Raw genomic sequence first — 288,358 nt, forward strand, 5'->3', positions numbered from 1 at the left:
CTTCATCCTGTCTTGGCTTCGGCCAGCTTGTCTCTCCGGTGCTAATCCCCTGCGCTCTCATGCGGGAAGGCTGATGTTATACTCAGCTAAAACCTGACAGATTTCGCCCAGAACAGCATCTTTTGTCCAATAGTTTCCCCAGCAGCTGAGTGTGTGTGTGTGTCTGCATACACGCGTGTGTGTGTGTGTGTGTGTGTCCTGTTAGATGAGCTGTCTCAGCTCTATATGCCTTTGGCCCGTGCGGTAGGGCTGGTGTAATGAGGGCTATTTAACAGCACTACAGTGCACTCGGTGTGTGTGTGTGTGTGTGTGTGTGTGTGCGCCTAATTTCTCTAGCCAGTAATTAATGGCTAATCTCTCTCAGTCAAACAAATGGGAATTAAGAGAGCGGGCTACACAGCCGAAGATCAGAGCACGATTTCAGGGCTTACACCGCTCAGAGGAATTAGATCCTCACACACACACACACACACACACTCACACACACACACACACACACACACACACACACACACACACACACACACAGTATTCAATTCAACGGGCAAATTAGCACTCACAACGGCAGCAGCAATAACCCCCCAATGGTTGTTCAGTGTTGTCTGAGTCAAGCCTGTGTCAAGTCCAGCTTTCATTTGCCTGTGCAGGGCTTTCCAGCGCTTATCACCGATGGGCGGGCTCCTCCTCCCTGCAGCTGCTTTACGAAGGGAGGGAGACAAATAGAGAGGGAGAGAGGGGGAGAGGGGGAGCGAGAGAGGGAGACCGAGGGAGAGAGGGGACTGTTTAGCCAGCGTTAATTAAGTTTGGACAGGCTCTCCAGGGAGCCATTATGAGTCTTATCTGCTAATAAGAAAAAGAAGACACTGTAATTACAGTTCTGCATACAGTAGAGGAGAGGAGGGAGTGCAGACAGGAGTGAAATATTACTCATTTACACTATCTGCTTTGTTCCCAGTCGTCGAGCAGCCCCTCTTCGGCCATGAGCTGGGAGACCAAGTGGAGTGTGGTTTTAGAGCAATAAATACAGTTTATAGGAGATGTGTGGGTGGGCCATTACAGCACCAAAATCACCAGTTTGTCCCCTGCAGGTCTCATCATTTGGTGGCTCAAGTGCAGTTTTCTGTTAAAAGAAAAAGAAAAAAAAGACGTTATTTCTCACTTACCTCTAGCCATGCAGCCATTACCTTTAAGAATGAGGGACAGCTGTATCCATTCAGTGAGGAAGTGTGGCTTTTGTTTTCGGGTAAATGCTCTGTTGTACTTGGAGCATTTCCTTAATCATTCTTCCAAGAGCACTCACCTAGCCTGCGCTCTCTCTCTCTCTCTCTCTTGCTGTGCACTTTCTTCATGCACCTGCAGCCTCGGGGGGCCACTCGGGTCGGGTGGAAGGACGAGCGCCGCGGCTCTCAACCACGGCGGCTCGGATGGAACCTCACGTGTGCGTCGCTTTTAGACGAAAGCACGTGCCGAATGAATGAATGAATAAAATATCATAATGCAGACCTTTTCCTGGAAAGATCTGTATCACTTGATACTAATCATAGGGGCAAATAGGGAATGTCCGTCAAAACAAAAGCTCCTTTTAAATCCAAGTAAATATTCATTCATTATTTTATTTATTATTGAATTGTACGGCTGCCTGCAGACAAATTTCACATTTTTGCATGTTCTGCTGACTTGCGCACTGACTACAAAGAAGAAGAAACGTCTTTGAACTTGATAAGAAACGATTCCGACGTTGCGGAAATATAATATTTGTACCCTTTGCCCTCAGTGGTAAAAGCGACCATTTTCTGTCATCTTTATGTAAAAGTCAGCTAAAGTCTGTATTTTGTGCATGAGTTATAGAAGAAGACTGATGCCACACTTATGTCAGCGCGTGAAGCTACTGTAGACTTTGGAGATGGTTAGCTTAGCTTAGCATCAAGACAGGAAGCAGGGGGAAACATGACCCGCACTTTTTTCGGTGCAGAATAAACAAACGAGATATAACGTGTTCATTCTGGGACCTTTGAGAATGCACAGTTTAAACATCCGATTCCTATGAACTCAGTGATCCTCGCTCGGCCTGTGTAGGCTGTTCTGGCAGCAGTCTGATGGTCAGAGAGTCTCCCAGCAGCACTCTGCTCCTCTGCTGCCCTGAGGGAGGCACACACACACACACACACACACACACACACACACACACACACACACACACACACACACACAGTTCAAGCTCTAAAGCCAACACTCCTGCTCGAGGTAAACACTCCACTGTTGGCCTGCGCCGCGGTAACTAGCCGTGAGGTTTAAGGCTGTGTTGCTACGGTGACACCACCTCTGAGGCCGGGCTTCTCTGTTTTTTTTCCCTTCGGCAACCCTGCCCGGCCCCCGCAGCCAGCCTGCTCCTGCATGTCCCACCAGAACACCTGATAAGCAAAGAGAGATACTTGTTGTCTGCCCCGGGGGCGGCTCCGGCCCTGCTGGATACACAGCGGCTGCTGTGCTTCTTGTTTCCCCCTCTGGTCAATCCCAGATCCAGCGGTGGCACAGAGACAGTGTGGTGGAGTGTAACTAAGCACACTGACTCAAGTACTGTACTTAAGTACAAATTCAAGGTACTTGTTCTTTCTGTAGTATTTCCATTTTATGCAACTTTATACTCGACTACATTGTACTACATTGAAAAAAAAATGTACTTTCTACTCCACTACATTTGAATTAAAAATGTTCCTTCCTGTCCGGAGAAAAGCAGGTATCTCCAGGTTTTGAAGGAAGGGCTTTTACTCGTAATGGAGTATTTTCACAGAGCCGTATTGCTCTGGGTTTGCTGGCTGTTTCTCTGTATGCGGCGGCTGCTACTTCTCAGGCAAGTAAAGAATGCCCATTCACACCCACACCTGTCAGCTTCACGGGCATCTCGCACACTCACAGGTCCCTCTTTCAGGTTTCGTGTTTTCCACAAAGACAACTCACGAGGCTCCTTTGCCGCCTCCGCTCTCACACCTGTTCCTGTACAATACATGAATAAAAGTCAGGCTATCTCTACTGCTGTGAGTTTGACGATTCTTTTTTCAAAAAACCTCTTTCTTCCCCCAACTTTATGGAAGTGCAGAGCTAAAGTGCCCCTTTAGAGTGTATCTTAATTGAAACCAAGCAGCGCAATCCATGAAAACGGCCCCAGACCAAAAGTACACAAAAGGCCACATAGGGACATACAGCAGAATGGACTTCACTAAGACCCACCTCTATTCTTTATATACAGATATAATTAAACATGCTGCATTGGGTAATACAATAGGACCATGTTAATGGAACCAGTGCCCTGCTTGATACTGACCCTGAGGTCCTTTTTCATTGTGATAGCTAATTTTTGATTGCAATTATACCTTCTTACAAGGTGTGGCTTTCAGGCCCCCCCGGGAGCAGCCGATGCTGAAATCACAGATACAGGACACCACCAGTAGATGGCACTGCGTGATGCACTTGGAGAACTAACAAATCTGCTGCACCACCACTGAGAAAAGGCCTCCAAACCCCCCAAACTCTTGTTTATGCTGTCATACAATACATGCAGTGGCTTACAATGGATTAGATTAGAGGGGTTTTTTTTCCTGTAAAAAAAAAATAACAAACAAAAGAAATACGGTCAACGCCTTACACAACACCACAAACGTGGCTCCACGAACTCTCGTTCCTGGGAAGTGACGGAGAAGTGGTGTCATCATGTGTCATTATCCACTGATTCTGGGTGGGTGTAAAACTCCCTGCAGTCAGATAAGTGGCTCCAGACGCTGACAGCTACCATCAAACCTCAAAATAGCTCCGTGGAGACGGGAAGAGCTTTTGATGAGACGTGCATCTGTCCGGGGGCTTAACGTAGGACACACAGGGGCACGTGTCAGCTGAGATTATGAACTTCACCCTCTTTAGAACATGTTACAGTTAGTCTATCCATCCCGGTGACAGCACCAGTATAAACCAGCCCCACTTTCCCAGGATCTCCCTGAGGGGCTGCCTCCACTCCACCGCCTCTGTCCTCTAACCACACACACACACACACACACACACACACACACACACACACACACACACACACACACACACACACATACATTATCTTTTCATTTGTCACTCCTCCATTCTGTCACCTTTCTCCATCCATCAATTCATCTATTAGTGTAACACTTTGTTTTCTCCTCTATTTTTGTGGCTGTGGCCCCCAGCTGGAGGCTGACTGGTGCACGGACAACGAGGCGGGCTGTGATCGTCTTAATTGGTGTCAAGTCACCACCTTCCATCGCCTGCTTGCCTGCACACGTTTTCACACACACATGCTCACACTCACAAAAAAGCACGTTGCTTTGGTCCAAGGATTGCATTTACTGCAGATCAATGGGAGCAGCCTTGTATGGCATTTGGTGTACGGTCAATTAAATGAAATATCTGCCGAATTATGACACCATTTAATACCATTTGAAAGCAAGCATTCATTTTCATTACCCACTTAATCATTTTCAGGGTCATGGAGTTCATTCCGGCAGGCATTGTGTTGAAGACATGCGGGGGGGGGGGGGGGGGGGGGGGGGTGGAACAGAGCTAACACACACAGACATTCACTCACACTCATATTAATCCACCTGACCTGCATGTGTTTGGGTTGTGGGAAGAAACGATAGACTGTGTAAACTCCACACACACACACACACACACACACACACACACACACACACACACAAAAGAATGGAAATGACCTTATCAGGTGGAAACATGAGCCATAATTTAGAAACTCCTTCAGTTGAACCGTTTTTATTTTAGCTTTGAGTTCCAATCTGAGATTTTCATCCCGCCTGAATATAATATAAAACAAAGGTGATTCAACAAACTTAACGCTGATGGAAGAGGTGCGGTGGTAGCACCCGAGGGGGTCATTTGTTTTAAGTTTTCGTGCCACAACAGCAGCAGCAGCAGCAGCAGCAGCAGCTCGCCGGGAGTGAGCCGCAGAAGAATAACGGGTGATTTGCGCGAGCAGTGACGGATAGCATGGCATATCTATCTATCCATCTCTCTGCTGAGGCAAAAAAAATAAATGCCAAACACACCTACTCTGCTCGACTGACATGTTGTCTCTGTGTAGTGCAGACAGACGGAAAGAACGAGAAGTGCGTCACCGTCTTAATGTTCAGTGGAGAGGGAAATACTCAGAACCTTGACTTCAGCCACATTAGTGATAACAGTGTAAAAATACTCCGTACAATCGAAATTAAAACGAAGTAACAGAAGCGTCACGTGCAAAATGTATGTATGCATTATGCTGAATGGCTTCCCGCCGTTCATTGTTAACTTAGCGAGTGCTTGGAAAAGTGAAACGTTTATGTGGGAGAGCAACTCGCAGGCTAACCAAGCGAGCTTTTTGGTTTGCCAGCTAGCAAGACACCGATTCGTCTGCAGCGTTGGGTTGCTTGTTCTCTGCCAGCGGGCGCCCAAATGGAGTGAACGCCGTGCAGCCCACCCTGTATGTTGTTTTGCCAGAGACTCTACGACAGAAATGCTGTAGTTAGCATATTAGTCAGATTAGACCCAGTTTGAAAACCGGAATTGAGGCTTGTTAGTATTTTTCATTTTGTTGCTGGATAAAGTAGAGCTCATTTTACTACGATTACTACGTATGCTTATGTTTGGGTAGTTTAACCCATAACATTTTATTTAATCGGCTAAATGTATGTAGAGTCTTAATGTGTAAAGTAGATAAATGTAGTGTAGTAAAAAATTACAGTATTTATGACACGTACAGGAGTAGAAGTATAAAGCAGCAAAAAAAGGAAATACTCAGGTAAAGTATAAGTATCTCAAAATGTACTTAAGTGTTGTACTTGAGTTACTTTCCATCACTGATGGATTGGACACAACAGCAATACCATCAGCCTTCAAAACATGATGTCATCAGGAAAAAAAAGCTGACAATAATTGATGTCATGTTGTCAGCCAGGAAATCTGTGTGGTCAAACGGTATCCCAGCCGTGCGGATAGTTCCCATGAAGTTCATGCAAAGTTTAAGTGTACACAGCCGCATGTTCACTGTCGGTGGAGCAGCTGCAGACCGTGTTTTGGTACGCCAGATAAGATTCTGGGTCCCTAAAGGCGGAAACATGTGTGATTGGGTGACATTCCCCTTTTGGAGTCACGCCGCAGTGGTGTGTTTTTCATCAAAAACTCAAAATTGTTTTTCCTTCTCTGATTTCGCCGTAGCCGTTTCATAATGTGGGACTGTTTGCTCTGCTTAAGGCTGAAAATCAATCCGCGTTCTCCGGCCTTTTCTCCCCTCTGAGGTCCGCTGCTGCTGGTCTGAGGCGAACCTGCTGCAGCACGGTGAACCCTTTCCCCTGATACATTTCCATTCGTGTACCCTGGAACAGGAGTAGAAGTGGAATCAAAACACACCTATGACTTCTATCACTCTATGAGCGATAACTCATGACACCTAAACATTTCCTCTCGATTGCCACTCTAATCTTTTATTGACCACACTGAATGTCGTCCTCTGACACGGTATTTCTACCAACAGCTCCAACATCTGCCAAAGGACATTCAATTGACCCCCCTTTGAGGAAAATGACGGCCCACAAGTCCCTCTCTTGCACGCGCTGCAAACTTTCTGACCAGAACGTTACCGGTTCATCGATCCTCTGAGAAAACCTTAACTGTTGTGTTCCCAAACTCTTAATTACTGAGCGCCCTTGATGAAAACATTTTGCTCTCCCATGCCTCACGGGCTTGTACTGCCCGGACGATGCAGAAGAAGAGCCTGTGTCTGACATGTCCACGCGTCAGTGGACGAGCTCACAGAGGCTGTAAGTAAGTAAATCTGCAAACATTTTGAGAGATTTTGGTTGAATTCTCTGTCAGCAGCTACTGTTTGTGACTATTTGCGTGTCCTTTCAGTATAAAAGCCCGGACACACCAGGATTTAGAACGGCGAAATTCATGTGGAGTTCAACTTTCCGTGAACTTTGACACGCAAATGCACGCTGTCGACCAACAGCAAACAGCCCTGACAGAGCTGACCTATGAGGGACCAGAGACCTGGAGAGTCCAAACGGTACAGCACTGAGAAAGTGCTACTGGGGCCGATGAGCGCTAGCTAGCGTGTTAGCAGTTAGCTCGCCAGCTGCAGTAGATAAGCAACGAGCCCGGTGAGCAGTCGCTACATCACCGAGCTTCCAGAGCCAAATGTGTACCACTCTCTGGTGTGAACAGGCTGCATTGTCAACAGTGTTTATAGGGACTGGAGCTGTAACAATGAATCAATGAATCGATCAGCTGGTTGACCACAAAAGTAATTACTTTGATACTGGGTTCATTGTTTAAGTCATTTTCTCCGCTGTTCCAGCTGCTCAAATGTGATGACGTGCTGCTTTCCTTTGTTTTGTGTTGTCGTTAACTGAATATCTTCGACGTTCGGCGTTAGGAAATTGTTTCAGTTATTTGACATTCTATGGACCAAACGATTAATTGAAAAAAAATAATTGGCAGATTAATAGATAACCTAAATAACCGTAGTAGCCCTAACCGGGGACCAATTCTCCGGCAGAAGCGGCATCCGGTGAACACGCAACAAATGAAACTCCATTGACCTCCGCTGCCGCGAAGGCAGGGATGCATATCTCAGCACCTGGGCACAAAAAGAAATGACGCCTCTGCATGTTTTGATTCCACTACAAGAAAATATGATGTAAATTGGGTGAACTGGCCCTTTAACATGGCCACCAATGTTGTTTCACAAAGAAGTCTGAGGAGGCTATTGGTTGCATTATGGGAAAAGTAGGATGCATTCTGGAGCTGGACCTCTTCATGAAAGTGCAATACCGTTACATTGCCGGAGCACTGTTTAATGCTGCTCTGAAGTCTGTAAAACTCCCATAATTCCCACCCGGACCTTGCTCTGTAAAATAAAGTCCCTGATGACACAGTACGACAGGAAGAGACATCGGCTAAGTGGCAGCTGGGATTATCGCATCATAATGGTTATTTGTGGCAGTAACAGTAGCATTGTTATTCCTAATTAGAGCCTGTATTCCCTTTGGTCTCGCCCGGTGTTGTTGGGCGAAGGAGGCTCCATGTTGTGTTTCCACAGCACAAAGCTAATAATGCAGAGCCGGGAGGGGGAGGGGGGGGGCAGCTCCAACTGCCAGCACACAGCGGAGAGGAAGAAGGAAAACAACGACTGCCAGTAATGAGGGATTTATTACAGAGGAGAGTGGCTTTGTGGTGCGTCTGTGTGTGTGTGTGTGTGTGTGTGTGTGTGTGTGTGTGCTCTAATAGTCACTAGAAACAAACACAAACAAACATTCAGACGGATTAAGAGAGGAAACAAGGCCCCATAATTGCAGGAAAGGGGGTAAATGGATTCCTCTGGAGAGAGCAAAGTGAATTTCATCCAAGTGCCACAGCTCCCCTCTGAACCACATGAACCCTCCGCCTTGTCCCTCCCTCGCTTCCTCTGTCCCCTCTCTTGTTTCTGCTCTCTTCTCTCTCTCTCTCCTGGTTCTCTCTGGTCTGGGCGGCTGCTGCTAATTCACTTTCTGGCTCCGTCTGCTCCTCTTTTGCCGACTTTTCTCCCTCCTATCTCATCTTCGCAGCTTTGGCGGCGAGGGCGCGTCAACGTCGGCGACACTGTCGCGGCCGTTCACGGCTGTTTTAGGAAGGCAGAGCAGAATGTGGGGTGGCGAGCATGCAGTGAGAGGGAGGCAGTGAATGAGAAATGTCACATCAATAGTAATTAGTGGTGGCAATGGAGCAAACACACAAAAAACCTCCGGTACCCCATCAAGGGAAGACACTAATTACAATAAAAATGAAGTGAAACAGTTTTAGGATGTACAGTATCATTATAAATGCTCAACAAAGCACCGGTAGCTGTCCGTCAAAAGTTTTTAATGAAGCATTCACATGCAGAATAGATGCAAGACCTCCAAACTTTGTGACAAAACATGTCATTTCCTCCCCCCTCCATGGTGAGGGTCTGGTAAGGCACAAAGACGGATAGCAACATGATCATTTTCCTCTCGCCTCCTCTTGTGCGAGTTTGACTACCAGTGGACTATCTATCTTTAGTTGAAAGATAGTTAAAGATTTAACCAGTTTTACCATAATACATTATTTGCTCACTCATTCATAATGGGTATGAATATATATATGAATATAAACACACCCATGTACTGTAACTCAGCTGCTTATTCATTTGCACTAACATCCTTATTTATGGATTCATTCCTTACTCAGTTTCTTAGCAGATTGCATACTTACCCACACGCGCACACACTTGATTTGTTTTACTCCCACATTTCACCTCCTCTCGTAGTTAACGGAGCTTCACTCCCTTTCTCACCTTCTTCTCACTTACTTTCACACACCCACTCACTGCTGTGCCTGCTTACCATATTTACCTTCGAAACATCTGGTTCATTTGCTTACTAAATTTAATTAAAAGCATGAGTGACATAATTTGCAGTTGCCTGGGCTTTGTTACATGTTTTTTTTTTTTTTTGGGTTGCAACATTTCCCTCCCAGTTACTCACTGGCACACGTTGGAGCAGGCAAAGGTCATATTGGTGGTAAATATAACATCAGTTATCCCCTTTGCGCTGGCTGGAGGTCAGCTGGAGGCGGAGCGGAGGAGCACGCGGGAGCGAGGTGGCAACAAAAGCTGCACGCAGGTAATTATTTCTAAGAACAGCATGAAAGTGGTAACAGGATGATAGAACCTTAATGGAATAACAGACCCGGAGAAAAATGAAAAGGGTGACAGCGGTAAAAGGAGGAGTCATCTAATTAACTTCCACCGCGGCTCCGTTTTCATCGCGACACAGTGATGACTGAAAAAGAAAGTAAAGAACAGAAAGGAAGCAGAGGAAATCTGGCTTTTTCATGTTTTGGGAGGTGAAGAGATGAGTGCCTTGGATTCATTTCCCTCTTTGCTCTCTGAAAAGCTTATTAGTGCTGCCATTTTTTTATTTTTTCGCCAGCTGTTGACAATAGGGAACAGAGAGGCGCTCTGCACGGGCCACGAGCATTTGATACTGTGAGCTTTGAAGTCGCCGTCGTTATGAATGAACTAGTTAACAGAGTATTTGCGTGTGTTACATCAGGCTGCAGGCTTCTCCCTCCCTGGTTTATCTAATGTAGATGATCCCAGTAGTAATATAAGTTCTAGTCACCACCATGTTTTTTTTTGTTGACTTCAACTTGTGTTCTGTGAGCGAGGCTGTCTGGAACCAAAGACATGAAGGTGTACATTTACACTTCACTTGTCCATTTCCTTGCCGCCTCCTGGAGAAATTTCAAGGTGCAGCGCTGCTATCGGGTGGGGCAGTTTTGGAGGCTAAAGCGCCACTAATCAATACTTTTATATTAACAATGGATCAATGAATGTAACGTGGAACGGGTTGCTTGAGGAGACACCAAGAATTATGGGTCTCAGCAGGCAGCTATTTTCAGCTAAAAAGCTCTGACAAACCCTCTGTACAACACCTGCCCAGCTCCGCAAAGCTAGCCACTAGCTGTCCTGAGGGGTCGGTGGAGACCAAACGGAGCTCAAAGCAGATGAATGAATGTTGGACTTTGACTTTCAAATGAATGGTTGCCTAATGTCGCTCCGTATTTGCTGTGGATGTGTGAATCGCTAACCGTTTGCTAACAAGTTGAATGCAATGATAATGTGTCAGTGTTCGACTGCGCTGTATCTCCCCCGTCGTATACACGCTCCATAAAGCCTGGACTTCAGTCGGCCCATCTGTCTGGGTTTTGGCGCACTTTTCAGTAGCCCGGCTGGTATTGTCTTCACCCAGTCCATGCACAGTCTGATTAAGAGTGTCCAGCCCAGAAACAGCCCTAACCCCCCCCCCCCCCATTCCTCTTCACATCTTTGCATCTCATGACCTGGAAACCTCAGCCGGTTCTGTGGTTCACAAGCACATGCAAGTCAGCACAAGGTGTTCATGGGGCTGCCTCCAGGCAAGAGAAAGGAGAGGAAGAGCCACATTTTTACTCCAACAGGTGTGAAAAAGTGAGGCTGGGAAGACGGATCAATGGTAAACGCTGGAGGAAAGTGTGTGTGTGTGTGTGTGTGGGGGGGGGGATAAAAGGGAAGGGATGGATGGAGGAAGGTGGATATGAAAAGGTGACAAGCATTCAGCAGCATCTCACTCAGCACTTTTCACAGAAGCCCTTTTCCTGTCTCATTTCCATACCCCAGTGCATTTTCTCATCCGGCGTGATTTATGTGCACTGCAGATCTCACCATGAGGCGATCATGTCATCAGCCGGTAGAAGGTCAGACTCAATGATGTACTTCTACTCCTCTTTTCTCCATTCCCTATTTCTTATTTACTAGCATTTTGAACAGTTTTTCTCTTAGGGCTAATGCAGCCAAATGGAGAAAAATGGTCGTCCTGCTGGTTATTGAAGGAATAAATCACAGAGCATAGCCTTGGGGTTTCTGCTTGGGTCCTTCCTTTTTGGGCCAGGTCTTTCTGTTTGTCTGTGTGTGTGTGTGTGTGTGTGTGTGTGTGTGTGTGTGTGTGTGTGCGTGAAGTCCAATAAAATCAATAAACAAGTGCAAACAACATAGTGAAGACTTTGTGGGATGCCTTTAGTTACTCATGTCGAAAGATGAAACAAGGGGTTTTCTGTGTTGACATGAAGGATGTGTCGTGTTGCTCAGATGTTATGGCGTTTAGGGGGAGAGAGCCCCTGAAACCCTTAATAATAATGTGAAACAGCCACGGGCAGTGAACAAACGTACACGTCACGTTTTGGTGTCAGTCCTCGGCTTGTTCATCGTCTCACCAGGGAGGACTCCATCGCAGAGGAGGGGAAAAGAGCCATTTCTCCACCAGCAGCCTCACCGCCCACAATGCAATGCAAGACGTACTGTGGTTCGAGTAAGAGGCTTGGTTGTACACATATAAATGGTGTTGGCAATCAAGTTGGCTTGCATATTTATAAGACAAAGCCACCCGTCTGTGAAGGAAGCCCGGCTAATTAGACGCTGCCAAAAGGCAGGTGGGAAATGTAAATGAGTCGGTGTTGTTTGATGTTTGCATTAAAATGGTGATTTCGGCAAAATGAAATGCAAGTCGGTGGGCGCTTCCATTAATCAGCTCAATGCGAACATATGTGAGAGGATGTGTTAAGAGGTATTTAACCGGCACCAGTGTCTCTGATTCCACCAGGAGTCACTCGGGGTTCAGTGTCTTGCTCATGGACACAAAAACAAACAAACAATCAAACCACCAGCCCCGAGCCACAGCTGCCCCGATACATCATGACACACGACGGCATTTCATCGCGGCTCACCATTCGTGTTTATTAATGAATGAATTCGTCTGTTCCTGATCTTTTAATTACAGGGACGAGGAGGTGGAGGAGTTGTGTATTTCCAATTCATTCGAATGAATCGCTGGTGTAACCTGGAGAGTCTTTCAGTCAGTGCACAGCAGGTCAGCTGAACATACACAGGTATGAAATCAGTCTAAAGGCAAAATTAAAAAAAAAAAATATGGGGAATGGAGCAGTTCTTTCAGGGAATTTCCTCTGAACTCTCTGTTTTTTCCCTCCTGTAATTAGTCTCTCCAAGTCTTCCCAAGAAAATTATTAACAAAACCAAGTGTCACTCTTTATTTTTCATTTTCTTGGGCTCTCTGGTTGAGTGCAGTCGTGTAAAAGTGAGTGGCCGTGAGACAAATATGCTCACAACATTTGAAATGAAAAATGACCAGGTGCACAAGGAAGAGGACTCAAACGCACGACTGAGACACAAACGGGTTTGTGAGCAAAAACAGTCTTTACTAGAAGCAGGCAAAGGTCGGCACGCAGGATATCAGTCATATCAGGCAGAAAGGAGGCCCAGGTGAGTAACTCATGAGGGGCAGGTGAAACTAATCAGGGTGGGGCAGGTAATCAGGCAGGCGGGAGACACATGAAGGCAGGAAGAGAAGTGTCCGAAACGAGAGGAGAGGTAAGTGCTACAAAATGAAACAGGGACTGTGCAGCATGCATCATGAAACGCATGAAAACATAATGGGACAAGACTAACGAGGAGGACGAGGAGATGAAGAACAGGCGAACTGACACGTACCTGCTGACGAAAGTACTGGAGATGAAGGGTAAAAGGGGGCAAAACTGGTCAAATACAGCAAAATCTGATCTGATCACACACTCAAGACACTAAAATGAGCCTTTCCACCTTGATGATAATGAGTACGGGAATGTTTTTTTCAAGAACCATCAATCTGTCACATCCTCCTGCCGTTCTGTTATTCTCTATAAGGGAATCGAGGCGTTGGCTCACTGCCTTTCTCGTAAGTCACCTCAACATCAAGACAAAGATTTGGTCAGCCGGAGTGCCGCTCATTCCTTCAGAGGAATGTTTGTTGTCTTTGTCAAGAGAGCTGTTGTACACTTGCCACATTGTTTTTCAGTGGGAAAGACAGGCCTCTGAAGACTGCATGGATGTGACGACATGGTCTCTCCGGTGGCATGTGCTTGACGGAGCCCTGGCAGACACTTCAGCAGTAATAGTCGCAGCTCGCAGTGTAACGTGATGAAAACAGTCACACTCAGCGCAATTAAATAATGCCAAAAACCGAACCAAGGCGCCACGTTTGTGATGGATTATCTCGCTCTGCCCACGATGTTTTGTCTTCGGTGCAGACGAGGTGCCCCCCTGGAGAGCTGTGGAGGAGAGGGGAAGTCGAGACCACGAGATCAAAGGAGGAAGAGGAGCGCAAGACATGACTCCGTGCAAGGATGCAATTATACCAGTGGCCCGCCGTCACGTTTCTGCAAGAACCTGCAGTCTGCAGAGTTCAGGATATAATTGTGGCTGTCAGAGAGGATGATGGACGACGGCAGACACTCTCCAGTGCCGGGACACAAGTGACGACTTGCATTAGGGCTGGTTCATTCTGCAAGGTAACACGTCACGCCGTTCATGTTAGCATTTATTCAATGAAATTGCATGTTGCACTCTAGTGTAGTGGAGTGGAGTGATTTGATGCATTATTTAACCACGTTATTGGATATCCGGGTTAGTTGCACAACTCACCTCTCGCTTGAATACACTAGGAGTGTTACATGTGGCATGCTCACAATGGCAGTACTGACATGCTGGCGTTAGCAGGTAATGCTAGCAGCTGGGGCTGATGGGAATGTGATCAGTTTTGCACTACAACTAGTACAACTAAGTATTGGACGAAGTGAAATTCTGACCCAAGGATGGCATTAGAGTAACGCAATTCATCCTTCAATTCAGAACTTTGAATATTTATTCCAAATGTCATCCAATCATTTGCTGATTTGCCAGTTGGACTTTGAGGTATCTCGTGAGCAAAGTTGACATTGTTGTAGCCGTTACAACCGAGCTCAGGGAAGCAACAGACAACCAGATGGATTTTGGTAAAATAAAGTTATTTATCACCGGATTGATCATTCTGGAACGTGCGTTTTCAAATGACAACAGGGCCTGTAGGGTGTTGCTAAATCAATAGAATAAATAAAACCAAATGAGAACTGCCAACTCAGGGTTTCTAAAAAGTCTTACTTGCCGTGTTTTGAACAAAAGACAAGGAACTGAACTTCCTACCACTTATCTCTCCAAATTAAAAGACATTTAAGGCAACTACCCCGGCTCTTAATGACTCTGTATAACCAGATTTCTATGTGTGCTTGTGGAAGTGTGTGTGCAGCCCCTAAAGCTGGACCTGGCCCAGTCCCCACGTACTTCATTAACCTCAAAAAATGATTGTCTATACAGAGAACTCACTTCAGTCATCCTCAGTTACCAAATAGACACAAGGACGCTACCGTCGCGTCAAACTGAAGATTTACATTAAGATGCTTCTTGAATAAAAGTGGGGATTTTGGCGGGATGGTGGAGCGAGTGGAAAGGTGAATAGGTCACCAACAATGCTTGATTTTGGATTCATCCTCAGGAGACCATGTAAACACACATACAGACAACATCATGGAAACTTTGACTTTGAATCTTCCTCAGGGGACTATGAATATATATGCAAAATCCGATGTTGGGGCATGTTTTTTCCGGACCAAATAATTGGATGGATTGATCAACAGATCAATCAACGACATGTAGCCCCATCGCTGCTTCTCTCACTTAAGTCAACGGCTGTGCTATCAGTCCGGTTTCAGCCTCGTCGACGTAGCTGTGGGCGTTCAGAGCGCCCATCCTCCGTGTCAGCGCAGCCTTAGCTCAGTGGACTCACTCTCGCACAGTAACAAAGCACTATTAGTAATGCTGGCTGGTTTCGGCCATTTGGTCTCTGGCTGGCTTCACTCTCTCAGCAGCGTTTCAGCTGTTTCATAGGAAAAGGAACCTGGCGAGCAGCCGGAGCCTCCATAATAGCCACAATAATTATTCGAATTGTTCAGTGACTGCGACAAAGTGTTCATACTTTCCATGATAATAGAGAGCTAGGCGTTAATGGCTGCAGGCTGAGGAATTTTGAAAAATGGTCATAGCCAAATCCCAATGGAGCAGTCATGCATAATTTATGGTGTTTTGTGGTGCTGGGAATTCAGCAATATACAAGGCAGACAGTTTTTTATTTAAGTGTATACATCTGACATTACACCTGACTTGTATGCTGTCATGATAACATTTTCTTCATAGATTCTATCCGAACAATTACTATCTCGGTTTTCTTTAAAAGCTGAGGAGGAAACTTGCAGAAGGTGAAGAACCAATCCTTTAACCCCCGGGGCAGGTGCTGATGTGTTTACCCATTTACCTCACTGTGTGAGTTTGACTATTACTTTTCTGTCTGGGCTTTGTATCAGCTCAGCAATAAGCAGCTTTTACCCGGTCCTTACTGCCCACAGGGCTGGTTCAATACAAATTCATTTGGTCATGTCATTTAGAGTTTAGCTTGGGGCTGGGTTTGGGATCCAAATGGCACTTCTGTTCGAAAATAACAGCACAGAGACATTTTCTTTGGGAGGGAGAGGATTGTTGTAGTGTGAGGGCTCACTTTGGAAGTGATTGGCAGCAATACAGATGATTCCTGCCTAACGAGACATGACAAAGTGTGATGATGGAGATGCCAGTGCAGTTTTAGGAGATACCCCAAACATCAGAGCCCCTGTTTGAAAAAGAAGACCAACCATTGTTAAGACTGAGCAGCTGGCGCAAATTAGTTTCAGCACTGATGTTCATATGATCTGTTTATTGTAGGTCTTGTCGGTGCTTTAGCGTCTTTCAGCTCTACTGTTACTTTACTGTTTCTTCCCACTCTTATCGGCCTTGTTTGCAGCAGCAGTGAACATAGCATCTCGCAAGCTATCAAGCCAGATGTACTGCTGCGGAGCTGGCAAAGACGAAAACGAATGTGTCAGGTCACCAGAAACCAAGACTGTATACATGAAGGCTAATGTTGCTCCACGACTGCTGGATGTGTAAATAGGAGACTGTCATGTACCGTGCTGAAAACATATTTTTATCACTGGAGAAACACATTTTGGTTAGGTTCTACATCAAGGTACTAAACCTGGACCCCATTACTCATTTAAAAATGTTGATACAAAAGGAATCATTCAGAATGCGCATTGTTTGTAGCGCATCATATCAGGTTTGTCTGAGAGAGAGAGAGAGAAAAGAGTTTTAGGAGTGACATTTCTGTCTAACTCATGAAACCCGGTATTCAGGACAGAAATAGTGAAAGCCGCAATGAACACCATTTAAGTTAAATAATTATTGTATCATATAAATCAGCAACAGGCGGCCAGGACACATTTGTGAATTTGTAAATGGCTAGATATGAAAAGGCTCGTTTTGCCAGAAAACCATAAACCATGAAAGCTGATCTCAGCAGGAGTATATTTCCCAGTAGAAGTTTCATGGGAAATGTACAATTTACTGATGAGATGTATGACTTCATAAGCCAAAATAAGCTCACAAAGGCCCTCCTGAGAGTCCCAAACTACAAGTGGAGATCCACTGCGTTACAGTAATAGACTGTTGAACAACTAGCAGGCAGCTTCACAGACACAGAGCCAGAGGGGAGAAAAGTCTAATAACGTGACTGATATGATCCACACTGAGAAATGCTTGTTACCAAACTCTAATGGTTCTTCAGAGAACCCTGTGTGTGTGTGTGTGTGTGTGTGTGTGTGTGTGTGTGTGTGAGCATGTCGGCACAAAGCTCCTCTCTGCTGCGTGCTGATAAATGCAGCGACTGCGTCAGAACTTGGAGTCCATTTGCCGTCTCCCTCTTCTTTGCAGCGTCAACTCAAAGGAGATAGTTGCCGAGAGGGAGAAATGTTTTAACCGAGTTGTCAGCTTTGTAGATCGCGGAGCCAGATGATCTGAAGTAGCAGTGACCGGGGGAAAGTTCTACGTAGTCAGAGAGTGACTGAAGCTATTTACTGCTCTGTCCGACCAACTGTACTGTTACCACATTTATTCAAGTGAATGAAAGAAATTGGTTCTTAAAATCTTTGTGTTAAATCTATTAAAAACAACCATCGCTGACTATATGAAGAACCATTTCCTTGTAAGTGGTGTTGGTGCCACATAGACACAAACATTGATAAAAAAGCTCATACTGCCTACACACAAATAAAGCCAGAAACCTCAAAAAGAGGAATCCCACGCTGGCTTTGAAAATGCCTCTCTAATAAAGCTGATTTGGAACATTTCTGTTCGGATTAGCACCTAAATGTTATATGTAGATCTACACATATTGAATATTAAAGGTTCTGTGGCATATGGATTAGTGGCCTGGAAAAAAACCCCTTGTGTAATTTCAGTCACGGGGAGGGGGCTCAGTTGAAAGTGTCAGGAAAGAGCAAAACAATAAAACAAAGCATTGCTTACAATTTCTGGAATTGTGACCGCGAACCAATTACAACCTGCTTCATTTGGCTTCAGTGTCAAAACAAGCTGTGTTAAGTGTTTTGTATGAGTGTGCTATATTTAACAAAATACTCATGATGGCACGCTGTCCATGTTGGGTTTGGTCTGTGTCCATCTCTTTGGCAGCAAAGTTGTCCATGCAAACAATTAAAAAAAAACAAAAAAGCTGAATTTTTGTTTGGGAACTTCCTGAAATGTCTCCTTGGGGGAACACACGTATCTTGGTCCACTAAACAAGACTGAGCATATAGCCATGCTAGCAGCTAACCAAGGATATGCTAAGGCTCATGTCAGCATGCTAACATGCTCAAAATGAAAATGTTAGCATGCTGATGTTTAGCAGGTAATGTTACCATGTTTGCCATCTTAATATATAGCTTTGGCATGCTAATTTCTAATAAGCACCAAACAAAAGTACAGCTGGAGGGAATGGTTTGCAGGTATTTGGCCATGAACCAAAGCATTGGACAAATTTGACCTGATGAGGGGAATTCAAACGTCTGTACCAAAGTTCATTGGAAGTTATTAGGATTCATATTCTTGGAACCATGAATGTGTGTAAAAAAAGGTTTTATGTGTACGTTTTTGAGATATTTCAGTCTAGACCAAAACCGTAAGACCGCCGCATCCGTCCTTGAGCTTAAAAAGTGAGACCAAATACAAGACATGCTAGCAGCCCCACGACACTATAATATTTATTACATAGCTGGAAGGTTAAGCATGGTTTGGCAACCTTTAGCATGTTAGCATTGCCCTCAAACTGAGCTGAGACTGACACGGATTCTGTCAATCAACGTCTGTACCTAATAATATGGCAATGAGTGTGTCGGACGAATCAACTGACCAAAAATTGATGTCCTTAGAGCTAGCTGCTAGTGTGGCTAAACTCTTGCAAGTTCCCACAGTACTAAAGCCACACACTGAGTATCAAATTGAATCTTCAGACAGTTCTTTTAAATCATCAGTGATCAAGATCAATGGTACAGTGACAGTGAAACAAGGTGAAATTTGTGTGATGCCTACAGAGAATATGTGGGACCATGAGCATGTGCGGCCTTTCACGGGTTGATGCCATGGCATTTAATCAGCGTGCGTGTCCCAAGCTGCCAATGCTGATTCAAAGCATGTTTGATCAGTCAGCTTTTTCTGGCATCCAATATGTCCAGAGATGATAACATTCTCCCACCGAGCGGCCCTAATCTGAATCGCTACCGATCGAAAGTTTAAAAAGGGAAGCCCTCACTGCACGAGAAAGACAATCAATTTTTGTCCCAGTCCCAGATAAGATTAAGATCCGAGATGAGATATTCAAAGCTGGCGTAGTGGTGGGCTGACACTGATTAAATACTGATGTGTTTTTATGTCCAGAGAAAGTCAAGCGGTTAAATCTCCTGCATCTCAAACAATGAGCTCCTCGTCTGTCCATGACTGTCTCTCCTCTGTCTCCCTCTGTTTTCCCTGAATGAGGAACACATGCTCACTCTTGACATCCTCTATGAGCCACTTGATTATAAAATGGCACCAGAGCAGATTATAAAATCTGAAAAAAAAGGGTGAAATAGGTGCTTTACATAATTACTTACTTACAAAAACCCCAAATATTCAGACTGTACGACTGTAATTTTTCTGTCAATGCAACATGGTAAAGCCATCCTTAATGTGCCTACAGTGCAAGTCTGATCCTGTCTGCATTGTAATGTAGTATGTGATAGCTTTGCACGTGTAACAGACTACATCTCGAGAGAAGCCCTACCAATCGTGGTCCGCATTTAATGAAAATTGCGTTCCTATCGATGACGATAGCATTGTACTCGTCAAAGTCTCACGGTCACATGGTCATTTGTCCTATTGATTGGTTACCGAATGTCAAGAAAGAGGTCAATCTAATGAGTCTGTCAGAGGGCAGCAGGTAAAGAGAAGGAATGAAACGCAAATGCAAGATGGTTGGCATGCTGCAGATGTAACAAGGAACTTGTTGAGAACAAGTTCTCTTCTTCTTCTTCTTCTTCTTCTTCTTGTTCAGCTTCTCGTTGAGAACGTGATGGACCATGAACGATAATAGCCATCAGTGCATTGTTTGGTGACGGACCAGACCTCTGGGTCTAAAAAGTGAAGCCAATGCGGAAGAGCCTCAAACCTGCATTCTTTCTAATGGCCAGCAGGGGGCGACTCCACTGGTTGCAAAAATTAAGTCAGATTGTATAGAAGTCTATGAGAAAACGACCGTACTTCTCACTTGATTTATTACCTCAGTAAACATTTTCCTAATGAGTTTATGGTCTCAGTCGCTAGTTTCAGGTCTTCGTCAATAGAGCATGATGTTCATCTTGTAAATTATTTCGAGTAAAATAGACGATAAAGCAGGGTATGCTTTAGGGCGGGGCTACCTTGTGATGGACAAGTTGCTACCACGGTGAGAGCTGCGTTCAGTTGTGCTAAAAGACACTCTGTGGAGTCGGCTGTTAATGTTTTCCGGTAAGCACTTTCACAAGCTGTGCTAGCAGCTACTTCACACGGTGCAGCCACGGTGCGAAATTCTAACTCAATCAGCGCGAAAGTCAAAAAGTTTTCTCACTTCCTGGTTTACTTTGCGCCCACTGCACGTGCCCGTGAGTGTTTCTTTTCCCGGCCCCACTTGCTCGGCTAGGCAACTGTACAGTGGGATAAGGTGATGCACATAAAAGCACACAGCAGCTTTCCTAGCCTCTGGAAGAGTTTTGCATACGTTAAACCATGGCGATCCAAGCTGGTAGTACTGTACAAAGAGCAGTGATTCATTTTGTCTGCAGTTGGCGGTGACTTGTCAGCAGTTTTACAGACGTCTCTTTTGTGGTCTGTGGCCTATGGGCTGAATGACTTTTGGGCTGCAGGAGATTTTTTTTTGTTGTTGCTGCACCGCACCGCTGGTTTCTTTTAATGATCTCCATAATGTTACGCATCATAGAGACACAGGAGTCTCCCGGATAACGTAATAACCCTATAGGTCTATGCCCTGGCCACCAGTTTTAATTATTTCAGCTCCATTTCTGGGAAATCATGTTTTTTTTGTTTTTTTCCCCCCGCCAGTTCAACACGGCAGTTGACTCCGAATGCTACAATACCCATACGCTTCAGCGGTTGCTATGGATAAGGATTCACTGTAGCGGATTTAAGACATGTTTCATGTCTGTCAAAGTCGTGGAAGTGCTCCACCTGTGAGTTGCATAACATTGTCTACTATACGTCCATGCAGTTAAGGAACTAACCTCCTGGTTCAGCCTCCACTTGCCGTACTTAACGCGGTTGAGTGCTCTCACAGCTTCCCTGTGCAATAACAGATTATTAGTGACATTGCGGGTGCCCTAAATTTAAATAATATGTTGGCTCATTTACAACTGGTTTGAGCATTTGACTGCTTGGTGTGTCCTGACTGTTAACTTTAACCCTTTACGCTGTGGTTCACCTTTGAGGCTGAAATCAAATCATAAGCAGCACTTACGGGACGTCGCAGTGTGACGTGATGTGAATGGCGGCGCTCTTTCGACGGAGAAGGAGATATTTTTCCCAGCATTAGATTGGGATGATGAATTCCTTGAACAACCACACACACACACACACACACACACACACACACACACACACACACACACACATCTACATTACACTCACACAAAGATTACATCATTTGTTTACACAATCAATTATTGCGCCATCAAAACATCCACACGGCTTTAATGAAAAAGAATTGCTGCTGTCTATGCAAAGTTCTTTTCTGTTTGATGCCAGCATGCCAGTAAAACCCGGCCCTTAAAAATGAATCACAGCCTTTGAATCTCTTGCGGTGTCGAAATGGAGGACAAATATCTTAAAAAATTAAATTTTACAAGCATAACTCTCCGCAAAGCATGTGATTCATCACTGCAAGGAAACTGTCGTCGCCGTTACGAGAAAGGCAGCGTGTACGTGACGCCAAATAAATCCACACTTGTACACACTGCCGGCCTGAAGAAAAGCCTGCTCCTTTTTTAAAAGACAGCTGTGAACACACAGTGTGGACGTCCGTGTCTCTCTGCAGCCACCTAGTTTCTCACTCCGCCTTCCTCCTCTATCCCTCCATCTGCTTCTCTCCACCCCCCCCCCCCATCTTCTTCTCTTTGCAGTTTATATTAATGCTCTGAGGTTATATTTTATGCCTCACGATTCACATATCTGCACCCTGACTGCTGTTTGGAGAAGTTCCAATGTCTCCCAAAAGGCCATGAAATGTACCACTATGACAGACTCACACAAAGTTTCACACGAGAGGGTTAAATTTATGCGCCATGATTCACACTGTAGCTGACTACTCTTTTAGAGATGTTCTGCCTTTTTTTCCCCAAAAGGCCTTGGGAAGCATTCCCCCCCCCCTCTTAGATTGCACCCAGAAAGTTTTTTTTCCCTCTTGCAAGCGGCTTTATGTAACGAACAAATTACTTTTTGCTTCCACTTTAGAGAGGAGACAGAGAAAAATGGCAAGAGAGCAGGAAGACTTAGACAGATAAACGGTCACCTTTTCCCCCTTACTGGTTGGTTGTAACATACAATATGCAATCAATTACATGATGCTAAATTAGACAAATCAACACGAGAGAAGAGGCAGCTGAATAAATGAGAAGAGTTCGTTGCACTGAAAGGCTGCATTTGGCATAGCCTGGCTGGTTTCCAGGATGCAGAATATGAGGCTCTCACTCCCACCTACATGCTAAGATAACGCTCTCTACATTCCACAGCATGGTTAAAAACAGCAGCTACAGTTTAGCAAATAATGGAAGATTTAGTTTGTCTGTGGTGACGGGCAAGTAACGTCGTTTCGTGTATTTACACTGTGAGAGAGCCTTTCCTACAGCAATGTCATACACTAACTTATGTTTCGAATTCATCTCATGCCCCAGATGTTGCAACAGCTGTGCATGTTTATATATGCCATATGCACTTGCGCCAACCTGCACATTTGTACAGCTTGTGTATTCGGTAGTGGGCTTTGCTGGCATGCAGGTTCCAAAGTGTGTCAAAGTTAAAGACCTTTTTCAACAAAACACGTTCTGGCTTTTCAGACACAGGTGTAACTAATAACATTAATTATGGCTGAATCCCATTCAGGTGCCCCCTGCCAGGGTCCTGCCATCGTGCGTTCTGGCTCGCTGGCATGGCTTACTGGCACACCTAAATGGAGCACAGCCATCATCAACGTTAGCGCTCTCCCTGCCATGACATGTCAAAATATCCACCGCGAGAAAAGGTCTGTTATGCTTGCGTGTGCTTGTGATGTGAAACCAATTAATTCCAGCTGGACAGTCCATTGTAATGTCCCAGCTGGGGATGTGATAAGACCTACAACTTGGCCTGCGAGCTATAACAACAAGACAGAGGCCATATTTTAGGGTCTGGTCCATCAGGAGAGAGGAACTAGAATTAGGGGTGCAAAATGAAAAAAAAGAGGGTGAATATAGCGAGATGAAAAGATTGATACCGCTGTCATGTCTGTACTGTAAATATGAAGCTACCGCTAGTGGTCAGCTAGCTTAGCTTGGCACAAAGGCTGAAAACAGGGGGAAACCGTTAGACCAGCTCTGTCAAAAGGTAACAAAATCTGCCTATATGAAGCTACGCTAGCATAAAGACTACAAAGAATGCTAGGAGGTTATCATATAGGCCGCGTTGCACCATCCAGTTTTAAATGGAGTATAAAACTGCTCCACAAGAGATGTCCCGCCCCAATCCCTCCACTCATCATGTTTCACTCTCCTTCTACCACAGATCACTGTGAGGCAGATGCTGCATGCAGCCCTCCGAATGCACTCAAATGGGGTCTTTCACAGGGACTTTGTTAGAAATTGAAACTGGAGCCGATTGTCGTGGGAATTTCAGGAAAAACAGAAGACTGGCAACAAGGGAGCAGTTCTTGTGGTTTTATTCACGTCTGCAGACGGGCGGTCCCGACAGCAACTCAATTGTCCCTGCCCGGCTGACCGTACTGCATCTCAGAGTGGTCTGCTTTTATACAGCATGTACAGCAAAGAATGTGAACACTTGTAAGACATACGTCACTCTCTTTGACAGTCATCACCTTGTAAGGATCAAGGCCCCAATAAATGATAATTATAGACAGCTGAAAATGCACCACTGAGAACACGTAGAGAAGTCTATGGTCCCTTGCTAGGGTCAAAGGGCACCACAGCAAATACCTGTGACCTAAAATAAACTCTTCAGGGTGTAGAAGGGATGTGTCGTATGTTCCCACTACACCGATGTCCAGCGTGGCCGGGCGATCCCGAAGCCGATCACATCTGTAGCTGCTTTGTGAAGAAGAGATCCTGCTACTGCTGATCTGGTATGACGTCCAGCTTCTGCTCCTGCTCTCCACTCAGTTGCCAGTCTTTGAATAGGCAACGTTCACGTTTAAACAAAGCTTTGGCCCTTCCTGTACCTTTCTTACTATCCCCGTCCCTCCATCTTTGCGTCTATCGCTTCCCATTCTGGGTACCCTCTGAAAAGACCCTCCACAGTGGTTCATGGCCAGAGACTACAAGGCCAGTCCCACAACAGTGTGGCTGCTGGGAGCTGTTGTACGACCTACTGGACCGTGACCGTTCATTTTAAAACTCAAACTTACCTTGCTGAGGGGATTGAACTTAACTTCCACCGTCACTCACACAGTTTGCATAAGAGGACATTGATGCTAAGCCATTTTGTCTGTCCTAGCAAGTCATTTTTAATTAATTTTAGACAATTAGGAGAAGGGCAGTTGCTCTTACATTGTTTTCTTTACTTTCTTTCTTTTTTGGAGGATAATGGCAAACACCAGCAAGATCTAATCAATGCAATTCCCAAAACCTTTTATGTTACTCAGCTTGTAAAGGGTCTGTAAATTGAAATAGCAAAAGAATATATTTTCTCAATTCTCTCTAGTGGCATCTGTCCATGCAGATAGTGTTGCTTTTATCTGTGTTTTATTTATTTCTTGCTAAGATTTCCAATAAAATTGAGGTAAATTGAATTTGTTTGGGGAGCTCAAAGCATTGAAATCCTAAATGAAAAAAGAAAACTCGACAGCAACATCTCTAACACAGTGTCCCAGATAATCCACGCGACATCTCTGTCAACACTTTTCTTCGTCAACACTTTCTGCTGAAGAGCCTGTGGATTACACAGAGCAACGGGGACACTGTTTCTGAAAAGAAACGTTGGTGTTGAAGTTGTTTCAATGCCATGATTGAATGGAATAATAGAATGAAATGATCGGATGATACAGAGACACCCCCTGTCATCAGTCTGTCAGTTAGATACCTTGATACCTTGTAGCATTTTGTGCCAATTGTCAGCATCAAGATGGAGCAGAATATCACTGCTCGGCTATGAGCACCCTCCCAAAGTTGTACAATCCGACCAACAAAGGATCATTTCCCTAAACCTCCATCTTGGGGTTTAGTTAGTTTCAATCAAATTTGAACTTAAAAGCCCCAAAGTACAAGGAACAGCATCACAATTACTGTAAAAGGGATCACTGTAATTCACTGCTTGCACCATTGGATTGTCCAGCTATTCCGACCCAGCCTTTCTGTTGAGAGACTAGCAGCCCTGGCAGATTTAATTACAGTGCTGTGTAGTGGTGGTGGCCACACGAAGGAACAACCATCTCGAGCGCATTGAAGGTGAATCTGCCCACACATTGTGCCTACAGCACACAGTGTGCTTGGATTTACAACATTTAAGTGCTTATGCCGTCAAACTTGAGAACTAATGGAGTCTCTCGGTGTGTCGGCCGTGCTAGCTGTTCAGCGCCATCAGATGATTAACTAAAGAAAACGTTTGGGGTAAAATCTTGTGATAACGTGTAGAGGAGTCGGACTATACTGCGGTCCCCCCATACTGACGCCACGTACCCGTTATTGTGCACTTTTGCAGTGCACTTAGATACACAATATCATAGATACAAAGTTGTATTTCTCCAAACTAACAGGTGCGATCTCTTCATTATGTGATAAACTTTCTCCTCAGGCTGCAACAGAAAGATAAGACTCGCCATTATTAAGAGCGGTAAGGGAGGTAAACAAGCACAAAAAAAAAAGGAAAAGAAAAAGGATCAGAAACAGCTGACATTTTATCGTTATCGCTGTCATCCTTGGAACATCAGACTGATCATATCTGATGCTGGCATTCAGTCAGACACCACCACAGCCAAGCTTTCAAGACAGAAAACTGTCAAAAAGGTCAGAGGCAGGGCCCGACTCGGAGGTAATGAAAGTTTGACTGAGAAGATAGAGAAGGAATATAAAGACAGAGAGATGGACTTTGGTGCAGGGCGGCATCAACTCGCGCAGCCAGGAAGGCCTTGACTGTTTAGCTTCATGGGACCATTGTTTCAGCTCATGACCTGAACCTGGACCATGTCTAGGTTGCGATGTGACCGCTGGAGCTGCACAGCGGTGTCAGATTGGAACCTTTTAAATCACGTGACTGCTTTGCTTTGTGCCCGGATATAAACACGGACACGCTCAGACATTAGCACGCTTTGCCCAAATTAAATTACTTATTGTGATTTGCTCGATTACCCTCTATTATTACAAGCCTGATCAATGCAGCGTTTTTAAACAAAAGATTCATCATTTCCATTCAGCAGACGTCCTCAGAATATTTGGGAGATTATTCATTTCCACATAATAACTCCCAAAAAGAAAAGCTTCTGAACAGATGAGCATTAATTGTTTGGAGACATAATGTACAGCCAGCACAGCGAAAGAAACAACAAGTTCTTTGCTAGATGAATCATTTATGACAGCATAGGTTTTTTTTTTTTTCCCAGTTTGAAAGCTCATGCACATATTCATTTCAGTACCAGCACACACACACACACACACACACACACACACACACGCGCCTTGTACAGAAATCATAACTGATCTCTCTTTTTGTGTTTGAATGTGAGACTGTGTGATGGCAGCACGGAGCTATTATTCAGCTGTGCATCCATTAGCTCATGCTCTTATAGTAATTTATCCTGTCTGTCATCAGTTAAGTACAGAGGAGTATTAGGGCCAGGCATAAGGTAATTTTTTTTATTTTGCATATAAAGTCGAAATGCCGAGAATGAAGTCGAAATATCGAAACTTGACATTTCAAGAATAAATCAGTACTAGCCGTAGTGTGAACGTGATAGAATAGGGTCCTTTGAGTCATATGGGCCCACAGTTATTCTTGCGCTTCCCCCTCGCTTACAGCCTCCATTGCTCTGTTTGGGACTGTCTGACTCCAGGATGCTTCCCATTGAAGAGCTCAGGGAAGCGGCTCTGAGCTGCACTTTATTGGAGATGATGGAGTTAACATTTGTGTGGACAATATGCCCCTCACAAAGGTGAGATTTATGCCTGATCAGGAGCGTTCTCAAACAGTTGGTCTCTGGGTTTTTTTCCCGTTTCCAATAAAGAGCAGCGCGGAGCCACTTCCCTTTGTCTCATCCAGACGCGGTCCCAAACGGGGTCAGGCTTAATGGGATACTGCCGTATCAGCAGAGCCATAACGCAGCCTAATGCACAGCTGACTGTAGGACAGGTAGATTCTGGCTGCCTTACACATCATTTGCACAAAGCCCACTGAGCTTTAATAACTTTCTGATGCCATAACCATAATTTCAACATTTCAACTTTGCCAATGCAAAAAAAAAATCTTCCCCTTCTGATTTATTTTTTCTTATGCCTGGCACTAATGCCGAAAGGTCGACTTTATTCTCGAAAAGCAAAATAAGAAAATAATCTCGTACCTGGCCCTAATACTTTTCCGCAGTTAAGCTCAACTTGACAATTCCAAAAGCAGAAAGTCGAGATACACGGGAAGTTAAACTTTGCGAAGAATTTGTTTTCCTCCACAAGTCATTTCACTGTTGCTGTGTTGTTGTGCCTTAGACAGGAGTCATCAGTGCAGGATGGGGAAAGTACTTTGCAGGTTATCAATATACAAAAGTACGACAGATGGAATGATCAAACATGGCACCTTCAAGTCACAAACTGATTTCCATAAGTGCTTCTTTACTAGACAGCTCAATCTGCAACAAGGCGCCGTCAAATTATGAGATGGGAACAGAAATATACCTTAATATCATCTCCTGAACTGATTACTTTTCACTATTAGCACGTTCGCGTGTGTGTGTGTGTGTGTGTGTGTGTGTGTGTGTGTGTTAGGCTGCAGCAAAACCCCAGTGCAATCAGTTTTTAATTTCCCTGAAATCAAATTACATGCAAGGGCAATAACCAGAGCACTGGACTATAGGAAAGTCATCTTGGAGATTATAAATCGACCCTGGAGTGTGCGAATGTGTAAGTGCATGGGATCGCTGTGCGTCAACGTGGGCCCACATGCACGCATGTGTGTGTATTTTAGACATCCAGCAACAAACTGGGCCACACTGGAGCAGTCGGGTAATGACATGCAGGTCGGAATGGAAAACGAATGTCGTAGATGGATGCTGAGCAAGAAATCAACCCTATAACAATCTGCTGACTGTTTCCTGCACACTCCTCACAGTACTGGACCCAATTAATTAGGTCATTGAAAAAAGAACTATTAGAAGGCGATGCCCCGCTCCATAATTTGTATTGATCTGCTACAATGAGCTTATGCATGCTCTACTCAAAATTGCTTTTCCCACAGCAGTTTGCAGCAAAGTGTGTGTGTGTGTGTGTGTGTGGGGGGGGGGGGGGGGGGGCTCTGTATATTGATAGTGGAGTCCTTACTTTTAAATAAGGTTACTTTGCGGTTTGTGGTTTTCTCTATCATCGAACGTCTTTGCTGCGTTGTGTCCTCGGACCAGAAAGACGAAAGCCGGTGTTCACGAATCCCGTGTGTTTCGGAAGAGAATGTTTCAGATCATCGGGTCAGAACAATATTGTTGAGAATTATTATTTTTTCAATCAAGACTATGTGATCAGACGAATCCTATCAGCCCAGAGTCTGTCTGGCCGTATGGCACAGATTCACGAGTTGCTCTTCCTCTGTTGCATTTCTGACGTTGAGCGGTCTGGCTATGCGAGACTAACCCGGAGGTGATGTCAGGACTTCGGCTCTCTGTGGCAAACGTGTTAGCAAACTGTTGCCTATTAACGTGTCCAGCACGCTGAGCAACATTAGCATTCATTTGAGTCATGTTTCTGGATCCCTTGTGAGTACCAGGCCAATATTCACTCGTCTTTTAGCTCAGTTTTGGTCTCCACCAACCGCTGAGAAAAATATCGTGCTGTTCCGCTGCTAAACGCTCCACCGTGTTCACCAGCTAGTTGCTAACTTTGCCTGTTTGCTGTTTGGGGCTGGGCAGGTATTGTACGCTGGTTTTATCAGTTGTTGGTTTTTTTTTGCAGACAATAGCTGCCTGCTGGAAACTGCTTCTGCAACCAAACATGAAAATTTGTGGGCTGTAAAGCCAAGACCTGAAAAATGCAAAAGGATGATAACTTACTCACGCCATAAACTTTTAGGTGGCAGTTCTGGTCTCGTTCCTTCCACACATCTCAACAATGTACTGTATATTTTCCCCGCATCTGTCAGATAAACTGCTGATTTCTGTTTAATGAGATTTAGTGAGCTCTGATACCTTTGCAGATCAAAGCCTTAAACCAGCCCACCCCCACTCGTCTCACATTTGTTTTGATCACACTTCTTACCTGGAGATGCTTTTTTCATTTTGCTCATTTTATTTATTTATTTCTCTGTCTTTGAGAAAAGAATAAAAGTTGCTTAATGAGCTTCTAACTCTTTCACATTTACTGCAGAGGGATGTTCTTTGGTCTCTAGTTTCTAGAGCTGATGAGGCTTTTAAGGGAGCGTTGTACATCAACCGAGACCTTTATTTGGCATCATGGAGAGGGATAAGAGCTGCTCCCTACCTGGGATCACATTGTAGCGCAAGATTCATTTACAAATGTACTGTGTGCATGTTTGGTGAAGTCTGTGGAAAGCCAGAGGAAAGGGAGGAAGAGGAGGAGGTGATTGAGTTAAAGCGGTTCCGAGAGGAGGTCCGGAGACGGGCTGCGAGAGATTTAAATCAATCAGCATGCACTCTGTGGGGAAATCAGAAGAGGACGGCTGATAGATGGATTAGGAGTAAGACATGTTCTGTCAACTGTCCCGGCCTGCTTTCAAATCTCGGACTTAATGCATCTAAGCAGGACGACGTCCAAGCAGCATGATAGTCATTATCAGTTTAGGCTCAGCCCTTGTTTTCAGGAGTCACAGAGTTTGGTTTGTGTGTGTGTGTGTGTGTGTGTGTGTGTTTAACCAAATCCTCTGGCACACACACAGCCAGAGGGATTTGGTTAAACATTTAGGCCGTGACTTGCTTTGAACCCGGGGAATTTTCATGCCATTGATCCTCAGCTCAGAGAAAAGCTTTGGATAAAAAAAAAAGGGAGTTTAATTGGCCTATTGGTTTCTGAGCTTAAGAAACCTACTGTCTGGGATTAGTGGGAGACGTGAAGGAAACTCTCTTTCCGTACAATACTGCAAGCCTGTGAAGACATCCTCCGTGTACATGTTTTCTTTCATGCTTTCTTTTTGTTCTAAATCATTTTAAGGGGCAATTCTGCCCCCCCTTCATGTATCGCAACACTGTGATGGCCAGCCGGCATCGATAAATCAGCTGTTAATATGCAGACGGGATAAGAACAGATGTCACGTCAGGCCAGAGGCAGCTGGTATTTTTATTATGCGTCTCAGAGTAAGATCACTGCTGTAGATTGAGTTCAGGCCTTTAGGATGAGAACACAGCGGCTCTTACAGGGAGAGTCTGCGGCCTAATAATCCACAACCGACAGAGGAGGATAAAAATACCAAAACAGAAAATGTGCTGTTGCGTGTGATTTTTCCTGAGTAACTAATTTAACATGCCGCACATTGGGAACAAATGCGAATAACTCCAAAAAACATGATCCTTTAAACCAAACGTTTACAAGGAAAAACCCATATGGCAACTGCAAAAAAACCAACAACAAAACAATCCTTTATAGCAGTGATGAACACTGATGATAGCTTCTACAAATACATTTGTCCATCAGGCAGAAAGTAAGCGAGTCTGAGCTCGACTAACACCTGCCTTCTCTCCGACAACACGAGCACCTGCTTTGGGTATTTTCATCTTTGCCAACAATTCTTAGCTAATTACATTTATGTGCCTCCATATTGCAACATGCTAACTAAATAAACACACTGAAAAATTACTTTGCCATCTGTTCTCAGCAGAGCGGCCCAAAAAAAAAAGAAGGTTTTCTTGCCTGTAAAGGGTTTGGTTTTAGGCACGACATTGCCTGTTGGTTGGAAATGGCATGACAACATCTACCCTGAACTCTCCCTTTGAGAACCTCTGTATTGCTGTAAACACAAGTCATTGTCGCTGTCATTTTTCAAGGGAGGACCTTGTTTTATGAATGTAACCCTGTCTGCAACAGACAGTTGGAGGAGCAGCGTGTAGCTGTGGTTGTCTTGAGTGTGTGCCGGTGTACAATGTGCCGATTCTGACAACATGATGACAAGAAAACAACACAAACCTGGAGGGTTTGTGAAGGACTGAGTGAGGCCTGTACCCAGATTTATTCTACGTAGGCGTCATCCATGTCTGATTTACACCCGACATTAACATGCATCTCCAGCATCAACCATGAAATCAGATTGCTCTTCCTCAATAAAATGCAAATAACTACTTCCAGCGTGACACACTCCTCTCATATTTTTTTACTTTCATTCGTCTTTTGGAAAGATCTTGCAATCAGTGTAGGGATGGAACACCGCATGCAGCTTCCCTTAAACTTGTCTCACTGATTAGCTCACTGTAGGTAATAAACTGCCCACTCTTTTTGGGCTTTTTATGCAAAAGTAAACACTCTTAAAATCAGTGGAGCGCTCAATTTGACATGCCCTTTCAGTAATAACAGAGCTTGCGTTTGATGTTTGAAAAATCTCATAAATAAAATTTCTTGTCGACAAAAACCCAAAGTGTCTGACAACAACGAGACTGGCGACAGTTACAAGCTGCAGGAAGAAGCACCTTCAGAAGGAGAAGATGAGATGAACATAATGTTGGACGTTACACTAGCCATCGCGATCAGCGGACTGGAGAGCAATCCAGAACATCACAGGCTACATCGTGTGTGAGCCCACGTCGCCAGATGAGCCACCTTTTATGTTCGCTTCGATCTCCTCAACAAAGAGTCAGCTGTCAAGTCTCCCCCAGAGGACCAGTGTCCACAGCAGCTGGAAGAAGGACCCTGCTGAGAGTGAACATGAGTAAGGCTGCTTGTACTAACAACATGCCTACCAGCTAGTCACTGTCATCACGGACATTTGTAACGTCTCACTGTCACAGGATAGTGTCCCCACCTGGTTCAAGACAACTGGACCCTCACCAGTTTGCATACAGAGCCAACAGATGCTACCTCCACTGCCCTCCACCCATCTACTGAGCATCGGTGGTATCGGTGAGGTGATGTGCCTGCGTCATTTCTCATGACTTTGGTGATCCCCTGATGTTTTCTCTATCGCCACCCTCAGGCCAATGTTTTCACTTACTCAGTGAAATATCTCAACACTTCTATATGGATCAGCACAACATTTTGTACAGGCATTCATGCTTCCCAGATGATACATTCGTGAGGTTGACTTTTTTAGTTTTTTAGTGAGATGCCTTGACAACTATTGGATGGGTTACCCTGAAATCTGGTACACACATCGCCCACGATCTCCTGACCTGTTGTATGCCCCGCAAGTCAGACAGTTGTAATGATTGTAACCCAGAGAGAAAGAGAGAGAGACTAAACAAACAGAAAAGAGCTGAAATGGAGGCCACCTCAGCACCCCATGCCTCTGCTCTTAACATGAGGAAGATGAGCTGTACAGTTTGATTGCCACAGGAAGAAAATGTTTCCTGTGGATGTCTGTGGTGCATCATGGTGGTAACAATCTGCTGCTGAAGGTGCTCCTGATTTTGTTGGCGTCGACTGCCCACGACAGCAAAGAAAATAGCACTGGCTACCACAGACTGGTAGAACGTGGCGGTACTGCAGACACTGAATGACCGGAGTCTTTGCAGAAAGTAGAGGCGGCTCTGGCCCTTCCTGTGCACAGCCTTGGAGTTCTTTGCCCAGTCCAGCTTGTTGTCCAGGTGTACTCATAGTCCTGCACAGTGTCCACGTCCGACCCCTGGATGGAAATGGTAGGTAGGTGTACGGGGGTGTTTTCCGCCTACTGAAGTCCCCCACCAAGACCAGTGTTAAGCTGCAGGTGGTTCAGCCCACACCACTCACCGAAGGCTTCCTTCCTGTCGCTGACGCAGCCCACAGTTGCAGAGTCATCCGAGATACCTGCAGAACTAATGACATTCCCATCAGCTGTACTTTGTGTTTAGTGCTGATTAGCATATGTTGGCATGCTAACAAACTAAACTGAGATGGTGATGGAGACAGTTGCTTTTTATTATGAAACAGAGTTGGGCATCATATTTTCTCCATATATTTGTATGGCTACGTGTGATTGTCCTGCATTCTGTACTTCCAGCCTATTCCACCCTACACATTGCAAAATGCAGTCCGTACTGTCATACAGTCAATGGAAAATATAGACCTTTCTTTGTTTAAGACATATTCTAGAAGGACCAACAACGTGTGCTTCCTGTGTGTTGGCTGCAGAAATGTGAAACCTATAAAATGCCTCTCAGACCGGACTGTGGGATCCATTCTCCCTCGCTGTCACTGCCCTCAAGCTCACCAGCCTCACGCACAGGAGTGTATTTTCCCCCTGATCTTATCCAATTTATCACACTCTCTGCTGTCACTGTGCCACATGGCTTGGCTTCCCACTCCAGCTTCTTATTGGGATCATATATTACAACGTGTAAACATTTTAATATTTATAAATGTGAAGGTGTGAGGGTCAAAAAGGCTTTCTTTTTCCTCGGGGGCAATGATATGCAGCAGAGGGTTAAACAAAGACACTGAGGCTTAAAATCTTAAATTTGCAGACAGACAATACTCATACATCCTATTATCCTTAAGGAAATCTTAACAAGGAGGGACACACACTGTGACAGTGTTCCCAGTGAGTCCGCTGGCTACTGTCGTACATGGTTCATTATCTTGAGGGATCATCATTCCTCTCCCGGTAGTTACCGCACAGGCTGCCACCCTCAGCAGATGAGTATATGTGCATGTGTTAACACAAGTGTTTATGTGCCCATGTGTGAGGAACCAGCTTGTAATATTAGCATGATTCATTACACCTCAGACTTTGCCAGGCAAGTTGCTCTTGAACGCCTCTTGTGTTTTGGCCTATTAACGTGCTGTTTGCCCCCGCAGCATCTATTGGAGACGCCTGCTCTGTGGGCTAACAGCGCGCACAAAGGACATCACCACCTCAAAAGACTGGCCCTGATCACTCAGGACACACAATACACTTACAATACAGACACACTTTTACTGCATCAGCACTCTGTGATGCTATAAAACCCCTTTGAATAGATGGGAGCAGTGAGGTAGTCATTCATAATGGATAATGAACTCTCCCATTTATCTCTCTTTGACTGTCCCTCTCCCATCCTCTGTCTTTCTTTCTCTCTCCCTCTTTTTCCATAATGGACAAAATACTGTTGGGATGAATATTTGTGGTGTTATTCTTGTTTTATTGAACAGAAACGGTGGAGATGGGCAAGGATTGTGCTGGCTCAGCTCTAAGCAACGTGGTGTGTAAATCAGAGTTTACAGCAGGCGGAGCTCATTAATGTGGATGAAGCGGGGCAGATACACTACATGAGGACTGGAAGAGTGTGGAGACGGAGACAAAGCAAGAAAACTTGTTAACGGGGGCTGTAACTAGGCATGAAATTTGCAATTTGGTGAGCTGATATGAAATAAAATACTTTTAAAATGGCATTTTTTCAGTTTTACTGCCCTGAATACTTCCTGAAAGCGGACAAAGTACAGAAGTTCAACTGCAAATCAGCACCCTGATACACTATTGCAGGGGTCATCAACTACATTTGTCCAAGGGCCAGAATTTTTCCTCGGCAGACACTGTGAGGGCCAGATGCTCTCGTAAAATAAAATAAAATTCATATTGTATCCTAAGTAATATATTATTATTTGATGTATTAATTTTCCTTCCAAATGTATGTTATTTTTCAGCCTTTGTCAGTGTTAACAGACTCATATTACCTGTACTGCAGCAAGCCACTAGGGGGCGATTGCGATATTTTAGGCTTCATATTTGTGAGGCTGTCAAGCTGTCCATCACTGTCACATGCAGTGTCGTAGTTTGTGGAGAACACTGGCGCTGAAAGCTTGAGCGCCTGTTGGGTGGCTTGTCCCCAAGAGTATGACACACTGAAGACACTGGCCATGTGTGTGCACTGCACTATTGCTTATGTGTGCTTCACCAGCATTTTGCCAGTATGCGCATCCACAAGTCAGGGATAATGCACACCTCGATGGAGCGCTCAGCTCCACCTTGTCTGTTTTCTTTGCATATAAAGTCGACTTTAAAAAGGTGAGCTGTGTTTTCGTCATCCGTCTTTAAAAGAAGTTTGTCGTCAGTCACGCTACCTTCAGTAGTGACGGTTAAGTAAGCTTCCAATCCCGAGGTGCAGCTTGGATTCACAGGGAAGCGCCAGATGGAGCAGAGCCTGTCCTGCCAACTTAAAGTGTGTAACTGTTTAACTGTTTATTGTCCTATATGCTGTCTGACTGAAGTGCCTCTGACAGACGTGCTGGTCACTGGGGAAAGAAGAAGACATCAGTTGTTAATCTGGCTTTATAGGCTACATTTGCATGAACAAACACAATTCAACTATAAACTGTTGAATTATACAAATCTTGGTAACCTGAGATGGGGAGTAAAAGAGGAGGTGAATAAAGATAAGTAAGCAAGTATTGCTTATATATAACCACTGGATCCGAATGCAACACTGCACTATACTTTCTTTATTTCAGCTTTTATTTTTTATCACACGTGACATGACGAGCATGCATAACATTCGACTGTGCTCCAGTTTCACTTCCTGCAATTTGACTCATTTTGTTTTTATTTTACACAGGCATCAAGGACTAATGCAAAACAACAACTTCCACTTAATGATGTGTATTTCTATGTCTGTCGAAAGTCATTTCATTTGATTGGATGCTTGCACTGCCGCCCGCGGAAATTTGTAGACCTCATACAGTATTTATAGAGCTTATTATCTTGTCACTGTATTCTTTACGCCGGAATTACAGAAAAAACAGCAGGTGAGCTGTCGGACCTGTGTCGACCACAGCCTCACACCCCAGTAGGTTTCCCAGTGTTTTCCCTTCCCTGTGTTCCCAGTGCCCCTCTTGTCTGTCTGTGTTTCTGTTTACCTGTGTGTCTGTCGGCTGGCGTGGGCGTGGTCCTCCTTCTCCTGCTCCCCGGCTCTGCTCCTCTCGCACGCCTGCCTGCAATCTGCTCACCTGCCTCTCATCAACTCATCGGCCTGCAGTATATCTTCTCCGCTCTTTCATCCACTCGTCGCCAGACTGTTGTCTCAACCCCAGGCCGTTCAATATAGCTTCGTGGCAACCTGTTGTCGAGTGATTTCCTCGTGCACTAACCTGTTTTCTCTGTGGTCAGGGTCATCTCCGGCCTGTCCGTCACTTGCCTGCCAGCCCACTACTCCACCAGCCCAGCGACTCTCTTTCCCCCAGCACACGCCGGATCCCCATTCCCAGCCATCTCCCTCCCTTCAGCCACCTCATTGCAATAAAGCTCCTTTATTCCTAAAACTATCCACTTGTCCGTGTGCTGCGCTCGGGTCCCCTCTGTGATTGTGAACATCATTTTTATAATGTCAGGGTCAAATAAGTTGGCTTGATGCAATATCAGATGTGGAAATCCACGCTCATCTTTTGATCCATCTTCTTTTTTTTTTTTAGCCTACAGTAGTTACAGCAACCATGTGGATGCAGCTGGAGCTCTTTTCCCACATATTTTTAACTTCCATTAGCATGCTTCCACGGTTACAGAATTTTGACGTGACAACCCCTTTATAAGTAGTGACCAATGGATGTCCACTTAACTCCCAGCATCTCGGCGGCGTAACCTAGCAACACCTCGCTTGATTGAATGCTGTTCAGCGAGAATTGTTCAAGGCTTTGAAACTTTGCCAAAAGGCCGGTCGGGTTTTTGCCAGCGCGTACGGAGAGAGCCTCAACGAGACTAAGACCGAGAACAGTTGGATGATCGCCGGCATTATCTCTCATTCAAAAAGACATTGAAGCTGCAAAGCCATTTTGTTAAGTATTCAGGGTTTGAGTGACTGGTCTGACACCAGCTTCTTACAAAGCCCGCTGCCACAGACATCCTCTCCTATAAAAAATTTCTTTTTAAAAACCCAATGCAGAATCTCATTTCTAAACCCAGGCTAAAAGAAATGTACTGTAGGCCTGCACCGAATCATTCCGAACATAATGAAATCTGGATCAACAAAGCAAGCCAAATTGCTTGCAGCCTGTATATTGTGTTTCTGCTGCACCCTAAGAAGCATCATTAAAGAAGGGCAAAAATAACAGTGGATGGGAGGCATGGACACGTGTACTGTGTCTTTATTATTCCACCGAAAGGGGATTGGGTTCATGTTCGTTTCCTGTGTGTGTGTGTGTGTGTGTGTGTGTGTGTGTTCACGTCTGCTTTTATGAGAAACAAAAATAATTGCGGCTGTAATTGGTTTTAGGTTTACTTTGATAGGAATACGTGGTCACTGTGGGTCAGGGATGAGACAATGACAAACAACTGTGTATTTGTTGTTCGTCATGTGCTGCCTGTGGGGTATTATACCTCTAAACATTCTCTACTCAATGTTTTTTTCGCTGGTTTTGTTTGCAAGTACAAATTTATTTCACTTCACTTTCTGAAGGTTATCTGCTGCATGTTGTGTTCTTTTTTCTTTTTTTTCCTTTTTTTTACCATCACCCTCCACAATGTGCTTTCTGGGGGAGAAAGAAAAATGTACCTTTTGAGATGACTATAATTAAGATTGTCACAGCGATTCCTTACAGTATAGTGCAACTCAGTAGGCTAATTTACTCGCTCAAACACACACACACGCACATCCAGACACAAAACTACACACATTTCGCCCTCAAATGTCAGGTGCTGCGGTTATACAAACACCTTGTCACTGTGGAAACCTTTTCTACATTTGATATCAAACTAATTGGGGTTCACTTTCTGAATGGCGACGGCACTAATTAAAAGCATCCCTTTTCAGATCATCTAAGGTGAAGAAATTGAAAAAAAAAAGAAAAAAAGAAAGAAGATGACACAATGGGGCTGCGCATCATCGTCACTTTTCCTCCCTCTGTATCCTCGGCGTCTCTCGTCTTCTCCGTGTCCTTCCCGTGGCTCCATCGCGTCTCCATCTCCGTCTCCGTCCTTGTCTTTACGTTGGGAGCTAGCTTTCAGACGACTTGTCAGAACGTTTTAGATTTGGGGCTTTAAAGTGGTGTTTTACGTCATATCCCTAAAAAACAACTCACCTTCGAATTTTGCTGATTTCCAAGGATATAGATTTAAAGCTGCATTTATTGATTGGTTTAGCCATTTGGGAGCAGCAGAACAGAAAACCTGCTGCTTACTTCATAAAGTAGCCTATTATACATCCAGCAGAAACAGAGCAACATTACTTACCTTATCCTACACTAAGACTTTCACATTTCTTTAACTTTATTATGCACATGTCAATAAGTCTCTCCTGACTGAAATGTCATGAACACAGTGATGATGAGGTATTTGCCAATGGGCTGCGGCGACATGTTTGCAAGGTTGACAAAGGTGTTTTTACAATGTATGCATTGTTGTAAAATGTGTTTATATGTAGGTCGACAGGCTAGCTTACTGACAGTGTTAAAGCTACTGAAATAGGATATTTTGAAAGCTGGTAAAAGCAGCTTTGATTGAATGAGGGGCTGGGGTACACAAAGAGACCGGACATCAGTATATGGTGAGTGAACTATTTCTGGATGGCAGAAAAGTATATTCAGAAGTTAGTTACAGCGAACATCCGATGCAACAAATTGTAATTGTAATTTGTCAAACTTTTGACTTGAATGATTTTCGACACGGAACAAATTGGATTTTAAATGAAGAGGGGAGAAGATTACAGTAATTGAATAAAGACAGAGAACATCTCCTGCCACGGCTTTCTCTCACATAATACAGGACACATCATCAGTGCACAGGTAACCCACAAACACCCACGTGGGGGGGGGGGGGGGGGGGGGATCACAACCAATTCAGAGAGGCTGTCATTACCATTAACACAGCAGTCTTCATACTGATCCCCTCGATCGGATGGTGAGTGTGTTGAGCAATCATCCATAGAGAAGTCAAACAACAAGCATCATAATCGACGCAATACTGAAATCAAGTCTTTTGTTTTGGGATAGAGGAAGTGCATATCTAAAGACATCCATCTGTAGCAATGGATATCCAAACCTTCAACACAGACACACACTTGCTTAATCTGAAGCTTGTGACAAACAACAGCTGTGCAGCAGGATATGAAGCAATGCGTGAAGACAAGGGCTATTTTAAGGGTTTGTGGGGAAAATAACAGTCTACTTAATGGTTCTGGTCCCTCATAAACAATCACTTAATCAAGCTGAATTAATTTCCTGCCTTGTGCTTTGTTTTTCTTGTCCTCTCCTTTTTTTTCCCTCTCCCTTTTTTCCTGCTGCGTTTGTCACTAATTAAAAAGAAATCATTGGCATGACGCTCGTGCATTTAAAACTAAACTCCCCTAACTTTACCCCATAAATATTCCACCAACAATCCTAAAGAATTAGTTGTCTATTAGAAGGTATGAGATCTGGGAAGAATGGTAACATCACTGCCATGTAGCAGAAACAGATGCTCATGCAGTGAGCCGACAGTTTAGCCAACAACAACAATAATATTTGTAGACAGTAAGACAATAGTGCAGTGGTGCTGAAATAAATATGAATAATGCGACAGGTTGCTTTATATACCATGAGGTAGGTGGATATGACAGTATACACAGTATGCACAGCGTGAGCAGATTTGTGTTTGAGTGGTGAGTTATTGCACAGGGATATACAGTATATACACACGTATATACATATACATTCAATTGAAAATGCATGAAAACCTGCGTGTGAATCAATTTCAGGTGTGAGAAACGCACAGATAGAGGCCTGGACGATGGTGAGGGCTGCAGTTGGTAGCCTCAGGTTACTATTGGGAAGTGTCAAATGATGCTGTGCTGTCTGTGTGCATTTGAATGTGTGAAATGACAAAGTGGTGCTTTACTTAAGTTTCCCCCGAAACTTTTCTTTACCAAATGACAGGATGGCAACGTGCTTATATAGCCAGCGCTATGCAGAATCTGCTGCTCGCATTGTCAGGTGTCAGTCACATTGGAGACAAAGCTCACACACCAACAAATGAAGTTAACTTAGGTTACTTATACCCGGCAAACCATCCAGCACCGTTTGCCTCAGATTTCTCACCCTCCCTTTCCCGTTCCCTCTCATCCCTACCTCGTCCCTCCCTCCCCTCATCCCTTCCCTTTCAATCCGATGCACACCTCTCTCACATCTCATTCTAGGTACCGTCTGGGGGTCTGTAATCAGCTCAGGTGGAAAACACACAGAGACGGAACCCCCACACTGAGTCTCCCTCTGCCCCGGTCTTCACTACGACCTCCCAGACCAGCCAAATAGACCACTTCTTTCTTCCACCTCCACCCCTCCCCTTTACATTCATTCATCAGTCTCTGACATTCAATACCAGAATGTTCATTAAACCTGTAAATGACATTGTTGTGGTGTGGTCCTTGCTAGTGAAACTCGGGCAGTTGGCGTGGACACACAGCTTGTTGTCGCAAATGCTGACGTGAAGACGTGAAGAAACCTTGAACACATCATAACGGTACAGAGGGGTGGGTGGTGGGGTGGGGGTGGGGGGGACATGTCTTGGAAGGGGAATCTCTCGGGACGGGGAGGTTCATTCAGAGCCTTTGGTCTTTAAACTCGGCTGCTGTTGAGGGTGTGTATCGCTGAGACAGTGATTCATTAACATACATATGAGGGAAGTCTGCTCACCAGGGAATTTAGAGGATTTGGGTTTTAAACTCTATAAGGCCTTAGCAGGTCTGTGTGTGTGTGTGTGTGTGTGTGGGGATGAGCATGTGTAAATTAGATGAGGGGGTCCCTGTTTGTCCTTGATGTTTCATTTCCACAGAAAGTGGTCAATTAGTTCCAAAAGTGTATCAGGTGGATTTAGAAATATGATAATACATGCAGGAAAACGGATGAGTTTGCTTAGGGACGACGCCAGGCAATTTAGGGCTGCACAGCTATTGTAACTGCTGTAAGCCTGCAAGGCCTTAGGCCCTTTACAGAGGTAATAAAGGACAGCCAGTGCTCCAGGAAAGGCTGTAACTACTTCAGTGTCTAATCACACACACACACACACACACACACACACGCGGGTACTTGTGAGGATTTAAATGGGATCTTCAAGGACTTTAATGTTCCCACAAAACTTTTAAAACATTAGTATCTGACTACCACACTGCGACAGACACCTTAAGGGTGTAAAAAATCATCTCACAAATGGAAGATTGTATCCGTGGCATTCCTCAGGTTCATGGCAAGCTGCTAAATGATTTAGCAAAAAAAAAGAAAAAGAAGAAAAAAAAGAAAAGAAAAGGGAATTGGAGTTATTATAATTCATCCTGAGGGGAACATGAATGCCTGTAATACATTTTACTCCAATCCACCGAGTAGTTTTGAAACATTTCACTCAAAACCTCATGGTGATGTTGGAAAAAAAAGTCAGATGATTCCCAGAGTCTTTACGGTTCATCCTCTGGGCACCATGGATATCTGTACCAAATTCCACGGCAACTCATCTAATAGTCGTCAGTCTGGTCCAAGGTAGTAGACCGACTGAAGAACAGGCCGACCAAAAGACATTGCCTTCATAGGACAACATGACAACTGTTGCCAAAAATATATTTTTTAAACCCCCCCCCACAATTTTCACATTAGTTGTATTAGAATTTTGTCTGGCCATGGATAAATTGATAATTAATTGAATATTTTTTCCATTACAGAGTGATTTGTCGATTGACCTGCCAGGATTCTGTCAGCAAAACCAAGCTGATTTTACGGAGTGCATTTCTACCAGGCCTGTGGGGAAGTTGATTAATATGATATGAATTGGATTTCTGTCTACAATAAGCTGACACGCCCAAGTCATTAGCCAAGACAACAGCAGGAGCAAAGCCGACACATGCCACCATCTGCTGCCACCACAAGCACATCACCTGTAGGCAATGCTGTCAGTGGCAAACAGTTGTCCTTTAATCAAGGTGAAGGACTGCCAATTAATAGAGAGACAACAATGGCCAACAGCAAGAGGGGCAACAGCTGGTGTAACAGTGGGACAAGGCTAAAACCCGGCTAGCAGCTCCTACAAGCTGCAGTGTTCATTACAGAAAACAATGTGGAAGTGACCGAACAACACACTGAGAATTCTTCTCCTCCTTATTTCTGATGGAGTCATGGGGATCATTAGAGGGTTTATTCTCATGGGAGCATGAATGTGCTCAGCATATTTCGAAGCAATCCACCTATTTGATTATGAGATATCTCGTACGCATTTTGGCCTAACGGTGGGGACGGTTTACAGAGTGTCCAAAAAGGGAGACGGTTCATCCTCTGGGGAGCACCAATGTGTCCAGTAAATTTAATCTGCTCATTTTAGAGTTTTTACAGAGACAGATTCTAGATTTCTACAATGAGGGAGAAGGAGTAGATGTCACTTTAATCATTTGGATATATTTTATATATCTAAACAAATATCTGAAGAGGATTACATTTACTTCCAGTGCCGACGTTTTTGAATATCGTGCATTCTAATGAAAATTGACTTTAAACTCTGGTAAACTGTTACATAAGCATCATTATAATTTTGGGGTGTTATCTAATTAACAAAAAAAATGTGATCATGGGACAAACTAAAATGACATATACTGTAGTGTACATATACAATAATACTAATAACACACTATCTACTGTACAGGCCAATCTATATCATCTGAATAGAGGGCATTTGCTGACCCGCTGACCCTACAGGACCTCTGCCAGGGCGGCTGCCAGTCACCTCTTACTGCCACATCCAGTTAGTGTTTTTCACAGAGGGTGAGGGAGAAAAAAAACGCCAACTTCAGGAGAGTTTCCTTCCTCTTTCACAGATTGCTGACCCACTCGTTTTTGGAATTATTTTCACGCCCCCCCCCCCTTGGGATGATGCTGCTGCGACATTTGTCTGGTAAAGAGGCTCAGCCTCGCTACCAAATCAAGAAATAATAAAGGAGACATCCGCGGCAGCTTAGTTTTGTCGTTAACACAATAACCCACAATGAGACGAGCAAGGTTTGTTGTTTTATGACGTACAGCGCCTCTCGTGGACTCCTGACAGCCTGTAACATCAGCTTACAAATTAAGAAACAGACTCATATTTCAATATGAGTCTGTTTCAGATGAGCTGAAACTGCAGCAACTGCAGCATATTTGCGATATGTTCTTCAGAGACACCCCCAACAAAGTTTCTCCTTCTGTGTTTTAGCAACTTTTTGTTTTTGCAAGGGGTTATTTTTCCCTCCATTCATCATGCAATGATCCAAGCCAGGTTGAGGGAAATTTCTGCTTTTCCTGCAACAATGGATTGTGAAACCTTTAACTGAACTGCGACAAACATAACCGGGAATCCCACAAACCAATTATGTGCCGTTAGTAGCAAAATCTTTACATGCATTCTTGCAGGAAATGTAGATTATAAAATCATGACCGAGCGGAAAGAAATGCAACCTGGCATTCAATTTTTAGGCGAGACGTGGAGCAGGAATAGTAAATCTAAATGTGTGTGTGTGTGTGTGTGTGTGTGTGTGTGTGTGTGTGTGAGAGAGAGCGAGAGAGAGAGAAAAGGTGCAAAAAATGTGTTTGCATCCACATGTCCGGTTCTAGGTGTGTGTGTGTGTCAGCTATAGTTCTGCTGATGGGGTACACTCCAGTTCATCAGAACTTAGAATCTGGTGTCATGAACTTTTCCATTTACGTATTCCTGTCAGTTCCACCTGGATGAACTCAGCAGCACAGTGCTACGTGGATAAACCCACAGCCAAAAGAACTCCAGAGACACTGACCCCACCAGAACAGCTTCATTATATCCTTTGACTGTTTCCCATCATTCATGCTATTATGTCAAGGGGGCACAAAGATCAAAAGTCCATCCAATATCCTGAAGTGCACCGGCAACATATATATATATATATATATATATATATATATATATATATAATACAATCTGAAAAAGTCAGTGTGGTCATGAGCCGCAGCAGCAGATTTGTTCATGTCGGAAGGATTTTCTTCTTTGTTGTTGTCTCAGCTTTCTTTTGGTCAGTCAAGACACGAAAAATGAACTGAAACTTCACATTTGTGAGACCCACAATATGTTTTGGTGAGTAACGCTGAATATAAACATAGCTTTTGTTTGTTTACAAGGAAGCACCGCAGGGCGACTTTAATGGGGATGAAGTGATGAGGCATTCATCTCAAGAGCAGCTTGGACATATTTCTTGGCCAAATGCAGCTAAAAAGTCAAATCCCTTACAGACATTACAGTGTTATGTGCAGGTTTAAAAAAGTGAGGTGCCATCGCAGCGATGGCCACGTGTTTACTTCTGCCTACAACCTGGACGGGTCTATAAACTCCTTGATGTCAGTGTCTCCGACTCAACTGACGGTATGGATGCAAGTCGTGTCAAGATATGAGACATTATGTACTATACCCGTACATCGTCCAAAGCGTGCTTACCAACAAAATTGATGAGAGAATGAAAACAGTGAATATAACCACACAAAAAGTAATGAAATGTTATCACAAAGGAAGCTCATTTAAAAAAAAACTTCAAATCTCCAGAAGAACATGCAGTATTTAAGGCAGGGACACCACATGGGGCTTCTTGACGTGCAGATGAGGCACAGGCCGTCAGCTCTACATGAGGTCATGAGCGCGTGGGTCTAGAAAATGTTAAAAAAAAAAAAGAAGTAAAAATCCACAAAGTTTAAATTCTTACAAGGTGAGGTTTTCAGTGGAGCCACTGTCTACTGAAAAAATAGTCCCTGTGACAATTGTTGACATTGTGTTCTGTGATTCTTGTGGAATTATTATGTCAATTCTATGACATATTATTATGTTGTATAAAACATTTTTGTAATTTTGAAGAACCAACTCTTCCTTCATAAAATGATTGATTTATTAATTCAACGTACCTCCACTTGAAACGGGATGCGTTGCTTGATGACTTCCTGTGGATTTTCCTGCTTATGACCCCAAAACATCTCAAATTAATTTCAGCATTTCAGAGTGATGCTTTTCCCTACTTTGTTGTTTGGGCTGACTAGATGCGTACAGAATATTCTTGGAAAAGTGCAGCATTGAATAGATCTCAGAAGATCTCATTAGATCGAGCTAACGAGGTGAAAAACATCCTTTATCATGTCCTTGAAGAATGGTAAGAATGAAGAGAAAAAGGGGGGGAAGGTAGGCTCTGAAAGAGAGGAAGATGAGAAAGAAAAAGTGGAGAATAAGGAAGAAAAAAAAGGATCAAAGAACATGTCCATGGGCTCTGATTCATCCGACAGACTTTCTGTGATGATGTAAAGTCCCACCAGAACCACTGAATGAAAAAGTCAAAGCAATGTTCCAGACACGGCTGCGCTGCATTCAGAGCTCAGCAGCAACGAGGCCAGTGTGGTACTCAGTCCGGAAGAAACTGACACAGTGGAGAAGCTAACGATAAAGACATTTGTCAATGAGGTGATGCAATTTTTGCAGAAAGACTGCTCATGTTCCAGTCAGACAGACAGCCAGACAGACTGACAGACAGCTGTTGTGCTCACAACGTTTTAGGCAGGGCCTGCCACAGCCAAAGAGGAGTCAAGGTGTTTATAGGGCAACATTACTTCCAGTGTCGCTTCTCCAAAATGTCACCTCATCTACAATTATGTGCACTTGAGATTAGCTCTGGTCTTATACCCAAGCATGATTTCACATCTGGAGTCTTTTTTTCTAAGCTTTACCTTCATCATGTTCTCCTGCATCTCTTCGCTCTCCATCACTTTGGTCCAGATTGAAATATCTCAACAACTATTGGATGGACTGCCATGCTGTTAGCATGCTAACACGCTAACACGCTAAACTGAGATGACGAACCTCATAAACATTATACCTCCTGGACATCGGCATGTTAGCATTGTCATTGTGTGCTCAAAGCAATGACAGTGCTACCATGCTATTGTTTGGCAGATATAATGCTTACCGTCTTCACCATTTTAGTTTAGCTTGTTAGCATGCTAACATTTGCTAATTACCGCTGAACAGTTTTGGAAGTATTTAGTTAGAAACCAAAGTGCTGAACCAAATAGATTAAATCACAAATGTCAACTTGTCATGGTGGAGTTTGATGAGAAGTCAGGGATCACAAGAGTCATTAAGATTCATCCTCTGGGGCCATGAATGTTTGTAAAAAATATATATATATTGACAATCCATCCAAATAGTTGTAGAGATATTTCAGTGGTGGGCGGGCCGATCGACCCACCGACTAACATTTGCCATCCATATAGCACACTGCTGGTGCGAGGCGAGACGTGGAAGTGAAAAACCAGGGAATCACAATGCAGTCAGAATACATTTCATAGAAGTGAAGATTAGTCGGGGGAGAAAAGGTACGGCAGACAGAACACAGAGAAGCTGGTCGCCTGCTCCCCCTCCAAATGTCAGCTCAGTGATTCCATCCTGTGGAGGATATACCGGGCGGATGCCGCTTCAAGACTTGATGAGGTCGAACTGCATTTGAAACATTGCTTTTTCTTCTCGTTACAACTCTGAGCTCCTAATCCCATCCCCTCTTAACATTTATTCCCACACTATAGAGTGACTCAGCTGCGTTGCATTGCGCTCCAGGCAGTCCTTAATTGGTGATCAGAGGACTTGGACAACCTGAAGTGAAACCTTTGGCTCCAGAAACACACGATGAACACAGCCTGGCGTCATTATACGCAGCTCCTACCTGCACTTAGTTTAATTCAGCTCTCTGTCACTCCTCTGAATCGGAATCTCTTTACTGTCAGTTTTTTTCTTTCCCCTGTCTCGTTCTGAGGGCTGCCACTTACACAGCCCCCCTCCCCCCTCTCATGTCACTGCCCCCCCCCCATATATAGCTTGTTAAATTTGATTGACAGAGCTAGATATTTGTGGTGAGTGTCAGGGCAGTGAGGGTTTGGAAATGGAACAGAGATGTCCATGCATGGGGACTGTTTGAAAGTAACATCCATATACATGCTCTCACACTGTTGTATCTTCACCAATTTGTCATGAATGATTCATTTAGCTTCAGGAGGTATGAGTCCATGCAAATGACACTTCATACTTTAAAATGATTGTGGATACGTGCGGCAGACTCACCCTTTGTAATAGATGTTCAGTCCCTATAATTTGTTGGCAAGACATACTGTTGCATGGCAGTCAGACGATTCGGGGTGGTGACTTCCACCGGACCAGAGCCGCACTCCAGTGAGACGAGACAGCCAATAGAAAAGAAAGCATCCCCCGTCTTTTCAGTGGAACAGACCGGTATGTCATTCGCATGTCATCATCCTCCACGATTCCACATGAATCTCAAGAATTCAATCTTGTTTGCAAGCGGCCAACTCCAGGTCCTTTCCATCTCATTTTCTTCCAATCTCACTTATGAAACCTATCAGTCCGAGCACTGCACCGCAGTTTGTACAGCTCCTACACATACAGCAAAACGAATCGTCACTGAAAAAGTGGGTCAGATTAGGTTGCATGCCAACTGTCAGTATTTGCTAACTGCCATAGACTACATATATGTCTGTCACAGTTAGCTTTAGCTCATGAATGCTGGTTTTCTTTGTTGGTACTGTTTGACGTTGTATAGTTTGTACCCCTTGAATTAGTTTTACAGTTGCAAATGCACCTGCAATCTGGGCTGCTGGTTGACAGAGCTGAAAGACGCCGTTAAATGACCCATGACTGGAGCAGAGTTTAAAGTCACTATTTCATTTTGTTGATTTTTTTTTGATTATTTGCCATTTTGCCTTTATTGGAAAGCTGACAGTAGAGAGGCAGACAGGAAATAAGGGATGAGAGGGGAGTATAACATACAACAAAGGTCCACAGTGGAGATTGCAGATATTTGGTATGCGCCTTAACCATCCCAGTCAGAGACTCTGGGATCAATGAGTTGAAAGCACCACATAGACACAATGAATTTATCAGGGTGGTCTGATTTTTCTTGCAGTACGTTGCCTATATATTGGGTGTTTCAGTGGTTGCAAGTCCAATATGTATTCCTCCTTGCAGCTCTGTTTTGGTCTTCACTAACTCCTGAGGGAAATATCTGGCTCTTCAGCCACTAAATGCCTCACCAGCTACTCTCCAACTTAGGTTAGGTAGTGCACAGTGGGTTTATCAGAGCCTTCTTGCTGAAAACAGCTGCCTGCTGTAAAACAGTAAAAACCGTAAAAACCAAAACAATGAGCTCAAAGATGCTAACAAGGTGTGTAGAACTTAAGGGCTTAACTGCAGAGTCCTTTCGTGCCACACATCGTCTGTGCCAATTATGACACAGTCACTCATAAGTGTACGTGTGCAGACGCATACACGCACACTCACACATGCATTAAAACACACACACACACACACACACACACACATACACACACACACACACACACACAATCTGTTGTAATAATGTTTGGTGTTCGGGGCTGGCTGCACGTGCTCGATACTCTCTTATCTATGCAGCGATATAATCAGTAATAATTTACCAGCATGTTGGTGGTGTGTGAGATAATCTAGTGTGCATGTGAATGTGTGTGCACGTGAGTGTGCATGCCTGTGCTCCTCAGTGTGCCGTCGTTAACAAAGTCACGATGGCACGGCTGATGGACGTCTCCCCAACAGAACAGAGGTGCCAGAGTTCGCTGCTCGTCCTTATACAAGAGAGCCAATATAGTTACACCTTCCTCAGCTTTCACTTTGTTTCCACTTAATTCAACTTTAGCCAATTTGCTGTCAGTATTAGATACAGTGGATTTCATCAAGTGCTTTAATTTGATATATACAGTAGATCTCATTTGTCTGTGATGGCTATCGGGCTCTGAGCCCTCAACTGTTACATGGATAGCGTAGAAAGCCTATACTCTATATTACAGTGGGGAGAGTCATTATGAAACTCAAATTCAAATAGCAACCAGCTTCCTACACCACTTTAAAAGCTACCTGCTGCAATATGAGCACGGGCTCCTGCGTGTGACTACATTTTAATATTAGACATAACGGTTTAAGCACTTGAGATCCGACATTGCCGTCCAGTGAAAGTCATGTATCTTCAGAGTGTCGACTTTTCATGAAATAAGAAAAGAGCTTTCGTCATAGGCCTTGTGAAAATGCGTATTTTAGACTTTGGAGGAGTTTGTCCAACGTAAGACAGAGAAAAAACTCGAACTAACCCTGAGACCATAACAGAGCATTTATGGAGATATGGAGATACATGGTGGTCAGCATGTGGTCGGCAACAACTGACGTCACCAGCGCAAGATGGCGGCGCCCATATCCGGGATATTTTGGTGGAGACCCGTCGTCCATCTTTACATACAGTCTATAATGGCAGCAGATGACAGGAGAAATGACATCAGAATCGTCTCCTTGCACATGCTCACTAAAATATTTTTAGTCCTTTGGAAACATAACAAGTAGACATTTTCCCACAAGATATATTGGGGCTTATTATGGCGGGAAAAGCAGGTATACCTAATAACACTAACAATGGCTCTGTTACATTCAGATGTGCCAGTGTGCACAATGGCAGTACTGCCACATCCGAACAGAATGCATCTATTATAAGAGTTATTAGTTGCACCTGCGTTTGATGAGTCAAAATATCTGCCGTGAGAAGGGTCTATTGTGCTTGAGGTCGTGCAGTTAAGAGCTGCATTCATTTTGTCTGATTTTACGGGGGGGGGGGGGGTTTGTTGCTAAACCCATTGTTAAGCCTGGCAGGTTTAGATGTTTGCGATTAAAATGAACTTCCATCGAGCCTTAGAGCAGCCTAAATCCCCATTTCCTCATGTTTGGGCCCTCACTGTAGGCAGCTAGCGCTAATCCCAGGATAGCGCTAATTGTGCCTAATTGGTTGCAAGTTGTAAATTGCAAGATATTTGCTAGAGGGTGATGGCATGACAGGGTGGTAGTGGTAATTTTGGCGTATGAGGAAAGGTGAAGTTTTCTGGGGGGGGTTGCGTCTAATTTGAAACACATAGAAGTTGTAAAAATCAAGACTTAGTGTTAGCCTCCATGACTGCATGCAACATGGCAGCAGAGGTCCTGTCTTTACTGTGAAGCTGAGGGGGTCACACACCGTCCAACTCTGAACAAGAGAGTAGCTAACAGTGGCTAATGTCAACAGCTGAGAGCACACGACACATGAAAACGACGATTTCGAGGTTACTGGAAGACATATTCCTCCTTTCCGCGGAGACCAGCCCCACCTCCAGCCCCTGCGTCAAGCTAACGCCCTCAAAAATCCAACTCCTGGTCGGACGACAAGCCAACATGTGAGAGTAGAGGGGCATTCCCGTGATTTCTAACCGTCTAAATGTCATGTAAGTACTGCATTTCAAATTGGGATCCCCTTTCCCTACACGTTACTGAAGAAATTAATCACATTCTTGCAATGCGCTACTTTGTGGGCTAACTGTTACTGACTGGTCTCAGCGCCTGAGCTCAGCTAAGCTAGCATAGTTAGCTAGTCAGTCAGGCTCCAGTGTTGCTGCAAACAGGCACTCCGGCTCAAGTAAAATGAATATGTAGTGGTGGCACTTCTACTTCAACTAGATATACGTCGCCTTCACCATTTATGGAAATGCGAGACAAAATGAGGAATATGCTCTTTCAACACTTAGCCTATACAATTCAAAACATTCAAATCCGTCTTCATCACTTGCGATAGACACAAGGACGTAAATGAAGCAAACGCCTTCTCCGAGCGGAATAAAAAAATGTTTTGTACAATGATTAGAAATTCTATTACACACTTGAGCACAATATCAAGGGCTTTTTTAGAACCCTTATAGTCCATTAGAGGAAATGACTTCCACACACTAAGATCAGTGCAATTTTCATATTTAATACACCCTTTTGGCCTGCGCTTCCTGCATCAGAAACCTTATTACCCTCATGAAAGTCTTAATTCAGGCGGGCAATTCAGACATCTGTTCAATACTGACACTGGTGAATTATTTTAACATAAGTACGTATACGAGTAAATATTGCAGAAGAGAAAACTACCCCGAGCCAGTACTCATGGCCATCTCACATGATATTCAGGAGGACAGACTAGAAGATTTCACACCAATACTCAATACGGATTTCCTCAAACGGAATAAAAAGATTGGATGTCTGAGTGCAGGAATGTTACTGGCTGGTGTGCAAACAGGTTGTTTTCATTCTGAAAAGGTCCCTGGGTTGTTTTTTGACTCCACGTCTCGGTCAAGGGTACGCTCCAGACGTCAGCCATCCGTCAGACAGTTTATAGTGCAGAGTCACTCCAGATGGGATCCATCAAACAGAGACATCCAGGCTGAGGCTGTTTAGTTTAACCATCTCCAGCTCTGAGAACTGCTTCCAGTTGGGTAACACTCCCCAGGTTTAGACACACACACACACACACACACACACACACACACACACACACACACACGTGTTTGGCATGTGAATGAAAAGCCACGCAAGGCGTTGATCAAGCTCATTTTCGTGAGGTTTTATTATTTACACACACACACACACACCCCCACACATATTTGTTACTTAGAATTATGACCCCTTGATTGTTGAGTTTTAAATATACAAGGGAAGTCAAAGTTAAAGTTAATAAAAGTTGTGCATGTCTGTAATTCAGACAGAATAATGGGGGATTGCAAAATGTCATAAAGGAGCAAAATACATTACGGGAAAAGGAAATGGATCAAAATATCATCTAACTTCAATTTATTGCTTCAGCTGAGTTCAAACTACACATTTAATATGAGACCTTAAACCCTGCATTTCCATAATCCCTCATACTTTTCTCTACACTATAATAAAACTTGAGAACATGGGAGAGTAAAAAGTGCAGTGATGAGGAGAATGACAAATTTACCAAGTAGCTCTGGAGGAGCTGAAGGTGTGAAGATGCTCTGGCGACACCTACTGGCCGGAACACGCCGCCTCCTGCCGTAAATGCATGTCCACCTTGTAAAAGTGTGTTTACAGGGGATTATTAGCCGTTTTATATGGAGAGGATGTGCCCCACGCACACCAGATGTCCATACAGAAAAGTGTGCATTTAATCGACAAAGAAACGGTCGAATAAAACGCAGGTGCTCACACACTTTCAGGTTTATTAGAATAAAAATAATTTGGAACCAACATCTGAGGTTTGTTCCCGCCCTCTTCGGGGTGGGGGGTGGGGGGGGGCAGGCAGCTCGGGGTGTACTCTGGTGCCTCTGCTCAGGTGTGCTTTGGTGCGTCATCGCGCATCAGAAAATGCGTAAAGGCGCACAGGAGCGGAGCAACTTCTTCACGGAAATACATTTCATTTCGCTTGATTGTGGAGCAAAATTGCGCAGGAGGGATGACGAATAATGAACACAACTCTGTTCCTTCTTCACTTTAAATGTAGCTGTGCTGCTCACCGGTGGAGCCTGTCACCTCCCGTGCAGCCCACAGTGTGTAGAGAATTCAATATTTGCTGTCCCCAAGAGGCAGCTGCGGGTGTGAGGTCCACACACAGACGGGCAAACAGCGTGCGTGTGTGTGTGTGTGTGTGTGTGTGTGTGTTAGGGGAGGGCTTGCTCTTGTTAAAGCGCGGGGCTCTGGTTTGGACCTTCCCTCGCCTCAAGTCAAGGAGACATCCGCGTGCACCCGCGCTCTGTAATTTGCCCCCCCACCCACCCCCCGCCCGCCCGCCCGCCCGCCCATCACCGCTGCTACCAGGCTCTCTGTTAACACCACACACTGATCCGGGAACAGCAGCAGCAGCAGCAGCAGCTCCCCTCTCCCCGAGCAGCACCGCTTCAACGTGGTGCGCCCCCGACGCGCTCTCTCCACTTCAGGATGGACTCGTCTCCTCCCCGTCACCTCTACCGCTGACTGTGACGCCGCTGTAGTTTTGCTGGGAGTTCCTGGGGAAGGAGCTGGAACTGACCCTCCGTCTGCTGTTTCGCCCTTCCACGGGGTCTTCTTTTTGTTTTGACTGAACTGCCACTGCACACTCGTCCGCGGGCTCCGAAATGGGAATGTATTTCCATCTGCTGCTCCTGCAGTACTATCTCGTCTCGAGTTTCGTGTGCAACGCGGTCGCTTTCGTGGAGGAGCCCTCCGGAGGCAGGTCGGACGGGTACTGCGGGCGGATCCTCCGGGCGCAGACCCAGGGGACCCGGAGGGATGGGCACCACGAGTTCAGGCTCAGAGTGGAGGGGGACCCGGAAACCTACCGGCCCGGCAGCACCTACAGAGGTAGGAGTTTGTTTGTTTTTTGTTTTTCCAGAGTCCGTCTGCGCGACCAGTGCGTAAACCTGCGCCAGATTAAACAAGTGGACTGTTCATCAAGTTGGAAAACAGGGCATGTGCGCTCTGAAATACATAGTCATCTTTATTTTATTTCATGTCCACACGTCTAACCACCCAACGTTGAAAGTAACCACCACAGCAGTGTCGTGTTTTACTAGATTGCAGCCTGCAGGACACAATTTCCAAACGAGTCAGTCTGCCTCCTCTGGCTCCTGGGAGAGTTGTGGTTTGATAAGGCTACTTAGTGTTATAATGTTTGACCTATATTCACTTCCTCTCCTCTTCCTGCAAGCACACACACACACACACACACACACACACACAAAAACACAAACACGCAGAGAGAGACAGATCTGGCTCCAATTAAGCTGACCCCAACAAATGTAAAGTCCCTATCCTGCCTGGTGGGTTTGGCCTCATAAAAAAAAAAAGAAGAGACCTTGGCCTTCTCACAGAGATTCTTGGTGAGTGTAGAACTTAAAACTAAGCAGTTGTTTTGCTGTCTCTGTTTTTAAATCCAAACTTTATTAATAAAAATTCAGATAAATCCAGCGATACGATGGGGGGGGGATAACAGTAATAAGAGCCGGCATGCTACAGTTTCGACACAAGCGAGGATGAAAATCAAGGGTCACCTTGTCATAAAGTCTCCCCACTGAGATTTTACTCCAGATCATGCAAGTGTTTTGGGCTGCGATGCCACATTTAGCAGTCCAGGTCTAAATTCTAATCAGCGATCAGTAACCTGTGAAGGACACCACCCGAGGGAAAGAAATAAGTTATTCCCCCGAGCCTTTCGCAAACCTTTAAGTAGCAAATAGGTTCACTTTTTAAAAACCGGCCGAGATTGAAAATATTGACATGTTCCTTCTCAGCACCGGGAGCAAGTTTTTAAGATAAATGGGCCGGGATGATAAACGTAAGGTTGGGGCTAGAGGGAGTGAGCCGAGTAAAATTCCACCCAAATCTCGTTATATGGCTCCCATTCCTGGCCTGTTTCCCCGCACCAAAGTGAGATTTATAGGCTCTCTTTTCATTCCAGCGCGAGATGCTCAGCCTCCGTTTACAGCCCCCGCAGCTCCCACGTGGCGCGGGCGCTCACAGGGATGCTGCTCTCGCGTGCCACTCCACCTGGCATCAACCAGGGTGACCCCCGCGTCATGCGGCGCCACCCTGATGATCTCAGTGTACGTGCCTCTTTACAGCTCAGTGTGTCTGTGGAGTAAAACACACCCTGTCTCTCTCCTTCCTTTCACAGTGGTCCTCCTGGCCACCAGCCCGTCTTATTTCAGGGGCTTCACCCTCATCGCGCTGAAGGAGGGCCGAGAGGGCACCACGGACGACGACTACACCGGCCGGTTCCAGGTAACGGAGGAGCAGCTGTGAAGGGAGAATCGCTGCGTACTGAATGTGCTCTGAGCTTTCTGGGAAAGTTGAACTCATTTGCATGCTATAATGCACACGGGAGTCGACTTAGCTGCTCCCCGCTGTCTTCTGATACGGGGGTTAAAGGAGGTGTTGCTGACAGATGCAACGCAGCTCCCCCTGGATGAAGCCAGAAAACTGAGCGCTCCTTGTTGTGGCGCTGGAGAAAAGGGAACCTCGTTGCCTCTTTGGTGCATCTCGTCTAGGGTGAGGCAGACGTGGCATCCTTCCCGCTAAGTAGCAGATATTTTCCTCCGGTGGAAGAATGAGAGAGGGAAGGAGAGAGGCAGAGGAGGATAGAGGGGAAGAGGCATGTGAGGACAGAGAGAGAGAGAAGAGATAAACAGTTCGAGAGGAAGCAGGGGAGAGATGTGAGATGTTTGGTTCAGTAGTAACACAGCTCCCACCGAGCAGCAGAGAGCTCCAGAGGAGAGAGCCAGACTTCCTCAATTACCTCCCGCTCAGTGTAAACAGGGTCGCACATCTGTAGCTGTGTTTCCACCCGCTGATCCTGGCCAGACTCTTACATGCATTCCTCACAATTTCTTTCGCGTTTCGTAGACTTAGCGCATTATGTAATTTGTCTGCGCGAAAACGTGCGGGCAATGCGATGCGCATTCCTGCCGCCAGTGTCGAGCTGTTCCGCTGATCGGCGGTCGACAGCAGCGGCGCGCAGAGAAATGCAGCAACGCGCCGACAAAGGCAGGGAAATAAGAAGAGTGCAAGCAAGTGAACGTGGGTGTAAACAGTGCCGGATTTAAAATGTTCAAACAAGGGTCTGGGGACGAGAAGTCAGAGGATCACCAAAGTTATCAGGATCCTCTGGTGACCATGAATGTCTGCACAGAATATCTTGGCAATGGATCCTTTAGCTGTTGAGATTATTTCTGCCTGGACTGACAGACAGACAAACTGACAGACAGACAGACAGACAGACAGACAGACAGACCTTGCCGTCCCTGCAGCCACAGTCGGCTTCTGTTAGACCTCGAGGATACACGCGGTGTGTTTTGGTGAGAAACACTGAATGTGAAGAGAACTCCTGTTTGTTTACAAGAAAACTCCACAGGGCACCTTTTAAAGAAAGAGAGCACCGAAACCAATAAATATAATATAGATATAATACATTAGAGTATAACGCAATACAAGTCAACAGCACAAAATGGTTACAGAGTTGAATCAACGCCCCTCTAAAAACTGAACATTATAGCATCATTAAGGTAGAATTTATTGTATTAGTGGAGCTACTAACCTGGGTGCTACGTACACTATATGACCAAAATGATGTGGACAGCGGAACAAAGTATATGGACCCTTCAACGTTACACCCTCTCTTTTAAACATGGCTTCCCACAAGATGTTTTAACCTGGCTGCAGGACTTTGCTGCCATTGCGCCATCAGAGATTTCCCAACACTGGGTGATAAGGCCTGACTCACAGTCGCCGTTCCATTCAGGTCTGCCAGTCAAGTTCTTCCAAACCAAGCTAGGAAAAACTGCTCTTTATGGACCCGGCTTTGTAAACACTGTCACGTTGAAAGGGCCAGACGCGGTTGCCACAAAGTTGGCGGGACAGTTTGGTCCTAAAATACTGCGGTGTCACCTAATTGGAACTAAGGCGAAAAACAGCAGGGAGGGGTGTCGACATGATGCCCATATAGTGTTTCAGTTTTAGATGCAAAGCACTGAAAAGAAAGTGACACAAGGATGTTTTCAGTTCAGTTGTTTGTTAGTGTATCACATTTGGGCAAAATTTCTATTACATTTGGTGGAAAACTCAGCTATGGGCTTAATGATTAGTGCTCATAGTTAGTTAATTGCAAAAATGGGCAATTTTGAGCACTGAAGCAGCCTTCTCCTGAACTACCGCCACTTATTTAAATGAAAACCCGGCACATGTATCCCATGGTTATCCACCGCCACGTGTATTCTCATGCAAATCCAAACGCAAACTGCAGTTTTAACCCGTTGTTAAGCATGTTCTTTCATTCAAAATAACCACAAACAGGACGATTGAGTGCTTTCGAGATTCATCCATTCGCTGTCGGCCCTCCCGTCCCACAGTCGGACGGCTCTGCAGGCAGCCGAAGGGTGCAGGGAGCTCGGCTTCTGACACTGTATGTCTTTTCGAGAGTTGCTCTGCACTTATTGTTTAATTTGTGCATTCAGTCGTTCTCTTCGCTCCTCTTTGCTAGTGTATTCTTGGCCTCTTAAATGGTGTAAAGTCTGGCGCCGCTTGGCCGTGGTTTGACCCCCCCCCCCTCCTCCCCCCCCAGCCTCTTGTGGCCGCGTTGCCTCTGGGTTTACTCTCACAACTTTTCACACCACTAAATTATAATGAAAATTCTTTGCAAGCTTACACACTGCTTTAAAAAAAACAAACGATAAAACAAATAACAGCCACAGGGTAAAGAATAAAATAAATAAATAAATAAGGCTTAAATTTGAAAAAAAACACCAACAACTGAAAGTAACTGTGTGCTGGTCTGTAGAATTGCGCCAGTGATTTTGTGTGAGCCCCCCGAGCGGGATAGATAAAGCTGAGGAATCTGGACTGCTGTTGTTTTTACTTGGAGTTTGGTGCGTAGTCCTCAACGTGGCCCTTCCTGAGGATCAATCAGTTCTCACAAACCCGAGTAGCCGAGTTGAGATGAAGGAAATTTTGAGACGTGGCGCGGCTCTGTTTGCTTGAAACAGTTCACGCTCTGGCTACTTTACTGTTTGATTCCTGCTCCCTGCACAATAAACACCTCACAGTCTCGACCTCAGAGTCCCAACAGGGTCTGGAGGGAGGCTGAGACCAGGGAGCCGGCAGTGAGCAGAAGCTGGAACTGTTTGAGCTTGAGCAAAATGAAAGTTGACTATCTGGCTTAGCAATCTGTTTAAAACATGTGGGCAAAATCCATCAGACACCTTTTGTTCTGTAATTGACAGCTGTAATATACACTTTTATCCACATGTGGAAAATGATTAAGGCCTCTGGAGATAAGCCGCTGTCAAGTGTTTAAAGAACAGATTTGGCTGTGAAAAGTTCTGAGGAGTCGGCTGTATGAAACAAGATGTGGTGCACCACATTAAATCGATGGAAACTTTACTTTGAATTCATGTGGTAACAGAAATTAGTTTCAGAATGATTTAATTTATTAAATACGCCGTCCTTTGTGTCCCAGTTATATTAGCGGCTCGATAAGAGGAGATGCAGCATGACAGCGAGTCTGGCTTTTTTTAAAATCTAAATGACCTCAATCCATCAAACTCAGCTTCTCTTTATCAGAGGGGCTTACATAATAATACTTATGTAAAACGGAGTTCATGCAACAATTTATATCCCTGACGGTTTATTTTCCCCGCGAGTTAATTATGCGGCTAGTTTTGCAATGTCATGATTGTTATTGTGCAGTGGAAGAGGAGCCAAATGAGCACAGTTGTGGGTCCCCCGTAAGGCTGTTCTCCCTCCTCGCTCTCTGGTTCGGGGTTGTTTCTGGCAGCTGTCCTGGAATGTGCCCGCCTGCTGTTTCGCTAAAACACCACAACTGAGAGTCGCAGCTCATTGTTTTTTTCCTTAAGCAATAATCTGCTCTTTGTCCCCAATACTACCATTAAAAGACTTCTGTCTTAATGTGTCAGACCTTAGAGACTATGCCTGTGAGTGTGCCCCCCCCCCCCGCCCCCTCCCCCCAATCCCCACTCATTGTCTGCTCGGAAATGTGTGTCTTTGTGCTTATATATGCAGCCGAACGGGCATGTGGGTATACGTGTGGGTCTGCATGTGTGTTTTTCCCAGCCCTGCTTTGCGTTGGTGCGGGACGTGGGTCATATTTATCTAGGCCAGCAACGTGTTATTGCTCAGGGAGACAAACGGAGCTTGTTTGGATAAGAGGAGAGATGAGCAGACGTGAGATATTATCTTCTTTTTCTTTCTTTCTTTCTTTTTTCTTTTTTTCTTTTCCCTGCGCAGATTATCTAGGGTTCTGAGTTTAGCTGGGGATAAACAAACCCAATCAGTTTAAAGTGCCACAGCTAAGTCATAGGTTCCAGATAGAGGCAATTACATAAGCCAAGCGGAGCTTAGAGGGCTTTACAGAAAAGGAAGTGTAAGAAGTGTGCAGAGTTGGAATGATGGTGACCCGATGTGTAGCATAGTCACACTCAAATGAGATCCTAAAGTAATTATTGCCTCTGTAAGTACCCTAAGATAGATCCAGTCTGGAGTCTTGCACCCCACCCTGATACACAGGAGTTAAGGACAACTGTGTGCTTGTTTACTTCAATGAACTCCCAGTGAAGCCAGGAGACGATTTACACGTCTTTATTTATTATGCTTGACAAGCCGGTGGGTTCGGATGCTTGAGGTTTGCATAAATAATGTCGTACTCTGCGCTGATTATGGCTTATTAAATACATAATGCATCAAGACTGTGAGTGTGGGGCCACTATTTCCTGCACTCTGTGATTCGCTGGGGATTCAGCTGTGGCTGAGAAAATGAGTTCGCACAAGGAGGTGACAAGTCATTTTTTTTTGGGGGGGGGGGGGGGTCTGATGTAAGAAATGTGAGCATGGTGGATTTTTACAGTCATCCAAAACATTTAAATACATAGAAAAATGGTCATTATGCTAATCTGTATCGCGGATAGTCTAAAGATATACCCAAAGCTTTTACATTTGCTGTTCTAATCACTCGGTAACATTATTATTTTTTTAGATCACCAGCTAGTTTTTGAGCAATGCTAGCCACCACCACTGACCAAACGTCAGGAACACAGAAAACGGGTGAATGCTATCCCAATAGGTCCCGCCGCCACATCCATGTCGTCATCCCAAGCGACAAGTAGAAGCAAGGGCCTGATCCCTCAGTTGGCCTCCCAGCCCTCGAACATTCATTTTAGAACGCAAACACAGCAGAGCCAGAGATACCGCTACCAGGAAGTGGACCCTGGGTTTCCAATTTCCAACAGCAGCAAACAGTGGCGGTTTGATCTGCCTGGCTGGTTTGTTAACTTTAGCAGCGATTGTCAGTTTTCTATGCACTGTAGTCCCTGCTAACCCTACTTTTGGTATGCAAATATATGCTTAATTGTATTTTGTGAAAGCATAATGTAATGTGCACCACTGGAACAATAGGTCAAGCAAAATGACTTGAAAAATGGAAACCTATTACCACTGTTTGGTGTCATAGAAAATGTCACCACTTAGTTTTGAGTGTTTGCAGGCCAAAAGCGAGTGAGGACGACTGCTGCTGTCTCAACAGCTCTGTGACTCAGCCTTGGTCTGAGCAGGAGCCTGTCTGGTTTATTCATGCTGTTTTTCATTGACAATAGCCTAAACAAACTGAGTGGGCAAGGCTGGAAAACAGACATGCACACACACACACACACACACAAAGTCAAACCCTATTCATACGCACATACGCAGTGGCTATGTTTACTTGTTCAGAATAATAATGGCCCCTGGTTGAGGTCTTAGTCAGGTTAAATTGTTAACATGAACCCACGGTACCTTGAGAGTGCGGCTCCCTGCTGCTACCTTTTTCTTTCTGATTAGGCACGTAACTGGGGATACAGCTGGCTCGGTCTTTCTTTTATGGGAAAGAAACGATGATAGCAGCCGGAAATAATTGCAAATAAATATGTTTCCCTGCCACAAAGTCAGTAAACGCGGTATGTTCAGAACCAGGCCAGTGTCACAGAAAGTCTTCCACTTTACCACATTTCCTTTGTATATCTCTCTGTGCCATTTAGTCTGTTGCCTGAGCATGCACTCTAGTCAAGGTGACAGACTGACTCTGTTGCCGTCAGAGCTTTTCACACCAAACCCCCGAAAGCGTCAGAGCTTCTCGCAGCGAGAACAGCAGAGATGAGAAAAGGACAAGACACTTAAAGAAGTGGCGGAAAGAAATCATTTCCCTTTATGAGTAGAAGGAAGTCCATTTACCTGACTAGTCTGCATGAACACGAACAAGACACAGACACTTGGTTTGGCGGCGATGGCAGCGTCACAGCTCGTAGAAGGCGTTCCAGTGCTAAAACCCGTACGTAACTGTAAAAGAGTGGATTTTCAAAAGAGCTTTGGGGTCATTTTCATAGTAAACACGCCAAATGAACAATACGCTCCCTCCTCTCCAATGTTGTTTTGTGTAATTGAACGGCAAAAGCCACAGAATTGGCTCTATTTGCGAGGAAATAAACCTACACACACACATGCGCGCGCCTTGTTTGTTTGTTAGAGAGTGGCTGTTTGGATATGTGACACCGCTGCCTTGGTTGGGTGGCTCAGACACAAAATGGAATATGATGCAATATTTGTGATAGCCCCGGCTGTCTCGGCGGTATTCGGCAGTAATAGCGCGGGCTTTGATTGATGGAAAGCTGGAGGCAAAATGTCAGCGCCTTCGAGGTCTTCATCGACCAAGAGAACTTTGTTACTTTCTGAAATAAGCTCATCTTCAAATGTTGACGTGACATTTCAATCTATCTGTCTGTCTGCCCGTGGTGCCCCCCCCGCCCCTCCCCCGGAAAAAAAGTTTAATCTCCGCGCTCAGGTCCCAAAGGTTTTAACTGTATTCACTCCTTTGTAACTGCTTTGCATTTAATTACAAACCCGCGATGTGTGCGCACACCGACCAACAAACACACACACACACACACTAATATCACTCCTATTGTCAGTTTTCTCCAGGGATCCTGGGTGTTCAAGCCTGGGTGTGCATTGTCTGTCTCCCGCTCTCTGTCTCTTTGTGTGCGTGATGTGTGTGTGTGTGTGTGTGTGTGTGTGTGTGTGTGTGTGTGTTTGAACAGGGCTCTGCGTTTGCTTGTGCAGGCACTCTGAAGCATCTGTGTTTACCGTCTCGACAGAGAGCGAGAGACTGAGAGAGAGAGCGATTGAGATAGACAAACCGTGGACACACACAGGCATGCCAGCCTCTGCAGTGAAAACAAACGCTCCTTTGCCAGTCTTCCCACACTCCCTCTCTTCCTGTCTTTGTCTCTCTCTCTCTCTCTCTGTCTGTCCTCCCCGTCTCGTAACGTTCTCTGTTACCGCTGTTTGAGCAGTGTGGCTTGAAACTTTGAAACCTGTCTTTGTTTCTAGTTCCTTTATTGAAATAAAAAGTCAGCAGTACCACTGTTGTGTGTGTGTGTGTGTGTGTGTGTGTGTGTGTGCTTGAGTCATTCGACTTTGACTGCAACACCACTGACTCCTGACTAGGCTCAAGCCGGAGTCTTTAGGGACCAGCAGCTTATGCAAAGACAGAGCAGGTAAAGATGCTGCTCTCAAAGGGGGACCGCTTTGAAAACATATTGTATTTTGAATGAACAAAAGTAAAATATATACAGGGACCATGACTTGGTCCTCACCTGTCTTGCCGTGGAATTTGACTATCTTGACTGTCCTGACGTGGGGCTTAATGTGGGACTTGGCGGTCTTGAATTCAGACTTTGCGTGTCTGCCTTGACTTGGCATCGACTACCTACGAACATTACCTTGTGCAGTTTCAGTGGATCCTGTTGTGACTCTAACCTACCTCCACATTTGTCTCCCTGCATGTCTGTCTTAAGCCTGCGTCCTCCTTTTTCTTTATGCTTCTGTCTCTCTCCTTTTGTCCCCTCTCTCTCCCCGCTCTCTGTCTCTTCCTCCTCTCATGCCTTTTAGCCAGTGGTTTGTGCCTGCCTCTGTCTGCTACTGTGTATAAGAAGGCAAGAGGAGGTCAATACAGAGACACACAGAAGTGTGTGTGTGTGTGTGTGTGTGTGTGTGTGTGTGTGTGTGGGGGGGGGGTTTGTGACAGAAAGGAAACAACAAAGACAGAAGGAAAGATCTGCGTGTGTGACTTTTGTCCTGCTCTTAGTGTCCCATCAGGACTTTGGGACTGGGTGTTAGGTCATTGTCGCTGTTGAGCCGAGGCAGCTGGGAAACACTAGCTACAAGGTCATAGGCCATGTGTGCATGTGTGTGTGCATGTGTGTGTGTGTGTGTTTAGTCTTTAAAATGTCTGACAAGGTCCAAGTACCGAGAGGGACTGGGCTAGACATGTCTCAAATACACAAGACTGTTATTATCCAAAGCCCCACTTAGGGACTCGTCCTCTTTCACATAACTTTGGCTCAAGCTGGTGTTACCTCTGATCCAGTGAAGAATAAAAAAAAGAAAAAAAAAAGAATGATTCATCAAAGCGATATTGATAATATCGAGTGTAGACACCAGTCAACTACCGAGATTCATGCGGACGTGTGAGTTGATCTAATGACTCCCCCCCCCCCAAACAGATAACCATATTAAAACTGGACAGCTCACTCCTCTCTGCACGCTGCAGCTCGCACCGTGGCTCAACACGTGCAACAGTTTGCTTCTCTTGCTCTCCGATCGCTGACGAAGACGCGTGAGACGACCCGCTCGCGAAACAGAGCGCGCAGGTTCCCCTCTGATAAAAGCCCCTGCCAATGAGGTCCTGCAAGGGGACAGACACGGGGACGGCACGAACGAATGAACAGCGGCTAGCGGCTCTAGTTGTACGTTGCCTCTGCTGTGCTTTCCTGTAGCTGCAGACTACTTAATAAACTTACAGGATGTTATATGTATGAGCCAATGGTCAGTCGTTATAAAATAATTATAAAAAAAACAAAACGCTAGTGCTATGAGCAGAAACGTTTCATTATTTAATCGTCAAATGAATATTGATTGTACTATTAATTGAAATATTGCAACAGATAGGTTACACTACAATACGATAGACAAGATAAACCAAAGTGCTGGACTTGAAATTGTGACATGGTAGTGTTTCGACGGCAGTCTGACTTTAAATTAGCAACTATTTGTGTTTCAGGAAATTAATTTTAGTTGACCAATTAGTTTGAAAGTTGACGTATGAGTGTGACAGAGAGAATTATCCGATCACATTGAGCCTTGTCAGAAGTAAGAGGCAAGAGGAGAGCTCACGGCTGAGTGACCCGGCTACGCATTTTCAGGGAAGAAACGGACTTCAGAAATGTCATTTGCTTTTCAAGATATTAATACTAAGTCCTCCTTTGCTTTCTAGATCATTGATGAGGATGACACACAGTTCATGACCAACTGTGCCCCTGCAGTGACGGAGAGCACACCTCGCAGACGCACCAGGATACAGGTCTTCTGGACAGCGCCACCTGCTGGGACTGGCTGTGTTATACTGAAGTGAGTTTGGTTTTTTATCTTAATATTTGAATAAGATTATACTCGCAAATCTGTTTTCACATTTTTTGGAACTTTTCTCTTACGTTTGCTTTTCTTTTTTTGTTGTTGTAAAACATTGGATCATTTTACCTCTTTGGACTAAAAACAGTCTTTTAAATGAAACCATGTGAGAGGTTTAGAGGGGAAAGGATCTGAAACATAACAAGGAGGCACGAGTACGCACTGATGGTTGTGGGAGGTCACAAGTTAAAAAAAAAAAATGTTTGGAGACCACTGGTTTAATCTTTATCAATGCACTGTAAGCTTCTTATATGTTTTTAATAATAAATCTTAATCTGAAAAGTAACCAGCTAGCTACAAATAAGCATAGTGAAGCAAAAAGTACAATATTTCCTTTGAAATGTAGTGGAGTAAAAGTATCATAAAATGGAAGTGCCCCAGTAAAGTATAAGTACCTCAGAACTGTACTTGACTACAGTAATTAAGCAAATGTACTTAGTTACTGTCCACCACTGATCACAGTGAACATTCAATCCTTTTTGTGTGTGTTAAGTTACCTCACATGATAATGCATTTGCAAGCACAAACTTTTGAAAACTCTCCAAATGCATAAATGAGCTATGTTGGTGGAAAACCCAAAGGAAAAAAACAATAAGCAACGTGTTCATATTCGTTTAGAATTAAAAGGCTGTTGATGCTGAGAGCTGAGTTCTGATCAGTCCCCGCTCGCAGTAAGGGTGAGAAAGGGTGAAGCGTGAGAGATCACTCAACTCAAGCAAGTTTCAAGTCTCCGCGGGTAGATTTTCACGCTGTGACGAAATGAATGGAAATCAGTGGCTGCCTGAAAGAAAGGAAATCTATCTCAAGACCATATGGTGTGCTTTGCATAATGGAGAGTACAAATGGAGAGCTGTTTATAGGTAAAATTAAAAACCAGCGGTATGATCCATCAACTTATGTAATTCCACAACAGCGGGGTCACTTCATCAGTTTCTCTCTTTTTACTCGCGCAAAGCAGACAGCAGAAATCTGGACTGCTTCACTGCCAACGAAGGCAGCGCCCTTGCGTGGTCATTGTTGTTTTTTACGGACAGTCGTCATTGCTTATAGGCAGCCCATTAAGCGAGCTAATGCCAGGTGTTTCTCCAGAAGCCATGACACACTGTGGCTGGTGCAAAGGGACCGGCTCTACAACAAAGACGACAGATGATAGTTATGGGGGGGCAATTTGTGGTTTGAAGCAGGTGTGACGTTAAACCTGCACTGTGTTATTTCAAGAGTGGTGTGTGTATGTGTGTGTGTGTGTGTATGACCTTAGTTTTATGTGGTTGTGTGAGATTGCAGCCACAACTCCAAGAACACTCTGAATACTGAAACTGTGAATCCCTGCAAAATGTCAAATGGACGTACATTGGATGAGCATTGACTCCTTAGCGTCTTAGCGTCTCTCTTAGTCATTTTAAAGGCTCCATACATTTCATTTTTGATTGAGTGATTTGAGTGTTTCCTCGTGAAAAAACAGCATGGTGCCGTGGAAGCGGTGGTGTGGTGGTAACTGAAGCAGTGCGTATGCAATTCAGTTTCAATTCAATTCAATTCAGTTTCATTTATATAGCGCCAAATCACAACAAAAGTCATCTCATGACACTTTACAAATATTTATAATGTTATTACAGAGACCCAACAGTTCCCACCATGAGCAAGCACTATGGTGACAGTGGCGAGGAAATACTTCCTTTTAAGAGGCAGAAACTTCGAGCAGAACCAGACTCTAGGTGGGGGGGGGGTCATCTGCTTTGACCGGTGGGGTTGGAGAGAGAGACATAGAGAGGGAGGGAGAAAGAGGGAGGGGGAGAGACAGACAGACAGAAAGAGACAGAGAGAGAGAAATAGACGTAGAGACAGACAGACAGACAGACAAGCAGACAGGCAGAGATGCATGGCAGCACTAGCAGTAGCCATAGCAGCTATAATTATAATAATAATGGAAATATGACTGATAAAAGTAGTAATAATAGCTGAGATTAATAATAGCAATAACAGCTCTAATAGTAACAGAACTACGACTAAACATAATAACTGTAGTGATGAGAGTCAGGCAGGCCCATGGCGGCAGCAGCAGCCAGGCGTACCAGGACCACGATCCACAGCAACCTGCGAGACGAGAAAGCACAAAGAAGCTGTAGGGAAGATATAAAGTTAGTAACATGCATTGGAGGGAGATGAATGTGTAAAGATGGAGAGGGAGAGGAGGAAAGCTCAGTGCATCATGGGAAGTCCCCCAGCAGTCAAGGCCTATAGCAGCATAACTAGGGGGCTGGTCCAGGCAGGCCTGAGCCAGCCCTTAACTATAAGCGTTATCAAAAAGCTTTAAGCCTGCTCTTCAAAGTAGAGAGTGTGTCTGCCTCCCGGACCCAAACTGGGAGCCGATTCCACAGGAGAGGAGCTTGATAGCTGAAGGCTCTGGCTCCTGTTGGGCTTTTGGAAACTCTAGGAACCACAAGCAACCCTGCACTCTGGGAGCGCAGTTCTCTAGTGGGGTAACAGGGTACTATGAGCTCTTTAAGATATGATGGTGCCTGACCAGTAAGAGCTTTGTAGGTCAGGAGAAGGATTTTAAACTCTATTCTAGATTTTACAGGGAGCCAGTGCAGCGACGCTAATACAGGAGAAATATGATCTCTTTTCCTGGTTCCTGTCAGAACACGTGCCGCAGCATTCTGGATCAGCTGGAGAGTCTTCAGGGACTTATTGGGACAGCCTGATAATAAGGAATTGAAAATAATCCAGCCTAGACGTGAGAAATGCATGGACTAATTTAATCTGTTTGAGACAGGATCTTCCTGATTTTTGCAATGTTACGGAGGTGAAAGAAGGCAGTCCTTGAAGTTTGTTTTACGTGGGAGTTAAAGGACATGTCCTGATCAAAGACAACTCCAAGATTCCTCACGGTGGTGCTGGAGGCCAGGGCAATGCCATCTAGGGTAACAATATCCTTAGATACTGTGTTTCTGAGATGTTCAGGGCCAAGAACAATAACGTCTGTCTGTCCGAGTTCAACACCAGATGATTGCAGGTCATCCAGGTCTTTATGTCCTTAAGGCATGCTTGGAGCTTGGCTAACTGATGAGGTTCTTCTGGCTTGATCGATAAATATAGCTGGGTATCGTCCGCATAGCAATGAAAATGTATTGTGAGTGTTTTCAAATAATATCTCCTAAAGGAAGCATATATAAGGTAAATAGTATTGGTCCAAGCACAGAACCTTGTGGAACTCTGGAAGTCAACGACTGACTTTGGCGTACATGGAGGATTCATCGTTAACATGTGAATGAATATTACTGATAGGAAGAATGTGATTCAAGATAAACCAGCCAGGTAGATATCAGCTGATCTTAGCTACGTATGTATGTACATGTCTGACAATAACAAAGAAGAAATTGCAACAGAGGAATTAATAGACACGTTTCAGATCATCTAGAAACAACGTTGTCATTCCAACATTTGTCCACTTATGCATTATCACCTTTTAAAGTTGATATGGCTAACGTGTTAGCATACAGTTGGCTAGTTACTCATCCAGCAGACATGCGGCGTCATCACTGTAGCTTTTATTTTTCTGTCCACCCATTGAATGGATGTCCAGTATTCACTCTCTTTTTAGCTCTGTTTTGGTCTCCACCAACAAAATATCTGGCTTTGAAGCGGCTAAATGCTCCACTAGCTAGTTGCCTTTGTCTGTCTGCTGTTTGGTGTTGGACAGGTACCGTATAGTTACCTCTGTTTTGACTTGAGTAGCATCTCTGATGATGATGTGTTGTATTTTTGACACATATTTAGCATATACAGTAATAATATATACATCTTTATGAATCTTGTGTATAAAAAAAAATCTACATGGCTGGAAACCATGTCGATGAGAGTGGTGAGACTGAACCAAAACAGTAAAGTCGTGGCACAGAAAACCAAAACAATGAGCTTAAAGACACTAAAATGTGTCATAGAGCTGAGGGAAACTCTTGAATTGGGTGATAATTCACAGTGGATTCGTTGCTACGGGAGAAAGCCCTTTCTTAACACACACAGTCATTTGATCCATTGTTAATCTAAAAATATTGATCAGCGCAGCTTTAATTCTCACATTAGACTCATTAGATCCAGAGATGCAAACTAAGTGCGTCTATGGCTGATGCACTAATTATCATTTCCATAACAAGTCCAATGCACAACACACAGAGTAGTCGACCAGAATTGATGTGAAGATATTCTGGAGCTCACACGAGAGAAGTCGGATGATTATCACGTGGCTTTAATGATGTTTTGCTTCATCTTTAACTGCCCTCTTTTCTCACAGACTGAAAGCTTTGAAAAGTTGAATGTCTCTGCAGTAAGAGATGAAACTTTAAACAAGGGAAGATCTTTTGTTCTTTTATCCGTGCTCTGAATCACAACAGCATTTCCGAGTTAATCCACGATGAAAAGCTATTAGTGCATTATATTTACAATAGCAATACTCACATCCAGCTTATTCCTGTTTGGTGTATGCACCTGAAATCGATTGAACACAGTTGACTGCAGTGAAGTCTGTGTTTAGCCCCTGGACTGCAATACTTTGACGCTCATGTCATGATGAACACATTAATTCTTAATGTTGTTCTTACAAGAGCCACAGGCTGTTGTGGAATTAAGAGAAAATCGTTCGGTAGGACGGCAAACAGAGCAAGAAGGCCGACTCCGGTGAGAGAAAGAAATAAGGGATTCATTTTAACGCACAATGACTTTGATTTATGCTCTACAAATGTAATGTTTTGAGACAACAAATAGCCCTTGAAATGAATACATGAGTGTAATTCCTGCCACCTGTGCGAGCACAAGCAAATCATACGTGGGCTCGTACAGGCACGGTGAGCTATGGCAGTATGTAGCTGTGATAAACTGCTGATAACTTGGAGTGAACGCGTCTCTGTCTGCCTGCCTCCCTCCTTCTTTCCCTCTCTCTTGTTCCCGTCTCCTCATCCGACTTCCCAAAGGGAATCACCTCCCTGACATGCGTCTCTTCCTCCTCTGAGCGAGATGCTATAACTTGCCCTTACCTCCGCAGTATACTCACAGCTGTTACTTTTAATTTATCTGCTGCCGCTGTATGACAGATGGCACGTAGCCATCCCAGTGTTTGCTAGTCCAATAAATCTAGCCCTGCGTAGGGGAACATCTGCTATGCAAATTTACCTCGTATTACTGTCACTTTTGTCTGTCAGCGGCGAGATAGAGATTTAGCATTACCTCATCTTAACGCCTTTCTGTCCCGCTCTGTCTTCTTCCTTAACTGCCCCCTCTCTGCTGTCGGAACCTGCTTGTCACTTAATCTTTGTTGAGACTCTTTTTCTGTCTTTTTTCCCGTGGTGCTGCTTGGGCACTCTCTTCAGAAGCAAATTCATGTCAGTCAGGGAGGGGGGACACATCGCTTTAGTGGACGACATTAGTAACTGTCTCCTGTGAATCACGTCTCTTTCATACTGGCCAGTGTCGAGAAAGAAAGCAAGGAAGGAAGGAAATGTAGCTTCAGCTGAATTTTCACACCAAAGCTGCGCATTTTCACTTACATCCCACATCATCCCGTGTCTCAGGCAAGTATCACCACAACTGCACCATGGGAATGCTCTTTCTTTGCCTCTCTTTATCTTACCCAGTCTGTTTCTCTCTACGCCCCAGCACTCTGTAGAGATGTGTGTATATACTCTCTCTCTCTCTCTCTCTATATATATATATATATAGAATATACGTTTCCAGTCCAGGACGTCAAACTCATGCCCACAGCTCATTCCAGGGCGCTTCAAATACAACTAGAAATCTCATAGGCCCTTTCAATACTGGAGCAGGCCTCCGGGATTTATTTCTTTTAATTTGATGCCAACCTCAACACCTGCTATTTCAAAATTAATTGCAATATTTTTTTAGGAGGCGGGATGACGAAGCTGTTCGGGACAGCTGTAGCACTTAAAAAGAGGGACTAGTCTTTATTGCCAGATTAGCTAGAGATTTAGACTGATTTATATATTTAAATTAAGACCCCTTGTTAAGAAATATAATGGCAAAAAGCCAAGTCAGGGTTTAAAGGAATAGCTTGTGGAAATATGCTTATTTGCTTTCTCGCTGAGAGTTAGATTGATACCGCTCTCGTGTCTGTACATGGCTGGTTAGCTTAGCTTAGCACAAACGACTGGAAACGGGGAAGCAGCTAGTCTTGCTTGCAGGCTAATACACTTTCCAGTTATGGCCACCATTTGATCAGCATTGTGTTTTAGCTAACAGCCAGATGATTTGTAGTGATTCACTAGCTTTTTCACAGTTGTCCAGTGCAATGAGGGATTATTACTGACATGATGGCTGGACTCACTTTGGGTTTCCAGCTCCAAATAAAGTGGTGTAGATAATCTGATTGAACCTTTGCTTTTGTTTGTTGCCCCGTCAGATTAATAAATAGCCAATAAACCTGATGGCCAAAACCACAACAAGGCCCTTGTTGTAATAAACCAGAATCCTCCTTTAAGGTTAGAACTGAAATAAATGAATAAGACATTTAATTAGAGCCAATGATTGATTGGCAGATGCGAACATTTGTGGTGTTTTCAGTCCCATATGATTTTAGGTTTTGGACTGTTAATCGGCAAAACAAGCAATTTGATTATGCGAACTTGGGTTAGAGAATTTTGATGGGCATTTTCCATTATTTTCTGACATTTTGGTGGACCAGTTAAATAATAAAGTAATCGATAATGAACTTAACTGTTCGTTGCAGCCGTATTTAAGGCAATGCTACTCCCTCTTGATCACATACTGTGAAACTCCACTTGGGACCACACTTTCTCTCTTCTCCATACGTTCACACACAGTTAAGGGGCGTGCGAGCTCAACACCTGAGAGAAGTCAGCTGTTAAAAAATGCTCATCAGTTTCTTGGCAAGCGGAAGATGTCAGCAGCTTTTAAATAGCGCTCTCCATCACCGTTGCTGGCACTGGAACTGACAACAACTTCAAGATACAATGTGCAACTTTTTCCTCCTTGAGGCAAGAAGTGTACTGTCAGGGCTGCCCTCCTCCTCCTCCTCAGTCGGTCAAGTTTTCGCTCCAACTTTTGTCATTCATCCTGCGGAGCTGCCTGCCTTGAAACAACATGTAGCCCGAGGCGGAGGGAAACCAGCAACTTCAAAGCCCCCACAGGCGCTGAAGAAGTCCACGCTTGTGTTGACCATGTTTTTAACTTTTCTGCCACATATTTAGCTTCGCTGTATTTATTTTGGACGCTGCTATCCTCTGTTCTCGCTGCTCTTGTGACTTACCTAAGTTTCAGCAGGAATTTACTGACTAACTTATTGTTATATAAGTGATAATGCACAATAAGGTGTCCCAATAGGCCTTTCCTCAGAGTCCATTGTCTTCTTATTATTATCAGGGCACTCTAGTGTTATTGAGCTTTATAGCCACTTGCCTCAGACAAAAAGAGAGGCTGTGTTCAAATTGAAATGATTTTTCATCAAATGTGTTTTTAGTCAATTCAACCCATGATTAGGTCAGTTTACCAGTGAGTGGGTTTGGGTTTTGATAACTTTTTTTATTGAATATGAGTCCAATAATAAATCTACTTTTCGAGTCAAATTTCTCATTGAATCCAATTTCTGATTGAATCCAACTGAACTGTAACTGAACATATGATTAACTTTAACTTGAAGATTCAGTTTAGATATGTAACTGGTTGTCTGAAAAGGCAGGAACCTGACCTGCATCTGCAACCTGAAATTGAGATGAGCTGTAGAAGACCTGAAACATCTGAATATATATCAGACAAATAGGGATAATAGGTGTAGCCGCCTGGCAATGTTGCCTGAATGTTTTACATTGCTCTTTGCTGGTAGAAATGAGCTGGGAGATTCGATGAGACATTTGTTAGCGTTGAAGCTTAAAATGAATCTTCGTGTTTTGCCAAGCGGGAACCATACCCAAAATGTCAGCTGCTTCAAGTGAGCGCTAACTGGCAGCGCAGCACATAGCAGATGCCATGCTGCTATGGTTCGTTTTTTCAACATTGGGTCCGTTGAGCAGAACTATGTGTCCAATATCAATGGACATCCTGTCGGCCAATTATGAACTACGTATTTCCTGTAGCTATGGTTTAATGTAATCTCAAATATATTGCATATTACATTAATACGTCGGAATGGTTTCACAATATAGCGCACATCCTGAGTCACAGGAACAGCGAAACAAGCTTTAAACACGACATTTGCATCGGCCAACACAAAGTATCATTAGCATTCATGTAGCACTGTGTTTTTGGCCACTAGATGAATGTACGTCCAATATTCACTCTCATTTTAGCTCCATTTTGGTCTCCGCTGACTGAAATATCTGGGTCCTCAGCAGCCAAATGTTCTACTTTCTTCACCAGCTAGTCGCCAACTTTGTCTGTCTGCTGTGTGTGCTGGGAAGGTAGTGTCTGGTCGGTGTATTAGGGCTTTTTAGTTGAAAGCTGCTTGAAGGTTGATGAGAACGAGTTAATCACAACAGTAAAGTTGCGCTAAAAGTCACTTTGTAGAGCTGAACTGATAAATCGGTCTTCACATTCCACGTTACTCGCCATCTCTTCAAAGCAAAAAGCAAAATTGCTTAAGTGCAAATGCTGATTCTTTCACAGTTTCAAAAGGAAACTGCTCACAAACACAAACACACGGAGATCTTTGAAATTGTCTTCCAAGCTCAGGTTTGACAACCTCTGTAGATGAAAACAGCCGGTGCGAGAAAGTTTTGTTTATATCTCGGGACTATATAGTAAAAACAACTTGATTACATTTGCGTTTCATGGGGAAACTCTCAAATCTTCTCAGATTGCTTGAATAACAGTGAGACGCCCACACAATTTCCCTCCTCTCTCCATTTTCAAAGCATCATCCAGTTTCAGCTGCCGCATATCATGAGGAGGATCTTCACAAGAAAGGTTTTTATATTTCTGCCTTGTTTTGACTTTTTATCTTTCGCGAGCGTGACATGCCTGTATGCACAGGCTCCTCTGGGTGAGACGGGGTGTGTGAGTGTGAGAGATTGTGTGTTTTCCACCCCAGGTCACCAAGGTCCTTCTGGTAGTTCTGATGAGCTCAGCCCAAATCTGTTCTTTTAATCTCCAGAAACTCCTCAAAAGTCTTTCAGTGTCTGGAAACGTTTCCACCCGGAGCTAAGAGAGACAGAGAGAGAGAGAGAGAGAGAGAGAGAGAGAGAGAGTGTCTGAGTAGAAAGAGGGTGAGGTAGACTGTTTTCCAATCCGAAGTTTTCTAATCTAAGCTTTGCTTTCCCGTTGAGCACTTTCCTGTTGATCGCTGATCATCTCGTACTTAAATTTCTCCTCTCGCGCCATCACTGCCCTCCGGCCGTCTGTTCGTCACATCTTCACCTCAAATCGACCTTCCGCTCGATCTTCCCCATCAGTATTCTGCTGCAGTTACTTGGAGGACTCCAGGAGGAGGAAGAGACCACCAGTCGTCTGCTTGCTCAGTGACAACACAAGTCTAACTGCGAGACTCTGAGAAGCTGCTTGACAGCAGGATCTGAACTCTGCTGTCTTGACGCAGTCACAGACAGAGACAAGGCTTTTGTATTGATCACAGGACTAGATTATTTCAAGTATGCTCAGCTGTAGGAAACCACTGCTGCCTGGGTATTTGCTGCTGTCAACTTTAAAGTGCCATGAATGATAAGAAATGAATTCAAGCTGATATGAACTGATTCTTTCTGTATTGCTTCTGGTTTTTGCCGGCAGTCAGCCACTCTGATTGTCACTTTGACACTTCAATGACACACCAGCGACAGGCCTGATTTACCTAACGTTTGTATGTAGAGTCATGCTCTCGGAGAATGATTGCTAATGACTTTTGTGACCTCCTGACCTTTTGTCTAGCACCGCTGTCAAGCAGTGGGGAAATGAGACCAGCCCTCTATCCACCCTCCACCCTAATCAGAAAACACAGTTCAGAATGGAACTCTCAGCCATGAAAGCCACCCACATTACAAATACAGAGTACTATGCCCACTACATTTTTGGCCATGCTCGGTGACGTGGCTTTAGGAATGCCAGTGTCAGTCGGCCGGCTGGTCCATCAGTCTGTTGATCTGTCAACCATTTTGGTCCAGAATGTCCATGTGACACTCATGGTCCCCAGAGAATGAATCCTAATGCTATTTGCCCCAACTATTCATCTTGCCCCACTATCAGAATTCGGATTCGGTTTCAGATCAGCATTAGGATTCATCCTCTGGGGACATTAATGTTGCCCTCCGGATGAATTGAAATACCCTTTTCAACGAGCAACATCATCAGGTAAAATTTGGAATTGGTCCAATGTTTTGGTTTATGACCAAATACTTGCAAAACTGATGACGTTCCCATCAACCTTGTGCTTAGTGGTAACTGACAAATGTTAGCATGCTAACATGCTCAACTAAGACTGTGAACATGGTCAACAAACGTACCTTTGCATGATATCATTTCCATTTTGAGCATGTGGCATTTATTGCAAAGCACCACTATGTCCAAGTGCAGCTTCACGGATCTGTAGTGTTTTAATACAGAAATGGCGCATGACAAACAATGACTGACGAGTTGTTGTGGCGCAATCATATTCCGCGTGCCAAATGACCAAATATGGCATCAGTTGACGAGCTACGTTTCGATGATGTTGAGCTGACTTCATCAAAAGCATTTTGACGCCAGAATAACCATCTCGGACCAACAACTTCCATAATTGTTTTGATGAAAATGTCTTATTTTCAGCACCATTAAGGCTGTGTTTGTCCCCAATTTTTCCCCAGTACAAATTCAGTCATGAAAATGGTGTTACCAACGAGCCAGCAACAAGAACTTTATTCGGTGGAGGCAACCACTGCCACTGTTAGCTTTCCTCAGGACTTCTAGCTGGCGAAAACATGCCGCTCTTCGCCCCGTGTTATTTGTGCTTATTTGGAGTGGAGTGCTTTTGAGGTCTGTGTTTATCCACCCAAAACAGCCAATGTACCACCAGTACAGATGTTTGCTGTTAGTTAGTACAGTAGCTGTTTCCTTTTGCCTCTGTACAAAAAGCTCCAGGAGAAGTGCATCCTCGCTGCAATTTGGGCCATTCAGGATGAATTCACGTCCACTCACGTCTTTGCAGGGATTTTTTCCCAAAATGTGCTTTGTGTTCAATCTGAGCACACGTTTAGAGGTGACATGTGATTGGTTAGGTTTAATATTACTCCAGAATAGCTTTGTTTGTTGTATTAGCAAGGCCATCAAAATTAGAATGGGCCCACCAATCAGGTTTTTCACCCAGTACTTCACCAAGGTGCGATCCCGATAGGATAGAAAGCTTTTTATTTCTCTCTTGTGCTTGGTCTGAAACCAATTTGCAGTGGCAATGAGAAGGCTAATTTGGACTTTTTTGGTGAATAATTTTTTGGAATATAAATAAATATAAAATGAAAGGAACACATTTATCGCAGGGCCCTCTCTGAGGCCTAGAGGGCCCTGACGGTTCTCCACTGATGTCAAGTCAAAATTTCCCATTGAACTAATGAATAGGCTGCTCACCAAGTTAAATAGCAAATAAGCAGTGGATATTGGCAAGTCCTGCTGCAATGTGAGTGTTAAAAGGGCATGTTTTAGTCGCTTTTTGAAGATGGCACTGTGTGTTTACTGAAAAGCAGCCCTATTTCAATGGTTTGTACTGACCATCATGCTGTAAACGTCAAGGTTTATGGAGAGTTGAATAAGTGCAGAGTGCAATGGAAGAACCATATCGAGATGGTGACCAAAAATGTAATGTCTTTGGCCGTAGCTATAAAATGCCAATCATACTCAATAAGACAGGGCATGTCTTATTATCTGATATTCAGTACAGTTGAATATATCCATATTGTACTCGCTTATGTTGGCATTTTTGCGTCTAATCCCCAAACTAACCTTTTTTAAATACACTTTCATACAATTCATAATTGGTTTTCCGCAAACTAATATTTATACATATTCTGCAGACTCTTGTGGGCAGTTTGGCCAAATTCTCATTCAGGTAAAGAGGAAGCACCTTGTGGAGTTCATATTTGTATATATTAGTGAGGAATTCTGCATCCTTGCCAATCAATTAACAATCTCCCTGTTGTCAACATCAATACCACTCTGTGCACTTTTAACACTCTTACTGCTCACTCCTACTGACGTCTCTGTTTGCTTTGTTGTCATCTCATTTATTTGCACACGTGCAAATGAAGATACAAAGAAGTTAACAGTAACTGGATGTTCTGCGATGATCTTCCGTGATGTTTATTATTGCAGTCAGGAGCACTTGTCATGTTGTCATGGAATGAAAACGTCATTGTGTGACAGTTGTATGTGTTGGAGCTGCTCTCTGGAGAGCCCCCCCGGCTCGAATCCTAACAGCATGCCGAAGATTCAGCGGGGAGTGCCGTCCAAGCCTCCAGGGTACACAGAAGGGAAGTCAGCAGACATGTCGCTGAGATGTGGAATATATATATAATGCATGAGGCAAGAGATGCCAGTTGAAGTACGATTAATGAGAAACCTGAATAGATGGAGGCAGGGGAGTACAGGGAATAAGAAAAATCCGCCAACAGCGGTACGGCAGGTCGGAAAACATATATTTGAAAGCATTAATATTGTTTGTTGCATGAATATTAGGTTTAGCAAGATTGACATGTGTCACCAAGACACATTTTCTCTTCTTCTCAGAATCAGAAATACTTTATTGATCCCCGGGGGGGAAGTTGTACTCTCCTCCTCATATTGTTGTTTAGTTCCTTCATGTACGCCAGGTAAGTGTCAGAGGCATGTAGCCACAGCAGCTCCACGGGTGTGCTATTTGACAGAGGGAGGACGTCTCCAGAGGGAAGCTACACTGGATGTGAGCGTCCAGATCTGAAAGGGAGACCCACAATCAGATGGGAAAATGGAAAAGGGAAAAGCTGGGATGGAATCTCTGAGTGAGGGGAAGCCTGCAGACTAGATGCTGCTCTCTGTGAGAGTCAAAGCTCTGTCTTTTCTGATTGACAACTTGTTGAACTCAAACGTGCTGTTGAATTAACACAGTTCAACGCTGTATCATAGAGATACAAGAGATCATAAGAGATACAATAAGGGACACAAAAGTATTAGTATTAGTATTTACTGAAGCACAAGGAAGAAACAAACTGCTCCTCCAGTGGTCACAGGATTGGCGGATCAATCCCGGCTCCAAGTAACTGCACTGAACCCCAAACCTGCCCTCAGTGTGCAGGTCAGAGCCTTGCATAGCAAGTGCTGTATGGATGTGTGGGTGACTGTGATGCAGCTAAAGAGACATATCCCCTCAGGAGGTGATGGAGACCAAAAACCGAGCCAAAAGGAGAGTGACTCAAATTCATCCAATTGCCAGTGAAACAACTATAAATGAATGCTCTGTGTCTGCTGCATGTATGAATGAGCAATTGCTTTCTTACACATTCACCATAAGCAACTTCAAAAGGTGATAGCATGCGGATTACCTAAGTGGATGTAATGTGAGTAAGGAACTCAACAGTAATTGCAGAATTTCGGAGTAAGTTTCCACTTGTACACTACTGGAAAAGACATATTAAGTACTCGATGACCTCTTTAGGGCCGGAGGGAAAAGCAGCAACGCCGTTAGAACTCGTCTCCTCCTACACAAGTCTCTATGACTGTCTGCCTCCTCGGAGGCGCGGTGGCCTGTAACATACACAAATTTAAAATAGAGACGAGTAAACTCGCAAACTGATGCACCGATTGAACAGATACGCCTGGTGAAGAGATGCCTGAAAGAAAGACAGGCGGTAGCTGTAACTGTCGGTATGAAAAGATGCAAAAACTTTCCAAACGATCAGATTTATTGATGAATTTCTTTGATAAATAAACCTATGACCACCGGCCTTATTGAAACCATTACAGAATTTACTTAAAAACTATCAAGGGGCGGCTCAATAATAGTCTGTATATTTCACTTTTGTTTTTCAATTTCATGCCCAAGCAGTCAACCCATGTTGCAGGGTATATTGCACCATTCAGTCTGTGTAAGATTTATAGGAGCAATATAAGCGATAACTCCTACTTAATGTCGCCGGTCTCTCCTCTGTCTCCACACTCGCTTTCACGTTCCCGCTTTTTGGTGTGTCCACTCTGAAGACCTGAAGACTGCTTTTAGAAAAAACAGTAGTTCTATAACTGTTAAGTATTTCAATTTATGGAATACAATTATGTTTTACTGTGGCATTTTCCCAAGCAATTTTAGGCGTTCTGACTGTGAGGCTTGATTGTCCCTCCTCATCAATCTGGGCTTTGCAACAGTCCCAGTTGTGTTGTCTGCTGTCCGCAAACTTTACTTCTACTAAAGAAAACAATTCCGAATGAATGTAATTTGGACACAGGCCATTAATTATGGCCTATATTAATGAGATATATGGCTGCGTTGATTCTCCTTCTATTTCTAAGTCTGTCTTCAGTCTTTCTGGCCACCAGTGGAAAGATGAAAATGATGTGGGAAATGTGGAAATGATCTAGTTTTAGTGATATGTCTTCATTTAGACTCGCTTCTCAAACTCGGGGAGGGTCCCAGAACCTTCATAACCCTCTTAAAGTGGCTCTCCGTCGCACCGACATCTGCGTATATACGCGGCTTTTTTTTGTCACGAGGATGCTTTTATACAAGCTTTTCTGCTTTGCATGTACTCCTGCCTGTCAGTCACCTGCCTGCGCTGCCAGTGCGAGTCCGATTCAGGCCTGGAGTCTGTGTTCACTTATGTTCTGTCATGACCACAACAGCTCCTCTTCCTGGTGTCCACTGGGGAAAAAAAACAAAGGGGAATACAGGATTATATACATATTAATATACACATACATACACATGAATAGTAGTATATGTATTTAACTGGTAGTTAATTAAAATAAAAGTAAGCCTGTGATGTAGTCAGCAGTACAACTACACTTCCCCATTATATTCTTGTCATAATAAACTATTTAAAGTCTGTATCAGTGAATGGACGCCTTGGACGGAACAGGTAGTTCTGCGTTGTGGTTGTCACTGTCTTGCACATATTACCCAGTTAAGAGTCTGCACAGTCTTCTGAAGATCCTTTTCTTTCTTTTTTTTTTTTTGTTTTGTTTTGCTGCAGTTGATCATATATCGCAGGGCAGTTAGTCCACATGTGTCAAAACCAACAATTGCACAACCAGCTTCAATGCCATGAGGTTATGTCAGAACGTAAATATGAAAAGGAATATCTTTGGCATGGTGTGTCGGTGTAATAAGAAACAACGAGGAGCTTTAAAAGTTAGGAGTGTTTTTTTTTTTTCTCTCGTAGGTGGTTTGATAGCAAAGTTCAAACAGGTCAAACACCGTAGTTCTATAAATTTGAGTAGTTCAATGAATTCTTTTTATTATTGGGCTAATGTAGAAATGATGCATTCATGGGCTTAGGTCCAATTTTGGATGCCAAGATAAAAAAAAATGTAAGAACCTTTTTTAGAAAAAGAACAACACCAAGATTTCCACCAGACAAACTGTTAGAAGTTGCTCGCTTTCGATGTTGTTTTTGGATTGTTGACAATTTATGTGAAGTGATATGTTCATCCAACTGTTTATGACAGAACGGCAGTGAAAGGAAGTATTTGATCTGAGATAAATGTAGGCGCAAACTATTTGTAAGGGAACGTAAACGCACCGGGAGAGAATGCAACTCTCTTGCGATGGAATGTAAAACTATTGCAAACGTATTGTAAAAGGGTTGCAAGGCCACCAGATCTTATTGTTTCTTCTGAGGTTTTTTTCTTGTCACCTTCCGTAGGGGTGGCATCACACAAGCTTTTACAGCTCCATCTGCGCAGCACGAGAAAGGCATTTCATTTTTACTGAGGTGGAAAGTAACTGGTATTGGTAGAACAACCTATTTTCACTGGGGCAGTTTCATTTTCCGCCAACGTTAGCTCATAAGTTAGAATTCGCCTCTGTCCGCAGCCTGTTTAAAGATCTATAGTCCCCCTTCCAGCTGTAATTCCAGCTCCCTCCCTCTTCTTCACGTCCGTGGGCAAGATTGCTCGGGTTACGTTTCATACTGCAGCAGTGTGATTGTGTCATGAGGTCCGGAGAGCACAGCGCTGTTTCCGTGAAAAGATGTGCACTCCGTGTCCACTATGAAACATCAGGGAACCCATTACCTTCCCCTCTCGCTGAGGATTACATGGATCAGATATTGAAAAGAAAAAAACACTACAGTATTATCCATCTAATGCACCGTTTCGCACACCTCTTACTATCCAACTTTCTCTCCCTATTCTCCCATAATCCCCCCCCCCCCCCCGCCGTCTCTGTCTCTCCAGGGCCAGCATTGTCCAGAAGAGAATCATTTATTTCCAGGATGAAGGCTCTCTCACCATTCGACTGTGTGAGAAAGGTAATGACAGCTGCCCATCACCTCCTCCTCTCCCTCGTTGGCTGCTCTTCTTTTCATCCTTGACCGCTCATCATGGTGCCATTATCCCTTGCTCTATCTGTCGTTTTTTTTCCCCCTCTTTTGGAGGCAGAACAGCTCCCAGCCTTTCATACTGTGTTTAAAAAAATATATGACACCCACATCAGAGGCAGCGGGGGGGGGGGGGGGGGGGGGGGGGAGGGAGGGAGGGACTGTGAGGACAACGAATCGCGGATCTCCTGGGAGTCCGTGTGGAATTTGAATATTCCTTTGTATCTTCCACGCCGTTCGTGTTTACCTGTGGTTTCCCCCGCAGAGAAAAAAATGCCAGGCCAGATTTGGAAAGCTGTCCGCTCCCCATATAAACACTAAACTCTCATGAGACAGTGTACAATAAAAACCGGAGCCCAGACAAATGGCTTTTCAAACCTAATCTCAGGTGAATTTTACTTTCGTAAAAATCGTTTTCTCCTCACCAAAATTCTCATTTTCCAGGCTATTGCAAGTCAATCAAGCCCCCCCCCCCCCCTGTTTTCAGTGTGCTTACTCATCTTGCTATAACTAAGATGTCAAGTGAGAATTTCTTTCGAATAATTTTTATGACTCATAAATATTCAAGTACTCCCCTTGACCTATCTTTGCAAAACATTGGTCGAGGCCAATATTTGAATATTTATGAGTCTGCGTCAAGTCTAATGCATCATTTAAATACCATTTTATTCCAGCGATGTCATTTTGTGACATTCTGACTGGTTCCAAATTGTAGTCATTCATCTGATAATCTATGCAGGTGTGCATTTGTGTCAAAGCCCTGAATTGTGTTTTCTCTCATTTATTGGGCTTGCGCATCTTGTCTACCCGAACATCTTCACATATGAGTGTGTGTTTGTGTGTTTTCTCTTGTTCACGTCCCGTTTCCCTGCAGAGCGAGTGTTCGGTGACGCCACCGAAGCTCCCGCCATGGAGTGCTGCGCCTGCGGAACAGCCAAGTACAGACTCACCTTCTACGGCAACTGGTCAGAGAAAATACACCCCAAAGACTACCCAAGTGAGTTCAGGCCACGGGGCGCGCACTAATGCACGCACACTGTGCACATTCGCCAAGCCGAGAACGCACTGTAGATATGCATGAAAAGTCATACTACTGAAAAAACAAATTCTGACAGGGAAATGGCCACTCAAACGGTGACAAGCGTGGATCAGATCAACGTAGCAGAATTTTGGGAAACGCGCTTATTCGCTTTCTTGTCAGCGCGAAGCTACAGCTAGCAGCCGGTTAGCTTAGCTCGGCCTAACAACTGGAAACGGGGGAAAATGCTAGCCTGGTTCTGTCCGAAGCTAACTAATAAACACGTTGTATCTCCTTTCTTTAGTATGCACAAAAAAAACAAAACGGGGACTATTTATTGGCCTATTTATCTGGTCTCGCTGAAACGACACTTAAGTTACTGCACCCAGCCAAGAAATAGCCCAATGCAGTTTATCATCCTTAACTGAGAACACTGATAACGGACGGTCAGGCAGCCGTCTAGCTACTCATTCAGTCTCGACTGACTTATCAGAGTTAAAACCGCTCACACCTAAATGCCTTCGTCTCTCCTGCTCCTGTCCACCAGGACGGGCCAACCACTGGTCGGCTCTTATTGGTGCGTCTCACTCCAGAGGCTACGTGCTGTGGGAGTACGGAGGCTACGCCAGCGAGGGCGTCCGCCAGGTCGCCGAGTTTGGCTCCCCCATCAAGATGGAGGAAGAGATCCGACAGAAGGTAGGAGCCACAGCGGGCTCTCTGACACTCAATCTTTGATGCAACAGCACTATTTCCTGTTTCATGTCTGGCCCTCATGTTGGACTAAACCCAAGTGCTAGTGGCAAAAAAATGGGATGCATCAAAAGAAAAAACGAGGAAATCCAAGAACTGCAATCCTGCTCAGGCTACAACTTTCTTCAGTGCATACAGAGGGTAGATACAGTATCATCATTATATGTACTCATGCCCCCCTGCCATATATCAGGGGCTATTACAACATACTGAGAGGTTAATGACAGGCTGAGGCAATAAGAATATGAAATGACTCTCACACACACACACGCACAAACTTTGCTCTGTCAAAATGGCAGCTGATGAATGTGCAATACAGTGAAATTCTCATTTCCACACCGGGCAAAGCGTTTACGTGGCTACACGGGGCGTCTTCCCGCTCTCGCCCGCTCATTATCCTCCTCATTAAACCAGATGCACGTTGACAGAGCGTGCTGCTGGATCCTGCTTATAATCAGATTCCGTTGGAAAACATCAGCAGGCCTGAGTTTTGAGTGAACTGTGCCTTTAGGGGATCAGATATTTTTGGAAGTCATCCACTGGATAGCACCCCGAGAGGACAGGCTGTTGCCTCAGCTCCTCGAGAGTGTGTGTGCGTGTAGAGAAATTGAAACATAGCTCAGACAGGGAAGAGTGCATGACAGGACACAGCTGAGGGATGTGCTTGAGGGTGTGTGTCTGCGTGTGTGTGTGTGTGTGTGTGTGTGTGTTAGGTGAGTCAAATGGGTTCAGGAAGAATGAGCTTGGTTGGTTGACAAAATGTAAACAAATAGAGGCTAAAAAAGAAAATTGGGTTCACGTTGTAGCCCACAGCTGACTAAGAGACTCCATGGCGACATCACACTTCCTGCTTATATTTTGCTGGCCTGGCCTTCGGGAGCTCTGGGGTTTAGCGTCTTGCTCAAAGACACTTAGATATGTGGACAGGATCGGATGTGGGGATCGACCCACCAACCCTGTGGTTACTGAGCGACCATCTGTACCGACTCAAAATATGGAAATTAGTGTTTATATCTCTGGTTGTATTAGGCCACAGTGTTGCATAACAGTGAGTGGGACTGCTTAACGGCAATATAGGATCCTTAGGATTTTTGCATCAGTGCTTATTTGTCAGGGGTTTAACTTTCCCAAACACAGACATTCTGGTTGTTTGGTCTATAATCAGTTTCTCAAAGGATTTCCGGAAAATTTACTATATTACTATACACAGTATATTAGCATCACCGTATAAACTTATATAAACTGGAATATGGACCAGCCCTATTCTATATGTTGCATGTATGTCCCTCCTCTATGCTGGTTCAACCGAGGCCCACAGCATGTGGCCGTCTCCGTGCGTCCACTTTCAGCCTCTCTCTCTCTGGACACTGAAAGGTGTGTCCTGGCCATTTGCGGGGGAACAATAGTGTGTTGTTAGTGTGCTGTCAGTGTGGTGTGTGCCTGTCAGTTTAGGTTTGGGCTGTTGTGTGGAGACATTAGAGGCTGACGGACAGCCCTAACTCCTCTCTTGGCTGGCTCTGTCTATCTCTGGGGCTAATAACTACCCTGGCACAATGGAAACTTCAGCCTGTTTCATAGCGGAATGAGATGGCTTGATTGTGTACTGTAGACTGGAATGTTGGCTGTTGAGCTGTCGAATGAAACAGCTCGATTGTACACTGTACACAGGAATGTCAGCCATTGAGTTGTTGGACTTTGTAACAGGGAGTTTTAAAACCTATTTTTAAACGTGACTCAATACGGTTTTGTGTCCTATTCACATGACAAAATATACATCAGAGGATGTGTTTAGTGTCCCTGCTTTTTTTTTTACTAGTCTAAAAAATATAAAAAAGTAAAATAATGGGTCATGTATACTAAAATTTAAAAGATTTGCCACTATAAAACATTAGACATATTAATACTGCTGCTGCTTCTCCAGGGAGTCAAGAATATAGTCAAGAATCGGTCCGGATCCTCTCTGATAAGCTGCAAGGATGGCTTATCACAGGTTTTTGATTAACTGATTAATCGATACAATGTGGGATACAACAACGTTTTTATGTTGAGACATTTTAATGTCTAAAAGTAGTTTTCCCAGTTCCCAGCGCCCCATTTCAATTTCTAGTTTTGTCTGACCAACAGTGCAAAGCTAAATTTGAAATGACATAAAACAGCAAATCATCTGCAAAACATGACATTTAAGAAGCTGGATTGGGTGAAACCAATATCCTTCGATCATCAAAATGACTAATATTTCTTGCGCTGTGCCGATGTGCTGTAATCACTGTACTGGCAGAAAAATTGTGAAAATCAATGTCCTCTCCAGCTGATAGCAGCGTAGCTTTTTAGTGTAGAGTAACAATTGTTGTTTTAACATCGTTAAAAGGAATAGTTCTACATCAGGGGTGCACACACTTTTTCAGCATGCGAGCTACTTATAAAATGACCAAGTCAAAATGATCTACCTACTATAAAAATGCAAAACATATATTTATTTATAAATATATTGAGTATTCTTTATATGTACAATATATGCTGGTGTACCTTGCATAACTGCATGAACCCATATTGTACAATATAACTCTGTACATTTTTTGTCATTACCTTACTGTGATGACTTGCACTTGCTACTTTCATATCAGTGCGTTAAATATGAATCTACAGCCAGCAGCCACTTAGCGTAGCTTCTCATAAGGACTGGAAACAGGGAGACAGCTAGCCTCGCTAACAAAATCTCCTTACCAGCACCTCTAAAGCTCACTAAGTAACACATATCTTTTTGTCTGTTTAATTTGTAAAGAATACAAAGTGCAAAGTACCTGATTCTCAGGTGATTATTCACATAAATGTAAATAAATGATTCATGTATTCATTGGCATACTAGAATGACTGATAACACTTTATTTTTTGGTCATTCCTGTGCTTGTGTGTGTCCTCATGCGCACTCTTTACCTTGCACATACAACAGTTTTCTTTGGTTGTTGAAAGAGATGTTGAAATATTTTCAAGCAAGCAAGCAACACACACACACACACACACACACACACACACACTTCTTTTCAATTCTCCGGGGCGTATAAGTTCAGACTGGGAGAACATCGAAGTGGCTGCTGTAAAGGTGGGAAGCCGACATGGGTCAGTAATCCCTGTCTTAGTCGAGAATCCCAACCATCCAGAGGAGCAATCAGCTGTGGTGATGTGTGGACAAAGCCTTAAGACCAACCTCTCCATCCCAGCGCCGACCTGCGCTCCCCTAACTAACACAGGCCTAAGCCCGGCACAAGACGGGCAGACAGAGACGCAGACAGACAGGCAGGGAAGACGAGACCCGAGAGCTCTCACTTGTGATGATGTGAGTACAAGCCAGAACATCTCTGTCAGAGAGGTGCCTCTTCAAACTTGTCAGCGCTGCAGCACACTGCAGCAGGACGTCATGTTGTTATGGAAGTCACGAGGCAGAATTTAATAACCAATCACAAACTCCACACAGGGTTTTTTTTCCTGCAGGCAAATATTTAGACGTTGAATAGATGTTGACACAACAGCCCGCTCCGTCTTACTAGTGTAAACCTAGCAAGAACCGCAGTCAAAGTTCAGGTGTTTGTTGAATTGCTGCTGCATGCATTGCTTTGCAAAAATCATGACCTAAATCTATCGTCTCCTGCTTGTTTGTCTAAGTTGAGCTTCACTTCAACGTCCATCAAATTCTCCCCGGGAAGCGTGCGAGCACAAAGCCCCACTGGACAGGGCCCGACATGCATGAGGCTGTGGAAAATATGCGTGATAAAGCTCATTCTGAAAGGCTTCAGGCACATATCGGTTCATATCAGCTCACACAGCACATCGCTGCGCACCAGCTGACAGCTCGGACTCCTTTCTGAAAACGGATCTCTCTAAATACTGGCACCATTGGCTTAGCAGCATTCAGCAACAGGTTCAAACGTGCCAAGATCCTAAAGTGCTTTTGTCGGTTCACTGAAGCTGTCAGAATAAGGCGCACATCCTTCACAGACAAATGGAGCTGCATGCTGAGAGCTACACTCGTATGAACTCGGTTTCAACTGACCTGTACACCAATAGGTGATATTTGATCATTAGCATGATTGATGGCCCCAAATTGAGAGTTTTATCGACAAAAAATATGTATTTAACACAAATAAATATCGCAAATACTAAGCTTCAGAGGTGCTGGTGTACCTTTTGGAGAGACCCCCCCCCTTTTGGAGAGACCCCCCCCCCCCCCCACTTTCAAACTTCAACCCCAACCGACGCTGACATCACTTGAGGCAGATTTCGTGCAGCTCCCTCTGGATCAACAAAAGGCTTTATACAAGCTTTTTCACATATGCAGTACTAGTATAGTACATAGTACTCCCCAAGACCCGCAGAGTCCCGAACAGGGACGGACGGACTGGGAATGAAAAATGGCCCTGGACCGTTTGACTCACACCACCACCCACACGACCCCACGGCACATTTTGTGCAAACAAGATTACTGAACAATATTCAGAACGATAACTTTAGTGAAATAGATGGTGGCAAGAATCTCCAGAAGCATCCGACCAGTGAAAGAAGTAATACTTCTGTAGCAGCTCAGCCACCTATAACCAGGCCACTATCCTGGCTCTGGCTCAGTCTACATCTGTCTGCTATCCTCAACATGGATGAGTAATTAGTATATTGCAACATGAAAGAAAATGTTAGTATAGTTTTAATATATGAATTATATAATGTTAGTTTGTTCATATATAATAGTAGGTTTTGTTCCTTCATTAAGCTAATGGTCTACACTGATTGACTGGTAACGGCGCCAAATGGATAATTTGATATTTTAAAACATTTGGCTGCATCCGCCTCGGCTTCAACCTCTTCTTTCTCAGCTTCTCTGCACCACCTCGTGGTCGTGATACTGCTTAATTAAAGCAGCGCGAGCAAAACATGTAGCATAAGCCGAAATACAAAGGGGTACAAAACGAAATAGAGGGATGACACCCAATTTTGGCCATCATAAATAATCAATATTCACGCTAAATGACAGAATTGAACTCACATTAAGTTCACCTCAGGGCACCACTCCTGAAAAAGGGAAGAAGATAACTAATTCATTCATTCACTCTCAGTCTAAAGGTTGCAACTGAGCTCTTGACTGTACAGTGACCGTAATCCTCCATGCACACAATCCACATAAATTAAGGATTTATTAAACTACCAACTACAGACACAACTATAACTGCTAAACATCCAAATGAATTAATAAGTGCAACCATGAATAAATGCAATGAGTGAATGATTATCTTGGCACACCAACAGCTTCCTCAGTTCTAAATTATGGTGTGGGAGAACACAGATGTTGAGCAGGCTTCTTTCAGAAAGTCCTTGCTTTCAAAGTTGTAGGGACACCGGCCCTCGGCACGTTGCGTGTGGCTCGGGAAAGAATGCAGGACTGAGGCACTTCCGCATTGGCTCCACTTTTCAGACCCGGAGGTTGGTGCTTGGTTCCCGGGCGGGCAGCTATCTCCTGGGCCCACCCGCATCGGCAAATGGTCAGGCACGACCATTCCCAGCATTGTGTCTTTGCTCTCTCCGTCGTCTCCCCCTGAGAGGAATGAGAAGGGGAGGTGTGACAGGCAACCCCCCCCCCCCCCCATGCACAGACACACATGCACTCTGAGGGGATGTGATTTGGCATCTCACGTCCCCTCAGAGTAAGGTGGGGATGGGTTACCAGCAAAATTAGTCAGTTCCTTTGTTCCCTGTATGAGTTCTTGATGAAGTCCAGGGCTCACCCTGAGCCTGGGTTACTGGCCCTTTAAAGGGTCAGCGTTGCCATGCACAACCTGTTGTAAATTGGGCAATTGTCATTTAACTTCCCGTTAATGTCAGCCCTGACGCCTGGCAGGCCATGTTTAGGGACCTGGAGGTCATGTGAACAAGAGGTTTGGGAGAGTTCATCAGTTCTCTGTGAGCGATTTAGAATGGTTCATCGTCATCCTCCTCAACACGCTACAACCTTTACGTTTGTCTTTCCTCTTTTTGTTTGTCCATCTCGCTCCACTCCACAGTTTATCCCAGGAAGGGGAGGGGGCCCCAGGTGACGTTAGAATGGACTGGACCAAAAGTAATTGGCTGAGAGAGAGAGAGAGAGAGAGAGAGAGAGAGAGAGAGAGAGAGGCCGACAGATGTAATACCCAACCGCAGTGGGCCGGATGCTATCCAGCACTTGGTTGTAATCATTTAAGCCGGGGCCGGCGTTATTTAAAAATATGTAGGCTGCGTTGCATCGCCCCTCCATTGTCAAGCGGCCCACGGGGGAAAACTCCCAGTGCTCCAGATAGCCAGTCCGACTACGCATGTAGACAGACATGGATGTGTAAAATCGGTGTTTCCGCTGGCCTGGAACTCTCTAAACACAACAATTCTTAGTACAAGAAAACGGGTGAATGGGACTGCTTCCCCTTAAATGCCTTGTAAGCGCCACCGACGAACGAATCTGTGTGTACGGGTTCTTCGTGAGGCCCAGTGAGCGTGTTTGATCCATGCTTCCACAAATAACTCCTCTAACTGATCTGTTTATAGAAAGCCTCGTGATGTATTGTTTTCACACGGCACGTGCTGCCTTGTGACATTTCTCATTTTTAAAAATACTCACCGCACACACACACACACACACACACACACTCACACACACACACTCACACACACACACTTCTAGCCTTTATTAAGCCAAGGAAAGTTGCCTGAGCTGAAGGGAGCTACCGGTGTCAGTAGGTTAAGAACAGAAGACAGATTTGTGTCCCTTTGTCCAGAGGAACTAAAAGTGTCTTTTTTTAATGTCACCAGTCCCTTACTCAAGAGACAAAATTACACTGCACATCTAATTTTTGATTGCTTGGAAATGTCACATGCAGCCGAGAGTGTAAAACAATCACTAGAGTGGAGGTTGTAAAATTTGAAGAGCTGCCGGCCAGGGAGTAAATCCTCGACCCTTTTAATGCCACCGCGCAGTGACACAGGACAAAAAAAAAAAAAGAATCAGTAGCTACCTAATTATTACTCCCTGTGAAATGCCACATGCTCTCAGCCAGGTGTGATCACACCCAGATCAGACAGCGAAATGTCAAGAGCTGTTGTCCAACGAGCCGCCCGCATCGACGGGAGAAGTGTGATCACAGGCCTAGTCGATGACATTTTAATGAAGTTAATGCAACTCTCTGCTCTCCGTGGCGGTTTCTGCATCTAAAAGCTCAAGGTCTGCCGAGCTGGCGCACGCTCGCTCACCCCCAAAAAGGATTTGTCAATCGGGTTCCCCTTCCCTCCGCGGGCGCTCCGGGGCGCTTTCCTGTCATGGCTACAGCTGTTGCGAAAAAGCCATTCGACGCGCGACTCCTTTGTGCGGAAGCTTAACATGTTTTTGAAAGCCGGCTCAGCTTTTATCACTGCGGGGAGCACTCAGTCGCTCGCCTTTTCCCTTTAAAGGCAGGTGGACACACAGCCGCAGGTTTTCACTCCAAACGTTTGCCCCGAGCCTCAGGCCTGGCCATAAATTGCCCTGGGCGAGTGCCCATCCGGGCTCTCCGGGGGACAGCTGCAGCTCGTCTTTCCTCTGTACAAAGTGACACCCCTTTCCATTACAAAGACTCCGTTTGACAGAAAGTTTGACTGTTAGGAATGTGAAATGTGTCACGGTGACCTTCTCTGTGCCCGGAGAGATCGGTCACGGCGGGAGCTGCATCTGCGGGTCTCGACGGTTGGCCTGAGGCGCCTTGGCTTACACAACCGTCTTCTCCACAGATGTGATGAAAGTCATTAGTTGTGGGATGTTATCGACGCTCTTTGTCGATGTCTTCGAATTTTGTTCCTGTCTTACTTGTTTTGCAGCTTGCTTCTTTGTCGTTTCCCCATGTGTCGTTTCTTTCTGTTCCCTCTTGCCGTTCTTCCTTTCATGTTTTATTCCAGCCTTCCTTCCTCTGCCATGAATTTAGTCCATAAATCTGTTAAGTGTCTCCCTCCAAGTACTGGTAACGTTAGCTAACATTACCCCCCCCCCCCCTGCAATTTTATTCCTTTCTTACTTCCATCCAACCTTCCTTTCTCTTCCATCCCATTTTCTCCAAACACCTCACTGACTAACTGAACTTCACGAATACTGGAAACGTCAGCTTTTCTCTTTTCTTGTCTCATTTTTCTGCCTCTCATACTCTCTCTCTGTCTCATTCCTTCTCTCTCTTTTCCTCTCATGGTGTTTTCATTCTTCCCCCCTCTGTTTTCAAAGGCCTTATTTCAGACAGATTGTCAGAGACGGATGGAGGGTGAGATGAAGGACAGCGGGCAGGGTGGGAGAAGAGGAGCAAGAGAACTATCCTTCACTTTCATCTTCCTGCTCAAAACACTTCACAGGAAATTGCTGCAATCGTGCCATAGATAGACAGAAAGGTGGACTGGCACACACACACACACACACACACACACGCACACACACAATACTCCCAACGTCTTTATTGCCTCTCGTGGAAGTCCGGATCGCACCACTGAATAGAGAGAGAAAACACAAGGCGCTCCAAAGGCTCCCTCCCCTTCCTCTCTCATGGCTGACACCTGTCAGATTAAGAGCGAAGGAAGTAATGCTGAAGTGATTCACTTTCTCTTCCTCCGAGTGCATCTCCGTGTGCGTGTTCACAAACCGCCGCTGCACTCCGAGATGTTTTGTCAAGCCGTCACCGCGTCTGCACTCTACTGGAGAGAAATGTTTTCGTGGCGCTGCTCAAAATGCCTCGGCGGGGAGATTCTCTTGGCGGTTAGCCAGCGTCGCCGCTCGACGTGTTGAAGGGGAGAAGTAGTCAGCTCCCTCTCTGCCTCTCTATCTGCATTTCACGCTCAGAGTGGAAGTCCTTGCATTTTCTGCCGCTGTTCCTTAAATCCATGCGTACAATAAAAGCGGTTTTAAATCTTCTACTTATTTGACATGAGGATATACAGAGGTGCCGTTTTTTTTTTTTAACACTTCAACATGCTAATTACTGTGAATGGAAACGGAAAGGGATTGTGAATGCTATACATTAAAAGTCTATACATTTAACTAAAGTTAGCTAAACTACGGGCGGGTGGTGAAATGCTACATGCTGCTTATCAGTGCAACAGGCGTGGCAGAGAAATCGCCTTTCCCCATTCCCCCAGAATTTATCCTGGACTCTCCGTGACAGCACAAGGACGTGGCTGTCGCTCAGACAAGACAAACCAGTGGAAGGAGGGAGGGGGAGGGTTAACGGTGTTAAATGATTTTATGCATGTGTTCCTGTTAAACACATAGGGTGACCGCAGGGACAAGTGCATGCACATCATCTTACATCGACACGTGAATACACTTCATGGTTCATGTATTTCCTTTTTAAATGAGCATGGCTTTACAAGAACAGACAGGATGGTTGAGACCGCGAGTGAATATCGTGAGTCCAGGCATGACCTTATTGTGTGTAAGCCATCCCCTCCCCTACCCAGATATAACAGGGGTGACGCCGCTTCTTCCACGCTTATAAGGTTCAGAAAGCCCTCCGAGCATTCATTTAAGGTAAAACTATTTGCTTCTCTACCTTTGGCACGCTGATGCTACAGTTTGTCGTGCAGATGCACCGTGAATGCCATTGGGCCGGATGCCCAGCCAGCATGTAGCCGGACTTAAAGCTACGTCCGTGTTCGAGATCCTTGAAAGTGGAGCTCTAACTACCCCCCAGAGGGCCTGAATCATGACGGAAATATTATCTGCTTTTGTCATGAAAAACAGGTCAACTGCACACGTAAACATCTCTGCCGGTTCTGACTGTCGTGTTGCAGTAATACAATACCATTTTTATCCCTACAATGAAAACACTCACAGGTGGACATAATTGTTTGTTGTGGGTACGAGGCGTCCGTGTCACATCACATTGCGCCTTTGGGGAACAGCTGATAGGCAGCCTGTCAAACCTCCCTCAGTAATGCCACGCTGCTGGAAACACGGCCAATCATTTTATTTTCGTAGCGTGCCTGTTATCCATCACACAGTGACTCCCATCTATTGGCCGGAGGCGTCTTGATGAATTCACGCTGCCGCCTTACACGAACATGGCGCCTCGCGCTTCCTCCCCGCCTCAAGGCATCTTCCCGTTAATCAGATACATATCATCGCTAAAAAAGCAAATGGAATATGTTACCCTTTTGACGCCAACTCTGCTGCTGCTCGATGGAAGACGGAAGGCTCTGCTTGTTTATTTACATGCTTCACACGTTTTATTTCGCACATTTTAGGCCTTTCAACAGCATGCATGTGCTGCTCGTGCACTTTGTCGGGCCTCGGGGTGATTTGACAGTGTTTGTCAAGCTCGGTCATACAGCAGGTTGCAACGAAGGGTGTTGTTGTCAGCCGCACTATATTTGGACTTAACTTCACTTGTCTCCGAGAGCGAGAGGTGGGTAGAAAATGAGAGACAGCTCAGCCCCGGCACTGGCTTTGTGTGTGTGTGTGTGTGTGTGTGTGTGTGTGTGCGTGCGTGCACGCGTGTCTTTTTCCTCTGTGTGTATCTTTGTGATTTGTGCACGCGTGGGAGTAGTATTATGTAGCGCTATCTGGAGTTCGCGCTGTGAAAGAGTGAGAGGTAGTTAAGTCAGGGAGCAGCTGATGACAATGGGACACACACACACACACACAGATACACACATCCCGCTCACAGAGTCTGTCCGGGGGGGATTTTGGAAAGCTTTTGGCGGCTGACAGACGGACAGTGTCTCACAGCTAACTCTAATTGGCTGAGAGTTTCAGGAGGGAGACAACCGGACGAATGAAGCGGAGGATGAAGACAGTGGCAGCTGAGTTACATCCTTCATAGTTTGAAAGATGATTTTATTTCATTTGCGCTCTGCACCTCAGCCTTCTAGTACCATTTAATGACTGCATCTCTGATATTTTATTACCAGTAAGGTTTTAGCTCAGATTTCCCCGCGCCCCGTCTCTGTGGCTGTAACACATGCAATCAATGGAAAGGGAACAAACTCGTCCAGAACGTCTCAGCTTGAGTGAAAAATGTCAAAAAAGCAGTTTGAGAAACAGCTGAAGTTCACGGTGAGAAACGTTCGACACAAGACGTGTGAAACATCCCAACATTAGCAGGCGTTTTGTGTTAAATCTTTCATTTTTAGGTGCCCGGGTCCAGACCTTTGAATCCGCCCACTCCGCCGAGTTGACCGATGTTTCATGTCACGATGCCAGGCCAGAAGCAGTTTCTCGCTTGAAAAGCGATCAATCCAATGAGCGCATGGGACGGGGGCGGGGGCACTAATGATTAGCCAATGGGCGCTGTTGTCAAGCGTTGTCAGGATTCAGGCTTCAGTCTCTCGGGATTGGTTCGGGAAAATAAACATTTTCTGCTTCTTTACACGTCTACTCAGCTGCATTTCAGAGGCAAATATTGTACTTTTTACTCCACTGCATTTATTAGATGCTTCAGATTACTAAAACAAAATGTAGTCAACTAATAAATAATGATGTACTATTGTAGATTAAACTCCCCAGCAGAATATAAAGTAGTTCAAATTACCTTTACCAGCTGCTTCCTCAAAGTGGTGCGCACTCTAATGAATCAATAATATAACAATTACAATAACAATGACCCATTCTGCATAACGACTACTTTTTTTTGATGTGCGCACGCAAATCGCCACAAACACAAACGCCACATGGCCTTAATGATTAATTAGAAGCAGAAATGTGTAGGTTTACAGTGATGACCACGGGGTGCACTCTCCCTCGTGTGGCTTCTCTCTCAAGCAGAAAAGGTTTTTATTTTTCTTTTACAAAAAAAAAACCCGGAAGTATTTGGCCGCTGTCCTTCTCGCACTGGCCTTCTACTGGTCTTTATGTAAACAGTACGTCATTCTTGCCCCCATTAACGCTGTTCGTTGCTGAAGGCGTTTGACTTTTGAACGAATGTCAAATGGAAGACCTTTATGAGATCAGCGTAGTTGACAGTGCAAACATCAATTCCAATTTCTTTGCCATCATAGGGCATTTGATTGCGTCTCCGATGGAAACGTTAGGGGCAAAGATGCCATTCATTTCTGTGACATGAACAAAGCAAATGTGATGCACACAGGTGAGCATGGGCAGGGCAGGTGAGGTTGGGAGGCTTCCTGCTGTGCAATGAAAAGAGTGAGGAATCACAATTACAGATTTATAGACCCACCTTAATGAAGGAAGCCGCCCTTAAGGAATAAACAGGTTTTTCCTTTTGCTGAGAAAGAAATTACAGTTAAGAATCAATGGGAAGTGTTGGCTCCTGAATCATGTCATGCCAAACGTCTGTGGATCATGCTGAACGAGAAGCCATATGAATTGGACGTCGGAACTAGCTGCCTAGCAGAGCAGCCTACTGCTACGCCGAGGCATTTTGGCCGGCGCCCGTTGATGACGCCCTTTGGAACCCGAAGAGAGGCTCCGGCCTAATTTGCGTTTGCAAATCGGTCTGCCGATGTCATGCTAATTCCTCTCAGGATGGATTTTAATAACTTTGTTGATCCTTTTAACTTTTCATCATCAGGTCAAAATTCCAATTTCGCTTTTCATTTTTTGGGAGCAAATATCGACATTCCATCAGATTCAGCTGCACTTCTCCTGTTAAGTGCTCATTTTCAGCGCGTAAACATCCTAAAATATCCTCAAAGCAGCGCTGTGCCCAAGTGCGGCCTCACAGAGATGCAAGCATGGATGCTTTTTTTCTGCTGGGGTCTGGTGCGGACGCTTCTGCCCCCAGAGGAAGAAACAAAAACCTGAAACTTGAAAAGTTCAAATGCAAACTGTTGTAAAAACAGCAGTGAGCAGCACTCCAGAGACAGCTGGACTCATCGACATGACATATTTCTCTCCTTCATCCCCTTTGGTATAAAGCAGCACACATCAGCTAGGTTGGCAGACATTAATGTGCAGTTTATGGACATCAACACCCAGGGACAGACTTGTTAGTTATCAGTTTCCTCTTACTGCCATGTGGAGCTTCCAGCGTGACTTGTAGTGCAGAATCCTAAAACTATCTGGGACAAATGTATTTATTCCTTAGACAGATTACTTTTTATTGGTATTGGTTATTGGTAACAGTGAGGGTTTTCAACTCGATCACATCCTGGTGTTGGACAGAATGGCGACATCTCTCACAGTGCATCCCGTGCCTCTGTCTTTCTTTCATCTAATGTTGAAAGGCTTCAACGCTTCACTTTGTTGTGGGACCTCATTTAAGCTCAACGCTCAGAGGGACGTTTGTGCTTTCACAACCCGCTGTTGTATCATCTCCTCTTTACTGTGGAGACGGCGGCCGGCTCTGAATTGCCTTTCCTTCCGCGACTTCTTCCCACATTTTAATTCCTTAATGCCTTGCGTGACACTTCAACTGTGTGTTGAATTATCTGCCATCAAATATTGCGCGTCGTGCCTTTTTTTTTAATATATATATGATCCCACTGATCTTGTAAATGGGTGTGCCACAACGAAAGCCTGTCTGTAAAGATAATGTGACGGCAGCAGCCAAATGGATAAGCCAGTGGTGTATAAGTGATGAATTAGATTAATAGAATTGTGGTTGTAATAACTCTTGCCCAGTCGTAAATGTTTAATAAGGTGTTTCAAAATGCACGGCGCTGACAGAAAGTGGTGGCCAGAATGAATGGTTTTTACTCAGGGCTAAAAGATCCCCTGTCAGCAAATCAATGGAGGAGATTGAGGCTGTAGCGAGACACTTTGTTAGGCTGGCTGGCACCGCTGGGCCTGTCTTGTCCTTGGCATGTCTTACTTTGTTTTATTTTGTTTGGTCATTTTGCTTCTCTGTCAGGGTTTTTTTTTTAATTTTTTTTTTTCGGAGGAAAGGGTGGTATAGAGGGGATTTGGCCTAAGCCTGTCTGAAAAGGGAAAAGGGAGAAAGTTGAAGACGAGAGAGTGGGAGACGAAAGGGCACTGGATTTTAGAGAAGTCGCTGGTGCGATGATGAACTGACCGCAATCCTCTTTGACAGGAGTGTAAACCTAAAGCAGAACCTCGTGTTAACGCCCGAAAGGACACGGGGCATACTTTCCACTCGGGGGGGGGTGACGCTGGCTGGCTTCATCGGACCGCGACCTCCAAGTGCGCGCAGGCACGGCCATGGTCAGGTCACTCGTCAGTTTCAGCCCTGATGGAAAGCACAATCCCCAATTTCATCGTAATGGGACAGATGCTTGATTGACATAAATGCAGGAAATAGCATATGGTCAAACTGTTTAGTCAAGAAGGAACTTTCAGTCTCAACTTTTCTCCGAGTCCTTAAAGTGTTCAGTGTAAATTGAAACACCTGCAGTTCCGAAATGACTGAATAACACAGTCCAAAGCTCCAGAAAAGCTCCTAAATGGACCTCGTGTTGAGATTGTTCTGTGTCCGCTCCACTTCTGAAAGTTGTTATCTATATTTTCCACAGCACATACTGATCCTATTGGAAGGTGTAGAGAAGTGGCTGCATACCTTCGCCCCCCCCCTTTGTTAATCCAACATATCGCTCAGTGTTTGTGTTCCACAGGGAACACTACTGCACTTCTCCAGCTGCCACTTTATATGTTTGAAGCTACAGCGTCTGTGTGTGTGTGTGTGTGTGTGTGTGTGTGTCTCTCCATCCTCTCCTAATTAGGAATTTCTATTCATTAAAAGCCCTGGATGAACACTAAGATGCAAGATCCCACACCTGTTGTTTGTGTCGGCGGCGGCTCTGTTGGAGGCGGGTCAGGATTAACAGCGGCCAACCAGCCCCTTTCCTCTCTCATCAATAATCACAATCACATCATGAATCCCCAATTATCTCCCAAGCTGCTGCCCTCGGGCCAGATCCGAGTCTGTATTCCAGTTTCAAAGTAATGAAAAGATTCTTTTTTTCTTGACGCTATTACTGCGCCTCCCGCCACAGATTTCCATCCTAGTTATTCTTTTCCATTGCATCTCATTAGAGTTGAGAGGAAAGATTAAGTTTTGATCAGAAAGGGGGGTGTGTTTGGGCGTGTGGGCTTTTGCATGAGATGGTAAGATCAGTTCTCCTTTAGTTAGTTGCAAACAGAAATGCGCAGATGACTGACAGTAAATAGGGGACGCACAGTAGCGTGTTAGCTTCACATGCCTACCTGGTAGTGATATGCTGGGAGCTTTATAATGAGGCTGCTTCTTTCATGTGGACCGAAGCTTTAATCCCCAACACATCAGCGGCGTGACATATGGTAAACAGTGCATTGTTTGTCACATACACACCTCCTTTCTTTGATACATTTCATTCTCGTTCTCTATACTTCCCTCTGAAACGAACCCATCTGCTCGTTCCTCCCTTACCTTGCTTCCCACACCTTTCTCCTCTCTTTCGTTCCCCCCTTTTTGGTGTCACTCCTTCCCTTCCTTCCCTGATGCTTTCCTTCTCCATCTTTCCTCCCTCCACTCCTCCCTTGGTTTCTTCGCCCCTTTCTTCCAGCCTCCCTCATTTCCTTTTTTTTTTTCTCTTTTAAACCAACCCCGCCAGTTTACATCATTATTTCAACCGTCTCTCCTCATTCTTTACTTGGTTCAAAGATAAACTCCAAATGGACATTATGAAGAGCTGCATATTGCCTCGATTGCTGCTGTGCGTGTGTGTGTGTGTGTGTGTGTGGGCTACTCAGCGCAACATGTGAATATGTTCTTACAGCCTTGTTCAATGCCCTGTGTGCACCCTCACCTACGACTGGTTTGCTTTCTTTGCAGAGTTGTACAACAAGACTGAAGGCCAGATTTGCTACTAACGTTTGTGCCCGTTTCTCAGGCACAGAAGTGACACATGCTGCCAGAAAGCCTTTAGCCTTTCTGCCAGAAAGGCCTGAAGGCAAACTTCTCCCATAAGCCTAACATGGTCACAATGACAATGCTAACATTACTGATGTTACAATGGTAACAGCTTAGCGTGTTAGCATGCTACTGTGCCATTTGTCAGCTGGCACGTGGTGGCGCTCGATGAAGTCAGGGGACCAACAAAGTCACCAGGATTCATCGTCCGGGGATCATGGGTATCTGTCTTCATGGCAATCCATCCAATAGTCGTTGAGGCAATGTCAACCTCATGGTGGCGCGAGAGGAAGAGGAGAGAAGTCAGTAGGCCTCATCCTCTGTGGACCATGAACGTCTGTTCTAAATTTCACGGCAATTCATTCGCCAGTTGTTGACATACCATACCGACTGACATCCACAGAGCCACAGAGCCAGCGTGGCTACAGGCCGACCATTTAACCACCAATTGCCCCTGCTGCACGCTGCATGAAGCGAAGCCATCAAACAAACACACCTGGAGCTGACATGAGTGGTATTTGCTTGCCTGCACCAAATTCAGTCTCAGAACACACAAAATTGGATTTTGTTTACTTCTTTTTCGCCCCCTACACACACACACACACACACACACACACACACACACACACACTTTGTCATTATCTCTCCATGCTGCCCTTTGTCCCTGCTGTCCTCTCTTTCTCCCTTCATTCCCTCCTTGGATTCCTCTGCACCGTGTTATCCTTGTCACTCTATCGTTGTTTAACACTTTTCAGGCGGATATTGGATGATAAGGCGTAATCAGGGCCCCCATCTCAACCCCAGTGCCTGTGTCAGCGCTGACATGTGGGTTGGCATTTAGTGCGTGACAGCAGCTTGACACCAGTCCACGTCCCTCTTCATTAGGGGATGCGAAGCCGGTTATATTTTGCGCCAATCCAGCCTCGTGACAAGATAATTACCGTGGGGAGACGTGGAGGGGGGATGACCACACAGAACTCAAGTAGAAGTTGAAGCTGTCCATTAGAGTACAGCGTAACTCTATTTCCATCAGTTTAATCAAGTTTTCTGTGGCTGTTTTTAGAAACATGTAGATGGTTTTCAGTGGGGGTCAGTGCAGAGATTTTGGCGGAGTGCTCATAAGGCTCACAAGCGTGGTCATAAATCATCAAACTAAGATATACTTTACTAACCATTTTATGCTAGTATATACTGCTACTCCCATTACATTTCAGAGACTTTTTACTCCACTACATTTATATGTATGTATATATGGTTAATAGCTACTTTGTAGATTAAGATTTTACACATGAAACCAGTGATGAGATCATACAATGTGATGCACTCTACGGTCAGGACCAGATTCACCCTGCCAGAGGGCCCCGGGGCTAAAGTAAGCAGTGGGCCCCAAGTTAGTTTGCTGATAATTTCAATGAATAAAAAATGTATTTAAAAATATACACAATGTAAAGCATATTATTGAGAACTTAAATATTAAATAATAAATAACTAAAACTAATAGTAAAACTAGATATTGACACAAGGCCTCAGGATTAGGCAATAATGCAGAAGTCACATTACAGCCCTTTTCATTTCAGTTGAGATTGGCCTTTACTTTACATAATAGGTAAATGAAATGGTCGTACGGTTGACCTGGGGCCTTCAGGGTCCCTAAGCGTTCGGAGGCAGTATGATACCAGTGAACAGTGACAGAAACCATTCTGCTGCATAGTGACCACTTTTACTTTTGATACTTGAAGTACGTATTGCTGATAACGCGTGTGCACTTTTAATTAACATTTTGAATGCAGTATTTTTACGTTGTGGAGTCCTGGAACCTCAGCACTCCATACGTTCTAATATGGGCAGCGCTCGAATCACCAGATGGGACGAAGTCACGGCTAACAACATCGTCCCCACCAGGTACACCAACTGTGTAGCCTTGGCATTGAAGTAATATTATGAACTATCTTTAGCACCCACCCACTCAGATATCAATCACACCAATTAACTTCCCCATACTGACATTGTCAGTTGCTACCAAAAAGAAATTCAACTTAAATTTCTTCTTTTTGGTCAAGAGGAAACGCACTGATTTCTCAGCAAAAATGAAAGTGTGAACACTTCCTCTACCACTGAATATGTGACATGCTTGGGGGGCCTAAACAGCATGAAAAAAAAGAAGAAAAAAAAAGAAATCAAGGCTCGTAAAAGATCATTTTTCATACAGTGGGTTACATGGTGCAAGCTATTTCAGAATATGACATATTTTCCCGTAGCTGCTGTAAGCCTTATGAAAGTTTAATGAGCAGGAAAAACCTGTTAATGTATTCTTTGCTGGAAAACTCCGGAGCCGCTGCAACATGAAGAGGAGGGTACAAAGAGAAGCAGTGTGAATGCTTCTCTCTCCACGTCCTCTTCCAGTGTTCACTCTATCAGTGGTCATAAACACACTCCCATCTGCCCCAGTCCTGTTACAGATATTTCTACTGCAGCCACTCTTGTTCCTCTGGCCTTTGAGCGTGCCCCTCCAGTCCACCTTTTCTATTTAACAGTTCCCCCAGGCGGTGGTGAAAGCCGCCCGCCCAGGCTCCCTTTCAGCCAGTCTCGTCCTCCCTCCGTGTTTTTTTTTTTTCCAAGTGGTCATAAACAAAAATCCCTGCGAGCGGCGACTTCATTCCCGCGATGCCGCCGAGGGCATGGAATCCATCGCTCACTTTGACTGAGTTACACCTCGGCTCAGCTCAAGGTCAAAGCAATTACTGGACTTTCACTCCCACTCTGACCCTCCCCCTGCCTTTTTCTCCACTCTCCTCTCCACAGAAGTCTACTTCTCATGCTCCCCCCCCGACCCCGCTCCCTTCTCCCTCACCACTGACACCAGTACTCACTTGTGCGTTTTGTTTTTCTTTGCTGCTCTTTTCTTTTTCCAACTTTGTGACCTTACTCGCCTTTACTCCCTCCCTCCCTCCCTCCCTCCCTCCTTCCCTCCCTCCTTCCCCGATGTCTTTCCACTTGACACATGTTGCTCACATAAATTGCTTTTTTTCAGTTTTTTGGGGGGTTTTTTTGGTCTTGCACTGTGTACCATGCTCTGAATTGTAGACTCTGATCTGTTGCTAGTTAGTTTTCTATCCCACACCAGCAGGCCAGCTGCAGTAACCTGGTGTCCTGGGTGTAAATCAGTCCCTGATTTGGTGTCTAAGATAGACCCCGGCTGACTGGTTTGATTGGAGACCACTGCAATACCGGATTTCCCGATGCTTCTTTTCACAGGCCCGATGGCGGCCTCAGATGAAGTCTGCAGCTCTGACTATCCCCACGTACAACCGGTGATTATCATTAGAGTCCAGAGTGAGCCGATAATTCGAGTGATGTTTTTGCCAAGGGACTGATCGTTGCAGCACAGAGTGGTGTCAAATTTGGACCACACCTTTGTTAATGTTGTCTTTTGTCAGTCCTCACTGGATTGATAAATCGATTGTTGGGTTCCATGTGAAAGATGCCAGAGACACCTGCCCACCTTAATGCAAGTACTCCTGGCGTACCACACACACATGCATGTAAACATCTGTTTCTTAAAAGACACGGAATGATAATGCATAATCCACACCGTGTAGTTATTCAACAGTAAAGCATAATGCACCACAGCCATGAGGCTTATATACATTACACTGTGTAAATATATGGGTGTAAACTGTTTATTATTATTAATAATATTAATATATTATTATTATTATTATTACGGCAGGAAATCACAGTCACCACAGGCTCTGCATTACACAGAACAGGACATAGAAATGGACAGAGAGGACACGGGACAGGACAAGAAGGCCCCTAATCATTCAAAACCCTCATTACACAAGACACTGAATTACAGAGGTGAACAAAATAATTACCCCCCCCCCCACTGTCTTCTTTTCTCCTCACTTCTCGGAAGATCTTGACGATAACGATGTTTCGGATTTAGACCTGAGCGCCTGGTTCAAAAGCCTTTGAGGTGTCTCGGATGAGCGGCTGCAGTCTACTGGATAGCCGCCTTTAAAACGGCGTCTCCATTTATAGATCCACTTCAAATGCAAATTCAAAGGGCTCTCTGCCGACGCCCCCACATTTCTTTTATAGCAAAACCTCCGTTTTCAAACGCACTTTCATACCCGTTGTCTTATTTTCATTGCAATGACGACGTCTGATTTCTCTCCTCAGCCTGAAAGTATTTTTGTGTTTGTGTTTTCTCATCTGCCGTTATTTTTGTTTGTTTGTTTTTTTTACATTACATTACTGATGAAAATGACTTCTTTGCTCAGTGGGGTCTTCCATTTTTCCCAAACTACATCACAGCTAAATGGCTCGGTAAACAGATAAACAGATCAGCAAGTTGTACCAGCAAGAGGTGTATTAGATCACGGGGTTCCACGACACATTTCTTGAAATTATGCTCCATTTCCCCAAACACAAACGCCTAACTGCACACTGAAAGCTTCAATGTAAAAACCAAACCATGTACTCTTACATCTCAACCAAACGTTGCCTCACACAAAAGCCATCGAATACACAAACGCTACAAAATAACCATTGCACACTAGTGAGATCAATTCAAAACGCAACACCACTATAATGGTAATAATGGTGCTTATGGGTTTCCCCCAGAACAACCTCTTTACATGATACAATCACAGAAAAAGCCTCAACTGTAATATCTAAACAAGCCTCCTCCGGGGCCTGGAGGAGGCGAACTCAGTAGGGGTCTCAGCCATAGACCTTGCCGAGATGGGAGACGGACCCCTCCTCTGTGGGGTTTAGGAAGGGAGAGTGTGCAGGTTGGAAGATGTTGCCGAATCTTGGGTTGTTTGTGACCGTCAGAGTTACAGTAGAGACATCCCGTGGACAAGGACATGGTCAAGTAGAGTTGCACGAATCCCATCAGACACTATTTGTGTGCTTGGGGATTTGTGTGTAGAGTCTGAATCACGTGCGAAAACAGCGTTCCGAGTTTTGGGAGATGGGTCTGTATTTTGCTGGACGGCTTCACGGTTTGGGATGTTTAGTTAAAAGGAGAAAAACGGTGTGATGTTAAAATGGGATGACCTGTGGGTTTGCTTTTTGCTCGTATGTATCTCATACCGCTGCAGAGCGGATGAGACGCTGCAGTCTGCTCCTGTCCTTGGTGGAGGCAGCAGCGTACCAGACAGTGATGGAGGAGGTGAGGATGGACTCTATGATGGCAGTGTAGAAGTGAACCAGCGTTGTTTGTGGCAGGTTAAACTTCCTCAGCTGCCTCAGGAAGTACATCCTCTGTTGGGCTTTCTTGATGAGGGAGCTCCCACCGGAGGTCCTGGCTGATGATGGAGCCCAGGAAACGGAAGGACTCCACAGTGTCCACTGGAGAGTCACACAGGGTGATGGGGGCGGGTGGGGCTGCGCTCTTCCTGAAGTCTACAACCATCTCCACTGTCTTTGAAACGTTAAGCTCCAGGTTGTTGTTGTTGCACCAGGTCACCAGGTGGTCAATCTCTCACCTGTAGGCAGACTCATCCTCTCCAGAGATGAGTCCGATGAGGGTGGTGTCGTCCGCGAACTTCAGGAGCTTGACGGACTGGTGACTGGAGGTGCAGCTGTTGGTGTACAGGGAGAAGAGTAGAGGAGAAAGAACGCAGCCTTGAGGGGAGCCGGTGCTGATCGTCCGCGAGTCTGAGACGTGTTTCCCCAGCTTCACGTGCTGCTTCCTGTCAGACAGGAAATCTGTGATCCACCTGCAGGTGGGGTCAGGCACGTTGAGCTGGGAGAGCTTGTCCTGAAGAAGAGCCGGGACGATCGTGTTGAAGGCAGAGCTGAAGTCCACAAACAGGATCCTGGCATAGGATCCTGCGGAGTCCAGGTGCTGGAGGATGAAGTGTAGGAGACAGCTGATCGGCGCAGCGCTTCAGGCAGGATGGGGAGATGGAGTCTGGTCCAGCAGCTTTCCGGGGGTTTTGTCTCTTGAAGAGCCTGTTCACATCTCTTTCAAGGACAGACAGAGGTGTCGATGCTGGAGGAGGGGGGGCACTGTGGTGGTAGGAGGTGTGAGAGTTCAGCCCCAGGTGTGATGAGGGGATTGGGGCTGTTGGGCTGGAGCTGGTGGCTGATGGTGTCAGGACTGTCCCATTGTCTTTCAAAGCGACAGTAGAAGTCGTTGAGGCTGTTGGCGAGGCGTCGGTCGTTAGCAGAGTTGGGGGCTCTTGGCTTGTAGTTGGTGATCTGCCTGAGCCCCCTCCACACAGAAGCAGAGTCGTTGGAGGAGAACTGGTCTTGTAGTCTCTCTGAGTACAGTCGTTTAGCTTCCCTCACCGCCTTGCTAAACTTGTACTTGGCTTCCTTAAACTCTGCTCTGTTGCCACTCTTAAACGCCTCTTCCTTTTCCAACCTCAGCTGTCGCAGTCTTGCTGTGATCCAGGGTTTGTTGTTGTTATAACTCACCCTGGTCCGAGTTGGTATGCAGCAGTCCTCACAGAAGCTGATATATGACGTCACAGCCTCTGTGTACTCATCCAGACTGTTGGTGGCAGTCCTGAAAACATCCCAGTCAGTACAGTCCAAACACGCCTTCAGGTCCTCTGCAGCTTCACTGGTCCACTGCTTTGATGTTCTCACAACAGGCTTAGAAAGTTTTAATTTCTGCCTGTATGTGGGAATCAGGTGGACCATGTCGTGGTCAGAGTGTCCCAGTGCAGCGCGGGTGACGGCGTGAAAAGCGTTACTGACTGTGGTGTAACAGTGATCCAGAGTGTTCCCCTCCTTGGTGGGGCATTTAATAAACTGTTTGTATTTGGGGAGTTCATGTCTGAGGTTACCTTTGTTAAAGTCACAGAGGACAATAACTAAGGAGTCCGGGTTGGTCTGCTCCGTTTCCAGTGTCTGGTCGGCGAGTGCGCGCTGTGCGTCCTGCACGTTGGCCTCCGGTGGAATGTAAACACCGACCAGAATGAATGAAGCGAACTCACGGGGGGAGTAGTGGGGTTTACAGTTTATGAGAAAAGTTTCCAGGGAAGGAGAGCAATGCCGTCGGATCACTGTCACGTCGTTACACCAGCTGCTGTTGATGTAGAAACAAATACCTCCACCCTTTGTTTTGCCGGAGAGGTGCGCGTCGCGGTCCGCTCGGAGTAGCTGGAATCCGTCCAGCTGCAGCGCCGCGTCGGGAGTTCTTTCCCCCAGCCATGTCTCCGTGAAGCACAAAACAGCAGATGAATAAAAGTCCTTGTTTCTCCTCATCAGCAGCTGGAGTTCGTCCATCTTATTCCCCAGTGAGCGCACGTTAGAGAGAAATATTCCGGGTAGCGGTGTGCGTTGTCCTCGCCGGCGAAGACGCACGAGCGCACCGGCACGTTTCCCTCTACGTCGACGTAGAGCTGCAAAGGTGAGAGCACCTTTGACCAGAATGTCCCATAAAACAGTTAAAGGTGCAAGAAATTCGGGAAACAAATCCACTGGAGTTGTTCCCCTGATGTTCATGAGCTCTTCTCTGGTGAAAGAGCTCCGTGAACCAAAACAGAAAACACTATTTACAAACAAAACAAGGCAAAACAATGCGCTCCAACAGACCGAGGCAGCCATCCGCGGCGCCATCTTGGATTGTGACCATGCATATACAGGCCTGTGCTACATAGTTCCGGGCCTGATGTACTCACAGTACGAAAACCTCATGACTCCGCCTCGTTCTTCAGCCATTATTAATCGTAGCCGCGTGCTTCTTTGTAGCAAGCAACGGTTCGCAGAGGCGAATCGCGACAGTGATCCGTGCTGACTAATGTGACAACGTTTCCTCAGGTGAATGTGTCACATATTACACCTGACACTGGTGTGATGGATTACCAAGCCCTCGGGTTATAATATCTTGGAGGAAATGCACACAGGAGATACACACACACACACACACACTAACAAAATCACTGTGGCACAGAAACACACGCAGCAAAATGCACAACAAAAGGCGCACACACAGTAGTGTGGCTACTCGTCATAAAACACTCGGCTACACCAACAGAAAGCATAAGTAACACACGCAGGTGTGTGTACAAAACAAACACTACAAATTATTTAGAGGCCCTGAAAGCCTAATTTCTCTACCAGTTTCTTATTATGAGCGATGGTGTCCCACATTAACATTTTCCTTTTTCTTTTTTTTCTTTTTTGCTTAAGTTACAGCAGTTTGGTTTACGACCTGTGAATGTTACAGAGAAACACTTTCAAACCCAGTTTTCAGGGCTCTAATGAGGATTGGGTTTACATTAAAATCAGTGGGAGTGTTTTTTTATGCTGTCGCAGCAGATATAACATCTATAAATCCTAAACCATCAGGGAATTCTTCTTCTACACTAACACCAGGACTGTAATTGGCTACATTCAATAAAACAGCGTGTTTTTCACACTCTGATATTACTACCTTTGCCGGTAGCATCATTGCTGCCACCGTTAAATTGGAAACACGGTCTCATAAAACCCCGGTGCTAATGCGGACTGCGGTGCCGCATTGTTTTGAATACTCGAGCTCCTAAGTGTGTGTTTAATGTGAAGTATTAGATTCTTACACAAGTTGCCGGAATATGAGCTAAGATGGGTTACATGGAGGCGGGAATGAGCGCACTCACATCGCCAGGGGCCACAGCGTGGAACTATCAAGTGATTACTAGAATTAGAAAGATTTCAAAACGCCAAGCTTTTCATATTGAATTGCGATTTGCAGCTAGCAAGCCTCCAGGGGAAAGACGATATGGGCTCCCTTCATTTCAAATCTGTTTAAGCGTTTGCTATAGAGGAACACAGGTTGTTATTTTGCACAGTACAATTACAGCAACTAGCTTGAGGGACAAGTAAATTACAATGTAATTGGACAGATGATACGGCATGGCTCTTCATATCCACGTCACAGGTGGTTGATAAATAACCTGCTGAGCTGAAATTGTTATGTGTGTGTGTCTTTGTGAAATGGTGTTTGACAAATGATGGAAGACATCTAGACGAGGGGAATTGCAATTTATTTCCACGAGGGCAGATTGTTTCATCACGTTGTCACCTTTAGATAAAACCAGGTGTGTGTTCTCAGCGTGACGCGGATCCAAGTGAGGACTTACATGTGTGTGAGTGGATATGTCTGTGTGTGTGTGTGTGTGTGTCCCCGAAGTTTGACCTAAGCTGTGAGTTTTGAACTGTTGGTTGGACAAAATTAGCGTTTTTCACTTTTTTTTCCTTTCACATTTTATAGACTAAACGATTCATCGGTTCATCGGGAAAAGAATCAGCAGATTCATCGCCAATGAAAATAGTTGTTAATTGCCGCCCTGGTTACAACATAGTGGCCCAGTCATCCATCTGTTCCAAAGCCCCTATGCAATTGTAATTGCATTAGTGCAGTGTTGACTTTTTATGAAACACTTTTTCCCGAAGTCACCAGGCTCATTTTCCTTTATTAGGCCGAGTCTGGAAAGACAATACAGAGCCTCATGCTGTCGCTCGGAGAGTCCCTCCAGGCGAAACTTTCATTCCAAAGAGAGCGAGCGATAAGTGTGCAGAACTGAGACCATTGAGGGGATCTGGGAAGGAATGGTCCAGGCCGCCTTTGTGTCTGCCTCTGTCCTGTTCACACAAGTATGTTTCTATCCAGCTGTCAGGAAAAACGTACTCCAAATTCTGGATTTGTCACACAAAAAGATGCAGATAAAACGTCTTTCTAAATTGGCAAGTTGATGCTTTTCTCTGTCGTTGGCAAGTCTCAATCTGAAGATAAAAATAAATACATATTTGAAATAATACAATGCATAGCCAATGCTAAAAAATGCACTGTACTGGGTAGTTTAAACATGGAAGTAACATTATTCTTTACCTTGAAAATAGTTTAAAGCAGCAAAATGTTGTATTTTGTATGATAACAATGGATCACATGATTATGTGTGCTCTTTGAGATGCGGTTGAATGCTCAGGACAAAGCTAATAAACAGACTTGAGTTAAGACTCAGGAGACTGTTGGGCAGGTCATGCTGCCTTGCTTCATTATTTATTTAACAAAAGCATTTCTAGCATTCATGATCATTCATCTATCTTTTTTTTTTTTCTATAATGGGGGAAAGTATTTTATCACTCTCTGCCTTTTCCATTCATCTTTAAATTGGATAAATGATTATTTGCAATAACGTGGATCAAAACTCAGCCGCTGTTTGGGTCGGTTTTCATCTCTGCTTTTGGTCGCCATTTTCCCATCCATCAGCCTGAGGGTCTTGATATAGACTTTATATTAGATGTCATGGCTCCCATGCTGCATGGACAGCAGTGATTCACAGCTCTCTTTTACACAGGCCTTCACCTCAGCACCATGTTCCTGAGTGGTGGCCAGCAGTGTCACTTGCTCATCTTTGTAATGTCTTTGTAAGATGTGTCCCGGGCTTCAGCTCTTTCCTCTTCACTTTCACTGCTGCCACACCTGCTGCTGTCTGACAGAACATGAATGACACCAGAGAGTCACTCAAGTAAGAGGGAGTCTCGCCTTAGTGGAGTTCAGCCACTGTAACAGGAGTTCAAACACATTCAGTGGTAAATAAACATGCATGGATCACTGAAACGTAAATCAGAAATGGACAAAGCGTTGATATTTTGGCCAAGTGCCCACTTCTTTTGGGTCGATTTAGGAATGGGGTAGCAACTAATGATTATTTTCTGATATATTTTCGGTATCAGTAAATCATGGCTCTAGATATGGCAATGTTGGTCAATTGGGCAGTTCACCACTTTGGTCCTCACTGAAATATCTCAACAACTATTGGATGGATTGGCTTGAAATTTGCCAATATCCTACTGACTTTGGTGAACCCCTGACTTTTCATTTCACGCCATCATCAGCTGCACGTGTTTAATGCTAATTAGCACATTTTAGCATGCTAACACGCTAAACTAAGACGGCGAACATAATAAACATTATACAACATCAGCATGATAGCATTGTCATTGTGAGCATGTTGCCGTGCCAGTGTTTTGCATTTAGCTCAGAACTCTTGTTGTCTTGTCGAGGTCCAGGGTGCCCTAAAAGTAAGTAGTGGTCCTGGGTTAGATGGCATTGGAACCAAATTTCTCAAATGATCGCCCCACATTCTCATGGACCCTCTTTGTGGTCTTTTCAACTTGTCTTTATGTTCTTGTGAAATACCTGCCATATGGAAATGTCCACATATCACTCCCTTGCACAATCATTTGTTCTTCTGCAAAACTATTAGAATCGAATGTTGTGTTCAGCTTTATGCAGACGATACATTAATATACACATCTAAAACTAAGTTTTTCAGTCTGATTTTAATACCCTACAACACTGGCTCGCAGCTAATAAATTACTACTCAATAAGCCAAAATCTCACACTATAATTTTTGGTAACCGCCAAAGCATTAAATCCAAATCTAAAAGGTACTCCTGTGCTATTGCCTGTCTTGATGGTACGCCACTGCAGAGTTACCTGGGCCTATGGCTTGACTCTGAGCCTTCATTTAAATGCCATATTATTTAGATTATAACTCATCTTACCAATAGTGAATTATACTGATTATACTGGGTGAATATAACGAGTGTAAGTTATTTTCACTGGATGAGCTGTCTGTGTGTGTGTCTTGCTGCTCTTCTCCTCTGCTCTTTTTGAACCTCTCTCCTTTTTCAGATCGTCATTCTCTCCTTCCATTAAGTGCACTCTTATCGTTTTCTCCCTCTCAGTTGTGTCTCCCTTGTTCCTGCCCCAATCCATCTCCGCCCCATTCTCATGCTCTCTCCCTCTGTCTTCATTTGAGCTTTTTCATTCCTGCCTTCCTCATCCTTCTCTCGTCTCCTCTTGCTATCCTCATTCTTTTCAGCTGTATCACTTTCCCTGTCCCACCCTCTCCTCTCCTCCTCCTCGTCTCACTTTGTGTACTCGCGCTTTTCGTTTCTCTTCTTCTTGTTCTCCTCCACAATTTTCTCCTCCTCTTTTCTGCCTCTACCTGACCAGTTTCTCTACCCCCCCCTCCCCCCTTTCTGATCCACTCTTTCTCTTTTCCTTGAGAACATTCATGAAAGTGTAATGTGCATTTAAACATTGGTAAATCACAGTCATTTTGTGCCATTACAATAATTACCATAAACAAACAAGACCATTACAGGAAGATTTGCATCTCCTACCGGCTTCCATGAAGTGTTTTGTATTACGTGGTGCCAGCTGAGGGCTGCCATAAAATGTGCCGGGGAAAGGATCCTTTTCTTTTACAATAAAATGAACCAAAACATTAAGAGTTTCTGGTAATGGCAGATGGTGGAGGGAGTGAAAGAATGACAGAGAAAATTACCTTCACCGTGTTTATCCTTTCAGTGTATCTAGAAAGTGGGAAATGTGTAATTACCGGTTCCCTTGTATTTGAGCTACCGCGGTGGGAAAAACACGAGCAACTGCGGTAAAGTGAGTAGTCATTTCTAACTGTGATTTGAGAACGTAGTGCATTCGCATTGGAAAAAGGACCAAATTAAGTGGCCTGTGTTGTACTACAATTACTTAGCTTTTAGTGATTTGTGCAGAATGCTGTGAAGGGAGGGGGAAGGGAAAGAAAGCTGCCACTGACCTTTCTCCCACCCCCACCCACCTGGCTCCTGTTGGACAGTGTGAAGAACTGATATTGGATTTCTTTTATTGGACTTTTTTCATTGGAGTAAAGACATATTGGATTCTCTTCAAGACAATCTTGACATTTCCCCTGTTTTCACCCATGTGCTATGTTTTGATTTTATAGGATTTTCTTTTCTTCTTAAAAAGCTTGTGCTGGGGAGGGAACCATTGGTGGTGTGGGCCTGTAAAGCCCATTCAGCATATGATGGCTATGCACATTAAGCTAACTTGACTTGACAGTGCAACAAGCCCTCAGAACTAAATGACAGATATGTTGGTTGTTATTACTTTCCAAAATTTGCCAAAAAATTTGTGTCTGATCTGACACCCCTTTCACCATAAGTCATAGGCACAAAAAAACGTAAAAAAGTAATGTGATTCATTGTTAATATACAGATGTGAAGATTAGTGGAGCTTTAAGGTCAGGGAAAGATCATGGTTAAGAGAAAACAACATTGAATGTTGGTAGGAAACGGGTGACATCTTCATCAACCCTGACCTCCTCTCTGTGACATTTTATGACAGCTTTAATAACATCCCTCATGCTGCTTCTACCTTTGCTCCTGTCAAAACTCACTCGGTTGCTGGAGGTCTTTGTCAGGTAAAAGTGAACATTTTAGACATTTGAAAGAACAACAAATGCTGTCGCTTTTCTTGTGAGGACATACTCTGCTCGCAATTTTTGACATTTTGACATTTTCAAACGGGCATAATTGTTCTAAAGCCATAGTAGTCATTTCCTGTCTAGTAGGGAATTGGGACAAAGCTCTGCACAAACTATTCGTACTGGTTAACTACTGGTTTAATTACTGGTTTATGGTGTCAATATGCTGATGCGGAAAAATCAAACCAAGACGTGTTTTCAACCACTTGCACTCCAGCATACGATATATAAGGTTTTTTTCACTGTGTGGGCATGTTCACGTAACCTCACATCATGAACTGAAGACTGAAAATAAATCCCGACTAGAAACTTAAAGGATTGTTTAATTTATTTTTCCTAACCAGTTGTGAGTTTAATCGAACTCCCGTTTAGCTACCTGGATATCTGGATATTCATCCATTGCTCATTGGTTCTTCTGTCTTTCTTCACTCCATGGCAGCTTGTGTATTTCTGTCCCTCCGGCTGTCTATATCCATATACATATCTATGTCTGTCCACCTGTGTGTGTGTGTGTGTGTGTGTGTGTGTGTGTGAGTGTTTGTGAGAGGATGGAGTGAGGTCTGAGGCCAGAGAGGCCGCAGAGCCCCAGGCTGCTCTGAAGAGAAGATGGACACTGACTTGTACTGTTTTCATCCACACGCACACACATACACACACACGTAGACACACAAACCCCCCACCCCCCATCAGGGAAGATGGGAGCCTTTCAAGGCGACTGTGGTGGAACCTTCAGTCAACCAGAAAAAAAGGATTTTTTTTGTTGGCATATCCCAAACTGAAGCATGTTGTGTGTTTGTGTGAGTGTTTGTAGATGGATGTGTGTGTGTGTGTGTGTGTGTGTGTGTGTGTGTGTGTTTGTGTGTGTGTGTGTGAGAGTGTGTTTGAAGAAGAAAGAGCCAAAAAGATGGAGAAGTGGAGAAAATACAATAAAGGCTTGTTAAGCCAGAAAGAGCATATATGGACTTTCCAATTATGTTCTAATCAACAACTGCATGGCACTAAATCCATCATTTGTCTTCCTGCTCTTGGCTGAGTAATTACATCCGATGCATTATGATAGATAATGTGTTGTGCAGTCCAGAAAGTGGCCGTAATGCTACACAGAGAATATAGAGAGTGGTGGGTGCAGAGTGAGGTTCGCCACTAGAATAACTATAGCTATTGTAAAACAGCATAGAGCCATTTTGTCCTGACAAGAGACACACTTTGTCCAGGCTCTTAAGCCTTTGAAAAGTGGAATACACTTTGCTGTCCTTGGATGAGACTGCTCACCCTCAGCCATGTCAATTTGTCAATTTTGGCCTTTTCTCTGTCAATGTTTTTTTTTTTTTTTTTTTTCTCTCCCTTTATCGTCATCCATTCAGTGACAAATTGCTTCTTGTATCTCTCTCTCCCTCCCTCCCTCCCCCCCTCCCTCTCTCTTTGTCTCTCTGCCTCTTTCTTTCCGCAGGGAGACGAAGTACTGACTGTCATTAAAACTAAGGCTCAGTGGCCGGCATGGCAGCCGCTCAACCTGTGAGTATCACTCGTGTCGGTTTCACGGCGCCTTTTCAAAGGGGAAAGGCACACTGAACATTAACTTTTACTCAGAAACATATATATATATATATATATATATATATATATATATATATCCTATTTGGTCTCACTTGTGATTACCAGAAGAAGAAGAAATGAAAGTGTAATTTTCTTTATTGCTGTGATTCTGCCCCCAACGTCAGAGTTCTCTAAGGGGCATGAATGTTTGGGTCCAACTGAAAATGTCAGTCATTTGATTGATGCAAAAAAAAAAGAAGTCATATCACATCACTTCCAACAGACACACAAGCAGTTAACCAGCTGGGGACCAGCGTTGCTAGCTGTTGCTCAGTCCCATCTGTAATCTCAGCACTTCCTACAGCGCTCTGTGACTTTTTTCCGTGTCATTATGTCTGTTATTATGCGTGTCGGCTGTGAGTTTTGACAGTCTGGTAATTCGCCATTAACACAACTGGGCCCATGAAAGAGAGACAGCCAACACGAGCTAGACGTCCTCCTTTTTTTTTGAATTTGGGATGAACCCAACGCTGAGGCTGCCGATGACTCAGCAGGTGTCAAAATAACATGAATGAAAAGTAACATCTGGTGGGAAGCGGTAGTGCCATAAACAGCATGGGATTTCATTTACCATTTACGTTCGGAGGCTATACCGGCGCGTGCTCCAGTTATTAGCTCACCACGGAAACATGTCCAAAACCAGTTTTGTGCTCTTTTGAAAAACAAGCACAATAGCTACAGTATCATGACAGTTTATATTCACTTCCAAAAAAATGTGAGGAGACTTTAAGTTTCAGTTAGTTTCTCTCTCTGACCAATGGAGGTATTACATTTTCCATCGAGCTCTTGATGGATGCTCTTGATCATTTATTCATTATGTTTTCTGGATGAAAACCTCCTATTCTGGTGTCTTAACCTCAGTTGAAAGATTACATGCTTCTCTGTATGTTGAGAAAATTGCGTAACCGTGGGTTTATGAAATGTTCCGGTCTGGTTGCCAAGCTAAAAGCAAGGCTGACTTTCTCTGTTGGTGAAAAGTTGATATTTTGGAGGCTCACAAAACAATATGTCTTTTTTTTGGTTTGTTTCTGGTGAGAAGCTGCCTGAGCGTTCCTTCAAGCCATATTATTCTTTTTTTTTTTTTCCCCAAATCACAACGTCTTGACGTAAACAAAGATGTCGAAAATTCTTGTTCAGTGATCCGTAAATTACATTATATTACAAATACTACATCTACATAATTTAGGACATGCTGGGTGATCAACAGAAACAATATGAGACACACATTTTTATTTCTTTGTTACAGGAATCTTTGATAGTGCGACCTTTCCATGAATCACAAAGAACTAATCTTCATTACGGGCAGTATCAGATTCTTAATGAGCAGGATAAGTACTTGAAAGTTGAAAGTTCCATTTCTGGCACACTCAGTGAACTATAAATTATAATTGAAATTCAGATACTATTATGTTCTAACATGTGAATACTAGAAAAAAACGTATTCTTAATTATTTCATGATTCCTTCCTTTATGCGGCTCTTAAAAGCCAAGCCGACTTGTCTGAATAGTCACACACTCTGGCACCCTGTGCACTCTTTGGAATTAGTTCAAGAGCAATTAGAAACTTATCACAACTGTAGCCCTCAGCACTGCATGAGCGCGCGCACACACACACACACACACACACTAATGTACTGTATCTTTCACCAAACATCTGCTTAATTACCCCTCCTAGCGTTGTCTGTCATTTGCGATATATTGTGCCACTATTATTTTTACTAATGAGAACATTCACACACATGCATGCACCCCCACACAGTCACACACTCAGTATCGAGGATGACATATGAGCTCATTTCGTTCAATTTTGCATGCAAAGTTGTCAAGTTGTTCGAAAATGGTTGTGTTTGCTCTTATGTCTTGGTTAAGACGCAATAATTAAAATACCAAGGACTGTTTTTCGCAAAGACACTTTGCAAATGACCCCATTATCATCTTCAGAATATTTCATTTTCGGTGGGTTTTGGACATCCGGAGAGAACATGTTGTCATTATGAGCTATTTTCTGCCTCTAATTGCATATGTCAGAGCTTCAATTATCCAGCAATTAGCGGAGTGTGACTCGGGTCAGAGGTCATGACATTGGAAGTGGCCATTTTGCAAGTAATTAACAAAAAATTGCAACAGCAGAGTGTAGAGATGTAGGGTTAGAGATGACTATGTGCAATACATACTTAGGGCTATCTCACTAAAATAATATTTCAAATATAATTTATATTGTTCTTGGATATGTTCTTTGTTTCTTTGTTTCTTTTTTTCTTTCTGGACGTTGCCCGCCCCCGTCACCAGGCGAGCAGCTCCATCGGCAGAGTTTTCTGTGGACCGAACCCGCCATCTGATGTCCTTCCTCACCATGCTCGGTCCAAGCCCAGACTGGAATGTGGGGCTGTCAGGGGAGGACCTCTGTACCAAGGACTGTGGCTGGGTCCAGAGGCTGGTGACAGACCTCATACCCTGGGATGCAGGCACCGACAATGGAGTCACATATGAGGTAGTCAATCCTAATTTTACTGCTCAGTTTCCCAATCTAGAAATATAATTCAAAGCGGTGAGCAGGCTTACTTTCGTATCTTATAAGTACAACAAGTACAAGGCTTGCTCCGGAGCGGGTTAAGTTTGAAGTTACCATGGCAATGCACCCCGGAGAGAAGAGAACCACCGTCGTAACCTTGAAAACCCAGGGCTATCCCTGAAGCTGCCTCGCTGACCTCAAATCCTTCTTCGTAGTACAATCCCCCGGTGTCCCAGTGGCCCAAAAAAATATTTTAACAAAGAAGAAATGACCATATTTTCAAACCCCTAAACCTTAAGTGTACCACCTGTGACTCAGGCTAGCAACAGCTGTGACAACGACACATTGATTGATTGACAGACATACAGACAAGTCAGTGTTGAATTCAGACGCGTGGTGCACTGTTTATGTTTTTATATTGGGTTAGGTAATAATGAGTGGGACAGAACATGATGAAGGTCTATGTAAGCGCTGAAAACAAGTACAATATCGTGATTATTATTTGAATTGTGGTGAAAACCCCGGGACGACCTGGTAGTGTATTTGCAGTCATGTCTCACAGTCAGCTTTAAGATTAGCTGAAAATGTCGGCCCAGTTAACCTCCGTGAATAGTGACCCGTCTTTGTTAGCCAGCTAACTGCCGACCAAAGCAGCTGTTAGCTGCTTAGCAGTTTGCTAAAAGCGTGTATCTAATGTGTCAACTCTGGCTAGCTAATAATCACTGCAGCTAGAGTTGGATAGTTTGTGGAGCATAAGAATGTGCCATTTCGCTGACCAGATGCTGTAACCAAGCTACAAGCGTCCAACCACACCTGGTTCTGTTGAGTCAGCCGCACTTTGCCATAAAAGTTCAAGACCTCCAAAATGGCCACTGAGGGTGTGTCTCACTGAATGCACTACCATACTGTATATTAGACCCACGCGTTAACTGTGCCTTATTAAAAGGCGCACTGATGTAGTCTACTTGTTGGAGATAAAGCTGTTGCTCTAGTGAAAGCTGACAGTTAAAGTATATTGCACATGAGGGTTATTGCTCACGAGCTGTTGGCAGCCAGCAAGCAGCATTTATTTCTGGCCCGCACATCACAGCACACTTGACTTCCACCTGTCTGTTTACTGTGACAGACTTCTTCTTTAGTCTTCTGCATCCTTGGAATGAAAGGTGCTCATCCATATTCACCCAGCGTTTGGAGACTACAGCAATTTATTTATAGTTTACAACCTCATGAATAAGCAAGGGGCTTATACCGCTGAGGGGAGGTGGCAAATACCTTTCAAAAACCTCACTAACATAAAACCAGACCTCTCTCAATTCGGCTTCTGGTGCTTTTTAAATGCGGAAGCATTCTGGTCCGTTTTGGACCTGTTTTTTTGATTCGGTCTCCTTAGCCCCCTGACCCACACCGGCACTCACTAAAATGTTGTTGTGATCACAGGGACAATAGTTCAGGCAGTTTGCATTGTACTGAGAATACTCAAAATTCAACTTAGATTAAACTGCAGCATTTATTTGTTGTTGTTTCATATGCATTGTGCTATGTGTGAAGCAGTCTTTGTAGAAAATGTCACTCTGCGCTGCTTCGACATTGGTTTCCTTGGTCCTGGAAGGTCATTTAAAGTTCAGTTTCCAAGCTGATAATGGATGCCTCCATGCTGCTTAGTCTGGAACGTGTTCCCCTGGAAACGCGATGTCTATCTCTGTGCGTTCACCATCAGATAATAGATGCATCCTACTGTGCAGCAGACATTAAATCGCTGCCACCTACAGACAGAGACGTGGAAGCTCTTGTCTTCCAGACCCTCTGCTCACTGCATGAAAAGACTTTTGTTCTGTTTGCGGGCATTACAGGTACATTTGTAGTTTACATTTGTCGCCAACAAGTGATGGATGCCTTCTGTTTGGCGTCATTCCTCTCGAGTTCGTTTAACCGGAAAGTCAGAGAAGGAACCTGTGGTGAACTTGTAACTGCGAAGAGAATCGCCAACATGGTTGCTACAGCCCTGTAGACGAGGATGTAACTTCATGTCTCCTCTATTACTTCCTTTGTAGGTGGCTTCCCTTTGTCTTATTCAGTACTCCCGCATATATTAAATTAAAGCTGGTGTGAAACTTGAAATGACAACGTTGAGTTAACCGGTAAGAACAAAGGGAATGATTCATGTTTGTCGTGTGTTTTTATCTTTTCTCTCTGTAGAGTTTTTTAAATTATTTTTTTTATTAAGCTCTAACAATACATGGGCACACATGCTACCACACACACACGCACACTCACACACACACACACACACACCTGGAAACAACGCCATGAATCTGTTATTAAAGGGGTGTTAAAATGGATATAAATGATGCATAGTGAGATCAAACAGAAAAGAGGCCACGACCAGATGGCGTATCGGAGAAGCAGCGACTGTAGGTGACTCTTTCAGGCCCTTGACACCTGCCTACCTCTCCCTTTTTGGTGGGAATGGAGTATACAATCAACGCAGCTATTGTTGTATCATTACTTTTTATTAATTCCAATATGCATGCGTAAATTACTGCTGCTCTGCTGTTCCTTCCCTCAAGAGAAATCACGTTGTTCTCTTTTCAAAAGCCTGTTTCACAGACGTGCAGACACTATATGCTGCTATTGGATTAATATTCTTGTCCCACAAATAATTCCATTCAAACACATCTACCTAGGGAAAACTGAAAGGGCCTTGAAGTGCTAAAAACGTCCAGACATGTTGTTCAGAACAGTGTGGCTTCTTTCAGGTGTTAAATTCATGTCCGCTCTGTGTCTTATTTTGCCCAGAAATGTAATTTTGCTTAAAGTGTTCCAGAGGCATCAGCTCTTTTAAATATAAGATACTTAAAGCTGCATTATTTGATTGCTTTGGCCACCAGGGGGCGGTCTCTCCCATATACCTATGGAGTGACTCTTGCTTGCAAGCAATAAAGAATTCTTGGGGACTAGAGATTAAAACAGATACTGTGTTTGGGGATTTCGTTGCCACCATCTAACTTCATCTGTCTGCCGCTTGATGCTGGCCAGGTTTAACTGTCTGCAGCACTGATGAGAGTTGTAAGACTGAATAAAAACAATGAGCTGAAAGATGCTAAGACGCTCCAAAGGACTGTGGTGGAACTGCGTCGGGTGATAATTATTTGTGGTATTATCATCACTACGAGCTCCTATCAGATGGCACACAGTCATTTGATCCATTGCGAATACAAAAATATTGATTACAGCAGCTTTAACCTTTGTGTACTGTACTATATCTAGTTTTCTCACTTTCCCTCTTATTTCGGCCTCTTTCAGTCGGCGAACAAGCCCACCATTCCTCAGGAGAAGATCCGGCCCTTGACCAGCTTGGACCACCCCCAGAGCCCGTTCTACGACCCCGAGGGAGGGGCAGTTACCTCTGTAGCCAGGGTGGTGGTGGAACGCATCGCTAGAAAGGTACAATGTAGTGTGTAAGAGTGCGTGTTGTGTGTGCACTCATGTGTGAAATGACATTTTTCAGAAATGATCTGACACTGGCAGAGTTGTGGTCAGTTAGAACAGGTACGCGTGTACAGCACATAGCATGTTTAATTGCTAATGCTAATTTACTCTAGAAGCTATGTAGTGTTGACTACATGTCTACATGAAACTCATGATTATATTTGAGCATTATTGAGTCATTTCAAATATACCAATAATGTAGTATCTCACTAAGTGTAAGCTGCGTTATTGTATCTGAATGTTTTCATGTTGCAACAAGATAACTTTGTTATTATGTTGTTAAACTATGTGGACCACAAATAGGCCTGGAGGTCAACGAAATAATTGCTAATTAAATTGCGATCGTAATGTATTTGTGTTATGTTGCTCAGCCCGACTGTTACCATGTTGACACGACACAGCTCAGGAAATAGCATAGTCACATACACAGCCAACTGTTTCCTGTTCAATGATCGTTTCGTCTTCTAAGAAGCTTTGGACGCGTTTGTTTGTGTGTGTGTGTGTGTGTGTGTGTGTGTGTGTGTGTGTGTGTGTGACCCCTTCCCTCCTTGTGTGTGTGCAGGGCGAGCAGTGTAATGTGGTCCCAGACACCATAGATGACATCGTAGCTGATATTGGACAGGAGGAGAAGGAGGAGGGTACGGTGAATGCACACACACACACACACACACACACACACACACACCCTTTCCTGATTACAGTTCTTCGGGGACCCTAAACAAGATCAAATGGGTTCATTTAAAGGGTTGATGGAGTGTTTAACTAATTATTCAAACCCTGCCATCCCATGATATTGCATTCCTTTATGTTCTTTGAGCTCGACGGTTTCCTCAATTCAGTTTGTGTTTGCAAAACATTCACTTTAACCATGGAGCTACAGGCGGAGCACACACTGTGGGGATTCAGCATCTTGTGATGCTCAAGGACACACACATAGCTCGTTACGGACACCACTGGCCTCAGGTCAGATAGTCAGAATACACATCTGGGCTGGACTCCATGTCTCCACCCTGCTGTGAGAAGACAGGCACCCCGCTGCCGCAGAGCAAGTCCTGTCCTTATCAAACGCACTTTATATTCTGTGATGCTTCACAGGTCCTGTCACTCTGCACAATGATGTCTCAGCAGCGCTGCGCACGGAGTCTGTGCGTGGCCGCTACCTGACTTTCATCTGTAAAGTAGTAAATAACCACAATGAAAGAAGGAACTGTCTCACTTTCTCTTTCACATTTCTGATATTTGTGTGTTGGTTGGTTCGGGGGGGGGGGGGATAGAGACAGAACAAAAACATGTAGGATCTTTACAACCCTGTCCCCTAAAAAAGTATATATACTCATATGTATGTTTTTACACCTCTTGTCATGTCTGTCAAGTATGTAGCTAAGCCAGGAGTCAATTAGCTTAGCTTAGCATAAAGACAGGAAGCAGGGGGAAACAGATAGTGTCTCCAAATATGCCAGCGCCTCTAAAGCTCATGGCTCAAAACGTTCAAGTGGGGCCGCACGCGCTTTCGATGCCCGACGTTCTTTTCCGGCACAATCCGGCCCCGGCAGGGATCAGTGCCGCGGCCTCACGGTTACAAGACGAGCTTTGTCCCTTCACCTCCTCGCCAACCCGCAGACAGGCAGAACAGGACAGGCCTGTGCATGACGGTGTTTGTGTTGCACGTGGGTCGCTTTGTGCCTGTTTTCCCTCTAAGTGGGTAGCCGAGGGTAGGGCGCGGGATTTTGCCCACGCAGCAGAATTCCTAACAAGAATCTCCTGCTGCATATTAAATGCCCTCCTCAGTCAGTCATAGACCATTTGCTTCCTTCCCTCCTCTCTTACTCTACCTGCCCCCCCCCCCCCCCCGTTTCTCCCTCCCTCTCCCGTCTTCTCTGTGTGAGAGATGACACTACAGAGACGAGTATCCATTCAGGCTTGTCCTCTTGGTCCGCCCGGAGCTTCACGGCTTTCACTTACACATCAGCTCCTCTTACCTTCTTCTCTGCGTCTGCGGCTGCTTTCTTCCCTCATTCTGCTCTGTCATTACACGTTATCCCAGAGAATTGGACCCACTCAGATTTGTCCCTGAGGCCTGGCGGTATATTCTCTCTCTCCTCTCCTCTCATTTTCTCTGCCTCTCTAACCCCCGAGAGAGCATTATTAATTGAAGCCAGTGCCCCTGCTACTTCTTGTGGCTCTGCTACAACTGATAATTGGACAAGACATTCACAAATCACACTCTTCTCTTTCTCTCCAACTCTGCTCCTCTGCTCCTTCCTCTCCCCCTCGGATGTCACTCTGTGGCCTCTTGTGGTCCACTACCTGCGGTAATCACCTTTGGATACGATGTTAAATAATCAATGTCAGCCCAGTCCCCTACCCCCCATCCCTCCTCTTAACTGTGGCAAATCGGTTCAGCTGTTTTAGGGGAGTGAAATGGAAAAGGAAGTTTTGTAAGTGAGTTTAGTGACCCGTGTGATCCCAGTCAACCTCTGAACGAGCCCAGGTTTCTAACGAAAGTTATTCAAATGTGCGTTCCTCTCTTAGATGACACACCGGAGACGTGTATCTACTCGGGCTGGTCTCCCTGGTCGGCGTGCAGCAGCGCTACGTGTGAAAAGGGCCGCAGGATGAGGCAGAGGATGCTGAAGGCCCAGCTGGACCTCAGCGTGCCGTGTCCCCACACTCAAGACTTCCAGCCCTGCATGGGGCCGGGATGCAGTATGGAGGGTAAAAACATGCACACACACAGACACACACACGGATATAGAAGATAGGTTGGATAGTGGGGGACCACAGTTGTGAAGTCCCTGAGCAAGACACTCCACTGTAGCTGCCATGTCAGTGGTCAGCTGGTTCACGTACAGAATCCTGTAGATGGAAATAATGGAGGATTTGGAAGAGAACAAGCATTCCCAGCCAGTTTTCCTTTAATAAATAACATTTATTTGGTCGTATGGAAGGACGGCATTAACACTCCTGAACACACCTGGAGCATGCCATTATTTACACCACGACCTTAAGCATCGGCCCAGCAGCTGCCAAAGCGGCTGCTAGCTGCCATCAGTGGCCGCAGAAACACTTGAAATACTGAAATTGAGTATGACTGACCACTGCAGCAGAGGAGACTATGTCCGAAATGGAAACTTCTGTGCAAAGCAGGTGTAATATTGGCAGTTTTATCCAACACACTTGGAGAGTAGAGAAACAGTGTTACAGTAACGTAGTTCAGACAGTGAGAGCACTTCAGGGGCAGCAGGAAAGAACGTTACAACAAATTCAAAGACGCATTATAAAGTTACTTTACACCTCCAAAACAAGTCAAACAATGCACTTTCATTGCACGTGAAACGCAAACGCACCGATGTCCTCTGCTCTGCGCCACTTCGTCACACAGACGAGCATCAAAAAAACAAAGGCTGCCTTTCCTCTGCTGTAATCCTCTCAGAGTTGGGGCCGCTCATTTCCTGTCAACAAGAGGGGAGATCAGTGAACCCTCAAAATAATAAGCAGATTAAAGCCGAGGTGTTTATCTCATCCTGACTGAAACATACTCGGCGGCGGTGGCTTAAACTGATGGAATCTGTAGCGAAAACACACAAAGCTGCTGCCTCATTTATATTTCCCGGCCTTGTGGAATTGTTTTATCCAGAAATTTAATTGTGCAGCCAAGACGTGACAATTGGGGTTATTGTTGTGAGGGATTATGCGGTGTGTGTGTGTGTGTGTGTGTGTAGAAACAGGTAAAACAGAGGGACGTGGGTGGCGGCTCCGCAATTAGGAAGAGAATCTGGAGACTGTGGAGGCAGAAGCTGGCTGTAAAAGACGGGGGAGGCCCACACATATCTGGAGTTGATATGGTTACATCAAGAGGATATGTCACAAAATACAGTAAATCCCTAATCACACGGTGTAAACACTGGTGATTGGACACCCTAATTACCTCACTGAAACACAACAGATTACGAGGATTAGCTGTTAATGCCGAGCGTCCTCCTGCATCCAGGATGCTTAAACCAGGATTTGGTCGTGTTTGTCTTTTTGACGAGAAGAAACCAACGCGCCGCTGTAAAAAAGACTGTAAAGACAATAGCAACAACGGGAGGATTGTGTACGTTCAGTAACCTCATTAAGACGCCGAAACAAAGTGAAGATGCAGAGGCGCAAACACGTTTAACACAGCGGGGATTCACGGTGATCCGAGGATCAACGCGGATGACAGATGAGTTTCAAGCAAATTAGCGTCAGCTTGTCCGTCCTTCCTTCCTTCTCTCGGCTTCTCTCTCCGTCTGAACTTTTCTGTCTGATTTCCGTCAAAGTTGTGGGCTTGATGCTCCTGTGCTGCAGGTAACAACCCCCGATCCGGCAACAAACACACACACACACAAGCACAAAACCCCAGGAGTTTGCTTTTGTCCAATTTCCAGTGAAGTTGTCAGTTTGCAACAAATGCTTGAGAGGCAGCACAGTCAGCGTCTGTGCTCTCCCTCCTCACTCTTCCTCCCTCGCTCCCAGGATGTCTACCAGTCATCAGAGGAGTGAAGCTCAGGCTGTTCATGGCTTCTCTCTCTCTCACTCACACACTCACACACACACACACACACACACACACACACACACACCCCTCACTGCTCCTCGTATTGATTACCAGCAACATGGATAGCTTTTTGTTCGTGAGCACCTCTCCTTTGTTTTCATTTAGCGCTCCGTTAGCGTGCGGTGGGAGATTGATAATTGCGAGGTTCATGGTGGGGCAGGACGGGGGCCGCCGCCCGGCATGATTAATATTCCTGGGAAACACTCCGAGCCGGAGATACCTGTGTCTTTTATTAACGATTCACTTAGTTCTGCTTTATTAGGCCACAGCCTAATGCTGCTCTCACATTGCTGGAAGGCTAAGTTGGCTCAAAGTCCATCTATCATTTGTGAATAGGATCCTATTTACAGGTTCTGTTCGCGCATAATCTTGACAGACTGCACCGGGACGAGACTCTCAGAAGAGGTGTTGGATGGAGCGGGCAGCGAGGGGTCCTCAGACTCGCACAGCGACTCTCTGTAAGTGAAGGACAGGGAGACGCTGGAGCGCCACGCTGGCTAATAGTGATAAAATACACCAGAGCGAAGCCTTGTTAAGCCCGAGAAGCTGCGGCTCACTCTTCAGCTGATACAAGCCGGGGGTCATACATATTGACTTTCGCTCCCCCAGGCCCATGCTGTGAATAGGACTGTCCCTCAGGCAACTCGCCTTATTAAAAGAGAGCTGAAGCAGTTTCTGTTGGAAGAGCTTCCTCAAAATGGCACCTTCAACTTTGAGACGGCTTAACGGAGTGAATTCCAAGCAGCCGTCGGAGAGACTTGGAGTGTGTATGGAGAGTGTCCTGTAAACGGAGGGCCTCCCACAATGGCCTTTTCTTTGCCTCATCAGAAGTTAAATCATCTCCATATTTGTTGATTTCCGTCAAAGTTGTGGGCAAGTTGATGCTCCTGTGCTGCAGGTAACAACCCCTGATCCGGCAACTTCCGACTTCAATTTGATCACCTAGATAAATTCCTGATATTGTGCAGGCTCATTTATAAGCTGTTTTCTTTTTGATCTTACTGTTATCTCAAGAGCTCATTATTTCAGACAAATAAAGATCAGCGCAGTGAGAGAAAATAGAGCGGGGCATGTTAAGGTCTTAAATTAGGATCGGGCTCCCAGTTGTGTCAGTTATGCCTCGGAGAGATCTTATTCTGAGTTCAAGTATCCCTGCGACGAATCCTTCCTCCTGAAGTGTCCTTCACTTTGCTTGCTGAATCCGAAGTGGCTCAGTTGGGAGAGCGTTAAGCTGAGGTCCCCGGTTCAATCCCGGCTTTCGGCAGTGGAGTGTTTGTCTTTTGGGGGCACGTTGCTGTTGTCCCATGGCAGCCGTTGATGAAGCTGATTAGTGCCTTTAAGTTTTGAAGTTTTCACGTCATCCTACATGTTTTCACACGAGTGTCCTCCCAAACCACATCACATTCACCCTGGGTCCTCAATGTATGGAGGACAAAAACGCACTTATTCATTGGTATACAAATAAATACATCAATAAATGCTGCAATAATTGAATAAAAAGCTTTTAATTAAAAGATAAAAACTGAAAATAATAGAAATGCTTAATTAAATAGATAAATGAATACATGTTGTTGTTGTCAGCGTCAACAGTGTTTGCGCAATTACTCTCACTGCCAGAAGGGGGAGACAAAAGTTCCACACTGCAGGTTTAATGAGGTACACAGGTGGTGTAACGGACTGTGTAAAGGTCAAAACAGTGCAGCTAGCTAACATTACAGTAATAGCATGTGTCAGTTCAGCTTTATACACCACTAGCAAGGCAAAAGTGAAGTGATAGAGCCGATCGATCACACTCCTGTAACCAGTCCTGCTCCTGAGTGAGGCCAGAACCACGTGCCTCCTTAACCCACAGACACAGAAATACAGACATAACTAGATTATTGTATTTCAGCATTTGTTGATACATTAATTATTTTACGCACTAATTTAAGAAAATAATTATTTGTCTATGCATTGATGAATAAACCATGTTTTGACCTCCATACCACTACACCTTTGCACTGTTTGTGGGAGGCTGTAGCTCAGGTGGCAGCACAGATTGGCCATTAATCGTTGGGTTGGTATTCATCACAAAGACACTGAACACCAAATTGCTGCAAATATACATTGAGTGTGTGTGTGTGTGTGTGGGGGGGGGGGGTTGTAGGTCTGCAAAGTACATAATGATAATGTGAAGAGGCTGGATCTGAGAACTTGAGAAACAATTGTGACTGTGTGCTACGACTACTCAGTAGTTCAGTAATGAGTGAAACCACATTAAATATGAGTAGTACATGCACAGCTTAAACTTATAAACCTCTGATTGTGGCTGGCTCTCTGATAACACACAGACAACCACAATCAAAAAAAACGCAAAAAAAAAAAAAAAAAAGCAGCCGCTTGAATAATCAAAACGTCCGCCCAAATTATTTAACCATAGAAATATCATTAAAAGACTGCAGTGGCCAGCGGGCTGGCAGATTGTTTAATTAAATGATGATAAAACACAGCTTTAAATATTCAGAATGATTAAAAAACAAACAAAAACAAAAGAAAAGCAAGCAGCTGCAAAGCAAATTAGAAAACGTGACTCACCAGTTTGTCTTGATGTGACAGGAACAGAGGACCAAACGCGCGAGCGTCCCAGAGAGCTTCCTCAATCTTCAAACCTCATAAACAGCGTCCACGAATTATACGATCTTTAGATCTTCACCAGACGGCGGAAAACTATAGAACAACCGTCCAAAACATGGTCTCGACCTGCGCGAAATGTCCCTATTTTTCTTTCAGTGTCATTTTATGTAAGCTCTATAAACAAAGTCAACCTGCTTACACAGTGTTACCTGTTGGTACTAAAGATGTATTACTCACGTGATTTACTTCTTGGCCGTTGGACAACCGTTTTGTTTGTTTGTCAGTTTGTGTCGCTGGAAATGTCTAAATTATTAAACGTAGCTGAAGCAAAGAATTCTGGGATACCGATACCGGTTTTTTCCTTTCCTGAGGAGAAGGAACCACTGAGGTACCGAAGTCTCTACTATCACGTAGAGGATTCTTCTGGCTGAGAAACCTCTTCGTAACTCTTGAGGCTGAATCGGACCTATTTGTTTCTTCTGAAACGAGGCAAGCTGACAAAGCGCATCGTATTTTGGAGGCAATGCCTGTCTTTGATTACATCTACAGGAGCACTGGAATATGTCCTGGTGTGTTGTTGTGTTTCACAGTGCACCTCACAGAGAACTTCCTGCAGTTGCAGCCGAAATGATTTGATCTTGTTTATGTTGCTCGTTGAAAATCAACGGTCAAATCCAGCAGTGGACCTACTTGCGTGCGGGTTGCACTGAGGAATGGCAGCAGGGCAACTGCACCTGCGAATGATCACGGTGATAACAAGAGCTCAAGTGCAAATGCAGAACTTTCCCTGATAAATCTTATCTTCCCTGGAGATAAAATATAAGATGTCAAGGCGTTCTTCTAACAGTATCTGTTCAAAGTAGACCTTGTTTTTGGTCTTTTCCTCGCGGGCAGAGCCTTCGACCTGTATGATGTCGGAGTGGATCAGCTGGTCGGCCTGCAGCGTGTCCTGTGGGATGGGGATGAGGTCCAGAGAGCGGTATGTCAAACAGTATCCCGAGGACGGCTCCAACTGCCAGCTCCAAACTGAGGAGACGGAGAAATGCGTCGTCAACGATGAGTGCTGTGAGTCCTTCTTCATGTATTGCTGTGTGTGTGTGTGTGTGTGTTTGTTAGAATGAAGTTCAAACAATCATTTCTTCAATTTCTTGAACAAACTTCGGATTCGATCTGAATGCAGCCAAGGTACGGAGTTTCTAAACCTGGTGTCAGTGGCGACATTCCCGCGCATTCTTGGCGGGCAGTTTTAATGCGTAAATATAATACATCCGTGGTAAATACGGAGAGACAGAACTGCGATGTTGGAGTTCGGAGTTGACGCAACTCTCTCTCTACATGACTCTGGGCTACGGAAAAAACATGCAGGCATACGCCAGAAGGGGGAGACAAAAGCTCCGCACTGCAGCTTTTAAACAAAAGTTATAATAAAACAAGGTTATAATATAACATAACACTAGAGCGGTATGAAAAGGTATAAAGAGTGCTTTTACTATTGGAACTTTAAGGACATTTTGCTGATAATACTTTTACTTGGGTGAAAAGTGTAAAAATGTTTTTCCACCGCTGTGCACCTTTCTAGAGCAGAGGTCATAAAGTGCTTCACGATAGAAGACCACAGCAAGACATGAAATACAGTCACAGTATAAGAGTAATAAAAAGAAATAAATGAAACTAAATAGTAAAGGTAATGTTCAGCAGGTTTTAAAAGTAAACACGTGGAACTCAGTGAACTTTGCATAATATTTTTCATAAACTGATTTAATCTGTGTGCAGTAATCACAAAAACACTTTTGACAGGTTCTAGGTCGGATGCCGCGGCAGAGACCTGGTTGGCTGTAACAGCATTCGATTTAACAAGCACTGTTCCGTTAGTTACTCAGATCACACAGCCAGGACCTGCTACAATTTTAGACATTGCGCCCCATTTTCATGTAACTGTCATCATGTCAGTCACTGCTATTTTTCTCCTTTGCTGCTTGGATGGTGAAAAATGATGTGATTCATTCGGTGATGTGAAAAACGAAGAAGATAGAGAATAGTGATGACAAACATTCTCCCAAACTGAGCGGCTGCAAACCCTAAAATGGATCTTTTTGTGGTGGAAATTTGGCAAATGCCGAAATACTGACACATGCCTGTGACGTGTTTGGGGTGTTTTGTCCCTCCCGCAGCACCCAGCAGCTGTGTGGTGACTGAGTGGGGTGAGTGGGACCCCTGCAGCGTCACCTGTGGCTTGGGCATGAGGAGACGTGAGCGCATGGTGAAGATGCCTCCTATAGACGGATCGATGTGTAAGACCGAGGTGGCCGAAGTGGAGAAATGCATGATGCCAGAGTGCCGTGAGTTATCAAACAGTCATTTCCCTTCATTTCAATGGTGTTGTAGCGTCATACGTTCATGTCATGAATCTTGAACATGGATATTTCTTCGTAAATGTGTGTTCAGCTCAGTTCACCGCAATGAATAAGCAAAGAGATAATGCACACAAGGTTGGGTTATTGTCATTATTTCACTGACTCTCTTACGTAAAGTGCAGAAATACTGACAGCTGAACCCAATAATTAGCGCTAACTGCGGTGTCTGTGTGTGTGTGTGTGTGTGTTTGCAGATACCATCCCCTGCATGCTGTCACCCTGGTCTGACTGGAGTGAGTGCAGCGTGACGTGCGGGCGGGGCATACGGACACGGCAGAGGATGCTGAAGTCTGATCCCGCGGAGTGCACCGAGGAGCTGGAGCAGGCCGAGAAGTGCATGCTGCCTGAGTGCCGTAAGTGGCCGAGGTTCAACAACCAACGTTCCTAGCTGTTTGAATTTCTGGTCACAAACGGTGATGGTTACCGACCTGTCCAATCATCAGAAGGCTTGTGCTGCCCTGATACCTGCTTGTTTCCCGAGATATGGTGTTTTTGACATAATGTGTAAGGTTTTGTTTCATATGTATTCTTCACACAATTCATTAGTTAAACAGTGTTAATGCCAGGGTCTCGTTTCTTAAAGGTCCCATATTGTAGAATGTGAGCTCTCCATGTCTTGTTTGATCATGAAGCAGCTCTAGATGCTGAATCAATACTGTGAAAGTATCAAAACAAAACACACACACACACAGCCCGTATTCAGAAACTGTGCCTTTTGAAACGAGCCTTTCGGGACTTCCTGTAAGGTTGTGATGTCACAACTATGCAGTCGCTGCACTCAGCCACGCCCCCCCCCAGCAGGTCATCTGCTCCAGGCACAGCACCACCCACCAAGTACAGGGACGCTCATCCACCCGCTCAGTCTGTCTGAGTTATAGGAGCGCTCTGCTTCAGGACTCGTCTTCAAGTCTTTGGAGGTTGTTCAGTTTGTCTAAAACGGCTCGTTTCAGACAGACGGTGAACTGAGGGGCTGCATGAAGGGCCAGGAGAAGATACATAAGGACTAAGAACTGTGAATCATGCAAAGCTGCTCTAGTGCAGTCCCAGAATAAAAATGTAGAGCTGAAATGAGCATACTATGGGACCTTTTAATGTCTGTTTCATTGGTCCCGTGGCCGATTGTATTAATTCTACTGTTATTATTATTTAGTGGCTAGGCGGGCTCCGACGCCACACATGTACTCTTGTGTGCGCTGGTTTATCACACATTGTCTGCTGTGACCTGTCTGCCTTTGGTCTCCTTTGTAATTTGTCACTGTGCGTGAGCGACCAAAACTAATTTCCCCTCTGGGTATTAGTACAGTTATCTAATCTAATCTAATGGACTCTGGTCTACAATGTTGCTGCTTCCCTAGATCTCCACAATTAAACCGCTGCCAAAACTGCTGTTCTAACTAATAGGTAAGATGGCCAACATTACAAAAAAAAAGATAATAAAAATACATCTGAACCTCTGTTGATCTGGGTGTCAACGTGGGCATCCACCAGGACTAAAAACCATAAATCATCTTTCCATCAGCCTTTCCCATCTCCACGTGACCGAGATTTATTCTCCATATCCTCGCTGCGTTCCAGTGATGATTTGGTACATGGTGAACACTTGCTGTTGAGCAGGCCTGTAACGGCTCCAGCTCTGCCCAGGTGCGCTACATCTGATTCCTCAATGAGGGGCACCTGGCCTGGGGATGAAGTGCTTAAAAGCTCCTGTGCCACAATCAGAAAGGAGAGGCTGGTGTGGGGACGGCTGGTCGTGCTGCCCCTCAGCCTGGGACTTTCTGTGTTGACTTTGTGCTTTTTGGAAGTCTTGATTTACTGTCTTGGTTGTTGGTATGTCTTTATGTTAATAAATCCCATGTCCCTGGTTGTTTTAAAGGTGCTTGGCTCAGTGGTTGTTTGCCCTGAAGGCGTAACAAGAATTGGAACATAATGAATTAGCAGGGATTCAGACTGACAATAGCATTAAAACAGCGCAGAGGGCTGCGATGATGATGAAGACGATGAAATACAATCCGTGAAGTAAAGTTCCTCAGACACCAGAGCACTGCACAGTGGTTTCTAATACTCTGAGACAGGATTTCATCTGGAAAGTCACCCTTTTATCTTGCGCGGCGGTCACAAGGTAAACAGTGGAAATGCTCAGTTCACGCTGCGCAGACGAACCGGCCCAATTCAAATGTTCAGGCTGGAAGCGGCCTCATTGACAGATAAGGGATTAGAGACGGGCTACAAGTGAATCTTTAAAGCCTGTATACTCACGCTTAAACTGGGCAGACACTGCACGGATTAAGCCCAAATTTAGCCTCTGTCTAATTTTAGAATCAGGCCCAATTTCTGCCAGTTGTCGCTGGAACGTGCAGTTTGAGGGTCACAACATGGCCGGCTGTCAACTATCGGTTCTGAACTGTAGCGCGCTTGTTTTGACCGAGGGGTTGGCTGAGAGTGCTGCGATATGACGCTGAACGCGGCTGCAGAACAGACGGAGCAGACGGAGCAGACGGAGCAGACGTCCAGCCAGCTGCGGCTCCATATTAGTCTTTCTCTCTCTCTCTGTTGAGGAAGCGTGCATCTTGTTTGAATAAACTTTATAGGAATTGTGGGTCGACGTTCAAATAATCCGCACAGTGTCGATTAAAACATGTAATGGGAGTTAACACAAAGTGCAAGATTAATAAACGCAGCTTTCCATATTACTTTGTATCATATTGTCCAGAGGAACCGATGAATGATTATAATGCATTCTGGGTAAGATGAGCGTATATCTTCATCAGCCCTTTAAAGAGGACCTGTTATGCTCATTTCCACCTCTATATCTTTATTCTGGAACACCACTAGAGTAGCTTTGCATGATCCACAGATCAAATAAGTGCTTATTCATCTTATTGTGGCCCCTCAGCTCACCCTCTGTCTTTCCTCTGATTGGCTGGCTAGGACTGGGGACTGGGCCTCACTGATTACTGTACAAAAACACACAACTTTATTCACTGATTTTGGTGAAACTCCATCATTTTATGGAGATGGAGTTTTCTGGTTTTCCCTCCGACGTCCTCCGGCTGCTCTGCCTCGACTCAGCGGTGATTTACGAAGTTTCCTGATGGACAGAAAGCTTCATAAAGTAACTGCTAACTGTTAGCTCAGTTCGCTCTGAGCACCAGGGGAGTGTTGGTGTTTACACAGGACCTTTGGGCCGCCGGGAGGAGGAGGTTTTCAGTCCAGGGCTCCGAGAGTCAGATGGTTAGAGTCAGCTAACTAAGAGCATAGATATATATATATATATATCTTATTAGCTGAGCAGCCTGAAGACTGAGCTTCTGGCTCACGGGGATGACTTTTACATACATTTTCCTCATTTTTTGGCAACTTTGGTAACGTTTTATAGGAACACCCAACATTATAACACTATATATATGACAGGAAATAAGGAAAAGCATAACAGGTCCTCTGTAAGGGTTGATCTCACATAAGTTCACGTGAAATGGAGCGACAGAGTGAGTGAAAACTGAACAAATAGAAGTAATATGCCACAAAATGTTTTCCCGTATTCGCCTCTCAGACTGACATTTCCTCTTGTCCTCCCCCCTCCGTTCCTCCTTCCAGCCGTAGACTGCATGATGTCTGAGTGGTCCGAGTGGTCCGAGTGCAACAAGTCCTGCGGCAAAGGGCACACCATTCGGACTCGCATGGTCAAACTGGAGCCGCAGTTCGGGGGCAGCGCTTGTCCCGAGACCATCCAGAGGAAGAAGTGCAAGATCAGGAAGTGCCGGACGAAAGCGAAGGAGGAGAGAGGAGGAGGCGGCGGTGGAGGAGGAGGAGGAGGAGGAAAGAGAAGGAGACGGGGTAAACAGGGAAGAGATGCAGCGGTCGAGGAGCAGCCAGGTTGATGGAAATAATCTGTTATATTGTCATTATCATTAAAGCTGCCACACGAGCCCACACATGAGCCGTACTGTCTGTTCCAACAGGTTGCAGGATGCAGCCGTGGACCAGCTGGACGGACTGTACCAAACCATGCGGAGGGGGGATCCAGGAGCGTTTCATGATGGTGAAGAAAAGAGCTAAAGGCGCTCCGATGGCGAGCTGTAAGGACCGGAAGGAGATCCGTGCCTGTAACGTTCATCCCTGCTAGGGGGCACTACTGAGCTACAGAGGAGGGGAGCGGCGGGTTAGACACATGAGGAAATATGGGTTTATTTGATAAAGATGATAAACGGGGATGAACCTTTTGTGTACAGGGCGGTGAGGTGAGGGTGGGATGATGGGGTAGTTTGACACTTTGGGATAAGGAGGAATTTAGTTAAGTAGACTGGAAGGCAGAAAGAAGGAAGAGATGATAATGTGCTGTTTAGTGACGCCATTGTAGGCATTTAGTTAACAGGGCTGACTTTTACTTTTAGACCACAACGGAAGTATTAGAGAGTAATGTCTGTGTCCTGCAAAAAAAAAAGAAAAAAAAGAATTCAGCTTTTCAGGAATTAAAAAATAAAAAAATTAATCGCAGTAGCTTCTTTGCCATTGAAAAAAATTTTTGTGTGTGTATTTTCCGTAGTTTTGGCCCCTGGTGTATGTCGTAGGGTTGCGATTGGGATCCCAGTATTTCCCGGGAATGCTCGCCAAAGCCTATTTTCTGAGAAGAATACTCCCAGGAACCTGGGATTTATGTGTCTGCTTCATACAGTTTGTACTGACGCAAAGACGCCGTCTCCAAACGCCATTAATGAGACCATGCAAGTCTTGCAGATGTAGCCCGCCCTTAAAAGGCCATCATTGCGGTAATATAACTTGTCAGTCCTAGCAGCCTGCTGCTGTGGGGCAAAATATTTGGTAGAGTAGGGCTGCATGCAGACCAAATCCCAGTCTGGATTTGTGAAAGAAGCAGAGTAATCTGTAAATGGAAACAGTCTTTGTCTACCCCCAGAGGTGTAGTGGTGGGTGGGTGTAGGCAGGTATATGTCATATACCTTCCTCTGCGCTGGGGGATTTATCATAGACCTACATAACACAGCCACAGATACAGTATTTACAGCTTGTAGATCAAGACTGCAGGGAAGCATGTTACGATCTTTCTTGTCATCTCTGGCGTTTTACGGCGCACGGGAGACTTTTGTTCCCTGACTGTCATGGATCAGACTTTCAGCCCTAGTATGGGTAATATTTTAACTGTCACTTAATTGAGGGGGAAAAAAAGCATAAACAGACTAAACTGAAGAAGAAGAGATTTTTTTTTTTTTTTTTGCAAGACATAGATGCTCATACAGGAAGTCTCTGAAGACTTGTGGACGTACTGTATATCTACTATCTAACCAACACTTATAAATGACACTTCTATGTGAGTACTAAAACCCACTTTCCCTAATAAATGGATACATTTAAATGGCGATGTTTTATACTGTTAAATTTAGTCTTTCTATACTGTACTGCTGTTTATCTGTCGTTTCAGCTGATGTAGCATTAAACCTGCGATAGCTCTCACTCTGTCAGAAGATCTTCTTTTAGCATGTGCAAAGATGAATTGTTTTTTCTTTGGGGGGGGGGGGGGGGGGGGGGGGGGGTTATGCTTTCCCTGCCGTAGATGTTGTCTTAAAACAGATAGCGACATGACTGTATCTGCCTTTGTGGGTTCCTGCAAACACAAACGGAGACGGAGCCGTACAGGTGTCACGTCTCGCGCTGGTGAGAGAGTCGTGGCCGCAAAAGGGGGTTGTATGGGAAACACTGCAGAGGCCCCCCACGGTGTCAAACGCTGTAGAACAGCTCAACATACAGTCGACTGTTACTGGGGCCTTGGTTACAACGCGCTTCACTTTCATGTATTGTTTTTATTGCGCCTTTCATAGCGTTGCCATGATGACAGTGATCTGTAAAATCTCTTCTTTGAATTATTATTATTATTATTATTATTATTATTATTATTACTGAGCAGATGTTGCAGTTTCCTTTCCTGTTTTAATAAGAGTGTCACCACCAAAGTTCTATTTTCTGTAGATGTTTTCTTGACTGCTCTCTTCTTGTCTGTTTTCAGGCCTCTTTCTTTTGCTTCTCTCTGTGTCACGTGACTATTTTCTAAGAAACCACCTTTACAATAAAAAGATGTAAATGTGAAAATGGCGTACGTCATTGGACTCGTGTCTGGGTTAGACCTCTCTAACAACATGCAAAAACATACTTAATATTGTTTTGTCACCTTCAGACTTGAGGACCGGAAAAAAAAACATGCCACGTTGGGGTCTGTGAGACCCCCAAACGACGAGGAAGTAAAGCCAGTGTCCACGAAACAAGGTTGAAGACAGCTAAAATTATTAAAATTCAGATAATAGTTTGAAACAACTGTCCAGTGGCTTTTATTTATTCATATATATGTTTATTTTTTTTACCCCTTATTGATGGCATGGGCTGTGAGAGTCTGACACTCTTAACAGCTTCCTCCAGGTCTGGTAATGTACTTACAATGTCACTCCACTAGATGGAGATAGAAGAACGGGAAATCCTTTGGCCCATGAGGAAGTCCTGGTGAAGATGGTTCTGGGAGTGACTCAATCCCTGTGTCTTAATAGTTCAATAATCAAGCTGATATTATACATAACATAACACGCGCCAATTTCTAGACATGAACATAAACACAGTAAAACAACGGGAAAGATAAAGATAATTCATTGTGCATGAAGACATATTTTCGAAGGGGCAATCCAGCAGTTCAGCAAAGAAGACCGAGGATGAAAGATTTGCGTGTGGCATTCAAAAAAAGTCAAAATCAGAAAAGCAGAGGCTGAAACATCCGGACTTTTGTCCTTTAGTATGCGGTCAAGCCCCCAAAACAGTGGATCCTACATGTCCCATAATGCAACTCAATAGCTTGTTTACTCTAGACCCTCCCTGCCTGATAAATGCCACATCTTTTAGACTCCACACCACCAGTTGGTACCGCAGGCTTCCTGTTTTCTGTTATACCTATGAGTTCTCGAAGCCGAGATGACCCTGATGACATCACTACGACATCACCAGGGGTCATGTTCTCGGACAGAGGACAACTATTCAGGAGGTTTCACAGGCTGCGTCGCATTCACCGCAACTAGCAGACAGATTTTGACATGTAAAATCAGTGGATTGTCACTTTGTTCACTGAACTAGTGAATCTGATGAACTTGTTGAACCGCCTGTTTAAGTGAACTGTGCAACACAACGAGACATTAAGTGTTATGAAGTCGGCCCACACATCATGAGTAAGGGATTCTCATGAATAATACAAGCGAGACGAAGTACAGTAGCTTTTTTATCTGCCAATGATCAATATTGAATGATGTTTTGCAGCCGTCGGGTTGCGGGCATGGCGTTTCAGCTGGTGCAGCAACACGCTTTCAGCTTCCAAGCAGCAGAAACACTTTGTTCCCATGATAATGGCTGCAGTCCGCTTCCCTTTAAAAAAAAATTTAAAAAAAGTTTATGAAGGTTTTTTCGGAGGATGTGCATCCTGAAGGTGGAGGGGGGGGGGGCACAAAAAACGGTCAGTTAGGATATTCAAACATTTAACATCTGGAAGCCCACAGACTTATGTTGCTCAAAACAGCAGATACCAAATACAAGATTTGATACAAAATTATGATAAAATTCTGTCTAGCTGTTCTCATGCAATATTCATTCCTGCTACTCTGAAGTGAATGCAACAGAATATTTTGAGAGCACCTGTGGTTTGAGTGCTTACAGTGCACATTGTTTGCACCAGAGCTGTGTTCTTGCGATAGAGAAGCATCTGGAATTGAGCATTTAGACCACTGAGTGACACTAAAAGTCTCAACTAGCGACTCAAATCACATAGCACACACGCTGCACATGACACACATGTTACAGATACAACTCTCGTACCTTCCAGACGTGCCTTTCTTTTTGTTTCCCCCATGTTGTCTTCATGCCAAGCTAAGCTAATCGGCTGGCTGGCAGCTTCCCTTTTGCCACACACACACACATGAGAGGGGTATTGCTATTTTCCTCTAACTCGTTTCACCCAAAATGTCCAACGATTCTTTCGATTCTTTTTTTTTTTTCACTTTTTTTTCTGAACCAAAGTCCATTTATTAACAACTCACAGTATCAACATTTACAGCTTCACATTTTATGGTTCATTAGAATGTGAGCGAGTCATTAATAAAAGGCTCATGGGCTCCTCCGTTCATAATGAGCCGATTTGCAGTTACAAATGTTAGCAATCAATTAATAAAGGATTCTTCCACTGCAATAATCCGTCCAAGTCTGCAGCTCAGAAACTAATCAGACACCACTTTGAATCTTAATGGCTGATCTGCTCTCTTAAGGGGCCCATTATGCGCCTGCAATGGTAAATTTGTGAGAAATGTACTATTCAGTACAAAATGTTCCTCTGTACAGTCCTCTGGGGCGGCACGCTCTCGCAAAACAAGCACACACTCGACACCTTTCAAACACCTCCTGCCCCCCCCCCCCCCCCCCCCCCCCCCAGCTTTCCATCTCTAATTGTTTCCCCGAGATGTTCTGTCCTGCTCTGCCCTCAGGTGTTGGAGGACTACTATGACATCCGGAAGGAATGCAGCCTCCAGCTTCATCCAAAGAGAAAACATATTTGTTGAAGGAGAAGGGGGAGCTGCTAACCTTCTTTATGTTTGCACAACTCCACCATACTAGTATAAAACATACCTGCTGTAGGCCTGAAGTGGCTGTGGTCCGCATGGATGGTTTAGACTTAAAGTAAAGTAGTAATAAGTAGTATGAAAATACTCAAGTACAAGTAAAAATCTTGCATTCAAAATCATAAAAGTGTTATTATCAAAAGTAGTCATTATGCAGAATGGCCCATTTCGGAAAAACACAAATTGTATTATGGATTATAATAGTGATTCATTAATGTATAAACCTCACTAAGGTTGCAGCTGGTAAAGATGGGGCTAATTTCAACTACTTTATATGATGCCGAGTCATTACTGCAAAGTAACTAGTAACTAAAGCTGTCAGATAAATGTAGTGGAGTAAAAAGTGCAATATTTGCCTTTGACTTGAACTGGAGTAAAAGAAAAAAATAGCATATAATGAATGGAAATACTCGAGTAAAGTAAATGTACAAAGTAACATTCCACCACAGATATCGTCTGGCACATAACCCCTTGTAAAACCATGTGTGGGGTTTTTTTTTTTTTTTTTACACTCTGGCTTTTGTTTGTTTCAACGCAAGCATGTCGATTAGCGACAGAGCCAGGCTAGCTGTTTCCCCCTGCCTCCAGTCTTTATGCTAAGCTAAGCTAAGATAAACCACTTCCTGGCTCCAGCTCCAAACTTAACTCACAGACGTGAGAGTGGTTTCCATCTCATCATCTCAGATAATGAGTGTAGTTCTCAGAAGTAACTATTCATTCAAGCAGAACATTTCGTAAACATTTGTTTGTACTGTGTTCCAAGGTAGAACGAATGAATAGAACCCGTTCATCCACTGGGGACCATCAAAATACTGATGGTGACAGGACATGAATTATCCAATGGGAAAGCCCATCTGTAATCCAGTTTCTTCCTACTTGGTATACATTATTCCGATGCTCCATTTTTATGAGGCTCATAATGAGTCGAGTGTTATATAACATGTCGTGTTGAAGGGGGGATTCACTATACTGCTCTCCCTCACTTGTCTTTTTCCTGTGGCGTATGCATGCATCCAATGAGTCTGTCTGTCTCTGTCCTCTACGACCGTAGTTCCCTCACATTCCTGTGGTCCTGCAGGCGAATGCAACGCTGCCTCTGCATACGGATCTGCATCACCGGGACTTTCCAGGGAATACAAAGGGCAGCTGTGATGGAGAATGACCCCTAGGAGCGGCACCCCTCTCCCGAGAGGTGATCTATAAAATAGCAGTAGCATTATCAGTACGCCTTCACATGAGTGTGTGAGGCAGAGGGACACAAGATGGAAAGACAGGAAGTCAAAGTCTGCACTGCAGCCAGTGGTCTGTGCAGCCAACGCACCCCACCCCTTCTTCAAGAGACAGATTTAAAGGGAAAGTATTTTCAATTTTAATTTCAACCTGGGACCTGGGGTCATGCTGACTGCATCTATCTAGTCATTGGGCAACTCGCCAGCGAAGGGAGCTCGCTGCCTGGCCGAAGTTAGCACGATAGTCAGATTGGCTGCAATCATGAGGATAAGACCCAGGTTGAAAACTAGCAGAATTTTCCTTCAAATCTGTCTCTCCGAGAATTTGTTGTCAGAGTTTGAGCAAGTTGGCCCTCCTCCTGTAAATGCGGCACCGAGGCATCAACATGTGCACTCGGCATGCACCAGAATTCACCCAAAGCCCCGCCTGAATTCCACGGATCCCATTTTCACCGGTATAATCGCAGAGACCAGCACAAAGGCAATGATGAATTTTGATATGGTGACACAGATGTGGCTCACATGCACTCTCCGCCACATGTGGCCCTGAAACTCACGCAGCCCTTCACATTGCTGCCGGGCAGTTTACAGAACCAAAGGCGCACAGGACCGGAAACGCATGCATTTAAAGTGCAGCGTTGTTGTGTGCGGTGAAAGAAAGTGAAATGAAATGTGTGTGCCGCAAAAAGAAATCCCCGAATTCAGGGGTGAAGCGGCAGCTGCCTGGGATGCTCTCGTGATTGAGCTCACAGGTGCTCAGTCGTGAGAAGAGCTCTAATCAGACTGAAAACACCTGCGTGAGGTGCACTGTGGGCACAGCAGGACCTTTCACTCTGCGCAGGTGTGTGACGGGTATGGTTTCATAAGTGCTGTCATTCTATTCTCCATCAGGTGGAGAGACGATGTAATCAGCTTATGAGGACACAAAAATATGGCCGAAATTCAGATGTGTGGTAAAGTACGAGTATACAAGCAGAAGCTCGGCATCTTACCATTGAAGGCTTTGTCACAGGAGACGTTTTGACATACCACCGAAGGAAAAGCACAGGAGTAAATGATAAAAATGAGCGATGGCTGAATTCCATTTGGTTGCCTCAGTTTTACGGTCCTGGCATCGTGCGTGCTGGCTCCCTGTCACACTGCCTTACTGGGACGCTGAGCCATCGTTGCTGTTTTCACGAGCACTTGTTCTCACAATCACAGTTACTCCACAATTATGATTATGATCTGGAGCCAGCTTAATAAACTGCCTGGCCAACATTATTGAGCAATGTTAGCTCATCACAGACACATCAGTAACAAGAACAAGGCATTGCAGCACAGGGATGATGTTTGACGTGATAGAATTTAGAACCATTGCATAGTGTGTCCACCTGAGAGCAGTGACGAGGTCATTTGTTTTTTAAACACACACATCTTCGTCACAGTTCTGTCATTTAAAAGATCCTCATCAAAAAGGCTTTGATTAAGTTGAAAATCTGATTTGCAGTCAGTTAATTGGCCGATTTGCAACTCTCAAATATTAGTATCGGTAGAGGCCTCAAAAGTCCAGTCAGACTCTGATGATGATGTCATTTTGTTACAATAGTATTGCAAATAACCAAAACATCCAAAAACCAATATAACGGAGTTGCCAACACCTCTTCTTGTGTTGCCTCGTTTGCATGAAGCTCTATCTCTTTGCCCCCACCCCCACGACAACCTCAAAAGGACAGGCAAGAGGTAGTGGATGAATAGGGTTAGTTAGGATTTTGTACATTTTTGATTGGTAACGGATTATTTATAATATGCTGATGAGCGCCGGTTGGAGGGACCCCCCCCCCCCCACCTCCGGGAAGTTTTGCCTAGGGTCCCGACAGACTCTAGAATCACCCCCCGCTTGTGGGGTCCCCATGGAGAAACTGGGACATTGCGGCATTAATAGTCAGATGATGCAGCAAAGAAGAAAATAGAACACACACTCAAATATAGAATGTAAACATCTGACGTTGTGCAAGCTGACGCAGCTGATTCAACACTCCTGTGAGCACCCACTCAAAGATGATGGCCATTCTGTGCAAAGAGACGCTGTAAAATATTACTGACTGCACTTTTTGCGAGCTTTTATCGCTCACATGAAATGAGTCGCTCGTGTTTTGCTGCTGGCGTATCGAACAAGGGAATTAACAGTGAAAGTGGGTTCTAATAGAGCTGCACAGATCTGATACGCCATGTCGGTGTCGCCGCAGATACTGCCATGACCTGTCTGATCTACATTAAATACAGTTTCTTTGTCACTGTCATTATAGAATTCAGTGTTCGTGCCATCAGTCACATTGGACCGCCGACACATTTTCTAGCAGCGTGTTACCTTGAATAAAAGGACTAAACGTCTACAGCCATGCTGACGGCCGTGCTTTGAGCTAAATGGTAACCGCCAATATGCTCACAATGGCAATGCTAACACGCTGATGTTTAGCAAGCATTTGAGCGTGCTAACATTTGCCAATTAGCATCAAACACAAAGTACAGCCAAGGCTGATCGGAAGGTCGTCCGTCTTTCCGGTTTGGGCTGGTGCGATTTGACCTGAGGATGAAAAGTTAAGGGGTCACCAAAGTGATTACAGTTCATCCTGAGGGGAACGTGAATGTCTGAACCCAATTGAATGACTTAAAAAAAAACAAAAAAAAAACCTCATGGTGGTGCTAGAGGAAAAGTCATTAGGATTCATCCTCTGGGGACCATGAATGGCTGCACAAAATGTCATAGTAATCCGCCTGTTAGTTGCTGGGATGTTTCAGGCTGGACCAAAGTGGTGGCCGACTGACATTGCCGTCACTGCAGCCATGCTGCGGGCACGGCTAATGAAAATGACCCCAATTAGTTCCACGTCCAGTTGAAGTATCTGAATTGTTATTGGGAGAAAAACAGCCCCTAGATTCCAGTACGACATGATACACTTTACAGAGTGAGGTATGAAGTGCATGTAGTGTGTGACGATAACAGGGATAAAGGCTACACGATTGGTCCAGTGCTTTATTATCTATCTCCAGACTACCAGTGATTGAGTCCTTGTTAGTCCTTTAAAAACAGCTAAGCTTGGGAATGTGTGTTTTTACGCTTTATTGGGCAATTTTGCACTTCAGCACCCTCAGCTTTTAAAGCCACGGAGCATTTTGTAATCTAGCACAGCTTTCAAGCAATTACTGACAAGGTTATAGGATGCCGATTAAAACGTGTAAATCCGAAAACCGCGATCCCAAGAGAGGACTATGTCGCGCACACACACGTGAATATGCAGCTTTTCGGACCTGCTCCTCCCGCTGAGGATTTCTCAAAGGCCTTGTTTTATTCACGGGCTCCTTCCCAGCATGCTCTCTTTGTCGTCAGTCAGCTGGTCCCCGTGGGTTTCGGCTTTATCTAGTTAAGTTTGCCAGCTCTGGCGGACAGCTGAAAGCGGCCAGGAGCTCAGAGTCGAGAGCCGTGCTCTGATTTGCCAGCAGGCGTGAAATATTCATGATCTCATCTCAAGTCAATCTATTCTCGATGCCTTTCCTGGTTAGCTCTGAAAATACACATGCATGCCTCCCTGTGCCTTCTAGGTGCTAAAACGTCCATGGAAAGTGATTAGAGATGAATAAATAATTATATTGCTCACATTGTCTTGTTGGACACCTTGTGTTACCATGCCACCAGTTCATGTTCAGTGGCAATGCATTTTCGTTTCACTGCATGTTATATTAGTGCATCTGACTCGTGCATGCATTTCTTTTCTTTCCACCCCGAGATCACAAACAAGTCAGTAACTCACTGCTCAGTGACAGGAAGAAGAGAATGGATCTCCACAGTGGTACCATTAGCATACTTGAGTCATTACAGTTAGTGTGTGAATGTGTGTGTGTGTGTGTGTGTGTGTGTGTGTGTGTGTGAGTGTACATCTTTGTATGCTTCATAGTTGGTGTTCGCTGGAGTCCCATTGGTGGTTGCAGACTAAGTGATCCCGCTTGGTACGCTTTCAACTAAGTGCTTCTTACTGGTGGGATTGTCTCAGTACCCCCCTTTCTCTCCCTCTTTTTCCTTGCACATTGTATGCACACACACACACACCCGGAGGGAATGGTGTCTCCATTTAGATAAGATGGTGAAAATGGGGCAACACTTCCCCTATCCTCTGCTAATGAGGTTCTCAATAGAACATACAAATATTCATTCATTCATTCATTCATTCACCAATGAACAGTGTCGTGCTTATTTAAGCAAACAAGTAGACCATGAACACACTCTGACTTACACAGCTGTAGCCTGGGGGGGGGGTTACACATGTGCGCACACATACAAAACATCCAAAAACCAATCTATTGACAACCAGTAATTACATTCAGCCCCGTGTTGATAGTGTTGAGCTTGCTACTTCCTGGTTGCCTCCACCCTCCACTAAATGTTAGGCTGAATCATTGAAATAGGTTGAATGTGGAAGGCTATCCTTAGTGCTCCGTTAAAACGGGAACGGGGAGATAAACAAGCAACAGCGCGTGGGCGTGGATTCAAATGAAGCCGTAGCTGAACACCTACGCGTCTGCATAAGCAGAATTCACAACAGGCCTGACTGTAATCAACCGACAGCATTCATGATGAGGGCATCCAAGTGCTTCTCTTGCAGCCTGCTCTCTCAATCAAACTCCTGATACATTAGAACGTTGGGATAAATGTGTAGTTTATGTTGGAAATATAGTCAGAGGTCTCCTGAGCGCGCAAGAAGGCCAGAGAGCTGATGCATTCATGTCATCTATTCTACTTCTACTTAACCACAGGAGGTCTGTGGCCCAAGCTGGCAACACAGAATCAACATTCCCGCAAACTCCCGTCATCTGATCGCTCCTCGCTTGACCCGGCAAACGCTCCGGCCCGCCATCACGAAGGACGCCCCAGAGCTCTTATTTCTGGATCTCTGAGGATGATACATGAGACCCGTCTTCACGGATGTCAGATCGATGCACCTTTTTATTGGAAATCTGTTCGTGATTGGACCCCTGCACAAGTGCACAGGCAAACAACAGAACCTGCTCAGGACTCCTGCGTTTTATATTTTCACCGTCAAGTTAAAGCGATGGATCTGCAGGTGTGATCGATAAAACAGCCATATGCGACTTTCTTCATTCATTAGGAAGATTTTTGATCTGTGTCATGAATATGAAAGTCAGGGAGAGGAGGAGAGTCTAATGTCTTTTAGCAATAAACACGTTTTAATAATCGTCATTTCCATTCAGTCACACGTGAGGCTGAAAATCCCCGTGCGTCGGGTAGAAATATAGTTTGAGGTGAGATATATTTACAGTATTTAGACTTTTGATTGGAACGTTCGGGCTACTAAATTATTTCTACAAAACATTCTACAACATTCTAATCACAACCTGGATTATTCCATCCATCCATTTTCTGGAAGCGCTTATCCTGTCCTGGACAGGTCGCCAGTTAATCAGTTTAGTGTCTAACGTGGATTATTGAATAATGAATTTACAAAAAACATTTCACACTCAACAAGAAAAACTAGAAAAAGTAATTTCAGCGCCAGATATAGAAATAATCCCCTAACTTGTACCAGAAGTGTGATTTTCCAAATGAGTTTGAGAGCAAAAAAAGGAAAAAAGATGACTGTTAGTTTGGGAATGTGCTGCATCTATGCACCTCTGACAATGTCGAATTGGAAGGAGCAAACTTTCCCGGCTCTTCTTCAGTCAACGCTTGCAGGATTCTCCCATCATCTTACCCCCCTCCTGCTTTGCTTCTGGCGTGTCATTACTTTGCCATTTCCACCGGCATCTTGTTACGCTGTGTTATTGTATTACACACACACGGGTGATACATCAACGGGAAAACTGACATAAAGGGTCTTTGGAAGGTGTCGGACCAGGACCACCTCGAGTCTTCAGAACAGCTTCAGAGCTCCTTGTCGTCGATTCTCCAAGTCTCTGGATGAACACCATTCTTCCAGCTGATATTCCCACATTTGGTGTTTTGATGATGGTGGTGGAGAGCGATGACTAACACAGTTGGGTTTTATTATTATTATTATTATTATTGAGTCTATTGGGTTGAGACCTCTTGATTGTGAAGGTCATAGCATAATGATTCACATCATTTCCATACTCATCAAATCATTCAGTGCCCTGTGTGGAAGCATTTGCATTTGTTACGAGCTTGAGCACACCGCTCTGTAAGGAATGGTTAGCAATATGATAACAAATATGTTTGTTCACTGCTGTTGAACAACTATGAGGTCCCAAAAATGACTAATTCATGTATATATGAAATAAAATGTAAAAAAAAAAATAAAGCACGATAAACGCTAAAAATTAGGAAAAAGTTCCTGATTTTCCGGATCAGTCGCTGCAGCAGGTTTTATTGAGGAACAAAATTTCAACTGACGAAATACGGTTTCGCCTGTGGCGAAGCTGCTCAACCCATCCCAAGACGTTTTTGGGCTTCAGATGTTTTCAGGAGGCTCATCTCGATCTGAGCGCCCCCACAGTAGCCGTCACAAGCGGAGGACAAAATATCCACAGAGCAGCACACACCTCTCCAAAAGTGCTTTGCGGCAGCTTTCTGCAAATTGCCTTCGAGAGCTCAAGAGGGATAAATTAGGTGGACAAATTGGCACCATATGCAGCCTGAAGGCGCCTCACTGTTGGATCACTTCTAGTGCCTGTTGATAAGCTGAATTACATCCAAGATGCACTTTGTCTTCACTAATGCCCCTTAATTTTTAAACGGGGGCCCATATTCCTCGGTGATCCGTGTGATCTAAATCACTGATAATGTTGTCACGATCAGCATAAATACTGTGTCAGCGTTCTGTCTAGTCTGGGTTTTATCTATAGCAGCCTCATCATGGCCGCACTGTTCAGGTCCTCCCCTGCTGCCTTTGTGCGCTCAGAAACTGAAGTGTCATCCCGTTGTATTTGTAACGCAGGGCGCCTCAGACAGAATGTTATGCCAAACATCACTCAGGCTCCTCATCGCTGCTGCTTTTTGGTCTCGCTGTTGGCTGAGCCAGCTCCCGTCTGGAGAGCCTTGTTCCTGTCCTCCCCGCATTGTCACACCGCAAGACAACAAGGGAAATCTTGTACGGCTTAATATATTTTTTCAGAACATTTTCTCCTCATTTTGCTGCACCGATTCCACAGGGGCAAAATAGCAGACGGCGGGCGGGTTATTACAGGTCAAGCAGCCTCTTGGGCTCGTCTCTTGTGGGCCGTTTGAGGACGAACGCCTCTTTTCCTTCTTTGAACCCACAGAATTGTTGTAGACGGTTACGATCATTCACACAAATGAAAATTGTTAAGACATATAGGGTGTATAATGAAGGCCTACACTCACACCTGCAGTGTGATTATGACCTTTCCCTCTGAATACTGCGCTGCACTGGTGTTCCAGTGTGCCTGCCTTTGTCATACTGCAGATATCTCAGCAACAGAACACGTTATGTGTGGTAATGATACAGCTAGTGGAACAGAACATGTCAGAAGGTGTTGTTAAACTGTAAGGTCACACATTGTATGAAGTACTTTCTATGTCAGAGCTTAGATAATGAGGGTTTTCTTATGGGCGGGAGGGGGGAGGGCTGTCTTCTCTCAGTTTCGCATGGACTATGATTCGTTAGTGTCCACTGTGCCTCAAAAACCCCAATCAATTGTGCATTAATGGGTTGTGTATATTACAGTGATCTCCAAATAACTTCCCCTCGAACATGTTCAAATACACTGAGACAAGAGAGCTTGTTTTCCGTTTGTATTCCTGACCAGCTGGTCAGAGAACAGTCAGTTGTGCTTTTATGGATTACGTTAACAAAACTGACAGTTCTGTATTTTTATTCCCCCCTCGAGAGTATTTAAACACCCTACGCTTGGAGAAGAGAGCCCTTTCTCGTCTGTTTCCTGCCTCCCGACCGATCCACTGATTATTGATCACAATTAATTGTACGTCCTTCAGTCTTAAATGTGTCATGGTCTCCACCAGCGCCATCGCATCAAGTAAGGAACGCCATTTGGTGAGAATCCAGTCATCCCAGGAATGAGCTGTGTGTAAGAGTGTAAGAGCTGACAGCTGTTTGTGAAGCGCAGACCAATTGACCAACTGATCAAATTGGGCCGAAGACTAATGGGGTGCCATCGGGTCCGGCCACACAGTTTACCTGGGAGTGTTTGGTTTGACTGTCCCCACAGCGGACCGTCTGAACGTGGGGCTTTGAGAGTGCAGGATAAGATTGTGATCCGCGTTGCTCCGTGATTATTTGTGCATCCCTGATTTGACTGGAAGCTTTGAGGGTGACCGGAAAAAAGAGCATGTCAAAAATGACTGTCCTCGCAAGACAAATCAGACTGACGTTAGAAACTGTGCTTTGCCAATAGTCATGGTCCCTTTCCACCTTGACATTGACCTTTCTTTAACCTTAACAGAGTTAAGAACGATTAAGAGTCGTAGTTAATTCAAATGCCTGTCGTCCGACTTCTTCTGGATCAAAAGTGTTTGTGGCTGTTCCGAACTCTGAGGTGGATCATAGAGGCCATAATCAGTCCAGTGGGGATAAAGGTATACACTTTCAGACAATCCTTTCCTCTAAGGTACATACGGACAGGGACAGAGGCAGGTATATATAAAGAATGAAAAAGAGGATGAGTGACAAGCACGCTGGCAGAAGCACACTGATGCTTTAATGCTGAGGCAGGTGGGCCTGAGGTAGGATTTGCTTATTAAAGTGGCCCTAAGTTGGGAAACCCTGATCCAAATAGGGAGCAGCCTGCCACAAGTGAGGCAGCATGATTTAGCCTGGCACCCATAACCATCTCCACCCTGAGAAACAATCGACTCCCCTTGAGTAGAAGTGGAAAACATGGTTACCATCGTAGGAAATATCAATGCTGCCTGAAGAATCTTGATGATGTTGATGATTGCCGCTGCCAGATTGTGCTGCAGCTGCTGGTATAACTGGATCTGAGAGACTGGAAATGAGAAGCCCGCAAAGGCACATCAGTCCGGGAGTGACAGAGGGAGCTGCAGAAAACAAAATAACCACCGCTGCCTACATACATTTTGCCCACCACTAGGAGCTGATCTTTATAAAGCGAGGATGGAGAAAAGTCAGGCTTAGGCAGGCAGCTGTTTTAAGTGAAGAGGCTCTGATAAAAGACCTCCTGGCCCTGCCCCAAAACAGCAGGCTGGCAAAGTCAGCTACTAGCTGGGGAACATAGTGGAGCGTTTAGCAGCTAAGGAGCCAGATATTTCCCCGAGCTAAAAACACAGTGAATATTGGACTTAAATGCGTTGGGTGATGCCCCAAAAACAAAGACAACCGTTTGCTAACACGCTGCCCATTTGATAATATGTTAATGAGACACTAGCTGATCCGGAAACAACTGAGAGATGTTGTTTGTTGTCTTTTAATGAGTGCACCTCCGAGGTGATTGGGAGAAATCCAAGGAGCATCATCCACGTACACGCTCACACGTGGACATTTTGCCTTTCGGCATGAGGTTCCATCTCCATGTTGGCCTCATTGAAGGTGTGTGTGTGTGTGTGTGTGTTACAGAAAGTGTGTGTTGTCAGAAGCTCTTCACAGGTCTTTCAATCACAGCGGTCCGCTGGGAGAGCTCACAGCACAGGTGTGAGGTGGGAAAAAAAAAGGCCTGAGGCGGAATGTGTGTGTGTGTGTGTGTGTGTGCGTGTTGATACTGTCTCATTCAATCTCTCTGACTCTCTCTGAAACCTTTTCTCTGCGTATCTCACACTTCCCATGAATCAATCCATGCTATATATAGAAATATTTATTAATAACATCTGAATGGACAATTTACACGGTCTGCCTTAGGTTCATAATACATCTTGTGTTTTACAGTTTGATTAGCATCTCACAACAGGAGAAAGATTTAAAAATGACTCACAGAAAAATAATGCATGCATTGTACCTACAAACACAGAAGAAATTGTTATCTGTGACAGTGTCCAATACAAAGACGTAAACAATACTGGTATTAATCTGAATTTCAAAAAACAAACACTGGCTAATTAAAACAACCACAGGGTGTGGTCTAAAGGAAAGGAAGTGAAACATTAAGGCCCATTACGGTTGGACAGGGCTGCTGCAAGTGGGTTTTCAGAATGGAAACCATCCAGTCACTCATTTCAATCGAAGGGAAAGGCATCACTATTGACAAAATGACTCTGTGAGGGGTCATCTTCATTATTTGTTGGGCTTCTTTCTAAATGGGAGCCGTTTTGCAACAAAGCCCCCGTCGAAAGGCACAAGTAGTTACCCACTGGTTTGATGAGAATGACGTTACCCATAAATCCAGGCTCTCTGAGGAGTGCAGTCCCGCGCCTGTAGTCACCATGTTTTATTTTCTTCGAGCGCTTCTATCAGTCTGATAGTCCGACTGTTGTAAACAAGCCAACGGTTTATCAAGAATGTCTAATATAAGTCCCACCCCTACTCTGCCTCTGATTGGCTAACCCTAAACCCCACCCTAAACCTAACCTTAACCAATCAAACCAATGGAGGGAACAGGTACTACGAGTTTCCCGGGACTTGGGGGTGGTGAAAAATGCGTTACAACATACAGTTCAGGTAATACATTGGGTTTGCCTTTCCTCCCAAGACCCAAGGGTCCCTAAGAGTCCCAATCAATAAGTTGCACATAATTTAATCAATATCACTGTGTATGAATTTGCAACACTTAAAGCTGCAATAATTCATATTTTTATATTAACAATGGATCTTAGTAACAAAGGGAGAATAAAGAGAGAATAATAAACTGTCTTAACGCAGCAGTTTAGCAGCTTTAAGCTCACTGTTTTCGATTTTGCAACTTCACTATTTTGGGTCTCGCCTCACCGCTCAACCTCAATTCCAGCAGCCGCCAGCTGTTTTCAGTGAAAAAGCTCTTGACAAACCTACTGTACGCGACCTGCGCAGCACCAACTAGCTGGTGAACATACAGCAGTGGAGCATTTGGAAGCTAAAATGACAGAAATTTCCCTCAAGAATTGGTGGAAACAGAGCAGAGCTGAAAGTAAAGTGAATATTGGACTGGAAAAATGCCTCCTGACATGTTAGCCGTAACTTTAAATGGTGATAATATGTCAATGGTGTGTCTACGGCTCGTTCTGCTGCCTCCTAGTGACCTTTCGAGATTAGCAATGGCACTACCTTTGAGGAGATCAGCAGACTGCCATTTCGCCACTTTCACTGCCGCCACCAACACTTGCGTTTCCTTTATTTTGACCACACCCTGTTGACAACATATGACAATTTACCATGCAGTAAATAAAACACTTCATGTCAGTCAGTCGCTTTACACATTCTTGGAGCGAATCCCCTTCGGTTTACAACTTTACAGGAAGTGTTCTGTGTGAAAGTCGCCCATAGAAGTAAAAACTAAGGTTTACAACAAGAAGATCTCCTTTGTTCAGGTCTTGCTGTGGCTGCCACGGAGTTTAGGCCACCCTTTACCGATGCGCGAGAAGTTCAAATGTTCAACCACCAAACGAATGTTCAGCAGAGCTGAACCTTTGTTGGTCTGAACAGGAACAGGAGTGCCCTCGCGTGAGCCTCGCCTGTCTAACTCGCACCACTCACACAAATCACAAGTTTCACACAAGTTGGCCAAAAAATGAATGGTTTTGGTCCACAAACTGCAATTCACTAAATGTTAGATAATCTCAAGCTGTTAATACCGTCAGTGACAACCCAAAGTGACGAATGAGAGGACTGTAGTAGTACAGTTGGAATGTAGTTAAGTGTTTTTTTTGAAAGTGAAGACACAAGAGGAAGTAAGTCGCCCCGCTAAAGCCTTGTTCAATCTAATGACACCCCAGTCTGAGTAATGGCTTTTATCTGATGTTAGTCACACCTTGTACTGTCTGTTTTAATATTTCTGTAGGACTATCTGCAGGTCTGTTGTCCATCATTCTACCACCCTGAGGCTCTGTGTGTGTGTGTGTGTGTGTGTGTGTGTGTGTGTGTGTGTGTGTGTGTGTGTGTGAGGTCATGGCGATGGTGGTGTCTTCAGGGAATTGGTGGATCCTCCTTGGCTTCCACCGACCGCCGCTCCCTGTCCGACCCACTGGACCACAACAGAGAGAGAGAGAGAGAGAGAGAGAGACAGAGGGAGTGAAACAAAACTGAAGGGTTATTTCATTTTGAATCAAAATTGTATTCACATCATACAGGCTATGTCAATGATTGAGTCTCTTCTTCAGTTAACTGAACAATACCGCACACCTCATGGAGGACCAATCACATACCGTCACATTGCAGCTGAACAAAAGTTGTTTGCCGGACTGGTCAGTTCAGTCAGTGGCCTGGCAAAGGTGTGTAAAACTTTCCTGAGTTTGGGGCTTTTTCGCTGCATCATTCACACTTGGTTCCAGCACACCAGTGCTGGAAATGTGTCAATCTTATTTGCACACATGCCACGTCAAACATCTCATCGCGAAGTTTGAGTTTTAAAAGCAGTGAAAATGGTCTTGGAAGAGAGGCCGAGGACTATCTTGAGCTCAGTGATCTCCAGTGGATTTTAGATTTTTGTTAAATAAACAAACAGTGGCGGAAAGCAGCTAAATGCAAAGAAGAAAAATATCTGAATACATGAAAATGATGTGCTGCATTTTACTGTAAGGATGTGTTCAGGTACAGTATTGAGCGTAGGTCACGTACGCTTTGGCATCGCTCAGTTCCCAAAACACAATCACTGTGGTTACGGCTTTAATCGTAAAAATATGCTATTATTCATATTTATGCTTTAAAATAGCATGAATGTGCTCGCTGAAGTGATATTTTTTGCCTGATGATGATAACATGATAACATGATAATTCATTTGTGTTGATTAAGTGGACATTTTGACATTTTGGTGGTGCTAGGTAAAAAGTAATAGGGTCACACAACCAGAGGACTAATCATAGGGTGACCACGAACATTAACGTCAAATTTCACGTAGATCTGGAGGGCAGTTTAGGAGATATCCTGGACCAACGTGGTGGTCGACCAATAAACACCTGGTCCTGGAGCTACATGTATATTTAAACCCTGGGTGAATATGTATGAGCGGCTTGATGTGGCCAAAGGTGGCTGAAACTGCCAGAGCAATTACACACGAGGTCCAGGTGTGGCGCGTCGGCCATTTAGGATTTTCTCCGAATAGGTCGCTGTCAAAGCAGCAGCGATGGCAGCTCGTTCCACTGACCATGCGCAGATGTATGCTAACCCAGCACAGTATCGTGACGTTGAGTCAGCAGGTGACCTCGGACTTGGATGAAACCTCTGTCTACACACAAGCTGCGTTCTGTTTTTGTAGACTCTGTCAGAGGGGTGGTGATTGTTGCACTGGAGTGTCCCTAATATTTTTCCTATTCATAGAAATATTGTCACATGGCAGCTGTTCATTGATTATGAGGGCTGCAATGATAGATTACGACTTCGGTAAACTTTTCTCACAATGGACATTTTGACGTGTCACAGCAGAAAAAGCACAGGTGGAGTTGACGACATTACTTAACAACAGCAAAAGGACTATGAGCTACACTGAAACCACTTCCCGTCAGAAACGCTACAAAAATAATTAATAGGAGGGATTCTACTGAAATAGGTCATTTGTTTCTTAAAGACAGACAAAGTATCCTTTCTTCTGCCAAGAGGACTTCTCAGAGGCTGTGCAACTGACTTGTTCCCTAAAGACTGTCCATTACGTAATCAGTTGATTTCTATGTTTGCAATCTTACTCAACCTGCGAGAATTTCTACAACAATCAGTGGCGTTAATAATTCAACCTGTATTGATCCTCTTTTCACTAACATACATGAGCTGTGTTCACGGGCAGTATCAGTGGCGGTGGGACGCAGTGGCCATAATAGGATTTCTTTACCAGAAAGACCAAGCCTGGAGTGCGGATTGTTTACCGCAGGTCACATAAAAGATTCAATGATGACTAGTTTGTTAACGGTGTTAAAGATGTACAGTGGTCTGATGCATGTCAGGTACATTGCTTATTTTCATGGACAAATTAGTGAGGTTAGTGGACGAGCACGCTCCATTTAGAAAAGAGGTCTGTAAAGTGCAGTGGTGCACCGAGGATTTGATGATGAGCGGAGATCTTTAACGCTTCAATGGGACAAAGCAAAAGTAGCTCTTTCTTTCAGATGACACAACTCCTGGTATAGATAACCTGGATAGAGTTTTTATTTTAAATTGGAAATAGGCTGCTTTCCCAACCAATATGTCGTATTTTTAATAGATGCTTACTCAGTGGGACAGCACTGTGGACCTTTACCTCAAGACGGAAGAGCAGGTTTTACTGGTGTTACGTCTCGTCCTGCTCGTTAGTCTGTTTTGTCTTATTTTGTTCATGTCTTATGTTTTGTGTTGCACATTTCCTGTTTTAATGTGCGGCACTTACCGCTCCTCTCGTTTCAGACACTTCACTTCCTGCCCTTGTGTGTTTCCCGCCTTCGTGATTACCTGCCCCGCCCTGATTAGTTTCGCCTGTCCCTCATTACTTACTCACCTGTGTGTATTTAACCTGTGTCCTCCCTTCTGTGCCAGCTCGTCTTTGTCCTTTGTGCTAAGCGGTCCAGCGACTTTCCTAGTGCTTTTTGTGTTTTGACTACCTGGTTTTTTGACTCTGTCCCCACCTGTTCCCTCCTGGATCATCTGCATTGTCTGACTGCCCTACCATGTACCGAACCCTGCCTGTTTTCAGTAAAGACTGAGTTTTTTTTGCTTCTAACCTAAGTCTGAGTCGTGCTCTTGGGTCCTCTCCTCTGTGAAACCAGTTGTAACAACTGGCTCCAGTTGTAGACCCATTGGTATACTCCCTGTGCTGAGTAAGATACTTGAGAAGATCATTTTTAACTAAATGTTAAGTTATTTTAGTAGAAATGGACTACTTACAAAAACACAGCATGCTTATAGACCAGGGCACTCTACTAGTACTGCATTGGACCACATGACTGATCAATGGTTAACACATATGGATGTCAGGAAGCTAGTTGGTGTTCTTATGGCCAAACTCAAATGTTATGGGTTTTCACCTTTTTAGTTCTTGCTTGGATGAAGAGTTACCTCTCAGCAGAACACAGCAAGTGTTTTCCTGACAGCAAAAAAAAAATGAAAAATCTTGCAGTGTTCCAGAAGGGGTCCACTTTTATTTTACATTTTTATGAATTACTTAACATTTGGTCTATGCAGATGACTCAGTTTTGTTCTGTGCTTTACCAACATTAGTGGAGCTGAGAGAGAATCTACATGTTGAGTGGCACAGCATTACCAAATGGGTGAAAATGAACAAAACAGTACTGAACACAGCCAAAACTAAATGTTTTGTTTTTGGTAGTAGGAACGTTCTCGCTAACAACACTGTGCTCAATTTGTCTATAGACGGCATATCAGTTGAGTGGGAGGTCAGATTGAGCACTGTTTCAATGATGGGAAAGGGCATCGCAGTTCCAAGGAAATGTTCTGCATATGTTCAATCTTCTGTTATGACTGATGTTGTTTGGTCACCTGCTTTGTCACACCTGGAGTACTGCCCAGTCATTTGGCCAAGTGCCTCTGAGAAAAACCTTTAAGAACAGAGCAGCCAGACTGATGATTTTGATCTGATCCTCTGATATGAATTTAAGCGGACCCTGAAAGCAGGTTGACCTAGCAGGTTACCATAGCGATGTGTTTCAGCCTGAGCCAGCCCTCTGAGACTGAAAAGCCAGGGTTATAAGCTCAAAGTTGGCTTGCGAACACACTTACCACGGCCCTGCAGTGTGCCTTTCTGTTATTCAACCGCTCGTTCATGTGACAAAGTGGAGGCAACTGAGCTTTCTGCTTTCTTCATTTCCTTTGCTTTCCGCTCAATAGCATCAGGACTGGCTTGAAATGACTCTGGGGAATTCAGGCGCATTTTGTTGTTGTTGGTCTTGGGTCGTGTGCGTGTGTGTGTGTGTGTGTGTTTACAGTCCTGGCTGAAGACTTCAAGTTGGTGAATTATTAATGCTCTCAAGACTGTGGTCAGAGGGTCAGCGAGGCTTACTCCGACACTTCAGAAAAGCCATACAAGCCTAAAGTGGATACGAAAACTGTTTGTGTCCGTGTGTGTGTGTGTGTGTGTGTGTGTGTGTCAGAAAGTGTGTGTGTGTACGTGTGCACGAGAGACAGCATGCAGTTGTTGTTTTCAGTTGCAGTTGTTTTCAATTACTTGTTGAAATGAATCTATTCGTTTTTATGTATGAATACGCGTGAATATCATTATATGTACTTTAGATACATATGTGTGCATAAGTGTGAGTGTGTGTGTGTGTGTGTGTGTATGTGTGTGACATAACCAGTAGGCCAGACTCCCTCAGGACTTCTGCGTGGATCTTTTAAAGAAACAAGAATAAGCCATTAGTCTGGATCTCAGGCCCTGCTGCTGTAGTCCACTGCTGCTGCTAATGGCCTCAGATATTCAGATAACAGTCTGACAGAACCTCAGTGTGTGTGTGTGTGTGTGTGTGTGTGTGTGTGTGTGTTTTAGTGCTATACCAATGGCCCTAGAGACAGCAAAAGAGCACTTCTAGCTTTACCACTGTTGGCAATATCAGGGTCACTGACCTCCCACTCACACTGCAACTCCTCTGGTAGACACAGTGTGACAGCTAGCGCTTCATTTACTTCTACAGCTTGATGCAGTTCTCAGCAAAACCCTGAGCGGCGGTTAACTGGGAGAAGTGGGAAGAATCCTGGTGTCAGGTTGCAACTAAATAAAATAACCATGTGGACCCATGGCGTTAAAAGAGGTCTAACTGCCTGCTCAACCCTTCCCGAAACAATACAAAACCCAGTTGAATTGTTTGCTTCCCGCTGCTCCTCACACACACACACACACACACACAGAGAGAGACCAAGTGGGGACCATTCACAAGTAACATCCACTCTGGCTCCATCTTTGCCAACGACATGAGGGAAATATTTCTGGGAGGAGGCCACATAAATTGTTAATTTTTTCCAGAGGAATCCTCGTTTGTTAGATTGGTAAATATGGCAGGGGGGGGAAAGTGAGGTTACTGCAGTTTTTCATTTCTTATGCATTTGCAACAAACAGAATGGGCTTTTGAATTGTCAGAAGAATGCTAAAATCACCACAAACAATGTTTAAACAACAACAACAACAACTTTTTAACAAAAAAAAGGTTTTAGAAAGACATTTGAGCTGCTGAGGAAGAAAGATGCAGGTGAAAGCCTCAGAGAAGAGTTAAGTTTTTTTTTTTTCAATCCTATGGGTTGAGGATCAAGAATGAACTTCCACGCTCCATGCTACAGATCAATTTTCAATAAAATCATTATTTTAATGGGGATTTTTCTGTGATGCATTCATGATACTGTGATACACAATCATCATATAGTGAAAATGTGACATTGTAATAGTCTTATTGTACAATAATTACCATTATGTGGGACCCATCAGCGATGGTGAGGAGTCACATCAGTTAAAGTGCTTCTTCAGCAAGTGTGTACATAAATTTGTGTAGGTACTGTAATGACTAATACCACCACTAACAATACTATTAATACTACCCCAAGTACTAATAATGGCCTACAATACTACAGTGTACGTACAGTACAGCCACTGCACAGATCCAAAGCCCCAAATGAGGACTATAGAGGTCGATATAAGGGCAGAAGACTCTATGCACTACGTCCATATACTGGTCACAAATAGAGGCTGGACTTAATTTGTCAAAATGTTCCTAAGTGCCTCTTGAACATTAAAAGATGTTAATGCTAAATTATATTTGAAGTTCTGCATTCTGAGAATGGATTGGAAAATTGGGCTCATTTTTTTTCCACTAGGGATTTTTCGTAGCATGAGTTCAAATTTCTGTGGTAGATAAAATACTTGTAGCAGCCATCCTTGTCAGGCATTAGTGTCACTTGGGGAAAGCAGCAGACATGACTCAAGACAATCATCTGCATGGTAAAATGATCTAAATAGATACTCATTATACATTAGTGGGCCTGATTTTAGATGGAAATGTCATTAGGGTGGCTGAAGAAAAATCAGACATGTTCATTAGAGATGGAATAATATTCCTGGGGTGCTTAGCCTCTCTCATAATGAGCATCACCTCCTCTGGTAAAAAATAATGATGTCTGGAGAGGGCTTATGTCAACAGTCCTCATGACGGCCACTGTTACCAGCTAACAAGCTAGCTTCCAGCTAACCAGTGTCCATTACATTTAGTAAGGGGATGCTAAACATGCCAACACATCTCTCAGTAAAGCCAGAGTGGATCTTTAAATCCTTCACAAGAGAGAAAAGACACATATGAGCTGGCACATGCTAATGCGTGTCATAGCTGATGCTCGGCGTTACATCAATCCACGCGCTTTATCTTCTGACCCCTTCAGCTGAATACCAATAGATTTAGCTTTGACAACTCAACATGAATTTACATGAATCAGTCCAGCATCTGTTTTAGCGTGCTCTGTTTTTTTAATGAGTGTGGGCTGGGAATTCAGAAATAGAAGCAGCTCAGTGAATGTAGCTACCTCTGTGTGTGTGTGTGTGTGTGTGTCTCTCTCTCTCTCTGTAAGCTGGGTGCCTCTGTTGTGGCAATCACAGCAAAACAAGTCAAGTATACATAAGGGTTATGCAGTATCTTTGTTATGTAATTGTTTTATTTTACTGTAGCTCTAAATTAAATACACAACATGGCAACAGGGAATATAACTCATTTAGGTTCTCTTTATTTGTAAGTTGTTTCTGGTTTGAATTACGACACTTTTTGGTTTACAGAAGCTTTTGTATGCTCTCAACTTGAGCTTGAGCCTTCTGTGGATTTATTCCATATATTCTTGCACAAGTATGCTTTTACTTGAATATTCTGCTTTCTTAGCCAGACAATCAGTCTAAATTGCCATTTCGTTTAATTTCATGTACCTATTTGAATGGCTGAACAAATCAGACATGTGCGTGGCAATTCAGAGGTCGGGGACCGGGCTTCTGATTTCTTATACATGAAATCGAACCCTTTACAGGGTGTACTTCAAAGTACAAATAAGCAGTAAAAGGTCATTCAACAAAGAAAACAACTCTACATTCATGCTGTTTATATGCCTAAATTTAGTTGTGCTAGTGGCTATCGGTCAGTTCGGTCCACCACTTTGGTCCTGACTTAAAAATTCTCAAAAACGATTAGATTTTGACATTCAGGTTCTCCAGGGGATGAAAACTTACTATTACTGACTTTGGTGATAGCGCCACAACGAGATGGCCGTTTTTTGTTTTGATGAAACTATTGGATGGATTGGCACAACATTTTGTGCAGACCTTCATGGTCCCCAGAGGATGAACCGTATTGACTTTGGTGATCCGCCTTTTCCTCTGGCGCTATCATGAGGTTGATTTGTGTGAAATATCAAGATAAATATGGGATAGTTTGCCATGAAACTTGGTTCGGGTTCCCCTCAGGATGAATTGCAATCACTTGCAATTTAATTTAATTTGTACAGAAATGTATTGTATCTATACACAAAGCGGACCATACCTCTATGAGCGGGTGCCAGTGTGCAATGGGTTTTCGTGGGTATGTCATCATCTCACTCCAGTGGTCTCGCCCCAGACTCTCAGCCTCATTGCCCACCCTGCACACCCCGATCACTTCATTATGTCCGACCCTGCAGGACAGAAAGAACAACACATGGGGACTCCAAAATGTGGCATCAGCTAATGTACTGTAGATGAAACCGATGTATGACAACTTACTAACCGATCATAGTCCATGACAGCTATGAGCAGGCTGATCTGGTCGATGTTCTCAGGGGGAACATCAAACACAATGGCTTCATTGTACACCGGGTTCAGAGTGTTACGCTTGGTTGAGGTCTTCCTCTTCTTTAGCCTCCGGCCCTCACACATCAGGGACACTTTCACATATGGATCTGGAGAAAGGTAGCATGACAGGTAACAGCCAGTACTTGAACACCTCATGTGTATATCTGACTACACCACCTTTCAGCGGAAACGTTGCATTGTCAGGCAGCACCCACCTGAGGCTCCAGTGATGTCCATGGCTTTGAGATTTCTGGCTTTGATCATGGTGATGGTGAGCCGGCCAGCCGTGGGGAGATAGCACAATGAGAACATCAGCTCTCCCAGGTCCACATTGTCCTGTACAGAAATATATTACAGTTTTATATTAGTACTGTCCATTCTTCTATTATCAGCATTTTAATGGCAAGCTGTGATTCAGAGTTAAATCCTGATTTGATAAGACTCTTCCAGGAGGAGGGAAACACCTGCGAGGGAAGAATCACGTAAGAGGTCAGAGTGATCCCCACGCTAAGCATCGCATCAAAAACATGAAGTTATTAAACCTCTAAAAGTCTAATCTGGAGGCCTCAGTAATAAATAACTACAGGCCCATATCAAACCTGCTGCATTCGACATAAGATACTGCTCGACAGACTAGAAAAGTGAGCGGGACTGTCTGGCACTGAATTGATTTGAATCACATTTACAAGACAGGCACTACTTTGTGTCAATTGGTAATTATGAATCTAAGCGGAGTTCACTGAGCGGATGCGCCAGAAGTTTCTCCAACTGAACACAGAAAAAACTGAAATAGGAGGAATGTTAAAAGTCAGCGGTCACCTTGAAGCCATGATACTACAAACTACGAATCAAGCCAGAAATCTTGGTGTAGTTACGGACTCGGACCGAAATTGCAACAGCCATATAAAGACAATTACAAAATCAGCCTACTACCATTTTAAAAAACATGGCAGGAATTGAAGGATTTCTGTCTAAACAAGATACAGAAAGTGTTGTTCACGCGTTCATATTCAGACTATTGTAATGGTGCCCTCACAGGTCTGAGTGAAAAATCAGACAGCTGCAGCTCGTCCAGAATGCTGCTGCCAGAGAGTCCGTACTAACACCAAGAAAGTGGTGCCTGCTCATTTAAATCAGGGCTCAAAACATTACTGATTACTGCGGCTTTCCAATAAATTAGATACATAACTTCTTTTTAATCTGTAGCTATTTTATGGCTTTCCTTTGCTTTTTGCCTTTATTGTCTTTTGAATGCAATGCTTTCTTATGTTTAATGTATTTCTACGCTCCTGCAAAGCCCTTTGAATTGCCTTTGCGTCTGGATGGGGCTATAAACTTGCCTTGCCTTTCTTTTTCAAAGTCTCATCTGAGCGTCAAATGCCCTGAAAATCAATGGGTGGATTCAACAGAAGGCACATTATAATATGTAACACAAGTCTTTGCACCTCAGACATGGATCATGACTGTGACACCTCCGCTAGGAAAAAAAAAACATTGAAACCTTTTCAATCACATCTGCAACTTGCAGCAACGGCATGACTCATCATTGATCAGCATGTTTCGTGTGACAGGAATTGTCACGTTCCCGAGCATTTAAACGATACGCAACCTGGTTTCGGTGCATTTGGTGCATCTCTAAATCAGTATGTGGTTCAACTTGTGGAATCTGCCATCACGTTTTGTCTACTCCTGTTTTCCTATGAGAGCATCCCTGCATTCACAACTTACCCAGTCACGCACTTGCCAAGCTCTTTTCCCAATTAACACGTCTGAAAATAACGTGTGATGGTGTGAGAGTGAGGGGTGCGTTTGTGAGACACAAGCGCTCACAAGGTTCCTTGCAGGGCTAACTCAGATTTTCTAGTTTTTACGCTTTCTCCCACACATCTGGCTGACACAGAGCTCCCTGATACAAAATCAAATAGCAAAAACGCTGGATCACAACGAGTGGGTTTTTAAAAGAAAAAGGCAATCGGCAGATGTGGTTCCAGCTGTTTGAGGTTCTGCAAATACAAGTCATTACATTCAATTACAGCTCTTCCAATACAACAAAAACTCTCTCTTGGTGCTCCGAATTCAGCTTCTTAGTGTTTCAACGGACACAGTTGCAAAGCAGTTTGTTGCAACCATCTGTCTTCATACAACGTCACCTTTCCACATTACATTCTGTCCAATCAGTGATTAATGCACAGGATGTAAGTGATTTTGTACTTAGTCTTTGCCTGAAGCAACCAATTAGCTAGAAAGCCTAGTTACAGGCCAGATGTAGTGGTTATAATGAAAAATCATTGTATCACTTAGACAACATATCAATATGTGCACCTTCCGATTCTGATTAAGATTAACTGGGCCACACGCACACACACACATTAGGATGCTACTGCTCTGGGTCTTCTGCTCAAAATCGCTGAAAATCGAATTGAACAAAATGAGTTGATTCATCACGGACGTCGGCATGTGCACGCCTGCGAGCACATACGCTCACACATATGCACAAGCAGAGTTGTCCAGGATCCGTGACGTTCTGTGCTGTGGGACGAGTTGACTCATCGCACGAGTCGCTGAGGCAGAAGCCACCTCCTGACACCGCGTCGTCATTGTTGCTTTTAGCCGCTGGGCATTAATAATGTGCAGCCTATGATGTCTCCGAGGTGTAACACACATACGAATCTTTGGAGCAGGAATTCACTAACAGGCGGGCAGTCACACAAACACAACGGGGGATCTGCAAACCCTCCAGCTCTCCACAGATAATGTGATATCCTTCTCCCATCACACACACACACACACACACACACACACACACACACTCATGCAGCACACTTAAGTTTTCAGGCTATAGAGTGCCGCTCACTACTCTTATGAGCACTCAAATCAAGCCTGTGGTCAGGATTATGGTCACTTGTTCTCGGCCGATGAAATTAGACCGGTGCTCTAAAGCGCCCCAATAAAGCAGAGAGAGAGTGTGGACGGTCCATCTTCTCCAATTATGATACTAGCACCTTCTCTCCCTCAGGAGCAGCCAGGCTTTATCTACAAGCCTCTCTCTTGCTGTGTCTTTGATAGTCACAGGCTCAGTCTAACTCGATCTCTCTCCTTTCTGTCTTAATCTTTTCCCCTCCTCCTTTTGTTCTAGCTCCCTCTGTGTGTGTGTGTGTGTGTGTGTGTGTGTGTGTGCATAGGCCTGTGCAAGTGTTATGTTTAACATGTGCCACCATGAAATGAAGTGATACCTTAAAAGACACTTTGTGACAGTGACATTTCCCATAAATCCTCATGACTCCACTCGTGCACCCCCGTCCCCTCCTTTCAGCGCTTTTCATGCAGTTTGAATAGCAAAAGACGTGAAATGAGTTAACTCAATACTACAGTATGAGGACAAAAAGCAGGCACGAGAGTTTGCTCGGCTCACTTAAACACTGGAGATCCCGTTACACGAGGGCCAATCAACAATACAATATATCTGCCTGGCTGAACACGGTGGAAGTAAATAAATCACTGTCGCGGCTGAACTTTAGCTGTATAGATGAATATATCCTGGCAGAATCGGGTTAGGCTAAAGGATCCTTCATGACTCTCAGTAAAGAAGTGAGACAGTCACACACAAAACTGTGTGGGTGTAACTGATTTGTTGTATGTACGATACAAAGACACGAGACCGAATGTGTTGCAGCTGCCAAACAAAATGTTTTTTAAGTCTACCTTATATGTTGCAAGTGGCACTGCCTAGTGAATGTGCTTCCCATCAATTTAACTGTGCATGTATTGTTTAATATACTGTATATAGACATTTGTACCAAAGTAGCTAAGAAAGGAGTGTGATGTGAGGCATATCAAAGGTTGCCTTCGAACAAATACGCTCACCGATCCTACACATAGCATTTCGTTAAATCACTACCGATCCACTGCTGAGAAGTGTCGACCAGCCTAAACACTTTCACTGGTATCATGATAAAGCCGATCGAACCACCTTTGGGGATTTCACTTGGAAACCTCTGTTTTGCGTCACAAAACAGGAAGCTAAACGTTAGAGGGTTTTCACAGTGCTAAGTGGTGGGAGAAAGGTGAAAGGTCATTGGAAAAGACATGTTGAAAAAAAGCCTCGAGGGAAAATACGCTTTCTTTTTCTTGCCATGAGTTAGATGAGAAGATAGATGAGAGTGGTTCTCACGTCTGTGTGTAAAAGTACGAAGCTAGAGCCAGGAGCCGATTAGCTTAGCTTAGCATAAAGACCGGGATCAAGGGGAAACAGCTGGCCTGGTTCTCTTCAAAACTAAAAAAATGATAATAATTATTAGTGAGAGTTCGAGGTGTTGGTATGGCATATTTGAACTTTGAAAAGAACCAGGTTGTACCTTTTCACCCTGCTTCCAGTCTTAATGCTAAACTAATCACCTCCTGGCTCTAGCTCTGTACAGGAGCATACGTAGCGCACAGACATGAGAGTAGTATCAATCATCATCTAACTCTTGGCAAAAAACATGGACAAAATGCTGAACGACTGAGTTTTTTTAGGGAAAGAGAAAAAGAAATATGTGGAGTAATTCCAGACAAATTGAGGGCAAAACCAGCATGCTAGTAGTAGTGGCTAATTCTCTGTACCAGCTAAAACAAAAGAAAATGCTGTACGCTTACTTAGCCTGTGTATAGGTTCTATGTATGTTAGCCCCTTTAATATGTTCAGGATCCTCAGTTGACCATAAGCATCTAGAGAATCATATGTCACACTTTGTGAATAAGGGCAAATGGGCAAGTGCTTGTTGGAACCATTTATCATTGTTGGGAAATGGGAACCTCCTTTACTGAATTAACCACACACACTGCGTATGCGCATGCTGACCCCATTTATCAAGGCCCTGATTGCAGGCCAACCAGACTGCAGTCGATAGTATTGACTGGCCTCTGAGCTCTTCATTGTTTTTGTGAGAAGAAAACTACAGCAGAGGAGAAAGAAGGCAGGAGCGTACATGTAACAACATGATAGATGTCCAAAAGCAAATTAAAGCAGGGAAGTCCCTTGACACTCCAGAATCACCCAATACGCTATCCACAGCAAGACATAGCAAGCAATGAGGGAACTATCCATTGGCATATACAGTATTCAATATACTAACATGAACATCTCAGGAAACGATGCATTTAAGTGGTCGGTTATTGACTGCACACTGAGTCAGATGGATTACTGGATAGTTCATAACAAGGTAAGGGCTGGGCAGTGAGTCTGGAGAGTTTCCTCTGATCATACCGCTTCATTTCCCCATTTAGTTCCATTAAACAAAAGAAAAATGTGTAGGCTATAACCAGGAAAATTCAATGTTAAAGTATACATTTGCTGCCAATTTAGCGCAAAAGACAATGATCACACCAAAGGATGAAACAGTGAAATTCATCTGCAGGTCTTTGCGTAAGACGTGATTCTCGACTATCGGTGACGTAGTGACTACTCGCACGGTGAGTTGGTAAACTACTGTAGCTGCTCATAGCTAATCGCTAACACTCAGCTAGCCAAGATAGCAAAGTGTCAGTTGGCAAGCAGACAATAAGGTCACAACTCTCTGCCTCTTATGTAGGGTTAGGGAAAAAAATGAGTGGGGCAACACAGCTAATAGCTTCCTCCATTTTGGACTCTCCAGTTCGCACTATTGGTCAACGGCCCAAAGCCGTTTTTTAAATGCTAGTATGACCAGGCCTTAATTCTGCAATTTCCGTAATGATTTATTTTGGCCCGCACAAGGCACTGGGGTACCTCTTTGTCTATGAGTTTACTGAAATCTGCTGTGATTCATAATGGCTTTTCTATGACTGTAGTACAACACACACTTTATAGAATCAGTGAAGGCAGTGGGGGAGCCAGAGAACTAAGATCCCATTCACACGAAACAATCATTAATTAAGTCAATTTGTTAGTGCCGCAGAATGCATCTTGGGACTACAGAGCGAAGGACAAATCCAGCGCAGAGTCGAGCAGCATTCGCTCCTGAGCCAGCCTGTGGTTTCCAGAGGAGGATTTTAATTACTGTTTCAGCAATTATTGGTGTGTGGATTGACGGGGAGGTGCTATGGTTTCAGCACAAGCACAGAAGAACTGTCTCGCCATGACAAGCTTGAGGTTGAAGTTTATTAAAACTCACAGAAGGGATGTGCCAATTTTAAAACTGTAAGGACTAATCAACATGTCCAAGAGTGTTATCAAGTTCAGGCACTATGGACTATGTTAGGACTGCGTCAGTGCTCCAATGACTGACCTTATAATGTTCAACCCACAGGATGGACCTAATTTATCTTTTCTATAAGCATGCAGCTCAGAAATATGTGTATATTACAGTCCAGTGCATATGGCCAGGGATGGCTAGAGGCTCGTTCTGTGCCAGGAGCCATGATTAATGCACACAGACTGGAGACGGGACCAGCGCAGGGTCCCTCCCTGTAATCCCAAGAGAGGTAACCTAGTTCTGCTGGGGACAGTGAGAGAGTCGGAACTTCACAGTTCTACCTTGCTTTAGACCTCCCTTACAGATGCAAAATACACAAACGGGACATAAACACAAGCGGAAACACGTGCAAACACAAATCAGATTAAAGCAACACAAACTGTAACTGTAACATTGTGCTGTTTTTTTTACTTCCACATACAGTGAATGCCTCAGTCTGATATCATAACCACGTTATGGTCCGTATCACTTGGAGCGTAACTCAAGTATCACATCTAGATTTGTGCCCAATCATCTTGTTTTTGGGCTTGTAAAGGCACGTAATGTAGCATGTAAAGGTCTGGCTTTATTTGGGGTTTTGCTTTTGGTTCCAAAGGAGTGACGAAACGGAACTTGATATACGGTACTGCAAAAATGCAGTCGACACCAACCATGCATCTCTAAGCATTATCTAATAATCACTTCATGTAAATGGCTAAATCATGGCTATTATTACAAATAACAGGGGAAAAAACCCACTTTAAATGCAATAAGAGGAAAATATCTTTTTGCATCCATCATTTAGAAACACTCCAGAAGAACCAAAAGAGCAAAAGTGAATTGGTGATAACTGTTTATTCTCCTGCCTTGGAAGAGAGTTTCCAAGAGTTGCTCATGGTAAACGCATTATGTCCTGTGTTGAAAAAGTCCAGTCGTTTGCATTGCTGACAGCTTTCTGTGTTGGGTAAATTGATGATTAATAAGAGACTATATTTACAAAGTTGACGCCTCAGGCTTGGGCGCAGGAGACAGGACAGCTATAGTTCACAAGTTGGATGCCTCAGAGGAGGTTCTAACCCACTTATACTGACCTTATTTAGCTGGGAATGCTGTTAGAGTCTGGAAGGTGTTAAAACAATATTTGTGAAACAACAAGATGAGTATGTGTGTGTGTGTGTGTGTGTGTGTGTGTGTGTGTGTGTGTGTGTGGGGGTGGGCGTATGTGTTGAGAGGTGGGAGCGTTATCCCACCGGGTCTTTGCATGGCTGTAGTTAGCGATGCAATATCAGGTCAGAACCGGCTGAGTGCTGACCCAGCTCACAATCATTTTCTTTTGAACTTAATTACTTGATGGGGAGTAGCTGTGTTGCTGGTGTAAGTTTCAAAGTCTTTCCCAAAAATCAGGCTGAGTCGTGGCCACACTCCAGACACCAGGGGTAGGTTCCTGAAACAGGAATTTTGCCGATCTTGTTTGATTTCTAGTCCCTTGATACAATTTTCATGGGTTTCTTAGCAAAAGGCAAGTGGCATAACCTCATACAAACGATAAGATATGCATATATATATACAGTATATATATATATATATATATATATATATATGAAGTTTCAGAATATCTACAAATAATAAGACATGTATTTGTGCATAAAATGTATGTAAATGTATTGATAACAGTATCTTTGATTTTTGTGTACAACAATTAAGTGGGCGGTGATATTGGATGGACAATTTACGCTTTGGTATCACAGCAACCCTCTCGTAGTAACCAATAGGGCCAGCTTCTATGGTTACTATTGAAGCTAGAGTATATGAACTGTGTCCAGAAATGCAGTAAACCTTTACAACCCATGAGTGCTATTATGATCTGGTAGACAAGAAAGACCAATTTAGTGATGCAACGGACTGCAGCTTTCTCTTCAGGCATCTACAACTTAACTAAACCCCACCCCCAAAAAAGTTCAACATGTAAATGTCTTCCTATTAAATCAAAGAAGCCCCCCAAAATTGTTGAGCACCAAATTTCATGCCAATCCATCCAATACTTTTTGAGACATTTTACTTAAAAGAAAAAATATCTGCACCAAACATCATGGCAATGCGTCCAACACTTGTTAAGATATTTCACTCTGGACCAAAGTGATGGACTGAGCAACTGGCATAGCCATCCATAGAGCCACATTGCTAGCATGGCTAAAACAAACACTCTGGGGAGTAGAAGCTATGGATTCAAATACAATTAGCAAATATTATATGCGCACCAAGTGTACATTTTAGCTGTCATAATATCAGGGAATAATATAAAAAATCAACAGCCTATACAGCCTGCAATGAGGCCGGAATTCTTTTCACAAGGACAAATATAGCTGTTTTCATCCCTACCGTCCAAGCAGCACAACAAAGAGAAAGCACAAGAAACATTGATTAAATTAGCAGTCAAAAATGCTGGCCTCATTTCTTTATGTTAATTCTTTACTGCCGCAAAATTTCACTGAGCAGTGTATCCTCGCCCTTGACTCAGTTGTCTATCTGTTCTTTCCAAAGGTCTTATTATGTTCAGGAGTATGTTTTCTGATAAAAGGATTAGACCCAAGGGACTGGGAGTCTGTTCCAAGGCTGCGCAATAAACACATAAGCAGACTGTTGTTGTTTATCTATTCTTATTCCATAAACTGATTATATGTGATCGTGCTCACATGCACTGTATATTGGCCACTAATACTGTTTGCCCATGAACCAGAAAAGGAGAGTTTCTACCACCCCAGACTGCAATCCTCACTCAATAAGAGAGGCGAGCCATGAGGAATTCCCCAGCAGAAGGACCCAACTTCCTTGCTGAGTTACTCAGTGTAGCAACGCTGTGGATTTATCCAAGTGAATAATGTAATATAGACAGTGTCACTGTATCTCTGTCAAGCCAACCCCAGTCTTATGTCAGTGTAGATCTGGGTCACTACCCCCAAGTGTTTCCTACTGCTTTCATTAAACATTAACTGTGTCTAAGTATATTTCTATGTCTCTGCCTCTTGGAACCACAGATGAGTTCCACTTGGAGGGGAGATGAGATGCGTCCATTAATATATCTCCTTCCCTCTGCTGTTGTAACAGGGTTTTACAGGGTGCTTTGCTCTTTTTGATTGTTTGAGCAGATACTGGCCAGACTGAAGAAAAGACATGGGATTTAGGCAAGTATGGATACTGCTGGTCTGACAGACCTTCAAATATATCCAACTGCAAATACGCTGCAACATTCTGGTCAGTTGCTTGGGATCAACAACCCACCTTGGTACTGGCCGAAACAAATGGAAAGATATACTAAGAAATGTAACATCAGCGGTGTAAATGAGAATTTAAAGAAATGGATAAAAGTTGGAATCTCACCGAGGTTACGTATTGTATGTCCCGGCACAGTTTCGTCTCCCGGGGAAAGTCAGCAAGATCCAGGAAGTTGTCCACCACCACTTGGCCAATCAAATCATGGCGAGAGAACCTATCAAAGTCGTAGACGCTGAAGTGCAGCTTACGGCTCGACAGATCGGCGTATGCCACAGGAAAGAGAAACACCTCATCGAACACTGGGTTGAGTGTCTTGCGGTGCACCTTGGTCTGGTGCTTGGTTTTGCGGTCAGGCAGCAGGTAGATCTTAACATAAGGATCGGAGGTCCCTGAGAAGTCCTTGGCGGGAAGGTCCTGGGCCTTGTGGATCTTCACGATCAGCTGCTCAATGTCAAAGTCAAACTTCAGGACAAAGTGGAGACGCCCGCAGTAGTCGGTGCGACGACCATCTTCGGCGTCCACCGAGCGCTGCTTGTAGAGTTCTGGTTTGATTCGACCCAAACCAGACAGAGATTCCTGGCGCTGGAACTGAGCAGGGTTGAAGTCCGGATTGGACAAGTTCATCTGACGACGGATGGAGTTGTGCCTGTAACAAAGTGTAAAATTTGGACATCATTCAAACCATTTTCACTGACTATATTCTTTGTTGAGTCTTTGTTGCTGAAAGGCAACTGCTGAAGTCACTGTGTTCCCTTAAGCCTGATGCTTTATATGCTGTCAACCTTGTGATAAAGTATCTCTGAATCTAGAGGTCTAGATGTCTGTGTAGCTGTGTGTGTCCATATGTGTTTAACCTGCCAACACCGAAAGTTGGACAGTAGCTTCGGGGATTGATGTTTACTGACCGTACAGATGAGGTGGGCTCAGTAATCTGTCTCTGGACCCTGTCCCTGGCCAGAGTGTGGACCTGGTTTTTCTCCACCTTGCCCTGGGTCTCCAGCGGGATGTCAGGCGACGTGTGGCTTATCTTTAGGGCTGACTCTGGGACCGCCACAGCCGAGGGGGGCCCTGAAGGCTCCTTCACACAGCCATCCTCGCTGTACTCCCTTTCCTCCCCGTCCACCTACACAGCAGACATCAGTGTTCATGGTGTCAGTGAATCCTACCGTAGAAATGCTAACTTGGGTAGGAGAAAGGAGGAGGAGTTGTAGAGATAGAAAATGGGTGTATTTTTGATTCTGTGCCTTGGTAGACCAGTTCATCTTTGTTTAAGAGAAAAACTGTTTGGTAGACAAGAAAAAGCTTCCATGTAGTGTCACTCTCTTAGTGATTGAACATAAAACTGAGCCGTCAAACGAGAACTGAACAGATTAATGTCTGTGACTGGTAACTGACCATCTGGCCCATGATGTACTGATTAACATTGCATTAAGAGAGAAATACAATATGAATATAAGCCTGAAAGCTAGCCTCTCTAGTTAGCTAGCTATCATGTGCAGTCGCAGGCACATCGAATCTGCAAAGCAGTATTAACTACTAATATATCTAGTTGAAGCTAACGGCAGAATTGACTTGTTCTTCCATTAACATTTGTTTCTTTGCTAAAAGTAACATGTACATCATGTGTTTTGGAGTTGACAAGGATAAAGGCAAGGGCAGGCATTGTCTCTGCACCAGGGTTTTTATTAATAATAATAATAATAATAATAATAATAATAATGAAGAGATTTGAAAATGCATTCATATATGAAGCATTGTGGCACTGCAGCCATACATCCAGGCTTGATTTTTGAGTGTGCAGTAGACGTACACTAATCTCCCACTATGCAATGCACAAAGCTGGGAAATGTTTTAACTAACTGCTGCGGAGAGAGTTCCAGGAAAACCTCGCAACACATAAAAATGTCACTTTTTTGGGGGTTAAACACTGCACATGTAATTGTTAAAGGCCCTTCACACTCACACAGGGCCATGCAATTACTTTGACTCGCCTCCTGTCATATCACAGTCGGGTGGAGCTGAGTTTGGGATTACAGAATCATGTCACAAAACTCTACAGACCAATAATGATAACAGCATAAGTTTTCCCACCTTAACAGGCGCAATGGTAAAATGAGGGCGATGGGAGTCAAGCCTAGTTTATATGTGAGAGTGTGTGTGTGTGTGTGTGTGTGTGTGTGTGTGTGTGTGTAGGGGCTTTAGCTTTAATTGTCGGTTGACGTCTGACGATAAGTTTTGTATCATGTCATGTTAGTATTAAACTGTTCACGAGTCATCTATCAAACCACGTGTTGCTCACTGAACCGATGCTTTCACTGTTGAATGACAGCCTCTCCTGCGTACCTCTGTGAGGACGGGCTGCTGGTCTCCCCCCAGGAAGTGCGTCCCCTTGAGGACATTCGGGAGGAAGCGGCCACTCAGTGGCACCCAGCACAGCTTCCATGAGACAAAGAGGGAGACGCTGAAGAGAGCCAGACCACAGGTGGTCACCAGCAGGGACAACAGGCTCACCGATACATCTAGAGATGGAGAGGAGAGAGAGAGAGGCTCAGTGAGCAGTGAACACAGCTTTGCCAGTGAAAAGCGCTGGCACAGACAAACCTGGCTCCCCAGGGAGGACAGAATGTGTTTATTCAGAGAGCTAAGTGAGGAAGAAAAACTATTACATTTCCTCACTGCAGGCAAAAGTTGAAGGAAAAGAAAATGTATTACTCCCGTGGAATATCCAAATATCTCAACAATTAGAGACAGCAACACATTACCTTGATGATGATGATGATGATGATGAGGTGCTGAAAGACTAAGACTGATTTGGCTGCTTATGAATTCACATTTACAGGGGAGTCTGGCAGAATCATACGTGCACCTCCATTGATGTTTTTCTTTTTCGGTGAAGCCCTGTTATTTTTCTTTTCATCACATCGCTTTGTAGAGCGTCTCAAAGGCAGTGAGGGAAAAAACAGGAGAGAATAAACCCTCAAGCCTTGGACGTTATTGGGTTGTTGCTGTGACGTGGACGTGCACCCCAGGTTGTGCCAGCACAGTGTGACCTTGTGACCCTTGTAATCGTTTTGTTTTTATGTTGTAGTAAATGTGCCATTTTGTTTCACCTCATTCATTCAGCCCGACATTGCGTTGCGTTGCGTGTTCCGTCATTTTCAGTCGACATGAAGGCTGAAGCGGACCTATTTGAATTGCTAAAGAAATCAGAGGTGTGGGCAAGGATTCAGAGGTCTTTCTATCAGGCTCAAGGGGGGGTGGACCATGTCAAATCCAGATAAACATATACTTAATACTGGTTGCATCTCAAAAATAGGTAGTGTAATGTAAATAGTGCTCACAAATAAGTATCTATTCACATATGATATGGGCTTGTATTCTCGCTTTCCTTCACTTTCAGGGAGAGGCAGTCACAGACATGACACGACAGTGTGCGCTCTCTGCGTCGTCCTCCACCACCGCTTTCTTCTTCAGTTCTCTTTTTCGTTTTGTTGAATCAGACCCGACACAGAGAGAAAGAATGTCTGACTCTCTTTTAAGTGTCCTCCGTGATGCACTGGCGAAGCATCCACAGCGTCCGCGTTAGGTCGCGCACTCATGACACGGCGTCGCACTGTCAAACATACGCTCTGTGTTTTAACAGCTGTTGCCATGTTTATGTTGCATTCAGCTGCTGCTCCTGAGCAGCGTTTTCCTTTTATTATTTGTCTTTCCTGCTAACAGAGCTGAGAGCATCTCTTAATGGGACAGTGGATAATACGTGCATGGGCTAATTTATGGATGCAATTAGAGTCCATCAAAATCGTTTTCCAGTCTTTATTATGAAACTACAGAGGCTGCAGATTCAGATGGCTTTCACAGCCCAGATTCACAGAGAAACTAAATGAAGGAGGAAAACCAAGCACACTCATTTTAACTTCTTAAATTGTGTATTCTCTCTGACGGTATGTCCGAGTTCTGTTTTCTCAACAACTGGCTCCTTCACAGAGGCGTCAGGAATCCTACACTGTGCGGAAAGAGTATTTTACACTGGATTGCAGAGGACTGCAGCACTGCAGAAGGATTTCTGTAAAAACAACTGGAATAGATTTCGACATTATCTTCACGTTAACACACACCTCCTGATAAGTGGCTGGATGTATGGCACATAGGGTGGATGTCACTGTACCTAGCATGCAACACATAGTGGCTTCAGACCCCTTCAGTTGATTAAATGTACTGTTGGGCAATTCATTAAATATACAAAAACCCATACGGACAAATCCAAAACACGTTTTTAGAGGTTTTTGAATGAATCTGAACAATTTAAGAATATATAATACAACAAAGTTTGCGTTAAGTGAAGGGGTTCTTTCCAAAGTCGCTGTGTACCGGTATTATGAGCTGCCCGCTCATCATTTATGTTATACAACCAATGTAAAGAAATGCCTCAGAGATGCCACCTATCAAGTCAAGGTATGGAACATGTAATTAACTGGCACAAGATATGGAGATTACAGTGTTGAATGGTATCCATAGCAACAGCAATGACTGGCTTCTTCGGCAAAGCAGGTGGCTGTGAGCATGGATGTCGGGCGCTGAGGATGTATTTTGTGTCAATTTAATCAAGGTTTTCATTCATGGCCGTGGTGATTTCGTCGCACAGCTCCCATCAGCTGTCCGATGGCGAGGGCCGCTGATTTGGGTGCGGCGAACATGACTGAACGGCGCAGCAACAGTCCCGCTCTGTGACTCAAGGGCTGCTTTACCCTGTTACAGAAGCCTTTACATATTTCAAGAAGAACGTCGTGAAAGAAGATCTTATCATAAATGAATGAAAGTCAGTTGGCTCTCCTCACTGTTTCCGAGAAAACAGCTGGAGACTTGCAGCGAAGCTGGGGCTGAAATGCATCAGTTAAGTTTGCCGGAGTATTCAAACCTCGAGACTAGCTCCTTCTCCACACACCTTGCAAGTAGCTGTTTCTCAATGTTTCACCAGCGTTTAAATGTGATGAAAACTGCTATTTTAGGGCCGGTATCAGGTTAAAAACCTGTAAACGTGGTCCTAAATAAAGCCTGTCGGAGAATCCACAGCCAACCAGAGTAACTGCTCAAGGATAGTACAATTGTTTGTTGGCTTAGAAAGTTTAGTTTTTAATTTTCTATGACAGGGTGATTTGGAAAACGCACAAAAATACATTTTGTTTTATTTTAACAACACGACACAATTGGCAAAGCCGAGTATGGATATGTTTTTGCGAAGCACTCTGCTGTAAAATATGCTCATCAGAATTAGAGCACAGTCAGCGCTGTGATTTGTGAAATGAGGCAGGTAGAACGCAGCCAGCGCCCCCCCCCCTGCACTGGGCACCAGCTGGGCTGAATTGAAAGCGGCGGAGAGGTGATGTACAGTGTGTGTCCCGGCACAGTGCAGGGCCGTGTGTTCTCAGCTGGCGGAGAGCGTGCAGCGTGTTCCACCGTGCTCCCGCTTTGATGCGCCAAATAGCTGATGCATTTGTTTCATGAAAAATAGAAATATTTCACGCCCCAAAATGCTGCTTTCCTGTGTCTAAACGAGATCACAGCTGAGAATATCAGCTCATTTCTCCTCATATAAACCTTGCTTTCCTTCCTTTTTAAATATTTGAGTAAAATATTGAAAACACTGTTGCTCCTTCTCTGACAAGTTTGGCTTTTAAAAAGAGTAAAACAGCCCAGACAACCCCATGGCTTCATTCAATTACCTTTGTTGGAGCCTTTTCTGAAGCCACGGGGTGTCTCCGCTTTTCAAGTCCCCTCGCGGGGTGCAATCAGGGCACCGAGGCCTAAACCCTGTACAGCTGGTGGCGGTTCATTTGATTCAGGAGCTCCAATAATCAATGGGCTCCCTCCTCGCTAAAGGAAGTCGACAATTATAATTAAAAAAAGGTAAGAGAGGGTTTGATTAGTGTAATTGTCTGTGGTAGGGTTGCTTGAGTTTATGTGAATATGCATGAAGGAATAACTGGTACACGTATAAAGTGTCTAATACTTACTGAGGTATTAGTGGTGGCTGACATCAAACCCTGAGTGCTCAATAAGGCAGTGAAGCCCCCAACTGAATTCTCATTTTTGCACTTTTGACACAAACAAGACACATGTCCACCCTAACCATAATTTAACAAGTTACATGCAAACACATTCAATAAATATATATAGTACAGGCCAGCTTCAGGTCTTGGTTTTAGGCCTGTGCAGAACTTCAGTCCTCATCCCCAAAGCCTTTTCTCTAGTGATGTTAAGTTTTAACGTACAGTTTGCAAATAGTAGAGCTAAATCCAATCTCTGTCCTGCTTGTCCAAGTAGCCAAGCAGGGTTGTCAGAATGAAATTACAGCCTGTCTTCACATTTGTCCTTATTGTACTGGTAAAACTCGGACTTACGAGCCCAAACCCACCGCAAAAACAAGAACAGTGAGGGTGCTGACTTTTTCAAGGACCCATCGTTTCAAGCGTGCCGTGCGAGGAGGGGAAGCTTGATGGCCGTAGCAATAGTGACTAAGGCGAGAGGGGCCAAGCGAACGGTCAAGCCTGTTTTTAACACAGATGAGACACAAGCCATTTTCACGAACGCGATCAACAAATTGTCGCATGGGAAATACGCGATGAAAGCAAAACATCACCTTCAGGTTTTGAAGCCACTTGGCCAGAGGGAGTGTCTCGCCGCCAGAAAGCACATCAGTGGGAAAGATCAGAGTTCGATTTTCATTGTTCGACAATGCGAATGGATTTTCCTGATGGAAGCCTTGGCAGAGGCGTTCCCCTGCCTCTGAAGTGAATCAAGCTTAAAACCCCAAAGTGAACAGACACACAGATGGCTGCTTTTATTGATTTGGACTAAATCTCCCTTTGATGAGGCGTTGTGTAAATCAACAGCATGCGCTAGGCTGGCTGATTATCCAGCTATGCTGCTGAAAGGCTTATTTGTATTGAACCTCAGAACAGGTAGCAACTGAAGCAGAAAGAGAGCCAGCAGCGCCAACTTAAATGAAACTTAAATGTGATATTGTGACATGCACTCGCTCTTACACATAGTGACACACCATCACATTTGTCTCCTGTCAGGGGCTCAGACTTTTCTAGCAGGAATAAAGATTTATTCATTAACCTTCCAGTTTGCCTTCACCCATCTGTCTTGTGCATGCAGCAATCTGTATTCTGTACTCAAACTATGTACAGGTTTGAAGCTGTTTAACCCTCGGCATGCAACTGAAAGATTGCCTTTCAACTCATCCACATGGCATTGTGCACGTTCTGCTGGTATCAGTGCAACTTCCTCTGTCCAGTTTAGCTTCTGTCTGGTGACAATAAACATCCATAAATCAGTTTAACAATGTAATCGTGCAAAAATTAAAAAAAAGAGCTCCTTATAACTTGCTTCATTCATCAAATTTGGACTTTTTCTTCCATATCAAAAGTAACGTCGTGATTGTTGTCCGCACAGCTGTGGTTACAACGCACACTGAAAATGCTAGCAGCTAATTTAGCGTGACTTTTCATGGTGCATAAAAACATGGTTCTTATATATCTGAAACATTGACGACCTCATACATCCGTCAATATAATTGCTGTGTGTTGAAAACCTGTAGAAATATAGGCATGAACCTGCATATATGCATGATATTGCATGATATTTTTCCATAAAAAGGTGTCCTAGAACATGTACAGTACCAAAATGATGGCTTTGAGTGAGTGAAATGCTAACAATGACAATGGTCACATGTGATCTGTATCCTGCTGAACTTTAGCAGGTACAATGTTGACCACGGTCATGTAGTTTCACATATTAGCATGCTAACATTTGCTTACTCAGTCAAGGCATCGACAAGGTTACTGCAAATTCATCCTGAGGGGAACATGAGTGTCTGCACCAAATTTTATGGCAATCCATAACAATCCAGCGGTTGAGACATTTCACTCAGAACTGCAAACGTCAACCTCATGGTGGCGCTAGGGGAAAAGTCAGGGACTCAACAATTCAGCGGGCTTCATCTCGCGGGGACCATGAATGTCAAGATTTCATGGTAATCCATCTAATAGTTGAGGTGGTGGACCAATGTTGACATTCCGCTAGCATGGCTTGCATGGCTAAAAAACAGCATTGTCGCTAAGAGACATGAAGTCTCACTGTAGCATATTTTGCACATTAATATATTATAAACCTGGTCTCTATCATAAAACTACAATACTATAAAACTATACTACATATGCATGTACACATATTGCTGAATTATTTTGTGTCCTGTGTTTTCATATTCCCTGTTCCCTGTGAACGCCGTCTCATTCATTTTGCACTCCGCCTCCATTATCACACATGCCTGTTCCGCAGATTGCTGCTCAAGGAACGCTTGGTGAATTCCAATTGAACACAAACGACGCGTAAAACACACACAAAGCCTCGTAAGTTGGTTTTATAAAATGCTGCACGTCCATCTTAGCACGCCATTTAGCCTTCAATGTAGTTTATTTAGTATTAATTTCTGGGTTAGTAATTCTACTTGTTTGCTAATCCTACTAAAAGCAAAACCCCCAGGATGTTTTCACTTTAAAAGTGAAGCATGGAGGTATTGAGTAAGAATATCGTTCTGTCTGCTTTCCCAATGGCTCATCAAGAGACACAAGACAACTTCAAATATAAATGGGAGCAACGAGCAGCAATCTACACGATAATGACGATCAACCGTCCTGCTGGGCTGCCACACTTCACCTGGCACTGTGGAAGACGGACTTAGGAGTTTAAACAATAAGCGGAATGAAAAGCTTGAAAGACGTCATCAGGATAATTCCTGGGCCATAATGGAAAAGGAGGAAACGCAGGTTCACCTGAGGCCAGAAGCCTATAAAATGACGGAGGTGATAGCTATGATCAATCCATGTCTAAGTCCCAGAACAACCCGAGGACTCAGAAGCATAATAGCAGTTGAGGCCATGCAGACTCACAACTTTGTAGGTAACCCTATCACTGCGAAGAGTTGATATTAGATCATTCTGCAAAACCCAGCATGACGTTGAGTGCCAATGTTTCTAACACCCAATGCAAACATTTTAGAAATATTTTCTGTGTACGGCAACTACGGTATTGTAGGAAAAGACCATGGTAAGATAAATCACGGAAAATAAACTATGGATATGGTATGGTTATGGTTAGGATACCTAAATAGCATATATAAAGTTAGGGAAAGATTGTGGTTCAAAAACTGCGGTCACCAGCATGAAAGCTGAACTTGCTACACACTCATCCACCTCCAGGACCTCCACACCCATACTTTAAGGCCTGCTGCATCGGCCACACTACTTCCTGCATTGCTGCTTAACCTTTATGGAACCATGCTGCAGATTTGTCCAATATGAATTCCCAGGGTTACTGGGAGGTATGAACATGGACTACAACACAAAGCCTGCGCTTCCCTTTGTTTCTTCTTATTAATTCTATACATCATAATAATTGAATGAACACTCATGACTGACTTCTTACCAGTCTGGCCTATTTTGCTGTTGGTTTTATTTTTGTTATTTCAGTGCGGCATCATCTCAGTGGCTGTAAGCATTAGTAGTGATGAGCGGACACGGAGGTCCCTGTGCCTCTGAGGAAGGTTCAATTTAGGCCCATCACACCCTCTGTTTAGTCCCTGAGCAGGGCAGACACCGATCAGAGACGCACAAGATACTCTCAATGATGCCCATTTATTCCTGTTTACTATCCAGCACACCTACACAGATAAGAACCTGCAATTAAACTACTGTACTGGTGTAAACATCGCTGTTGAATGGCTGATTAATTGGGAGGGGAATATTCATTATTTTTCCATTCTAAACACAAGCTCCGTGTTTCCATTTATGACTATAAAGATATAGGCCACTGCTACGTTTTAGCCACACTGGCTGTATACCTCTAGGGATGGCAATCTACCACCGTGGTCCAAACTGAAATATCTCAACAAAGATTACCATTAAATTGTAACTCGGTAAAACACCCTTAATTGTTGATCTAATTTGTTAAAATTTAAAATTTGTTCAACACTTTGGTTAATGACCAATCAGACATTCCAATTAGGTTCAGCTGTACTTTGTGTTTAGTGCTAATTAGCACATGTTCGCATGTTGACACACTAAACTTCGACAGCGAACATGGTAAGCATTATACCGCCACATCGTTTAAAAAGCCACAACAAAACATATGTCATAGGAAAAACCACGATATTAACACCACATTCCTGGAAAGTATATAATATCTACAAGATGCTGCAGCCGTCAGGATTATATAATTATTAAGAGCAGATTAAGCAAAGAAAGCCTATGATTATGACCAATTTATTGCTTTCTGCAGAGCCTGCTACTGACTGCTACTAGGCTTCAGGCTATAACCATCTCATTAAACTCTTCGATGGACTGTAGTCCTTCCTCTGGGGAGCCCATCACTGAGTATAGTTCAATAAGCTGCAACAGCCAAGTCCACAGTGGGTCAATAAGAGACAATAGCTGAGGTGAAAGGTCATGGGAGTGTGGGTCTGAGGGGAAGCATGGGGATTATGTCCTGGGAACAACTTGTATGGTGCTGAGTGGGAAAAAAGGGGGGGCAGTTGTGCGTGGATTACACCTGGAGGAATGAGTTTATATGTAGGGGATTCAACAGAGAATGTTGTAGATTTCAAATTAAGACGAGAGAAGGGAAGAGAAGACGAGAGCCATTAACTTTATTGAGCTCACTCAAGAATATCACCAGAGACTCAAAGATTTCTAAACCAAATATCCAATAATGTTATGTTGCCTGGCAACAATACCTCGAAAATGCAATCAAGGGTGTAATGAAACCAAACCTATTTCCCCCAACATTTAATCAATCCCTCATCTTGGAGACCAAGAAATGAAAGGGCTTTCCAGTGGATCCCTGTTCCCATGACTATGACTTGTATCCGTATCTTCTGCTTTAGAGTGTAAGAATATGAAACCATGATGTTCCATTCAGAGGCAGACATTGTTGTGTGGGGCCATAATAAGTCCCTGCATGCTATCAGCTACGAGTTTGAGATTGATGAAGGCTGGAGAGACAGAGGTGAAAACTCTGTGGGATAAAACTTAAGTTCTTAAGTTCAAACTTACCTAGTTACAGTATATTGTAAGTCCCTGTTTACTAAGTGGAGATGTATGCATCATTAAATTAAAATGAATTAGCCAACCCACCCAGTAACTGCCAGGTGGTACTGTTGTGCAGCTAACTGAGCTAACTGACAAAACTAACATTTGCTTGCTCATAAATGAATATATGGTAGAGGTAATGGGGATATGGTCGACCTGACACAAGATTTTAGATTATATTCCAACTACGCAACGCTATGCCAATAATAATGACCAAATAACATTAGTTAGGTTAGCATGATCGGATATTTCCCTATTAGGATAAATTGTATGAATCCCACTAACATTTAAACACTTTTTCCTCCACGTGTGCATGAATAAGTTTGAAGAAAGTCATACCTACTTTTGCAAAGGATGAGAAGTTAAGTTTGATACAGTATGTTACGCCTTGTGGCGCTACATTGACTTCAATTTTACATTGCTTTTGATCGGGCAGAGCAACTGATGTTTCCTAGCAACTGATTTACACATTACTAAAGTCTTTACTAGATGTTCCCTAAGTATTAATGCTGCATCCAGATTCAGTGAATCAATAGCTAGCAGTATAAGAACTTTGGAACTTTACACCACATTTAGAAATGTGTTTACAAATTGCTGCCGCAACCCAAAACTTTGGAGGACCAAGAAAGTTCAAAACTGGTGGGCCATGTGGCTGCCAGTTTACCATATTCACATGGCGGCCATTTTTACTCACGCTCAGGGTGTGAAGCTCAAATGCTGTATCTTGTCGTACTGCTGTGTTCCAGGTTTTAAGTATATATATATTGTAGGGGATCCGTCAAAACGTTATAATTTGACCGCTTCCCGATTGATCAGAAACTGAAAAGACAATAGATAGTGAAAATCCAGAGGGACATTTAGCCATATTTCAAGGTAAAACAACATATTTTACTATCTACCGGTTGACAACAGCCAACGTTAGTCAAGGAAAAGGGCTTTGAGATTGTGTCTCCAATGCAGCACCCAGAGCTGGTGCCATCATGGAGGTCCACTGAGGAGCAGGCTGGACATGTAAAAGAGGTACAGAAGGGGTAGGGGAGATCAGGGACAGTTGTAGCAGTTGAATTCCTCCAATTAGAAACAAGCTAGAGTGATTGCACTCTCTCTGCACATGCTCAGTTAGATTGTGTTCTTGCTTACCAAAAAAACCCAGCCACATTTGAAACTCCCCGAGAAAGTTACCAGCAAAAGCGGGGGTTTCTTTCAGATGTATTTTTTGAATACTGTCCTGAGATCAAATGTCTAGGAATCCACACAAGTATCATTAGGATCACTGTTTTGTAAGCTAAAAATAGAAATGACTTACGTGTCAAACAGGCTGTCAGGCTAGTTCACATGAGGTGAAAACATGGCTGGTGATGCTGGGACAGTTGTAACGCCTTGTTACAGCCGTCCCCGAACCAAGTACTTTGATTTATATTTTAAAAACCTAAAGGCCTACATAAACTAGTCCCACTTCCTTTGCTGGAGAGGGATTGAGATATAAGATAAATAAAACAGGGCAAATCAGTCGGGGGGAGTGCCATATGACCCTGTACCGTTTTCACAAAAAGAGGCAGAGGCTTGAGGAGCAGGGATCCAAATCACTTCCCAGAGTAGGGTACTGGACCCCCAAGAGGGTTTTCTCACAGGAAATCCTTCTGAGAAACTACATGACGCAAGCAGCTGATTTGTACTATGGGCTATATGTAGATTTATTATGTATTCAACTAATTCACAACTAATTCTATTTAGGCACAGAAGATTGCCTATGATCTACGAAAGGCCAACAACTGAAAGTACTCTGAAACCAGGTCAGAGAAAGGGGTGGCTGGAGCTGACTGGTTTTTGAAAATGTACCCTACCCTTTTCATTCAAAGCCCTCAGGCTACCAGCCTCTTGCGGGCTACAAGCGTCAATGAAACAAATGTCAACATGTTTTTTTTTTTGTCCTGACCACACACAAATCTGCTGCTCAAGACATCTGGAATACGAGACAGGACTCACCACGGTCCAAAATCCTGAAACGGATGGAATCCAGAAAGAGAGTCAAACAAGTCGCGCAGTAACGTCTGCGGAACAGGGTTCTCTCATCACACTTGCATGTGCTGTAAGTGCCTTGGGGAATTCCATGCCACCATCTCTCGTACTCCCCTGCAAAAAGTTCCAGCCTTTCTTTACCAGCTATGGTCCTCCTGTGTTAGGTCTGGGTGGACGCAAGGGGAAGACTTTTTGGTCTTCTTCAAGCACTTCCAGACTCACAACAAGTCCTCACTGGAGTCAAAAGTGCTGCTAATTCTGGACAATCATTTCTCCCACGTTTCTGTGGAGGGGATTGATTTTTGCAGTACCCATGGCGTCATGTTCCTCTCATCCCCTCCACACTGTTCCCATAAGCTGCAGCCCTTAGATCGCAGTGTATACGGGCCACTGAAGAGGCTCCTCTCAGTCCGCCCACTGCCATCAGTGACACCAGAGGTTCCACCTTCCACTGCAGCTGCAGTTCCAACGCCCACTGTGGCAATGGTGGCATCCTCCCCTGTCACACCATGCATGGTGCCTGAGCCTAAGCGACCATCCTCTGCTATGGATATGCCTTTTTCACCTGTGCCCATCTGTCAGAAGAGAAACTGCTCTCTTTACAGATGCGCCCATGAAGACACAACTGGAGGCTGAGAAAAGCAGGTCTAAAGCTAAGAGAAAAATACATTTCAGTGACAAACAGCAAACAAACCCAAACCTCGGGACTCATCTGATGAAGATGAATTCTGCATTGTGTGCCTGGAGAGCTCCTCCAGGTTAAGGGAGTCAGACTCACGATGATTCCATCAATGTGGACTACCCACTCCCCCTATTGCCATTATACAATGCAGGATTGCACAATGAAATGCAGTTGTAGCCCCCCTCCACGCCACGCACACAGAAAATGTTTCAACAAATATTCAATTCAATTACGTTTTGTCAGTGAGGTGTGTGTGTGTGTGTGTGTGTGTGTGTGTGTGTGAGCGGACGACACGCTTGTTAAGAGAATACAGCATACAACTTCACCAAGTGCGGCAGCCATATGGAGTTGACTGTGAATTCGCGTGTACATGTATTTTATATACTTTTCATTGTTATTTATGTGTGATGATTTATGCATTTCTGTTTTCTTTTGTATGAGTGTATTGAGCCGTAGCTACTTGATGCTTGTTCGAAAGATTTGTGTTTTGCATCCGATTATTGAAATAAGAAACAGAAGCACACATGAATTGGTGATAGCACGCTGGAAAGATTGCCACTAAAGGTTTGATTCAGGACGGATTGGCACGCATTTGTAACTTAAATCATAAAGAACTATCTTTGTGCATTTGCGGTGGATGAAGAAGACAACATCATGGTCTCATGTGGGCCCATTATGTGCCTGTCATGGTGCAAGTCGAGGGACGGATCCCTCCTGTGGCTTCTATCCTTAAGAGCGAAAACCACTTGTTTGGGGGCTTTTTAAAACTGTTGCAAAAAAGTGAAAATCCCAAAACTTCCAGCATCACACAGCAGTTAGCCGGGCCTCAGTCTCTTTCCCCCTCTCCACTCAGAGGGATATTTGTTTGTTGTGAATCAAACTCCGTGTGTGTGTGTGTGTGTGTGTGTGTGTGTGTGTGTGTGTGTGTGTGCATTTAGAGCAGTCTAATACAAGAGGAAATGGGTCACAGCTCCTCAGGGGAACCACTCTGGTAGCTTGAACTTCCTCTTCATCATACATGTTTAATGATGGATTGTAACATGTTTAAAGGCAGCGGCCCAGCCACAAAGGAAAAAACCCAACATACATGTAAACACTCAATAACACACTAACACACACACACACACACACACATAGGAGGAGAGAAATACATGCACAAACATGCCTACTGTACTGTATGTACACTATAGATCATATATGCATGAGAAATATAATCCAGTAGCCTACATGCTCTGATATGTATATGCACGCCATCCTCTAATAACACCAAAACCACACACACACACACACACACACACACTGTACTGAACATTTTATTACAGTGGAGTGGAGATGACTGGTTTTGTGGAATCCTCCCTAAAGGAAATAACTCACATTTCCTGGTGTTAAGGGGCCGTCCCTGTTGTGGTATCCCTGTAATAATCCTACTGTTTTCCTGTGGATTTTTGCAGTGAAATATTTATACTGTCCAAAAATGCAATGCCATGTCTTCTCGTACAGATGGAGCCCTTTTAAAGTTTCAATGTGCGCAAGAACGTTCTGTCCGGCTGGTTTCTTTTCGGCAAACCCGATCAGAGCACTGTCTCTGATGCCAATAATGAAGAGACCCCAGCCCGCTGCTTCAGGCTGGGAGTCTAAAACAACTGGACTAGATCGCTGGTCTTCTTTGTTTTGCTCGACCCGTGCTTGCAAAGTGCTGGGAGCGATGGGGAATGTCGGGTGGGGCTTTTTCTCTCCAGCCTGCCAGAGTAAAAGAGAAACCAAACCAACGCTCTGTTGGATGGAGGATGACGGGTGCTGTGGTGGACACACACACACACACACACACATGCTGCAGCCTATAGGTCTGAAACACTTTGTAGATTCTGCTGGTGCTAATGGATGCAAGCAACAAGTCCACAGACCTCAGTCTTCTCACTTTTAATGAACATAGTGGAATACAGTGTGGTGTGTGTGTGTGTGTGTGTGTGTGTGTGTTCATGCTACTTTTTATTTGCAGAAAAAGCCGGGTTTTCTCTCCTTTTCCGACACTGACCACTAAGGGACAAAGACAAATCAGCTTTCAATGTGTGCACACAGCCCCTTTAATGTGAGGATCCCTTAAGATGCAATGCCTCGAAGCCAGAGGATAGATTGCATGAGGAGTATAAACAGCATTTAGTGCATGAATTTGATCTGATCTTAATCCCAGCCTGGAAACTTTAAGAGAAGCTGTGCATGAAAGGCAACTTGTCTGCATGAGATTAAAGTCTTCTAAAGATTCTAAGGATTCTGATGGTTTCTGAGGCAGCTGCAGGTTGCCCGGCCTCTAACAAAACTCCGGTCTACTTTTAAACTTTGAAGAGAAAGAAGATTGCGGAGCCTGACCTGAGTCCGTGTAACGCGGTCTGGCCAAGTCCCTGAAGTAGTAAATGAAGTCCAGGCAGCTGTCGTCCTGCACCTCTCCCTTGGAGCACAGGTCGGAGAGCAGCTCGAGCGCCTTTCGACAAATCTCATCCTCTCTTTCTGCAGGCATTGCCCTCCAGCATCCTTCTGACTGGTCGGCCACTCCGGCTGATCCTCCACCAGCTCTCCCTCTCCCTCTCTCTGTCTCTCTCTCTCTCACACACACACTCACACACACACACACACACACACACACACACACACACTCACTCACTCACTCACACCCTCGACCGGCGCAAAGACGCACGAGAAGCACCGCGGCTACACCCCTGGATAGTTCCGTTGCGCTCGACGCATCCGCGAAATCCGGCGAAATCCGAATTTCCCGGAGTTGAGAGTGGGGGGGGGGGGGGGTGATGAGTGAGAGCTGGAGGTTTCGGCTGAGAGGGGAGAAGTTTTCATCGGTTTGGAAGAATCCCCCTCCGCATGGTTTTGTTGCTCAGCAATGAAATAACGGCTCCCATCCAGCGCGCACGCAGCTCCCGCTCTTCTCCTCCTCCTCTTTGTTCCTCTCCTTCACTTCTTTCCTTTCTGTCTGTCTGCCTGTCTGTCTGCCTGCCTGCCTGTCTGCCTCCTCCTCTCTCTCCTGTCCGCTGCTGAATCACTACTGAGACTCCAGGCTTCAGCAGCAGCAGCAGCAGCAGTCCAGGTCCTTGAATGAATGCTCGGCTTTCACTGCGCTCAATTATTCCTCAGTGCACTGGGATGCGGAGAGACAGAGAGGAAGCTCTGCCTCCATCAACCCCCCCCCCCCCCCCCCCCCTCCTCCACCACCACCATCACCATCGAGCAGCCTTCCCACCTCACAGATAAGTCTTCTGAGGAAAACCCTCCAGAGACTTTTGTGTACCTCACCTCTGCAAATGTCAAGAACCCCCCCCCCACACACACACACACACACTGTTCACTCCCTTTCTCTTTAGTCTAATGAGTAAAGTCAGATTCCTCTCACCAGGTAAACACATGAGTAATGAACTAATATCCCCATGTGCTCCTGGGTAGCAGCTGCTTAAACGGGGTGAGGGGCCCCGAACACCTGAGAGGGCCCACACGCACGAGCCTGACCTTTACTGATGGCGGTAATGAAGGGCGAGAACGGCAGATAAATGTCACATTAAAGCCCCGGCGAAGGAGCTAATAAAGGCCTGCCTGCCTCAGTCTCTTTCTGTGTGTGTGTTGTGGAGCTTTAGTGCATCAACAAATATCTCCGAGCAATATAAAAATAACTTGACTGTGATCCGTTGGCAGTGTTTCAGCTGCATATACATGAGGCTGAAACTGATGTCAAAATAAGTGCAAGGGGGTCCTACTGCACCAGAACCAATGGGAAAGGAGTAGGGTGGTGAGGCCGGTTACATTTTCACCTCTAAAAAGTTAACGTCACGGCTGCTGCCTCTGGGGGCAACGGCCGTGATGTGAAGCTGCACTAATCAGTGCTTACATACAAAGCGATTGCTCACGCGGTAATGTGCAACATGACAGGGGTCGCTAGTAGCGACAAAACCCACAGAGAACTATCTGCAGTTCTCCCGTAATAGCTACAGAGCTTCTTTCATCTCATGAAGATTAACCTCTTTGATTCGCTCTCAGCCCTCGTCGACGCCGCTTTGGTTTCCCCGCCAAAAAAGCCCCGCAAAGACGCTGCGGCTGTCAAAGCAACGTCGTGGTAGCATTTAGCAGACAAACAGCCAAAGAGTTGGTCGTGAGCAATGAGATGATGATGGATAACGAGAGCCTCGTCACGTTATGATGACACCTTCCGTTATTGCTACATAAGCAATCCCGGAGCCACAATCTCCATCTGACCGGCTAGCATCTGACGGCGATTTGGCCTCTGGGGGGGGCGACAGCCAGTGTTTTGGGGCTTCGGCTGGATGACAGATATCCGGGCCAAGACTTCCTCTTCCGTGCATTGGTCATCGTTACATTGTTTTCTCGGAGCCCATCGGCTGTCGTCTGACGCCAACTTGACTGCAGATCAAATTAAAAAGAAAAAAAAAAAAGCTAATGGAAAGCTAATCTCTAGGATCCCAAGATTGATAAAAAAAAAAAAGAGAAAGCAAAAGCTGTCCTCAAACGATAGCCGATGGGTTCCGAGATTGCATTTCAGCCAGTGCGTTCCACCTCTTTCGCGCCCCACACAGAACCCAGTCATTCATTTCGAGTCATGTTACCGGCCATCTGATGAATGTAGGTCATGTATAGTTATTATAAAAATATAGCGATTGTAGCTGCTTTCAGATCAGCCTGACTCAAGATAAAAGCACAAGTCCAATATGCGATGGAAAGAAAACTTACTGTCAAACAAATGACGAAAAAGAAAAGAGCCGCAGGACCTTTTCTCTGTGTGCACAACTCTGGTTTGATTGAAATGATGACAGTGATTTATTTGACGTGCCTTGGGGTCTATGACCGTTCTCCCAGGAGATTTCCTCTGATTGATTTAATCCAAAAGGGGACCACCGACAGAGGCACATTGTAATGTTCCAGGGTGGGCAGACATGGATCTGTAATACTTTGTAAGTCTTGGGAGTATATTCATTCTAATAGCGTCCCCACGCCCCACTTTTGAAACCGAACCCGCACCCTTGGCCTGACCTGAACTGGATCCAGTTGTCTGGTAATAATAGCATCAGTGGAATGACTTCAGCATTTACCAGCTCTCTTTAGCAGGTCCAGATTCGCCAGAGGAGACGTGATTCATCCACAGCTCCGGATGGAGCTCGCCTTCGCAATGAAACAGAATCATTTCCCTTTTTTCCACCATTTGAAAGGAAATTGCTGTTTTGTTTTCAAAGATCAATTGACGGCTCACGTTAAAAGACAGGACATACCTTTGTCTGGTTCTGGTGATGCTTACATGTCGCTGTGAAGAGGCAACGAGAGTGAGAGGGTGAAACTGCTCCCATACGGCACCACTCAGCCTTTGATTATTTTGCAAACAAACAGGGGGGTCATGTGGAGCTTTTTCAATACTAAATACCTCAGCATGAAGACATATTACTGCCAGCAAACACACACACACAAACACACACACTGACAATGCTAGTGGGATTTGGCCAGGCATGTTGTGCAATAAAACGGCTCCTCCAATCAAGTGATCACTCAAGATGTTATCTGCTCATGAGCCAGGTGATGTAATGCTGTCAGCTCTAGTGGTCAGCAGGTCCAAAATATTAGTACATCATCAAAAAAGCAAGTGCTGTGCATGATGATGTGGAGCTGTTTAAAACCAAGGTCTGTTCAGCAGTTGGATTTGTGTGAGCGTGTGTGTGTGGGAGTGTGTGTGTGTGTGTGTGTGGGAATGTGTGTGTGTGTGTGTGTGTGCGTGTGTGGGAGTGTGTGGGGGTGCCTCTGCCCTTGTGTTTGTTTGCATCTCTGTACACATGTGCATGTTTATTTGTTCATTTCCAAGTGTGTGTGTGTGTGTGTGTGTGTGTGTGTGTGGCTGATAGTCTTTGCATTCAAGTGCCCGCACGGACACATGGGTGCGTCTGTGTGTGTGTATGTGTGTCACCCTGGGGTGTGTCTTTTGGATGTGGGTGAGTTTGGTTTAGCATTGTTTGAGAGGATTCAGCCAGGCTCGGCGCCAGCCCAGCTGCCTCGGAGGAACAGGGGGGCATCTCTTCAGCCTCCACACCGGTTGCTCCGCTCTTAAGCGCTTCGCAGGAAGCAGCATCCACATATAAACTCCTAACGGGGGTTAAAGGGCTAATCGCTATCATTTTCACTATCCTGTGGCTCAAAATGGAAATCATAATATATCCGCTGAGCTCTGTGGGTGTGTTTTGTTTTTTTTCTCCAATGCCACTGGCTTCATGACTTCTTTATGTATGCGGGAGATTTCTAGCTTTCCGCACTTGCATTGAAGGCTGTGGCTTTGAACAAAAAAAAGCCTCCGATCACTGGGATGTCAACAGTCACTGAAGTTGTGGTGAGCCGCAACTGAACTGTAACTGAGGCCAGTGGAATTCATAGGTTACTTAATGCTCCTTTAACGCAAACATGTAGAGGTGTTGTGGCGTCTGTGGCATTACCAGCACCTGATTTCTATATTTGGGCTTACCAGTGTCAGCTGCTGGAGCCCGAAAATGAAAACGAGCCTGTGGACTGTACAAGCGGTGCCTGTGTGACGTTGATTTCCCGGGGGGGCTGGGACAAACCCGATGAAAATGAGCGATTGTCACAGTTTGCTTCCTATGTATTGTGTTTCCTGCTTTATTTTGTTACTTACCCCTCGTTTCTGCCAACTTCACTTCCTGCCTTTGTGTGTTTTCCCGCCTCTGTGATTGTCGGCACCTGCCCTGATCAGTTTCACCTGACCCTCATTGTCCCCACCTTGCTTCTCTATTTAGTCCTTGTGTTTCTCTGTCCTGTGTGTTATTGCTGTGTGTCCCTAGTGTCCCTAGTGTACTTTTTGGACCTTCTTGCTTGCGCCCTGTCGGTTTTGTTTGCCTTTTTTGGACTGCTTTCCTGGTTTTGACCACTGCCTGCCTTGCCGTCCTGTAAGTCTTTGTACCCCTGGTTTTGCAATGAAACCTTTTTACTTGCATCAGTTCTGCCCCTGGGTCTGCATTTGGGTCCTATTCCTCCTGCTCCTTGCTGCCCTGCCCCACCAGCCGTGACAGTGATGGGATTAAGTTTGATTTGCCTGCTGAGACATTTACCGGCTTGATGGGGGTGGATAGAATTGTATTAGTGTTCAAATCATTAAAAAATGACATTTAAAAAAAAAAGGACAAACTCAAACTTTCCACAAATAATGTCCTAGTTCCTCAGTGTCTTTACCGAAGGTCTTTCCCAATTAACGGTCCACAGCTGGGTCAGTGGATTCTGGTGGTGCTGGGAGATGTGCTATTCGCTCTCAGGCGAAGAGTTAGATGAGGCTAGCACCGCCACTCCCATATTTGTCCGTGAAACGTGATGCTACTTAGCCTAGCTTAGCATAAACATTAGCATGTTAGCGGGCAGGAATGGAGGGATCCAAGGACACAATGAAACGTGGTGAGTACAAGGGAACAAGCGTTGCAATGAGTTGCTAAGATAGCCTGAAATGAAAGACTATCGCCGTAGCTGATGGACTGATCTGGCGAAGGACGTGGGAGCGCGGGAGACACTGGGGAACATGCCATGGCTGTGACAGCTCCGCTACGTTCACAAGCTGGTCGCTAACTTTGTCTGTCAGCTGTCTGGGTGCTGGCCAGGTAGTGTGCGGTGGGTTTATCAGAGCTTTGACTGCGTCTGGAAACATCCAGAATAGGTGAGAACGCTCTGATCGTTCTCTGTGGGTTCGTCACAATGTGCAACCCTTTCATTCAATCCGTTGTTCGTATAAAATCTTTGATCAGTGTAGCTTTAAACAATCACAAACAAGGCAGGAACAGTCCTGAAGCCACGTAATCACTGCCAGATGTTTTAAAATTTAAAGACAAAGGAAGAACACAAATCAAATGGAGCATGAACTCGATTTCCCATCAGCAACCACTTAAAGTGATGTAAGGATCACTGGTAATTTCCCCATGGTCAGGGGTCCAAACTGTTCCCAGAGCAGCACTTCTTCGCCCAGATACTTGATGAACACACAAAGCCTCGACACGGATAGGGAGGGTAAACAGTGTGTGTGTGTGAGCGTTTCATATCACCTCCTATAAAGAAAATCAATGAAACACATTTGGGGGCACAACGCGCTGTCCAATCTGCATACTAATTGAATTGAACGGCACTGTAGTCTCAAACACCCCATAGTCCGATCCGTTATACGTCTGCCTACCGTTCGCACACTGAGGGTGGACCTAAACTAGATTTCTCTGTATTTTCTTCTGCATTTGCTTCTTTATTTGCAGATTTTCTTCATTTCCTCTGTTCCTCTGGCATCTGATTTGAGTGCAGGTCAGAGGGAGAGGAGAAAACGGGAGGACGCCACATCCGCCGGGGAAGGGAGGGAGGAGAGAGGGGTGAGGTGGAGAACAGTGAGGTAGTGTTAAGAGGAGGGCAGGAGTCGAGGCGCTCTGTGAACACACAAGTGAGTCTTTTGAAGGCCTTGGCATTTGACTGCAGGATGTGAGATCGGAGGGAGAAGGATGCGAGGGGGGTTAATTTGTTGGTTTTTTTCAAATGGAGATTGAGTAGTCTGAGAGGGACCTAGGACCTTTTCTAAGCGTCCATCAGTCAGGAGCTTTTATCAGAGTCAAACCAAACCTCAGCAAACTCTTCTTTAAAAGCAGCCCTCCTGACACGTTTCTGGGCATGAAATAAAACATTTCAACGGACCTCTAAAGTAAAAGGATTTGTTTTGTCATGGGGCCTTGGTCGCGTAAACCCACTTCTATTATCAATGTGAATTTTGCTATTTGATATCTCCAGCTGACACAAAAGAATAACGATTTCCTACTTCGCTCCACAAATACACTGTTCTCTCTGAGTTGGGGCTGGTTGTAGAGAGGGTGGACGTTTTTTGTTGCACAAACAAAATAGTGTAGCAGTAAAAAAAATAATAATAATACTGTCACTAAAAAGCCCATTAGATATTAGCATATGTTCAGATGGAACAGAACAGTGGAAAAACAACAAAAGCTGAAAGTCAAGGTTTTAAAGGGGCATTCCAGCTGTCAAGTTGCACCATAATGCTGTGACAACAAAAGACAAATGAACAAAATGTTGGTCACTAATGCTGGCTCTTACATTTCCCACAATGCAACTGGATGATGTATTTTCATTAAACCCAGCCTGGTACATTTCCATGCATTTCTAACTCCACGCCTCCAGTGAGTAATGAAGGCTTTCTGTTAGTTTTTGTTTCTTCTTCTTCTTTCTGAGACTCCTCCAGAGCCACAGCTGACACATGACGACTGTTTTTACACACAGAGTGGTCGTCCCCACAAAGGCTGGACAAAGCGGGCAACTGCACGCAGGGCACCAGAGCTACAGGGACCCAGAAAGCTCCAGACCGACTGCGCGTCAACTGGCTAGTTCATTTAAAAATCTGTGACTAGAGCACAGTATTAACCCGCATTATTGCCACAGTATGTTTTGGTAACATATTTTTTTTTTTTTTTTTTTATGGTTTAAGTTTAGGTCCTCACCTCCACCATTGTGATACTTACTCCCTCAAGCTAGTTTCTGAGCTAATGGAAAGCCTGATGTGGTGATCACGACGACGTCGCCTCGACTGCGGTCGGTGAATCGAGGGCCGAGCCTCACCCCGTTTTGCACACAGTTGTGACCGCAGTGGCGTTTTGCAAGGAGACGGGTGCCGGTCATGACGCGCCGCTGCTTCACTCTGAAATGCAGTGATCTCTGCGTTTTTATAAGGCGATGTGAAACCAGACACTGCAAAACTTTCGTCCTGACCCAAAGTGGCTGTTGACATTAGACTGTCTGGCAGACATACTCAACTCACTCAACGGCCTTGCTGTATGCTATATGTGTCTGACTTGAACCAGCCCTTGTAAGCAGTATGACTCACTATCAAACAGTGTGTTTCCCTCGGGTAACAGAGGAAGAGCCAATGAATTTAGAAAAGCTTTTTGAGAAACGGTGTCTGGTTAACATTCACTCTCTTGGGGGGAAACTCGCCCTGCTGTGTAAGAAGAAGTGATGTGCTCTATATTACACTGAGAATTCATGAGAGGAGCAGCATCATTTACTTGGAACAAGCCAAAAAAAAACAACAACAACAAAGAGCTGGGTAGTTGGCATTAGCAGCAGCCATAGCCACTCTGACTGAGCAGGCAACGAACACATGAATACACAACACAAACGTCTTAGCACAGTATCCAGAAAAGAAAAAGATATGGCTGTATGGACACACACACACACACACACACACACACACACACACACACACACACACACACACACACACACACACACACACACACACAACAACAACAACGGCTTTTACACGTTAGACTCTTTTATAAAGAGATGGTTCTCCAAATCCATTTTGTTCTCATTGTGGTTTTTAAATATTTGAGCACGGAGGAAGAAAAGTCTGTTGGAGAGCCATGTAACTTTGATGAGGGGAATCTTTGCGATTCCTCACAATAGCGTCTGCATCGCTAAAGCTTTGAAAGGCTGCATTAGCGAGACAGGGGGTGCGCTCAAAAGGCAGACTGTGTTGCCGTCTATTAAACATTACTTGGCAGGGCCGCTTCTCACAGGAGACTCTGGTGAACCGAGGAGAGCTGCTTGTTGGTTGAAGTTTTTTTTCCTTTTTCATCCTTACATGGGCCTGCTTGTCGACTGTAACAACTCGAGGGCCTAAACAAGCTCCAGCAACGGTTGTGTTGTCGGGCACCTTGACATAAGCATGAAAACGGGCATGCAGAAATGGAGCAGAATGAAGCTTTTAATGAGCGTCTTAGCACTCCTTCTTGTTTTCTCTCTTCTTTTTTTTTTTTTCTGTGTAAAAACCGATAAAAATGCCCTCAGCTATTTAAAAAGAAATGAAATGCAGCTTTGGAACTGCAGTAATTTCAGAACAAACTATAGGAGCCAATATGTAGGATTTTAAAAGAAAGTATTGGCTTTTTAAAATGAGTGAATTGTGTGTGTTGATGATGTTAATGAAAATTTAAAAGAAGTGGGAGCACCAAATCAGACATTTTGGAATGCGCCACATCCTTTTTTTAAGAAAAACTCGTAAAAACATGGCTCCATAGCGCACGAGTGGTCAAAAACTCCACAGGGGACCTCTTTAAACGTTCCACCATGTACTGTGTCTGTCTGCCATTTGCATACAGTGGCTTTATCAAAGCTTTTTATCGCTGAACATGGCTGCTCAACAGGCTGATGTAAACTAGCGGGCCGTAGAACCGAAAACTGAAAGACGCTGAAACCCTCCACAGAGCCGTCACTACGTGCAGCCCCCGTCGCATTACATATAGTCGTTGGATCCATTGTTCAAGTAAAAGTAATTAGAGCAGTTTTTAGCTGTAAATGGAAAAAAAGAAAAAGAATCAACCCCGTGAGAATCTCAAACACATTGTTACTCAGGGGGGAGAGCGAGTGTAACTGCTGGCCTTCACTGGATGAACTGTGTTTTTGAAGTCTCGTCTTGAACTTTTGTCCGGACAATCATCTAAATTACATGAACTTGGCGGGTGTGTACGGTTCTCCTAGAACTTAGCAAAGCCCTTTCAAGACCAAGTGGAATTATGCGCTCACTTGAGTTGCTTGTTTCAGCTTTGTGACTCGCATAACTGTTCTGCTTCCAGCCCCCTTTTTTTTTTTTTTCTACCACCACAGTAGATTTACAGCAGACCATGAGACAGCAGCCAGCTCTCCCTCCATAGAGGTATCCGCTCCACATGTCTCGCAATGCCGCAGCCGAACGCACTTCCGAGAGCAGAAATCATTGAGCACGTGGTCTCTCACTGCTGTTATGTGCCACCCTCCTCTTCAGCTCCTGGGCTAGCGTTACAGTAAAGTGCTGCATATCATGTTAACGCGCTTGGTCAGCAAAACAGCATTAAATGATTTAAAGGGCGAATCAAATGACAAAGAAATGACAGGTGGGAGAAATCTGTTGCAGGATCGGTACTTTTTAAGCATGTTGTGTTCTCTATTGGCTTGTCGGTGGCAAAACGCCTGCTGTGACATCACAGATTGGAGTGGATGCAACATATACAACCGCAAAGACAGAAAAGAGTACACAGAGACCTCCTCAGACCATACTTAAACGAAATAGTAGAGTCTAGAGAGTTGCATTGTATCAGTACGAGCCTGAAGGGGACTTTGGGTCTCTATAAAGATAAGCTGATCAAACAGTCCTTTTTCACCTCGGACAGTTCTAGTAGTTCACTTCAAAGCCAAAGTACAGACATCACCATGTCCCTCAAGAGGACTGTTGCCCATCTGGGAGCATCTCGGCTTGGCCCTTTCTTCCTTTTTTTTTTTTTTTTAGAAGTTGAGCAAATGAACATCAGCAGTTAAAGTTTCATGCATACAGTATGTGTTGTCCCCTGAACTACAAACAAACTTTACATTTCTGCCAACTGTTATACAGTTAGATTTTGATTTTTAGATGTTTTTTTTCCAGTCTGCTGCTGCTGCTCCTGCTGCTGCTGCTGCTGCTGCTATACTAATGTGCTGCTTTCACTACACAGCCTGTGTAGTCGTCATGCGTTCCATTATAGTGAACATCTGCATTCATTTTTTTTTTTTTTTTGTGGCAGTGTTGTACTCGATTGTAACGAAACAAAAAGTCTCCACTGCTGTAATAACCTATTTGAAATGAATGCACATGCAATGTTCACTGGGATCGATTACACGCCTTTCAAGAGTCTAGTTATTGATTTTCATATTGTATGAAAGAAAAACAAATTCAGATTTTGAAGACAGTATTGTGTTGCACACAGTTAGCGGTTAGGTGCTTTAAAGCTGCATTAATTGTTTTTTTGGGGGGGGGGGTCGGGGGCAGAACAAGCAGTAAGTTGGTGGTGAACATTTGAACCAACATTAGCATTCGTGTCGAGTCGTGTTTTTGGCCACCATTTCCTCTCCTTTTTAGCTCTGTTTTGGTTTGGTCTCCGCCGGTTGATGAGAGCCGTGAGAATGAACCAAAACAATACAGTTGTGGGCCAGAAAATCAAAACAATGAGCTGAAAAATTTCATAAACATTTTGTAGAGCTACGTGGAACTGCAGAGCTGGGTGATAATTCTCACAGTGTGAGCTTCCCCCTTCACTTTACAAAAAGTAATTCCATCGATTGTTAACATGAAAATATTGACTAGTGCAGCCTTAAATATTTTAAAGGGCTAACACAAGCAAAACAACTGTAAAAACCTTGTCTCAAATGCTTATTTACTTTTCACTATTTTGACTCCACACAAAAAAATGCTTCAAAGAAGTTGCTTAAAGTCATTCTTCTGTTGTAACTGAGGGGCCCTCATGTTGGCAGGTGCAGTACTTGCGGCTTCAACGCCCTGCAGAAAAACCTAATTTAGTCAGAAACTGTTACCTTTTCATGGCGATCTTTCAGCGTTAGCCTCAAGGAGGCGGATAGCCATCCTGTCCATATGAGATGACCTTCAATGCGATCAAAAGCCATTAATGCCTCCTTTTATCCCCCTCGGCCTTCAGACTGATTTGGACAATAGCCAGAGCATATCCATTCAATAGCTATTGAACCTTCTCTCCGCTTACGTTGTGTGTGTGTGTGAGTGTGATCATCAAGTCCACCGGCCACTCTCAAAAACATTTTTACCAAGCTTTGCATCATTGCGCAATTGCAGCGTAAATATGCAATAAAGTCATTTTATTGTCACGTATAATTCAGCCCGATAAACCAACATTGCAGCATTCACTGGAAGAAGCTGGCATGCTTTTCATGATTTGAGCATTTCTGGGAAAAAGCTCGGGCTCATCCGCACATTATCTCCATTGTCTGACACACCCTGCGAATTGAAAGGTTCATTTTTATGGCCTGGAGTGAATTTATAATGTAATCTGCGGAGGATTTGAATTAGATTTCCCTATTAGCCATTCCCTGACTGAACCAAGACATCTGCTTTGAATCTCCCCTTTTATACAATAGAATTATCTCGGAGTCTGTTCAGTCGATGTCTTCCTGTCCTGTCTTCCTCTCAAGCACAGCTCTCCTCCGTGATCTTCCTCCTCCTGCTGTCTGTACTCCTCTTCACGAGCTCCTGACAATGCGCTTGCACTCAGTTCGATATGTACTCGATGATGGATTATGATGAGGTTGATATTTACTGGGGCAAATTTTTCAGTTGTATAAAGGACACTGTGCTATAACTTTTTTTTTTATCCAGTTAAGGGCCCACATGGACACTGATAAAGTCTTTGGTCTCTGCCTGTCTGGCTCTCTCCTCCTTTTGGTCCTCCTCACTAAATTTGGAGGATGAACTGTTTCCTCTTTCCCTTAACATGTATATTTCATTGTTAAGACTTCAGAGCGTTTCCTGACACTAATGATATTCCTCTCATGTAAAACCATGTGAGACTGCAAGTCAGGGGCTTTTAAACCATTTAAATGTTTAAACATCCCACAGGGAAGCGCGTATGTGCACAAGGATCTTTAGGGCTTTTCTTGCAGCACGTACACATTCAGTATAGAGACTTCCTTCTGTTATCTGGGAAGGACTTTCTGAACTCAAAATGTACGATCAGTGAAGTTAATTATTCCGTATGATGTTCAGGGGAAGTTTGGTTGTTGAGGAAATTAGAGACCCCCTCCCATTCCCATGTTCTGCCCGATTCTTCCAAGCCGCATGGGGCTTTGACCCAGTTACCCTCCCTGACCATGCTTCTTTCCTACCCTGAAGGCCAGCATCTCTTTCACTGGCATAACTAGTTTACCGCCATAACGTTTTGGCGTTAGGAAGGTAATGCGCGGTGGGTTTATCTAAGTTTTGGGGAGAGCGGTGAACCCAAACAGAACGCCGTGGGCCGTACCGACCAAAAACAACGAGCTAAAAGACACTAAAGCGCTCCGTTGAGGCGCGGGAGACTGCAGTCGGGCGGCGACTCTCTTCTCTCTCGTTAAATATGCCAGTCAGCTCCCTCCCGTCAGGTGTAGTGAAATAGAATATGAAAGACCTGTTTCACTGGGATCAATATCATACAAGATCCAGGACTACGGTTGGAGAGGTTAGAGGGGGGGGGGGGGCGAAAAAATGAGAGGAATAATAATGAGAGTCGATTTTTAGAATACAAGGGAAAAATGAATGGGCCACTTTTCAGGTTTCTATATGAGATAAGATTAAAGAATAGAAAGCAGCTCACCCGTTAAAGAGGGAAGCTCGAGAAATCCCATGGCTCCGAATGTTCCTCTGAATGTTCCTTTGAGAAGCTGTTGTAACATTTTGGTAACACTTTCTATGAAGACCACGTCTGTAGTGTGTTATGGGGGCATTCATAGTGTATTATAATGCTTCATGACTACACGCTTTCTGATGCACTGTATCAGCAGTCCTACAACATGGATGCTCTCACTAGTTCTAAACTAGAGGTTGCCTGATGGGGCTTACAGTAAATTATCACCACTTGCGCTCACTTATTTCATAAAAAGGTGTTCTTGTGTATTTCCAGTTAGCTTCGGACAGCTTCCCTGAAACAATAAGGTGCACATTTTCAATCTGTGTGTGAATCACTTCTTAAAAAAAAAAAGAAAAAAAAAAAAAGAAAAGAACATCTGTTCTGAAGTATTCTCCCCCTGAAACTCTCAACAGGGATCAATGGACACACCTGGATGCACAGCGCACTTCAGTGGGCTGCGCTCCCCGCTGATCGTGTGTTTGTTTGTCCCTGAAATGAATAAGAGCATTTATGCTCATTAGCCGGGTGTGGTTTCCTGCATATCCACAGTGGAAATGAGCTCCTAACAGTAGCACTTTACTGGGAGTGCTGTGATGGCCAAGATAGCAGGCCCTCATGGAGCCGTGCGCTCGAGAACGGTCGGTGTATGGGTACGGCTCTGTTTGCTATTTATACCGTAGCCAGCCAATTAAGCCAACAGTCAGCAGAGAGAGTGGCTGCAGAACTTCTCCCTGCCATAAGGAACTGCACCTCGGTCAGAGAAAAGTTGTTGTATAAGTTGATTATCTACACTTTAATATAATGTACCAGCTTTTAAATCAAGTGTAAGGACGTACAAGAGGAGGTTCAGTGTGTGTGTAGTGCTTGTCTGCTCTAGCACATAATGTCATTATGAATACATACAGCTCATATACACTCAGCCGTTGTTTGCCCAGAATAACACTTAAAATTGATGGGAAACCTGCTGTATGCATGTTAACATCGTGCTCGACAAAGTGATCGCTAAGAAGCCAGATCATCAAAACCACAACGCCCAAAAATGCGAACGAAAATCCCTCATTTTACAGGGCAACTTCAGCTTTATCAGCTCTATTGGCTAACCATGTTTCAGGAGCTCTCATTATACTTAAACACAAAGTCCTCATAGGTGGGATGTCGGGGTGGATGGATGGGCGGGTCGACAAACCTTAACACTTAACACGGCAGTCAACATTTTTAAGCATGACTACGGTCATTTCCTCACCTTAACCAGCGTGTTCATTATTGTAACCATGACGACGAAGGTCCCCGAGTAGAAACAAAGTTGAAATGTATCATTAAAGGAAATCATTTTAACCCCAACCGTTCCCTAATCCTAACCACGTTGTTTCACCTCCCAACTGTAGTTTGTAACAGTTGACGAGTGATGTCATTCTGCCGATAGGGGCGTCAGAAGGAGTCGTGAGCAGAGAAGTATTCATGTGTTTGTCAGCAACTATAGCTCCTCCTGTGGGCACCCGGACGTGGAGGCGGTGGTTTTAGCTCTCATCTGAGGGCCAGCGTAAGCTTTCTTATTACAGGTAACTCTTGACACCTCTTCCTGTTGTTCTTTTCCCATTACAACACTTCCCCAAAATCCACCACTACAGCTTCTGTGCCAGCCTGCTGCTCCTCTTTTTTTATAAAGGGTTAAATGGCTTCGCTCCAAACTGCATGAAGGATTTATTGACTCCCCTGTGTGCCTGGGCGTTCCCTGTGGGGCTCTGCTGGCTGTTCCTGGGTCCTGGCTGGTGACCAGGGGTGACCAGGCCTTTGCTGTTGGGGAGGGGGTGCCCCCGTGGAACACTCAGACAGGCTACATCTTTAGAAAACCAATATTTTATGGGAAAGCACATGAATTTTTCATACACCGCAAGGTTTTATCCTCTCACTCTTGACATTTTAAATATTTTATTTCACTTCATTGTGTCCCACAGTGTGTTATGATCCCTGTGTTTATTGTATTTGCATTTTATCTGCTGTTTTATTATTAGATAAATAAAGTGTATTATTACATGCTATGCACAGTGCCTGTTGCATTATTATATACTGTACACTAAGATGATTACACGGCTGATGAATTGTTCGTGAGGATCACGGCACTTAGAAAGGAGCTGTTCTCTTGTCTGGAAGTTTGGGCGTCCAGCGTTCTGTAGCATCTCCCATCCTCTGCTGGCCTTTTCTTGTGACTGAGACTGTGAGATCAGACAAACCTGAAGGTTTTCATGGCTGTCACAGTGCTGCTGAGTATTGGGGGGGGGGGGGGGGGGGGGGTGCTTAGCTCCAGGTTATTGAGAACGACGTGTTCAACCAGCTGTATGTGTGCACAGATACAGAATGGAAGGTCAAATCAGGAAGGCGGTCTGCAAACTCGGATGGACGTTTACAGCAGACAGTTTGGGTAATAATGTTCCATTTGACCATTTACATTCTATATTTTCTTGACCCATCAGATTCTTTTTAGTGATTATTACTGAGAGGAACAATGGCCATGGGGCGTCAGATCTTGGAAGCAAGTGCTGAAAAGGTCACCCTATAAAGCCCCGGAGTTGTGTGCTGCCATCAATGGCTGTGGCTGCTTTTGTGTGTTGTGACCTTACCATTGCATTCCTTCACCTGCGCACCTAGACACCTCACTCTGGTCTCTATAGCAACTAACGTCCTTCATCGCGGCAGGGACAGTGGACCCCTTTTGTTCTTTAGAGCCCCTCCACCGCAGAACACAAACACCGCTCATAACAAAGCGCACGACCTAGTCCCTGCAGTCGATCACCAGTTCCAGAGTTCCATCGTATTCCTTTTTCTTTTGATTTGATAAGGTCCCACTTGGTGATTACACATCACCTCCTCCGGCACCGCTTGTTCTCAGCACACTGCACTGTGCCAAAGGTCTCCAATATTAATAGCCGTGTGACATAATCCCGTCCCCTCCTAATGCATGTCTGACGTCTCCTGCGCTTTTAGAGCCTGCTCTCTGACTGGAGGTGTTGCTTCAAACCATCTCTCAGTTAGAGGAATGGAGGCCTAGTAAGTAAAAGCGCTCGGGAGAGGATAATGTCAAAAAAGGAACAGAAACAGGCATGATGGGATGTCCCTTGTTTGCCAAAATAATCAAATATAAACACTGTCTCCACTTTATTTTCCTTCATACAAACTGCTCACGCCTCTGGACAAAAAAAAAAAAAAAAACTGTTAAAAGGCACGAATAAACAGCCACATGAAATATGAATCAGGCAGCGCTGAAGATATTGTGACCACTGGTTCCAGATGCACTGCTTGTAATGTGATTCTAGCACTACAGATTTAAGAGTTTACAAGAAAAAGGGAAGAAAAAAAACCACACACACACACACACATCTGACCAGTGGCAGTCTTGGGGGGAGAAAATGCCTTGTTGATGCTGAAAAGGTGGCACAGTTCGAATGAGGCGGGCCACAAGTATGCAAATAACAGGTCAGTGTAGTGATAAATGACTTCTGAATGTGCGGTGTAGGTCATTTCATTTCAGCACCACAGACAGCTCTGGAGGCAGCAAACCCCAAAGCTGTTAATGAGAATTTTAATTTACCCTGAATTCAGTCTGGCAGGCAGGGCGTTCTCTCAGGCTTTGTACTCCGCAACAGGTTTTTGCATGCGTAATGTATAATAAAGTAAGGTGGCATATGATTAAAACTCTACCCGTCTCTTTCATTATTTACCCTTGTTTACTTCTCCCTGTGTCTGCCATAACGAAAGATTGCGTGGAAGTATTAAGCTACAATGACAAATGGTCCCATTGGAGGACTTAAAAAAAGCACCAAATGACTCACGTCTGAGACAAGCTTCATTCCTTCTCCCTCCCCCTGCCTGGTACAAACAACTATTTCCTGTCTGAGAGTGTTTGCATATTTCAATTTCAGATTCAGGTGAAATGCCTTGGGCACTAATTATTCTGGAGATCACTCATGGACCTTGCTCGAAGGTAATAGTGTATTTCTGAGAAATATGAGGATTTTTCTTTAAATCAGCCTTAATTGATTTTTGACCACTTGCAGGCAGCGCAACAAGCTGCAAACCTTGTTATCACCAGTTGATAATTTACACATCCAGCAGACACGGAGCAACATTAGTCTCCATAAGGAGTTGTGTGTCTTTCCATTTGATGACTATAAGTCCAATACTCTCTCTCCTTTTAGCTCTGTTAACTCCTGAGAGAAATATCAGGCTTTTAGCTGCTAAATATTGCACTATGTAATCAGCCAGTTGCTAGTCTGTCTGCCATGTCCTGCAGGGCAGGTATCGTACATTGCCCGTTCCTGCTGAAAACAAGGCAAATGAGCTTTGAGACTGAACCTAAACAGTACATTTACAGGCTGTAATAGAACAACGAGCCTAAAGATGCTGAAACGGAGCGCCCCCTTCACATAACACATAGCCATGCATCCACTATATCAAAATAATATGATAATATTGATTAGTGCAGCTCCTTTTTTAAATATTCAGGCATGTGAGTTGAAGTAAGCTTGTAGGCTAAAACAAGCAAAACTTTTACAAAAGTTTTATTTTTATGTATGTATTTTTGGCCTTCTTGGTCACAAAAGAAGCCTCATTGGTTGATGAGAGATGTGAGAGTGAACCAAAATAGTAAAGTTAAACCAAAACAATGAGCTAAAAGATGCCAAAACGTTACACATACTCATTTGATCCACTGCCCAACAAAAAAATTGGTACAAAGCAACCTGCACTATTTGAAAAACCTTCTGTCTGAAGATGTAGTTTATCACTGAATATCAGATAAATGGTTATAGACTTTCATTCACATTTCTAACTGTGTGGTGGCATAATACAGTCTCTGTGTAGAGTGTTTGTAAGAAAGAACCAGACCTAGTGAAACCCTGTGCAAGTAGCAAGTGGAGAGTGAATAACGAAGAAATAACGAAGAATGTAATTTTCCAGTAGTTCCCCCGGGAAATGAAAAAGTGGTTTTCACATTTACATGCCATAAATGTCAATAAAAAAACAGGATGTGAAGGAACACGAGAAGCCACAGGTTGAAAACCTGTCTGCAAATCGTTTTGGGGTTTCTGCATTATTGGTTCCTATTAAATTAAGAGCGTACAGGAAGACAGGAGAAACAGCAGATTATATATGTCTTGCGTCTTCAACCCATGCTGACTCACCTGGGGAGAAACAAATAACAAAACATGTGATAACGTGTGATATAGAGCGCATGCAGCCTGCTACAGTCGCTCCTGTTTGTTTTCTTATTTATTCTTATTTTTCTCCTTTTTATTCCTTTTGTATAATTTCCCTCCAGAGATCAATAAAGTATTTCTGATTCTGATCTGATATTCTTGCATTCAGTTGCTCAGGAAGGGTCTCTTTGAGGGATTAACCTAGTTCAGGTCTTATTATTGTTTGCTCCAATTACATCTTCACAAAACATACCCTAACCAGCGAATGCAAATGCAGATCATTTGCTTTGAAACATAAGGCATGGAAAGTTTGGGAGTTCCTGACAATGGAAATGCTACAGTGAAGTAACAATAAATTGTACTTGAAGTAAACCTAATTAATTTCTATACCTGGGGTTGACTTGGCATTCACCTTGGCTTGCTGCGCCAGGGAGCGTTCCTGGTAATTAAATTTTCAAGCGTGAAACCGCGGGAAGTCAGACGACCCGCAGAGTGAGGGAGACGGATGAAGGTAAAGAGCGAGGGAGGGAACCGAGAGGAAAGGCCAGAGAGCCATTGTGAGACAATGTTAAGAACATGGGGGACTTTGGCAAAAAGCAGTTATTGTACATGTAGCCGTGTGTAATGGGAAGGATGAGGTGATTTATACAGAATAGGATGAGTAGCTGTGAGTAGAGAGGGATAGCAAGTCGAACATAGAAACAAGACTACGTCTATAGCCATGCTAGCTGCTTTGTGAGGCTGCTTTGAGCTAAATGCTAACATCGGCATGCTAATACGCTCGCAATGACCCGAATACGCTCATGTTTAGCAGGTAATAATGTTAACCACAATCTTAGTTTGGCGTGTTAGCATGCTAATGTCGGCTAATAAGCACAAAGCACAGCTAAGGCACATGGGAATGTCAGGGTGGCGCTAGAGGAAAAGTTTTGCCGTATTCCGTATTATTTGCTTTCTCACAGAGTTAGATGAGAAGATACACTTCTCGTCTGTATGTCAAATATAAGGCTACAGCCAACAGCAAGTCCCCTTAGCTTAGCACAAAGACTGAAAACGAAGGAAACAACTAGCCTGCCTCTATCCAAATCAAAACCCGCCTACCAGCGCCTCTAAGGCTCACAGTCTGTTGACACACCAGAGATTTCAGGAAGTCACTGCACCTGGCCAAGAAATAGTCATATCACCCAGCGTAAAACCACAACTTCACTTTGGTTTTTGTACCAATTAAACAAACAAGATAGAATGCGTTAAATAGCGAGCTTGAGAGAGCTGACTTTGTTACCTTCGGACAGAGCCAGGCTGTCTGTTTGCCCTTGTTTGCTGTCTTTATGCTAAGCTAACCAGCTGCCGGCTGTAGCATTATACTTGTCATGCAGGCATGAGAGTGGTCTCAAGAGTGGTGTCTAACTATTCCTTTAAAGAATCACCAATCAATTAGGATTCATCTTGGGGTGGGGGGGTGGGGGGCATTAATGAATCCCCAAGCCTTCATGGTAGTCGATCCAATAGTTGAGATACTGTGTGTCATACTGTGGACTGACCAACCAACAGATCAACATTGCCATCCCTACATCCATACTGCTAGCATTTCCAAAAACCTGAAAGGTCTGTCTGGTTCTGTGTCCACTGCAATAACAGAGTGGTGCATTAGTATGACGATCCTTTCCATGCCCTCCAGGGTAGTGCAGTCATACTGCCCCCCCCCCATACCACCCAGTTCTTACCTGACTGTCCACCCTTGATATGGAAATGTCATCGATACATGTATCTCCTCCATCCTCTCCTGCGCTGTCTATCGTTCTTTTTGCCCATCAATCTCTGTCACTTTCTCATGCTTGATCCCGTCAGGCCTTACTAGAGCTGAATACGAATGACAGCTCAAGATGGCCTTTGAGCTTTAATTCAGTCTGATTAATGTGCTGTATCGGCATAATAACATTTTATCCGGATTGTTAAAAGAGACCAGATGCCGTCAACATCCCAGCAACCCGAGTTGGCAGGGTTCCACGGCGGACTTGTTTGCTCACTCATATTTTGTTCACAAAATGTGCAGTTTGATATAACGCACTGTAGTATAACATGCTGATTATGAACAAAGTAGTCTGTAAGGTTTTGCCTGAAGCTCCTGAGGAAACTCAGGAGGGTGCTGTTGGCAGCTGGCCCCGCCCCCAGTGGTGATCTCGATGTAATAGCAGGCCCCACCCCCAATGTCGCCCACGCGCCAGCCCCTGTGTTGTCCTGCGTCAATTATGCGAGTGGCGTTTTAGGCCCCCGCCCCAGTGGCAATCCCCACCCACATGCACTGGCCACTGACCATAGCTACAGAGGCCAGGTGGAGTTCGCAGCCCCAGCACTTACATCAGCAATTTGGCCCCGCCCCTTTTGTTGGCGGCAGCAGGCCCCGCCCCGACCATCATAAAACCAAAAAAAAAATTTCTTCACATTTCTTTTCTCGAAGGAGAACACAGGACAATTGATTTCCCGAGACAAAGAACGTGCTATTTAATTTCAGTTGGACTTTAAGTTGAGTGTGATATGATGGAGTGGAACAGGCTGCCAAACACAAAGACTGGTAGGAAAGGTCAGCAATGATGTTGGCTGCCCAAGGCTGGTGGGAAGCTGACATCACTCAGTCAAACACACACACACACACACACATATTCAATACATAGACAGTACATTTAAACACATGTACCACCTTGGCCTCGTCATAACAGGTGAACATGTGCATAAAGATGGAAACGCGTATTACCAAAATCAATCACATCCATATGAATGCATAGGTTACGTGTGTGCGCTCACATAGACACATAAACACAGTGAGAGAGAGAAACATACAGGCATAACATGAGTTTACAGACTGTAAACATACTCATAAATACAGAATCAAGCATGAACCCACACATACAGACACACACACACACACACACACACACACACACACAGAGACAAAGCTCTTGGGATTACTCCTGTCAGTCCTGAATGTGAGCCCAGTCAGATGTCTTGCTGAGACTCTATGGATATTTTATGGGTCTCCTCCACAAATTGTAATGAATCTTTCATGAGGTTACATCTCATTGTGTGTGTGTGTGTGTGTGTGTGTGTGTGTGTGTGTAGTTGGGGTGCGAGTGCCCACATGTGTGTGTTTTGCACAGCTAGAAGATAACAAAGTGGTTAAGAGTAATCTGATCACCTAAAACAAGATACATTTCTTATCATAATGTTTTATGGGGGGGGGGGGGGGGGGTTGTACAGTCAGGTATTTGATTGTGAAGGATGCTTTAAATGGAAAGATGACACACGTTTGTATGTCACCTTATTTCAATGACAGAAGCCCAACCAATCACAGCTTTGTTTGTCTTTCAAGACCTACATAAGAGCCAGGCATTGTGAATGTCAGCGTGAATGTATGTGTGTCTCCACAGTCTCCTCAATGAAAGTGACCCTGGAACCATTCATTGCCATTTGGCGGTCGGCTCTTTCTTCACATTTTGGAGAAAGAAGGTTGGGTGTGGCCGCCGAGCATGCACACTGTACGCGTGCAGAGGGTGAATGAAGATCATTTCCCGTTTACCACACCCTACACGACGGAGTAGGTTGTTTGCCAATGACTCCCAAAACAACATATATGACCGTTGGGGAGTACCAGCGGCAGGCATACCGGACATCCGTCGTCATGGTAACATTAACAAACACATGGTTACGTCACGTGACCTAGGACTTACGCCACATGACTTACTAACATAACATACTAACATAAAGCAACAGTCAGTCCCTTCCTAAAGCGCTTAAAATGTAAGTGTGGGAACAAAATCCAGAGTCCTTGCAGTTCCTGTGCAAGTTTATCTGGAGCTCTTAAGGGGCTTCAGCAGTCTGGGTTAGTCCCGTCGTTCTTCTACGGGACACATTTCCTCTCCATATTTTCTTTGAGAAGAGAAAAGCACTTTGGTTGAACAGCTTATGAGTCTTAGACATACAGTGTTAAACCTGTGATGTGTCACACACAGGACATTGTTTTGTTCACAGGAAACACACCAAACTGAAAACCAAAATAGGTCAGAAACCACAGCAGGAAGGTCCTCTTTACTTGCTGCCTTGTTATTATTGTTATTATTATTATTATTGTTATTATTACCACTGCACCCCACAGAGGATTTAGCGGCAGGCTATAATTGCAGACCATAGGTAAAGTGGTGGGGGTGTCGTGGTCAGGCCTGCTCCTGTTAGACTGTAGTATGTTGTAGTATTCTAGATATGATGTGGCGCCATCTCCTGGCAGGCACATTGTATGACCGCAGAGGCCCGACAAAAGGCAAAATAACCAAAGATCCCCTACAGAAGATGTTGAGAAGAGATGTGTGTTGCTTTGTTAGCGTGTTAGTGTCTTGTCCCATTATCCTTGTCTTGCTCGCGTACGGCTGCCACTCCAAGCAGTTTAACATGCGCCAGATCTAGTGCGGTGTTGGAAAGCTGGCAACCAGATGTTTGTCTGTCATAACAAAAAAGGAAAAGGGGAAAGGAAACAGACCCAGGTGGCTCTAAAAAGCACCAGATGGAGATAAAAGTTGTCGACCAGCGGCAGCGGACCAGGAATGATCCGTAATGGCAGTGACAAGACTTGGACCTAAATCAATCAGAATATCATCTGGATCACCAGAAAGGGAAGGCCAGAAGCCACGCTGCCGAAACATGTTCAAACGTGGAAGTCCAATATGTGTGTTCTAACATGTAAGGCCTTAACCATAACCATTGTTAAGGGGGGCAATAGGCAATAATCATTGCTTTGGGAGGTCATGGTGATATTAGATAATAGCATGTCTTTTACATTATAGTCTAGAATTAGGAGCAAATAAATTACAAGGCAACTTTGCAGTATTTCCTTTGTGGCTGTATAATATAATGTCTAAAATGAAACCTGTGATCCTGCCAGAGGAAACACCCTTTGTGTCTTGCAATATAACAAAATGCTCGAGGAGTCCCGTGAAGATTGAGTGTGTTTTGTCGGTGAATGATTTGAATATTGTGTATTTGTCACTCACACAGGATGATGTGGTGCTGATCTTGTCACTGTGTGCAGCCTAGTTAACAGCTTTTATTGAACAGATCCTGCTCTTTGTGAGAACTGAGGACGTGTCTGCAGGCCATCTGGAGAGTATTACAATAAATAAAAAAAACTGCAGGATTGACCAATGGGGTATGAACGGTCTTGGCCTGTTTTCTAGCTCTCTCTTTTGGTTTTCTCTCCCATTCATACCTCAGATGCACAAACTCAAACAGAGAGGGGACGGGTGGGTGGGAGAGAGGCCGACGGAGAGACTGGGAGAGAGGGAGAGAGGGAGGGGGGTGCTGGGAGGGAACGTGGGAGAGGTTCACTTGGATCCAAATCCAGTGGAGCAACAACTGATTAGAGAAACAAGACAGAACGTTCTGGAGCTGCAACTCTAACAGGACTAAAACACTCACTGAGCACAGCAGGAGGAGGGGAAAAGAATATTCAGCCATTTAAGGACCATCAGTGATTCTTTTCAACACAGCAACGCCGTCGTAAACTGTGACTGAAGCCATATGGGTTTGGTTTATTTGCAGTGCGGAAGACTGTTTTAGTGGGTTGCACGCCGCAGGAGAGCTTCGGGGGAAACTAGTTTCGGTGCTGAGTTGTTGCCACAACTGCTCGTAATGTCAGGCAGAGTGCTTCCTGTCCTTCTCCTGTCTCTGTATCTGACTGTGGGTTCAGTCCAGGGCCAGGGTTCCTCCCAGGATGCCTTTATAATCCAGTACCTGGAGAGGAGACTGGCTCAGATGGAGGTAGGTGCCCGCTGCAGTTGTATTTGACATCAGGTACCTGCATCCCTCGGGAGACATCGGAGCACGACACCCTCAATCCTCGCAACCCTCACTATTAACTATTGCTTGCAATGTTACTCTGTGAAAATACTACAGTACAAGTACAACTCCTGCTTTCAAAACCTTACTTAAGGAATAGTATGTAAGTATATTTCTGAAAAGTGTACTTAAAGTATAAAAAGTAGTAGTACGCATTATGCTGAAATATGTGTTCCTATTAAATATGATGTTTCTGAATTATCATCACTGCTGTGTGTTGCATGTTACTGCTGTAGATTGTGAGGTTCATTGTAACTACTGTATATACTGTTGGGTAGTTCAATCTACAGCAATGCAACATATTCTTTTACCTTTTCAGAAACAAATTCACTATCGGCACATTGCATGGCGATGCATGGTTCAATAGTGAAGTAAAAAGTACAATATTTCCAAGTACAGTACTTGAGTAAATGTACTTAGTTACATTCCACCACTGGTTCACATCATGCCCAGATCATCTGGTTCCCCGATTTTTGGCATCCTCTCCAGCCGTGTGACTGATTTTTTTTATAACGTCTTCCTGTGATGGCTGAGTCAACAGAACTACCAGCATGTCAGTCACATGTGTAGAAACACACTTTACTGTATGCCTCGGTGAGCTAATGTGCTTCAACGTACATCACCATCAGCAGCGGCTAATGACCATGCTAAGACGTAGAAGTGTAACGGTGAACTGGCTCGGTAGTGTCAGTTACACTAGCAATATCTAGCTAAGGTTTGCTAACATTAGCCATCATAAGCTACTGGCCATACCAGACCAAGTGAGACTGTAACACAAATATATAAATTGATCGAGGAAGTGTTGTTCCCCCGTGAGTTCGACAACAATGTGTTCAAACGTTCAATCCAATAGCCACGTGGTGACGGAGAATTTCGTGTTTTCGCTTAAAGCCAGCCAGCAACGTTCACTGAGCATGTTAAAACGCAAAACGTAGCACAAGCAGAGAAGAACTCTAAAGTTGGCGACTTTGCTCACTATGTCTGTTACATCGAAACATCTACCTTAAGTTTGCTAACATTAGCTGACATTATAGCCGCCATAACCTTCTGGTCCTGCCAGACCAAGTAAGGCTTGACTCCGGAGTGTGTTGAAATGAGCAAGGGTGCAATTTATCCCTCACGAATTCACTTGTAGGAGGAAGAATGTACGCCTTCCGTTAAAATGCACACATTCTTGCTTTAATTCTGTATTCATAGCACCTTTTCTCTGTGTCAACGACATCAGGAGCGTCTGACTCAGTGTGAGCAAAGCACCGTGAGCGTCACCCAGAAGACCTATGACCTCTCCTCTGAAATCAGGGGTTATCTGTCCACTCTCAGCGTTGTGAGGCAAGTCTGTCTGGGAAAAAGTGCTTTATAACTTTTGCCCCATGTGGGCAAGAATGAAATGGTATGTGGCAAAGTTGAGGAATTGAACTGTTTTGCTCTGTAGATCAGAGGTGAAGAGCCAGGTGGAGAGCGTGTCGGTGCGAGTAGAGCGGGTGGAGAGGGAGTTGGAGTATCTTGAAAACAAGATTCCCACTCAGTCTGACATAGAGATGGAGGAGGCACTGCTGGAACAACAGATAAAGGCTGCAGAACTGGACCAGCTGAAAAAGAAAGCCAAGATCAAAGTGGAGAAAGGTAGGAAGTGTGTGTGTGGACAGATAATCAACAGAAACAGAAAAAGACCCCCCATTCATTCAGAGTCTTCTCTCCATCATCTCCAGACTGCAGCACAGCCCTGAGTCAAATCAAGTCTCTCAAGATTGTGAAGAAGGCAGGAGACGTCTCCGGTTCCTGGTTCAAGGACCCCTCTGAAGGATCAGCTAAGGTCCGTCCTTTTTAAAAGATGACGTAATTACTGTAATAACGGACTGACTACAGCGGAGGGGCAGCTGTGTTTCTTTTTGGGCTGCAGGCTATGTTTATCTTCCCCTCAGCATGGGCCCTTTTTTCTCATAACAGTCTAAATGAATTCTACTTTTTTGGGGCTAATCCACCCTGGATCAGCACATACGCCCTTTAACGGTCATAGTTGGATGGGAATGATTGCAGAAATTGTGATTTTGCCCTGTTAAGTGTATCATTTTACCGAAAAGGATGAAAAGTCCACACTTTGGGGCCCATATACTGTAGTTCAGTGGTATATTTTTCCTATTCATGGGGGTATCTCAGAAATATAGACAATAAAGGTTGAGAATTTGTTTCTATTAAATGAATAAGCGGTTAAATGTTGGGGGTTTTGTGTCAGTCTATCAGAATCAAAGAGCAGATTTCTAGATTTTGCATCTCACAGTGACATTCATCAGCAAGGGAGGAATCGGATGTAAATGAAGCCGAGTTGCCAACTGCATGAATACCACAGATTAAGAAAATCATTCTATTTAAACCAAAGCTGAGTTGCGCAACACATTTCCCACTCACTCCGTAACCGGCCACAACTGCATGTCTTTCAGGTCTACCTGCTCAGCGGGATCCGTAACAACTCTCTGCTGGAGTATGTTTCTCTGCAAAGTTTCACCGAGAGGACCACCACTCCGGCAGCGAAGGTGGTGCAGCTGCCTTTCTACTGGCAGGGGACAGGTCACGTGGTCCTCAATGGATTCCTCTACTGCCACAAGGCAGACACGCCCAACCAGATACTGAAGGTGTGTGACTGAAGTAATATAATATAAAAGGGGTTGAATAAAACTTTTACTTTACTTTGTGTTCACATTGAAGGCCACATGGCAAACAGTTACCGAGGACAGTCCGATTGCAAGAGAGACTGACCTCGGATCACTTCAGAGGAGCTTCGTCATTGGGGGGTTGATTTTTGTCCCACTTCCTTTGCTGCGCTGTGTCGGCTGAGGTCAGTGAGCTAACAATGCCAAAAGAAACAGTTTTGTTCCAGCAAAAATGAGCTGACTTTAAGTGTTTTGGAGCACATGTAATTGCCACAGAAAGGTTACTGGGGGGGAAAGAAAACAAAATCAAATCAAATTGAATACAGAGGAACAATAGCTTGTATTTTTGAAGGTACAATATAGACCCATATCCACGTAGCCTAAGTTTGTATCAGGATTGTCTGAAATATCTCACCAACTATTGGATGGATTGCCGTTAAATTTTGTACAGACATGTATAGTTACCAGACGATGAATCCTACCGACTTGGCTGATCCTGACTTTTTCCTCTAGCGCCACCATGAGGCCCACATTTGTGGTTTCGAGTCAAATGTCTCGACAACTACTGGATAGACTGAGATTTGGTACATGTTACCCTGGGGGTGAATTGTGTGGCAATATTGGGTTTCATATTTAAATAAATTAGTAAATGCCGCCACGAATCAACACCAAGAATACAGCGATGAACAGTTAATAAATAAATCATGAATACAGCGAAAGAATGCATGAAATGAGGCCCATTTTATATCGGAAGACGCAGTGAATGATTATTTTGGCAAGATGTATTAAAGTTGGGTAAACACAGCAAACCATGAAGAGGATAAGTTGACCAGTGAAATCACCTTAACACACCGTTTAGCAGCTGAGAGGTTACTGGGAAGCAGAGGGAAATATTTTAATTCTTTATCCTGATTGTATTGAAGGGAGATCTTATTCCTGAGCTAACGCTAAATTAGGTTTAGTAATCTACAGCATCTTCTGGGCTATGCAAACCTATGATCAATCAGTTTGTATATATAAATGCATATTCACATTTCCTGTGTCATTAGCTAAACAACGAGACCACACATCCCATCTTTGTCTTTTAATATGTGTAACCGGTTCTTAGTTCAATTAGTTAGTTCAGCTTCTATTGTACAAGGATCCAAATCAGCATGTTGTCCCAAAGCTTCACATTCTTCATGAAGGAGAAATTAAACATCACAGACCATTTAGTGTACATTAGAATTTTGCATTACAAAGTCAGTTTCTTTGCTCTCGTATGAGTTCTTGATGCCCACGTCCTGGAATGTGGGAGTATTAGCGGTTTTCCGGTTGGTCCTGACGTAAATTGGCAAATTGTCACTTAACTGCCATTAATGTCCAACCCTTGAGGGATGTTGGTACTGTCATTGTGAGCATGTTAGCATGCTGACGATAGCTTTTAGCTAAAAGCAACATTGTGCCTATACGTACAGCCTCAAAGAGCCACTAGCATAGCTGTAGACTCTTAGTCTTGTCTGTGGTTACAACATGTCTTACGCCACTGAAAATAAATCAAAACTATAATGATAGCATTTCTGAGTTTTGAAGTCTCTTTCCATCGGTTTCCATCCCGTAAAGGTAGACCTGTTGAATGGCACAGTGGTGGACAGTACACTGCTACCAGGAGCGGGTCGTCTACCAGTCTACAGTCTGAACCCCAACACCTACCTGGACCTGGCTGTGGATGAGCTCGGCCTCTGGGTCATCCATGCTGACCCTGAGTATGGAGGAAACCTGGTCATTACCAAACTGGATAAAGGTAGAGCATACCACCTCTACGCACATACATAAGTAACATAACCTGGTCTATAATTAGCATGTTTTGGGGGGGGGTTTGTGTGTGTGTGTGTGTGTTTCTACCTCAGGAACTTTGGCAGTAGAATATACCTGGGATACACAATGTAGAAGCCGTGATGCTGAAGGAGCCTTCCTAATATGTGGGACTCTCTATGTGGTCTACAACACACGCTACGGAGGACGCTCCACCATACAGTGTCTCTACGACATCCATGACACCATCCACAGGTTGGATTACACACAGACTGACCAGCGAGATACAGTACAGCTAACACACAAACACACATTCTCATTATTAACCATGTGTGCATACACAGAAAAACAGAAACATTTGATTGAACGCTTTCTTCTTTTCTGTGCCACCCATCCGCAGTGACGAGAGTCCTGTGATGTTCTTCCCAAAGCGCTACACCAGCCACAGCAGCATCCACTACCACCCCGGAGACAAGCAGCTGTATGCCTGGGACGACGGCTACCAGACAATATACAAAGTGGAGACACGCAGGAACGACCAAGTCACCGCCGAATGAAGATGATCCACAGTGGTCATCCTTTAAGAAACGTGTGTTATCACTTCAAAAATAATCCAAAATTCTGCAATAAACATCACTTATAGAAGCATCAACTAAGGAAAAGTATTGATGAGTAGTTTATAATCTACTGTTGTTCAGTATAGGGATCCTTTGCTGGCAATGGATGCTGCCTTTATGACTGTTAATCGTTGACATAAATATCATGTCCAAACAAAGGCATTTCATGCATTATGTAGGCTTTATACTTTGTATCACCACAATAAAGAACATTTAAGTGTCATGTGTATTTTCATGAAATTGTCCTTTATGACGGACTGAAAACATTTAAAACAGGCTTTTGGGATGCTGGTCCAGATGTATTACACAGTGGAAATTCTTTCAGAAAAGCTGGCTAATCAGATAACCTGTTATCACATTTTTAACATGTATTATATGACATGCTCTGGTAGCCTACTAAAACATTGTCTGGACAACTCGCATGTGTGTATGACCAGTGATACACATGGATACCTCCACAATTGTCTAGTGTACAGGTACCAGGTCCACCCACTTGCAACCCACATATGCACACACAGTGTATTTAACATGTCGCATATTTCCCATGAATATCCTTCCCTTCCATTTGCAGGATAGAGTTCAAGCCGACATACTGTACAATAAATCTGTATGTATGTTGGATTAAAGTAGTGTTTAGTGTGTGTGTGTGTGTGCTAGTATTGTGAGAGCGTTCATTAAATGTGTGTCTTTCGGTAAAGTTACTTCACTTTGTTTAATCGGGTCGGGATCTCTTTTTGAAGGTAGACCTGGGAACAACAAAACATTAATAGTCAGACAACCCGCACAACCAGCACAGCAGGCAAACGACAATCAAGTGACAAAAACGGAGGTGATAAAAACCACTATGAGAGTCATAAAAACATTAGATGGTGAATCCCGCACATGTAGGGATAACTAATGTGTGTTATGGGAGATGTGAGGTAGTTTGGAAGCTTTAACAGTGCACCTTTACACTGCAGTCGAGTGTCATGAGGTGATTATTCCTTCTTACACACTGTATTGTGTTACAGAGAGATGATGAGTATGAAATGTGTCATCGGTGGTACAGCACAACACGCTGTGATGAATGGGGATTAACTGCAACGCGATGATGGGGCAGCATGACAGTCCAGAATGCGTTAAGCACAGACACATGTTCAAGTATTTCTAATGTCTAACCAAGGGTGATAAGGGCATCACTGGAAGCTGTGGTGGCAGTATAGTCACAGACAGGGGTAAATGGAGAGAACATATGGTCTACTACCTACTATCAACCTTTTCATTGTGGCTGACCAACCAGTAAGTCAGGTCTGTGTGTCTCTTCTGCGATTTACCGCAATATTCTTGTTGTTTAGATGATGGAAAATGACAGCTATGTTGTTGTCGTTGATACGGCCACCATGTTGGAATTGTTCCCATGTCGTAACGGATTATCTTTCGCTTTTATTATCGCTGTCTGATGAGTCCACAGCGGAAAGCCACTCTTCTTTGTTTAAACGTCTCTGACTCATCCCGCCCATTTTCAGTTGACGGTGACGTAGAGAAAGGGGGCGGGTCGAGTGCGACCGTTGAGTTTGACAGCAGCTACTGTCCGACCGGGCCATTGTTGACTGCTGTGAACGGGCGAAAAGTGTGTTTAAAACAAGTCTTTTTAAAAGAAAAAATATATTTATAACTATGAGGAGGAGAAGCAGCAGTAACGCCAGCAGGAGAAGCTCTACAATAAGAAGACGCAGTGAGAATTTGCGTTTTGATGAATTCGGCTTTTCTCTCACTAAACGAAAGGACCAAAAACTTCATCACCGAAGTCACGATTACAGGTGCGGTGCGACATTGACTGTGGCGTTAGCTCGTCAAAAGTAGTTAAACTAAGCTAGCTTGTCTTTAGCGTTGTGTGGGAGCATTTAAAGTTCTTGAAGACAGTTAGGTTTAATAAACGCTAGTGTTCACTTTTTCTATTATGGCAGCGTGAAACCCGCATGGCGTTTCTTCTTTATTCTAACGGTAGTTAATCACAGAAAACGTCAGTAAAAGTGTGCTAGTGGTAAAGTTAAGTTAGTGGAAACAGGCAGCGTTAGCTAGCTGTTAGAAAAACTTCATTTAAAAAAATATATATATTTCATGTATATTAGACTGTGCTGTGTTGTTTGAAGTGTATCTCAAGTGGTGTCTTGTTAAGTTTAAGCTCAACGTGATATCCGGCAACATTATATAACTACGTGGGGCCAATTACACTATTGTTCCCATTTTTATTCAAAATTTGGTGACCGATAAATGAAATAGAAATAAAAAAAGATGCTGAATTGGTGCTTTCTCGCCAGAGTGGACACACCCTTGAGACCGCATTTAACTCATTAGGGGTAATAACATACATTTCTCCACTGATAAAGCTTCACAAATTCAATCTTTTAGGTACTTCCAGCACGTCTAACTGTAGGTTGTTTATACTGTTCATCCTGAAGCTGTGGAGCAGAGCTGGCATGATTTCAGCCATCACGTGATTAAAAACAAAACAAAACTCAATAGGAAAGTGATATTCATAAATACTTATGATGAGTCAGACATCGGACTGGCTGAGATCACTGAATCAGAAGTTGAACACCCAATGGCCCGTGTTTTGCTTTTCTAGGAACCAGAAACTGATGAATCAGTCTAAGCTCACCATGTTGTGTTGTGTTGCCTCTGTCAGCTACCCCCAGCTGAGCTCAGTGAGGGTGAAAGAGCTGTGCGAGCTGCTCAGCTACTGGAATGGAGCCAGCTTTATCTGCAAGAGCCAGGTAAGACTTGTATAAACTTCAAACACAGAAGTGTTGTTGATTAATCGACCCTCGTGTTTTTGCCGTGCAGTAATTGTAAACTCGCGTCTTGTGTTCCCTCGGACTCTGTGCTGTGTTTTCAGATTGAGCGATTTATCAGGATGGGTATTCCTCCGAGCCTGCGAGGTAGAGTGTGGAAGTGTCTTCTCACCATTGACAGTCTGAGGGAAACCAGTGACTTCAACTACCAGGTGAAATACAATGAGCCGTGCACTGGAAAGAGCGGGTAGACACTAGTACTGACGCAAAATGATGCTTTGAGGTTGGGAGCGGACACAAAAAGATTTCCGCCAGAGTTCCACCAGATATTTTAAGACTCGCTTACCTTTTATTGAGGCAGTGATTTCCACAATTAAGCAGTAGCAAAAAAAAACGTAGAACATTGTAATTATTTTCAACAGTCGTCTCCACATCATTTCAAAATAATTCTTTAACATGTCATTGTCAAACTTGTAAAATCAACGACTAACTGTGTGCAAGTTGGCATTCATTCCACTGTTCTTTTGCAGCTGAAACGATTAGCCGATTATTCAGTTGTCAGAAAAGTAATCAGCAAATATATTGATTATCATTTAATCGTTTCAGCCATTTGAAACAATTCAAACAATTGAACTACAGAAGGAAATTCCCAAAACTAGTGATGTTACAATCGAAGCCAACTACTTCCACAGTATCGACCTTTCAGGTGTATCAGTGCCTCTCTTCATCGTGCCAAAAATCATGTGACTTCCTCAAAAGAGGTGTCATTATGTCACTCTTGTATCAAAGAGGTGTTGCGCAGGTTTTGAATCTAGCACAGTGTTTAAAAGCAGAGCTGTAAACTCTGGCCACTTTATATTATTGAACCAATTATCAATAACGACAGTGAGACCACGTGTATTCTGGTTTACAGTTTTGTCATGTGCCTTGGATTGAATCCTTCCTATAAATGCAACACCAAGGGTTGGCAAGCAGATGTCGCCATTTTAGCTCAGCGCTTCAGAAAGCTTCATTTCCCCCATCACTAACAGAAAACCAGGATTTCATTGTAGTTTAACTAATCCAGGTTGGCTGTACATTCATTCGCTGCCCGACTAAACCTGGTTATGAGTGCTGATCCCTCCCCATACTCTGTCGTTCATTCACAGCAGAAATGTTATTAATTGATGTGTAACAATGGAATGTGTTGTGCTTTCTCCACAACAGAAGTGCTTGTCAGAGGTCCGAGGGCCCCTGGTGGACTTGGGAGTCAGCGAGTACGGCATCCTGTCGGCCATCGCCACACTGAGCGACACCCAAAACAATCTGGGTCTGAACCATCAGCCGCCCTCCAGCTGCCCCGAGCCCAGATACTCTGTAGACGACATCACACTCTTCAGACAGATCGCCCTGGACCTACGTGAGCTCAAACAGGGCAATGAAGTTGTAGGCTTAGTGTGTATATGTTGAATGTTTTCTGTTGAGAACCTGGTTACTACTAGCTTTCAGGACTGACTTTAAAACTGGTTATTCAGTCCTCAAAACGTTGTAAAATGGGTAAATGTTGACTTTTATTATTACATGTGTTACTATACTCTCCATCGCACAATGCGCGACTTTTCATGAGGTCTATTGTTGGAGGGAAAATCAAAGCATGCATATTAATTTGGCCTGTTCCACAGAGCGTTCCTTCCCGACGCACCGCTCTCTGATGGGGGAGAGCCCAGAAGCCATTGAGGGTCAGGCTAAACTCTTCAGGGTCCTCATCGCCTATGCCAAATACAGCCCCCTGATTGGATACAGCCAAGGTAATGGACTGAATGATTGTACTGTCATATGATTTTACTGTATTCATTTATTTAACACGTGGGATTCTAAGAATACGATCTTAAAACAAGTTCTCCCTCTTACTTTGCTTCCTGGCAAATAATATTGAAGTGATTATTATCTGGTTGTTAGCCCTCTTCTAAATGCCCAGGGGGAGACACTTATTGTCATTTGAGCGTAACATACACCTCACACTTTTTTTAGTAATTAAATGTAGATATCTGCAGTTCATAATGTGACCACTTGGTGGAAGCAGAGGGCTATTATTATGAAGATTCACTGCATCATTCTCCTCTCAAGAAGTCTCAGGGAAATGAAACATATCTTTTTCACACATTAACAACACATTTTGTTATATATTTTGGGCTTATTATTTAGGAGATTTAATAAGACGTGTTTGAATGTATTTAGAATATTTAATGAAGGTGGAAATTGACAGGAAAAACACTAAAATCTGGGTGAAAAGCAGACTGTGAAGCAGCAGAAGCATTTATTACCACTGTTTTGTTTTTTGCTGGATTATTAGCAGCTGTCTAGTGTTTGTCCACATTTGCCTCTTGTATATTATTATACTTGGGTTCAGATCAGAAACATGACAGCTGTTCTCACCATATAAGCACCGTGCTTATTGTCAACTACAGTGAACAGTTAGGAAGTTCGATTTGAGGTGATGTAGTATCTGATGTAAATGATCTTAAGCCCTGAATAATCTCACATTTCCCAAAGGATTACATATTTATATTTTCTTTCTTGCATTTTTTACTTTACTTTTTGTTTCTGGAAAATAGTGTGTCAGTAATTGTAACAGCACGACGTACCAGTGGACAAATCCTATCAAATAAAGCCCCCCCCCCCTCTCTTCTTGACTGATATCCCATTCCCATTCATGGTTTACAGTTTCCACTTTCCAGTGATACCTCCCTGCATTACAGTATGTCCTGCTCTGTATGCTGCTTCCACAGGAAAAATATCGTATTCTGGAGGAAAGATGAAGTAGCTATGATGAGGACAGATATGCATAGTTTGCTGTATAAAGCATATTGAGGTTATGCTCCGCCATGCTCAGCAGTGTACTGCTGCTCCCACTGCTGAACTATTTTCATTGTTTCAACATGTTTGATGCTGTATCTTAAATGATTTTAATGTAGTGTATCAAACACCCATACACTCACTGTAGGGAATGCAGCTTTTAAAGAATTTGTGTGTGTGTGTGTGTGTGTGTGTGTGTGTGTGTGTGTGTCACAGGGATGTCCTACATAGCTGCGGTGCTGCTGATGCAGCTGGGAGAGGAGGAGGCGTTTTGGGCTCTGACAGCCTTGTTGGATAAACCCAAATATCTGGCCGAACTGTTTGACCTCAGCCTCACCAAGTAAGATTGGGCTCAAAGTGTTTAATAAGTAAGACGTACATGATAACTATAAACTGACTGCATAATAAATAAAAAATATACTATAAATAATCGAAAACAGATTGTACATACATTTTAAGAAGTCCTGGATAGAGTGTACACTAAACTAAGCAATGCTGTTACTTTTGGTCCAATCAGGGTCCAGCATCAGGTGAAGGTGTTTGACCAGTTCCTGAAACACAGGAAGCCACAGCTCTCTCAGCACTTGGTGAGTGCCTTTGGATTTCATTTCACTGTCTGGGTTTGTGAGGAGAAGAAAAGCCTGATGGTGAACTTGAGTTCTCTGCAAAATGACACGCGGACTAAGAAACCTGCCCATGTGAATTTCAACATGGAACTGATCATGAGCGGACACTGAAAACTGGGAGGAAATTATGGTGCTTCCGTTTCTACAGGAACGTTTTTGAAACGCTCAAAGGGAAAATGCAAGAAAGATGTTGAAAGTGTGTGTGTGTGTGTGTGTGTGTGTGTGTGTGTGTGTGTGTGTGTGTGCATTTGTGTTGCAGGCCAGATATGGCCAAGTGATGAGTAGTTCATCTGCAAGGGAGAGGCCACTGTAATGTATCCATCATCAACTGGGCCTCTTCTGTCATTCAGTTGTGTTCGGCAGTATTACTGGTTGCACGGGGGGGCCACAAGCCTACAGCTGTGTAAATTTCTCCCTCCGTCACTACTGTTAGTGAACTATTTTCACTAAGTGCATTTAGAGAACCTCTAAACCTCTTAGAGAAATGGCCAGAACTTTAATGTTATCTTATTGAGAAATTGGAGATTTGTTTTTCCAAAAGAAATAAAGAATACCAATGTGGAGGTGGAGGAATTCAAATACCATGTCAGGGCTAAATGCATACGGACACGGGCAGAAGAAAATCTGGCAAAAAAAATGGAGGACCTTGTTTAAGAAAGATTGCAAATGGGAAAAATACGTTAATTTGTCGGATACAAAAGTAAGAGATCATACAGATAAGATGGGGCATATTGCCATTACAAATTGAAAGAATCTGTGAATATTGTGAACTAAAAGATCCTTTATATCATGATTTGAGACAAACGTTTAAGAAAGTTCATGTTCCACCTTTAGATTTGATCAGATTTGAGGATGGAGCTTTAATTCCTGTTTTTGATAATCTTTCTGCGTTTTCTGAATAACATGAATTACATACTTATTTATTTATGATCTGAAATGTGTCTTTCTGCACATGACATGAACATTTGAGGGTAAAACTAAGCTTCCTGTCCTCTTAGTGTGGCCTGAGGCAAGCTATTTAGCACTCAGTAACATCAGTAGTTTGTTATGTTCTGAGGAAACTCTCCCAGTAGGATTGCTTATCTTTGGGAAGACTGATTGTTTTGTTTTTACGTAACATTTATATTTAATAGTAAAGTGCTGAGGAAACATAATTGAGCTGCAGATTATCTCTAAAAGTAAATAATTTAAAGTATATACTTAAACTGCAGGTGTTATGTTTAGCCGTGCTAGTGGGTGTATAGATAGCAATGTCAGTTTTTTGGTCGGTTGAATTGTAATAATTTTGGTAATTTAACTTTTTATCTAGCGCCAATTATCATCAGGTCGAAGTTTTAATTTGTCCCATCAGCCTCAGCTGTACTTTTTGTCTCATGCTCGTTCCCAAAATGCTTACATGCTAAACTAAGGTGACCACGGTAAACATTATACCTGCTTAGCATCACCGTGTTGGCGTTGTCATTGTGAGCGCGTTAGCATGCCTGCGTCAGCATTTAGCCTAAGTACAGCCTCACAGAGGTAGCGTTTTCTCAATAAAGCATTTGAAAATAGTGAGCCTTGTTCTGAGCTGTCTTCTTAGCCATGTTGCCGTTGCAACTTAGCGCTCCTCTGTTCATCCGCCAGAGTGTGTTTTAACACACTGATGCATTCACCGCCACCATTTGTGCTGCTCAATTGTCTTTGAAGATATTGTTATACTTCACGTCGACTCAGCAGGGCCGGGAGGAAAGCTGCCCTTTTGGAGCCAACACACACACACACACACACACACACACACACACACACACACACACACACACACACACACACACACACACAGGGGCTTATTGTAGGCACAATAGTTTTACCCCCTTACAGAAAAAGCCTATTAGAGATCAGTGGTCAGCATTTCCTTTGTAATAGAGCTGTTGAGCAGAGTTAAGGCAAGCGAACTGTAAACAGATTTTTGTACTTGTGCTGTACCCACCAGACCCAAGCAAACAGAGACTGAGCGCATTTTGAATGCCAGGCTTAAACATGAAGGACCCATAATAATTTGAATCTTATTTGTATTACATGTGACATGTGTCCACTGTTACAAGCAGTGAACATGACACACCAGAATGTGTTAAACATTACAAATACAACGTTCCTCAGATGCTGGGAAGTTGATGGTTGTTAATAAGTCTGTAACACCGTTTAAGAGACTCACTAAACTAACGTACGTTGCGAATGGACGTTTCAGTCTAGTTGACAGATACTGGCAGAGAAGCAAGTCTTGAATACATTGTGTGGTTATGCTGAATCAACCCTCCATGTTTTCCCATCCTCCCTGCAGGAGTCAGTGGGAGTCCTATCAGTCCACTTTGTGATGCCATGGTTCCTCACTCTCTTCACTTCCCTGCCCTGCTGGGACTCTGTCCTGGCTGTCTGGGATCTCATCATTCTGCACGGTATGTACACATGCACAAATGTACAAGCACGCCGATGAAACACACTGACGTTATTGTAGATTTATCATTTCCTTGCATTCACTCAGTGGGGAAGGAGCATGGTTTTAATCGTCTTTAATGTCCGTGACAATAGTTAGCTCTTGCGTGTGACTTTTCTTTTATTAACGTGGCCATAATTCAGTTAGGCCCAGAGTCCGGGAAAAGATTAGCGGGCTAATCTGACTGGTTTAATTGGTTGATACCTCTCGGTTGTTTTTCATCCTCTCTTAACCATTTTTGGATATCCTGCCGTCCTGTCTCCTCAGGCCTGTCTGCTGTGTTCCGCACCGCTCTGACCATCATTGAGCTCCTGGAGCCTCGACTCATGGACCTGAATGATGAGGGAGCAGTGTTGCCCCTGCTGCTGAGAGTACCTGCTGATGTGTGAGTAAAGTGAAGTTGACCATCGGACAGCGTCATTAATGTCCACTCTCTGGTGTGTAGACGTAGTGCTGGGTCTGTGCTTACAAACAGCCATATATGTTCTGAGTGGCTCATGACATTTATCCTTTTCATCACATATTTCAGTGTTTCCCACAGGATTTTGTGAGAGGTGGGCCGCCATTGTGTAGGTAATTAATGGGAAACACTCCATTTGTGTAGCTATCCATAATCTACTTTTTGTTTAGCACAGAATACCACAAGATATGTTTTCTGAGACCTGCATCCATGAATATTGTCCCAGACCACCCTCACGAATGTGCTGAAAGCGATGGGTCCTTCGGAAGAATGTGGAGCACAGTTCTCAGAGCTGAGAGCTCAGTTTTTAGACTTGGTCCTAAATAAAAACCCCAGGCAGCTCATGAATATGAATCAGCTCATCAGGACTGGACATGTTTTGACACCGAGCATTCCAGGAAAAGTCATTGTTTTGCTGTGCTTGTTTTTTGTACATGTTTGGATTAAACATCCTTTATGCTAAATGAGTTTCTTCAATGGCAGCCCACGCTGCTTTGAGTCGAACCCCTCCGTCTGTCTCTCACTATGTTGAATATAAACGTCACATGCCGACGGACATGTTTTGTTGACATGGAGCTGTAGTTATGGCAACTCAGCAGGGTCACTGGGTTTGTGTATACAGCCAGTGTATGTGTGAGTGTGAGACGGACTGGTGCACAGTGATTATTAAAATCCAGTTCAGTATCATATTTGTTTCGATAGATAAGCTCCCTTCGGCTACTTACATTTCACTCTCATGTGTGTTTCTCATTGTAGAAAAGGTCCCACTGTTTGGACCTAAGTTTGTTTACCTTGGACAAAGATCTGTGCAGTAGACGCAGGATAAATGGAGGCTGCACAGCCAAGGAGTTTCCATAAACGTAGCTGTGTCACAGGCAGTGATAAAGCACTTTATCATGAGCCAGAGGGGGGAGAAGGCGTGCTAGGTACGCACCAATGACTTGCAAAGTGGATTATGAAGGACAAATCTTTAGGATTATTGTGGGAAACAGCTAAACAACTGTTTAACTGACCATTTGTTTGCTTACACTTTATTTGCAACATATCTGGCTTTCAAAACCACTTAATAGATGGGTTATGCAAGCTATTTCGTCTGCGCTACAAGGAAAGAAGCAGCACATTTTGATCCATGTGTGACCCTCTTCCTCTGTTTGTATATGCATGCATCAAGGGCAGCACTGACAGTCCCATTTTGTTCTAGCTCTGGTGTTCAGTGGGCAGCCTGCCATCACGTCACATTGAGAAGTCCTTGTTGCCTGCTTGGCATCATTATGAAAGCCTGGTCAGAAGTCAACACTAAGTGGTCCTACTGTCTCCCAGGGCAGGATCCTGTTGCACTGGGAAGATACTGTTGAAGAAAGAGGGGGAAGGGAGCGAGTGGGGTAAAAGAGAGAGAGAGGAAGATGAATGAAGGGTCAGAGAAAGAAAGTACACTAATTGGGGAGGGGGGGGTAGAAAGCGAGATGAAGGAGGGGAGCGAGGTGAGATCTTCAACCTCTCTTAATTTTCCTTAAAGATCTCTGCTCTTTTACGCTCTGTGAATGGTATAAATAGGAGTTGTCATGCACCCATATAGGCCCTTCTGATTAATGGTTGGTTGAGAGGCTCATCCATCTCACGTGCCTGTCTGTCTCCACTGGGCCGTCAATCAGCTGTCACCTCAGCCATAGGTTGCAACAATGACTCCCAGCACACCCTACGTCACCAGTCAAAGAGCAGCTTCTCACTCTATGGATGGATTTATTCAGTCACGTTGGTTGTTTGGTGCTTCTTTCCCCTGCTCCTCATTTAAAACGTAGGTCTCAGTACAGACTAGCGGTGTGGGGGATCTAGGGATGGTAATGCTGGTCAGTCTGTCCACCACATTGATCCAGACTGAAATATCTCAACAACTATTGGAGGGATTGCCATTAAATGTGTCACAGGTATCCACAGTGCCCAGAGGATGAATTGTAATGACTTCGGTGCTCTCCTGACTTTTCCGCTAGTGCCGCTAGTAGGTTGACGTTTGTGGTTTTTAGTGATACGCCTTGACAACCACTGGATGGATTGCCATAAAATGTGGTACACACATTCATGTCCCCCTCAGAATGAATTGTAATCACTTTGGTGATTTCTTAACTTCTTTTAATCTTAAATTTGAATGATTCGTTCCCATATTATCTCTCTTTCAGCACCTACTTTTCATTGTCACTCCTTCAGTGTCCATATCTCCTGTGCCCAGACCTGTCTCTCTCTCTGCCTGCCCCTCTATACCCTCTCCCACTCACTCCCTATACACACACTATACACACACTGTTTGTCTTAGTGCCCTCCACCAGTCCTATCTCTTTCTCTTTTGTTTACCCCCCTCCTTTGCAATACTCAATTCCCATAAACCTCCCTGGGCTGTCCCTCCTCCCCTGTGTTCTCATTTTCTCTTTTCTGCGCCCCCTCTCCTCCTATATGCCTCTTTTCATTCATTCATTTATCCTCATTGACACACTGACACCCTCGTTCAGCCAGAGGGTTTGACACATCATTTGTTTACTTCACACTGACAAGCCTGGTTTCAATGAAGTCTCTGCTTTAGTTTTTTTTCCCCTTCTCTTTCAACTCATTTTCAAATTCCCAAATGTATTCAGACGTAGGCTCACTCAGTGGGTCCCTCTTGCTTGTGTTGATCATATGTGATATGCTTTTTAGATTTTTTTTACTTCCCATTTAGACCTACCACTAAGCTACACAAAGCATATAAAGCTTTGACGGATCCAGTGAAGAAACTTGCTGTGAAGACACACATCTCGTGTCTTTTTCTCTTGTGAGCCGTGTAGATATACAGAGAACATTGGCTTTGGAGCTAATGTATTTAATGTCTCAAAGCATTCACATGGTAAGAAACATGTAAAATCTGTTATAATAGTTGAGCAGTTGTGCAATTCAGGCGTGACAAGGTTTTCAGACTGCTGCATGCTAAAGAAAAGAGAAGCAATGTCAAGTAAAGCACGACTGATACTGAATGTTAGAGACCAATGCTGCTATTGAGTGACTGATTGGAGTTTTAAAAAAAATGATCAGCCAATATATCGTTATCACATTTTTTAAAGAAACACTAACATAAACAAACAATCTTGATACGGATCCCTTAGATTTGTTGTTTTTATTTTTGTTATTGTGACCGAGATGCATACCAAGGGGGACATTTTACAGTGTAAAAATCATCTTGTCACTGCTCTCTGGTGGCCAAACTGGTGATGCTGTTTCTAAACGACCCCAAATCTAGTTTGGCATTTCTGCTGCAATTTCTAGTTACTTATTGACATACACCCTGATACGATATACAGCGGCATTAAGCCAATATCGGCCATTCAAACAGGAACAAATATCAAAAAACGGGGAGGCTTCTTACCGAAGTGAAATATAAGCTAAATGAAATGACAGTTAAAGGCCAGTCTCCCATAATTTCCTCGTTCAAATAAAGGCCTGATTCTATCGTCAGTTGAAGTAAAAGGGTAACAGAAGATAGCAACATAGCTAGCGTCTCAACACTTTTACATCCCCCTTCTAGATCAGCTTCCAAAAAAGACCCCACTTTTCGGATGGGCCCACCTTATTCCTAGCCTGCTATCAAGGAAAAGGGCCAGATGTTTCTCACCTGCAACAATTTGTAGAAAGAGGTCAGAGGTCAGGGTCAGCTAGAGAACAGCAGCAGTGCAGCTGATAGGGATTCAGGGCCTAATGGGCTCATAAACAGGGTAGATGAATTAGCTGTCGCATAACTTAAAACTAGGTAACTCACTGGAAGAATACACTTCAACCAACTTGCTAACGTGAGTTGACCACACTGATGTTTTTGTATTAGTTCTGCAGGTTTAGCTCCAGGATGTGTGTGAGTGCAGAAGTGTAAATAGAGTGTGTGATTCATATCCAAGCCATCATTGGAGAAAGTTTGTATATGTCATAATATTCGTGTTGCCTGCATATACCAACAAATGGTTTACTGTATGTTGGATTTTGACCAGTAGCACGCCACCACCTGTGAAAAGCTTGCTGGGAGCAGGAAACTTGCGCACATCATTCATTCTTCGTCTCCCATGATTGCTCTATTTTCATTCTCTCCCAAGCACTCTTATCAATTGCTGTCTTCAGCCATCTATCATTCTACACAGGGATGGATCAGCTCAACCATGTGATCCATCCCAATTACGTATCACTCTTTCATCACCTCTCCCTCCTCTGTCTGTGTCTTCTTTCCCTCCATCATTCTCACCTCACATAATTGTTGCATTATATGCATCTGCATGTCCGCACTTATACAAAAAGGATAGGTTCATAAATGTTCAAGTGTGTCTTAAAACCATAATCAGGTGTCCCTATGGACATTGAACCAGTTTTTTTTCTTGCTATAACATTTCCTCCAGTTCAGATTGGCCATTAAGGCCCTTCCAAATGCTACTCCAGTGTAAATGATGGGGGACAAAATCCATAGACCTCGTTCTATGCAAAACTACATTCCAAAGTTTGTGTGAAGTTGATAGGAGGTTTCAGCCTACTGAGTTAATCAAATCAGGTTTTCGCATTTGATTTAATGGTCCTTGATGTGATCATTAAATCAAATAGTTGTAGTTAAATTGAAAACAAGTGTTTCAGATATTTATCTACTGTACCAGTCTGTTCATGCTCGTTTTGTTGTAACCTAAATCCAGTTCCAGGTAGCATTAAAAAGTTCTTCAGCTCTTATTTTTTGGTTGTGAAATCAGTAAGCGTTATAATACCCCCCCACCACCCCACCACCCACCCTGTTCCCACCTTCTCTCTATCCTCCACACCCCACTCCCATCTGCAGGGCCCAGTACACTGTGTTGGTCCCTGCCCTGTGGAGCACTGAGGTCCAAGACTGGGAGCTCAAATGTATGAACAGTCTGGTGTTGGACGAGAGCCACCATGGACCCGAAGCAGGTACAACACACACACACACACACACACACACACACACACACACACACACACACACACACACACACACAAGCAGTTGTTCTCAAGCAGAAGGAAATAATGCAAAGGGACACTAGGGACCGCTCAGCACACAGTCGCTCAAACTCTGGTAACTCATTCAGTCCACTTAACCTTCAGTGGCACACATGCTGATCCTGTTACACGCAGTTTTGTTCTTAATGTCAATGTGCATGGTGGTCGGACCTTGGGGAAGACATCTCCAGCTTGTTCCCGAGAACACTCACTTGCCTCCTTACAGAAGGAAGAAACAGTCAACCCTTGTTCGCTTCCTTCCCTTAGTTTCCTCTGTTTACAACTTGCTACATGTTAACCTGCCTGATAGCGTGCTTGCTTTTACGTTTACATGCATTTTATTCTTTAGTAAACGTCTTTCCTGTACTTCCTTAATTACTTTGCCATTTTGCGATTGAGACAGATACTGGAACGAAACATTTTAAAGCTGATATTTTACCACAGAATGCCCTCTAAACAAGCCGTCAGTCAGCAAGAAGTAGCAAGCGAAGCAATAGTTCTCTGATTCTGTTCAGACATCTCAGTGCCTAAACACTGTCAAACATGTTGAGTTTGTTTTATTTCATTCTGGCAGCAGCAACAGCAATAGATGGATCTTTCTAAAGACACTGCCTAAGGTTTGGGTGCTGCATCAGTCTGCGACAATCTCCGAAAGACTGTCAACTTCACCCTGCACTAATGACAAAGTTCGTGTAGCAGGCTGCTTGAGTGTTTGTGTGTGAGAGTACGTTCCCGCTACAACTTGACAGATCAAAGGAGCTTTTATCTTTTCAAGGTTGTTCAGATATCAGCTCCAAAAGATCTGGAAACCCCTCACCACTGGAGTCTCATCTTCACAAAAGACAGACACATTGGAATGCAATTCTGAAGTGCGTGCATGCGTGTGTTTTCGTGTCCGTGGCTGTAAGTGTGCACGCATGCTCGTGTCTGTGCGTGCGTTCCTGACAGACTCAGAAAGGCTATGAGGATGAGTCACAGGTTGGTGGCCGCGGGGCTGTGTTTGTCAATGCAGCTGGAAAGGCAGAAAGAAGAGGGGTAAGAAAAACAGACGACGTGTGTGTGTGAGAGAGAGAGAGAGAGAGAGAGAGAGAGCATGAAAGAATGAGCTGTGTAAGTGAGTATTTGTGAAAAGGGCAGAAGAATCTGAGAGAGCATAGGAGGTTTCCTTTCAGGGCAATTGGAAGCCACAAAAGTATGTTTTACAGTGGGATAATCCATCACCCTGTGTTTGAGTATGTGTGTGTGTGTGAGTCAGGATGAGTCATCCTTTTTTGACTGTCTGGCCCTCAAGGCAGCAGAGGAAACGAGCTGATTCATTCGCTGCCTCTCCTGACACAATCCAACCGTCCTGTATTTTCTCACTCACACACACACTTTCACTCACTCTCTCTGTCAATGACACCCAGCACCGTCATGGTGTTGTTACACATATTATGGCATGTGTCTAACACTCCCATTAACAGTTCAGGACCTCTACTCCTGAAACCAAATGCGTGTTGTAAGCATATAATTAGATTGGTGTGCACTGTAAGAGCCATCACTGGAAAACATTTTTGTTCATGTAGCATTTCGAGACGCTCATTGGCTGGTTCTAAAGATAGAGGGTGTTATTCTGTAGCGATTGTAAAGCCCCTTCAGGCTAGTGATGTCACTTGAGTCAGCGTCGGTTGGGGCTGAAGACGGGGCTAAAAGTATGAAAATGGGGACACACACACACACACACACAAAAACAGGGGGTGTGGGGTTACAAAGAAGTGAGCTTACCAGATCTCTGTAACCCGCTCTTCATCTCTGCTTGTGGCTAGAAGCTCAAGGCTACATTAGCCACGACTAGCATAACACCTGAATCTCTGACCGAACTGTTGTTGCTTGAGCTGCATTGTGGGTAATGAAGGCGCCAGGTTTAGCCGAGGAAGAAGAATGCATAATTACCTCCTGTAGGTTTGAATCATGGCTCCGAAAACTCAGAGGGAGGTCAATGTCCTCAACTCATTTTGTAGAAGAGGTTTTGGTCATTGAAAAATTAAAAGTTCAGACTAAGAAGCATTGTTCTGTGGCAACGTTTCTTTTGTCCATACATGTATATTTTGACATGAAGCTGTCCTGCTGGTACAAGTGACTGAAAGGGTTTCATGTGGTGCATTTCCCTAGCAAGAGTAGGTGTTGTGAATGGTATTGTTGTAGAGGGTTTCAGCTGTTACAGTTGGGTCCCTGGGGCCCGTCCAACAGCAGGCTGAGTCAGCAATAAAGGACAGAGTTGAAGTGACTTCAGGTTATGCTGAGTCAGGCTGAGAAGCTCTGAGAACAGGTAGACGTGTCCTTCCGTCCTTCTGCGGGCACTTTCCTATTGTTTTCCTCTTCTTTTCCTCTCCCCACCTCCTTTTCCTTTCCCCTACTTTCAACACCTTTCTGTCCCCTCCCTGTCCTTCCCCACTCCTACATTATTCTCCTTTTTATTCAGCTCTCTTCTGCCCTCTTTTCACCCTTCCCTCCTTTCCTGCCCTCCATTGCTTCCTCCTTATCTCCCTTTCATTCTTTCCGTTCCCTCTCCCTGCCCTCTCTTATGGCTCCTTTTTTTCCCCCCCGTGACTCCTCTGGTGTAGTAGCAGATGCCAAAGTCCTGTTCTCCTCAGCAGGCTCCCATGATACCCACCTGCAGTACTTCCTGTTCGCCTGCTGCTCAAGCCTCAGTGCAGTGACTCAGCATTCATTTTATTCCGTGGCCCCAAACAACCTCCTACAGCCTTCATCCTTTATGACGGTTTGTGATATAATATTATGTATACGCTCTATGACAGCCCTGGCTTTGTAGGATTTTGTGCATTGTCATTTATTAATGTGTTGGACTGGCAGGATGACCAGATAGTCAACACAGAAATAACTGTCTCTTTTGCTAAATTTTATCACAGCTATATTGTGCCTATGATAAAAAATTAGTCCGAATTTAATGGGCATTTTAACAGAAATTCTCTCTCTGTATGTAGTGTTTTGCTTGACGTATGTATGTGCGTTCTTCCATCAGTGAACTCTATGCCCATCTGTTCTCTAAATCTCTCTTTTTTTTATCCCCTTGTTCACACCATTTTTGACCTCACTGTCCATCTGTTATTTGGCTCCAGCAGACTCACTGCAGTAGTTTATGTATATTAATGTGTGTGTGTGTGTGTGTGTGTGTGTGTGTGTGTGTGTGTGTGTGTGTGTGTGTGTGTGTGGCAGGACTGCATCAGAATCCGTTCAATACTTAATGAAAACAATGACAACACTATTTCCCCTCTCCTTGTGTCCTTGGCTTTTGATAAATGGATCATGCTCAGAATACTTTCTTAGAGACTTGGTGCTTTGCATCGTTCATACTTTTGCCTCCACTTCTATTTCAGATAAGCACAACCACAGAGGTAGATACTCTCAAAACGTACGTTTCCTGCACTTGGATGAAGTGAAATGGGAACCTGAACTGAGGGAAGAGGGATTTGAAAACGGGGCAGATAGTCCATGTTGGAACAAGCAAGGTCAGGTTAATCAAGGGTCAAAATAGATTGGCCAAGGTTCAGAGCCGGAGTAACCACACACACAAACAAACAGATTACAAGAGAGGTGATGAGGGGTGTTTTCAAGGGTCAGAATGTGGAGTTTATGACCTACAAAAACGAAGAGGTGTTCGCCTTGCAACACTACTGTCCTAGGGGCTGGTCCAAGGGGTCATGGATACACAAACACACACACACACACACACACACACACACAGGTGGCTGAGACAAAAACAGAGTATCCAGAATGAGAAGTTCTTTTAAGTTCAGCGGAGGTTATACAGCTTCTGGTTCCTGCCAGGCTTGTCGGAGCTTCCTAAGAGCCTCTTAACAGATGACATCAACATCAGAGGAGAGACTGAGTACTGTGGTCAGGGAAGTCAAATGCTTGATGACATAAACAGCCTTCTGTACGGTTTGTTTTTTTTAGTTACAACACTCACCCTGATATATTTCATAATCTTTACACTGTGAGTGTAACAGCTTCACAATAGTGCTCCATGATTCTGATGTTAGATTTAATTGTTCAGCCGTCTTTGAATTGTTACCATAGATCTGAACAATTGATCAGACATATTGCAGTGCTGTTCATGTTGTGTTAGATGGACCTGCGTTTGCACGACAGCTTGTTTTTCCAGCAAATGTCGCACCATCCGCAGACTTTGCGGTGGTACAAATATTTTTTTGTGATAAAAGATGTCACCAGTGGTAGAAATAGTGTATTTAGCCAGCATGTCGTGACTGAAATAGAGGTTAAGTGGAGGTGGTAGAAAAATATTTATCATCTTTATTATGGTCTTGTGGTCTGAGGCCACTGCTGGGGCTGGATTGCATCCATTAGTCCCACAAGAATGTCACCTTTCTAACCTGGATAAGGCTTCTTAGCCGCGGGCACTTAGCCTACCTGTGACCCCTTAGTTTGGCCTGCTTTCTAGTAAGCTTTGCTCTTTGTAAAGTTTGTTGTAATGCCCCCTCCCTCTCAATCTCCATTTGTTTGTGATGGTTGAAGTGGAATGCCACCTGCTTGATCAGCCCTAGGCTAACCCCCTCCCCTCATTAGACACCTCTCTTGTGAGTGGGGCCTTTACTAATATACTCTGGCCACATACTGAAGCCTAAGGAGGTCTCTATCACATGTACAATACCATATACGGCTCTCTTATCTCACTCTGTATAAGATGGAATTACGTGGTCGGGGGGGTCAGGGTGTTTGTTTGTTGTCTGTGATGGCAAATGAGCTTTTTCTCTAACCTCTCTCTTTAACTCCTGTGGGACAGAGGGGTCATAACTTCAGCTTGTTTGTGCACTATTCACCATCAGTGACCTAGATATTGTACCAAGTCCCTTTGTTCAACTTCAAGTTGAGCAGGTTGCAGAGGGAGGGCAATGTCCTGGAGGCTTGTCTGGCTACTCAAGTTGACTGAGTAGTAGTAACTAGCACCTTTATACATGAGCAGTTACTTAAATTCATATCTCAGCATTCTTTCTAGCATCTTCAAATTGCTTGTTTTGTCTGACCAACTGGTCACATATGACAAAGAATCCTCACATTGGAGAAGCTGGAACCTGTTTTGCTTGAAATGTGGCTGAAACAAGGAATCAAAATAGTTTCATTTCTATTGATCAACTAAGGCTCAAGTTTCGGCTCTGATTTCCTTGTCAAACGTTCATTATGTATTGTAATACTGACAAATTTGTTTTGTAATTCACCTTTTTCATGAAGCTTTATGTATATGTTGCAATCCCGATAGCTTCTCTGTGTAAATTAGGAGTTGTCAAGGAGTAAAAGGCGGGGAATTCATGACAGGTGAGTTACTTCAGTAAAAGCAAGAGAACAATGGTTTGCATGTCCTCATCTCCCCTCATTAAATTAGAACAAGACAGCTGGTTAGGGATTCTGTGCTTGTTTGCATATGGTCCTTAATTAGGAAAAATTAGGATGAGAATGAATTATTTGCGATTCGTGTATAAGTGTGTTGGATGATGGGATTAGAAGCCGCAGGTAAAGGAGGAGATGAGAGGGTAAGAAGAGAACAACTAAATAAAAGGAAAAGAAAGGAAAGCGGTGTTGGCTCGGATCCTACCAAGCCCCTGAATACTTTCCTCCAGGGTTGGACCCTTCAGGCTTTCCTGCCCTCTTGCTTTCCTTTGTGCGCGTGTGTGTGTGCATGTTCACACACACACACACGCTTATACCCTGTGGAGCCCCTGTGGCTGGAGTGTGGAGTGTGTGTGTGTGTGTGTGCCGGATAATTGTTTGTGTGTCAGTAAGAAAGAGGGTAACATACACTGTTTTGTGTTCATGCGTGTGAATAAAGCAGCTTTGTTTGTATTCTGAAGTAGAATTCAGCTTTCAAACTCAACCAGGGGAGGTGCAAGCTTAATAATTAATAGATTTTCTTAATTATGTTTACTTCTGGTGAAATCTGGGGCATAATTTGTTAAAGAGGTTACGATGATTTGCATACACTTAAAATTTGGGTCGTCCTTTTCTTGCCAAACAAGGCAAAAAAGAGCTTCTTTGCTGCACTTTTGGTCTAAAACAGTAACGAAATAAAAGGGCAAGCATGGATAAGAAAGAAGGCACGTTGTGAAATGAGAAAGTGTGATTGAATTGAGGAATGACATTAAGTCAGAGTAATATGTGGGCCCAATGTTTGAGAACACTTCGTTTGAGATTTAAAGTGAAATAAAGGCAGAAAATTAAAATAAAAGGAGGAGATTGCAGTAAAATCATATTCTATTCCATTGTAATCTGTCAAGCTCTGGTAGGCAAATGCACACATTCACTAGAATCACTCACACACACACTGACCCACAGAGAAATTGGAGGGCTGGTCTGACAGGCGATCACAGAGGCAAATAACTGAACTCCATTTAGCGTGTGTTTAGTCATCACCATAAAATGACACAATAAAATATGAAACTTGTGGAGTTTAAATTAGAGGCTCCAGACTCAGTTTAGATTGCTCATCATTCTAGTTTTGACAGCTGTAATTACAGGTTAGAAAGTAGAGATCTGGCTATATTAGTTCCTCTCTTGTCCTCCCACTCTCAGCCTCTCTTCTCCTACCCTCTATTCATCCCTCACTCCGTCTCTCCCCCCTCTCGTCATTTGTTTTCCCAACACCCCCCTCTCTTACTGAGTATTAAATCTGTGACTATGCCAGCCTCCACACTACCCTGTCTCGCGTTAGCTGTTACTTATTGCTCAGTGCCCAACTTCATGTACCCCAGCCTCTGGGGGTCCTTGTTGGACCTTTGCCCTCTGGGAATGAACTTTGACCTTGCAGTAGGCCTCGGGGCGCATTAGGAGGCAGGCTCTGAATGACAGGGTGTGGTAGGGGTCAAAACTCCCAGGTCAGTGGGGATCAGGGGCGAACAGACCCACTCCCTTCCATTATGCCTTTCTCCTCCGTGTCTTCTCTCTTTCTCCCACATCCCTCTCTCCATCCGTAGCCCTTTTCGCCTGCCACCCCTTTATGTCGGTAATAACTTTACATGCATTTATTTAAGAATCCACTCGTCAGGGTCTTTTTTTAGTTGCATGTATAATCCTTAAGATTTCAGTCCTGCTGGATTAATACTACATGTATCTGTTAACAGTGCAGCCAAACAAACGTTGTTGTACTAATGAAGTCAGTCAATGAAAATAAAAAAAATTGGCCTTGTCCCATCATGCCGTGAGCACCGCGATCTGATTTCATGCTGCGCCTGGTGTGAGTAGTTTTCCACACAACAGCAGCCCACAGTAAAAGAAGTTGGTTATCTTGCCAAGGAGTTGGCGGCGTGCAGCCTGTCGCCTGCAGCTCCTCATCTAACAGCTTCTTGTTCCATTATATTTAAAACTGATCTGCTGTCAGAAAAAGTTAGAAAATGGCCACCGTCTGATGTCTCATTTTTTTTGATTATCGCTGTAAGTGCTAACATGTGCCACATACATTGCATTTCCTGTGACTGTTTCACAATAACCACCCTGTGTTCCACTAGTTGAATGCTTTCAGTGTGAACGAGCAGCAGTAGGAAAAGTTTGCTTTGCATTAGCAGTAACTAAATGAACAATAAACAGTGAGGCTGATTTCCATTAGATAAAATCATAAACAGCATGGCTGGATTACATTCTGTATTGCTTCCTGTGAATCCCCTGTACGCTTGAAGTCAATTTGAATCCAACACAGAAATGGCGGACCCCACCACTAATGGTGAGCCACCATATAGAGAGGTAATTACTGAATGTAAATACATTGATGATATGCAAATACAAAGCTGTTCAGACAGCATAAATAAGACTTCCAGTGCAGTTTTGTATTTGATGGGATGGCTGATGACATTGCTGCTAGTTTCTTTCCACCAGTATCCTAAAACATGTTTATTTCATACATTTAGTTGTGTTCCTCAAACAGTTGGACGTAAACAACATACATTTGCATTGCTAACTTGCACCCACATCTGAACCTCTGTCCTCCCCCCTCCTGCTCGTCTCTTCCCCCCTTCCTCATCGACTGCCTCGCCTTCGTCTTTTCTTTGCCGTTATTCTTTTTTTTTCTCCTCCCTTCGTCTTCCCACACTCCCTCCCTGCTCCTTCTATTCTCTTAACTGTGCCCTGTCGTGGCCTCCACACTCTTAAGCCATTGATTTACCAACACACTAAAGGGACTTTTCATTTCTTTGAGCTTTGTGTGTGTGTGTGTGTGTGTGTGTGTGTGTGTGTGTGTGTGTGTGTGTGTGTGTGTGTGTGTGAGTGTGAGTGAGTGTGCGACTGAGTCCATGCATTTGTGTTCCTATTAAGGGCTCAGTGTTTTTCTCTGATTGTCATCAGACACAAGTTGACTGCTGTGTGTATTCCCAACCGCCAATTAATACACGCTCCTCAGGGGGCTTTTCCTGTCTGTCAGTTTGACGCACACATGCAAAGCGGCAAACACACAAAAACAAACAGCAGGAATAAGTCAGCTGCTGTCTCATTAATGAGGACATACACTCTTTGAGATGAGATGTTGATCCCCTTGGGTACTAAAGTCTTATAGCAAACCCAGACTGCAGTGACAGATATGAGCGTGGGTGTTAGTGTTTGACCGTAATTCTGTTGTTTTCTGTGGTCTATGAAGGACCGCCTGAGGACATGGATATTTGCAAGCGGTTTGAACAAAATTCCATTGAATTCTTCATAATACTGTGTGATGATTGAGTGCTTTTGTGGCCTGATGCTCTTGAAGCTAGATTGGATATTGTAAACACCTGTTGCATATACGTGACTTCGAGCTAAACTCATGACAGGATGAACAGGTTCAGGCCCTGCTTTGGCATAATGACTTATGGACTTCCCCATTTATAGTGAGCACTGGATAAATACCACGCACTCATGAGGTTAAAAGTCACATTTTATCATGTTTTATTACACAATTCCTTTTATGATCTAAACAAAGGGGTTTTACGTTTGAATGATTGAATGAGTTTTTAGGTGTATTTGTCTACATGGAATTATATTTTATTTTCTAAGCTGTTATTTCATGCTTAATTCCACTATATATGCTACTTTGAGTTAAGTTTGTTAGAAACTGCAGTACTGAAAACCATTGTGTCTGGAAACTGCTGGTAGGCTGTTCTTTGTTGACATTGTTTCCTCTACAGCTGATGACTTTTCTTTTTCGTGTGTGTTTTGCATCCAAACGTATTGGATCCTGTCCCTGGCTGTGTCGTATTGTTGTATGTTATGTTTCTTTAACCTCTTTATCTATTTTGCTCCATCTGTTGGCCTCTGGCCTAAAACTAAAAAGCTCAAACAGACTATTTCATCCAAGCTATAAATAATTCCATGTGTGAGTGGTTTTGAAACTATGGATACAGTCATCGTGCCAATGAGGAAGACCATGCTAGAGTGAAGTGTTAAGAGCGCAGCAGACGTTTTCGTTTGCCACTTTCTTTAGGTTGGGTGCTTTTCTTTGTAAGTGGACCACGGCCTCTCTGTGGAATTCCCCTTCCTCTCACTCCTTCTATTTAGAAGGATAAAATAACATCGGTTGTAGTTAATTGTAGTCTGAGTCACCACTAATTAAAACACATATAACCTAATGTATCCAACAAAGCCAAATTCTAAACTTCAAATCTCAGAGACTCATGTTGTTCTTTCAGGCCAGTCAGATCAAATACTAGTTCATTCTCCATTGTTCTACCCGTAATTTAACCTCTGTGAGTTTGGAGGAATAGTAGGATGGCTGCTGAGGGCTTTGAACTATAAACAACTTTGATGTTAGCGATGAGCTAGACTGATAAAATAGCTGCATGTCCACACCTCCAGCCTGCATCTGTTAGTGCCTGGATAAACCTTGTTAAGCCCAACTGTAAAAGAAACAAATGCCCTTGTTCCGTGATTCAGCATCTAGTTCCACTTACCTGCTGTACACTTAGCACAATGCTTAGTTTCTCTTGGATGCTGTCCATAGAAACATTTGGATTTCACATAATAGAATTGTTAAAAAAAAAAAAGTAGACAAAATAGAATCACATGCAGGGCCCTCCCGTAAGTATATGGATGGTGATATGCCTTTCATAGTTTTGGCTCTACTCCACACTGGATATCAAAATGAAACTGTGACCATGATGTTAAGATGCTGACTGATCTCGATCCAAGACATTAGTAGTATTAGCCAGTAGTGTGACAGTATTCATTGAACTAATATATTGGCTTTTGGCGGCGCACACATTTGTGGGTGTTTGTGCATCTCTTTCAGTGAGAGTGCTAAAGTGTGTGGGCAATGCCATTATCTCACAGAGAGCAGCCATACTAATCTGTGTTTTTCCCCTTTGTCAAGTTATCAGCTTATCTCCAACTACACAAGACATCTGGGTATTATTGCACCATTTTTCTCTCTTCTTTTTTACCGTTTTCCTTCCTTCCCGTCACTCTCACCTCTTTCTCTCTCACCTTCTACCTTTGAGACTCTTCCCTGTGTTTCTCCTCTCTGCCCTTTTATTGTTTCGCAGACTGTACCCAGTAGTAAAGGTTAAACACTGCTTTGTGTTGTGTGCCCGAACAGTGTGCAGAGGAAGGACACGGCATGACTGGAGGCTGATCAGAGTCATGTCCAGTGGGCTAAAACAACAAATAACTCGACTAGCTCTCGTTGTCGTCTATTGTTCTGTGATAAGGATGAGCCAAGAGATTATTGCCTGTCGTTAAACAGTGGTAAACTGCAGAAATAGGCTGACGATGCCTCAGACATGTTTTCACTCTGGCCATAACAGAATCTGGCATCAGCATGCCAGCTCTAAATATCGGTTTGTGTTGTTACAGGATTGAAAACAAAGTTTTTCAAAGAAACATTAATATATATATATTTTTTGATTGATTGGAGTTTCCTTAATTAATAGTTAGACGTGTTAAATAATAACAATAATAAACAAATAACGAACAAATATTCTAACACAGTGTGCACGTTCTTCCATAATAAAAGCATTTTTAAACTCCTGGTGTGGCCCATAATCACCACAAAATAAGTAAAACAAGTACATTTGGTATTTATTGCTATTATTGATCATATCACAGTTATTATTACAGCTGTCATATTTCCATTGTTATTATAATTATAGTTGGTATGACTACTGCTGGTGCTGCAATACATCTCTGCCTGTCTGTCTGTCTGTTTGTCTGTCTGTCTGTGTCTCTACGTCTCTCTCTCTCTGTCTGTCTCACTCTCTCTGTCTGTCTGTCTGTGTCTCTACGTCTCTCTCTCTGTCTGTCTGTCTGTCTGACTCTCTCTGTCTGTATGTCTCTCTCTGTCTGTCTCTCTCTCTCTCTCTCTCTCTCTCTCTCTCTGTCTGTCTCTCTCTCTCTCTCTATCTCTCTCTCTCTCTGTCTGTCTCTCTCTCTCTCTCTCTCTCTCTCTGTATGTCTCTCTCTGTCTGTCTCTCTCTCTCTCTCTCTCTGTCTGTCTCTCTCTCTGTCTCTCTCTCTGTATGTCTCTCTCTCTCTCTCTCTCTCTCTCTCTCTCTCTGTATGTCTCTCTCTCTCTGTATGTTCCAGTCCATGTAACCGAAGCTCAGTATGATGGACTCTTCTCTTGTGTTCATTACAGTGAAGAAACCACATGCTTAATACAGACATCAGTCCAAACTGTGGTTTGCCCTTAGGTCATTGTGTTGCTCTACGTTTTCCAATCTTGAGATAAAACCTTGTGTCTTCTGGCTTGTCTCTTGTTTTCAGCTCAGATTAAATTTCCATTCTGTATAAACTGTCCAACAGTTTCTTAGGGGGAGTTTCTTTACCTGTTCGCTAGGTGTTCAGATAATGTAAGAGTGGAATCTTTCAATTTGTCTCCATCTTTCTCTTCCCCTTCTGTATTCCTACCCTCAAGACATCCATTACTTAGTTTTTCTGTCTACTTTTCCCCTCCTCTGCAAATGGTCAGCACTTCAAAGCTGCCACTGAGCAGTGTCAGTGAGCTCCCAGGCCACGGGATCTGCTGAGTCCAGCCTTGCATTAGTGCTTATTCAATCCCAGCTACAGGTGTGCTGCCCCGCCAACTCCCAGGGGACGGCAGGCGCGTCAAACACACCAAAACACAACCTTCAAAAGGCTGCGTGTCATCAGCATTAATTCCTGGACACTGAGGAATCAGCAGAGTACTCTGTCATCTGAAACTGACTTTGAGGGGGAGAGAGAGAGAGAGAGAGAGAGAGAGAGTGGGCAGTAAAACACACACTGTCATTCATACCTTTTCATTATATCCCTGAGTCATAGAGAAACTCCGGAGCTGAGCTCACCGGCACTGACATTCTCAGCTGTTTATGTGTGTGTGAGTTTTGATTTCGACCATGTGTTTTAATTTAATAACTTTTAAGTTACCACGTGACCATGTTTGTGTTATGCCATTTGTTTTCATATATGTGTGTGTGTGTGTGTGTGTCTGTGTGTGAATACGCAGGGGATGCATGCTGGGTGTGTTTTACAACAGACCTGGAGGCCAACAGTTAGACCTATAATTACAACTTAGACTGTCTGACACAAACTCAACCCTGACCCTCTTTGCACTTACCTATTCTGTACTATGCGTGCAGCATGTTCAAGCGCTGTATGAGCGAGCATTTGTTAAACCATGTGCTTGCAGTTGATCACATCACACAGTGTTGATGAGTTCTAGTCAGTTCAGATATAATTTGAATGTAATGCTCCATGATACCACCAGTCTTCTGTAAATGTGGAGGTACCTTGAAGGTGAACTCGGAGAGTGTGAGTTTGAAATACAGTAGTAGTTTGGTTACTTAGAGAAACTTAACACGTCGATTTAGCTTGAACAAGCCGCATTCACAGATTTAAAAAGTGCATTGGATCCCTGAGACACACACACACACACACACACACACACTAAATCTTTGCATACTCCGTACTGTCCACTCTCATGGTTGATTGCTGTTTATATGTCGGGGGTGGGGTGAATGTGGCATTGTCTTTTGGGGGTCTAGAGAGCAGAATTGCTGGATTCAGAAAGGAAGATAATCTATGTTGTGATGAACACTACAGCCTGAGACAAGGATCAATTGATAGTGTAATAAAGTGACTGTACATGCAATTCACTAACTCAAATAAGTGGATTTAATGTTGGCTCTGCCAACATGTCTTCTACCCTGTTATTACTGTATGAGAGTCGGGTGCTTGGATGTGTGTGTGCTTTGGCATCTATCATTATAGCATTAGTCTAAACCTTTATTTTGGCATCAGCTGTATAAAGTCAGTGGCTGAGGCTCTTCTTTGGTAGACTTATTTGATTGTCTGACAGCTGTCAGAGGTAAGCCTGTGATATGTTACTCTGTAACATATCACCAATAATTCCAGACGGCATTCGGATTAAAGCTCTCACATCGGTTATTTTTAGCTGTTTGGCCTATAATATCAATTTAAAAGCCCGTAATTTAAAAAAAGATGGACATGTTTTGCCCTTCCACTTCAGTAGCTTTACTGAAGTGGTACTTTTCAGATCTGTGGTTCCCTTCAGTGTGACAGAGCAACCTGTGCTACAACAAGCTACTGTTTTGTTTTGAAGCAGCAGTTGAAGGCCAGGCTGGTTATGTTACAATGGTCGCAATTAAGGCTGAGCAGGATCCAAGACTGATTCATTTGGAGCAGTTGCTTTGATCCCAAGCCAATTTCTGTTGAATTGTAATGAGTATAAACAACTGGTATTGTTAAAGCCATGACTTGACTTTTCAAAGTAAAGGAGACTATTTTATAGGCCAGTAAACTGTGAAGTAGAGCAGGAAAGCAGAAGATTTAGTTTTCGGTCCGTTTTCAGTTTCACATCAACTCGTAAGTATTTAACCCAAAAGTAAGTAATATGCTTTAGGTCCTGAGGAACGGTAAAACACTTGCAGATGTTGAAATCAGGTTGCATCTCACACATTTTATATTATCAAATCCAGCCACACTACTGTATCTTTCCAGTGGAAACTATGCACACTATAGTAGCTTTCTCTCTCTCTCTCTCTCTCTACGTCTCTGTATCCTACCTGCAGGTTTTCTCTTCTTTATCTGTACAGCCTTGGCGGTCTAAAAGCCACATTCCCACTAGACCTTGTCTCTATTGTGGGTCCATTCCCGACCAGAACCCCTCCCCCTGATTCTCTGAAGAGGCAATCCGGCGGTGAATTGGGTCAAATATCTCGTATCAGGCTAAAGTTGCCCGACTGAAGCGCCTCGATGGCCAGAATAACTATTTCTAATCAGCAATGTGACACAAGGAAATATCCTCTAAAAACATAATATTTGCGCCATCACTATTTGCAATGCAACTGGCAATATGGGCCATGAATCTCTGTTAGCCTGTGTCTGCAAAGTGACCTCACCTGGAGCACTTCCCTGTGGGTTTTTATGTTCTATTTAAAGGCTTTGTTATCCAGCAGTGTACTGCACTTTTATGCTGCAACTGAAACACACGTCCCCCTCCTACTGCCAAACCTTTGATAAATTGGACTATACCGCCATGAACCCAGACCCCTCACACTGTAGATGTAAAAATTAAGGGTGCCATGGTGGCTCAGTGGTTAGCACTGTAAGCTCACAGCCAGCATGTTCAAATCCACTGGCTCCGGGGTGTATCCGCCTCTCAACTCCTGTGACACTGCGCTGGATAAGGGTTCTGTGTTCTGTGCAGTGTTCCCCAAAAGCTCTTTTCTTCACAGCGCTTTAAGACTGTGTGAGAATGATGGCTGGGTGTGCAGAACCTGCACAGGGCTGAGTTCCAGCAATAAATCACACAAACACAGTCATTCAGACCTTCTCATTACAACCCTGAGTCACACAGAAACTGTGCAGGTGAGCTCACCAGTGTTAATGCATCGGTAGTGTGTTTGTGTGTGCACACGTCTGACTATTTTGGCTCCATGAAAACACATTTGTATCTATAACATGTAAGTAATAAATGATGCTCTCTATTTGTCTGGCATTTTAACCTCATCCAAGAGAAGAGTGGAGTTGCTAAAAGAGGTTGAAATTTGGACGTGCAGAGTAAACAGGGGTGAACATATTGTCACCTTTTGAATTTATTTTAAAATGCCATACGTTCTCATCCAGTTAGCCTTTGGGTGGCTAACAGGAGACATGCTGTGACAAGTCAGTGTTTTGAAGTTGGCATTTGGCTGTGGAAGGGAACCTCTCCTTAACCGATGTCTGACAGTGATTGAGATAGATCGGAGGGAGGGAAGGAAGGAGAGAGAGACATGAGGCAGCGGGAGAGAGCCATGGGCTATGGGGGGGGTGTCTGTTTTAACATCAAAGATAACCCTACTAGGGACTCTGCAAAGACCTCGCATTAGGCTGGGAGACTCTGCACTTTATCATTGGCTCTTCCTGTTTGGCAGAAGCTTTATCCTTTTAAGCCTGTGTTAAAACACTGATATACACTGTTACAAATTAGAAGTCAACATCACCCCTGGCCTTCACTCTGGCCCAGTGAAGTAAAAAAAAACAAAACTGGACCAGGCTTTTCCAAAATTAACCGACTTGTTAAATCTGACTTTACAAACACTTTAAAAACTTCCTTTGATAAAAGAAGAGAATTGTCACAACTGTACAGTATTACAGTATCCATGCAAGACACAAGGTTGATAAGAGTGGAGTTGCAGAAAACCAAAACAACATCATTTGGTCTTTTTGTTTGAAGTATTTCTTTAAATGGTCTCTTTTAAAGGGTCTTAAAATGACATTTGAACGACATTTTAAAATAGTACTCCACTGATTTTGTACTGTATTCCTATAACATTATCTGACTCACGATGGACAAGATCCAGGATAAAAATCGGTGCAGTAGGACCAGAGATATCGTCTTTTGTTATTCCACGCATTCTTCTTTCTTGTCAAAACATGGCGCCAACATTACACACAATGCCACTTGACCTCTGACACTTTGGTAGTAGATTTAGGTGTGTTATGCTAGTATATATTAAATTTGCGGTGGTCTCTTTTTCAGAACAGCATGAAAAGCAGAAGGCCACACTGCCAACCAAAGCCAGTGGAGGGACAGGAAAAGAAAATGTATCAACGCCCTCAGAAGGAGACAAGACTGAGAAAGGTGTGTGTCCTCTGCCTCTACATGTGTATCTATGCATTTTTAACGCCTGCCTCATTCTATTTTTTGTATGTGGTAGTACAATACGAGCCTATGCAACAGGTCTAGACCTCATCCACATCCATATATCTTAGCCCGACTGTTGAATGGTCCCAGCTAATACAGGGGGGAAAAAAAGATGTCAGTTGTACTAAATCACTATCAATCTATCCAGCAGGTTCAACATAGGGCAGAGTGGCATACAAAAGGTTGACAAGAACAAGCCTGCATAACAGTTCATTAAATCTCAATTCTGTTCGAAGACAATCCTTAGTAATATTTTAACTGAAGCGCTTGTCATTGGATAACTTAAAGGCTTAAGACGCTAAACAATGCGATAACCGGAGGCTAGAGCAGCTCTATTGTGCGACAAGCGCACGCTTCCATTTCTGCCACTTCGGTAAATCACCACTCACCAAACATACTGTACTCTACTGTGTACTTTCTGCTCAGTTTCACAGTAAAATAAATCTCTGTCACGTAAAGACAGTACATCCAGTAGTGCTGTATTTTTAATCATGTTTACATCAGGTAAGTCCGTTTTTTGTTATTTTTATTATTTATTTTCATATAGCCATAGTTGCCATGGTGGTTCATATGTTTTAGACATAATGAAAATAGATGTTTTGCCAATATTTTGTGGCTGAGTTTTGTGGATTTTAAAGATCTGTCTAGGAACAAGCATTGCAAATTACCTTAGGCTATAAATGATGTGGTATGTGGCATTGGTTCATTCTATACACTTATCCCTGATCGTTTTGGAACGCAGAAAACACGAGGGAAATATATTCTGATGAGCTTGTGTTATTTCAACAAAAACAGTATATAGTAAGCTGTAAGCCTCTACCTGTCCCCAGGGAAATGTGGCTCCAGGGCCACATTTACGTAAACGCGCTGTTGACTCTTGCTCTACTGAGTAAATGAATAAATATGTTAAATACATCACATTCTTGAATAGTATACTGGAACAAAGTTGACTCCAGGAGATAGCAGAAATTGCTATAATGCTAAATCAGTGTTTAAGTTGGATTTTTGATGGTAAAGCAAATACACAATAAAAAGTGTCACATACTGTTTTAATCCCAGTTTCCCCTTGTCTTATATAACATGAGGTACAGCTTCCGTATCTGTGTCTGTGATTGTATGCATGAGTGTGCCTGCACACAAACACGGACAGTGCATTGTACAAGTGGGTATTTGTGTTCACAGCTTGCCTAAGCAGGCAGATTTGGCCCCCTGAGTAAATATGGTGAGCCACTGATAACATTCATTTGTGTGTAACAAGGACACATTCACACACCAAAACACACAAAGGCAATTCAGCAGGGGTTTGCCTTTGTAATGGAATGATAACTTATTTTGTAACTCCCAACATGCGCTGTTTACAGTATCATCACAGGATTTTGTAAGTGAGTGGTGCTCAGGTCCTGGATGTCTGCAGAATGTGCAGAGTGTGATTACAATAAGAGTTTTTGCATTTTCATTCCACCTTAAACTACATTTTTTTTTTAACCCTCAGACTCACTTAACAGGGCCAAAAGTGTACTGACCCGGGTGATGCGTCTGGCCCAGCGGTACGTGTTGGACCCAATGGGTAGACAGAGAGATGGAGAGAAGGGTTCTCAAACACGGGCCAAGCCCAGACAGCGTAGTCCTGCGTCTGGACGAGTGTTCCGGAGTCGGACCTCGGCTTCACTAACACAAGTTCAGGTAAAGCTTAGTTAGCTCTTGTTTGGTAACAGATGTGTTTTAAGTTTAACTTTCGATGCAATAGTGATCATATAAATGATGTACACGTCTCCATAGTGTTATTATATAGATCACTGTGTTGTTAAATAAAAATGGGCACCACTATACATGGAAATCATGACATGACAGGACTTTGAATAAAGTCATTTTAACTTTAAAAGCTGCCTTCAGATTTGTTAGGTCATCAATTCACATCTTGGCACTCTTAAAGCAACAGTTTGACATTTTGGAAAGTACACTTATTTGCTTTCTTGCCGAGAATTAGATGAGAAGATTAGTACCCGTCTCAGATCTGTACGTTCAGGACAAGGCTACAGCCAGCAGCCGGTTAGCTTAGCATAAAGACTAGTGCCGTACTGTTTCTTGGCCAGACACAGCTATTTCCTGAGGGTTTGTCGTCACACAACAAGCAGAGATCCCGGGAAGTCACTGCCTTGGGCCAAGAAATAGTCCTGTGCATATCAAGCCATAAAACCACTGTTTTTGTAATGCAGTTAAGTATTCTTACATTATACTGTGTATGGTGTGGCCTTTTACCTCAACTGCAGTTCTCAGGGACATTTGCCTCTGCTGCTCGCCATCTGGACACACTCTCAAACTCTGTCCCCTAAACAGTATGGGATTCTCTTTAGCCATTAAAGAAATCAGGGACCACCGAGAGCCAGAAGTCTGGAAGCCTCGAACAAAGGACCAAGTGTCTGACAACCAGAATTTCAACAGCTTAATTTAGATGCCAAATCCTTCTGCTAAAACCAGACTGGGCAGCGAGGCTCACTAAGTTGGCATTTGACACAACAGGGCTTATCTCTATTCTTGCTGTGTGGAGTTTTCAGAATATTTGGTAACAAGGGTTTTCAGACATTTATTTTCAAGTGTTTTTGTTCTTAATGCCAGAACAGTAGCAGCTACTTCAGAAGGTAGAAGCCAGTTTGACAGGGTTTAAGGAGACATGTAAATCCTTAGGGTTTGAGCCAGAGCGCGCCATTGCAACAATGTCCCCCTTAAAAGAAAAAAATGTCCTGTCACCACAACCTCCCTGCGCCCAATTGTCCCCCATAAATTCAAGTAAGCAGGCTTCTCATTTACATTTAGATTTTAAAAGCTGTAACATTTATTTCATGAGTTATGCAAACTCCAAAATTGAGCTTTGGGTCGTTACCTAGCAAACATGCTCTGCAAACCGGTGTGTCTACAAAGATGGTTTGTTAGGAAAGGATACTCCACTCTGTCTCCACTGTGTCTTTTTGGCGAAAACAATCTCGTGTTGGCTGCCTGCACACGTTATGTCAGTCTGTGAAATGATAACGTTATCTAATGTAACCTAAGCTCAGCATCCAAAGGGAAGACTGAGAGCTTCAACAGATAGATTTAGTTGATATCATCAGCTTTAGAGTCTGACATTATTAGCCTAAGACAACTACATAGCATTCATCACTAAAATATACCGCCATTCCACTTTTGAATGTAATTATTAGAATAATGGAATTAAAGTATCACAGAAATATCGTTTTTAGCACTAAATATGATCTATTATAAATTGATATGGTTTTCTAGATGAATTATCAAGTTTGCAGAAGTTGACTTCAAGTAAAATATTGATTCAAATATTTGTCAGTGGCACAGTTAAACCCTGATGAAACAAAGGGGGTATATTTTTTTTAATTTTTTATTTGGACTTTGAATTGAAAAAGAAACAAAGTTGTGTGTCTAAAATAATATGTATAATATCAATTCCGATATAATGTTTTATATTATTTCGTAGAACTCCCCTGGTGTGCAGTTTTCACAGTGCTGTTTATTGAGAGAGCCAGGTCTGCTGGACAACTCTTATGGGAGCTGATTGGCTTATTTGCTCGCTCTGCCTCTCAGGATTACAGTAGGTTCAGGAAATATAGTTAAGGTTCCTCACAGTTTAGAAATACATATTTACGTATATTTCAAATTCGACACCATCTTCTCTCTTATCAGAACATTTTAGAATGTGTAGTTTTTCTCTCTTTCTCCTGTCAGCCCAAACAGTTCTGTTTATATTTAAAAGGAAGAAAATAGTTCCTCCTACCTTGCCATCTGTTAGGTCACATTGATATTCAGCTCCAGTCTGTTAGAAATGATTGGAAGATGTGAATGGAGCATTGCCCAAGGGACTATTTCTTGGTATAGTAATACATGCTGTAGCATTCTGTCACAGTGACTAGAGCTAGCACTGTTTGACAGCCCTTGGGATTTGGTTTTGGGTAAAGATGGTCCACATTGTTGTCCAAATATTTCCTCTTTCATCGTCTTCCCCTCTGTCATGCTCTTTAACTCATTCTTCCTCCCATCGTCCTCTTCTGAGTTGTCTTTTTCAATGTCTTTTCCCAAAACCTGTAACTTTCTTTTCTTCTTGAGCTTGTGATGGGGATGTTTGTTTTTAGCCACGCTGGTGGCCTGGCCCAAGGGATGGCAATGTGGGTCTGTCGGCCATTTGGTCTGTCCACCACTCAACAGCTATTGGATGGATTGCCATTCATTTTTCTCTAGACACTCATGGTCCCTTGAGGATGAAGCCTGCTCACTTTGGTGATCCCCTGACTTTTCCTCTAAAGCCATCATCAGGTCAAACTTTTGACTTTCCCAATACTTTGGTTTGCAGAACGTCTGACATTTCACATCAGCCTCGGCTGTACTTTGTGTAAAGTCACAGCAAACTAACATGGTAAACATCAGCGTGCTAGCATTGTGAGCAAGTTGGCATTGTGACGTTAGCGTTTAGCTCAAAGCACTGCTGTACCCAAGTACAGCCTCACAAAGCTGCTACCTTGGCTGGAGACTATTGTTATAGTTATTATTTTCACGTATATGGTATCTAAATACCAGTATGATGTGTTTTATTATTATTTTGGAGGCCAGGACTGGAATGTCAACATAAAAATCAATAGAAGGAACAAATACTGCACTGTATCTACCGCAGCTTCACTCTTATTCCAGCTCCCTCACCTTCCCCTTGCTTCCTCCTTCAGATCAGATCCAGGAGGCGGAGCCAGCAGAGAGGCGGGGCACAGCAGCAGCCGGTAGTGCAGGGGAGCAGCGGTGACGTCACCATGGCCCCTGTCCCTGTGACGGATACAGCTGGTTACGTGAAAACTGACAGGTGAGGACAAAGGTTAAACATCGCAAACAAAACATGACATGCCTGCACTCATGCATGTCGGCTCTTTCCTAAAGTGTTTGCTTTTTGCATTTGACTGTGTATTAGAATACTGCCTGCACCTCTTCATGTAAATTCTGGCATGTTCCTGCTAGTAGTCTGTTTTACCCCCGATGTTTGTATATTGCACACAGAGGGTGGGCATAATAACATGAACACTTGAACGGTATATTGCAACCAAATTCTGTAGACCCACAGTAAGTCTTCTGAAGCTCATAATGTCATTCTTTAACTCTTTGTGGTAACATCGTACATAGCTCAGTTTACAATCTTTTTCTCTACATTTTATACTACTTTTCTGTACCAGTGCCCAAATTCATATCTTGGGGGCATATTTTCGTGGTGGTGCCTGCGCCATCCAGACAATTATATGATTTCCTGAAGAATCTCTCTCCATTTATTGATATATTGCTGTCATAGGTCACTGTGATTGACGCAGCTGTTTCAGAGCGATGGGACCAGTGATGTGACTGGCTGAGAGCATATTTATTAATCACAGTCTGTGCGCCCAAGACCTACCGCTTTGCCCTTAATCTCTCTTTTCATCATCTCCTTTTCCTTTGTGCTTGCTCAAGTTAAACACACAAAGCCATTTGACGGGATCTTTGATTCCTAGAATCGTTTGATCCCTTAATATTTCCCCTGCAGCAACTTCCCCTTTGTATGTGCGTGGTTCAGTCACAAATCAGAATCTGAGATTATCATTTAGTCCTGAGGGGTGTTTGTAAATCAGCAGGCTACTGATGATCAGTCCCTGTGTCAGAGCTTGTGACATTTTTATAGCTTGATGTGCACAAACTTATATTCCTCTTGATTTTATAGAACTTATTCAGTAGACTTTTGTTTCATCTTTTAGGGAATTTGCCCCAAGCGTATTAGAGATTTTCCCCATACATACTTAAAAGTGTGTGTTCAGACAAATGAGCTTGCACATGCATAAAACAATGAACAATTTAAAGCATGCCGTGCACACATTTCAACATGCATGTCCAAAAGTGCCTGTTTCAGCTTGTTAAATCTCATGTAAATGTGCGCAGTATAAGAAGAAACTGTGGGAAAGAATTAGTATTTTAATGTTGCGATTTGTCACCAGACTGACCTCACATGTACCTATATGCCTGTTTAAGTACGGACGGTGTAATACTGTACTGTGTGGCATCTGCATCTTTTGTGAAACTCCATTCAGTTATTTACCATTTGAAAGTTCTACATTTCCTCCATGTCTCCAGGTATTGTTTCTTTGTAATAAACCAGCTGGTCCTTCAGCAGCACTTAGAATTTCACAATAGTCTTCTAATCCTCTCATTGTAATGTTGTTTTTTCCTCTGACAGGCACACTGCTCAAAACAAAAGGCTGTCACTCTTGTGTTAGCAGTGTGTGTGTGTGTGTGTGTGTGTGTGTGTGTGTGTGTGTGTGCGCGTGTGTGTGTGTTTGCACGCGCTCCCTTCCCTCCAATGCATATGCATGCACGTGTGTGTGCTCATGTTTCAAGCATACTTGTCATTCCTCACAGATTTAGTCTTTGTGTTTAGTGGTTTAGGTTGTTTTAACCAGGCTGTGGGTCACAGGGGTGGTCAGGGGTCACCGAAAGGATTATTGTAATTGGGTGGCAAATTAGTGGTAGAGGACGGAACTGGACAATGTTCTCTGCCAGGTGCTGAAAACCCACGTCATCTTAACAATAAAACCAAACATGACGGTCACCAAGAGTGAGAGGTGAGAACACGAGAGGAAGGGAGACGGAGAAATACAGTAGAGTTAAAAACAGAGAGAGTTTAACTTGATCCTCCAGCTCAAGAGTCAACACCAACACACGTTTTAGATAACGTTTTGTATTTCAGTCTTGCGCCCTTTCAGTCATGGAATACGTAACATTTCATATCTATCTGTTAAACTGATGGCTTTTTGTCATCATCATGTAAATGTTCTTTACAGATTTATGCAGACATGATATAACCTTTATGGAAACAGCTGCAAAGATTGCACAATATTTGTCCCCCGGTGCTCAAGAGGGAGCAGTGGCACTGCTGACAACAGCGGTGAGTTAGCAGGCAATAATGTATAGGAAGAAGAGCGTTTTCTTTTCTCGCTGATCGATATAAAAACATATTTTGCTGTTGAAGCCTTAATTAATGGCCATTGTGAGCACGAGGGACACAAGATCCCTCTCCTCACCTGAATGCCCTGATACATTTCCTCATCATGAAGTGAAACAGGGCACATACACTGAGCGACAAGACATTGAGTTGGGACTCTCAGTTAATACCTATGCTGCATGTAAAGGGTGTTGCTGGATAATTTATAATGTTTGTGTTTGTTTTTAATGTCTTTATTAACCTTGCTCTGCTGAAGCCTTTACATTAATGTTTCATGTCAAATGTGTTCCAGAAATATTCGACCTAATAGGAGTGCAGTCATGAGTTTTACGTAAATGTGATTCGGGGGCTCACCCATTTACGCAACAAGTCTGCACGTCTGAAAGGGGCTTGAGTTGTAGATCTTTTCTGGTCAGCGGGTCAGTGAGATTTATCTGAAGCCATTTCAAACCACCCCAACGTGAAGTGGAAATGTTCAGAAACAAAGACGGTGAGGGAAAATCCCCTGCAGACCACACTCACTGCAGAAGTCTGCATAATTTAAGCCTGATCCAGTTTTAGTTTTGTCCCCTTCCTTGCTACCAAGTCATTGTGCAGTCACGGAAAAAGCACCAAGTCCATTTTGAACACATTTTTGTTTAAAAGGTTTTTCTTGTGAGTCACTGATACAATGAGCACTGCTCTATTCTCCCAAGTGCAAACAAGTGGGGGATATTTTATTTACATATAATACACACAAACAGAAATAAGCTAACAGTAGCTATACAGTATAGTTCCCATGGTCATAGAAGTCCTTTGGCTGTGTTACGTAACTTGGGAGGATCCTGTCTGGGCATTTAAACATTTAAACCTTGGTCTTGTCTTACATTACTAATTTAAATGTGGCTTTTCTGGTAGACGGAAAGGATCACGCTGCCCGACTAGGCAGAGCTCATATTTATTTAAGTCAACAATACATTTTTGAAATGTTTTTTTGTCATGGTTTTAACAACTCGTTGCCCAGCATTGATCAGAATCAGAATCAGAAATACTTCATTGATCCCCGGGGGAAAATTGTACAATACACAGTTGGAGCGGGACTTGAGAGCTAACATGGCTGCCACTCCAAACATCAAAGAACAAAAATAATCCGATGAGGACTCCGATCATATGAGGCTTTTGCTAAGTGGTTCCTGCTCCGGAGGGGTCAAAGTTCAGGGGGTTGGTGCCCTTACTTGGCCTCAAGGGTCACACTGCTTGAATACCACGGCCTCTTGACATTATACCGCAACCATGTGACATATCTCTTGCTGTACTGCATTGTCTAAGCATCTTGGCTGTCTCTGTGTCTTCGTCTCTGAGGAATCCTGTTAACATGATTGTCAGACATGTTGAATTTGTTAAGAAACCGGTAGACAAAACATGACGTTGGCTACAGAAGGGGAACGTTCAAACAATAGTAGGAATGCTCTGCGTTCCTTTGTGGCATTTGCCTCTCTCAGAATTCCCCCTGCTCTCCTGCCTGCCTCAGCAGGTTCATATGCATCCTATACACTTTGATAGTTTGACAGTTGATAGCTTGTGTCTTTGGGTCAGGACCCGAAATCTGTCTTGGGATGTTCTTAATGGAACATGTCTTTGAAGTCAAAGGATCAGCATCATTTCAGCACAAAGAACTGGATCACTCTTTCATGTTTTACCCCCAGGTATTCGGTTACAAACGCAGCATTTACATTATACATTACATACATTTGTCATGTGTTGGAACATGAAACACGTATGTCCCCACCCATAACCTTTGACTCCCAGTTCTCCACCTTCCCAAACATGTCTGGACCTCAGTCACACTGCTCTGTTGCCAGTCCAACGGCTAGTGCACTATTTCATATGAAGTTCACTGACATGGCAGCCTTATACAGTGTCCATAGGAATAACCATCCACACACAGAAAAAGAGTGTCATTTATTTTCAGTGTGTGTGCATAGAAATGTAGTTGTCTGCTTTAGCATGTTTGCCTTTTACCAGCCAACTCTTGATATTTTTATTTCAACCTTAAATGAATTGTCTTGGTGGTGTGTGCGTGCGTGCGTGTGTGTGTGTGTGTGTGTGTGTGTGTGTGTGTGTGTGTGTGTGTGCGCGCTTAATAAAGCACCTCACAAGGATCAACTGACAATGTACAACCTTTCACCGTGTAGACACAAATCGCCATATATTAAGAATACATTGCACGTTCTTCATCATTTCCTGCTTCAAATTCTTGCAGAATTAGCAATACTCCCTCCCCGCAGTGTGTTTTGCTGAGCATCACCCCGCCCCCACCCCTCCTCTGTAATGCTGCAGCCACCATGCAGGTGTTTCCTGTGGTATATTGGTACTGTAGACCTGCATCGATCACAGTGCTGTGGAAATGGAGTTATAATGCCATCTGAGAGTTGGGGCAGGTGATGATACAGAGAAACATGTTTTTCTCTTGTTGTTGCTGTTGTTTTGTGTTTTCATTGTTGAGGTCTTTCTAAATTATAGATTTGTTTTATTAAGATGGCAAAAATCTCGATACAGCTCAAAAGTTGCAATGCACCACAAACAATTTAAGGGTATAGCCAGAGCAATTATCATTTACAGGTAGTAGTGGATGGCACAACAACAGTTTTGCCCCAACAAAAGTGCCACCTAAATGATAATAGGAAAATGTAATGCAAAAGTATTTGCTGAATCATAATGCATATGTATTTACTGTAATGTACAGAAGATAAACGGAAGTTCTGTTTTAAAAATGACTTATAAAATATGTTGTGAAGTTAACTATCACTCATATAATGTGGGTACCTATAAATCCCTTTATAGTATTATGTAGCTATTGATTATATGAATAAATATAAATAGATTTATGAATGTATTCAAAATGTGGTAACTGCCAATGAATGAACAACCATTACGAAAGTCACTTAGACCTACTGTAACGATGTGATTTTGTTTCCAGATCAGAGCAGACCTTCAAGAGGACAGCTACAGGACCTGTTGGCAAGGTTGCCCATCGTCGTAGCAACCACAGCCTCGCCCAGCCTGTCAGAGTCAAGTCCGTCCGTCTTCTACGAAGCGCCAAGAAGCCGCTGAGCCAGACCCCTCCCCCCTCCTCCTCGATCCTCCCCTCATCCCTCCGTTCCTCTACCCGTCCTCCGTCTTCCTCCATCCCGCCGTCAAGTCCTCCATCATCTAGCGCTCCTCAAAGTGGGGATCAAAAGCAGCAAGACACCCCGAGGACAGCTCTCATCAAGTAAGAACCTCCGATGAGTTTTACTTGTCAAATAGTCTGAAATAGTAAGAGGATGATAATTACACACAGCTCTGCACCACCTTCACTGCTCTGAATGTGCCTGGTGTGAAATGAACAAAATCCTGCGTCACGCTTTAAGAAGTTCAGAACAATTCAGGTCTGACGGGTCAAGCCTGTGACTGCTCTACCCGTCCACCTCATAATCTTCTCGTATCGCACCGATAGTGAATAAACACCAAAAGCTCTTTAATTTGACATCACAGATTTAGAGACCAGAATAGGAGGTTCCCTGAAATTGGTGACAGCGGTGGGTGTTTAGTACGACACCCACACGGCCCAAGGCGATGTTAACAAATTAATTCAAGCACTAAGTTGGTATTTTCATTTCAATAACCCCCCCCCCCACTGGGATTGAATTATTTATCCTACATTACATTTTCAAACAGTTGGTGATTTTGACTTCATGCATCAATCAACCTCAAATACTTGTGCTGCATACTAATGCGTGCATTTATTGCCCACCTGACAGAGTTAGTAGAAACTCAAGATAATAAGTATTGCTAACACTTATCATCATCATCATCATCAAAACAGTAAAGTAAGAACCATCAAACAGATGAATTTTTAAGCTGACCCCATGTGTGTTTGCTGTTACCTTTACACTGGCTGACATCTTAGCCAGATTGGGAACCACCTGTGTTGCTGCCATCTTGATGAACGGAGAGACCTGAGCTGAATCATCTCAACACTAGCAGTTGACCTGGGGAAGGAAGTTTATGACTGATACACTTCTCTATTCAGACAATACAGGAAAGCATTTTTAAAGTAAAAATCACTATTTGTATTGTATTATGTAACACATTTTTTTGGGAGTTGCCAGTAGTATAACTGTTTAAAAGAGAAATGTTTTGTCGTCAGTTACACATAAAACAGAAATAGCCATTTCAGCACACTGAAATTTGGCAAAACAATCTGGTATCAATCATTGACATCTTCTCCAAAATGTAGCATTTCTGGATGGAGCTGCTGGATTGTCACAGTAGGTAGAAAGATGAGAGAACCTCACCGGTAACTAACAAGATAAAACCTCCCAAATAAGCCCTTTTATTGACAGATGACGGATGTAGAAGAAAGCTGCGGTCCAGCTCAGAGTAAGTGTGGGAGGCAGAGCAAACCACATCACATAGCATATCAAGTTTCACACTATCAAACGAGCAACTTGTAAGCCTGTGTTAATCGGGTCTGAGGCTCTGCTTGTAGGAAGTGTGCTTATTTTACCGACAGCGACACCCCACATCAAACACCTTCCCACTGATCAATCCAAAAGCTGCCAGAGAAACTTTTTTTTCCCTTTCAGCTTTTATTAAACTAAGTTCCATGTAAGCTGATGAGGATCTGTTGTGTCAATCAGTAAGAATAGTTATTAAGTTATTTCTGTGTAATGCCAAACATGTGGTCCATCCCTCAAGACACTGCTATATCATGTGAAACATGGCTTTCTGCAAGTAAATGGCTAACTTAGATGTTTCATATGTGAACAGCCAGCTCAGTTTTTGTGGATCATCCGTGTTTAATAAATGTTTTTCTGTTTTTATCTCAAGCATTGCGTGTACCACAGTAAAAAGGACAATAGAGAATAAAATGGCCACATTGAACAATTCCGAAGTGACGTACCGTCCCGTTTAAACATAGAGTGGTAAAAGTTAAGATCTTCACTTCTTAGATAAACTTAATACAACATAGTGTAATTCTCCATACCATGTTCACATTTCATCATCCTAAAAGTGTGCAACTTTGGTTTAGTCCATATGTCATTACCCCACTGTGTTTCTCTCAGCAAACAAATGTTGATCTTTTCATTCATTAAAAGAATACATTGCCGAACACATAGTTGATTTAAAACAATCCATTTATTGACTGAATATCAGTCTCTTCCGTATCAAGGAGCCAATTCCATAGCTGAGCAACACATACAGTTTCTTCCAGTGAACCCCTCATGGATCCCATCCCATCTCCAACTACAGTGCAAATCTGTGCACACCCCAAAAATATCTAATTGCACAAGTTTGCACTGATTCACATGTGCACAGAATGATTTCTTCCCAGACCCCAGCTAATCCTTATATCCTTTAGGTTCTTTCTTGTAACGGTGATTCCTGCCGAACCTCCACCTGTTGATTAAGCAAGAACCTTTAACACCTTCTGATAAAATTCATATGTTCATCAATATAGAGTAGAGGCTTTACTATTTATATGAATATGCATAGTTCAACTAAAGTGATCCAACATTAAATAATTTACAGGGAAGTATCGCCATGTTCTAGGATGTACTGTAAGAGCTGTTATGACCACAGTGAGACTGTGTGTCATGACTTTAGTTTTTTGCTCAAGTTGTAGATCGCATCAATAAAACCATGAAAATAGGTGACATGAACATGCAGTCGACAGGCGGTACACAATTATGCGAATATACAGTACTGTGTGTATCCACCATGTTTTTGTTGTTTCGTTTCAATTTGTGACCGCTGTCTCTCCTTGTTGGCGCAAGGTGGCTGTGTTTGGAGAATGTCAGCTTAATCATATGTTGTGTGTATGTGTTTTTTAGCACAGAGCATTTTGACTTTTTTAATCTGGCGTGCCCCAGTACTGATTGTCAGACTTTTTCACAAATTGTGATTAAGTTACTTTAAAAGCCTGTCTTTTTGTTGACAAAGACATTGCTCACTTTTGCCACTGTATATTATTAAGAAACAAACAATGTGGGGAGAGAGCACTACACTCAAAAAAAAAAACCCATTCCTCTATTATTACATGCCTGACTGGTAAATAATTTCCCACTGATATTTGTTGTGTAGTCATAATAGTTTTTCCCTGATGAACTTCTGACTGCACTGCCCCACCCACATGCAGAGAGCCACAGCCCGCTTCCCGGGTGATTAGCAGACTCATTGGTGTGTGTCATGGCTAGGTGTAAACGCCAATGGGAAATGGATCACACTGATGTGTTTATGGTCTTTCTGATGGGTTTATGGGATGTGTGTGTGTGAGTGACTGGGAGGCAGAAAGAGGTAAACCATCCTGTTGTGTTTTCCATAGCATTTCACAGCAGAGCAGGGTGGGGACACCACAGCACTAAAATAGACCTGTAGTTTCCTGTTTAGTAGGTTACGCACCTTCTGTACAACAGGTCCCTCCCTACAATCTCACGGGAGGTTTGCACATCTCGACTACAGCCGCAACGTCTTTTATGTGCGTATACATTCCTGTTCGGAAAAGTACATTAATAGCATAGTCAGTGACTGGGTCAGTTGTGTGTGTGGGAAAAGAGGAAATACAACTGACATGCACAGGAAGATGAGCTAAGCTGTCCCGTCCTCACCACCTCAGTGATGGACAGTATCTGCCTGCCGGAGGCCCCCGACACACCGAGTCTGTAATTACTTTTCCACTTTCTGTGGCTTCCCGCATGCAGGAGGTCAGATCAGAGGGAGGAATAAAGAAAAAAAGAAAGAAAAAAAAAAAGAAAAAGAGAAGGTGACAGAAAGAGAGAGAGTTGTTGTACAGTAAATGTGGGCTACTTACAGGAAAAGGATGGAAATCCATTATACCATAGATCTGCTTCTTTATTAGCAACTAGTTGTGTTCTTTCCTATTCGGACTTCCTATTCCCAGGACGACGTGCTAAAGGTCAAGTTCAGAAACCACAACATTGTGATTACATGTTAGGTGCCTCAGCTGACTGCACTACCAGGACACACACACACCAGTTTCATTGCTGTTCCCTGATTTTTAAGTTGGAACCTGCTACACCTTGGCCTACTCAACCTATATGCCTATATGTCCCCTTTTCCCTCTGCCGTACGTGCATGTTAACAGCAGGTTAGCAGCCAGGAAAACATTTTTTCCAAGTGAGAATAACACTGCTAATTATGACTGACACAGTGCCAGGTAACTAGCTCAACCAGTATTCTGCCAGTCACAGAGACACATGCACACAGTCTTTTACACTTGAACACACATTTGCATTACATAAAAACAAAACAAATAAAAAAAAACTCTATACTTGCATGTATTTGTATGTATTTTCTATCTTGTATATTTTTGCAACTTGTCTTTTAATTGTAAGTTACATGCATTTGTAATTGGACTTTTAATTCACCTTTTACAAGACACACTTTTGGGGACACACAAACACGTGCGCACATATCATCTCTCTGTGGCATCTTTTCATAGAAACAGGGTGTGTAGGGGTGACTAAACTCCCTCATGAAAGTATGTTAGAGGATTTCTCATTAATCCCTTTCTTATTACATTACAACAGTTATCCTGAGGCATAATAGCTTGTAATTGCGATATTGTGCTTTGGGAATTATCTGGCTTAACATCTAGACCTGGGTACTGTTGTGTTATGTCTTATAAACCGCGTACGCGCACGTGTGTGTGTCTCTATCAAATCGTTGTTTGGCCCCCGTGTGTGAGGACAGCGATAGAAGTCGATCACTGTGTGCAGGATAAAGTCTCTGACACAACTAGAGCCATAGTTTTTCCCACGTTAGAGCAGCAGAACATATGTGACCCTAGCCTGGCGCCTGCCAGAAGTGTATGGGCTGAATGTAACAACGCATACTGTGTGTGTGTGTGTGTGTGTGTGTGTGTGTGTGTGTGTGTGTGTGTGTGTGTGTGTGTGTGTGTGTGCTTGTGTGTGTGTGTGTGTGCTTGTGTGTGTGTGTCTCTGTGTGTGTGTGTGTGTGTACGTGTGCGTGTGTGCGTGAGAGAGAGAAAGACACGATCTATCAGTGTTTTTGTACTGGCTCTAAGGACAAAGGGCAAGACGTGTGTCCAGTGTGTTACCATTTGGGATGCATGTGAGAGAGGTAAGGAGGTAGATAGACGGAGACAAAAACATGATTCGTATCTGTTCATGCTGCATGAGCTTCTGTGTGTGTGTGTGTGTGTGTGTGTGTGTGTGTGTGTGTGTGTGTGTGTGTGTGTGTGTGTGTGTGTGTGTGTGTGTGTGTGTGTGTGTTGGCTGGAGCTTGTCACCTGATCCTTCGGTGTTGTCGGCTGTATGTTCAGCAGTGTGGGAGCCACTCTCCCGCCCCGTACTCACCTTTCATCTGCTCTCCCTGGGGAAATGTTTGTGTCCACGTTTTATGAACATGTGCACACGTATAAACACATCCATAATATCAGTCCATATTAACGTTACATGGCATGACATTTATACATGTGACCGTGTGCTTTTGTAACCTGCTTGTTCATATGTGTGCTGATGTGCCTTTGCCTTGTGCATGCTTCATGTGACGACACATGATACTAAATCAATCCAGGTTATTGGTGTATGCATGAACATTTTAAAACAATCAGACGAACTCAAGCTCATGCATGAATGTACTACACACAGACACACACCTCCTCTGTCATTGTTAAGGGAATTGTTAAGATGCAGGTGTAGTGGCGTTATGTAACCAGGTAGTGAGGATACAGGACGGATGAGTGATCAAACACACACACACACAGCTCATCCTATTTAATGAAACAAAGGGACAGTGGAAGCCTCACTGCAGTGTGGCCTAGACCAGCCAAGTGACGCCTTGATTCCCCTGACTACCACAAACAAATCAAGCAAGGCTGTTGTCTTTATATTCTATGATCTGTATAAGTCCCTCTTACACTGCATATGACTAACCCACTGTTTTAAAAGTGTAAAATGTGGCAGTGTGATAAACACTTGGTATACAGTACTTTCCCTAGACTTCCATTCAGACTTATCAAATTAACTCAGTTTACTCGCTTAATGTCCTAGTGTACATATCAGTATATTCATCTCGCATCACCACTCCTGCTTTTTGTCTCTTACTGCAGTAAATATTATTGCTTCTTTCTTTTCATCTTGTAAATGTTCCTGGAATCTGTTAAAGCCTAAGTACTGCCAGTACAGTCAAGTACACAGTTGTAGACCAGCTACCACCGACTACTTATTAGACAAGCTAGCCCCAATTTTAGATGCTGGCACGTGTTTGGCTGTACACTCTGGATCTTTGTGTCTGCATTTACTCAGCAGTTAAATTGAATCAAGGCAGAAGCTTAAGATATTTGAAGCAAGGTGGAATGGATTCAAGGGAAATTCCGGTATTTTTCAACATGTATTCTCATAATTCAAACTACGAGTCTTGCCAACTGCAATCACCACCTCTGCTGTAGAGATCCTGGAAAGCACAACTTAAGCAAAGCAACATACGTCAGGGCAAGTCTCCGAAAGCTTTCCAAATACATTTAAGTCACCAACATTAAAATAGTTTCAAATACTCGTCTCTGAGTCCAAAGCACAGCTTCCACTGTAAACACAGACTTTGTGCAGTTTCCCACCGAGCATGATGAGTAACGTCTACTCATTTCAAGTAGTGGAAGTGGAAGCTAACTTAAGTGCATATCCTTTATTAGAAAGTTTGCTCAGGGTTGTATTACATACAAGCGCAAGGGATTATTTTATTTTAGGTTTGTAAAATTGCAGCCTGTCTTTATTCTGTGTTTTTGTCTGGGAATATTTATAGAGTCGAAATGGAGAATGGGCTTGTGGCTCATGGACCCATTATTTAACGGCTATACTTTTAGAGAGCAGCCCTGATCTTCCTTTTTAAGTGATGTAGGTCTTTTGGAAATGCTCATCAGAAGATATGGGATGTCGATTTGCTCTGAGTGGAAACATTTTTGCCCACAAACAGGAGCTACTACTTTCTTTATAGCATATATTTATTTGTTTAATTGGTTCCACCTCACTGGCAATTTAATTATATTAAAACACTGTGATATTTGGGACACCATGTTCTAAAAAAGTGTTGCGTAATGTGACAGGCACAACTGATGTACCTTCTAAAAACTTGTTTATGTCTGGTCTCAACTTGCTTGCTCTTCCTATGACAAACAAATAACACACTACACCACTCTGATCTTAATTATTCATGACATCACTCCAGATTTCCCAGCGATGCCTGGCTGTTGTTTGGTATGTGTGTGTGCGCTTAAGCACTGTCACTGCAGCGTGCTTTACCCATGTGAATGATAACATCCTTCAGGTCACACACCAGTGAAAAAAAGCAAGACTCACTCTGATATCCCACACCGTGGTGTTTGTTTGATCAAAGACTCAGCCTCGAGCCTCACAGAAACACACACACAAACACACACACACACACACACGCACACACACACACACACACTCCGCTTCTTTGAGAAAGTGTCAACCCTAAGCCTGAAAGGTTTGAAATTGAAATACAATAGCAGAGGGGAATTCACTTTTTAAACTCTGGCTGAACCTAATTTCCCTTTTGGTTTCCGCGCTTACGTCAGCTACAGTTTGAAGTCTTAATTTTTTTTTTTCCCCAAGTCATCATTGTACTAAATTATATACCCTACTGGGATGTCGTAAGCCCCTTATTACAGTTTAAAGTATTTCTGCTTTGATTCACACTTGGCCAGTTTGAATAAACTCTTATTATAGTAAAACATAATTACAGTAAAACTTGCACATGTATGAGTTCTAAGGGTTAAGTTTTACACGGAGAGGGGGTCAGCCTCAAGGCAGAGGTACAGCATAAGTGACTGGCAGCTTTGGCCCACGCCTTGCTGTGTATCTAGAGAGGTGAACAAAAGCTAACAGGTATAAATGTAAAAGTGAGTGAACCATGACTAGACCACACCTTGCTGTTTTTCTAAGAGCTGAATGGAAAGCCCCCCCCCCACATACCTGCAGTGAGGAGAGGTGATAAATTGAATAGATTGGGAATAAATTGCTCTGTGAGGTATGCTCATTGTTTTTCTTCCAGTGTGACAAAGGGAACTGTCATTCCTAATAGAAAAATGGAAAAAGGTAGAGGTGTTGAGATTTCACCAAGACACACATCATAAATGCTTGCTTATCTACGATCTTAATGAAAGGGTTGGTTTGAATGCCATTCATTGTCGTAAAGGTCAAAATTAATGACTGTCAGGGAAGATGCCTTCAAGGTTAAAAGTATAAAAGTGAATAGAGCAAGGATAAATGGACTATGCCGATTCTAAGTCCTCCGATGCAAAGATAGATATTCATTCAAAATTCAAGTTTTTTTTTGTCGCATACTCATATTTCTCAATATGTGCAGTGAATTGCAGGAGTGGCATACTCTAGAGAATTTACTAAAAGGTCAGTGTGCAATAATAATAATTGGATTAGAGTCCGCTTAGCAACTTTGATCGTACGTCTCATCTTGTGCCACGCCTTGCATTCCTTCACATCTCTGACAGCAAGTCCTAAGCAACATGCAGTAGTAGCAGCAGCAGCACGGCCGCCAAAAGCAGCAGCGATGACCCATCAACCCCTGGTTCTAGTTTTGAAATGACTGTACAGTCACTGTGGGGATGATGTCGCTGGCGAGCGTTGGAATGAAGTCGGGGTGTAACAGTACGTGTGTTTTCCAAACCATTCGGTACAGGACGTTCGGTTCGGCGCGCAACTTCCTTGGTCCGGTACGCCCTGTGACACAAAACGATTACTGTCGCATGGAACAGAAATTCTAAAGCACTGTTTTTACCCAGGAAGTTTTGCCAGTGCACCAGTCGGCATAGCCCGGTTAGTCAAACTCATGTAGTGTCACTGGCACTGTATGAAAAAGCACAAGCTGCAGTTTGCAGGAATTATCAACAGGCCACAGTCTTACAATGGAGCATTATTGACATTTGTGTTATTTCTTTTTTCTTTTTGACAATATGCCAGTATCTGAGGGCTTTAACTGTTAACAGTAAGAATTTTTGGCGAATGAACCACTATTGAATGTTTACATTTTTCAAAACGGTATTTTGTATACCGTTACACCCCTAGTATGTAGTTTGGCATTACTTCCGCAGACTCTCTGATGTTGTCAGTGCTGGATGGGATCATGTCCCGGTCGACGTCACTCAGTGTGCCCTGCAGCGTAGCCTCTGATCAGGCAGCCAATGCCTGACCTCAGCCAGCCTTTGTTTCTGGTATGAGGATGTTGGTGGTGTGATCTGACTTCAGGAATAGTGGGAGAGAATTAGTCTTGTGACTCCCCTCCAATAGAGAATCACAATCGCACAGAGTCCATACCCTCTGGTGGGACACATAATGTGTTGATAGAAGTTCAGCAGGACTTTTTTTCAGTTTGTCTTGAGTCATGACGAGGTCAAGATCCAGGTGCCAGCACAGAACACCGTGCAGCAGATGATGCACACAGCAGAGATCGGGAACATTACAGTATCTGTAATAACATTTGCACATCCAAGTAACCCAGTTGGGTACAGGTGCAGGACAATAAACAGGAACAAAGGAAAGGGAGAGACTGTCCATGCACTGATATTTGCAATCTTCCAAGTCGAGCTGTCATTTTTGCGTCACATGTTGACACAAGTTCCATTTGCTAGAGATGGCAGTGGGATACATTCACAAGCTTTAGCAAGGTGTGGAACATGGTGAACATTTACCTGCTAAACAGCACCATGTTAGGGTTGTCATTGTGAGCATGTTGGCATGCTAATGTTAGCGTTAAGCTCAAAGCACCACTGTGCCAACCTCACAGAGCCGTTAGCATAGCCATAGACCGTGTCGTGTTTCTGATTTGATGTTTTATGTGTGTTGCGGTATCAAAAGCGCGGCTGTCTGGACGAAATAAAAGAACTGTAAGGTGCCTTCAACAGCCATGGACACAATGACTGAACTGACAAAGGAAAGAGCATCAACCAGATAAAATGCTCTCAGTGGAACATCCAGTGAGAGAGAGATGTGATTGATATGTGAAAAACAAAACTGAGCAGTTTTGAGAAATTCTAATTGATCGTACTAAAAGAATTCCATCTTTGTTTACAGGAATTCCCCTCAGACCTCTGGAGTTAAAGCAGTAGAGGAAGTGGGAAAAGACAGAAGTGAATAATGCCCCCATCTCCTTGAGTTTATGTAAGAATTTGATACAAAGCTGCCTTGTGGCTCCAAGTGTGGCAGCAGTGGGAAAGGTAAAAGTGAATTGAGGTCTGTATCTTATTACAAACACGATCAATAACATTTTTGTCTACAGGCCTAGAGGTGTAACATTGGAAATGTAGTAAAAGTAGAAAAGTCGAGACTACCATCGCAGAGATCCTGTGAAGAGAACAGTGGAAGCAGTCACAGGTATCCACTCCCTCTGTTCCTGCCCTGATCTACATTTCACTTGCTTTAAATGAACTGTCATGCTACAAGTCTTTAGTAACTTCCCAGCACTTCCTACAGCCCGTATCTAAGATTTTATCTGGTGTCTGCTGTGTCTTACCGTGAACACCTGCTGGGGGACAGGATGAGGGAGATGGGGCTGTAAAGGTTGGTGGTGAATGACTAGTCTATTGTCTGTTTGTGAGAGGCAGAGCTTGTCACTGAGTTGTCACATGAACATATCCAGGTTAAATAAAAAGAACACAGGGCAGGTAGGAAAGCTTTGACAGAACATCAAATAGATAGAGCCTCAGTGTCTTCTCTTTCTAAATTACAGTGCCATCAAAGAAGAGCCAGATACATGTTAAACCCCCCCCCCCCCATTCAACTCTCCTACATTTATGTAATGGTTTACCTGTCGATCCGCCTTCCCCCGCTCACAGAGGATGCTTGAGTTCAGCCCTCACCTTGGGTCATTTGTTGTGACACTTGTTTGAAAGTAGCTGAGATAAAGTTGGCTTCCAATTTCATCTTCTGATTCTCTGTAGCCATCGACAGTAAATTCATGGTACACATTCACATACATAGAGTATGTCTCTGAAAAAAGATAATTTCATAAGCATAACACTTTCTTGTGCATTTGTAGTCAGTTATTAGGATAGGGTATTGCTAACCAGAGTCTCGTCATTAAAGGTTTAGACGTACTGTATATACAGTCCCTCTCCATGACTCCAATAAATTGCCATTGAAAATAAAGCCAATATAAAGTGCTGAAATGATTAGTCAATTTATCGATAAGCTAACAGAAAATGAGTCACCATTCATTAAGTCAACACTGCCGAATGTGTGGTTCCAATTGAGACAAATGCTGCTTTTTAGCCACACTAGCAGTGTGACCCTCGCTGGCAATGTTGGTTGATCTGGACATCTACTAAATGGATTGGCGCTACATTTTGTACAAACATTCACGGTTCCCACACGATGCATCCTAATGACCATGATCACCAACTTTTCCTCTGGCAACACCATGAGGTTCACATTTGTGGTTGTCTCAAAAACTGTTGGATGGATTGGCATGACATTTAGTGCAGACATGTTCCCCTCAGGATTGATTGTGATACCTTTGGTAGTACTCTTTTCTTGTAGCGCCACCATCAGGTCAAAGTTTTAATTTGTCCAGTACTTTGGTTCATGACTAAATACCCGTAAAACGAATGACATTCCCGCTAGCCTCAGCTGTGCTTTGTGTTGCCAACGCGCTAAACTGCATGTTTAGCATTTAGCTCAAAGCTTCGCTGTGTCTAAGTACAACCTCACAGAGCCGCTAGTGGGGCTTTAAACTAAATATCTCATTGTTTTGGACTGTTGTTCAGAGAGAAGAAGCACAGTCTTTGGAATATTTTATACTAAACAATTACTCCACTAATCCCAAAACAGATCTGCTGATACAATATCAATACTGGAAATAATCATTAGCTGCAGTCTTAACAATATGGCATGGGCAGGCTTACAGTGGATAGCGCCACTCCGCTGTTCCACATCGTTCCTCTGAGGTGAATTGGCTCCTGGTGTCAGGTGTCACTTCTGCGTCTCTGTGCTAAGAACTTAGCTAGGGCCGAAAGAGCTGAGTAACTGAGCCCAGCCGGTGTCACTTGCTGAGTCACTGCAAAAGGAAATGGCTTTCCTGGTGCAGCACATTATGGCTGCCTGTGTCTCTCTCTCCAGTTTCCTTCTTCTCCTTACAGTGTAATTGAATTTAAATTATGCAGGCTGTATGTCTGCTGGAGCAGAGAGGTAATAATCACTCTCTTTGTTCACCGCCCACACCTGTCCATGTAGCTCCACACGTGTATGCATATATGTGATGTGAATGCTGTACATGTTTGTGTGTGTAACCATTTACTCTTATATGCCCTGACTGTGTGTCTGAGCTCAATTCAACTGACTGATGTTACACTTTCCCATTACTGTTCCAGGCACACAATAGTCTTTACATGACTGTGTGTGTGTGTATGTGTGACAGACCTCTGTTCACCTGACCATGTTACTCAGCCACCTTTGTCTAAATGATTCCCACCCCACTGTAGCATGGTCCCAACTTGACACTCAGTCTAAATGTTTTAGCAGTTCCATTGTGGCTCCTTTATGACTGGAAACCATATTAACTCAGCAATTTTGCGTGACAGGGGAGCCAACTATAGTGCGCTCTGCATCGCTGACAAATGTGGGACCAGCCGGGGTCATGCGATTCAATCTGTCAGGCCTCAACATGTCAAGAGAGCTCATTGTGCTCACTTTTAGCTCAGCGCCCCCTGATAGACATGAATGATATTATCGTCATTGTTTTTTTATGGTCTCAGGTGTGGGGGGGTGTTTTTAACAGATGCATAGCAGATGTGAACTGACCCGGACCTCAGTAGATCCGAAGCTTAACCATATCTCTGGTTTACGATCGTTAGTGGACAATTTCTTCAAGCTGGAAAATCTTTTTTTTTGTAGACGAGGTCACCAGAGTGCCTCTCTGTGTCTGTTGCATACTGAATATGTAGGTGTTCAGTGGGAATAGTGAACTCTTCTCCTCCACCAGCCAGTTTAGGTGAAGGTTTTGTGTTCAGTTTGCATACATCACTCACTACACTTACCCACACACTGCCTTCATTACTGACTTTCCTGACCAACATATTATTTCATTTTTAATTTTAACTTTATTAATTTTTGATTGCCTTTTTTGTCCATTACTCTGGGTCAGTTTGTGACAAATTTGGGGCTCGCCCAGGATCTGAACCCAGGACCTCTACCCAAAGCAAGAGTCATACATACAGCTTTCACTCAAAACCACATGTCAACGTTCTGGTGTTGCGAGAGAAAAAGCCATAGGATCACCAAAGTCATTAGGATTCATCCTCTGGGGCCCGTGAATGCCCTAGAGCCATGCCGCTAGCATGGCTGAAAACAATCGGAGATCTGTGCTGTAGCTAACTCTTGGTGAACAACAGCAGGTGCAGTTACTTCCTGGGGTCTTGTCCCCACAACCAGCAAAGACACTGCACAGAGGTACATGGATAGGATGGATAGCTGTCGTATATCAAGAAATAGCAACAGCACCGAACTCCTTCTAAAGTCCTGGATTGTCATGTATACATTTCTGTTTTTAATCAGATAAAACAAGCAATTATTAGTGAGCTTTAGAGGTGCTGGTAGGCGGATCTTTGAACTTTGTACAGACAGCCAGGCTAGCTGTTTCCCCCTGCTTCCATTCTTTATGCTAAGCTAAGCTAATCTCTCAGCTCCACACTTGACATACAGGCACGAGAGTGGCGTCAGTCTCCTCATGCGTGCAACACTGTCAGATTACAACCAGTATTGTTTTTCGGTTAAGTGCCCTTTTCATGCATTAGTGGGGGTAACGTGAGTGCGATGGATGTGATAGCAGCAGTGAAGGGGCTGGATAGAGATGGAAGGTAGATGTTGCGTGGAGGGATGGCTATTGCCCTCACAGGTCTTGGCTTCCCCCCTCGACTGGATGAAGCTGCACCTGCATCACGCTGAATGTGTGTATGCAGCTCTGGCTCCAGTGACTGCGTGAGAGCATTTCTACAAGGTGCCTTTTCCTTGCTCTTGTTCAGTAGTGTGTGGGTGGCAGGGGGGGTGTTGTTCTCCAACTGGTCTGTGTTGGCTTTTTAGTTTGAGAATATCCATTGTAATAGGTGCACCTTCATTTCTTCGGGTGATTGGGTGAAAGTGTAAGAGTATTGGAGTTTATTTAAAGGCTGTGGACTGAATAGTGTGGGGCCCATCCCGCTGGCTGCTCCATAGGCTTGTGCTGCTTAGTGGCAATGGCTGACTTGGCCATGCGCTTGTGTAGCGCGGGGCCGGTGTCGAGGAGCACCATTACCATAGTGTCAATTCTTCCATTGAATTACCTCCATAGACTCGTATTGTAGGAAGGCCAGACTGAAGGCCGGCCACAGTGAATGGCTGTTTACCATCAAGTTGGGTCTGTCTCCAACCACATGCAGCTAAAGCCACCGTAGCTAACCTGCTCAGGGTAATCGCTGCAACACTCGCACCGACTCAAACACACAATGACAATCAGGCCAAACAACACTGAGTCAAACACACACACACACACACACACACACACACACACTCTAGAAGGAACCATACTCCCACAGACACACTCATATCTGTCTTTGAGGCACATGTGCTCCCTCACACACCACCAGTCTTAAGTCAGACATTCTAATCCGAGGAACAGAAGTGGTATTCCTGTCATGTGGAGTCGAGGCATGCTGGGCTATAAGTGGGTGATGTAGCGGAGTAAAGCGGCTCTGACAATAACGATAAGGTCACTTCGAGTCCAAAAAAAAAAGCTGTCATGTGTAATGTTTGTGGATACATTTTTGCTCCATGGTGAAATGACCCGATTCAGGGGTCTGCAAGCGCACACGCCGACGCGCTCGCTTCACGAAGAGCTTTTACATAATAATCCAGCATTTGTGTCACATGTTGGAATAGGAATTGTGGCTGATTTCCACAAGGGGCTGTTCAGCTATGAAACAGAGAAACAGAGACAAGGAGGTAAGAAGAAGGGGAGAACATGCGGCTCCTGAAGTGTTTCAGAGCTGTTTTGACCCAAACATGTTTTTATGCTTATGTGTGTCTTATTTCAGGATGTTTGTATGTGACTGCTCATTGCTGTTTTCCTACAGATGAAATTGTTTGGATAACTTTAGGGTGTGTTCACAAATGTTTGTGGTGTAGTAGGACTTGAGAACATTTTACGATGTTGGTTGGTTTTGGCAGATTAGCAGAATGTCATTTAAAGTCCTGAGAATGTGAATCTTGGTCCAGTTTCAGAGGAACAATGTTATGTTAGAAGTAAGGATATTATCTGAAACAACTACAGGAAACCATAACCAATAACTCTATGAACTCTGGGACATTTCCAGGGGGTTTCAAATGGTATGAACACCACAAAAGGGAAATTACAAAATTACAAAATCACATTTTTGATTCTGCTTATAGAGTCTTGAAAGTCAAATGTGGACGTACTGATCTCCCATCCACGTTGTGGATAAATAACGCTCCACAATCAGCTAATGTTAGTTTGTCCAACTCTAGTAAACACTAGTTAAAATAGCAAGTATTCATCAATGGTGTTGCATGATAGTTATATTATAATAATAATTTTTCTTTGTTTGACCTTTTAACCAAAATACCTAATTTTCTCATTTTGGTTTCTTTTTTTTTACTCAAATGAAATGCCAAGAATCTGAACCGGGATTTGATTTGAACCAGAATCAAAAGAAGTTGGTGTCGTGGGAATTTTAGGAAAAACAGAAGACTGGCAACAAGGGAGCAGTTCTTGTGGTTCATTCATGTCTGCAGAAGGGATGTGTTGTATTTTCCCACTACAGTTGGACTTTGTGATGAGAAGAAGAATCAGAATTGGTTTAAATCTAAACTCTGTCTAACCGTATGTTCCTGTATTTCTTCTCTAAAGCTATTCATTTATTTGCCCTCCTCCCTGTCTTTCTCTTTCAGGGAGTTGTCTTCGAGACATCAGACCAGCGTCCCGCTCAGGAATACCAGAGAGTCCAAGCTGATCTGACACTGACGAAGGGACAGGAGCATGCTGGTGAAGTGAAGTGATACTAAATGTTTACATTAAATAGGAAACCACAATAGTTAGCTATGTAAATCAGGTGATCTTGTTTGGTCTGGGACCCAGCGGAGTAACTATGTCGCACAAAGACCCAAATTAAATAGCTGCAAAGGTCCCGTGTGGACTCCTGTGCAGGGTCCATACCAGCATGATATCTACCTGAATATTAAGCCAAGTGGACAGAGAGTATCTTTATACTGTGTTGTTTTGAATACATTGTATGAGTGTGTGCATGTGCATGCACCCAAGATCTATTTTGATACCACTTAGCGCTGCACTGGTGCTGTTTATTTTACCAGTTGACCCGTAAATGCCTAACCAGGACTGTTTTTATTGTCTTACATAGTTGCCACTAATAAAATATTTATATTCTTTTGATTGTGACTTGTTATTTATTTAGGCGTAGGTCTGTCCCTGGGTGTGTGTGTGTTTTTCATTTGGCTTCCAAAACCACACTCCTATCATGTAATTATCTTGAGATGAGGTTGGAACTTCAAATTCGGTTGTGTTGTGGTTATTACATTTTAATTGAGTGGGAATATGCTGTGCGATGGAAATTCAAATGTTAGTCGGGTTTCATCTGTAGGTTAGTGATGCTCTACGATGTAAACAGTGGTCTCTGTTTCAAATGCTTAAAATGGTCAAATGACCCTGACAGGCAACCTCTTGCAAACACTGAAGTACCGGAAATTGTTATGTTATAGCACTGCAAAGCATATTATCCAGGAGTTCAGGGTGGACAGTTGGGCGCACCACCTCCAGTGTGACGAGCTGTCAGTGTTCCTCCCCTGACCTTAAAGAAGGAATTGCACACGTTCAAATTTGTATTTTTTCTGAGCACTTCAAGAACTTCTTGTCCATGTCGATGTCAAGTCAACGCTTTCTGTGACTGATTTGACATAAGTTCCAACCCATACCTGAAGCATCCACACACCGGGTGAACCCCATCACCTGATGAGGATCATGGGATGTGATCAAAAGCTCCACAACAGCCGCTAAATGGACCTTTTGGTGAGAAAACTGCAGTTTTCAAGGTCAAGAATAAACTTTGGACCTCTTTCAACCAAGAATATTTAGTTGGTTAAATGTAACCTAAACATTTTGGGAAATATATACATATATGATAAGCTCAATGCCACTCTAATGTTTGTATGCTGAATATGACGCTAGTTTAACTTAGCAACTAACAACTTAACAACTAGCTTGGCTCTGTCCAGAGGTAACAGAATCTGGCCACCAGCACCTTAAAAGCCCACACATTAACATTTTATCTCTTGTTTGTGAATCTGTACAAAGTGTAAAAATGACATTTTGTGTTTTTACAGGTGCCACATTACTGCTTGGCCGGGCGCAGGAACTTCCTGGAGTCTTGTCGTCACCGTGAGGTTGCCAGGCAAGTGCCAGTGGAATCACATAAATTTGACCGCTGGAGTTGTTTTTTTTTGCAGCCCTTGTATGTTCTCAAATGTACTGTACAAGTGTTAGCTGTTAACAAGCGAACAAGTGTACAATGTAGCAGTACACACTGACTGTTGTGTGTGTGGAGGAACTCTCCAGTTCTTTATTTTCCTCCAGTTCGTCTCCTTTTTCCTCTGGTTTCTGTACATTTATGAAGTAGATTAGGTTAGTTTTCATCATCTTGATGATGTTAGTGGTTGACGCTAGTTAAGCTAAGACATATTGTATCGTCGTTGCTGCCGTTGAAACGAATACACCGCGTATAAAACCTGGAAATCCAAGTGTCTCCCTGTTCATTTACACTCGGTGGCAGTGTCATGACAGCAACAGGAGAGCTTGATTTAGTGCCGGTGTTAATCTGTCATGCCAAGTGAGAAAACCGTCAACTGGATTTGCAGTGGATGGATGGAAGGGTGTGAGCTGAAACATTCCCACACTGACATTTGGATCAGTGATGAAAGGATTGTTAAAAGAACAAGCAGATGAAGACTAAAGAAGGGACAGCTTTCTTCTTCCTAACAATTTAGCCCGTCTCCTGTCTCCTTTTTTCAGTGAGAAGCATTCTGGTAGTGACCTATTAAAAGCTGTGGAATGTACAGAGCAGACCCTCTGACCTTGTAATGTTTTGACCCGGTAGTTCAGGATCAAAGGCAAAACCTGCACAAAACTGGCCGGAAATGCGGGGGTGGACAGAGGGGTCACATACCTCTGTTCACTTAGCCTGCACAGTTTCACTGCGTCAGAATACGAAATCAGCACTCAGAGACATTAAGCGTTAACCTGCTGCTTAGAGATTTAAATGTGTGTGTGTGTGTGTGTGTGTGTGTGTGTGTGTGTGTGTGTGTGTTGTAACTGGCTTTACAGGAAACTCGATCTGTTTTGAGGCGAAACAAAACAGGTCACATTTCAGTCAAACATTAACGTTGGGATGTTTAACTCACATTTCCCCGAAGTCCCCGAAAATATTGTTACTCTGCTTTGGAGGATTTGTATTCATGTTAGGAGGTCTTGACACTTCAAAGGCACACCAGACACGTCAAGCACACCTGCCTGTTTGTAGCATTTCTGCTAAGGCGTAGTGATTAACAGGAGTACATTTTCACTGCTGTACATATGTCTTTTTTTTTCTTCTTTTTTTTCCAGGGGGATTTGTCGTCATGAGAAATGTTTCGCCCTTGTGATGTTTCACATGAAGAATCCAGAAAATTGCTGTTTGGGACGTCCTGGGACCTGAAGGAGATGAGGCACACAGCGTATTATTACCTCTGCCACAGTTTTTGTTCCCGTTCATGTCTGTTTGTTTGCATGCTTGTCTTGAGGCCTCAAAAAGTCATTAACAGACTTTGTTAGGTCATGGACCAAGGAAGCGTTTGGTACGGACGTCACCACCATGTGCCCAAAAGCACTTTACTTGTTCACTGAACACTCCAGAAGTGAACTTGGTCCAGCACCGTTTATGTCTCCATTTGCAAAACCCTTTATTTTTTATTTTATTTTATTTATTTTTTTGTTTAATTTGCCACAGAAAGTATTCGCATAAGCTGAGGGGGAAAGTGTTTGTTTTCTAATATTCCATTATTTTGATTCTCTTTCCTTAAACCCAGTTGCCTAATTCTCGTAGGTAGTGAACATTTGATTAAAGTAAATTGTCATAATTCCTAATCACATATGTGGAATTCCACACATGCGCCTATCAACTTGAAGTGATCCTGCAAAAAATTGAAAAGCCTTTCAGTTATAAGATGCCCTTGGTAAATTTGAATGTTTATTTTGATCCCGATCCACCTTAAAAATTCGAAACATTTTCTGTTACTAAAATAAAACATTTAAAAGGTTTGTGAATGGTGTTGTAAGGAAGCAAAAACAAAAGGCCATAAAGATTTGAGTCTAATTGTTCAATTCAATCACTAAATACTGAATGCTGAAATTTAAATCATTTATAGCAATGAAACATTTTACTAAATGCATATATGAATTTCCCCAGTTGGTATTAAAAGTTGTGCCAGTATTCCAGAACATTCACAGTCAAGTCAAAAAATCAAGTCGCTCAAATTAAATTTCAATTAATTACAATTAGACACCAAAAGGGTTGGTCAGACCTCTTTCAGTCACATGATTTAAAAGAAAATTCAGATGAGCGACAGGGAACACCATCAGACACAGTGTTATGAACTACCTCTGTTAATCTATGTATACAGAATATGCCATATGAGATAGATAGATATGAGAAAGTTGCAGTCTATACAGCAAGTTGAAACATGTAAATGCGAGAAACTGAATAACTGTTCCAGAATGAGCGAGAAGGAAAATTGATGTGACAGGAATTCAGAGAGAGTTTGAAATCCATAGCTGGATAGGAACCGGAGGTTAATGATTGCCTCCTGTTTCCTAACATCCTCCCTGTTGAGCTAATCTACAATCACATTCTTTCATTCTAGGGGAAAGTGGAGGAGAGTCCCTCTGAACCTGATATCCCTGCGCCACGGTGGATGAGCGCTATGGCGAACTAACCTGGGAGTGTCTCGGTTTCGATCCTGGCAAGGACTGCAGCTTCATACCTAATGATAACGGCAAAAATAATCACCTCAAATGTGTATACATAATTAGTTCAAGTGCTGGCATGACAAGACACAGAAATAAGGTTACTCAAGTTTACGACGGTTGGCGAGGTGTGAAGAGAGAATCATACTGTAATTACATAAAAGCAGAACCGAAGAAATTCTTCTGACGTGATTTTAAATGACATCTCTGGCTGTGGATCATTCCTATCCCAGTTATTCAAGCCACTTTGTTCCCAGGCGATGCATCATGACTGGGTCACAATAACCTAGTCAGGCTCTGATTGTGAGAAAGACTGTTGAGGTGCCTGATTTACAGCTATATTAAACGGGCCATGTTGGGACAAAAACAAGTTTAAATGTTGAAATGTAAGTGTTGTGGCTGCATTCCATTCTGGATTGGATTGCACCAGCTATCCTTCACTAAGATTGTGTGTACAGCCCTTCCTAGCTTTTAAGCAATACTAGCTTGTTTTAAACTAGTGATTTCCTTAATTGGGGTGAACCAGCTCGTTTTCGGCAAAAACAAAAGCTCTAAAAACCAACTGTACACTAGCTGCCCAGCACCAAACAGCAGACAGACACAGTTAGCAACTAGCTGGTGAACACAGCTGAGCATTTAGCTGTCAACAGTGTATTATTTACATCTGCATACATGGAGAACTGTTTTGGTTTTTTTCTCGAGCAAGATGGAAATATCTGGTTATACTAACCTAGCTGACGTTCTTTAGTCCTTTTGTCCAACAATATGAGGTTTACAGTTTGAGGTAAATTGTTATACTTGTGAAATGTTAGTAACTAGTTAGTGAGGTGTAATCTGTTTTATTCAGTGATGCGTACATTTACACTTAGTAGACACTTACGGTACAACTAAAACTAAAAAAATATATTTTCAAAGTTGTAATCCTCTGTCCGTAATTGTTCCGTTATCTCTTGTTATTGTTTGCCAAATATGTGACAAAAAACTGAAACCAGAGAGGAATTTGATGTAAACGTTGTAAAGTGGGCGTGCCATAGCCTACAAACCACGCTGTTGCTAGCTGGCTAACAAATGAATGTTAGCTCTGTGCTGCTAAAAGTTGAAGATTGATTGATGGAGTGGGTGTCATGATATTATTGGTTGATTATTGGTTTCAGGCTTATGTAAGCGCACGTCATATTTTGTTTGATTCGATTTTTTTGGCTTACATTTTTAAATAGCTGCACAATATGACCTGAAAGGGTTAAAAATGCACTTTTCCTTTCATCTCGACTTTAAGAGCAGCTGGTGCAATCTTCTCCTGGTGCATCGAGATTACTTACAAATAAATGTAAATACCTCCTCAAACATGCCAACATTTCCAGCCATGCTGACGAGAGCAGAAAGGGAAAGTTAAAATGCGTTACGCACTCACACACGTCTCATACAAACACACGTGTTGCACAGGTAGTGGGAAGTGGCAGGCAGGAAAGCGAAAGGCAGCATCTGTTTCCATCTATTCATCTGTGGGTGGCGATGATGGGGCTGGAGTCAGAGTGAACATCCTGCGTGCCGCTCGCCCTGTCGCCTGGTCTCTCTCTCTCTCTCTCACACACACACGCACACACACACACACACAAGATTCCTTTCCAGATGTGCAGCCCCGCCGTTGCTCTTTTTAGCATCATCTGCAAAATCACTCATGGTGCTGTGTGTCCTTTCTCCAGAGACACCACCATTTAATAACGCCGTCTGTTTTGTCCAGTGGAAACGAGCATGTGACTGAAAACAGATATGCACCAGTCGCTTTTCTTTGGGCCAAATCAGAGCACAAAAGTTAAAGGAATAGTTCAGCATTTTAAAATACGCTTAATTAAACTCCCTTGCTGAGAGTTAGACGAGAAGATTGACATCACTCTCGTGTCAGCACGCCGCAGATGAAGCTACAGGTTAGCTTAGCTTGGCATAAATACTGGAAACAGCTAGCATGGCTCTGTCCAAAGGTGACCAGATCTCACCTCTAAAGCTCACTAATTAACAGGTTATCATGTCTTAATCTGTACAGAAACCGAAATGTAAAAATCTAAAATTCTTTGTGCTAAGTTAAGCTAGCTGGCTAGCTGTAGCTTCCTATTTAGCTTACAGCCATGAGTAGAAGTTACAATCTTCTCATCAAGAAAAAGAAAACGTTTATTTCCCAAAATGTTCCCAAAACTGTTCCCTTAGATTTGTTGCACCTTTGTATTCGATGTCTTCAGGTTCACAAAGTCCAAATTACACAAGCCCTGCTAAGCTAATTTGTTGGATATAGTTTAGCTTTAACAAGCCTGTGTGTCCCAATCAGAGCTTGTGTCGCTAATGTGGCCGTAAACCCGCCACGACGGCCTGATCCCTCGCCTCTCTAAATAATAAATGGTGTCACTGTGTAATTAGCAACCAAAATCTGAGGCTACAGTATATGTTGTAACACCACCCAACCCTGACCCCTCCGTGCAATGAGGACCCACCCTGCCTGCATGACAGTGATAGCTGTTTACTGACACCTGGTCGCCACAATGTCAAAGTAAAGGCAGGTCCTCTCTCTATATACGTCATTAAAATCAGCAGAGGCAGCTGCGCTTTTCCTTCTTCCTTCAAATATATAAATGTCAGATGTGATCAAAATAAGCTGCTTCTTAATTAATTTATCACATTTCAATCAAACCTCCTTTCATGACTTTTACGAAGCAGTTGTGTGTGTAAGGCATCATTACCTGTCTCTAATTCCTGTGGAGGATGATTGATAAGTTGTTGGTGCTCAGCTCCGATACCACCCACCTGTGGGAACACACACACACACACACACACACACACACACACACACACACACACACACACACACACACACACACAGCTCTTTCTCAGTCTGGGGAGAAACGGATGTCACGCTATGGTTGTCACTGCCTCACAGAATGTCTCTCACACACACAGACATTCACAGATCTGGTAAATGTCATATCCTTTGCTGTTTAAAAAAAACCCTGACACAGGCAGGTCTGTTTGCCTTTGGCAGCAGTGAGGAACGTGAGGTCAAGGCAGCGTCAGGCAGTGTGTGTTGACTCCTGGTTGATGTTTAATCCAGAGTTTACATTACTGCAGTCTGAGTGGGGCGCGGTCCCCATACCTACCATCACAACTGATAAACACGGCTGGAAATAGACTAAAACACTGCTGATTGTATAGTCACATGGGGCGGGCGCAGGCTGCGGACAAATCACAGTTTGACTGAATTTCAAAGCCAATATCAGTATGTTTGGATTCAAAGTGCTAAGAGAGTGCTATCAAACAGGATACATTGTACGCTGGTCGAAAAGTTTGATTGAAAGCTGATGCAAAACAAGTAATAGGAGGATCAGTGTAGTCTAGCTGAAAGACATTCTAAATTAAAAATGCATTGGTTTTAGTTGCATGTAAAGGTCTTAATGTTTAGTGGGAACTATTTTGACTGAAATATAATCCTCACATTAATGGGCAGGTTCACCCAAATTTCCAAAAAAATACATTCTCTAATTGTGTTTCTTAAAAAAAAAAAATGTGGTGTCTAGCCATGCAGATAATAGTAAATACTTTGTACTGAAGAAATAGTCCCAGTATAAGTCAGATATCTCAAAACCTCAGCCTTTAAAACCAAAGCTCTGCGTGGATAAATGCCTGTAGGTGAGGAAAATCTGTTTTTATGTGATGTGGGTGAACTGAAGCTTTAAAAAGATGCAGAGGTAACCTGCGCCTGTAGGAGATTTATTTCCTTAATTCTACGGGATTTTTTTTTTTTTTTGAATCGCAAATCTGTTCCTTTCTGTTGGCCTGATGGCGGTGATGCCCACTGTTCCACCCTGCGTGACCCTGCCCTGCCCATCTGGAAAACAAATGACTGAAATAGATGAGCGCACTTCCTCTGTGGCGGTCGTGATGTCAGGACAGCGCCAGATTAACTGCTCTGATGTTTGAGGCCAGTTTTCCAATATGCCTCTTTGTCTTTCATCTCCTGTTTTTTTTTTGTTTTTTTGTTCCCCCCCAACAGATGATGCACCAACGCTTCATCCAAATGTGTCCCCTTCTACCTCTGAACATCCCTCCTCAACACACACACTGCCGAATCGGTGAATCCTCAGTTGACTTTTCTTTTCTTTTTTGTCATCCAAACTACATTTCCATTTTTCTGTGTCTATTTTTTGTGTGGTGCTCAGATAGAAGAACTGATGAAAGGTGTTATAATCTCGCAGTCAAAGGATAAGGCTGTACTTTTGTTATTGTCAACAAATCTCATGAAAAGACCAAAACCAACAATGCAGTGGTCCGACTTCCGATAGTCCGAAGTATCGTCCTATTGCTCAGTACCTCCGTTTGAGTGACTTACTTGACTCCCTCTTTTCCCCATTTAGGGGTATAGGGCGTCCACCAGAGCTCCCCATCTCGCTCTCTTCTGGGCCTGGGCTTTTGCTTCCTGCCACCCTGTTTGAGTAATGTCCACTAAAAAAACAACTGTGCTGTGCGTTGAGCTAAATGCTAACCTCAGCATGCTAACATGCTCACAGTGACAACGCTAAGATGTTAAGTCATGTCCTGAGAGGGTCCATGAATGTGTTCAAACTTCATGACAATCCACCAAATAGTTGTCGAGACGTTACACTCCAAACCACAAATGGGAACCCCTTGGTGGTGTCAGAGGGAAAGTCACTAAAGTCAATAGGATTCATCATCTGGGGGCCATGAATGTGTGTAGAAAAGTTAGTGCCGTATTTCGAGTAGATGTTGAGATATTTCACGGGGCAAGTGAAAATTGCTGGTGGGGGGATTCATCCTCTGGGGATCATGCATGTCTCCCCCCCCCCCCAAAAAAAATGATGAGGTGATTTTACCACAGGCCACATATTAATGTATCATGTCATAAGGGCGGCAATTTCATTCCAGCTTTGACTCTTCTCACAAATCTAAACATCCAACTTCCTGGAGCAGGAGGGAGTCATTTACACAAATGAAAAGTTTAAATACAGATCTTTTTTTAAAACCACCAAGGAAGCGCGGCTCTTACTCAAGTACAATAACAGCAAAGAACCAGCAGCTAAAGTCTAATAAATCAAATCTAATAAATCCAGTATAACTCGTTTTTATTCACTCAGCTGCGGAGCAGATGTTCTTTGTTTAGCTCTGGAGCTTTTCAGTTAGTGTCTGTGTGTCTTTCCTGCCTCTGACGTCACCACCGCCGCGCTGTCTGTCTGGATGAGCTGCTCTGTCGTAAAATATTGATCATCTCTCCGCCCTCCCTGCTGGCGTTTGCCTTAATTGACTGGCAGACGAGTGCAGCAACGGAGCCGGAGAGATGATTGAAGTGACAGAATAAAACAAGAGAGGCAAAAAGGAAAAGAACCGGCTCATCAAGTTCATAAACGTCAAGGCCTGACTCCCTCCCCCTTCCTCTATAAATCACAGTGCCTCACTCACTCTTGTTTATCATCTGCTCTCACACTCTCTCTCTCTCTGCCGTCTGGCTCGCTCTCTTGTTTTGATCTGGCTCCATCCATCTCTGCTCTCTGGGTAATGAGAGACTAACTCTGACGGGGCAGATTCAGGCCAACGCGCTGGAACAATTCACAGCAAAGACAGTTGTGTTGCATGACACGATATGGAGGGCCGCGCGTATTTAAAGCCGCACGTGGCAGATTGTTTATGCAGAAAGTAAACCGATTTAGCTAACGACCTATTGCGAGGTGCAATTGGAGAATTGCAGGTGTAATGTTTACCACAATTACCCTTTTTCAGTTAGCGTGTTAGCATGCTAACGTTCGCTTATTAGCAATTATTGATGAACCAAAGTGTTGGGCAAATCTAAAATTTGACCTTATGACGGTGCGAGATGACAATTAAGGGATCACCAAAGTGAATTAATCCTGGCTGTAGGAAATTTCATGGCAATCCATCCAATAGCTGTTGACTAGATCTACTGTGGCTTGGATTTTGCATCACTTTGGCCAAAAATCAACAAGTGTCCGTCTTTCTCAGAGAATGTAAGCAGTAACGTAAAACAGCGTAGTAGCTGCTGTATTTCTTTGGGAACAATAGTGGCCATGATTACCGCCATATCTCAGCCGAAGATGCTGCACAGAAGTGATGGATAACACATAAGTCCCTCGCTCAAATCACAAGTCCTTTTCACGTTTCTGTTCATAACGAACAAGATGCATTGTATAAAATAGTTAGCTTTGTAGGTGTTGGTAGGTGCTTTTTTGAATTTAACACTTCCTGAACACAAACTTATCTTGTACATACATTGTGGTTTTTTGCAGACAGGACATGAGATTGATATTGGTATTCTGATCTCACTCTCAATATCATATATTTATTATCAGGTTGGGTAATAGTATAGCCTTCAATTCATTGGAAAGCACAGGTTGCTTACAGCGTCAGCATCTTTCCGGTGATGGTTTGGGGAAGAAGCTGGAATCCTACGTGGAGTTGTTGCTAGTTGCAAAAAACAGGTCAACCCTAAAAACACTGCAGGAAAACATTTCTGAGCCCAATTTGTTGTTATTTTTGTATGTCATTACGTCACATCAAGGTCTTTCCAGAGCAACTGCAAGGGAGTTAGACTAAACAAGTCAGACTAAACAATCAAGTCTCGTGGTATTTTGGTCTCCAGACGTGTCAAGCAGCAGGGAACACTTTCACACTAGGCCAACGTGTCAAAAAAATTCCGACCTGGTAGACTTTGTGTTGGCGTGAGGCGTCCCGGGCACAATCCAGTGCTCATTTTTGTCTCTGACACGCAACATATGTTGAATCCAGCGTCACCGAGCTGAAATTGCGTCCTTTCATCCTTTCCAGTAAAGGGCGGCTTACAGCCCTTTCTGACTGGAAAAGCTTGTTCCTGTTATGTTATTGCTCTCTCTCCACCTACGTTAATTAAATGCAGTGTTGCCAATTGTTTTGATTGGAGAAAAAAAAAACTTATTAGAGTTGCCATTAGCATTCATTCGCCCCTAGCATTTGAGAAGTTGCAAAGTTGGCAACATGGACAAATGCAGCAAGTACAAACCCGTTCTCTGGGACAAAGCACATGTGTGTTTGAATGAGTGCTGTATATCTGTATGACTTTCCTTATGACTGTGTGACAGTTGTTGTGCTGATGGCCAAAGAATGGAGTCCATACTATGTTTTCACAGAGTGTAGCTGTTTACAATAGAAAGTATTCTTGATATGTCCAACATAGAAATTGTTATCCCAAAGATTGATGCTTGTTGTACTTTGCTGCTTTATGTATATGTTCTATTTATATGTAGCAACAGACAAAAGTGTACATGAGACCTTTGTTGTATCTTGGCGCCATCTTTGATGCTAACTGCAAAAGCATTTTTGATGTGCATTCTCTCAGAGATCATTTACCAACCAGAGTTGGGTCTATTTATGCTCCGAAAAAATACTGTCCCCTCTTGTGGCCCACAGATTCTTGATGAAAAGGCTTCCAGTCGCGCCATGTTTGGAACAGCAGGTATGTAAGGTTTCAATTGTGTATGTAAAATGCTACTGATATGTATTTCAAAGCCACTGAAAACTTGATCATAAATCTTCAAGTTTGTCTTGACAACGCTGACTTTTCGTGGCTGAATGAGCCATAATCAAAGTTATGAAGTATTAATATCAGTTTAATACTCATCAACTCAGCTAATATGCTTTATTAGGGCCGTGTGGATGTGGTTTGACCACATTTGACTGACAGTGCCGGCAACTGTCGTAGAGAGCCAGAGTGATGAGCCTCTGTCCTGCTGGCCTCTGTAACTCTCATTCAGGATTTCTTTCAGCTGTCTTTCTGAAAAAGTGAAAAATTGGGATTTTAGCAAAGTCACTTGGTTTCGTCCATGGCCATAAAGTTCACCAACGCCGTCCTCTGAAGTCATTTTCTAAACTAAATTTTTGAGTTACCAGGTCACATCTTTTGGTAGAGGCTAGCTGCTTACCCACACACGATGTAATGACTGAATTTTAAACGGTTTGAAACCACATCTTCATGTTGAAGTTTCTCACACCACACTGTGCTCTCTCGCTTTCTTTTTTTTTTTTGTCTGCTGGTTCTCTTACATGCCTGCTAATGCAGTTCGACGTGCCCGTTACTGTATATTCCATCCTTGCTAGCCTCATCGGCTTCGGTCTTAATGCGGGTTGACATAGCAGGACAGCAGCTCTGGCCCTACAAGCTGTTTCTGCTTCATTATTCATGATCTGAGTCTCTCACTCAGTTGTCAGTGTTGGTAGATTTGATAGAGGATGTGGATTTAGGCACATTCTGCTTTGAAGTAAAAACCAGTCTAAATAAATAATATCACTGCTCCATAAGCTCTATAGATCATGAGCTAAGTGACTTGTTACTCAGGGGTCAGTGCTCTATGTAAGCTGTGATAAAAGGTTAATGATGGAGGGGGGTCTAATATGCCATGCTCACTGTGCAATGCTGCTGCAGCATGTGATGGAGTCCTGCTGAAAGCTTTTTTTCTGGATGCTGATTTTTTTTTGTAGCCATGTCAGCCTGAGGGAGGGCAATGGCAGTTGGTCAGTCAGGCCATTACTTTGGCTCAAAGTGAAATATCTCAATAATTACTGGATAGATGGCCATGAAACCTGAGGATGAGTTGTTATAATCTGGTGATATCCTGACTTTTCTGCCGTCAAGTAATATTCTGCTCGTCCAGTATTTTGGTTTATGACCAAATACCTGCAAAACGAATGACATTTGCATCAGCCCCAGCTGTACTTTGTATTTAGTGATAATCAGTGGCGTGTGGTCCATTACAGGCGTTACGTCACGTAGTTTGGTTTCTCTACGGCCTGCTCGCGTGAACATAAACAAATCTTTGGCTAGCCTGCTTGCTTTTTGTGGTTGTAAATTGTGTGTGTGTGTGTGTGTGTGTCAAACTCCGACACAGACCACAGAGGACAGAAGTAACGCGCCCGTAAATGACTCTTTCCTTTTTTCTGATGTTGTCATAATGACTTCTGTTGAAGGCCGTCATTTAGGGCTTCATTTTAACTGTGGGTGAACTACTGACGAGGTGTTTTAAATATCCAACGGCGAAAATTAAGCTACATCTGTCACCAGCTGTGTGACCGACGGGTGTCCCTGACTGTTGGCAACACACACACACGCAGCTTAAAAGGGCAAATGGAGGCACTGCTGTATCTTTCTCATTTTACCTGTTTACTTTAAATCTCACATTTTATGATGACCAGCTGCCTGAAGATTGGATTGAGTTCCCAACATCAGTCGACCCCCCCCCATCAGATCTGTTGTGACATGAACAGTAGTAGTAGAGACGGAGCACTACAAGAACCAGAACGTCCCTTGTTTATTTTGAGTTTTTAATTCATCCCGATGATGAAATTGCATTGTTTTTAAAATAATGGCAATGACTCCGGCTGTGTGTGTGTGTGTGTGTGTGTGTGTGTGTGTGTGTGTGTGTGTGTGTGTGTGTGTGTGTGTGTGTGTGTGTGTGTGTGTGGTCGCACCAGGGGTTTGTGTGTCCTCCAAATCTCACACACACACACACACACACACACACACGCACACACACACACACAGAGGCCCGCTCACACACACAGTCCTGTCTGGCTGTGAGCTCTCATCAGGGATTTACTCAACACACAACTGCACGTGCACACACACACACACACACACACACACACATTCACACACACTATCCTCTTTTATCCAAGCTGGACAGCTGTTGTGTGTATTCATCTCCTCGGCCTGAAGCACTCAGGGCAGCTCATTTATTTCGTTCGCTGTGTGGTTGTAAGCCTTTGTTTGTTGTGTTGTTCGTCGCTTTTGTTGCTGTTTTTCATTATGAGGTTTTCAGTTCATTCTACGTGACAATGTTGTATCATTCTTACGCTTCCTTTCCTCTGTAATCACACACACACACACACATAAAAGCACATATACATAAATACTGGTGTGTCTGTACCCACACACAGGTATAAAGACATAAAACACGTCCTTCAACATGTAGAGCTCTGAAATCCAAAGAAGTTGATTTGCCATCCGCATGTGAGCAGTCAGAGAGAACTGTTGAAATATACAGCAAGAAGTGCATTTGTACACGTGCTTAAATGGCAAGTTTGATGTCTGAGTAATCCGTCAGGTCATTCATTTTTCTTGCTACATTTCCCTGTTTTATAGCATCGTGAACAGAATGTCTTCAGATTCTGGACTGTTGGTCAGACGCTCTGGGAAATTTTGATCTGTACGTTTTCTCCCATTGTTATGGACGTAACAATTAGCCAATAAATCAAAAAGAAAACGGACAGATTTATGAATAATGAAAATAATAATTAGTTGCAACTTTTATGTGTGTTATTTGCATACATTTCTTAGTACCTGTACAACCCTTTAGCCAGTTTCAAGAAAGTTTTGAAACAAGCTGTTAAAAGGAGTTTTTATAATCCCTCTGGTTTTCCCATTTTGGACTCTAGTGTGCATGCTAAAGTGTTAGCATGGACCACCAGATGTCTATGTAACAGTTAACAGGTACGCTGATGAACGCCAGAGTCACCAGACGCTGAGTTTTTGTGAAATTTGATTGGCCACTCCATGGTCAGAGGCGGGACCTTAGTTCGAACCAACTGTTGGACGAGTGCGCCGGACTTTTGTTCGTTAAGGTGCGATCGATATATTTAATATTTTTTTATCACAATTTGAAACACAGGAAAGTAAGAAAGTGTAATGTTGTTAAGTAGATAGATGAGTAGTGGAGACAGAAATGGTAAATGAATGAGTGAAAGCCCTCAAACATAAGAGCACAACACAGAACACATCAGTGCTCACTCATATATATATATATATATATATATATATATATATACATATACAGTAAATGCATGTATATATGTTGCATTTCCACTCAACCAATATTCAAACACACACACACACCATGTTTACACTGCAGTATGTGTTTCCAGGTCTGGTTATGTAAACTGCTGTGTTTCTCTTAGAAAGACGTGAGCATCTGCTGCTGACTGGCCCTCATACCACCTCACACTGTTTCTGCCAAACACAACACCAGGGGGTCCAACACACACACACACACACACACAGTATTCCTACAGTGTTGCATAACCTAACCATATCGCTCTCTCTTCCTGTCTCTCTATCGCCGTTTGTCTGTATTTGTCTCTCTCTCTCTCTCTCTCACACACACACACACACACACACACACACACACACACACACACACACACACACACACACACACACAGTTGAAAGTATCCCCTGCAGCCTAAATGTCAAATTACATAAATTCCAGTGTGTTGAGTAAAATGAATGGTCTCACGCTGCCCATGCCAAGCATGGCACCAGGAGGTCAAACACACACACACACACACAAATAACCCCCGTAACTAGTGGCCGTATAACAATAGTTTGTTTTGTTTGAGATACTTTCACAGAGAAAGTTTTCCTTTCTAACTGACATGAATCTAAGCGGACAACTGTTCTACTGCTATCTGCATTACAGTGAAAGTGATGCTTGTGTGTGTGCGTGTGTGTGTGTGTGCACGTGTGTGTGTGTGTGTGTGTGTTAAATATGGAGCTAGAGTCAGGACAGGTTTGGCATTAAGACTACAAGCAGGGGGGAAATTACACCACAACAACAAACAAATCTAAATTATCCGATGTATCTCATTTGTTTAAGGACAACAATATGTGCTTGAACAGTGTCTTAACAGGCGACAGCTTCCCCACCCGCCTAGAACTTTTTTGCAGCACCTTCGGCTGTGGTGTAAGTTGTCAAATGTGGTCACTGGGCACAATGGCACCAAACCTGGCAACATCACTGTGACAACAAGACTCCAGGAGGCTGCACACCGTCACTGCACTTGGCTGTTGCTCATCAAGAAATAGTTCCAGCACATAACATCCCCTGAAAACAGTTGGAAGGTGTGTTTTTTTTAAACTTTGGACAGAGTAAGGCCAACTGTTTCTCCCCGCTTCGAGTCTTAATCCCGACTCCAGCTCCGAACACTGACATAAGAGAGGTATCGATCTTCTCATGCAACTCTTGGAAAGAGAGAAAATGAGCGCATTTCCCAAAATATTTAAATAACGGTCCTTTTGACATTACAGGTCTCCAGAGGGTTGTGGAGCTGGTGAGAAGAAAAGAAGAATGAGGAGCCTCCTGATATCAAATGAACCCCACGGTGTAACTGAGCCGCAATCTGCCACCGAAGACGCAGGAGAAAGTGGGTGTCCGCCGCCAGCTTGGATCACTCAGACATTCCTACGTTTACATCAATCCAAAATGGATGGACTCGCGAGGCAGCACGGCACACGCAGCCGCCGATGAATTCAGCAGCCGGCGAACCAGAAGCCAGAGTGATTTTAAAAACCAGCCAGTGGAGGAATGAAACGGGTGGTGTCAGATGACAGCAGACATATTGGGTGACACATTTACATGAGACAGAGATCAGCAGGCTGACAGTTGACTGAGCGGTGAGGCGGGCCCTCGGGGGGAAAACTTTGTACCTGCACATAACAGTTCGCCGGATGTAGACTCACAGGTATGTGAGAGACGCATCATTGGCTATTATATTCAGTATAGCTAAATATGTAGAGGATAGTGAAACGTTTGTTTTTTCCCTCGGGGTCACCAATACTAATATGTATAAGTCTTATAAGTCTCTTGTATTTTTCTAGCCCAGTTGGGTTGCTGACATTTCAACTGCTTTCATCTCTTACTCTTCAAATGACATTTCAGCTGCTTTCAGTGGCTCCGCATCAGCTGACAGTGCCATCGCTTTCATCTCGTATTCTTGAGCTGAGTGTTCATTTGCTTTCACTGGTTACACTTAAACTGGCACCTCATCTCCTTTCAGTGTAAACTTGTATACTGAAACTTCAAACCCTTCCATGTCTCAAGTCCTCACCTTTGGGGGGGAAAAAAAAAAAAGGCATCTTCAGCTCTTCTGAGAACCATTACTTCCACTTCCATCTTCCTGCACTATTCAACTGCTTTCAGAGCGTACACCTCAGCTGACACTTCAACTAACATCGTCTTGCAGTTTGTACAATTTGAATGGCATTCATTTCTTTAAGGACTCACACTTTAACTGATGTTTCCAACTCAGTGCATCACTAACACGTTGATGACTTCAGCTACTCTCAGTGCTTGAACTTCAACTGAGTGACTGAACTTCTGCACTTCCATTTTAACTTCTGTCAGTTTTTCGACTGCCAATTCAACTTTAGGCTCGACCTCTTTCAGTATTTTGGCTGTTTCGAATCTTTCAACTGCAACTTTTCAGCAGTGACCGCACATACATGTGGGCTTTTCTAGCTCTTTCTGCATCTTTCAGGAGAAAACTCCTGTTTGCATTGTATTGTATTACCCTCACACACTTTTTAGGAATTCCCCAACTGATGGTCCTAATGCTCAGAGCCTGTTGGGTAAACACTTCCTGCACTGGAGCCTTTTTCTCTGTCCTCATAAGAGCATTTCTCCAGTGGTTGTAGATGTAAGGATTCTGTAGACACAGGCTTTATAGATAATGCTACATAAGCAAAGCGTAGCTCAGAAGGTGTGGCATAATCATCAGAGAGATTCACTGCAGAACCAGGTAAACTGGCACAAAATTATACCCTTTGTCAGGAGAAATGTCTGGAATTCTCATGGTCGGACTGAAGAGACGATGACTGACGTAGGTTTGGCTTGACAGTGATGTAGACAACTAGAGAAATGACTTACCAGCTGAGTTTACCTAAAAGTAGTCAAACTTAAGTATATCCATGTAAGTTTATAATTGTAGAACGTAAACTCTTCCTGACCCCAGTACAGTAGAGGTGAATGGAGCGCCACCATAACTCTGGATAATCCACAGACCTGGTTGTAAAACCCCTGAAAGCTGTCCACAGCGAGCTCTGTGGATTATCCCGGCGTCACCTGGACAGTGTTTCTGAAAAGGGGATGCTGCTGTTGAATATTTAAAATGTCATTTATCACTGCTGCAAGCCCCACAAATTAGATTACATTGACTTCCATTAATTTGGGTGGATGCAAAAATCTCAGAGACAGATATCGCCAAACATTGAAGACAAATTAAACCAAAACAATCGGCATTGTCAGACACCAGTTAGTGAGAAAAGGTGTTTTTTTTTGTTTTTTTTTGGTCATTCGGGTGAACCGTCCCTTTAACACGCCACCTGCAGAACATGTGAAGGTATGTGTTACTAAACGGTAACTTGAGCTTTGCTCTGTATGTGCGTGCGCGCTTCAGGTCTCTGTTTCATCCTGTCATAATTAATGCAGGAGTTCATGCAAGAGCGATCAGGAAGCAGCGATTAAACACAACTATGCATGACGAGTATGACAGCATAACAGGAGCGGCAGTACGCACTATACAACAACACTCACACACACACACACACACACACACACCTTTCACCGTCAAGCACTGCGGCCCAAACTATCTTTCCATCTAAAAACCATACATGAAGTCATACATTTGAGTCGCTACTGTGCTGCTCACTTCAATTGCAAACCTGTGTAGAAGAGATGTTTAGGAAGTCGCCTCCCAACCCGAGGCGTGAAAACACTGAGCTGCACACACATAACGATGCTCTCAGACATGTCAGCCACGCTGAATAAAGCACAACACACTACAAGCCGAA

At 43.8% G+C, this 288,358-nt stretch overlaps 3 protein-coding genes across 3 annotated transcripts; 2 read left to right on the plus strand and 1 right to left on the minus strand.

Annotated features, from left to right (window-relative positions):
• Positions 1–53,104: 53,104 nt before the first annotated feature.
• spon1b (spondin 1b) lies at positions 53,105–134,375 on the plus strand. The gene is made up of 16 exons (XM_070907165.1): positions 53,105–53,587; positions 54,900–55,006; positions 64,098–64,231; positions 80,636–80,709; positions 81,653–81,775; positions 82,344–82,492; positions 113,108–113,172; positions 115,543–115,744; positions 119,069–119,209; positions 119,817–119,892; positions 121,787–121,969; positions 127,344–127,514; positions 128,621–128,788; positions 129,058–129,216; positions 132,458–132,736; positions 132,823–134,375. Exons 1-16 carry the CDS (start codon positions 53,362–53,364, stop codon positions 132,984–132,986), a joined length of 2,421 nt encoding a protein of 806 aa, XP_070763266.1. The 5' UTR covers positions 53,105–53,361; the 3' UTR covers positions 132,987–134,375.
• A 16,364-nt stretch (positions 134,376–150,739) lies between these two features.
• Positions 150,740–184,413, minus strand: syt9b (synaptotagmin IXb). The gene is made up of 8 exons (XM_070906966.1): positions 184,266–184,413; positions 170,388–170,563; positions 168,950–169,167; positions 168,150–168,690; positions 158,796–158,916; positions 158,516–158,687; positions 158,294–158,423; positions 150,740–150,842 (listed from the first exon to the last, which is right to left on the minus strand). The coding sequence occupies exons 1-8, from the start codon at positions 184,411–184,413 to the stop codon at positions 150,765–150,767; spliced, it is 1,584 nt and encodes a 527-aa protein (XP_070763067.1). The 3' UTR covers positions 150,740–150,764.
• Positions 184,414–207,783: 23,370 nt separating this feature from the next.
• Positions 207,784–213,485, plus strand: olfml1 (olfactomedin-like 1). The gene is made up of 8 exons (XM_070907727.1): positions 207,784–208,125; positions 209,429–209,532; positions 209,636–209,826; positions 209,913–210,016; positions 210,642–210,833; positions 212,454–212,634; positions 212,741–212,900; positions 213,046–213,485. Exons 1-8 carry the CDS (start codon positions 207,997–207,999, stop codon positions 213,200–213,202), a joined length of 1,218 nt encoding a protein of 405 aa, XP_070763828.1. The 5' UTR covers positions 207,784–207,996; the 3' UTR covers positions 213,203–213,485.
• Positions 213,486–288,358: the final 74,873 nt, after the last annotated feature.

The sequence above is a fragment of the Enoplosus armatus genome, chromosome 6 (assembly GCF_043641665.1).
Source record: "Enoplosus armatus isolate fEnoArm2 chromosome 6, fEnoArm2.hap1, whole genome shotgun sequence".
NCBI classification, from domain to species: Eukaryota; Metazoa; Chordata; class Actinopteri; order Centrarchiformes; family Enoplosidae; genus Enoplosus; species Enoplosus armatus.

What these genes read in the sequence shown, in the direction of transcription:
- syt9b (XM_070906966.1), bottom strand. Translation starts at nt 184,413, where the DNA reads ATGCCTGCAGAAAGAGAGGATGAGATTTGTCGAAAGGCGCTCGAGCTG. An exon ending in ACCGCGTTACACGGACTCAG is followed by an intron (nt 170,564 to 184,265) that starts GTCAGGCTCCGC and finishes CTCCATCTCTAG; the next exon opens with ATGTATCGGTGAGCCTGTTG. An exon ending in AGCAGCCCGTCCTCACAGAG is followed by an intron (nt 169,168 to 170,387) that starts GTACGCAGGAGA and finishes TCTGCTGTGTAG; the next exon opens with GTGGACGGGGAGGAAAGGGA.
- spon1b (XM_070907165.1), top strand. Translation starts at nt 53,362, where the DNA reads ATGGGAATGTATTTCCATCTGCTGCTCCTGCAGTACTATCTCGTCTCG. An exon ending in GCATGGCAGCCGCTCAACCT is followed by an intron (nt 113,173 to 115,542) that starts GTGAGTATCACT and finishes CCCCGTCACCAG; the next exon opens with GCGAGCAGCTCCATCGGCAG. An exon ending in CGTCGTCAACGATGAGTGCT is followed by an intron (nt 127,515 to 128,620) that starts GTGAGTCCTTCT and finishes TCCCTCCCGCAG; the next exon opens with CACCCAGCAGCTGTGTGGTG.
- olfml1 (XM_070907727.1), top strand. Translation starts at nt 207,997, where the DNA reads ATGTCAGGCAGAGTGCTTCCTGTCCTTCTCCTGTCTCTGTATCTGACT. An exon ending in CCTCTGAAGGATCAGCTAAG is followed by an intron (nt 210,017 to 210,641) that starts GTCCGTCCTTTT and finishes CATGTCTTTCAG; the next exon opens with GTCTACCTGCTCAGCGGGAT. An exon ending in CGCCCAACCAGATACTGAAG is followed by an intron (nt 210,834 to 212,453) that starts GTGTGTGACTGA and finishes CATCCCGTAAAG; the next exon opens with GTAGACCTGTTGAATGGCAC.